Consider the following 276507-nt stretch of genomic DNA (forward strand, 5'->3'; position numbering starts at 1 on the left):
GAAGTGAGACAGGAAAACATCCCATCCCATCCCAGCTGAGCTAAAGCTGGGCTCACTCACTCTGGCACATCCAGGAATTTGGCAGTTCTGTGGCTGGAGACCCTGGAGGGATCCCCTGTGAGGCAAAGCTTCACCAGGGAGCTGAAACTCCCCAGAGTGAGATTTCCATGGTGAGGAACAAGTGAGAAATGGCTGCAAACCTTGGGGCAGCTCCACACCAGCTGCCCCTTGCAGAGTCCTTCATCATCATTATCATCATCATCATCATCACCATCACCATCACCATCATCACCATCCTCTCTCCATCAGCCCAGGGGACACGGCTGCACCAAGCAGATGTAAAGGTAATGTTCTGTACATTTTATTTCAATAAAGACATAAGACAAACAGCGTAAAGATGCCCAGATGCCCTAAAGATAAATACATTTAAAAGATTCTCATTAAAATGAATCTGTAGTATTTCTTTCCTGCAAGCAAAATACCTTTCTTTAAATACAAAAAAAATCAGTATTCTGAATTGCAAATGTTTTCACTTTTTTTTTTGTTTTGTTTTTTTGCAGAAAATCTGCCACGATGATTTTGTTTTTTTTTAATGAATAAGGATTTTCCACAAAACAGGCTTGCTCTACATGCTAAGTTTTAACAGTTCAGTGACACCATGTGCTAGCTACATACACAACAGATAATATAGTAAGAAAACACTCAACCTGATGAAAAGTTAAAATCTTCATTAATACACTGGAAAAAAGTTGACATAACTCATGCCTTTTAAAATCAAAAATACAAAAATTAAATGTTTTGCTAAAAAGATTTTCCTTATTTTAAGGACTCATTTGAAAATGAAGCTGCATGTAATTTGTACAATAAAATTGTACAAGTAAACAGGTAATATACATAAAAAATTAATTGACATACTTCTCAATTATCAGCTGTCCACCTTTAATTTTCCCAATACTGTACTTTCTTATCAAGCATACAAAATAGCAAACTTCTCTTTAGAAAAAGTGCCGTTCTGTGACATCTTTTTTACACAAAACCAGTCCGAGCCCTGTGGCGTGGCGATGCAGTCGAGAGGCAAAACAAAAAAAAAAAGCTTCCTAAAACTCGTACAAATCCTCCCTTTTCCAGAAAGAAAAAAAAAGCCTCCGTTAGAAAAAAAAAAATATCCCCCCAGGGGTGGAGCTGCTGCTGCTGCAGGGGGAGCCACGGCCGGACTGAGAGTGATGGAGGAGGAGGAGGAGGAGTGTCACAGGAGCCTCTCCACACCTGCCCAGGTGAGCCTGTCCTGCCCAGGTGAGCTGGTCCTGCCCAGGTGAGCCTGTCCTGCCCAGGTGAGCCGGTCCTGCCCAGGTGAGCTGGTCTTGCCCAGGTGAGCTGGTCCTGCCCAGGTGAGCTGGTCTTGCCCAGGTGAGCCTGTCCTGCCCAGGTGAGCTGGTCTTGCCCAGGTGAGCCTGTCCTGCCCAGGTGAGCTGGTCCTGCCCCAGGTGAGCTGGTCTTGCCCAGGTGAGCCTGTCCTGCCCAGGTGAGCCTGTCCTGCCCAGGTGAGCCGGTCCTGCCCAGGTGAGCCGGTCCTGCCCCAGGTGAGCTGGTCTTGCCCAGGTGAGCCTGTCCTGCCCCAGGTGAGCTGGTCCTGCCCAGGTGAGCCGGTCCTGCCCAGGTGAGCTGGTCCTGCCCAGGTGAGCTGGTCCTGCCCCAGGTGAGCTGGTCTTGCCCAGGTGAGCTGGTCCTGCCCAGGTGAGCCGGTCCTGCCCAGGTGAGCCGGTCCTGCCCCAGGTGAGCTGGTCTTGCCCAGGTGAGCCTGTCCTGCCCAGGTGAGCTGGTCCTGCCCCAGGTGAGCTGGTCCTGCCCCAGGGCCCGGCGGAGGGTGAGGTAATTCCTTGTCCATCACGGTGGTGCCACTGCCCAGGGGTGGGTGTGTGTGTGTGTGCTCTGTCCATGGCAATGCTTCAGGATCTTCCGAGTGTTTAGTCGTTCTTTATCTTCTTATCTAGCCAGTCTCTTGATTTTTTTTTTTTTTTGACTACAGTAGAATATTACAGAAAGAAAAAATATAAATGAAGGATCAGGGCTTTTTTTTTTTTTTTTGCCTTTTTTTTTTTTTCTTTCTAAATGAAACTTACGTGGGCTAAAAACTAGAGAATATTTTTTTTTAAAACAAATATACAGGATGCAGGCAGACAAAGCAGGGAAACGGCCAGCCAACTGTTTAATAAAAAAACTAACAAAATTTGGCTATTTCCAGAAAAAACTATGAAGCGCCTCAACTAAAAGGAATGCATAATGAAATCCTAATCTAAATACAGGTCAAAAATGTAAAAAGGTTATAAACCTTAACAGGAAAAATAAAACGACTTTTACTGGCCATTCCTGTTGAAATGAGAATCTTAAAAGTAACAGAAAAGTGGCTACAAACCCACTTAGAGCACCGAACAGAGAGAAAATCCGAGTCCGTTTTCGATCTCTGTTGTATCATAAAATCCTGTGTTTCTACAGGTCAAACTGCTGGTGGCAGAAACAGAATTTTCTTTATAAACTGCAGATGTCCTGTACATTAAAAAAAAAATTTTTCCTTGGAGTTGCACTAGTTCTAAAGACTTTTCTGTTCTAGCCTCCCTACTGCGGGTACTGGATTGTACTGACGGCGGCAACCTCAGGTGTAGAAAGTCTCTTTCTGTAACCCTTGATCATTTGTTGGGCACCAAAGATAAGAAAAGCAAGACGGGGTACAAAAATGCAAAATTTCAACAGTAATGGCAATGTTTTGTATTAGTCCAACAGGGTCCTGCATTTCCTCCCCTCGGCAGTGAGAGCAAAGGCTTTAGTCGGGCGGTAGCAAATCATGCAAGCGAAATCTGTCTCTGATGTGAGGTCGGACGTCTTCGTTCTGTGGGGGAAAGAGCAGGGTTAGGAGGGTGAAACACAGAGAAAAACCCTCCCCAGGGTTAGGAGGGTGAAACACAGAGAAAACCCTCCCCAGGGTTAGGAGAGTGAACACAGAGAAAAACCCTCTGCAGGGTTAGGAGAGTGAACACAGAGAAAAACCCTCTGCAGGGTTAGGAGGGTGAAACACAGAGAAAAACCCTCCCCAGGGTTAGGAGGGTGAAACACAGAGAAAACCCTCCCCAGGGTTAGGAGGGTGAAACACAGAGAAAAACCCTCCCCAGGGTTAGGAAGGTGAACAGGGAGAAAAACTCCTCTGCAGGTTTAGGAGAATGAGCACAGAGAAAAAACTCTCTGCAGGTTTAGGAGAGTGAAACACAGAGAAAAAACATCTGCAGGTTTAGGAGGGTGAACACAAAGAAAAACCCCAAGAAGGCAAACACTTACCAGCTCTACGAGTTTCTCCAGAAATGGAATCAACTTTAGGAGTTCATTATCATTTTTATCCATGAACCAGCTTTCTATGGGAATTCCATTGGAAAGCTGAAGTTAAAATACCAAAAAAAAAAAAAAAAAAAAAAAAATTAAAAAAAAATCAACACACAATTCATATTTAATTTATCTACAAATACAACTTGTGAAACAGCATTTGGGGAGGAAATATTTCCAAGTTGCAGATTCCTGAGCATTTTCCCCACAGTTTCGTTTGTAAACTTCAACACAAAGCCCCAAACTTACATAAGGAGTGAAATCCAAGTGTGGCTTCTCTGCTCCCCTCAGGAAGCTCTGCCCCTCACCTGGTAAGCAAAGGCTTGTGGTGAATTGTCAATGATGATGGTTTTGGAGAGGTCTCTGCCCAGGATGTTCAAATCCTTGATGTAATTCCCTTGTACACACACACAATGCTCACGGAAGAGTCGATGCCTGTCAGTAAAGGAAAATACTCATTAATGACAATGCCCACACTGCACCAGGGCACTGTCAAACATTATCCAATTTTTTCTCTTCTGATCTCCTTTTAGGGAATTGAGCCCTTTTTTCTGTTCTCTTTACAGCATTTCACTGGTAAAACGCCCAGCTCAGGTGATTTTGCACTAACCCAGTTCTGGGGTGGGTGTTTGGATTTATTTATTTATTCAGGTTCTTTCTGACCCCTCTCACAGACAGGCCAAGGAAGGGACCCAGAACACCCCAAGGATGTGCCAAGCCCCAGGTGCTGCACAGAGCCAGTTTATTGGGGTTTATTATCCCTTTACTCTGTCCCAGCCCTCACAGAACAGGGCAGCCCTGTGCCAGCTCATGCCAGAACACAAATTGTCACAAGGAATCTTTCCTTTCCTGTTACACCTCTGCTGGCAATTAAACTATTTCAGTTATTACACCTCAAAAAAAAGTCTCATGGCCAAAACATCCCATCAACTCCTTCCCTGCCCCATTAACCTCCTCCTGTGTAATTTACGACAGCAGGAATGGATGGATTGACTAAAAGGACTCTTGACTGAAATAAAACTCCTATTTCATGGTGCATCCACAGAACCATCAGTTGTAAAGCAGGTTTGGGGCTGCCCAGCCCCACTGCAGAGCCTGCAGGTTTAAATGGAGGGCTCAGAGCCTGCACACAGTGTGCCTAATTCCATGCAGGAGCTGAGCTCCCAACGTTGCCATGGAGGGAAATGAGCTGCCACATTTATATTTAGAGTGTGAGTCACACGTGTGGGGCCTGACAGGCACCTGGGGCTGGTGGCAGAGTCACAGCAGCCCCAGACAGGACAGGGACATCTCTGCAGGCTCTGCCTGCCCCTGCCCCAGCACAGGGACAATCAATCCCTGAGTGCTGGAAGGTGGGACACAGGGACAATCAATCCCTGAGTGCTGGGACCAGGGGTCTGCAGGGAGGGGGGACACAGGGACACTGCCCCACACTCTGTTCTGCAGTTCCAGGACCCTCCTGGGCACCATCCTGGGCTGTCACACAGCTCTGGCACCTCCAGGGAGGGGTTCCCTGGCCTGGGACATCCCACCCCTGAGCAAAAATCAGTCTGAGTCCAGGAATGCCAGGGACAGAACCTCTGCCAGGTGAGAGTGACAGAATCTCAGCCCTGGAATTTCCTTCTGCCTCGGGGAACTGGAAAAGCCAAGCACTTCCCAACAAAGCTCAGTACTGAGAAATGAAAAACCAGCTCTAATACAAAACCAACAGACAAATGGTTTTGTGACTGAATGAGAATGAAAAGCATGCTGATTGTAAAAGCTACACAAATCACAATTTATAACAAATAACTCGAGTTTGAATAGTTTAAAAGTAACCAGGTGCTCATTTCATTTCCTTTATTTGCAGTGTCTATTCCAAAGCACATTTTGGATCCCCAAGAGTCATTTCCCATGAGCCAACCCAACAGAGACTGAACAGGGACAGGTTTTTATTTTATCACAAGGCACCAATTCCATCCCTTCAGTCCATTTTCCTCCCTCTCTCAGCCCAGGGGATCAGGCACTGCAGGAAGGAATGTGTCCCACCCCACTGGTCTGAGTTTGCCCAGGACATTGTTCTGGTTTTACCTGACCAGCTGCTTTTTGGGGTCCAGGATGTTCAGTAACTTGTCTGCATACACCTTCTTAGAAGCAGTAAACAGAATGATCTGGGGATTGGAGGGGACAAAGTCACCACTGGAGGCACAAGCAAGTGGATACAATTTAAAATGTGATGTTCAGAGGTGGTTTCTGACAGTTTTACCTCATAGATCTGAGACATCCTTTCCAGGAACTCTCTGAAGAACGGCCTTAGCCTGACATACACCTGCAGCAGAGAGACACAGAGGGGGTTTGTTGCTCTGATTTTTTTCAGTTTTCTGATGTTCTGTATTTTTGTACTTGAGTTTTCACACGTGTAACACAAACAAAGAGTGATGTTTTGAAAAACTCTGCATTTTTCCCTGGAAAAAGGACAAACTGATGGAGTTCTAATCTGACCAGTGGGGTCAGAGAAGTGTCAACCTCGTGGCCCAATCGCTGATCAAATTCCACACATTATTTAAACCTTAATCCCAAAAATAAACTTCCTTCTTTCTGTTCACACAACTGGGCAGTGTGAGTGTAATTCATGTCCATTTAGTGATGGGGCTTCAGCAAACCCTGCCCCTCCCCACCACCTCCCAAAATCAGCAAAAATCAGCATCAGAAACAAACTGAAGCAGCAATTTATGTGTAACAGCACCCAGTGACAGCAGGAGATCCCAGCCTGGGCATCTCAGAGGGGAGAGGAACACAATAACATCACCATTAACACCTCCACTGGAAAACTGGATGGAATTAGGAAAAAAATCTAATAAAACACAGAAGCTGGACAATCTCTAAATGAAAAATGAAACTGGTTGCTTTGACTAAACACCCTGACTCTGCTCCCACCAGCAGGGCAGCACCACTTCAAACCTTGGACACAAGAACTAAATCCTCTTCTGAATAACCACCAACAATTGCCTGACCTGGGGGTGTCAGAAGTGATTTAAAATAAAACTTCAGTTGTTTCTACACTTCCATAAACTCAACCACCAGCAGCACAGAACTGCACACACACAGAGAAATCATTCCCTGAAAGGAATTGTGGAGTCAAAAAAGGCCCCAGTCAGGAGGGTTCTGACCCCGATGCAGGATTTGGGGTCACAGGGAGGAGCTGCAAAGGGGAACAGTTTCAGTGAATACAAAATTCCCTGCAGATGTAAAATTCCAGGCTGCTCCTCCTCTCCCTCCAAACTACACACAGCAAGGGTTCCCCCCCCAAAAAAAAAACAAAATAAAAAAAGTCTGTGTTTTTCTATTTACCTGGTAAATGACATCTTGAAAAAGAACTGGAAAAGTGAGTGCAGCATCTTCTAATTCATTTAGACTACAGTGCACTAATGTTTCATCCTAGAGGAAAAAGTTACATAAGAGAAATAAAAAGAGTGTGAAAAAACAATGCTGCAAATGGAAGTAGTTTTCTGCATTTTATGTTCATCTTAAAGCAGGTCTGTTTAGAATGGAAAATGTAATTTCGTGCAAGTGCTGTCAAGATTGAAGAAGATTCTCAGGATGAATTAAACATTGTATTATTATCATAATTTTTGAAAATTGTCACTAAAACTGTGTGCTGGGGGTGTAGTTCTAAGGAGGTATTTTACTTTGTAGGCTCTTCTCTCATTCAGCTCCAGTATCTGGAATTTCAGTGTGAATAATCCACCCATTCCTACGATCACAGGGATGATGCTGCTCAAAAAATCACCATTAACAGGGTCTGAAACAACTTTCCAAACAGAGACACTGAAATAAATCATCATAAAGACAAATATATTTTACAAGAGTATTTCAGAACGTGGATTTGTGCCCTTTAAGAATGTTCTAACAAGTAAAAGTTTAATTTTTCATCAATTTTGATGGAAGACACTCATTACTGGATTTTCCCATTTATTCCACCTCATTTTTCCCCCACACTGGATTTAGGGAAGTTTTTATGGGGACAGATAAACTGTTTGAGATGTTAAAACTGCAATGCAGGATGTAAGGATTTGGCAAATACAGCTCAAATTCTCTTCCTATCACAATTAATTCTTTTTTCACTATTTTTAACTAAAATTATGCAACGTTCACCAGTCTTAGTTTAAGGCAAGCACAACTGATTTCCACAACGAACAAAATAAGGGAAATGTTCCATCTCCCCTGCTTTGGTTTGTGTTTATATCGTTAAATAAAATATATAAAATTTAAGTGTATAAAGTATGAAGTTTGTGTAAAAATATCTTTATTTACCAAGTCTAGAACTAATGAGAACTCTGGTGTGCTTCTGGTTTTCAGTGGGAGAGCTGGTTTCCTGTTCAGCTGCTCTTCTGTTAGTGGGGGGACGTGTTTGATGAAATAGTATCTGAAAATAAGACAGATTTTGCTGTCAAAATGGACATTATTGAACTGCAATGCTGCAGCCCAAGTTAATAGTTGAAATATTTAAGGCACAATAAGTATTTTAAATTGAAATAAACCCCAGATGAGCATACACATATTTTTTTTTAAGCTAAGAGCTTTTGGAGTTCATTATGGTAACATGAAAACGATTCAATTTAAACAGAAGCATTTTAATCCACTACCCCAAATGATGAATTTACTATTTCCAGCAGAAACTCTGGCACTTACGGATCAAAGACTTCCCAGTCCTCTTCATAGGTGGCTTCTGCATGAGCTGATGAGTAGCCACTGTCTGGAGATACTGGTGCTGAAATCCAACCAAAATAAAAATCAAAACAAAAAACCCCACAAGAGCTGGTCTCCTTAGTGCAGTTCTTCTAAGGGACAACGTGCAGGTGAGGCCCCAGGGAGGAAAGCAGTGACAAACTGTCTGCTTCCATGAGAAGAGGTGCTGAGGCCACCTGAGCTACACCAGGAATGGATAAGTCCTGCCAAAACTGTGTCTGTGGTGCATAAACCAGACTGGTCCACCAACAATAAAAATCAATATTAACACTGTTTGCATACCCCAAAGGAAATGGAGAGTCCCTGCCAAGGTGCTGGACTCCCCAGGATCACTCTCCTGCCCCATGGCACAGGCATTGTCCCCATCCCTGTCCCTTACCCAAGGGAAGGTGGGACAGGAGTCCTGCCAAGGCACTGGCCTCCCTGGTACCCCTCCCCTGCCCCTGTCCTCTGGCCCTGTCCCCTGTCCCTGTCCCTGTCCTCTGTCCCCTGCCCCTGTCCCCTGTCCTTGTCCCCTATCCCATCCCATACCGGTGAGCGGGGGCAGGTCTCTGTCCCCTGTCCCCTATTCCCTGTCCCCTGTCCCATACCAGTGAGAGGGGGCAGGTCTCTGTCCCCGGGCTCCTGGCTGTCCCCTGTCCCCTGTCCCCTGTCCCATACTGGTGAGAGGGGGCAGGTCTCTGTCCCCTGTCCCCTATTCCCTGTCCCCTGTCCCATACCAGTGAGAGGGGGCAGGTCTCTGTCCCCGGGCTCCTGGCTGTCCCCCAGGCCGTTGTTGGCCACGCGCAGGGGGCCGGGCTGCCCGGGGAAGGCGGCGCCGTTGGTGGACGTGGCCGTGCTCGTGGTGATCTCGTCCACCTGCTCCATGTCCAGCTGCTTCACGATCTCCTCGGCCTCCACGGCCTGGCCCGGGGAGTCGGAGCCCGACGTTCCTGGGGGACATTCCCAAAAACCCCTTTACTTTCAGGGTGAGCTCCCCATCACATCCCCATCCTGCTCACACTTGTTATTAGCCACATATGCACACAATAATTAAATATTACAGAATAATTAAACAATTAAATATACAGAAGAATTAAATATCACAGAATAGTTATGATAAAAATATTTTGAAAATTAAATATACAGCAGAATTAAATATCACAGAAGAATTAAATATCGCAGAATAATTATGATAAAAATAATTTGAAAAATAATTCAACTTGTGGCACCGATTCACGCCACAAAAATAAGAACCAAACCAAAGATCACAACAACAATTTTAAAACATGTTTGGGACAAGGAATGTAATCCCTGTTATTTTTTCTTTCTCCTTTTTTTTTTTTTTTTACTGAAAGGTGCACCACTAAATACACCTATGGAAGAAACGTTCTATTGTTTGTAAAGCTTCTTTCCTTAACCATCAACCCATCCAAAAATTCAGGAGCCTTTTTGCCTGGCAGCAGTAACTCAGAATGAGAAGTGTACTGTCACTCAAAGCAGTTATTTCATACAAAAATCCGTCACTCTCAGCTTTAAGACTATTGGCTTTTTTAAATAATACTCACCATTTTTATTTGCTGGTGAAAAGAAATTGAAAACAGGAGAAAATATGGTTCCCAGTAACGTTGTCCGTGGGGGGCTGCCTGTGGTGGGGTTATCTTCCAATTTCCCATTTTGCTTTACGTGTTGGTTCGTCATCTCGTAACTTCCAGCTTCTGGAAAAGAAAAAAATATGAGTTTAAACATCACCCAGCTGGGCTTCAGCATTTGCACTCTAGGGCTGTATCCTGCTCATGGCTCAGCTGGGTTTATGAGAGTCTTTCTTTCAGCATAAACCCAAAGTGTCCATTCCCAACACCTCTGGAGCTTCTCTCCAGAGGGGCACACGAGGAGCAGAGGGACAAATCCTGGCAGTGCTTTGGAGGGAGCTCTCAGTGCCAGGGCTCCACTAGAGGGAGGCACAAGAAAGGGTCAGAATTCCCTGCCCGAGGCTGCAGCTGCTCCAGAGCCCAGCGTTTGCTCCTCTCCTCACACACACAGAGGTACAAACACAACTGGGGAGGGACAGAAGTGCCAGCTGTTGTCACAGGTCACAAAGGACAGGATTAACTGAATCTCCACGTAACAAGGGTGATCTCTGAATGGCAGGACAGGTATGTACAGCCCACAACTCAAATCCCCATCTCACAGTTCTGACAGACATCTCTCTATGCCCTTGACAAGCACTTTCAGCACCTAAGGACACCAGTTTATTTCCACAAACACCAAGAGTTGGGAGGTGATGCTTCCCTCTTATTTGTGAGAAAATGGGAGAAGAGCTAAATTAAGTTAGTATGGGACTTCTAGAATAATAATTAAAAACAACAACAAAAAAAGTTAAATTAGTTCCAAAGTAGCAGCTGCTGACCCAAACTGTTCTCACAGAGATACAGTGGGTTTGTCTGGGGGGTGCTGGAAGTGCTCTCACACCTCTGGAAATCCTGTTTTTGCTGTCACCAGCTGTCCCTGAAGTCAGGCAGAGCCCCAGGAAGCTCCCCCAGTGCAGGAGAGCCCTGGGTCAGTGCACAGTGGGAGAGGAGGGAACTCCTGCACTGCAGGGCACTGAGGGAGCATTTACACACCTCCATTCATCTGACTTTTCCTCCGCACCCTGGAGAGCTGTTTGTTGGGCTTCTCCCCGGTCTGGGGCGTGGAGGTGATCAGGTTGTTATCGATGTCCCGCTCGATCCGACTCCTCTTGGTGGGATTTTCTCTTTCTTCCTTAAAATAGGAAAGAGAGGGGAAAAGAAACACACTGAGCAGTGGCTGTTTTCCCATGGGATAGAGCAGAGAATGTTTTCTTTCCTGGAGAAAGTTCACCAAGGATCCTTTTACTGCTTCACTTCCAGATGTAGAATGTGCAACAAGTGTCAGGCCAGCTGGGATTTTACATGAGCTGAAACTGAGTCAAAGTGTGGGGAATGAAAACTGTACATGGAGAAAAATTGTCTTTACAGCCAATCTATAAATGTTCCAGTGCTGCAGAGGCTGGGAAATGCAGGGACAAAGCAATCAAAATGACCTGAAACTTGATTTCTCTGCCTGTTAAATACACAGGAGGTGAACTGCCCAACAATATCCAGTGTGACAACCCACACCAGTGCAGGGCAAAACTGAGCTGTGAAAAATCCAAGGATTCTCCTTACCTGGAACTAAGTGACTGCAGCACTCATGGGAATGAGACAGAACCAAAGAATTTTGCACATCCTCTGTGCATGGCTCTATGTGCAGGCACATCTTCCTGACAGGTTTCTTACCCTTTTCCCCCAAAAAACATCTACAAGTCGATAAAATGTTGAAATTTTACCAGATTTTTATTTGTCTCATAGCTGATCTGGGATACACTGTAAATTAGTTCTGATTTCTTGGACACTCTTTCAAATCTGCAGTTACATAAGGGCAGTATCTGAACCTCTGGGATGGATAATGTGGGGGTTTTAACTGGCCTCCATCTAGAGAAAAAAAGCCAGTTTTTGCAGTGATTGCAAGGTTACGTTCAGCCTACCAAAGTTTATAAATATATATATATATATATTTGTGTGTATGTGTGTATTTTTCACCCTCAAATGTCCATGCAACAGGTGTTCTCATGTGCAGATCAGTAAAGCTCAGCTTTCCAGCTGTGAGATTTCACGGTTTTCCCCAAGAAGGGCTGGATGTGATGCTCCAAGCAGGGCAGTGCTCACTGCAGGAATCCCTGAGCAGCTGCACCACTTCCATGGCACTTGGATTTGTGAGGTTTGACCTGCATTGATTAAATGAACTCCTGAACAATTTTGAATAAAACTGCCAGAAATAGTCAAGAAATTGTTGCTTACAGAGTGTTTCTTCTAAGTTGTTAGCACTGAATTTGGATTCAAGGAATCCTTAAAACAGAAATTAGGAATGTACTGAATTTATTGGACATTTTCACAAAGAAACATCAGGTAATAAAGCCAGTGAATAATTAGATTATTGAACATGCCTACAATTGACTCCTGAAGGTTTCCAAGCCTGCTTTACCTGACACAACTCACAGGCACTTCTTGCCTTCAAATTCTTTACATTTTGCTTTCACCACACAATTAATTTTTAAGAAAACCAGTTTTCAATCAAATTTGAAGTGATTATGACCCACTGGAAAGCAAAGCAGGGCCCTGCAGCCGGCATACCTTGGGTGTGCTTCCTTTAATGAACTTTTTGATGGAAGACAAGAGGCCAGTCTCATTTTTGGGTGGTTTTCCCCCGCCGCCAGGTAAGGGCTCCTCCACCTCCGAGTGTTTCCGCTTGGCCCGCAGCGCCCGCTGCGTGTGGAGCTGGTTGGACTGCTGGGCAGCTTTCCGTGTCCTCAGCCTCATCTTCATGGGTGCCACATGGAAAGCTGCAGAGGGAAAAAAAAACAAACAGGAAGCTTTCAGTGAGGAGATGCAGCTCCTGAATGTGAGGATTTACAGATGTGATGCTGCAGAGGAGCAGCGATTTCAGCGCGAGCACCACGAGGAACAAACAGATGGATCTGACCGTGGATACAACACCCAGAACATCACTGAGCCTGCACAAGCCTCCCCTGGGGCAGGGAGGAAACACACAGAGCTGTCTGGGGTGGAAAGCACCTGTGGGGTCACCGAGTCCAGCCCGTGAACAGTCACACCTTGTCGGGCAGGACAAGGAGGGTGTCAGCAGCTGAAAGGATTGATTGTGGGGTGCCTGCTGTCTCCAGCCCCAAATGACTGCACTCTGTGACCCAGGAAGTTCTTTCCTCTCTCTGTGTTCCTCAAAACACTTCACTGCCAGTCTCCACATTGAACTTGAGGCATAAATCTAAATCCCTGCCAAGTGCTCACAGGAGGAGTTGGGAGCCTGTGCACTCAGTGGGTGAGGACAGAGCAGCCCTGCAATGAGCCCAAACTGAGCTCCAACACAGCTGAGTTTGGGAATCACATCACACCCTGGGAACTCCCATGCAAGGGCAGGATTTATTAAAGCAGAGGAAAAGGGAATGTGTCCCATTTATCTCCAGCCTCCAAGAGGGCTGCTGGTGTTGCCACACCTGAGCCTCAGTGTCACTGTTCTCTGGGCTGGGGACGTGCCCTCTGCACTGCCTGGAGCTGGGCTGCTCTGAAGGGGACTCCTGATGTTTAAAATAATTCTTATGATGGATCAGGAGCAGAAAAAAATGAAGTAGCAAGAAATCCGTCTGAGGTGTAATGCACAGAAACACTGGAAAGAAAGTAATTTGCCTCTCCTACCTGAAATCATGACAAAACCCAGGTTTTTAAAGAAAATTCTATGCTTATCACGACAGGAATCAGTGCCTGCCTTTCTGGAGTCCATTTAGTGCAGATCTGATTGCTGCACAGACAGAATAAATATAGCATTTAACACGTAAGTTGCCTTTCTGGAGTCCATTTAGTGTGGATCTGATTGCTGCACAGACAGAATAAACAACCTGCAACATTTACCATATAAGTAATGTCACAACAGGTCTGTTGTTTAGGAAAAGGCAACGGTGGCACTGGGATGAGTCACAGACAGGGAAACACTGATAGTATTTTTGAAAACCAGTCCAAAACCTGTTACACAGCTGTGTTTGTTCCCAGGTAAATCTCAGTCTCACACCGAGGTGTTGCAGCTAACCAGGAATGACCCAAGTTCTGACTCTGCTGTCAGACTGAGCAAGGAAAGTGCTCTGTGGGTCTGGCCAGGGGTGAAATGTGATGTCACACACAATTCCTACAGGGAATATTCACACGGGGGTCATTTCCCACAGCTCAGCGTTTCCAGCAGTGCTCAGTGCAGTCCAGCTGTGCCCAGCCCTGCAAGGTCTGCACATCCCCAGGGCTGTTAAACCCCTCCAGCAGCAGAGTCTCCACCACTGCCCTGGGCAGTGATGAAATTTTCCTTGATGTCCACCCTGAGCCTCCCCTGGCCCTTCCCTCTCCTCCTGTCCCTGTTTCCTGGGACCCCCCTGCTGTCCCCTCCTGTCAGGGACTTGTGCAGAGCCACAAATTCCCCCTGAGCTCCTTTTCTCCAGGTTCAGCCCCTTTCCCAGCTCCCCCAGAAGTTCCTCACTGGATTTATGTTTCAAATCCTTCCCCAACTCTGTTGTCTGGACACATTCCAACACCTCAGTCCTTGCTCCAGCTCCCTCCTCATTTCTTTACCACAGTCACTTCAGATCTTGTCTCCTCCTCAGAGACCTGAGCAGCTCACTGAGACAACAGCGAGCTTCATGTTTATACCAAAAAATCAGTTTATAAGGGGCACCATTGGGCATCTGAGCAATGTAGCAGTGCCAGTGAGTGACACAGCTGGACACTGTGGAGAGGGTGGAGTCTGGACAGCAGGACAGGACAGTCCCAGGATGGACAGGACAGTCCCAGGAGGGACAGGACACATCCCAGGACAGACAGGACAGTCCCAGGAGGGACAAGACAGTCCCAGGATGGACAGGACAGTCCCAGGACAGACAGGACCTGTCCCAGGCTGGCAGGAGCCCCAGGATGGACAGGACAGACAGGACAGTCCCAGGACAGACAGGACAATCCCAGGATGGACAGAACACAGTCCCAGGAGGAACAGGAAAGTCCCAGCAGGAACAGGACAGTCCCAGGACAGACAGGACCTGTCCCAGGCTGGCAGGAGCCCCAGGAGGGACAGGACAGTCCCAGCAGGGACAGGACAGTCCCAGGACAGACAGACCCTGCCCCAGGCTGGCAGGAGCCCCAGAGGCTCCATGCAGGGCACTCACCGTGTGGATGTCTGGGCTGAGGAGGAGCAGCTGGCCCAGCTCTGGGGTGGGCAGTGTGTGGGGCCAGCCCCAGCCATGGCACACGGAATGGCACTGCCACCTGGGCTCTGTGACCTCTGCCAGCCCCCAGTGATGTCACAGAACACTGAGAGCACCCAGTCCCAGCACCCCCAGCCCTGCAGGGCCACCACAGCCCGTGTCCCCAAGTGCCACCTGCACTAACCCTAAATCCCTCCAGGGATGGGGACCCCACCACTGCCTTGGGCAGCTGGGCCAGGCATGGAGAACTCCCAGAAGAATTTTCCTTAATGTCCACCCTGAGCCTCCCCTGGCCCATTCTCTCTCCTCCTGTCCCTGTTCCCTGGGAGCAGAGCCTGACACAAATGAAATTCCAATGTGGGAATGAAAATATTACTTCAAATTTCCTATAGTATAAGTTGTCTAATTTTTCTAGAACTGAAACAAGTATCAGCCAGGCAAAAGATGAACCAATTGAATATTTGTGAACGGTGAGTCCACATTTGTCCAGCAGGGAAAGGCTCAGCTCCTCTGGGCAGCCCTGCCAGGGGCTGCTTTGGCTCAGGGCACATCCTGGGTATCAAGGCTGGGGTTATAAATATCCCTAATGGACTTAGCAACAGGTACCTACAATCCTCTCACAGACAGGGGTTTGCTTTCCCAGCACTGGGCCCACTTGTTGGGGGAGGTTTTATTGAATTACAGCCCTGGCTCTTTCCTGAACCAGCCTGCAAAACTTAACACAGTCAAAATAATCAAGTCTAAACACGCAGGAGAATTTCCTTCCTCAGCCCCGCAGGATTTGGATTATCCCTGATGGCACAGCCAGGGGGGACCAAAGACCTGAGCCTGGGCTGGCACTGCCACCCCCACTGTGCCAGGGAAACCAGCCCCAAACTCTTCTCTCTCCAATCACTTCTACACTTTATGATAAACCCAGAAAAAGTGGGGAAAAAAAGGGGAAAAATCTTGTTTTTCAGGAGAGAACATCACAAAGAATGACTAAAAGAAATATCCACTCAATAATCTGTGAGGCAGGAAAATAAAATGTAGGAGCTCTTAAAAAAACAGCAGTGGCTGCAATAAATCCCATTTTGTCCACACACACCCCAAGTGTCAGGCTCCCTGCCATGAGAATATTGTTGTTATTCCATGGCACAGGTACACTGCACTTACAGGAAAGGAATTCCTGGAATGACTCATGTTTCCAGCCCAGAGCTCACCTCCACGGAATCTGCACCCAGGGATGGTTTATCCCCCACCACACATGACACTGCTGTTTTCTCTGCTTCCCCCCAACTATTAAAAGGAGAATTAGGTGAGGCACATCTAATTACAGGGTTTAGGGCTTTCTGATACAGGAAAAGGTAAAAGAACAATGGTGAGGAACAATGGGAAGAGGTAAGTGACAAGAAAATTCAAAACTACACTGTTGAACAGTTTCTCCATTCAGTTTGGCACTCAGGAATAACATGAGCTGCCAGCACAGAAACCAATCCATCCCAAACCTCCACACCACAGCAGCTCCAGGGGACTCAGACAACTTGAACATCCTCGGAGTGTGACTTTGGTGACAGCAACACAGGAGGTGAAAAACTCCTATTTATTCATCTGGGCCTTTTCTTGAAATATTTCTTAAGCAAAGCCAAGAAAGAAAATTATTTTTTTAATATTTTTTTAAAATTTTAAGCATCAATTCAGGATGTAAAGAGAGATGGAAACACAAAGCTGTGACCTGTCCCCAGATGGAGCAGCTGTGACAAAGGAGGGGTTTGAAGGGCAGGGAAAGCTTCACCCCAAAGGCCCCCAAAGCCCTTCACACACCTCAGGAAAATATTCCTGGTTAGTTCAAGGTGTTGACACTCTTCCCCTTCAACAACTTTTTTAACCAACTTATTCTCCTTCCCTAGAAAATCACAGCCATTTCATGCCACTCCAGCAGATGGATTTTGTATTTTCCAATGGACTGCACTACTTGTCACTCCTCTCCAATCTTCAGGTGTGTTTTTGTGCCCCTGCAGAGCTGAGAGAGCTGTAAAAGCAGGAAACCCTGAGTCAAAGCAGTCTGGAAGTGATGCTGGTCTGGGGTAGGCAAAAGCAAAATAAAAAGGCACAGATTTATTAAAACAGCCAATCACCCACTGTGCACTATTCAGATGTTGGTGCTGGGTTAGGAAACCTGGATAAATGGATAAAGCAAACAGAAGTTCCATCAAAACAACAGTGAGGAATGACAACTATCAAAGGCACCCCTAAATTCTCCCTCTTTCACTGAAAGCCCATTTTCTGCTCCTCCCCAACTTCCAGAAACAAAATCCTGTTTAAAATCTTTGCTCTTCAGTTGCCCTGCTCAAACCCTGATCCCCAGGACACCCACCCTGTGCTCTCTTCTCCTCTCCCCAAGTCTGAGTATCACTCCTAAAACAAACACATCCTCAGAAGGGTTTTCCCAAAGAAGGATGGCAGCTCTTCACAACTGGCCCCAGCAGAAAATAGATCTTTTGTTCCTTTCTCTTCCTGCTCCAGCCATCACATTTCTGTTTTGCCATTGCTCTGCTAGTGAGGCTTTGTTTTGATTACACCAAACGCATTTGGAACTGAAAGTTTATCCCCTCCCAGCCAAGACATTTCTCTCTTTGCACTGGGGGGAATTAATTCAGCCTTTCCACTTTGTGTCACACTAAGCAAGGAGGAAATTTGGAGAACTGGGGTCAGGATACCTCAGATCAAAACCCCAAAAGCTGCCGCAGAAACAAGACCCTATTTCCAACCTCTGGATCTGCCAGGATGACACAGTTTCACACAAATCACCTCCAGATCTTGTGGGGCTGCTGAGAGATGAGAAGCTGGGAAAGGAAAAGTTTGCAGAGCTGGAGTTTCAGACGAGCAGGAACAGATTCCACAGGAGCAGCACTGCTCCTGCTGGGATTTTGGGAGGGCCCAGCTGTCCTCAGGCTCTCTGGACATTTAATCCACACTGCCAGGCACACAGGGAGAGCCTATTTATGGAAGTCAAGTCCCTCTGCCACAGGCCATGGCACACACAGGTTTGCAAACACTTCCTGAACAACCTTCCGGGATGTTTGTCTGACTACAGAACAATCCTGGGCAGTTACTTGTTCTAATTGTTCACCTCACCCGATATTAGTTATCTTTTTAATTAAAAAAATAACAAACAACAAACAGAAAGGAGCAGATTAATAAACCTGAGTATGTCTGTGTTGGATTATGGAAGGCAAAGAGTGACTCCTGTGTTGCTGAGGAGAATTTAGGAATTTCTGCAACAGAGAATTCCTGCCTTTTTTTGCTTAATTTCACCAGAAAAGCTTCACTTGAATCCTCCAGGATTCACAGGCACAGCCATGGATCCCACAGGACCTTGTCAGGTCCTGTCTTTTAAAGGGACAGATAAGGGTTCTGCCTGCTCCTTTGGCCTTAAAAATAGCAGCCTATTTTTATTGCAGGATAAAGACTCTTCAGATGATAATATGATTCTCATTGCCCTGGCAAACACTTTCCTTGCTGCACTGTATCCCTTCAGAACCTTCCACAAGAGGTTAAACTCTGCTCTCCTGGCTGTTTTCATGCTCTCCTCACACCTGGCTTTCCTTGATTTAAAATAAAAAATAAATAAATAAATAAAAAAAAGCTGAGTTGAACAGGCATCTCTTGCAGAGGCCAGTGCAGGAGCAGGGGAGGAGTGTCCTGAGCCAAGGGGAAGGAGCAGAGCTGGGGAAATCCCCACTCTGACAGGAGAACTCTGCACAGCTCTCAGTGCTCTGCCTCCATCCTGTGGGTGCTGGCTGGGGGCTGGAATCCTCTTCTACAGCCCCTCCCAGGGCTCCTCCCTGCCTTCCCCAGGGTTTCACAGAGCACAGAGCAGCGGGGATTTATCAGCACAGTCACCTCAGTGCACGGCCAAAACCCAACCATCAAACAAACCAGCAAAGCTTTACCCCTGTCATTCCCACAAAGGCTCTGGAATTCCCAGGAAAGGGCACAGAGCAGCTCCACACTCTGCTCACACCTCAGGGCAGGGAACAGAAATCCACCGAGTGGAGGAAGAGCAGAAAAACCCTCCCAAAATGACTTTTTCATTTGGCAGGCACATACCACCAATGACAAATGTTTATTTTCTAATCCTAAGCTATTTTATGGTTTGGAACTCTATTCTGTTAATTGACTTAGGACATTTCTATATTAGCTATTAGTCTTTGAGATGGAACATTATCAAACCTCTTCAGGTATATAATAAACCAATCTATTATCAAAAGAGAATTATCTTCAAGTAAGTCCAACAGGGTAATTACACCTAACAATTAAGTCTTCACCTGAACCTGGATCTCTGCAGCCCATTATTCCAACTGAGCTCCCAAAGATCTTTCTCTTCAAAGTACCAATGATCTTCCTGGTCCCTAAGCAACACCAAGTGAAGGACTCTAAACCCAGTAATTACAGTTGTTTAGGATTATTATTTTAGGTACAGTGAAACCCTTAAAAGTTTCTTCCAAATCTTTATTTTTAAGAACATAAAAGCATCCAGATTACGCTAACTTCATTTTCTCCTGTAATCTTTATCATTTCTGGCCCGATAAGCCAAATAAACAAACTTTTCTGATTGTATCTAAAGTGATTTAACTACAACTGCTTGGTCTCGACAGGAGCTCAAGGTGTCAGACAGACTCAAACAAATACACTGTAGCTAAATCCCACATCCACAACCCTGTGAGTACCCTGAACATCCTTGTAAATATTCCTGCTATTTATCAAACACTTCCTTTACTTTTTGTACACTGTTTCCCCCCTCTGGAAACAAACCTCCCAGCTCCAGTTCAGACTCTCCCTGGCTCTGGCAAGCCCCAGCACAGCCCTGCTGCCCATGGAGCTGGTGAGGAGCTGTCTCTGATCTGTGTTTTCTTTTCTGAGCTCCTGACCATGGTCCATCCTGTCCCAGCTGCTCCCACAGCACATCCCACCCTGCCAGGACAGGGGGCTCAGGATCCCCTGCAGGATCCCCCTCTCTCCCTCTATCCAGGGCAGGGACTGGAATTGGGTGCCCACAATCCCAGGGCATCATTGCCCCACACAAAAACAAACCTCCTGCACCTAAACGAGCTCCCCTGGGATGGTAAAAGGAGAGAAGCTTCCAGGAAAGGGAGGAAAGAGTCTCTCAGGTGGGGGTTCCATCCTCTGGAAGGGACAAAGGACAGTCCCAGGTGTCACCTGGAGCCAGGTGAGCTCTGGGACACTCCAAACAGCAGTGACTGGATGTAAACCAGACCAGGGGGAACTCCAGCAGGGGAGGTGAAATCCCAGCACTGGGTAAGGCACACACAGCCTGTGCCAGCCCTTCCAGGCTGAGCAGGGCACACAGAGCTCCCCTAAGCTCTGCCTGGACTGAGGAAACCTGTGCTAGGCTGGGTCTAACCCAGCAGCTTCCCCAGGCCAGCACCAACTGCTGGGAAAGGGGAATTCTGCTTTTCCCCAGAGGGCACAGCCAAGGAACCCAGTGTGGGGTTCCCCACTAACCAGGCTGCTGCTGTGGGGCCAGGGAAGCCCTTGTGGTGCAGCCTCAGCCTCAGATTGAGTTACCTCCCTTCCTCTAATTAGCACCTCCTCAAGTGGAGGGTAAATCAAAGCAATCATGGGTTGCAGCGGCCCAGGGTAAACTGAGTTATGATTTAGACTGGATTGGTGCAGCACAGGCCAAACTGCTCACAACAACTGCTCTGATTTGGTCAGAGCTCCTGTTACTTTATTAATTTAAATTAACTACTTTCCCTCCCTGCCCTGTGAGGCTTTGAGGACGCTGCTGCACCCTGCAGCATCACCTCCCTGGCCCCATTCTGCTGCTAACAGCACTCCTGTTCATACATATAAGGTAATTAATTTACAGGTAAGTGCTAATCCAAATGCTTTAGAGTCCTACATTCTTCTCTCCTACTTCCACTTGGAATATTGGCAATGACTAGTAGGATGTATTTTTTGCAGTTGTGCTCCTTTAAGTGAGTATCCATAGCTTGTTTTCCAGATGCTGTGGAGTTAACAGCTCCTTTTAGTTAAACTTATTTTCATGACAGTTTTATATTTAAAATGATACTGCTACACTAAATACTGTGAGCACAGGACTAGAGGTGTTTCGTGCATCCCAAGCAGACTCCTCACCCAGCAAAAAGGAATTCTGAATTGAGGCAGGTTAGGATTGTTAGGGATAACTTCTATTTCCATCATCCCTTTTCTGTGTGACTCCAGCAGAAACATCACTTGGAGAGCAGTGGATCCCTGCTGGATCTAATGCAGCACTTCCTGAGTGTTGGCTTCAGGGTTATTTTTAGCAGGATGCACAGAAATCTGCCTGGTGGGGCTGGACTCTGAAAACTTCCCCCGTGGGGAGCTGGATTTTGATTGTCCCACCAGAGCACAGAGTGATGTGGTGCTGAGTTAATCCTGTAACTGCACAACCCCTTCCCCTGGATCACCACACACACTGAGCCACCAGACAGGGAAACTGAGGCAGCAGAGGCTCCTCAGATCCCACAGGGAACAGCCTGGCAGAGGTGGAAATGCACCCCAGGCTGAAGCTCAGCTCCCTCTTTCCTCACAGCACATTGTCCTGACAAGGGTTTTCCTTGGATCACAGGATAAAATGAGAGAACTTTTCATTCAAGAAGTTAAGAGCACCTTAATCAAAGTAATTACTGGAAGTGATCTGATTGGGAAGTAATCTATTTAGAAAAAGTTAGCCCTGCCAACTGGGGAAGCTCCAACCCAACCCCTGAGCTGATTGCTTTAGATGTGGATGATTTCCCACTTAATTTTTCAAGTGCTATTGAAAATGTCTTCATCTGTGAATGTCAAATATTTATTTTTCTAAGACACTAAATAACGGCCATCGAGGCACCTCACCATGTAAACAACATGTCAGATGGGCTCTCAAGCACCTGGCTTTCCCTGCAGCAGTGGGAAGAGCTGCAGATCCAGGGGCAATCCAGGGAATTCCCCTGGGACAGGGCTCTCAGTGGGGCTGGAGCTGCCACTCCTCTTGAACCAGCTGCTGAGAGCTTGTTCTTCCCTCCCAGGGATCCCAGCAAGGATTCCATCTGAACACTCTGCCCCCTGAAAATCACAACCCATCAGGAATTTGATTAATCAACTCTGCACTTGTGGGGGATATTTGCATTTTCTGAGGATTTAGTTGGGATGTGCAAACATCATATCACGGAATGATAGAATGGGTTGGGTTGGGTTGGGTTGGGAGGGACCTTAAAGCTGGTCCTGTTCCAGCCCCTGCCATGGCAGGGACACCTTCCACTGTCCCAAATTGTTCCAAGCTTCATCCAACCTGGCCTGGGACATTCCAGGGATCCAGGGGCAGCCACAGCTGCTCTGGGCACCCTGTGCCAGGGCCTCACACCCTCCCAGCCAGGAATTCCTGCCCCAAATCCCATCCAGCCCTGCCCTCTGGCACTGGGAGCCACTCCCTGTGTCCTGTCCCTCCAGATCCTTATCAAGGGTCTCTCTCCATCTTTCCTGTCGGTTCCTTCAAGTCCTGGGAGGCCACAATTGGATCACCCTGAGGCTCCTCCAGGCTGAACAATCCCATCCCTGTCAGGTTTTCCCCCCAGCAGAGCTGCTCCATCCCCTGAGCACCTTGGAAATCTCCCCTGGGCTCAGCAGCTCCATGTCCCTCCTGTGCTGGGAGCAGCACCCCAGGAACTTCTCACACACAACAGACAAAAAACAATCTCCTATTTAAAACAAGAGTTGGTGACAGCAGTTATGGGACCAGCAAACAAAGGGATTTCTGCCAGACTTGTCCCGTTACTTTCTGGGCTCAGAGGAGTCAGAATCACCACATCTGATCTGCTCTCAGTGCTGAGTGAGAAAGGCACTTGTGGAGAGGAATATTGCCCAGGAATTACAGGATCAGAGGGAGGGGGCAGCGTGTAAATCTGGGATCATCCCAGCAGTCCTGCACTGACACTGCCAAAGCCCAAACCCAGCACAAATCAGAATTGGCTCCCCAGGGAGACCAGGCTGAGGGATGGGGCAGAGCCTGGCCAGGGCACAGCTGCTCACCCACAGCCTGGAAAAGGCACTTTTAGGGTTGTAGGATCACACATCCAGCCCTGATCCTGATCACAGTGATGCTCTGGGACCCCAAGGTACTGTCCCAAAAGGGTAAAAAGCCTCAAGCTCCTCTCAGAGCACACATATATCTAGAAATACACAGGAATTTTACATTTCTGTCACATCCCAGTCCTGCTTCACCTTCCCAAGTTTTTCCATCCTGCTCTTACAGACCCCCAGAATGGCTGAGGTAGGAAGGGAACTCTGGAGTTTCTCTTGTGCAATTCCCCCTACTCAAGCTTTTCTTGCAAGTTCTTGCCAAAATAGTTCAGCCTGATTTTCAGAGTGGTTTCTACAAAAATGTGCAAGTGCTCCAAGTCACTCTTCCACTTACACCTGTGGAAAAGTTTCCTCCACAGGAACGAAATATGTGCACAGAAATCTGTCAGAAGAGATTTTTATGTGAGTCCTAAAGTCTCCTGCAAACAGGATTTCTGTTGGTGACAACCTCACAGCGTTACAGGAGATCAAAGAAAAGCCAGAGCAGTATGGAGAAAACTTGGGGAGGTGAAGACTCAAGTTTGCTTTTGAATTCAGACAACAACTTCTGGGTTTTTTTTAACTGCTCAATGCCACTGAGGCTGTGACAGTGTCACATCCCTGTGCTGGGGAACCACCACCCTGCAAGGGAATTCCCAACACTGGTGGGCAGGGAAAAAAATCACCTCTCAATTGTGAAATGCACATAAAACCCCAGCAAACGTGGAATGTTTACATCCCCAGAAAAACAATCCAACTGTCCCGTTCCATCTCCAGGGCAGACTGACTGACTGACAGGGGGATTTTTCTTTAATAAAAGAACTTTGATGGAACAGGAATGTCAGCTTCCAGTGCTCACTGCACCGACTGGAACGGGATCAAAAACCCAAGTTCCGCACGATGTTTTCAGGGGAAAAGAGGAGAATGTTTCATGGAATTTAAGTCTGGATTTGGCTCGCATCCTGGAACATATATCTTGTTATGAAAACTGCCGAAACACTTTTAAGTGGGCAAGCCATGAGTGTCCTTGGAGCTCTGCAGTCAACTGGAAGTCACAGAGACAGAACCTCCTAAAGGAGAAAAGCCTGAAATTGGGGAGGGAGGGGCAAGTAATCTTGGAATCCCATCTGTTATCCGGATCCTTGTGCCTACAGCATGAAGCAGTTACAACTTGTTTTGTGCTATTGTCACAGATCCAGGACGTTACTCTGGCTAAATCATAATCTCTTCCTGCCTCGGTTCATCCATGTGCAAACCTGGCTGCCTAACTCTTACCTTAATGTGTCATGGGGCTTAATTAATAACACTTAGGTCTTTTAAGTCCTCTGCAAACATTAACTACTTCTTGTAACAACTCTCCAAGGTATTATTATCCCCATTTTACTGGTGGAGAAAACGGCAGAAGAGGTTGTCACTGGCCCAAGGCAACGGAGTGATGGTTACACTCAGAGATCCTCCTCACGGGCTGCGCCGACAGCGGAAACAAATCGAGAGAGGCCAAGGAAATAACGACAAAAGTCGGAATTACTTTCAAAAGTGCACCATGAGCATCTGGAAGGCGATGGAAAATCTATCCAAGAAACAAGAGGTGCAGGAAAAGGAAAAGCATCACCTCTGTCAGGGCAGAGAGTGAGGTACCCTGGGCAGAGCCGGGTTTGAGCCACACACAAACACCAGCCCCGTCCTCTCCTCTCCCCAGCGCTCTTAAGGACCATAAAACTGAGCACCAGGCTGGGGTTCGGTGCTCTCCGGAGGGCGGCAGGGAGCGGGCAGAGAATGGATGTGGAATGCGGAGAGTTAATTCCTCCCGCCGCTCTCCCAGCGGGGACGGGCACGGCCAGCACCGGGGGGTCCCACCAGCACCGGGGGTCCCGCCAGCACCGGGGGCACCGCCGGCACCGGGGGTCCCGCCAGCACCGGGGGGTCCCGCCAGCACCGGGGGCACCGCCAGTACCGGGGGTCCCACCAGCACCGGGGGGTCCCGCCAGCACCGGGGCACGGCCAGCACCGGGGCACGGCCAGCACCGGGGGTCCCAGGAGCACCGAGGGTCCCAGGAGCACCGGGGGTCCCGCCAGCACCGGGGGTCCCGCCAGCACCGGGGGCTCCACCAGCACCGGGGGCACCGCCAGCACCGGGGGGTCCCACCAGCACCGGGGGTCCCGCCAGCACCGGGGCACCGCCAGCACCGGGGGGTCCCACCAGCACCGGGGGTCCCGCCAGCACCGGGGCACCGCCAGCACCGGGGGCTCCACCAGCACCGGGGGTCCCGCCAGCACCGGGGGTCCCACCACACCGGGGGCTCCACCAGCACCGCCAGCACCGGGGGTCCCGCCAGCACCGGGGGTCCCACCACACCGGGGGTCCCACCACACCGGGGGTCCCGCTCTGCGCCCTGCGGGCGGTGACAGCCACACAAAGTTGGTCTTCCCCGCTTTTCACAGCGCTGACACCCCCTGGCCCGGATCCCCTGGATGCCCTGGAGCCCCCTGGAGCTTCTGGATCCCCCCAGAGCCCCTGGATTTCCCCTGGATCTCCTGGATCCTCCCGGATCCCCCTGGAGCCCCTGAATCCCCCTGGAGCCCCTGGATCTCCTGGATCCCCGTGGAGTTCCTGGATCCTCCTGGAGCCCCTGGATCCCCCCTGGATCTCCTGGATCCCCCCTGGATTCCCCTGGAGCCCCCTGGATCTCCCGGATCCCCTTGGATCTCCCGGATCCCCCTGGAGCCCCTGGATCCCTCTGGATTCTCCGGGATCCCCCTGGAGCCCCCTGGATTCCCCTGGATCCCCCGGATCCCCTGGATCTCCTGAATCCCCTTGGATCTCCTGGATCCCCCCTGGAGCCTCTGGATCCCCCTGGAACCCCATGGAGCCCCCTGGAGCCCCTGGACCCCCCCGGAGCCGCCTGGATCCCCCTGGAACCCCTGGATCCCTCTGGATCCCCCTGGATCTCCTGGATCTCGTGGAGTCCCTGGATCCCCCCGGAGCCGGTGACAGGCTCGTCCTGCGGTGCCGCCCCGGCGGCGACAACAACAACAACAACCACCACCACCACCACCACCAGCAGCAGCAGCAGCGGCAGCAACAGGCGCGTCCTGGCGGGACCCGCGCGGCCCCAGCCCCGGCCCGGCCCGCGATCAGCCCCCAGCGCTGCGGGCCCGGCCCGGGCGGGGCGGACACTCGGCAGGCCCGAGCCCCGAGGGGCGGCCCGGGGGCACGGGGAGGGCTGACAGCGCTGCCTGCACCAGGGCCGGCCCGGCTGGGGCTGGGGCTGGGGCTGCGGCCGGGGCTGGCCCAGGGGGGGGGAGCGAGGGAAGGGAAGGACGCGGCGGGTCTGAGGGGGCGGCGGGTGTGAGGGGGCGGCGGGCCAGGCCCCAGAGAGGAGCGGACACCCCGGCGGGCACTCGCGCCCCCCGCCTGATCCCGGGCTGGGACGCGCCGCGTCACTCACCTGAGGGAGGGAGGGAGCGGAGGAAGGAGCGGAGGCAGCGGGGCCCGCGGGGCAGCACCGCGGGCGGAGGGCAGCGCTGGCACCGGCGGTGCTGTTGGCGGCGGCTCCGCGCTCCGGGCGCTCGGCGCTCAGCGCTCAGTCGCCATTTCCCGCCTACCGACCCGCTGCACCGCACCGAGGGACCCGGATGGCAGCGGGGCCGCCGCGCAGGCGCGCCCGCCCGGGGGAGGGGGCCGGGCCGGGCCGGGGCAGGCCGGGAAGGAGGAATGGAGCGGAGCGGAGCGGGCCTGGTGGTGAGCGGTGTTTTCCGGGGGTCTCGCCCAGCCCCGGTGCTGGGCAGGGAGGTGAGGGCAGAGCGGAGCGCTGGGGGCACCGCCAGCGGGGCGCGGGGCTGGGGGAGAGCGGGCGGCGGGAGCGGCTCCGGGCCCGGGCCTGGGCCTGCCTGGGGCTCCTGGCCCTGCCCGGGGCTCCCTGCCCTGCCCGGGGCTCTTGGCCCTGCCCGAGGCTCTTGGCCCTGCCCGGGGCTCTTGGCCCTGCCCGGGGCTCCTGGGCCTGCCCGAGGTTCCCTGCCCTGCCCGGGGCTCTTGGCCCTGCTCGGCGGCTCCCGGCCCTTTCCCCGGGCTCCCGGCCTTTCCCAGGGCTCCTTGCCCTGCTCTACGGCTTCTTGCCCGTTCCTGGGGCTCCCTGCCCTGCTCGGCGGCTCTCGGCCCTTTCCCCGGGCCCCCGGCCTTTCCTGGGGCTCCCAGCCCTTTCCCGGAGGACGGACAGACGGACAGATGGACAGACAGACAGACGGAGGGGCAGCACAGCCCCAGAGCACCCCCGGCTCTCCCTCGGTGCCATTCCCGCAGCGCAGGGCGGGCGGTGCTGCCTGGTGGTTTCGGTTGCTGTTTCAAGTCAGTCGCCCGTGGAGTCTGGTGTGAAGTTTTATTTCCGCTTTCTCTTTATTTGTTTCTTTCCTAGGCGGCCTCTTTGTGTGTGAAATGCTGAGGATGCCGCATGTTGTACTATTTGAAGGGTTTAATGGAGCAGCTTGGCCGTGTCTGGCAGTATAGGAGGATGTAGTGTGAGGTTACATTTCTCATTTCAATGCTACTGAACTTGGATATCATAATTTTCCTCCTGATGATCGCTTTTACTTACCAGTGTTTGTAACAGAAATAATCTCTCAGGTTCAGCTGTGTCATGACAGGATAAATCTCAATGGATTGCCCAGAATGGAAGGGTTTTACAGCAGTCTCTGGCATCCTCTAATTTAGTGCAGAAACCTACAGGGGTGTTGTGTTTCCTGGTACCTGTTGATTCCCGGCTTAGCTTTGGAACGTGGATCAGATTAGAGAAGTCCCGGCTCTCGAGTCACCCAAAATATGTATTGGCTTGTTAAAGAAAAGCACATCTGCTGCTCTGAAGCCAAGATTTGTTATAGGATTCTGTCACAGGACTCTGCTGGTCTGGCTCTAACAGAAGACACTATAAAGATAATTTTACCATAGAAAAGAGGTCACAGGAAGGCAGTGGAAACTCATTCAGAACAGGGAACCATATTCCTTTAGAGCATTCAAGTATTTCCTGTGAATATTTTGTGAATGATCAGCTGTGAAAAAGGTTGGTTTGGGCATGTTAGAACCTCGTTAAGGTGGTTTGGCAGTCCCTCAGGAGGAACTCGTACTGCAGGATAACTGTGTGATGTCTCACATTGTTGCCCCAAAAGGACATTCACTGATACTTAGAAAGTGGGAGTTTTGGGAAATGGTGGGTGGAAATACTCTCTCAAGCCGTGTAATTAAAATGAAAGGAGCTGCCAGAGGAGATGATCCAGCAAGATTCAAAGCAAGCAGGTATTTGTGTGAGCACCAGCACGGCCAAAAAAACACTCTGAGAAGAGATTAAACGTGTGACTCAGGGTTCAAACTGATCTTTATGGCAACGGGAACTGCCCTTTTCTGTGTAACAGGACATCAAAATTTGTTTTTCACAGTGCTTTTGTGTTCCCTGGTGCTGAATTAGGGAGAAAGGGCTGGACTGGCAGGAAAGGGAATATGGAAAATCATCTTGCTGATGGTGTTGCTGTGCAGGGAGGAGTTCGAAGGTCCCCTGCTGTACCCTGCTCCCCACAGAGCACTGCCCTGGACCCCAGCACAGCCTCAGCTCTGTGTGAGAAGTGTAAAACCCCTGTGCCAGCACACGGAGCCTTCAGTGGGGTCCTGGCTGCTCCTCAAACTGCTCCTCCTCGTGGTTTAGGGTTTCCTCTCAGCTCTTTCCCCTGAGCCTTGCAGAGCCCTTAGCTCTGTGTTTATACCTCACACAATCCAATGTCCTCCAGAGCTCCCTGACTGTGCAGAGCTGATGTGGGGCAGGTTCAGGGTCTTGGGCAGCTGTTTGCAGCATCTGCAGCTCAGGGCTGGGTGGGCTTTATTCCAGTCCCAGTTTAACTTCAGCATCCGGCACTTCTCAGCAAATTCAGGATTCTTTGGGTTTATATCTTGCTATTGCCCATTTGCAGTGTTTGGTGTTTCTCTTGCCTCTGTGAAGGGAAGCAGCTCCACTGGCTGGGTGAGCAGAGCTGGAGAGAAGCTGCTCCTCCATCCCCGGCGTCTGGGAGCCAATCTGGCTGTTCTCACTGCAGACACTCCAGCTGACAGCAACAGGGATTCATCTGCTCCCAGTCCCCACAGAAACACAGGGAGTGAACCTTGTGTTTGATCTGGCACGGAGCAGCACCGGAGAGTGGCATTAAACATTCCTCCAGGGATGGGAATGAGCAGCCACCAGCAGTCAAACCCGGCTTTGGGAAGTTGAAGTGCAAATTATTCATCCCAGCAATCCCAGTGTGGCCACACAGGGTTTCATATAGGTTTGAGGAATTGGAGTATTATGGTTTCTATATTGGCATAAAGGAGTACAGGCATAAATATCATTACTGTGTTTCTGGCTGGCTTGAAAATTCCACTGCAGTCTCATAAATAGGGAGAGATGGCCCCGGTTGGTTTTGTGGGTTTGTTTTCCTGTTTTATTTAAGTACAGAAATCTGGTCTCCTCAGTTCTGGAGCCAGCTGGAATAGCAGGGCACTGCTCCTCCTTATAAAGTGCCTAATCTCACATTTTCTAGTTCATCACAGCAAGACTTTTGATCCTGTCAAGTATTTTGGTCAGTCTCCTTAAGGAAGGGGACCAGGTTACTTCAGCTGGAAGTTCCCTACTTGGGTGCCAGGTTAGGGAAAGCTCTGTTTATCTCCTCCTGGAGCAGGGATTGCAGCTGACAGATTTATGGCATGTGGAAATTCTCCTTAATAGGGATAAAGGAGGAAGTTTTCAGATAGAGAATTTCCTCAGAGATGGAACCACATGAACCAGCATCGTTCAATCCAGTGTGCAAACTGTAAACAGGGGCAATAAATGGATTTATAGAGAAGAAAACCTTTTGTACTTTCTGTATGTGTTACTGCAGAATACTCACTCACAAGCTCTTCTGTCCTGCAGGCTTTGGATTTCCCACTGTTCCTGTGTTTGCATACATAAAAATGTAAAATGATAACATTTAATAAAATCCACAAACCATTATCTCATGTCTCTTTGTTTCTTGTCACTTCAAAGTACCTTCAGTTCTTCGTGGCTGTTAAAATGCTGAAAAATGTGGGGGTTTGTTTCATCCAGAACTGGGTTTGACCATTTGGCAAGATCCTGCCCATCAGTTTGGTTTTCCTGATTTTGAAATTAAAATGGGTTCACCAGTGATTCTTTTGTTTTTGTGACTTTGGGAAAGCTTTGGCAGAGTCTGTTTGCTGAAAACCTCCAAAAGTGGGCAGCTGGGACTGGCTGGAGTAACTGGAGTTGTTTCTCTGGCTGTTGGGTGGAGGTGCCTGCATTTCTGACACTGCCTGGGCTCATCCCTCAGCCTGGGCAGGGAGTCTCAGCTCCTTGTTGGAAAGGCAAAGGGATTTATTTGTACCTGCAGCCTCACACCAGGATGGCTGTGCTGGTTAAAACAGGCTGGGCCGTGGTGGAAGAGGCTCTGCTGGATTCTCCTGTACCCCTGGAATGCCAGAGCCGGTTGGAGATTCCCAGCCTGGCCGGGTGCTCGGGGAAGCAGCTGCTGGAGATCTGTCAGCGTTGTCTGTGCTGCCATTGCCATGGCAACGGGCCCCGGCTGCACACAACAGCCTTCCCACAACAAACCCCAGCTGGTCTGGCACTGCCGTGCTCAGAGCACAGCCCGAGTGGTGCTGCAGGGGCAGCTGGGAGCCCCCCGACCCACAGCTCCTGCCTGGAGAGATGCTCCAGCCCCTCATCATCTTCCTGGACCCTCATCATCTTCCTGGACCCTCAGCAGCAGCCCTTTGTCTTTCCCGAGCTGTGGAGCCCAGAATTGAACACAACACTCCAGTCGTGGCTGCACGAGGGTGAGGCACAGTAATCACTCTGATAGAGAGAAAAAAAATAAAAGAAAAAGAAAACATGGCAAAGAAGGAAGAACATGGAGCAACCCACCTTCAGCACAGGAGCACAAAAGGGATGATCCTGTTGATAGGGAGCGAAGGGAAAAGCAGCTGAAGCTGTGAGTACAGAATGGTTTAATCTCAAAATTTCACAAGTAGCTCTTTATTTAGGGGTCTCCCCAGGCTGTGCTGGGTGCTGCTGCACTACTTTGGAGAATGTGGGGTTCAGCTGGAACAGGGACACAGTGCTGAGCTGGAGTTCCCCTTTTTAAATGCAGAAACTGAGGGGGAATTTTTTTTGCCATTGACACTTAAAGTAGTAATAAACTGTCTTAAAAACCCATAACATTAGTTGTACGAGCATTGAACTTTATTTAAGAGGTTTACTGAGCTGGCAAGGAGCAAACCTGACCCATTACTTCAGCCCAGCACCAGAGCACGGGGAGGAGTTCAATCACCTCATCAGGGCCCACAACCTGTGTCCAGAGGAGCCCTTGGGGGAGCAGGGGGGACAATCCCCTTCAATGGAATCATCTCCAGCAGTTCTGAAAGTGCTTGAGCACAGAATACAGAACAGGGTCTGACCCACAGATCTGATGGAGAAAACCAAACCAGGGGATGTGGTGGGTGTTGAGGATCAAGGGACCCAACTGGAAATGAACAGGAGAGGCTGGGGCTGGGATGGACACTCTGGGACAGCAGCACCCACAGCGTGTTTACCTGGTGCTCCTTCCATCCAGGGGCTGGCACAGCTGCAGGGGATGTGTCTCTCACTGGCACACTTACCCTCTTTAACACAAAGATTTCCTACAGGCTGCAAATTATTTATATCATCCTTTAAATCGAGCTATTAGTTGCACAACTTTTTTGGGATGTATCAAATTATTCAAGTCCTACTACAGATTTCCAGCTCTAGCTAGGAGATGTGGTCACTGCAGAGGAGCTCAGTGGTGCTGATGTGGTGCTGGGTTGCAGTGAGGAAGGAGCAGTTATTGAACCATCCAGTCCCTCTGACATTCCATTGTCACTGCTGTACAAACCCCAGCACCCGGGAGCAGCAGCTCTGCCACACAGGTGGGACTGTAGAAAAGGAGTTCTTGGCTGTGCATGGCTTTCCACAGTGGCTTTGTTACATCAGGTACAAACTGTACAAGTTCTCCAGGTTCCAAGTGTTCTACGTGGCAGAAACAGTTCAGCCTGTGTTTAGAGACTTGGGTTTAAGTGTAGAGATTATTACAGGTAAGGACCAGGCTGAGTAACCAGCTGCATCTAACAGCAAAGATGTGGGTTTAATACAACCTGCAACAGTACAGATATGTACATATGTACAGAGCGGGTCCTCTCCTGCTGCTGAGCACACTTGGGACTCGATCCTCAGCTTCCCTGGAAGTGGGAAACCCTGGAGTAGAGCAGGTCCAGCTGTGCAGCACCTCAGGCTCCTGGGCTGAGCTCCGTGGGGGGCTACAGGACCCCCTCGCTGAGGCGGGACTTGCCGTAGTCCCCCAGGTCGTTCTGCAGGTCTCGCTCCTCGTCATCTGCAATCACAGAGGGTAATTAGATTAAAGTTAAAATCCTCAGATCAGATCTGATGTGGTATTACTGAAAAAATATCAGAGTATAGTTCCCAGACATGCTGCTGAAGGGCACAGCCCCGAGCTGGGCAGGCTGGTGACAGGATGGAGTCAGCAGGGACAGGACCCCCTGTCACTGCCCCAGGGGATCTCTGGCTGCAGGGCCAGTTCACCTCACACTCTGCCTGACTTCAGACACTGCAGCTGCTGGGCTTTCACACTGCCTAGCAAGCTTGCAAACTCCCCCACTAAAACTCAGCTCCTGCTGAAAGCCCCATGCCCAGAGCTGACACCATAAGGCTTCACAGAGGGTGGGAGCTTCAGGGACCAGCACAGGGAAGTCACTGGGACCCCTTCCACACCCAGGGCATCCTTCCCTCAAAAAGTGAAAACCCCTAAACCTTCCATTTGTTCCAACTAAAAAGCTTTTCCTGCACCTCAGAGCTATTCCTTTAGATCAGGAAAAGACTCTTGTTGACAGCAAAGGAAACCCAAGGTGAGCTCCCCCATCTCCCAGTGGCTGCTGAGCTGCCTGGAGCTCTCCACACCTTCACACCAGGAGCCAGGCAGGGCCCTGAGGGGCTGCTCCAGCAGCAAAATGCTGGAAGTCACCTATTTGTTCTGTAAAAAAGTGCCACCACAGCACCTGGACACCCTGGAATCACCCCCTGCCACCATCCAGCCACCACTAACAGACATTTCAGAAGCTCCACCTCCAAACGTCCCCTTGCCCTTCAGCAGGTGCCTGAGGGAAGGACTCAGGCTGGTGCTGCCCTGCCCTGCCCCGAGGAACATCCCCCAAAGTGGGTGTTTCCCCTGGATAGTTTCAGTCAAAGCCTGCACATTCCTAGAGAAAAGAGAAACCATGTGGAATCCAGTGGCTTTGTAGCACATGCCACAGGCTTTGTTCAGCCTGATGCAGAGCCGGGTGATGTTTTCCTGACAGTTTCTAGACAGAAATTCTTGTTCCTTTTTTCCCCTCCATAAACAATTATAACCACCCTCCCTTCAACCCCCATTCTGCCCTCTCCTGCCCTGCAGACACATCAGTATAAAGCCTGAAGCAGCCACTTTTTCTGGAATACTGCCCCTGGAAGCTCCAGTGGCCACACTCAAATCACAGCTCAAGCAAACACAACAAGTTATTAAGGAACAACAGAACAAAGGCTGGGAAATGAGGTTTGAGGTAGTAAAACACTGTCCTCAGACCATCCCTCAGGAAGAAGCTTCCAGAAGTTACCCTTTAACCTTAACTACCAGCTCTTAATCCAGTCTGTCTATACAGAGACAAAGAGGGGCTCATCAGGAAAAGGATCTTCCCCAAGTTCAAATTCCAAGTCACCAGAGCAGGGACTTTGCAGGGACCCCACCTGGAAGGGAAATGCTTTTATGGGGTCACTGTCAGTCAGAGCTCTGTTTTTACAAACACCACTCACACTGCAAGTCACACAAGCCCAGTGTCTGGGGTTTAACACTTTCCCATCCCTCAGAGCTGTTCCACACCCAGCCTTTCCCAAGGTGGGAATGAATGGCCAGGGGAATGCAGCCCTGCTGCCTGAGCCAGCAGCTCCCCTGTGAAGGCCCCACAGCCAGGTACTCACACAATGGAGCAGCACAGAGAGCTGTGTGGGCTGGGGACAGGGCCCTGCATCCCTGCACTGAGTGGCAGCCACCCATGGTCTGGCTCTGCTGCCAGGAACAAGTGACAGGACAAGAGGAAAGGGCCTCTAGCTGTGCCAGGGGAGGGTCAGGTTGGATATTGGAACATTTCTCCACAGCAAGTCTGTCCAGAGCACACGGGCTGAGCCAGGCAGATGGCACCAGCCAGCACAGACTCGGCCACAGCCACAACTTCCAGAGTTGCATCCTGAAGCCCAGGTAAGAACTGCTGCAGTGAGGAGCTGGGCAGGACCCTCTGCTGACTTAGGGGAAGGGGGCTGAACCATGAAACCCACACCCACAGGACGTGCAAGGCTCAGGGACACACAAGACACCCTGCACTCCCTGCCCACAACAGCCCAGCACCATCAGGGCTCCCCAGCATGGACAGAAAGGGACACTTGCTGCTGGGCCAGGCTGCTCTGCATCCCCCTGAGCCTTTGTGCCAGCCTGGGTGAGCACTGCCAGCCCAGGGTGTGACACACAAACCCCTGTGAGTTCTGAGACAGGGGGCACAGAACAGGCTGCAGCTGGAGCAGCAGGCACTGCAGTTCATCAGTAAGTCAGTTAATCACCACAGGTTCTGGTCCATCCTATTCTTTCACTTGTGCACAAGTTTTGAACTGCCAGCCCAGCCCAGGCTGCTGATACTGCACTTAGCTGCATGCTCACACAGTCAGCTGCTTTTTTACTGCCTTTGCCCATTCATTTTGCTTAGATGCCAATTAATTACAGTGCCTGAAACACCTCCAGCTAAAAACTTACATAACTTATGAGAGTCAAAATCAGGGGGCCTGTAGGATTTTTGCCCCATTTCCTATTTTTTTTCCCTCTTTATTTCACACTTCCATTTAACTGGGAATACTCTCTATGCCTACCCAACATTCTCGCCCTACAGACATGCAGGCCTGTCACAAATATCCCCCAAGAGCTGGATGGAGAAGGCAGACAAAGCAGGCAGAGCAGGAGGAAGCAATGCAGGAGGCACATGCAGGACAGGGAAGGGCCATGCACACACAAGTGTTAGGCAGCACTGGCTCAGCAGCTCCAGAGTGGGTTAGCACAGCACCACAAGCCTGTTGAATCTGTGTATGATGCACAAAAGTGACACCTGGAATCACCACCTGAGGCCTCCCTGCACACCAGGCTCCATCCAGGCAGGTGTGACAAGAGCAGGAGTTGAACCACTTCATTCCTCTATTTGACAATTTAGCAATGTCAAGGCCCAAAGCCCTCCCAGCCAGGGGCCAGAGCTGGGGATTTGGGTATAACCACATCTGGAATTTAGGATCTTGCTTTTCCTAGCAGAACTATAGCAGCAAGGTGCCAAAACCCTCTCACTCAAGACTGTAGCATCACTGCTGTTCCCACAGAGAGTGAGACCAAATTTCAAGCTTTTTTGTTCTGTCTGAGATCAATTTGTGATCAGCTAAAGCAGAGAAGCTTTACACAAATTCAACAAGTAACTCAGCATGGATTTATCACAATGGGATGGAGGTAAGGCCCAAGCTCACCTTGGACGTCTTCTTCTCCACCATCACCATCCTCTTCCTCATTGTAAGCCAGCTCAGCCTGTTTGTCTGCCTCATACTCACCCACGTTCCCATCATCCCCATTATAATCTGCCAGTTTAGAACCCTGCTGTGGGTCCACAGGGGATTCATTCTCATCAAAGAACCGGCCTGTGGAGTAGGAAAGGAGTGAGTCAGCAGCAGAGAGGAAAGAAACAGGGGGGTCCTACATGAGAGCAGATCACAGGTGGAGGCACTGGGGGTCTGTGGTAGATCCAGCTGGAGAGAAAGGGGGGAGAAGGGAGAGGGCTGGGGCAGGGGTTGAACAAGGCCTGTGGAACACCTCTGCAGGTGACATTGTGACTGTCCCACACTGCTCTCCCCAGGGGCAAGGGCTGCAGTGAGGCCCCAAACAGCTCCACCCTGGACTGCCCACAGGCACCAGCACAAGATTTCCCAAAAAGCACAAGAGGAAGGGTTGGTATCCATCTTCCTGAGGCCTGGCATTCCACAGGGCTGCCCTGGTCCCGGCAGTGCCTGCAGGGGGTGCCCAGCCCTCACCTCAGCTTGGAAACTCATCCAGCTGCCTTCACACTCTGCTTTCCTAGTAAGCTTTAACACTGGTCAACGTGCCCCAAATCCAGTATTTTCACCTCCCAACAAAAAAAATTAAGAATGGTTTCAGATCCTGGAACAACACACAAGAAAAACAGGAATTGTCTGGAAATATGGGATGAGCAATGACCCAGGCACAGGGTGAGAGATTACTGGTGTGATGTCAGCTCAGAGCTGGGGTTTAATGGGATACAGGGAGATCTCTTCCAGTCCAGTGCTTCAGGGAAGCAGCTCTGACTCTGCAGAGGTCACTGGCCTGGAAGATTGTGTATAAATGGAAAAAAGTGGGATTAAAGTGTGATACAATTCCACCAAGGCTGCCAGAGCAGGTGGTGATTCCCAGTGCAAGCAACTAATGGAGAAGTAAAACTGGAGAATGATTTCAACATGGGGATTAAAAATGGACAGATGTAAAAGTGAAATTATTCCCTAAAACAATGACTATATAAAAACCAGGACAGGAGCAGGACCATTCTGCTTCTCTGTAGGGGGAAAAGCAGCAGAATCACACCTAGCACTGCTCAAACATCCAGGAGCACCAGTTTCAGATATTTTCATTGAAAAAGCAGGAAAAAGCCCCATGATCTGTTTGGAAATCCAAAGTTCCATACATTATTCATTGCCTGTTCATGTCTAATTGAGTGATGCTGTTGGTATTTTTGACCCTGCATTACATACCAAACCCAGGTAGGACAGTGGGATTTGCACATGTTAAACCCAAACTGAGCCATGGAAGAAAGACAAGGGCCTGTATCCAACTCCCAGCACAACCAGCCCCTGGACACCAGAGAAACTGTGACAAACAAGCACTGAAGGAATTGAAGGTGACAGAAGGAAAGGTTAAAGTGGATGAAGAGATCCCAGGAAATGCAGCAGGCCCACAAAAGCTACAGACTGAGCTCAGGGAGCACAGTCAGTCTGGTGAGCCCCTCCAGTGCCCTCCTGCAGAGACATTCCCACTGTCCCAGGCTGCTCCAGGCCCCAGTGTCCATTCCAGGGATCCAGGGGTAGCCACAGCTGTGCCAGGGCCTGCCCACCCTGCCAGGGAACAATTCCTGCCCAAAATCCCATCCATCCCTCCCCTCTGGCACTGGGAAGCCATTCCCTGTGTCCTGTCCCTCCAGCCCTTGTCCCCAGTCCCTCTCCAGCTCTCCCAGAGCCCCTTTAGGGACTCTAAGGTCCTCCCCAGACTCTTCTCTCCTCCAAGCTGAACAGTCCCACTCTGCACCTTCTGCCCCAAAGCTCAGTCACCAACACCCAGCCAGACACTGCCCACGGTGGGAGCTCCAGATCTGGGACAGGGCTGGGACAGAGCTGGGACAGGGCCAGGCTCCTCCATATCAGGGGGGAATTTGCCCCTGACCACCAGGACAGAACCTTACACAAACTTGGATTAGATAATTCCCTTTGTGATAAAGTCTCTCCCACACTGCACCATTCAAACCTACAATTAAAGTTATTCCACATCTGAAGGAGCAAAGAGAAGAGACAAACTGGGGACAATTCCTGACTCTCAGGTATCCCCTCACAGCCTGCATTGGAGACAATTCCTTCCCAGCTCCTGCCTACACAACTATCTCCCATCATTTAATCTGTGTCCAGGGAAGAGAGACAATCCATTAACCAACCCAACAAGTGAAATAAGCTTTCTCACTCCAGAAGTTTCTTCCAGAGCTGCTTTGATAAAATAACAAGCCTTGCACACCTCAGAATACTCAGAGTGGAAGCCAGGCCTGCCCAGGTTCTGTGACAATTTGTAAGACACTTGTCCCTGCTCCATCACAAAGTTCCACGAGTGATATTAAAACAACCAGAGTTTTCTCAGTTTTGGCTGAATTGTTACAGTATTGTCCAAAAAGTGTATTCAAGTCCAGTAATAAAATGAGAAACTCAGCATCCTGCATGTATCAAAGTTCTGACTTAACCAATTTAACTGTGCACTCATTTCCAAAAACATCTTGAATTCTGACATGGAAATAATTCTTTAAAAGAACTGAATGTACATGTGAAAAATAACACATTAAAGCCTACATTTTACCCAGGAACACATCATATTCCTTCTCAGGCTCCCTCTCCACAGCCACCCTCTGCAATGGTCCCTGTTTCCCAGCCAGCCACTTACACAGGTAAAAGAAGAAGGGATTTTTCTAATATACTCAAGTGTGTGATATTGGCCAACTTACTTTGCTTAATCTTCTGCAAGTCGCTAACTCGGCTCTTTGGGATTTTTATCTGCTCTGGCTCAATTCTTTGGTCTTTCTGGGCTTCAACATTTTCTTCAAAGTTCAAGTGCTGGAGAGGATTTGGAGGGATCTGCTTGGCAATGTCAGGGTTTCCATCACTGTCACTGGGCAAACCTACAAGGTTCAAATGAGAAGTTACACTGAGAATTTCAGCAGGACAGGACTGGAACAAGCCACCTGCAGTGCAGGCAGAACCTGATATTCTCTGGCCTTAAAGTGACTTCAGCTGCAAGCACAGAGTTTATTTTCTTTGGGTTTGCCTCTCTGCTAACTGCAATTCCTCCAAACCCTTTCACTGCAGGGCTTTGATTTCTCACATCCTGAACCTTCCCTGTGGCACCCTCAATGAGCTGTTCCCAGGGACAGGAGGACCCTGAGCAGGGATAGAAATGTTGGTTTATCTGATTGTGGCTACCAAGAGACCAACAACCAGCCCCTGAGGGGGTGGTGCAGCTTAATTAGTACCCTAAGGAGGAACACTCATTTTAATTACTCTGTCCACTGGAGGAATCTTGAAGCACTTATCTTTAAAATTTCTAACTCAAATTTAGCTGTGATTGGTCAAAAGGCTCAGAAATTATCAATGTGGATGGTACAAGAAGACACCATACAACAGCAGCCCAAGTGTCACAGCCAGGTAAAAATACAGCCTTGGATCCTGCAGAAATTTATCCCTGGTTTTCTTCTGGTAACTAAATTACTGCCTCATCACCTGCTGACAGGAATTTTACCTGGTGCCAGGTTGGGAGCATGGGGCTGTTCAGTTGGAAGATGACCTTCACTTTTAGGAGCTGAAATAATTGGCTTCTTTAAAGCTAAAACAGAACACAGGGACAAAAGCATTAACATGAAAAAAACCACACTGTTTAGCTGGTCTTGCTCTAACAATCCTGTAAACTCCCATTTTTTTTATAATTTCCTTAATGAAAATATAAAAGGTAAGATTTCAGATGGGGCATTATCCAACTCATTCCATTTTGAGAATTCAAACCGCTAAGGCACAGTAGAAATGATCTGATTTTACATCCCACTAGAATTTTATTACCACAGAGAGATTTTAAAAGTCTGCACTCAGTGTGAACCACATGGTGTTCACACACAACATCTACACCACCAAGACCCAAATGTGAAAGAATGAAGAGTATTTCTCCTAACCAGTGGGAGTATCTTCAGCTTTAGCAGGGTCATTATCTTCTATTTCAGGCATGCCTGCATCTCCTCCTGCTTTGATTTTCTCTGCAAGACAAGAAAAGGATATTCTGCCTTACTAACCCTTCAGTGTGAATTTCCCTCTTGTGGAAGGCTCTAACTTAGAACAATCAGTGCAGCTAATCAGTGTATCTGAGCCAAACAATTCCTTCTTCTGCTTCAGAGAAATGCACAGTCTGGGGGCTGGCAAAGGATGCAACACAACTGGCCCATTCTCCATCACAAACACCCAAAAATGGAAATACCTTTGCCATCTGCAGCATGTTCTGAAGGCTCCTCGTTCTTCACTGTGTCTTTATCTTCCCCCTCTGCCACAGCCTCGGGCACAGCCTGGCCACCATTGCTGGGGCTCACTGCAGTGTCTTTACTGGACTGAATTTTTTGTGTGGCCTGTTAGAACAAACAAAGAGACAACATGAAACACTTCCCTGGGAATTACAAAATAAACATCCTCAAATTCAAGGGTTACTTTGGGTCAGCAAAATTGCATTTATGAATTCAGGGATCACCAAAGCAAAGAGCAGAGCCCTGTGCACAAAGCTGGGCCCTGGGGATCTGGAAACACAACTGGACAGAAAATGTTCGACACAGCACAAGCTGCAGGACATTTCTACTGCCATACACAGGTGTGAAGACAACAAAAACAGGTTAAGGTAACATCAGCCTCAAAACAATTCTAGACTGTGAGAGAAGATGTGACAAACTTCTCTCAGTCTGCCCTATTATTTGAGATGTTTATAGATGAAGTAAGGAAACAGAATTTTAAGCATCTGTTTGAGGAAAGAGGCCCAAATTCCACTGGCAGCCTGTTTGATGTAATCACACCCTTGATACCATTCCAGCACCATCACAATTTGCATCACATTAGCACCTGGAGGCCTGGGCAGAGCTCGGCTCCCTCTGCAATAACCTGGGGAAGGCTGTGAGGACACAGATGCCACCCTGGAGAGCTGAACAGTGATATCCACCCTACAGGGCAACAACTGAAATCCTCAGCAGTGACATCATGGAGGAAGGCTGGAGCAGAGCAAGGAATGTGGCCTCAGCTTCCAGCTCATCCCACTGGGTGAGACAGCAGGCAGATTTCTTACCCTAACACCCACTTAGGGCTGCTCAGGGGGACACTGAACACAGGGAAGAAGTGTCCCAGGCCTCCACACCTCTGAGCAAAGAGCAGCCTTTGGGCTCTTCCCATTCAACACAAACTTTCTTGGCACTACCTTTTGTTCCCGTGCAATTTGGTCCATTAATTTCTTGATGGTCTCTTCATGCTGCAGTCTCATTTCCTTGATCTGCTGCCCACACTGCAGGCTTGAGGAGAAACACACCATTAGTTACACTTCATTTGCTGGATCTGCTCTCCCACAAGTAAAATAAGGGGAAAATATGAAGCAGCACAAAAAATCAGACCTGAGATATAACTGGAATAATCTGTCCAAGCAGCCTGGAATGGACTGAACACAGTAAGAAAGGAGAGCTGGAAAGAAATAGGCACAGAGCCGAAAAAAACCACTAAAATAAAGAGAATGGCCTCAAATATACTTCCTCCAGAAGCTGGAATGCAACCAAAAGGTCAAGCTCCACAGTTAATCTGTCTGCAAATATTAATTCCACTGGGAAAGCAACGTGTCCCTCCTGGCTGTCAACAGAGAAGGTGCACCAGTGCCACTATCAGTTACTGCTCCCCACTCAAATAACAGGATCTGAATACACAGCCAGGTGCCCCAACTTCCCCAGCAAGGCAGGACATCAGCCCAGCCACCAAAACTCCTGTGTCCCACCAACGCTCAGCACAGCACAGAAACACCTCATGTGTGTCAAAGTTACAAACACTTTCTCAAGAGTTAAGCCTTCCTCACTTCTCAAAGCTGCAGGAAGGTTTTGAGCTTTTGAGCTGTTTGCTCTCTCTGCTGCTCTATCATCAGTTTAAAGGGCTGAAGTCAACTTAAAATTTCAATCTACACAAGGAGCTTTCAGCTTCAGCCAAAACAAACGAAACTACACTGTTAGAAAGGCAGCAATTCACAAGGCTGGTGACAAAGTGCCGTGTCCTTTACACTCCTTCATGTGTTAGTGAACTAAATCTCCATGTTATAAAAAATACATTGACTTAAAAATGCAGAACAATTCCACTCAGACAAGATCCTCCTCAGCTCCTATCTCACCTTGGGGGAAGGACTACAACACCACAAAGAACCTGAGAGTCAAACAGTCAGCTCAGGTGCATCGCCAAGTGAGTGCACTCGTGTTTGAGGATTAGCAGACATGAGATTAATTAGCAGTTTTTAGTAAATGCAGGTTCCCCTCACACACACCAAACTGCAGCTCCCAACACTGCTGAGGACATACCTGTCATACTCCAGCCTCCTTGTCAGGTATGTGTTGTTCTTCTTGTACTCGTGCAGCTGATCCTCCTGGCGGATGAACTCCTGCCGCAGCTCTGCCAGTTGCTCTGGGCCAAAAAACAAAACCAACGTGAACACAGAAAGACAAGGAAAAATGCCCCCTGGCAGATACAATTTCCAATATTGCTAAGTAAGTGAGAAATTGCTCAAGCTTCATGTCTAGACACACTTTAAAGATTCTTAAGGCAGTTTGAAGAAGATGCCGCTTTACTCGTGTATGCCAGATGGCAGCATGAATTAGAGACAAATTCTTCTGATACTCTGCCAGTCTCCCTCAATGTTCCTGCACCTTTGCATTCAGGAGCCTTGCACAATGCTATTGCACTTATCTGTTGGGAATCTCCACAATTTCCTGAACGGTTCTGTCACTGTGAGTAAGGTGGAACTGCTGCCAGGTTACTCCAGGCAGGATGCTCAAACTCTGCCTGTCTGCAGTGAGTGTACAAAAGGAGGCACCTTCCCACCATCCACAAAGCCAACATGAATTTCCTGTCTCCACAGCTGCTCTGGAGGTTCTCCCTGCTCCTCAGGCTACAGATAATGAAGCTCCTACTCTTTTAGGCTGCAGCTACACGGATAGAGGAATCCATGTGTGCTGTGTGCAGGCATGTTCACATCCGATCACTCTGAAGTGTTTTGAATACAGCAACACCACAGGGGTTATAATTGTGTCTGTACAGAACTTCAGAGATGTGTCCTGGACCTTTTCTAACCCAGCACCACCAGCACAGTGTTTCTGATCAAACTCTGCTAAACTGTGTATGTGGCCATGAAAATGACTCTACTGTCCTGTAACTCAGCAGTGCCAGAACACACATCCTTTCTGCAGACAAGTGAGAGCCAGCTCTGCACTCACCCACCCCAGAGCTAACAAACACAACGAGATTTCACATTATGAGCTGTCCCAGCATCACCAGATCCTTCATTTAATCTGCATTCTGCAGCACCTGAGCAGTTAAAATGCACAACTTCAGGCTGCCAAAGGGGTTTGGCCACAAATCCCTCACCCTTTAGCCGGTGTATGTCTGCCATCTGATAGGAGATGTTGCTCTGCAGCTTCATCTGGAAGGAAGAAAAGGTTGGATAAATAGAGGTGACCAGCAGGTTTGGCTGTGAAGACTCAGGTGTGTCTGTTTGCTTGGTAAAGCCAAGGCACGGACAGGATTATGGGAGTGACATGCACAAATTTCCTGTCGATCTAAGAAATGTGTGTTTAGTGATTGTAAGTGACATCACCAAACCAAACACTGTGTTCAGGCTTTGCTAACAAAGGCTTACATTTTAATACCAGAATGTATTTATATAAAAAAAAAAAAAAAAGTAGACTGGACTAAAATAAACATGCTGCATCCTAATACTGCAAGAAGGACAGTGAACAGTCAATGTCAAAGCACAGGTGGATAAAAATAATCACAGTATCAACAGCAAACCCAATTGTTACCTAAGGTATATGATATAATAGAATTGTTATATTTAAATAGATATTTTATGTGTTCTATCTAACAACCTAATACATTTTATTTTGAGAGGGAATCTCACACCAGTAAACTACAACAGCTTTTAATTTGGCATTTTTAGTAAGGAAAAAAAATAGTTATAATAAGTAAGAAATGAACATACACAAGATCCTGAAGTAAAGATGCTTTGTTCTGTCACTACATAAACAAAGGGAACAAAGAGAAAGATCCCTGTGTGGAATATCCTGAGAAAGGGGGTAAAAATCCCTGGCTGCCCTCAGGCACCGCGGGTGCTGTGGCTGTTTTCCTGCAGTGACACAAAGGGTGAGTGCAGGAAGGTGCTGAGCAGGGCTGGCAGGCTGTGCCAAGGGCAGCATCACCTCTGGGAGCAGCACACTGCAGTGCCAGCACAGCCAGGACACACACGGGGACACACCTGGGCACAGGGGCTGCCCCAGTTCCCCCACAGCCCCCGAGTGTCTGTGTCTGTCCCCTCCATTTCCTGTCACAAACCCCAAACACATCTGCCCTGCCCTTAGGGCTTCCTCCCTGCACTGTGCCTTCCCTTTTACCAAATTATTCCTTCTGTAAATGTATTTCCCACTGTGGTTTTGCTGTTTCAGGAGGCACTCTGAGCAGGCTGCTCAATCTGTCCCGTGTGGGTCGGATCAGGCACTGCTGCCTTGGGGCTGCAGCCGTGCAGGAACTGCAGAGATGGTGCATTTCTGCAGCACACAGAGCACACAGAACACGCATCTGACAGCTCTGGGCACACGGCAGAGCTGCCTTGGGCAGCAGAGTGTCTGTGCCAGCCTCTGTCCTGCCTGCAGGGCACTGCAGGATCCTGGCTGTCCCTGCAGGGTGCCCCAGTGCAGGCAAGTCCTGATCCATGCCCAAAACAAGAGCCAAGAGGGTTCCAGGGCCTGGAAAGTCACCACCAAAGCTCCCACCTTATGACAGGACACAGTGCTGCTTCACAAGGCTTGTCCCAAAAAAAAGAAAGCAAGCAGAACTGGAAAATTAGTGACAGAGCAGAAAAAATAGTAAATTAAACCAAATGGCTTTGAACGTATTTCCTTCAAATCCTGGAACGAAACTGAAAAGTCCAACTCCACAGTTAATCTGTCAGCATTTATTAATTCCAGCAGGAATGTGATCTTTAGGTAACCTGAGCCCTCTGAGCACTGAAAGAGGGACAAAATTACTCCCCACAGGGACACTCAGGGAGCCTCCTGGCACATCAGAGCCCATTTCCCTTGAGCTCTGCCCACTGAGGCATTCAAGGCCCCATTACAGGGTGCACAAAGCAAGACCCCGTCAGGGCTGGCCTGGGCAGGACCTGCAGAGCTCAAAAAGCACCACTGGCCCTGCAGTGGGGACACCCAGGGAAGGGGACACCCAGGGAAGGGGACACCCAGGGAAGCAGAAGACACAAGTCACCACCAAACCTCTCCACCCAGTGATTTGTTGTGTTAATGAATAAGTATCTCCCCCCCTTCTGCAAAAGCACAGGCAATAATCCCATTTTCCTGTCTCCCAGGCTAATGCAGTGGTTTCCCAGGACCCAATAAATCCGTGAACAAAGGAGATCCTGGGAAGCAGCAGGTCTGTTTTCAGACTCTCATCTGTGAGAATTCCCTTCCCACTGGTTCCTGCTCACCCCATCCCCTTGTGCCTGGCAGGGGGAGGGCTCTGCCAGCAGGAGCTGCATGGGAACGTGCAGCACTTTTATCACACACTCTTTTCCTTTTGGTGAGTCTGAGCTTCAGAGTGAAGTGACAGAATTTACACCCAAACCAGCTCAGCTGACAGCAAACGTCCCTCATCTGAGGGACAGAAAAGGAGGGAGCTTTTTTATGATTCATGGGATCTGTTCCACCTACATATGCAAATCCCACAATCGGTGAGCATGGCACAGGTCCAGCTCTTCCTGGCCCATCCTCCTTTGGTCCAGAGCTGTTTGTGTTGCTGAGCTCTCAGGGGCTCCTCAGCACCTTTCCAGGCACTTGGGAGGGAGAAGACAAACCCTCTGTATCCAAATGAGCCTTCACAGGAAAAAAACCCTCCAGAAATCCTTTGCATGGTCATGTGGCAACCCTCCAGTGCTGTGTGAGTTGTGAATCTTGCCATGTAACAGCTCCACGTTGCTGCTGTCACTCTGCAGCTCTGCAAACCGGGGAGCTCCCAAGTTTTGGCAACAGAGAACAGAGGCAGCTGCTGCTGCTGGGGGTGTTTGACTGAGCAGCTCCATCCCCAGCATTTCTGGGCAGCAGGTGAGGGCAGGGCAGTGTTGCACACCTGGCACGGGCAGCAGCAGGTGTGGAATGAGTGTTCCCTGCACACTGGAGCTCCTGCCAGTCCCACATTTCCCTGGGCTCATCACAAACAGAGCCACAAAACCCTGGGAAAACCCCAAAACCCAACAGAAACCTGCAATAAACCCCACGGAACACTCAGAAAGATGATGCTGCAGGTGCAGACAGCACCTGCCCAAAATCCAGGGCAGGCATTACCCCTGCCTGCCTCTCTTACATGGGAGAACTCCTTGTTTGCTCCAAGGTGCCACAGACCCCCAGGAGCTCACCACAGGGGAGGAGAATTCCCCAGAATTCATGGTTTTTCTGCTTCTTTTTGAACACAAGACACTGGTCACACTCCCATGTTTGCTCCCAAGAGCAAACAACAGCCTGGTGCAGTGCCAGGCTCATTGCACACACAGGGGACAGAGGGCAGAGCCCAGGGTTTGCCCTTGGCTCCAGAAATCCTGAGCCAAGAGGAAGCTGCTGCACAAACTGGAGTTGCCTCAGCACTTGATTTATGTGACCATGAGGCAAAGAACCTCAGCTGAGGACAAAGGAGCACAAAGCAGAACTGGCACTGAGAATCTTCAAACGAGTTTTCCTTAAAATGAGCCTGAATTTATTGTGATCACTCAATACCAATGGTGGGGTTTTGTTTCAGCTCCTGCATTTCACAAATTGACTAAGATCAAAGGTAATGAGCAGCTTGGGCACACAGACTTGGCAAATTCTGTTTTGAGAGGAAAAAAATTATCTTTTACAGCAATTTCTTTTCTTGGTCAGACACTTTATATCTACTACTGTTTCCTTGTGACACTTTCTCTAAAACAAAGCTTTATTCTCTATTCTCAGAGAAGTAACAGCCCATAAATAAAGTCACTTAAAAGGCGCTAGGAAAAAAAAAATAAACAATGTTGCCGCTGAGAAAAGACAGCAGCTTACATGGGAGGAAAAAAAGGAGAAAATCCCTCCTGAGCAATGCCTGGCAGCTCCCCTGAGTCCTGCCAGGGGATTTTACACCCACAGCCAGCAAAACTAACACCCCAAATAAACTGATTGCCCTTTTGCAGACAGAAAGGGAAGGATTTTGGCTAAACCTCAACTGCTTTAGAATCACTGAGGCTGGAAAACACCTTTAAGATCGTGGAGTCCATGTCATACCCAACTGGAATTTTTATTGCAATCTGAGGAAAGATAGAAGTTTAAAATCTGTTTGTTGCAATCTAAGGAAAGATAGAAGTTTAAAATCTGTTTGCTGAACACAAAGGGTGTCATTTTAATGCTTCAAACATTAATATAAACTTAATCAGTTTGAGGGAGTCTTACTCTGGAATGTAAAATGTACATATTCAGCTTTTTCTGAGACAATTTAATGTATTTTCTGAGGCTGCTGATCCACAGTGCAATAAGAAAGGGCCAGAAAAACAAAGGTAGCCAGCAGTAACCCCGGAGAGTGTGACATTTCCATAAATCCCACAGTGAGAGCAGTGCTCAGTGAGCAGAACAATGACCTGCATGCAAATACACCCCCCTTGTGCCCCGGGCAGGACCCGTGTGCTCAACTCCCCACTTCGGGGCGGTTATGAAAGCAGAACAGTGAAAGTTGAGCCATTCGCTCATCCTGCACCACAAAAGAAACCCCCGGGCCACCCCCACTGAAAGGGCCAGCTGAATTTCCAATGAGCGTGGCTTCTCCAAGCCAAGGGAAATGACACGTTAGCCAGCAGCAGGGTTGTTTGGGGTTTTTTTTTTCCTTAAAGTACACGCTGGCAGCATAAAAATCAGAGTTTGCTGTACCAGGCATTCAAAGAGGAAAGCTCAGGGTGATGCTGAACACCACACTGGTTTCATTTCCCTTGAAACTGTTGTTTTACGGCTGCGTCTGGTTTCTTGAATTAAAAGATCAAACACTCTCAGCAGAGACAGAAAGCTAAAAAACAATAAGTAAATTCGAAACAGCCGTCTGGAGACGAGCGATCTCTGGGGATTTTCATTGTTCACATACACACACACACACACCGGACATCTCCAGCTCTTTTTGGGGGACGTTTTTAGAAAGCAGAGAGCGCTGTGATTGTCCCAGCAGCACCAAACCTGAGCCTCGGGGCCTTGATTCACTCCTGGGCCTGCAGAGGCTGCGGGGACACCTTGGGCAGGCGAGGACTGACATTGCTCCGGGCTGAGCACCGGGATCTCCCCTTCTCCCCGCCCTTACCTTGCCGTCCTCGCACCTCTTCACCTGCCCGTCCCTGGCCTGCAGCTGGCTGCTCAGGTGGCTGTAGTCCGCCTCCTTCTGCTCCAGCTGCTTCCTGTGCGAGTCCACCTTGCCCAGCAGGTCGGAGTTGCGGCGCTCCAGGCGGCCCCGCGCCACCTCGGTGCGCTGGGCCTGGCTCTGCAGCTCGGCCAGCTCCTCCCGCAGCAGCGCCTGCCGCGACGCCGCGTTCCAGCAGTGGAAGGCCAGCACGGCGATCACGGCCAGCAGCGCCACCAGCACCAGCGAGGGCAGGCGGCCGCCACGGCGGTTCGCCCCGAACCCCACCATGGGGCAGGCCGAGTGCAGGGGGGGCAGGAGGAGCGGGGAAAGGCGGTCAGGGGAGCCCTGAGGGTGCAGAGGGTGTGAGGGGAAGGGAGAATCCTGAGGGGGGATAAGGGAATGAGTGGGGGGGGAATGGAGGGTCTGTGGGGAGGAGGTGGGGAAGGGAAGAGAAGAGGCTCTGAGGGAGCTGGGGGAGAGAAGGGCGGGAGGGAAGAGCTGGAGGGGAGCGGGCGGTGGCCGGCAGGGCTGTGCCGGTGCCCGTACCGGAGCCGGTACCAGCCGAACCGCCGCCGCCGCCGGGCCCTGAGGGAGCGACCGGCCGAGCCGCCACCGCGGCGCCCCGCCCGCCGCCCGCCTCTCGCCCCCTGCGCCTCTCGCGAGAGGAGCCCGCGCAGCTCTCGCGAGATCTGGGGGCCGCCTGCCCTGAGGGGCCGGGGCGGGGCGGGGCGGGGGAACGCCACAGAGCTGCGCTAAAGGGCGTTAAAACCTGCCGCTGGCACACCGGGCTGTGCGCCGGGAAACGCTTCACAGTCACTGCCCAAATGGCCACCCTGGCCTGGGACACTGCCAGGCTGTGAGGGGACAGAGATCCCACAGTCAGGGTTTGGTGTGAGGGGACAGAGATCCCAAAGTCAGGGTTTGGTGTGAGGAGAGAGAGATCCCAAAGTCAGGGTTTGGTGTGAGGAGAGAGAGATCCCAAAGTCAGGGTTTGGTGTGAGGAGAGAGAGATCCCAAAGTCAGGGTTTGGTGTGAGGAGAGAGAGATCCCAAAGTCAGGGTTTGGTGTGAGGGACACAGATCCCAAAGTCAGGGTTTGGTGTGAGGAGAGAGAGATCCCAAAGTCAGGGTTTGGTGTGAGGGGACAGAGATCCCAAAGTCAGGGTTTGGTGTGAGGGACAGAGATCCCAAAGTCAGGGTTTGTGTGAGGGGACAGAGATCCCAGCACAGTCAGGGTTTGTGTGAGAGGGGACAGAGATCCCAAAGTCAGGGTTTGGTGTGAGGAGAGAGAGATCCCAAAGTCAGGGTTTGGTGTGAGGGGAGGAGAGAGATCCCAGCACAGTCAGGGTTTGGTGTGAGGAGAGAGATCCCAGCACAGTCAGGGTTTGTGTGAGGGGACAGAGATCCCAGCACAGTCAGCTGTGCAGGTGTTCACCCACACAGACTTTGGGTTTGCCTTTACTCCCTGTGATGGGATTTAATATGAGTTCTGCCCTGCTGTGACAAGCACCTCGGGCAGCCCGGAGCTCCTGGGCACAATCCTGGCACCTCCAGCTGCAAATGGTGCGGGGAGGATGTGGGACAAACAGAAGGGGATCAGTTTTCCTCCTAAAAGAAGCAAAAATGACAATATTTAAGAAATAAAGTATTAATAAGCCTTCCTGAGACACTGCACACATTGTGCAGAATTTTTTGCCAGCGATGGTGTCACAGCTTTGTTCTTCCATACTTTACACACCAATATTTGCACTTTGGCAGTTTAATTGCTGCTGCACTGATGGCCCATTAATTTGCCAGCCTGCTCTCTGCAGATGGCACTGCAGATTCACATTCCAAATCCAGCCTTGCAATTTTTTTCCTCCTGGTGAAGCTGGGTACTTCCAGGGTTTAAGTCTTCCCTGTTCAGCCTATTCCTTCTGGCTGCGCTTACTCTGTGCCAACTCGGCTGCTGCAAACCAGGAAATGTTTGTCCAAATAATGGAAATACAATATAAATATGACAGATTTGAGCTCAGAACTATACCTGGGTGTATTTTATTTAATATATACCTCAGTTTCACACATTTTGGTTTACTAACCTGAAACAGTCAGCTCAAAAATCTCTCCATGTAGTGCTCAGTGGTGCTTGCCCCATTCCTGTTTCAGCTGTTCCCGTTGGAATTTGTTTGATTTCTCAGCTCCTCAGAGTTCAGGGTCAGAACTGGCCCCTGCACTTTTTTTGTGTGTGTGGTTTCCTTTGCATATCTGGGAACTGAGGCAATACCAGGATGTTTTTTAATTTAATTTCACCTGTGTTCCAAGCCCTGTGATCCTGTGCTAGTCTGTTCTTTTCCTGGTTGGAAAGGTGTTCCTGCTGCCTCTCCCTGGCTGTAACCTTACCCTGTGTGTTGGAATAACATATCCCATGGCATGTTCCGCTCAGCCCTGACAAGATCTTGGCTGATCTTTCTGTGCCCACGATCTGCTGTGAATGGGGAGATCACTCCCTGGAGCACTGACTTGTTTCATCCTGAAACACAAGAACTGAGCCTTAATCCCTCTGCTTATCATGGAGAAAGTGAAGGATCCAAAGAAGAAAATTTATTTGGTGTTGTATCAAAACTTTCCAGATCTTTCCATGCCTATTTTCCATTTATCTGCCACTAAGCAGATTAATATACCCAAAGGCTATTTAACAAAAGAGTAATAAAACAGAAAACTCTTATATCCACTAATATAATCAAGAAGAAGTAACACAGCCAGCATTAATGGACTTCCCTTCTACTCCACAGAGAAGAAAAACCGATGTAATTGAATGACTTTTCTGTCAGCATTACCAGGATGTCCTAAAAATGTGCAGAAGTTTGATAATATAAAATTACAGCGGTTCTGGAAGGTGTTAACATTTTCTAAGGAAGAATGCTCAGGTCTGGTGGTGCTGCAGAGGCATGTAAGCAGCAGCATGAGAGCCCTTATCAGCAGAGAAAACACACAAAGGAACCTCAAAAACTGCTGCTTCAACCCCTGTGCTCTTACAGCCTGGGGCAGGGCATCCTCCTGCCTTGATTTTGCTGATGAAATCCATCATATACATTTGATTTTCTTCTTCCTTCCAGACATTCCACTTTGCAACGGAATTGCTGATTATTTGCTTCCTTTTTTTTTTCTTCCCCCTGCTGTGAGGTTGGAAAGTTTAGGAGCCCCACATGTGGTATTTTTAGAACCAGTGTTGTATTGTTACTGCCGTGGCACTTTTGTCAGTTAAAGCAATAAAAAATCTGAGATGTCATTCCAGCCAAGAATTTTGATCCCTTCAGAATCCGGAGCTGGTTTTTAAATGAAAGATAAATTTAGCCATATTTGTTTTTTATGCATAATTTAACTCAAAGATAAGAAGACAGTCTGATTTAATAATCTATTCAGCATTACAGAAAATTGGTGATTCTAAAAGCCTCTGATTAAAGATTCTAGGATCCCATTTCCTTCCACTGTCGCAGAATAAACCTTTTTTTAAAATCTTTTACAAGTTTGTGTTTTTTTACAGACATTCTGAACACAGAACTCAAATTATCCCAGACTTTTAGTGTATCCTTAAAAACTGATTAACATACTCCATCTGTTGGTATGCCAAGCAACTGTCCAAATGAGCAGCATTTCCATGGAGATTTGTAAAACTCCAGCTAAAGCAGGAAAACAGCTCTAGCAGGGGGATGGCATTGGAGGGGTGTTTTATTGGAACATAATTGTTGCACTGCAGGGTGAGGTTGATGCTTAAAACACTGTTGTCCTGCAAAGTGTCCAGGACCTCCTCATCCTCACAGAGCTGTGTGTGAACACTCTGGGTGCTCACTTGCAGGAAGAACAGTAAAAATAATTCATTTCCATTTCAGCACATTTGATGAGTACCCATGAGTGACCCTCAGCATTCTGAGGGCATCTCTTTCCCGTCTCTAATAAAGTGTAACTTGGGCTGCAGAAACCAGGTAAGGCCTGTTGACTTCTAAGGAAAATGTTTTCTGTATCTCAGAAGGGTGACGATGGCACTTGAGCAGCTGGAGGAGGACTTGAATGGAGTCAGAACTGGGCTTTAGAGCTGAAATGGGGTTGTGTTTATTTACAGGCACCTGAGGTTTGGAAATCTTTGTGAGAATAAGTGCTTTGGAGTGAGGTATCAGGATCAATCTCCCAGAACATGTTGCTTTATGAAAACAAACCCAAGAACATCTGGGATTGGCTCACCAAATGGCAGCCCAAAGAGCAGACCTGCATCCAGGGAATTGTGATTGGCTTGAAGCTGCATCCCAGGCCAGGAGGAGGGAGCACATCTGTTCCTGGGAAGCAGCTGGGGAGGCTCAGTGCAGTCTGGCATTTTGGAGAAAAGGTGCTTTCTCTCAATAGTATTCCACGGAAGAAGGTTTGTTTTCATTTTTAGCAGCAGCTCCAAGGGGCTGGTGGAATTCCTGTAACAGCAAATGACATTTCCAGCAAGGATAAAGCCACAGCTGCTGGCAGGAGCTCCCACAGGTTATTGTGGATAATCACTGAAAAGGCAAAGCATTGATTTTGGAGTGATTCTTGCAGGGAAGCATCTGTGGGGGAATGAAGAGTGAACGGTGCACTGGGAATGGTTTTGTCTGAGATTCAGAGAGGAGCTGACGGCTCAGGGCTGACAGAGCTCCTGGGGATGCAAACCAGGCTGGGGATGCCCAGAGTGGGTGTGGAGGGATCAAAATTCCCCTTTTCCCTCGAGCAGGAGTGGCTGCAGGAAGGGGAAGGCATTGCTGTGGATTTCCCTGGGAAGAGCTGAGCTGCACAGGAGCAGAGCTGCAGCCAGGTCCTGGGAGCAGCTGCTGAAGAAGGTGGTGTGGGTAAAAAGCAGTGGGGCAAAAAGAAAAATATCCCTGGAGCTGAGGTAGCCGTGGCCCCAGAGTGGGTGCAGGAAGCCTGGATGATTCCCTGCTCCCAGAAGGAAAGGTTGTGTCTGCTGGGAAGGAGCTCAGCCAGGGTGCAGACAAGGGTTTTAACACAGGGAGCTGAGGTTCTGTTGCCTCATGTTGTGGTTTCACAAAACATCCACCTCAATTACTGTTTCTTTGTTGCTGGGGAGCACAAGCAGAGGAGGAAAATAATAATTTAAATTTAACTCTGCTAAATATACATGAGATTTCCTGGGACAAAGAAAAGACTTCTGTAGCTTGAGGGGGTGTTGCTGTGCCAGATTTCAGAGGCTTTACTACAGCCAATAACATTCTTGGAACGGCTTAGTTGGAAGCATTTTTATAACATTTTTTTAGGCAACACAAATACAGCCATTGCCTCCAGGAGTGTATGGGATTACTCTGGAAGTCACACCAAGTACATCTGTGTGGTGCTGATTGTTACTGGGTTTATTTTGCTGAATTAGAGAGACTCCTGGATGGTACAGTCTGCAGATCATGCCCTTGAAATTTAAAGAAAATGTTTAAAAATGTGTGTCTGGCCTCACTTTCCTCAGATGGTTATGGTCACAGTATACACATTCAGATATTCCAAGGGGCTCTGTATTTTCACCCTCCCCAGGACAATGAAGCCCTTCCTCAACTCTCATTGCTGAAACTGCCTTGTAATAAAGGTTCCAGCTGCTACACGATGCCAGTTTCAGTAGATCTCAGTTAACTACATTTCATGGGTCACACAGGTAGTAGACAATTCTCCCATAAACATGCCTTATTAACAAAATCTTCTGTCTGGTGCACGGTATTACTCTGAGGCACTTTCTGATAAATGGGAATTGGTGGCACAAAACATCTTTTTAAAAACCTTAATTTGATAATGTGAGTGCTGCTAAAATAATTGATTTCTGAACTGGTAGGGATGGTGGCAGTTCTATGTTGCTGCCTATTCTAAATTTGATAACAGCTTGAGGCCAAGATCTTAAGGCATTTAAGCATCCCCAGCTCTGTGAGGGAATTTTCTGCTCCATCTCAAAACCCCCAACAGTTTTGCCATAATGTATAAAGGTTCATGTGCAGCATCACAGGACAAAATCTCACCTTGTCCTGGTTGTGCTCTGGATCCACAGCTGGGAACTGATGTTCTTGTTTTAATAATTAAATATCCCCAAACTCACATTAAAATAACAAGTCAAGCTCTTGCTGGGGGACTCTGCTGCTCGGGGGTGAAATGTTTCCAGCAGGAGGGGGTGGATATTTTGGGGGTCAGAGCTCAGGCTGGGAAATGCAGGAGTGGATATTTTGGGGGTCAGAGCTCAGGCTGATGGGGCTGGCTGGGAAGTGCAGGAGTGGATATTTTGGGGTTCAGAGCTCAGGCTGGTAGGACTGGCTGGGAAATGCAGGAGTGGATATTTTGGGGGTCAGAGCTCAGGCTGGGAAGTGCAGGAGTGGATATTTTGGGGGTCAGAGCTCAGGCTGATGGGGCTGGCTGGGAAATGCAGGAGTGGATATTTTGGGGTTCAGAGCTCAGGCTGGTGGGACTGGCTGGGAAATGCAGGAGTGGATATTTTGGGGGTCAGAGCTCAGGCTGGGAAATGCAGGAGTGGATATTTTGGGGGTCAGAGCTCAGGTTGATGGGACTGGCTGGGAAATGCAGTCAGCCTTTCCTCTTAGGAGAGGCGCTCCTCTGCTGAGCCCTCGGGAAGCCTGCGGGAGAGAAGAATATTCTGAATTTTACAGCCTAAACCTCTTGTCAGGCTGGGACAAGCTTTGCCCAGCTCCATCCCCACATTCCCATCCCCAGGGGCTCTGTGCTGTACCCAGAGCAGTTTGCCCAGGAATGGGGAGAGGATTTTTCACTCTAATTACTGATCACTGCTGTGCTCCCTGCAGAGACGATTTATGAGTTGGATGCGATGCTCCTCGGGGTCCCTTCCCATCAGGACATCCTGTGATTCCCTGCCCCGAGGGCGGGGTGTCCATGCCATGCCCCAGCCGAGCATCCAGCACTAGATGGTGCCAATGGTGAGGAATGGCAGAGCCAATTGCACGGGCGCTGGAGCGAGGCACAGCCATCAAACTCCGCTGCAAACAATGTTCATCAATTATGGCATAAGTACTGGGCTGCGATAAAATCAGCAATTAAGGCCGAATGCTTATTAAGGATTGAGAGATTCAATGAGAGCTCAGTGGGCCGTGAGGAGCGGTGCTGGAGCCCAGCTGACTGCTCTGCTTTTCCCAGCTCACACACAAATGGCTGCTGCTCTTTACCGCTTGCTCCGGGAGACAATTGGCGATGGCAATTCTGCGGGAATTGCTCTAAGAGCTCTAAAAGGACGGGTAATTTGTTGCAAGCAGGTGATGATGGTTTCTGCAGGTGAATGCAGAAATCCACTGTCTCAATAGCCCAGTTGTGCTGGTTAGGTCACAGGTATGATCCCTGCCTAGGTGGTTTTATTGTCTTTTTTTTTCTTTTTTCTTTTTCTTTTTTTTTTTTTTTTTTTGTTTGTTTGTTTTGTTTGGGGTTTTTTTGTGGTTTGTTTGTTTGTTTGTTTGTTTGTTTGTTTTGGTGGGTTTTTTTTGTTGTTGTTTTTTTGTTTTTTGTTTTGTTTTGTTTTGTTTTCCTTGTAGACTAAGAAAGCCACAAATTGAGCATCAGAGATAGTTGGTGTGTGTGTCAAACCCTGGAGCATGCTTTTGTATTCCCAAGTGTATTTTAAGGGCTCCTGTCCTTTGTCCTGAAGAAAAAAAAAGAAAACAAATTATCAATGCAACACCTGGATTGAAAAGCACTTTTTATCATACTTGGGAATCTCCTGTGGTTTTTTTTGCCTTCGGAGTAGAACCCCAGGACTTGATTGGTAAACTCCTCATCACAATTTGGGCAAGATTTCCTTTATTGCTCAAGAGGAATTGGCCTTTGAGTGTAGGAAAAGCAGCAGATTGAGCTGAGGACGAGGAGAGCTCTCTGTGTGCATCGTGCATTAGCATAGTTTCAATTATATATAAAATGTGCATTTCTAATTCAATTTAGGTGTCAGTGAAACAGCAGCCACTGAACAGAGGATATTTACGGGCCCTCAGCAAGGAGCTGAACCCAACCCCGCTCCCATTATGCTCATCACATCAACAGGAATCGTCTTGTCTGGGAACCTTCCAGAGAATGCTGAGAGCTCAGACAGCCTGAGCAGGGCACAGGAGGGACAAAAGGAGACGTCCTGGGCTGTCTCCCAGTGCAGTGCTGCCTGTGGATCGGGGGACAGAAGCCAAGACACCTGGATGTGCTGGGTCCTTCCTCAGCAGGACAGTGAACCAGCTGTGTGCTGCAGTGTGAGTGAATTCCCAAGTCCACTCCAGGTCTGTTAGCCATGAGGCACTGCAGGGAAATCCTGGGCTCCAGCCTTAAAGGAAGTGGGAGCAGATGTTATGTAGATGCTCCTGCAAAGGCAAAAGGATATTGAGCTGGCTTAAGGAAAAGCTGACACAGGGCAGAAATGGGATACCTTTCCCAGAGCAAATGGTTCCATCAAGTCCAGGGAAGTGCTTGTGTCCTTGGAAGTCAGAGCTGGCCTGTGTGTCCGTGCAGGGCACTCAAAAACTGAACAGACCCTTGCCTTTGGGTTACAAATCATTTAAACAATGATTCCTGAGAAAATTTGTATTTCCTTGTCCCTCTGATTGTGGTTCTTCCCTTTCTTGCCTTTGCTCCTCGTCCTCTGCCACACACCCGCGACAGAATTGTTGTTGTTCTCCAAGTGCCAAATTGCTTCCCTCCCATCACTGGATTTTTTCTAATGTTCAGTGCAATTAAGGCCTTGGAGCCAAGAGGTGCAGAACAAGGGGGTCAATTGTGCTCCCACTTCCATGGTGGAGCCTGGAGTAACTCTGTGGAATGCTGCAGTAAATTTCCATGAGCCTGGGCAGGGCTGCTCGGCCGGGCAGCTCAGGGGGAGCTGACTCAAAGCTCCCAGAGCGCCAGGAGGGCACCAAAGACAATCCATTACCACGGGGAGCTGCTACACTGCATGGGAATGAGAAAGGAAATAGCTGGGAGACAGCCAGGCTGCCTCATCCCGGGGTGTCCTTGGGAGCACTGCTGCTGTCTGGGGCTCTGGGAGAGGGAAGGCAGGGTGGGTGGGCACAGGGAACATCCTCACTGGCCGTGGCTGCTTTCCCTGTCAGTGTCACAGAATCCCAGGGTCACTGGGGTTGGAAAACACCTCCAAGGCCACTGAGTCCACTCTGTGACCAATCCCAACCTTGTCAACCAGAGCACAGTGATGGAGCTTTTCACAGCCATTGGTTTCCTTTTCTGCCTTTTAGATGGTTTTTCCACAGGATAGGGGGTGGCATCAGGAGCATTCCTATGGGAACAGAGGGATCAGGAAGGGGAATGATTGTTGGGGCTGCCTCAGTGATGGGCCCAATTGAATGGGATGGCTGTGACCCAGGCTGGAGGTTGAGTGGGGAAGTGATGCAGGTCGGAGAAGAGAAGAGAGGTCACGTAAATAACATCATGCAGCGTGTTTGCTGTGAGCAAGCAGAATGTGAGTCGGGCCCAAATCTGTCTCTGTCAGGGACTCCTGCCGATCCATTTCTCCATGGATCAGCTGCACGTAAAGTTAATCTGCTTATGCAGCGGCTGAGAGACTGAGATGCCCTCAATGCCCTCATCTCATCCCTGCATCCAGTCGGAGTCTTCAAATCCCAGGGGAGTGAAAGTTTCATCTGCATTTGGTGTGACCACCCCTCGTGCCTCTCCTTTCCTCTCCCCCTCTGCAAGGCATTGGGTGGGACAGGATTGAGCAGGAGTGAAGTCACCTCTGAGGACACATCTCATGGAAGGTGTCCCTGTCCATGGCAGGGGGTGGAATGAGATGAGCTTTAAGGTCCCTTCCCACCCAAACCATTCCATGATCCCACAATTCTGTGGGCTGGGGCTGAAGCTTGTGGGCTTAGAGCTCCAGATTGTTCATATCTCTGTCATGGGTGTTCAAGGGACTCACACACGTCTGTGTCCTCCAAAAGCCTGGGCTGGCCTCCATGGATGGCTCCTTGTCCTCACCAGCAGTGTCAGCCAGGCTGCCCCAGGCAATCTGCTCTGACCAGTGTCATTGTGCAGCCACAGGAGCTCAAATGCCACGAGAAGGAACAGAAGAAAACCTTTATTTTGTCCTAATTTAAAATCAGCCAAAGCGTGTAGGTTGGAAGATTCAGTTCATGTTTGTAAACCTTAGTGGCAAATGTGTAACTTAATCTGCATCTTATTTTATTTATTTCCTTTAGATTATCATTCACAATACCTCATCCTGTATTTTGCAGTAACATTTAGAGTCACATTGCAAGGGCCAACCAGAACTAATCCATGATGCTTCCCTCTGATTCATTTCTAGACAGAAACCCTGGAGGATAATTTCCATTCAATACAGGTGTTCTTTACCACCCATGTTCCTTATCACCTGGCCTGGTGGGTCAGCGCAATCCCTTCCCTTTTGTATGCAGTGCTGCCTCCAGCCCCCCTGCCCCTAAATCCAAGGGCTGGTGGATTGCAGGGAGCTCACCCGTGTCTACACTCCTGTAATTTCCTGTAACAAGCAGTGCAAGGTCATTGCTGAGGGGCTGGTTCACGCTGGGCTCCAGGGGATGCTGCTCCTGCTCCTGCAGAGCTCTGCAGCGCTGAGCTGCACGTTGGGCACGTTCCAGTTCCACTTTGGAGCACCTGTGTGGGCAGCACAGCCCGTGCTCAGGACACTCCTTTTGTGCTGCATCACTGCAAATACCACTGAGGCAGTGCTGGATTTCCATGGGGAAGAGTTTGGGATGGGGAATGGCTGGGCCTGCCTGGAGACATGAACGTGCATCCTTGGCTTCCTGGATTTCTGAGGTCCCAGTCACAGGCACCCCTTTATTCAGCTTTATTTAGCCTTTCTCTCTGGAGGAGACCACTCTGAAAGTGCTTCTTCCTGATTGCTTTCCCTTTCCAGCTGCATTTTAGCAGGACAGCAGGTCAGCCAGCCAGACCTCCTGCCCTTTGAGCTGTGTCCTGAGAAGATCATTCTTCCAAGCCCCCTCACCCTCACTGAGATTTCTCTCCCTGCTTAGCATCACACATTAGCAACAATCCCATTCTCATCACCTGAGCGCCTTCAACAGATTCTCAGTCTCAACAAGTTAATTAGATTAAAGTGTTTAAAAAAAAAAAATCACTTTCACAGGGAGACATGAGCAGAAAGCAAGATGCTTCTCCTCATCTAAAAGAGCAAGAGCCATGTATTATATCAGTTAATTGGTTCAGCTAAAACTTGGATAATTCAGTTACTCCAGAGTGAGTGATTTAATAAGAAACCCTTCAGTTGACGGCAGCCCAGTGCTCAGGGTGTGTGAAGGTGTGCAGCAGGGCTGTGTGCAGGCAGGCTGTGTGCAGCAGGGCTGTGTGCAGCAGGGCTGTGTGCAGGCAGGCTGTGTGCAGCAGGGCTGTGTGCAGGCAGGCTGTGTGCAGGCAGGCTGTGTGCAGCAGGGCTGTGTGCAGGCAGGCTGTGTGCAGGCAGGCTGTGTGCAGCAGGGCTGTGTGCAGGCAGGGCTGTGCAGGGTCCTGTGAGGAGCTCCAGGTGTTTTCAGCCAATGCAGCCACCAAGGGCATGAACCTGCCTGGATAAAGGGAGGAGCGAGCAGCAGGCGCCCAGAGAGGAGTAATTATTCCTGGGAATCTCTTCACAAAGGTCATCCTCAGATGGTTTTTAGTGCAGCTCCTTAAGCCTGCACCTCAAGACTGTCTCTGTTACAGTGATCTACATTTTTAGCCCAGTTTTCCCCAGGATGAAGCGTTGCAGTCCCACCATCTGGCTGCCTGCACGTTCCCTCCCAGAGCCTTTGCCATGTGCTTTGACATGTACTATTTGGTTTTACCAAACTGCTTTTGCTATACTTCAGTCATTTTCAAAAATTAACACCACTAAAGTTTGCTTCCAAAAATATTTACCCCAAAGACAGCGGGGAAAAGACTCCCAAGTGGTATTGAACATATGAGATTATGCAGGAAAATGTGATTTCTCAATGGGTAATTTTACATCCATTTGGTTGCAGTCACAATACAGTTGTGTTCACCCCCCAAGTGAATCCTCACCTTCAGTATCTACCACAGGACAGCTAAAGCTCAGGAATTGCCACAAACATTAGTGAGGATTGAAATTAGATGATCTTTAAGATCCTTTCCGACCCAAACCATTCCAGGTTCATCCTGCACCTGACCATGACCCACAGGGATCAATGGAATTGGGGTTTTTTGGCTTCTTGTCTGTCTTGTCCTGGTTCAGAGCGAGGTGAGGGGGCCCTGGGGAGGGCTCTGTCCGTGCTCCCCGTTGCCCTGGAGAGGGTCAGTGTGCAGGGAAGATGAACATCTCCCCTGGCTGGGGGGGTCAGTGTGCAGGGAAGATGAACATCTCCCTTGGCTGGGGGGGTCAGTGTGCAGGGAGGATGAACATCTCCCCTGGCTGGGGGGTCAGTGTGCAGGGAGGATGAACATCTCCCTTGGCTGGGGGGGTCAGTGTGCAGGGAAGATGAACATCTCCCTTGGCTGGGGGGGTCAGTGTGCAGGGAGGATGAACATCTCCCTTGGCTGGGGGGGTCAGTGTGCAGGGAGGATGAACATCTCCCCTGGCTGGGGGGTCAGTGTGCAGGGAGGATGAACAGCTCCCCTGGCTGGGGGGTCAGTGTACAGGGAGGATGAACATCTCCCTTGTCTGGGGGGGTCAGTGTGCAGAGAAGATGAACATCTCCCTTGGCTGGGGGGTCAGTGTGCAGGGAGGATGAACATCTCCCCTGGCTGGGGGGGTCAGTGTGCAGAGAAGATGAACATCTCCCTTGGCTGGGGGGTCAGTGTGCAGGGAGGATGAACATCTCCCTTGGCTGGGGGGGTCAGTGTGCAGGGAGGATGAACATCTCCCTTGTCTGGGGGGGTCAGTGTGCAGAGATGAACATCTCCCTTGGCTGGGGCTGGGCTCTGTGCCTGCACTGCCGGGCAGCAGAACATCAGCGCTGTCTGAGCCATGGCTCCCAGCCACAGCCCTGCTTCCTTCCAGCACTATTGAAGTGCTTCCCTCTGTCTAGACTATTTCATGTCCTTCTCAGTGCCTTTTTTTATGCCCAGAGTTTCGTGGCAGCAGCCTGGGAGCATAATTCCCTTGCCCTGGAGAAAGAGCCGTGAGGACAGGGGAAGTGTTGGGGTTGTTTGTGCTCTTGTGCAGTGCTGTGCCCACACAGAGCAGCTCCTGCCTTTCTCGTGGCATCTGCTCTCAGGCACAGTTGATGGAAATATCCTCAAAGCCATTTTATATCCAGCTGCCAGTGGATCCGCTGGAAGTACATCCACACGTTTTCCTCCTACAGCTGGTGGTACATGGAGTCAGAGGTGTTAAGTTCTTTGGTAGAGGACATGCTAGAAACTGCTGGTTCAAAAAGATTAGGCACAGTAATTAAAGCATAATTGCTATTAATAGTTGTCTTCCTAATCAGACTCATCTCTCTGTTGCTCCTTACCTCAGAGGATTTTTTTCCTTCTTTGTGTTTTTCTGGGAATGTGTTTTTTATGGAGGAGACAAAGCAAACCATGGCCATAAACCTGTGGGTAAATGTGTGTAATTCAGTGAGCCCAGCACACCCTGGTGGGTCTCTGGTGGGGTGGATCTCTTTTCCTCACCTGCCTCCCCGTAGGCAGCAGGTCCCAGCACTCCTGACTCCCTCCAGCCCCGTTTTGAGCAGAGCAGTGGGGTGGGTGTCTCTCAGCTCGGGCTCTGTGCTGTCCCTGGGTGCTGGCAGGAGGTGGCTGCTCTGGCCAGAGCCACAGCAGGGGCTGGCCGTGCCCTGTGGCTCGTGTTTCTGCCACAGGCAGGGTCCTGGGGAGGACAGCTGGGCATCTGCACCTTCCAGCCCTTGGCACAGCTTTGTGGAGACTTCACAGTCCAGCCCAACCCATCTGGTGCCAGCTGCGTTCCTCTGAAGGTCTGTGTTGGCACACGGGCAGGGCAGGGAGCACTCCATCAATCCTCTCTCTGCTTCACTTCGTGCAAAGACAACACATTTTCCTCCTGTCTTGGTTTTATCTTTCCTGCACGCTGTCTCTGCCCCATTCCTCTGTGCTTCCTCGCTTCCTGCCATTCCCATTTCTACTCATTTCTTCCTTTCCCTTTTTTTTCTTTTCCAGTGTTCATATTGCCCCCGAGTGCAGCCATGCAGCTACAGGAGAAATCCCCAAACAATCTGCCAGCCCTTTGAAGAAGGGTTGTGTTCTTCTGTGTCAGCTTAATGACTGTGTCCCGCTGAGGATGCCAAGGCCGCCTGGGAGGGGAGAGCAGAGGCAGCTCTGGGCGTTGGATTCAGGCTGGGACTGTGCCCAGGGCACTGCAGGGCTCCCGTGGGACACTGCCTGTCACCTGCCCTCTTGTCACCCTGTCTGTGCCTCCAGCATCTTATTGTGTTGTATTTATTACGGCTTGGTTCGTGCAGACCTGTCCCTCAAGTGCTGAGCTCCTCACCTGTGATCTGGAAAAGTGCTGAGCAGAGTTCTCAGAAATGAGCACTTTATTTAGTCACTGAGCTGGGTCAGAGCTGGCTGTGCCTGGTGGGAACAGGCCTGCAGTGCACCACACAGAGGGTAAATCAAATTACAGAGTCCCTGGGGATAAATCCTGCTGACTGCCCTCCCTGCTGGCTTCTCTCCCTGAACCTGTAGATTCTGCTTTTCCCACACCCCAGCTCCTGCTCCTGCCTCTCTTACCTGGTCACCGCCAGTATCCACAAGCTGAACTGCCCAGAGCATGAGCTTTGCCAGAAAATCCATATTTTTCATGGCTGAACACCTTTTCAGCCCAAACGCTGTGAGTTCCTGGAAACAGCATAGAGCTGTTGTTAATGTGCCTGATCCCATGAGCTCACTTCTTTCCTGCTGACTTCCTTGGCAAGTGAATATGTTCATTTACATTCATATAAAATACAGTAAACACAAAATAGCGTGCGAAATGAAATATCCATTTATATGAATTATTATATAAATATTCATGTATTCATTTCACAGTCTGCTGCTACATGTCTGCCTTTCTTATGAGGTCCTGCTTTAGCCACGGAGAGAGGCAAGGGGAGGGATATACAGGACTTGGGCCAGGCTTATTTTATCCTCCATCCCAACCAGGCTAAGCCAGAGCATCACCTCTGGAAGCAGAGCCTCATGAGGAGCCCTGCAGCTCTGGTGGAACCTCAGTTGGATTTTAAGGACAGTGTTTTGGGGTGGCCTGTGGACGCTGTGTGCATCAGCCCAGCGTGTTTCTGGAGCAGACAGGGTCACATCAGCGCCGTGCTTTTTACAGAAATAGCTCCCAGATGTAACCATTGTGTCACAGCACATTTATGAAATTTGGCAGAGTTGCAGGATGTGCGGGGTTCGTGTGCGGGAGGGTAAATCTGTGCTCCAGCCTCCTCTCTGCCCTGCACACGAGGTTTGTCCCAGCCTCTCGGCCTCTGTGCCCTTGCCTAGTTTGGGACCACAATAAACAGCCCTGGATGGTGGTAAGGCAATGCCAGGGCTTGAACTCCAGGCTGCAGTTTTCCTCTGCTGCCTGAAATGGACATGGAAACAGACTCAAGGCATTTCCAATCTCCAGTGAAAAATGAGAACAGAATTATTTCCCTTCTTCCATCTACTTGAATTTTTTTAATGGCTTTTTAATGCTCTTAAATGGTGTCAGAAAAATCCAAGCATGAGTGAAGGCAAGACTGGTAAATGCTTTAATTCCTTCAGCTGATGGGCACCAAACATCTCCCACTGCCTGTTTCTGCTATACTGTAATTAATGCTTTGATGCATCAGTGAAAGTGGGGAGAAATAATCCTAACCCTGTGCAAAGAGCTTTCTTTGCAAAACGAGAGGCCACAGCAGAAAGAGGCATCTGGGGTTTGCTCCTGGCCGTGCGTGTTTGCAGCCATGGAATCATGTGGAGAGTGATGAGCAGTGACACTTCGGGGCCCAGGTCCATCCCGTGTCAGAGGAGGCAGCCTTGGAGGGGGTTTGAGTCACAGAACTGGGATATGAAAGATTTTCCTCCTGGTGGGAGTAAATAAACCATCTCACAGAGTCTCGGGAAGTGATTCCAGGGGGATCCTGGAGCCCTTTAATGGAGTTCCCACCTCACCAGCTCTCACCCCGGTGTGCTCAGCACAGGCAAGAGCCAGAGCTGGTGGGGACAATGTGCCAGGAGCTGTGACACCAGCCAGGGGCACCTGGCAGGGCTCCTGTGGCTGCAGGGCTCAGGCTGGTCACTCTGTGCCTCGCAGGTTGTGTTGGGCAGCAGGGGCTGTGCTGTCCAGACCCAGGAGATGCTGGTCCCCACAGCTCGCCCTGCTTTGGGAGGAACAGATGGAACCTATTTGTGGATGTCTGAAGGGCATTAGGGAAAGGTCAGTGGTTACAATGTGGATGATGTGCTTCAAAAGTGCATTAAAATAGCACAGTTCATTAAACTCTGAGGAGCAGAGTGTTCACAGTCAAGGGGGGAATTGCCTGTATAACCCCCTTTGTGGCCAGTTCTGTGTGGAGGAATTTAATATCGTTTGAGATAGTTTTGCATAGGGATTTTTTGGAAATGAACTATTCCTAGTGCACTTAAGAGAACTGAATCAGGACTTGCAGTCTGCTCCTGTGGCTGACATGCACCCCCATGCCCTGCCCATATTCCTGTTTTCTCCAACACACACACAGTGGTGGAGCAAACCCCATCAGTGACAAGCCTGATCCCTGTCGTTGGGAAGCCATCCTTGGTAAGAACAAATTGCCTTCAACAATTTGTCTTCAACAGACTGTCCTCAGCCTCCTGAAGGAGGAGTGGATTTGCTTCTCCAACTCCAGATTGGAAACTCTGCCCCTGAGCCATGAAAGCAATGGCAGAAAACAGCTCCCTGTGTTCTTCTGGAAACAGAAGAGCGTTACAGACTAAGCCAATCAGACAAACGAGGCAGAGGTTTAATGAGAGTGGCCCAGGGAAGCAGCCAAGGGACTGTCCCTCAGGAAAGCTGGTTTTTGGGCACCCATCCCTTGGTGCCAGGGCGGGCAGGAGCCTCTCTCAGGAATCCCTTTGGGTGTGGGCAGCCAAAGGATGAAGACAAAAGAACTCACCCAGTCTCCTCCAACATGGCCAACAAATCCATGGCAAACCATTTCCAGCTTTGAGATGTGACCATGGCAGGCAGGAAGACGGGGATGAGCTGGAGATGGGTGGAAGGACAGAAAACAAAAGGAGCCAAGGGTGCAGCCCCTCTCCACCCTGCCAAGGTTCAGGGAAAAGGTGGATGAGAAAAGTCTCTTTAGAGTTTAGAATACAGGATGATGTGGTGATAGAGCAGTTCTCATGGGCTGCAGGCAAAGTCTGTAGGGTTTGTATCTGGCGCCGGTTGGTCACTGTAAATGAGAATATTCAACACAAAAGGAGATGGAATGGATTGGAACAAGGTCCTCAATGTCTTACTCTTACCTCTCTTACCCCTCTCAGCTCTTTTACCTCCCTCACCTCACACCCTCTGTCTTTGGGGTTCCCTCCAGCCCAGGCTGGTGGTGAAGGCAAAGCCCTTTTTACCCACGACCCTTGCAATAAAACAATGCGTTTCTAGAATATCTCAGCCCTGCAGAGTCCCCTCTCCCTGCCCTCCAGGGATGATCCTACAGTGAAGGGCTTTACCCTCCCTCATTATCCTACAGACCCTCTGAAACACTGCAAGTGCAGAGCCCCTGCTCTGTTTGCTGCCCTCCCCAGGGCCGGCCGGGCCAGCTCGGGGTGCCCGGGATGACTCAGAGCCTCGCAGGGAGGGAAGGAGCCCGCTCCTGACTCACCGTGCGCATCACAAACCGGAGCTGCGGAGCTGCGGGAGGGATCCTGCGGGAGCGGGGCTGCTCCTGAGCTCCCGGGGGTCTGGGGGTGTGCCTGGGGCTGTGGAGCCCCCCCCCAGCTGTGCCTCTCCTGTCTGGGGCACACGGGAGGCTGGGGATGGTCCCCTCCTGTCTGGGGCACAAAGGGGGCAGGGGATGCTCCCCCGGCCGTGCCTGGGACATAAAGGGGAGACAGGGGATGCTCCCCCTGGCCGTGTCTGGGACACTCAGGAGACAGGGGATGCTCCCCCGGCCGTGCCCCTCCTCTCTGGGACACTCAGGAGACAAGGGATGCTCCCCCCGGCCGTTTCTCTCCTGTCTGGGGCACAAAGGGGGCAGGGGATGCTCCCCCTGGCCGTGCCTGGGACACAAAGGAGACAGGAGATGCTCTCTCCAGCCGTGCCCCTCCTGTCTGGGGCACAAAGGGGGCAGGGGATGCTCCCTCCCTGCTCCGAACCTTTTTTCAGGCGTATCTCAGCCCGGCACCGCTAAACGTGCGGCTGCACTGGGCAGGCACAGAGCCGGAGCCGGGCGGGAGGGCAGGAGCAGGGCATGAGCTGGGTGGGCAAACAGCTCTGCAGCAGCCGGAACCCGGCTCTGGAGCGCTCAGGTACCCCCTGCTCCCAGCAGAGGCTCCCCTGGGTGACAGCAGCAGCCTCAGGTGCCACCCACAGGCTGCTGAGCCTTTCCCAGGGCGCAGGGGATGAGGAATTTACCCCCGGCTGCCCAGGCCGAGCCCAGAGCCCCCAGCCCGGGCAGGATGAGCGGGGAGGGCCCGGCTCCCACCTGGATACGGTTGTTTGGGAAACCCCTCCCTCCTCCTTTTCTTCTTCCCCAGGGTGGTTCTGCCTCCCCCAAGGTGATGTCACAGCCCCAGGGACAGCACAGGTACAAGAGAAGGGTGGAAATTAATCCTGAATGTTTTGTGAGAACAAGAACCTAAAAATATTTGAGTTTTTACGTGTAACATCCAGGGAAGCAGAGTTGTCATGGTGTGGGGAGGTGCTCCAGGCCAGAGCTGCTGGGCTCTGGAGATGAAATCCTGGCCCCACAGCTCTCAGGGTCTGAGCTTTAACTGTGCTGTGAGTCCTAAAGGAAAAAAAAAAAAAAAAATTGGACATTTCAGTCAATTTTTCTTTGCCTTTTGCTGGGAGATCCCCCTCTGGCCACCAGGGCTTTAGGTGTGGTTTATTCAGTGTTCAGATTTTCAGATGGGGTTTGTGGGAGCCTTTGGGGGTCACTCTTCCAGCTGGCAGCACAACCTTCCCTCTGAAACTGCTCCCTGATCACCAGAACTGGCACTTTTTGATGTTCCTAAACGATGGCATTAATCATTTGCTATTTTTGTTCGCTCTGTCAGAAACATTTGGTGAAGCCTTTTAGTTTCTCTTGCCTTCCCCAGGCTGCTTTCCAGGCACTGACAGCCCCCTCCCCTGGGCTGGGGGCCCCCTGTGCCCCCCCAGCTCTGTGCTGTGGGATGGATTGGGGTGAGCGGAGTGAACAACCAACATCCTCACCAGCCTCTCTGCTTTGTTCTGTGAAAAAATCATGTTTTAAATGGCGAGGCTGTGCCTCAGAGAGGAGCTGGGCTGGCAGCTCCTGTGCCAGGCTGTCAGGGACTGGCTGATCCGGGGCAGGGCTGGGGAAATGTGTGTCCAAATCCAGCCTCCCCATCCACTGCCAACGTCACTTCGATCTGACACGGAGAGAAACATCTCTCTGAGCTAAAGATCTTCCCACCCCAATCTCCAGGACACTTAATTACCGTGCAGCCAGTACATTTCATGGTGCCGTTACAAATAATTTAGCTACAACGATATGGCAGTTTAATTTGCCTTATTTATCTCAATCATTTTGCAGGAGGGAGATGGATGCCTCGGCCAGGATTCCACGTGGACGCCCCGTCTCTTTTAATGTGCTTTCAGGTAAAGGCTGCACGAGACATCCCTGCACAAAAATTAATCTTGCAGGCAATTGGCCTGGAACTAAAACACCCCAGAGCAGGGAACACAGAACTTTGCCTCGTGGCTCTGAGCTGTGCCATGAGCTGGTTTGGGAGTGTCTTACCTTGGAGCCCAGGAGAGGGGAAAGGCAGCCCAGATCCCCCCTCAGCCACGTCCACGGCGTCCTGCTGAGCACGTACTTTGCTGCTTCTTTCTTTTTTTAGTTTGGAAATGTCAGCACTTTCCGTTCCCATGGGAACCCTGCCTTTTCCCTTGGCACGTTGTTGTGCTGAGAGCTGCCTGGGCTGGCGGGGCTCTGGTGGCTCTGGAGGTGTGTGCCAGCCCCTCCTGGCCCCTGGCCAGCACCCAGGGGGGTCCCCAGCCCTCCCCCGGGGGTCCTGCCCCTCCACACCCCCAGGGGGGCCAGACCCAGCAGCTCTGGGCTGCCAGGGACAGCCTCAGCCTCGGCAGAACTGGACAGGGGGTCACAAGCTGGTGGTAAAAACTCTTATGGGCCTGATTGTAATCCCTTATTACAATTATTCTGATTCCCTATAGCCATATAGTGGGGTCAGGCTCTGCTCCCAGAGAACAAGGGACAAGAGGAAACGGCCCAGGCTGTGACAGGGGAGGCTCAGGTTGGACAGCAGGAGGAATTTCTTCCCAGAAAGGGAGCTCAGGCCTTGGCAGTGCCCAGGGAGGTTTGGAGTGCCCATCCCTGCAGGTGCCCAGGGAAGGGCTGGAGGTGGCCCTGAGGGCTCTGGGCTGGGGACAAGGTGGGGATGGGGCACAGCTGGGACTGGATGGGCTGGGAGGGCTTTTCCAGCCTCAGAGAAGCTGGGATTATGTGATTTTACAAAGCACCCAGTGACCTCATGGGACAGTGGGGGATCTCCCCAGTCTGGAGATACACAAACACTGCGGTGATGGTGAAACTCACATTCTTGGAGCAAAAACCTGATTTTGCCATTGTTACAAATGCCCAGGTTAGAGGGAACCCATTTGTGAAACCCTTTGTGACGTGACAGAGCAGCAGCAGCAGGGGTGGCTCAGCCTCCCCAGGGGACACTCTGGCATTTATTGAGTTAATGCAGTCCCCAGGCCGGGAGTTCACTGGGTTTAGGGGTGCCACCACCCTAATCTTCACTGCTCAGTTTTCAAAGGCTGCTGCTCAAAAAAGCTCCTTTGAGAGCAGTGGGACGTGTGAAACAATGCGGAGCTGCTGACAGGTACCATGGCAATGGCTGTGCCAGGAGCTGCTCTGCTGTCGCCTGAGCTCATTTCCACTCCATATTTATGAGTATTCCCACTCCCGAGGGATGCTGACAGCTCTTCCCTGGAGTGCTGATGGCTCGGGCCAGGGGCTGTGCCCTGTTTGTGCTGGGCAGGGGGATGTGGTCACAGCTCTGGCCGTGTCTGGCAGGCAGGTCAGGGGTGGTGAGAGGTGGGAAGTGACCCTGAGATCCCACCTGGGATGTTCTGAGGCTGCACTCCCACCCTGCTGTTCCCAGCTGTCCTCGTGTGCCAGCCAGACCTGAGCCCTGTCCCCATCCCCATCCAGCAGGGCTGTGCCATCCCTGTGCCCTCCATCCCCATTCCAGCCATCCCTGGAGCCCCTCCATCCTCATCCTGGCATGGCTGTGCCATCCCTGTGCCCTCCATCCCCATCCCAGCAGGGCTGTGCCATCCCTGGGCCCTCCATCCCCATCCCAGCAGGGCTGTGCCATCCCTGGGCCCTCCATCCCCATCCCGGCAGGGCTGTGCCATCCCTGTTCTCTCCATCCCCATCCCAGCAGGGCTGTGCCATCCCTGGGCCCTCCATCCCCATCCCGACAGGGCTGTGCCATCCCTGGTGCATCTCCATCCCCATCCCAGCAGGGCTGTGCCATCCCTGTCCCCTCCATCCCCATCCCAGCAGGGCTGTGCCATCCCTGTGCCCTCCATCCCCATCCCAGCAGGGCTGTGCCATCCCTGTGCCCTCCATCCCCATCCCAGCAGGGCTGTGCCATCCCTGTGCCCTCCATCCCCATCCCAGCAGGGCTGTGCCATCCCTGTCCCCTCCATCCCCATCCCAGCAGGGCTGTGCCATCCCTGTCCCCTCCATCCCCTCCCAGTGCAATATTCCAAGCTCTGGGAAGCCAGGATTTCAGAGCAGGGAGGTTAATTGCTATTTGCTTTCCAAGCCTTTATCTCGTTTTTAACTCCTCTCCCTTTCATCTTCCCTCCCTGCTTTTTGAAGAACCCCTTTTAGAGCTCTGTTTCCAGGCTCCAAACCAGCTGCAGGTTCAGGGCCAGGGAGAATTAGCAGGGGAGGCTCCTCTGCAGGCTGTGGTGGTCCGTGGGCAGGATCCTGTGCTCCGGAGAGACACATTTTGTAGGAACAAGGCTCAGGGCTGTGGGGAGTCACCAATCCCAGCTCCCAAGGGCCCTGTGAGCCCTCTCTCAGCTTCTCTGTCCCACCATCTCTGCCTTTCTGTGCGAAATAAAAGCACCTTTAACCATCAGGTGCTTTCCTTGCCATAAAGATATTTACACACTTCAATAAAGGCAGCTCTCAGCATTCCGTGTAAGTTAAGCAGATGGAGCTCGTGGGGTGTTTTTGCAGCCTCTCAGGGATTTTACTCATTCTCTCTGCACTTGCTGCACATCTCTGTTAAGCACTCAGACACCAAACCTGAATGCAGATCTCCAGGGTAAGTCTAAACACTGGGTAATTGAATTTTCCATGGGCAAATTCACTGCCCTGCTCTTCTGGCTGGTGGCTCTGTTTGCCAGGGAGCACCCTGGATGCTCCTGGTGTCTTGTTTTCCCCCCTCATGCTCTCCCAAGGCTTTCTAGGAGCAATCTCCAGCCTCCTCATCATGGCCCAGTGCCTGGGCATGGCCAGGGTCCTGCCCTCACATCTCCAGTTTTATTCCCAGATTCATTAAAGCCTCTCTGTTTGGATGAGTGCAGTGTTTGGGAGCACTGCGTGCCTCAGCTGCTCTTCCTTGTTAGTGACTCTCCTGCCAGGCTCTTAATCACCCATATGTTTTATCAGCAGTGATCTTGCATTTGCTAACAATCTGCAGATTAGAAAAAAATTATCCCCAGTCCCTGGTGAGCCCCTGCCCGGGCCGGGTGTGCTGATGGTGGTGCAGAGCTGATGGTGCAGAGCTGATGGTGCAGGGACACAGGCACAGCACAGCCCTGCCAGCTGCCACTGCCACCCACCTCGGCCTGGGGCTGACCCCAAACTGCCAGAGGCAGGGCTGACCCCAAACTGCCAGAGGGCAGGGCTGACCCCAAACTGCCAGAGGAAAGGGCTGGGGCTGATCCCAAACTGCCAGAGGCAGGGCTGGGGCTGACCCCAAACTGCCAGAGGGCTGGGGCTGACCCCAAACTGCCAGAGGGCAGGGCTGACCCCGAACTGCCAGAGGGCAGGGCTGACCCCGAACTGCCAGAGGGCAGGGCTGGGGCTGACCCCAAACTGCCAGAGGGCTGGGCTGGGGCTGATCCCAAACTGCCAGAGGGCTGGGCTGGGGCTGATCCCAAACTGCCAGAGGGCTGGGCTGGGGCTGATCCCAAACTGCCAGAGGGCTGGGCTGGGGCTGATCCCAAACTGCCAGAGGGCTGGGCTGGGGCTGATCCCAAACTGCCAGAGGGCTGGGCTGGGGCTGATCCCAAACTGCCAGAGGCAGGGCTGATCCCAAACTGCCAGAGGGCAGGGCTGGGGCTGATCCCAAACTGCCAGAGGGCAGGGCTGATCCCAAACTGCCAGAGGGCTGGGGCTGATCCAAAACTCCCAGAGAGCAGGGCTGGGTGGGATGTGGGGATCAGATCCCTCCTGGCAGGGTGGGCAGGCCCTGGATCCCTGGAATGTCCCAACCAGGTTGGATATTGGGGTTTGGAGCAGCCTGGGACAGTGGGAATGTCCCTGCCCATGGCAGAGGGCACTGGATGAGCTTTAAGGTCCCTTCCAGCCCAGACTATTCTGGGTTTCCACGATTCTATGAATTTCACTGACCTGTGATCTTATCAAGGAGTGGAAGCACATTTATTTGACAGGATCTACTGTCTACAAAACTGTATTAGCAACAACTATATTTTTGTCCCTTAACTCTTGTCTCAGTTTTTTCCATGACTTTTCCTGTCTGGAAATCTGGCAGTCTGCTTGATTTTTTCACTACAGCATCAGCACTTTCTGATTTTTCCCCCGCATTCAAAGGTGTATTCAAAATCAACAGCACTGGGGCAGCTCCCTCCTTTCAGATTCTGGTGTTCCTGATTGTGGCTATTTCACATCAGTGGCTTTTTTTCATCAGTTTTCTTCCATCTCTGTTTTCTCCCCAATTTCTTTGTTCCTAAATCAGCTCCTTAGAAACAAGAAGTGTGTAAAAATCTGACCTCTGTTAACGAACCTGCCTGTTTAATACCTGGGTTTAAAGGGGCTGCTTTCCTCCAGTTAATACAGATGCCAATTGCTTTCCTGAATGTGCTTCCACCAGGGTGTTCTCAGTTACAGGAGCTCTCACAGTCCTTATGCACATCCCCACTTTTTAATTTCTTGTCTGCAGCTCGGCAGAGGCTCCAGCTCCCAGGCAGCTCTCAGGAATCCACAGGGATGAGAGGATTTCATATTGACTCTAAATAAAGGGTAGTGTTACACAGAGGAAAAAAAAAAAACAAATATCCAAACAAAGCAGGAGCCCAATTCCCAGGGTTTCCTCTGAGGAAGGGAAGGTTTCATTTGTTCCCCCACGCCTGAGGTCAGCCCTGCTGCAGCACCACAGCTTTCATTCCTCCTCCACTCCCACCAGGAGAAGAACCCTTTGGAATGCATCTTTCCCCTTACAATTCCTGATCCTGTACCAAAGCACCTGTTGGGAGGAGAAAAAGCCATTTCTGGGTGACAAGTGGCCAGCATGTCTGTGTTGGCTTTCCAGGGTCTTGTCCACAGGAGCAGTCTGGGGTGACTGGGGCAGACCGGGGACTGTGGGCTGGATGTGGGTTAGTGCCTGGATTGGGTTAGTGCTGGATGTGGGTTAGTGCCTGGGTGTGGGCTGGATGTGGGTTAGTGTTAGTGCTGGATGTGGGTTAGTTCCTGGATGTGCCTGGATGTGAGCTGGATGTGCCTGGATGTGCCTGGATGTGGATTAGTGCCTGGATGTGCCTGGATTGGGTTAGTGCCTGGATGTGCCTGGATGGCTTCTCTGGGCTCAGAGGAAGGTGGCTCCATGGTCCCTGTGTCCCCAAAAGGGCAGGGAGGGATGAGGAGCTTTGGGTGACATCCACATTGAGTGTCCCAGTGCAGCCCTGCCCTGCCCAGCCCTCACTCATCCCTCAGCCCCTTCACCCAAAACGTGCAGGGGATGCTCATCCCTGTGAAATGCCAGGGATTATCCACTCCCTGCTGGCAGCCCCGTGACGTGTCTGCAAACACCCCAATGATTGTCCTTGCTGTTCTCTCGTGGCTCCCACTGCCCAAAGTCTGGATCCAGAGTGAGGATAATAGAGCAGTAAATATCCAACCCAGGCACTGGGAGTTGTGGCTGTAGCAGCATCCCGGGAGTCCATTTCCTCCAGACAATGGGGTTCTATGAGAAATATTTTGAAGAAAGTAATTTTAAACATATTTAAGAGAGAAATAAAAGCAAGTTAAGGAAAGCAATGCCCATTGCCTGGAACACTTCCCAGGCATTTTCTGTGCTGCCCAAGCACTGGGGTTTAGGATGTCTGAGGGTGATGATTTGACATCCCTCAGACCTGAACTGATGACATCCCTGTGCTGTCCCTGTTCTGTCCCTGTGCTGTCCCTGTGCTGTCCCCATCCTGTCCCCATCCTGTCCCCATCCTGTCCCTGTGCTGTCCCATCACCAGGCATCATTCTGGCCTGTTTGGATGCTGGTTTTGGCTGCCAGGGCTTTCCTGCTGCCTTCTGGTGCTCATTGATGCCCAGGGGGCCAAGCCCAGGGGGTGGCAGGGCAGGACCCACACACACAAGGGTTCCCATGGGATTTAAAGGATGGGGCAGAGCTGAACAGACCTGGGGCCTGGATCTTGTGGGATTTGGTGCCAAGTCCTTCAAGTGTCCTTCAAGCGTCAGTGTAAATTAAATCTTTACTTACAGATGGAGTTTTGCACACACATCAGGGGCAGCATTAGCAAATCCAAGCCCTCGTGCCTGAAAATCAGGAGCCAGGGGTGCAAAGCCTGGGATGGAGAGTGAGAACCCCAGGGCTGCTTCTCCTGCTGTCTTGTCTGTGACCCCTGCTGAGCTCCCTCTGGGCCATCTGCCTCTCACAATTTTCCAGCTTTCTTTGACAATCAGCACAGAGATTTTTTTATTTTTTTTTCCATTTTTTACAGAGTCTGTGATTACTTTTGGTGAAGAGCAGGAAGTGGGACTTTCAGGAAGACGCCACTAAATATCACGAGAATCATGGAGGAAACACAAGTGCCCAGCTGTGGGTCCTGGCAGAGCTTCCCTGGCTGTGCTGGGGGGACACACAACCCCAGGAATTTGTTTTTATGACCCCCCCCAGTTCACAGCAGAGTCTCCAGAGTCAGAGAGACACACAGAGATACCCTCCTCTCTGCCTGTTACAACATTTACAAAAACAGTCTGTAAATAGAATTATGGGAGTGTTTTAAATGGATTTCTGAGCTGGATTCGGAACTATTCCCTCGTTGCATTCCCTAAATATAAACCAGAGCTTATCTTGCTGGCACAAAACTGCCGAGAGCGTCTTCCAGCGTTACCTCTGCGAGCACCCCAGGGGGCTGGGAGGTGGATTTGCACTTTTTAGGGGTTGCTGAGGTACAGCTGCAGCTCAGGGAGGGACTCAGGGGGAGGAGGAGACCCTGTGCCCCAAAGACAGAGTGTCCAAAGGGGGGACTCTGCCATGAGCACAGGGAGCAAAGCTGGTCCTGGCACAGCTGGTCAGCTCTGCCAGCAGGGACAGGGGTGAAGGTTTGCTGGGGATTCCTGACCTGGACAGCCAGGCCTAAGGGTCTCCTGTGTTTCAGAGTAAAACCAGACAATTACGAGTCTTAGTCTGGAGTTATTTGGTGCAATGATGGAATCACAGAATCCTGGGATGGTTTGGGTGGGAAGGGACCTTAAGGGTCATCCAGTGCCACCCCTGCCATGGCAGGGACACCTCCCACTGTCCCAGGGACACCTTCCACTGTCCCAGGCTGTTCCCAGCCCCATGTCCAGCCTGGCCTGGGACATTCCAGGGATCCAGGGGCAGCCACAGCTGTGCCAGGGCCTGCCCACCCTGCAGGGAACAATTCCTGCCCAAGATCCCACCCAGCCCTGCCCTGTGGGAGCCATTCCCTGTGTCCTGTCCCTCCAGGCCCTGAGCTTTGCCCCTGCTCCTTGGTGGGCTCTCCCCAGCCCTTTCCCCATCCTGAGAGCCCCTGTGGTCCCTACAGCCCCAGGGGAGTGCAGAGGTGGATGTGATCAGCTCCTCTGACCTGCCCAGCAGCCCAGGCTCTGTAATTACTCCCTGGAATATCTGCCTCAAGCCACAAGTTGTGTGCTGGAGCTGAAAGAGCCTCTGTCTAATGAGCCTGTCCCTGGATGTCAGCAGTAATTAATGTGCATCACCCTGCAGGTTCCCACCTCCTCTTAACAGGCTGAAATTTTATCCTCTGGTTATAATTGCAAATTATGGTTAAAATTTTACATGCCTGGAAGTCGGGAGGCTGGATGCTCCAGCTAATTCCCCTGTGGGTACACGTGGGGATGCTGCTGAGATGGTTCCAGCCCCTCCTTTCACTCCTGGCCCTTTTACACTCAACTTCCATCCTCATCTCCCTCTTCTCCTCCCTCGTCTCCTTCTCTTCTCTTCTCTTCTCTTCTCTTCTCTTCTCTTCTCTTCTCTTCTCTTCTCTTCTCTTCTCTTCTCTTCTCTTCTCTTCTCTTCTCTTCTCTCTCTTCTCTTCTCTTTCTCTCTCACTTTGGCTCCTCCTTTCCTCACCTTTCTTTGCCTCCTTTTCTGTGTCTGGAGGGGATGTCTGAGCCTAAATAACTGCAGTTTATTGACCTCATTTGGCTGGAGGAGAATTCTGGCTGGCCCAAACCCTCCCCGTGGCCACCAGTGCCCAGCTGAGGGTGAAGGATGCACAAACCCTCCCTGCAGGGCTCCCACACTCCCCAAACACCAACTGATGGCAGGAGGCTCCTGCTGCTGCACCCCCTGCAAAGATCTCCCGTCTGGAACCAGCCTGCAGTGCTGAAACTGGCCTGGCGCCAGTGGTGAGTCCCTGGGCCGCTGCCAGAGTGTTATAACTATTCATTATTGTAGGAAAATATTGCACAAAGAGGTGACAGGGATTTATTCCGGGTCCAGGGCAGGTAGGTGGGGAGGAGCTCAGTGGCTGGTTGCAATAGCCAAGTGAGAAGAGGAGCAGTCTTCTTTTCCAAACCTTTTCATTAAAAAAAAAAAAAAAATAAAAATAATTAAGGAATAAGAGAGAATTTGGGCTTTGTCCCTGTCGAGTCTCAGAGCGCAGGGAGCTGGGAGCAGAGCTGAGGTGGTGAATGATGGCTCAGGCAGCCTGGAGAGCTGCCCAGGGATGGATGCAGCTGCTCTGGCAGGCTGAGGGCAATGCTGACAGCACTGTTGACCACTTGAATTACGGGCAAGCCCCGAGAGCTGGGCCCCACTTTGACATCTCCTCTGGCCGGTGCTGGCTGGTGTCAGAGCTCAGAGCTCAGAGCTGTGCCTTTATGTAATCTCAGATGCAGGTACCTGCTGAAAGGCAGAGCAGAGCTGACAGCCCGGCTCCAGGAAATGCCAAATGCATCCAAACAGAGCTGCTCTCAACCAGGGGCTGCCCCCCAGAGCAGAGGGCTGAGCTTTGCTCATTTCAGCACCAGAAATAGTCATGGCTCACAACATTAAAGGTGAACAGACATCCTTTACCCCTGGCCAGGGTCCCCAGCCTGGCACCAGCCCTGCCCCAGCCTCACCTGGGCAGCCCCCAGGTGTTGTTCTCCACACCTCACTGGCACCTGTTTGGCTCTCAGAGCTCCAGCTGCCTCTGGGTGACGTGTTGTGATGGATGATGAGCACACGGATTATGTACAGAATAGATAATGAATGGTATTTTCTATTGAAAGCACAGAATCACGGGATCCTGGTGTGGTTTGGGTGGGGAGGAACCCTAAATCTCATCTCATGTCCCATGGGCAGGAGCACCTTCCACTGTCCCAGGGTGCTCCAAGCCCTGTCCAGGAGCTGGAACATTTCAAGGGATCCAGGGGCAGCCACAATTTCTCCACAATTTCTCCACAATTTCACAATTTTCAGCCTGCGCCGAAATTTAACCTGCTGGAAAACAAACACAGCTTAAAGAATTCACTTTACGTTTGGAAAGCTGCATTTTGAATTTTTTAGCTCAAAACTGCAAGTGACAGGGAATCCAAATCGGGGGAATTTGTAGGATTTACAGTATAAATTATTAAAAAGGGGAAGGCAAAAAGACGTTACTCATGAAAAGCGCGTTCTTGTCGATCAAAGCTGCAAACAGAGAGCACTTTTATAAAGGCATCTGCCTGCCTTTGATACAGCTCTGTGGAAACCTTGTCAGGTATTTTGAGAGCGGAACGTGGAGCTGTCGGGCTCCAGAGCTGTTCCCTGTTTCCAGGACAAGTCAGAGGCAGCACAGGGGGGTGAGCTCAGCCAAGGGGCTCCTCAAACAGGGAAAAAAAATACAGAAAACTGGGACCTCAACAAAAAGCCTTCCCCGGGTGCAGGAACAAAGTTGCAGCGGCTCAGGGCCCAGGCAGAGGCCGGGCACAGCCGGGCTGTGAATGTGCTGCTCATTAAAGAGAAAGCAGCTGAAAGCAGCACCTGCCAGAGCCCCGCATCCCATTCTTCAGCAGCAGCTCAGCTGGTGCAGGAGGGGAGCTCGGAGGCAGATGAACAATTTATGCAGAGTGGGATCCGTGGCAGAGTAGCAGGCACTTGGGTGAATACAAGCATCTTTGTACAAGTGCCCAGCTGGTCGGGGAGCGGGGCCGTGCCCGTGAAAAGCGCCCTTGTTGGGGCCTGACAAACGTGCCCCTGCTCTGGGAGCTGCAGGATCCAGCCTCCCCTCGGATCCCACACAGGCCAAGTGCCTGGCTCTGCTGACAGTGTTTCTGCAGGATGATGTCCTTCCCGGGGTGTTCCCAGTGCTGCAGCAGTGCTGCCTGCAGCGCCCTGTTCCCACTCTGTCCTTGCACTGATGGACATTGGGATTGATGGACATTGGGATTGATGGACATTGGGATTGATGGACATTGGGATTCACAGCCCGTTGGACACTGGGGTGACCAAACCTTGTCCCCAGTGGGCACAGGAGGGTCACAGGGGGGTGTCCAGCCTGACTGGGGATAGGGCACAGCCAGCCTGGCTGGGGATGGGGTGACAGGCTGGGACAGACTCACCTCTCATCACCCTTGACCTGTAGGATCCTGAAGGATCCCAGCCCCACACACTGGAGTGTCACCTCCCCACAGCAGGGACAGGGGAGCCTGGACAGCCCTGGGCCTGGGAGCAGCTGTGGGAGCTGAACAACGTGCAGGGAGACCCAGGAGTCACCTGGAGGGGCCATGGGGAAGGTGAGGAACAGGGCTCTGTAAAGCACCTTTCTGGCTGGGAAGGCAGGGGATGGGCAAAGATGAGCAAAGCTGGAGCAGAGAGAGCTGGGGAGAGGCTGCACAGCTGTGGGCCATGGGGCTGGTGCTCCTGGGGGCAGGATGGAGCTGCACTGCAGGGAACACAGCCCAGGGGACCAAGGGGAGGCTCCAGGCAAAGAGGGGCTGAGGCAGGAAGGTGCAGTGGGAACAGGGGCAGTGGGGTGGGGACAGCCTGACACGGCTCCTCGCTGTGGCCTGTTCAGTTTGGGTGTTTGTCAGTGTGTGTGGGGCCAGGGAGGGGTGGGGGGGCCCTGCTGAACCTCTCGGGGGGCCTTGGGGGTGGCTGTGGGGACTGTGACACCAGGCTGGCTGCAGCAGGGGACTGTGACACCCAGAGTGGCTGCAGCAGGGCAGTGTGACACCCAGAGTGGCTGCAGCAGGGGACTGTGACACCCAGAGTGGCTGCAGCAGGGGACTGTGACACCAGGCTGGCTGCAGCAGGGCACTGTGACACCCAGAATGGCTGCAGCAGGGGACTGTGACACCCAGAGTTGCTGCAGCAGGGCAGTGTGACACCCAGAGTGGCTGCAGCAGGGGACTGTGACACCCAGAATGGCTGCAGCAGGGCAGTGTGACACCCAGAGTGGCTGCAGCAGGGGACTGTGACACCCAGAATGGCTGCAGCAGGGGACTGTGACACCCAGAGTGGCTGCAGCAGGGCACTGTGACACCCAGAGTGGCTGCAGCAGGGCAGTGTGACACCCAGAGTGGCTGCAGCAGGGCAGTGTGACACCCAGAATGGCTGCAGCAGGGCTCCTGCATCCCCACCCTCCCTGGGCACTGCCGGTGCTGCCACCAAGGATTTCCCTGCCCCAGAGCAGCCTCCCATCAGCACCGATGGCTCTTGGAGTCCATTTTGTCCAAACGCCAGAAATTCAAAGATTCCACCACAAATGAGCACTAAGGGATGAGCTCACTGGTCCTGGGGCCACGTTGGCCCTTTGGCTGGTTCTGCTGAAGGGCCAGGACAGCTGCCAGCCCTCCTGGGGATCCCAGCTGAGTGATGGAGCTGGGCTCTGAGCACAGGGCTGGGCACAGGCTGGTGCTTGGGCAGGGCCTGTGGGCCAGTCCCGGCTGTCCTTGGGGACACAGAGACACCCGGGGCAGCCCCCGCCCCTCTGATGGGGCTCTGGGTACCCCCTGCCATGGGGGGCCACGCCCAGTGCCCAAACTGGGACTGCCCCCCTTCCCTTCCCTTCCCTTCCCTTCCCTTCCCTTCCCTTCCCTTCCCTTCCCTTCCCTTCCCTTCCCTTCCCTTCCCTTCCCTTCCCTTCCCTTCCCTTCCCTTCCCTTCCCTTCCCTTCCCTTCCCTTCCCTTCCCTTCCCTTCCCTTCCCTTCCCTTCCCTTCCCTTCCCTTCCCTTCCCTTCCCTTCCCTTCCCTTCCCTTCCCTTCCCTTCCCTTCCCTTCCCTTCCCTTCCCTTCCCTTCCCTTCCCTTCCCTTCCCTTCCCTTCCCTTCCCTTCCCTTCCCTGGGGAGCCCCTCAGTGTGCACCAGGCTCGGGGGACAGTTTGGGGACAGCTCGGGGGACAGCTCGGGGGACAGCTCCGGGGCTCTGGGGGCAGTTTGAGGGGCACCTCTGGGTGCAGCTCGGGGACAGCTCGGGGGGGCAGTTTGGGGGCAGTCTGGGGCACAGCTCTGGGGGCAGCTCGGCGGCAGTTTGGGGCAGTTCTGGGTGTAGATGGGGGCGCATCTCGGGGTGCCCGCGGTTCCTCTCCCGTTCCCCTCCTCTCCGTTCCCTCCCGTGGATCCCGGCGGAGGCGGCGGGGCCGAGCCGCCCGTGCCGCATTGGTTTGCGGCGGGGCCGTCACCGCCGAGCGCCGACACTGGCGACCCCCGGGCCCGGCCTGGCTCCTCCCCGAGCCCCGAGCCCCGGGCAGGGCATCGAGCCCCGGTAACCGAGCCCCGAGCCCCGAGCCCCGGGCAGGCCATCGAGCACCGGGCACCGGGCACGGAGCATCAAACCCTCCTCCGCTCCGCTCCGCTCCGCCCGCAGCGGGGGCAGGGCCGTGGGGAGGCGGGCGGGGGGCGCTCCCGGAGCCCTCCCCTCCCCTCCCTCCCCTCCCCGGCCCCGCTGTCCCCGCCCCTGTTGTCCCCGCCCCGCAGCGGGCTGTGAGCCCGGGCTCCGGCGGCAGCCCCGCGCCCCGCGCCCCGGGAAGATGCTGAGCAGGTGGATGAGTGGCAGCAGCAGGAACCTGGAGCGCGAGTACAACTGCACCGTGCGGCTGCTGGACGACAGCGAGTACACCTGCACCATCCAGGTGAGCCCCGATACCGGCCCGGCACAGCCCCGGTACAGCCCGGCACGGCCCCGATACCGGCACAGCCCCGATACCGGCACAGCCCCGGCCCCGCTGCCCCCGCAGCCGCCGCCGCCCGGGCCCGGCGGACAAAAGGAGCGGAGCGGAGCGGCGGGGGCGCTTCGGTGCCAACAAAGGCCCCCCCCCCCCGCTCCCACCGCCCGCCGCCCCCCGGATCTCGGAGCCGCCAGAGGAGGGGGAGAGACCCCCGGGCTGAGGCCGAGCCCCCCCAGGCTGATCCCCCGCCCGCCCCCGGCTCGGCGCTGCCCGCGGCTCCCGGAGCGCGGCGAGGCCGGAGCGGGGCCGGGGTAACCCGGCACGGCGGCCCCGGGGCCGGGGGAGGCGCGGGGTGCCCCGCTCGGTGCCGACCCTCCGCTGCCGGGAGCGGGGGCTGCGCGGGGGGACGCGGGGGCAGAGCGGAGCCCGGGGGATGCGGCGGGGCCGGGATGCTCCAGGACCCCCGGGGCAGGGGGATGCGGGGCAGGGATGCTCCAGGGCAGGGATGCTCCAGGACCCCCGGGTCGGGGATGCTCCAGGACAGGGATGCGGCGGGGCGGGGATGCTTGGGACCCCAGGACAGGGATGCTGCAGGACCCCCGGGCAGGGATGCTCAGGACCCCCGGGCAGGGATGCTCAGGACCCCAGGGCAGGGATGCTCAGGACCCCAGGGCAGGGATGCTCAGGACCCCCGGGCAGGGATGCTCAGGACCCCCGGGCAGGGATGCTCGGTACCCCCAGGGCAGGGGGATGCCGCTGGCACAACCAGACCCTCCCGGCCCCCCCCGCACCCCGTGCCCGCTGTGCCTCCCCCGGTGGCGCCGGGGTTTTATAACCGTCCGGGGCGCGTCCGGGGGGCACCGACACCGACACCGACCCCGGGCCCACTGGGGGGGGTCTCTGTGCCCCTCAGTGCCCCTGCGCTGCCAGAGCTCAGAGGGCACCGCTCAGCGCCCAGATGTGCTGGGATGTGTCACATTGCTGAGAACTGGGAAAGGCGCTCCGGGCTGGGCTGGAGCCGCTCCGGTACCGGGGGCCCGGAGGAACATCCCCGGCTCTGCCGTCAGCATCATCCTCGCACAGGGAGCTGGGGAAAAGCTGTGCGGGGATTGCTGCTGGAGGCGCCTGGCCCCGGCCCAGCCCGTGGGCGATGGAAAATTCGGGCCAGAGTTTTGAGTAAAGGTGACTCAACACGTCAGTAACAACATCTCCCACCGGCCTGGGCTTGGGGGGCCCTGTGATACCAGGGGAGGGTGAACATCCCTCCATTCCATTCCCAGGCACGAACCTGCTCCTGGTGCTGATGCCAAAGGACGGTTACCAAGGGTGCTGCAGGCTATGGGGAGGCACCGTCATTTTGGCTTCAAAAATCCATAATCAGGGTGATTTTTGTGCAAACAGCTCTGAGGAATGATGGTAACACTGCCGGTGCCCGCTCACCTCCCCCAGCAGGGTTGGAAAGTGTGACCCAGTAAACAGCTCCAACAGCAGCCCAGTGGATTTTTGCATAAGCCAAAAAACTAATTCTTCTCTCGGAGGCTGGTTTTTTAATACTAATTATAAACGGGAAACCGTAGTTCGGGAGAGAGAGAAAAGTGTGGGCAGAGCAGTTGGGAAAAATCTGGATTTTCTGCCCTTAAGACAATTTGACAAGGTGTCGTCATTTCGCGTGGCAGTTTCTTTAAAGAGGAAAAAAAATACTACTCGGTCCCATGTTCCGGCTGATATTTCCCCTGCAGCAAATAGTAAACAGGGATCCCTGGTGATCAGCATCGCCCAGGGATGGATGGAGAACGTGCTCCTGCCACCCCGACAAGGCAAGGTTAACCCAGAGCTTGTGCTCTCTCCGGCTTTATGAGGCGAGTATTTATAGTCGGTGTGAAATTGGGGAGAGCACAGCGGGAATGTGTAATGTCTCACAAGTGAGGAGCCGGCACCGCGCAGGCTGCGAGCGCTGAATGAGTTTTGAAGGTCATTTCCCTTCCCGGGCGCGGAGATTTCACATCCTGCCGGGGATCCAGGGTGTCTCCTCATCCCAGGATCAGGGTGATGCTGTTTCTGAGCCTGTTGGATGCTGTTTGTGTCTCTGTTTTTGCTGGAAGCCGGAGGGCCCGGCCGTGGGGCCGGGAGAGGAGCCGTGCCCAGGACTTTGTGCCCCCTGTTCTCCCTGGGGCAGGGATGGGGATGGGCTCTGTGCCCTCCCTGGGCCTGTCTGGGGCTCATCTGCCCTCACTGCTGGGGAGGAGGAGGAGGCAGAGCTGATTTTTGAGCTGATTTATTTACATTTCAGATCGTGACATTGGTTAAATCCGTCATAAAATGAACCTCTGGCTGTGCTCGGTGAAGGTGTGTGAGTAGGGGTTTGGTGCTGCCAGATAATACCTGAGCATTCTGCTTCTAAATAAAGCCTTTTTTTTTTTTTTTTTTTGATTTTTTCCAAGGTTTGCTTTGTTCATGTTCCCCGTGTTGAACGAGCGGTTCATTGTCTGAGCTGGGATGAATCCTTCCTGGTTTTCTCCCCAATTTTCACTCCTGAACATCCCTCCCAGCAGGCAGAGGAGCCTGGAGGGCCCATCACTGTGTCCCCAGGTGCTGATGGGGGGACAGGAGTGCCATGGCCACAGAAATTGGGGTGCAGTGGGTCGGGACAGAGGGGTTGAACCTTTTGCTGTGAGGATTTTTTTTGTGAATTCCACTATTTGCTGCTTTGGGGAAGATGCTGTCCCAGCTTCTCTCTGGGTGTGTCTGTGTGTGCCAGGCCCTCAGCCCTGCCTGAACACCAGGATGTTGGGTTTTGCCTGGGAAAAGCTGATGCTCAGCAGTGTCAGAGGCCACAGAACCACCTCCTGATGCAATAAAGGTGCTGGTTTGGTGTCTGGGGTCCCCCAGGTGTGAAAGGCAGCAGAGCCCTAACCCTAACCCTGCCCCTAACCCTGCCCCTAACCCTGCCCTAACCCTGCCCCTAACCCTGCCCCTAACCCAAACCCTAACCCTAACCCTGCCCCTAACCCTGCCCCTAACCCTGCCCCTAACCCTAACCCTAACCCTGCCCCTAACCCTAACCCTAACCCTGCCCCTAACCCTGCCCCTAACCCTGCCCCTAACCCTAACCCTAACCCTAACCCTGCCCCTAACCCTGCCCCTAACCCTAACCCTAACCCTAACCCTAACCCTGCCCCTAACCCTAACCCTAACCCTAACCCTAACCCTGCCCCTAACCCTGCCCCTAACCCTGCCCCTAACCCTGCCCCTAACCCAAACCCTAACCCTAACCCTGCCCCTAACCCTGCCCCTAACCCTGCCCCTAACCCTGCCCCTAACTCTAACCCTAACCCTGCCCCTAACCCTGCCCCTAACCCTAACCCTAACCCTAACCTTAACCCTAACCCTGCCTCTAACCCAAACCCTAACCCTAACCCTAACCCTAACCCTGCCTCTAACCCAAACCCTAACCCTAACCCTAACCCTAACCCTGCCCCTAACCCTAACCCTGCCCCTAACCCTGCCCCTAACCCAAACCCTAACCCTGCCCCTAACCCTAACCCTAACCCTAACCCTAACCCTAACCCTGCCCCTAACCCTAACCCTGCCCCTAACCCTGCCCCTAACCCAAACCCTAACCCTGCCCCTAACCCTAACCCTAACCCTAACCCTAACCCTAACCCTGCCCCTAACCCTAACCCTGCCCCTAACCCTGCCCCTAACCCAAACCCTAACCCTGCCCCTAACCCTAACCCTAACCCTGCCCCTAACCCTAACCCTAACCCTAACCCTAACCCTAACCCTGCCCCTAACCCTGCCCCTAACCCAAACCCTAACCCTGCCCCTAACCCTAACCCTAACCCTGCCCCTAACCCTAACCCTGCCCCTAACCCTGCCCCTAACCCTAACCCTAACCCTGCCCCTAACCCAAACCCTAACCCTGCCCCTAACCCTAACCCTAACCCTAACCCTGCCCCTAACCCTAACCCTGCCCCTAACCCTAACCCTAACCCTGCCCCTAACCCTAACCCTAACCCTAACCCTAACCCTAACCCTAACCCTGCCCCTAACCCTAACCCTAACCCTGCCCCTAACCCTAACCCTAACCCTAACCCTGCCCCATCCCTTTGCCCCCTCTGGCTGCCACCTGTGGGCGTGTGGCCCCTGCCCATGGATGTCACTGTCCTGAGATGTGTCCCCAGGGACAGGGGGCTCACAGAGAGGGACAGCCATTCCCAAAGGCGTTTTGCTCCTCTCAGTGGTGAGGGACCGGCCAGGCTGTGGATTTAATGATGCTTCACCCCTGGTGCTCCTGTCTCCAGCAGGGCCGTGGCTCAGGCAGCGCCGTGGGGATGAAAAGAGCTCTGAAAACACCCAGCGACGCTGTGGTTTGCTCTGAGCGAGTCGCTTGTCTGAGGAAATGTTTCAAATTCTTCTCTGCGGTGTCAGTGGTGGCATAAAGAGCCTCGGAATAATTAATGATTTGCCGTTGCTCGATGCACCGAGCGTTTTCCTGAAAAGACAGTGGCGTTTTGTTTCAAAGCCCAGCAGAAGGACAGGGACGTGGGGAAGTGGGAAAATAAATATGTGGTTTCTCAGATGCAGAATGTAAGAACTTTCTTGCCTGAGATTGGGATGAAATGGGAGCGAGCTCTGGGACAAACCCCCCGGTTCCCACTTGGAGTTCTCGAGGAGCCCTGACAGGATCATTAATATCAGGCAGCAGCACAAAGGGGAGCTGGGGGGTTTTGTGGCAGTGAAGGTTATTTGTTCATTATCTTTTTTATCTTCGGAGAGTTTCCAATTGCTTTTCCCGGGAAGTAGGTTAGGAGCCCTGAGCTTCCGCAGGGGCAGCTCTGCCTGAGCCCCGAGTGCAGGGCTGGGGGGACAGGGCACAACAAACCAGGGGCTCTGTCTGTCCGTCTGTCCGTCTGTCCGTCTGTCTGTCTGTCCCAGAGCCCTCCCTGCCCTGCACAGCTGAGGACAGACACCAGGGCCAAAGGCATTGGCAGAAATGCGGCGTGTGGAGGGATGGGGGTCCCAGAATGTGAATCCCAGGCTGAGGGTCCCCAGCTGGTGGTCCTGGGCTGAGGGTCCCAGGATGAGGATCCTGGACTGAGGGTCCCCAGGGTGAGGGTGCTGGGCTGAGGGTCCTCGGATAAGAGTCCCCAGGGTGAGGATCCCTCATTGAGGGTCCCCAGGGTGAGGATCCCGCGTTGAGGGTCCCCAGGGGGAGGGTCTTGGGCTGAGGATCCTGAGCTGGGGGGTCCCCGGGCTGAGGGTCCCAGGATGAGGGTCCCGGACTGAGGGTCCCCAAGGTGAGGATCCTGGGCTGAGGGTCCCCAGGGTGATGGTCTGGGGCTGAGGGCCCTGGGCTGAGGGTTCTCCAGGGTGAGGGTCCTGGGGTGAGGATCCCAGCCTGAGGATCCCGGACTGAGGGTCCCCAGGATGAGGGTCCCCGGCTGAGGGTCCCAGTCTGGGGGTCCCAGGCTGAGGGTCCAGGGCTGGGGGTCCCCAGGATGAGGGTCCCCGGGCTGAGGATCCTGGACTGAGGGTCCCCGGCCGAGGGTCCCAGTCTGGGGGTCCCAGTCCGGGGTCCCCGGCCGGCCCAGCCCCGGGCTCAGCCCTCCCCGAGCATCCCCCTTGTCCTGGTCCCGCAGAGCCCCCGGGCAGCCCCAGGGTCCCGGGGGGGCTGAAAACATCCCCACGGCTTTGCCGTTGGCTGCTCAAAGCCGTGTTTTTGTTCATGGCCTTGGAGATGCCGTGGCCGGGGCTCAGCTGTGCCTGTGTGGGCTGTGCTGGAGGGGCAGCCCCTCGCCCCCGGCTCCAGCATCTGCATCCACTCCCTTTTGTGGGCTCGGGAGGAGACCGCCTGAAATGCACGATGAGTTTGAAGGGAAAACAGCAGCCAAAGCAGCATTTCAGCTCCTTTTCCTCTTTAATTTACATCCAAAAGGTACAGAAGGCAGCTGAGGAAAACATCCACTAAATGTCCACTGAAAATATCCACTGCAAATGGGGGTCAGTGTTGACTCGCCTTTCAGTGGGAGCAAAACCCCAAGTTGTTCTGCAAAACCCGTGAAAAACGTTTCCGTTGCTGTTCTTTCCCCACCAGCCGAAAATGTCTGTTTTCTGTTCACTTTTCATACCTGTTTTACAACGTTACCTGCTGTGAACCCGCCGGCGATTCCCCCCTCAGGAGCCAATTTCCTGACAGAACTACTTTGCTTATCACTTTCCCCTGGAAAGATGCTGAGGGCAAATATAGACACAGAGCAGATATAGATGTCGGTGTCCACACACACACAGGAGATGCCATCGGAGGGAGATGTGCACCACAGCACCAGGAGAAAAAAAAAGGATTTATTTGCTCCTTCTGTCATGTCAGAATTAGGTAACGTGCAGCAGGAGGATTTTTTTTTTTTGAGGCGTCTGGGGAATGCTGCGAGTGCCGTGAGCAGCTCACTTATTTTTAATTCTTGACTCAGTCTCTGGGAGGCCAGAGGGATCGTGGACACGGGGATGACGTCGATGGCAGTGCCAGGGCTGACACCTCACCTGGGTCTGCCCCAAACAAACAGGACCCACCATGCCTTGGGCTGCCCAAACAGGACCCACCTCACCTGGGTCTTCCCCAAACAGGACCCACCACACCTGGGTCTGCCCCAAACAGGACCCACCACGCCTTGGTCTGCCCCAAACAGGACCCACCACGCCTTGGTCTGCCCCAAGCAGGACCCACCAGGCCTTGGTCTGCCCCAAACAAACAGGACCCACCACGCCTTGGTCTGCCCCAAACAAACGGGACCCACCACACCTGGGTCTGCCCCAAACGGGACCCGCCACACCTGGGTCTGCCCCAGACAGGACCCACCACACCTTGGTCTGCCCCAAACAGGACCCACCACACCTTGGTCTGCCCCAAACGGGACCCACCACGCCTTGGTCTGCCCCAAACAGGACCCACCACACCTGGGTCTGCCCCAAGCAGGACCCACCACACCTTGGTCTGCCCCAAACAGGACCCACCATGCCTTGGTCTGCCCCAAACAAACAGGACCCACCACACCTGGGTCTGCCCCAAGCAGGACCAGAGGGGCTGGAAGCTCCTGAGGTCCTTCCCTGACCTGGCACATCTGTCTGGTCACTGAAAACTCACATCTGGCTCCTCCTGGAAGCCGTGCAGGGGGTGGACAAGGATTGTGTGGGGAGCAAGACCCTCTCTGAGGTGCCACCAGTGGTGGCCAGGGCCCTGATGGAGATGCTCTCAGCCTGTGAAATTCCTCCCCAGCCCTGCAGAGTGGGGTCCTCTCCAGGGTGTGGGTTGGGATGGACCTTAAATCCCATCCAGTGCCATGGTAGGGACACCTCCCACTGTCCCAGGCTGCTCCAAGTGCCCAGCCTGGCCTTGGACATTCCAGGGGCAGCCATAGCTGTGCCAGGATTTTGCCACTTGGCCTGGGGGTGGCTCCTCGATGGGCCCTTCATGCTCGAGGGTGGCTTGTGCTGATTTTTGTCTGGTGTTGTGTCACTGAGAGGGCTGGGAACACCAGCCAAACGTGAGGGAACTGCTGGGCTCTCTTTGCCATCACTTTTGTGGAGAGCAGACAATCCCTGGTTAGCCTGGGGTCAGGCTGGGACTGGCAGGGCCCTGAGTGCTGCCACTGCCACCATCAGCCACTTGTTTTGTGGGCAGAAAACCCAATTATTGTTTGGTTACAGCAAGCTCTGCAGTTGCTTCTGCAAATAAGAAGGTTTCAGGTCAATTTTTTTTTTTTTTTTTCTCTGAAATGTTTCCAGGGTAAATTATTCCAGCAGTAGGGGAGCAGTTTCCCATTGATGATGTGGAATGGTGAGGCCAGTGTGTCCATCGGGGGCTGTGGCTCTGGCACAGCACAGGAGATGGTCCTGATGGACTCTGTGGTTACCTTGGGGCAGAGTTTGGTGTGCCAGGGCTGAGGGGTGACTGGGAGGGATCACTGACTCACAGAATCATTGAATGGTTTGGGTTGGAATGGAGCTGAAAGTTCATCTTGTCCCAACCCCTTGCCATGGCCTGGGGCAGCTCCCACCAGACCAGGCTGCTCCAGGAGTGGGGCTAAATCCCTTCCTCTGACAGGATTAGTGGTTATTTACCTCTGGTTGTTCCTATCAGCCTGATGGAGCTTCAGAACTCAGGACAACACATCCTGCCCAGATCTGTGGATTCCCCCCCTCTATTCCCGTCACAGTTCCATCCACTGTGGCCTTTGGTTACTCTCCAAAATCCAATTTATGCAGCACCTTTGTCACCCCAAGAGACATTTTCCTCGTGCTGTGCCAGCTGCTGCCCAGGCCCAGGAGAAAGGCAAACCCACCATCCCTGGTCACCAGGGGGAGGAACCCACACTTGGAGGATTTTTGGAGCTGTCAGGGAGGCACCAGAGCACCTTTAACCGGGGCAGGTTCTGTGCCCAGGGCGGGAGCAGCAGGGAGCAGCTCGGCCCTGCAGGAGCCCCGTGGCTGCCACAGCTCCTCTGCTCAGGGAGGAAGAGGAGCGTGAAGGGCAGCCCTGTGTGGGAACACTCCTCTGGGACTCACAGACACGGAATCTCTGTGTCCTTGTGCAGGTTGGAGGAGCAGAGGGAACAGCCGTGCCTCTCACCGTGCTCTGTCAGCACTGGGACTCCTGGAAAATAAAAATAAAAAAAATTAAAAAATTAAGAAATGAAATTAAACCTTATCAAAGGTGTCAGCCAGCAGCGTGTGTGCCCACCCTGTGTCAGGGTGGTGGAGGGTGCTGGGGCAGAAACCAGGGGAGCAGCCCTGGCAGGAGCTGTGCCAGCTCTGCTGCCCAGATCCCAGAGATCAGCTCCTCTTCAGAGAAGAAATCATTTGGAAGTGGTGCTTCCTTTCAGAGGGCAGGGCTGGATTTTGAGCAGGAATTGGCTGCCCCTGGATCCCTGGAATGTCCAAGGCCAGGTTGAACACTGGGGTTTGGAACCCCTGGGACAGTGGGAATGTCCCTGCCATGGCAGGGGTGGCTCTGGATGCCCCACATCCATTCCAACCCCAACCACTCTGGGCTCTGATAATTCCATTTGCAAACCATGTCTGCTCCTGAGTCTGATGCTCTCCCTGGAGGGGCTGGGGCAGGGGCAGGGATGGGCTTCAGGTGCTGGTGCAGAAAAGCTCTTTTTCCTTCTGAGCAAAAGCAGGATTTCTGTAACTGTGGAGGAATGATCCGATGGGATCCTGGGGACCAGCTGGGCTTTCTGTCCCTCCTGCATTGTCCTTTTAACGCTGCAGGCCCTGCTCTGCCCTTAATTGCACCCGGGCACTAATTACCCTCCAGGCACATCACCCTCACCGGTGCCTTGTCTCTGTCAGCAGAAGTGACTTGGCAGCTGAAATTTCACGAGGAACTTGGTTAATTGTGCACGCACAGAATACAAGATGCCAGTGTGCTTCCTCCAGCTTGTTATCTGGGAGGGACTGGGGGATGAAATCCGGGGAAATCTGATTTTCCTCAGCAAAGCCAGCGGCTGTCACAGCCCATCCCCATCAGAGCAGCAGGGCCGGGTTTATGTAAGGCCTTGGTGGGGCAGGGCTGTGCCCAAAGCACAGCACCAGCCCTGTGTGTCCATCCCTGCGTGATCCCTCAGGAAACCAGGGAGGGTTTGTTTCCCCAAGCCTTTGGTCCTGGCCAGGAAAGTGGATGCAAATGGAAACAGCTCCTCTGCAGACCAGGGAACAGACTGAAAACCCCCCTGGTTCTTTATGATGTACTCAGTGTTGGGAAGATGGAAATTCCTCCTGGAGAGGTGCAAGGCTCAGAGCCCTGAGCTGGCTCTACCCTGATGATTTTATCAGAATAATTTTGTCATAATAATTTCACCATCTTTTCTCTGGCTGTTGGGAGCCTCCCTCCACTCCCTGCTGGCCTCAATCCCACCAGAGCCAAGCCCATTTTCCTGTCCTGGGAGTGCCAGGTCTGCACTGGGCACCTCACTGGAAATCCAAGGCTCACATGGGTTTTAACCTTTCCTGTCTGGCAGTAAAGGACACGAGCCCTGAGCAGGGACAAACCCCAGGGCTGGGCCAGGACAGGGATCCAGGTCCTGGTGTCTCACCACACAGCCAAGGTGTTTTTTTCTCCACGATAATTAACAGCAGCTCCCACAGGCAGCAAGGCCTCAGCTCGTTAATGTGTGATGTCAGGGTCTGATCAATGCTGCAGCCCAGAATAGAATATTTTGGCTGCATAATGTCTGTTGCCAAAGACTTTAATTATAGTGGCATATCTGTCACGTCGATGAGGGGCTTGTGTTTTTTAGAGGGTTTATAGTGGCTGTTCATGCTGGCTCTCACCCTGGAACATAGGCTGGGATCCCAAAGGAAATATCCATCCAGCTGCCCACAGGGGGGTTTTTCTTTAATAAAAAAAATGACAAAAATTGAGTCAGCCATGCTGGAGCTGCAAAGAGGCTTTAGGAATACATGGATCAGGGAGCAATTGCAGCTATCCCTTATACACTTAACTCAGGGAATGGGCAGTGTATTGGGACTGGGGGGGAAAAAGGCAGAATCCAATAGACTCGTGTTTGAAAAATAATAAATTTGCTGAGCAGGGACTTTTCACGAATCGATCTAGTTCTCATTAGCCTTGCACTGTACAGTTTGCTGACTAATATATCTGGCTTGCGAGTAAAAATGGCTTTCCAAAGGAAATATGGAATGAGAACAGAGTGTTTTGGGGACCTGGGGCCATCGGAAAAGAGGAGATGTGAAGGCAGCAGAAACACAGGAGCAGAGGAGGGCTGGGGATGGAGTGGCAGAGGAGCAGGAGCAGGGCAGGGAGGTGGGATGGGGACTGGGAATGTTCCTGCTGTGGCAGCCCAGCCTCCTCCATCTGTGCAGGGACACCCCTGGCTCCAGCCCTCACCCTCCTTCTGCCCCAGGTGCTCCCTTGGACAGTCCCTGCTGAAATCTCGGTGACCCTGAGCTCCTCCTCAACACTGAGGAGCTTCTCCTGAACCCAAAGGGGCTTTGCTGCCTTGTCACTGCTGTCCCTCCTTTCTGCCCACATTTACTCCCTGTGTGAGCACAGGCTGGCTCTGTTCCCGTGTGCAGGTCGGTGTAAAGCCCCAAAGCAGCAGGGAGGGATCCCCAGCCTGGAGCCACATCTGGGGACCGGCCCCTGGAGCACAGGTGGGGCTGATTCCTGCTTTGGTGACAGATTTCCTGCTGTGGGTTTGGGTGAAGCTGAGGGTGCCTGGGGCTGTCTGGGGAGCTCACAGGGCTGTGCCTGTCACATTGGCACGGCCAGGCATGGAACCCCAGGCTCACACCTGGGACCTGAATAAAGAGGATACAGAATGGATCCAAGGATGGAGCTGTAAATGACCCTGCTGGGGGCTCCTCCTTGGTTCTGGGGACACTGCCAGAGTCACACACGTCCCCTGGAGCTGAACAAACCCACAGACACCAGGGCAGGCTTTTCCCAGAGCCGGGAGAGGAGAGCACTCCCGTTTCCACAGGGCTTTGTAATGAACACGGGGAATTTTGTTCCAGGATGTCACTGGGTGTAATGGGGAGCGATGGCTCCTCAGGCTGGTTCTGTCTGGAGCTTCTGTGGGCGGTGTGAAATCCCCAGCCCCGCCGGGCCCTTCCCAAAATGTGTTTTTTGGGACACAGTTAATCCGTGCAGGAGCTGATGGGGCCTGGGGGAGCACAGGGAGCACTGGGATCCCTCATTGTGACTGTGCTGTGACACCAGAGTGTCCCTGCCCTCCTCTGGGTGCTCTGCTCTTCCTCAGCCCTGTGGGGACCTGTCACCTCCTCAGGAACAGCCTTGGGGGGCAGTGGATTGGTGGTCCTGGTGCCTGTGGGACATATGGGAGGGTCAGGAGGAGGTTTAGCTGGGCTGGGGTTTGGTTGGGCTGGGGTTTAGTTGGGTTGAGATTCATCTGGGCTGGGATTTAGCTGGGCTGGGGTTTAGCTGGGCTGGGGTTTAGCTGGGCTGGGGTTTCCACCCTGTGCAGTCTCCACAAGATGTGGATGAAATAAAAACCCTCTCAGAAATGCCCCAGCCTTGGCTCCTGTGCAGGACTGGGGGCACCACCCTCAGCCTGGGGCAGTGACTGACCCCACACACTGTGACTGACCCCACTCACTGTGACTGACCCCACACACTGTGACTGACCCCACACACTGTGACTGACCCACACACTGTGACTGACCCCACACACTGTGACTGACCCACACACTGTGACTGACCCCACTCACTGTGACTGACCCCACACTCTCTGCCTGACTCCATCCTCTGCTCTGTTCCCCGGATTTCTATGGAGAGGGGGGACAAGTCAAGGCTGAGCACAGCTGGAAGGGCCAGGCATTGCCATGGGAACAGAGGAGCAGGGCTGGTGACAGGCAGGGGACACTGCCACCCCCTCGAGGTGCCCTCACCATGGGTGTCAGCTCCCTGTGCTGGGTGCTGCTGTGTCCCTGTGTCCCACAGGAGCTGTGCCACTCCCATCCCCGCTGATTTCTGGGTGTCCAGGCACAGGAATTACAGCTCAGTTTGGTGCTGTAGTTTTCCAAATGAGCAGCCTGGCGTGGGGGAAACCTTGCATGGCAATGGGTGAATCCTTATGTCTTCCTTCAGGTGTGTTTGGGGAGGAAAAAAAAATCCTCTGCTAAAACTGCAGAGGGCAAAGAGATCCTCCTGTGAGTGCTGCAATTCCCTGGGCTGTGCCTGGGCAGGGAAAACAGGGATTGCCATTGCTGCAATTCCCTGGGCTGTGCCTGGGCGGGCAGGGAGAACAGGGATTGCCATCCTGGCCAGGGGAGGAAGGGCTGAGGGGCACTGGAGCTTGCACAGCATCAGGACAGATCCACTCAGCCCCTTCAAATATTTATGGCCTTGCAATCCATCCACACTTTGAGCCTATTTGGCATCGTCCTGCTCTGCTCCCGCTGGTGGAGAGACTCTGGAGAGACTCTGGAGAGCATCTCCCTGGCCTTGGGGAGGGGCTGCAGGGACCTGGGGCTGTGGGGGGCAGGTTTAGGGCTGGGATTTGGGGAGTCTGTTCCTAGAGAGCCCCTGAGTGCCAGGGGAGGCTTTGCAGAGCACTCCCGGTATGGGTGCAGCCCAGGGATTGGGGTGCAGGACACCCATGGGTGCTGCCTGCTCACCCTGTCCTTGTCCCCACAGCTGGAATTGGGGCAGGACGCCCCAAAGGCAGCTCTGGCCCTGCCTGGGCTGTCCCACCTGCTCGGGAAGGACAGAAAATCGGGTTTTTAGCGATGATAAAAGGCAGCTGGAAGGAGCCGGTTGCCTTCCTGCCGGAGGGACAATTCCTGTCAGTTTTACTCTAAAGGGGATAAAAATAGAGCGCGGTTTGCAGGCGGCAGCCGCACATCCTGCGGCCCTAATGAGCTCTTTAGGTAATTACCTGTGCTGGGGAAGAGCCAGAGAGGGCTGGCACAGGGATTCTGCAGAGATGGGTCTGAGATCCCTGGAAAGGGCAGCACAGGCTGGGGGGGACAAGGGAAAGCCAGAGAGGGGTTTGGGACAAGGGATGGACACTGGGAATGAAATCCCACTGCCACAGGACACAGCTGGATGGGATTTTTGGGCAGGAATTGTTCCCTGAGAGGATGAGGAGGCCCTTTGGCCTGGCTGTGCTCACAGGGAAGAATTTGTGATAAAATAATGTTTAATCCATTTAATTTCTCCAAAGGCTCATTTCAAAGGGCTGTTCCGTGGCTGGGGGTTATCTGGGCAGGAATTGTGCTCTGGCTGAGGAAAGGCTCCGTGCCCGAGCCGTGCCCCAGCAGGGAAGGTGTTTGGGGAGCCCCCACTGCCCTGGTGGGCTCTCCCTGCCCTGTCCTTGGTGCTGGGGGCTCCAGGGGCAGTCTGGATCCTCCTTCACCCCACTGAGGCTTTGCCCTCCCTGGGTCAATAAATAATCTGCCTTCCCTCCCAGCCCTGTAAATCAATTTGCCCTGGGCAGGATATCCAGTGTCTGCATGAAACAGGTGAATTACACCTCCCGCTGTTCCACCTTCCTGACGAACCCCAGACCATCTGAACACTGAACCGTCGGAGCTCTTTTGTCTGCCTCAATTTGCCTTTGGGAGCCGAGGGGCGGGAGGAGCAGCAGCGCCTTTTCCAGCCCGGGGGATCCTTTTCCTTATCTCGGTCTGAGGTGTGATTCCCCAATTCCAGCCGGGTTTGTGCACCTGCAGCTCCCTCCCTGTGTGCTGGGGTTGTTCCTGACCATCCTGAGGTGTGATTCCCCAATTCCAGTCGGGTTTGTGCACCTGCAGCTCCCTCCCTGTGTGCTGGGGTTGTTCCTGACCATCCTGAGGTGTGATTCCCCAATTCCAGCCGGATTTATGTACCTGCAGCTCCCTCCCTGTGTGCTGGGCTGGTTCCTGAGTATCCTGAGATGTGATTCCCCAATTCCAGCTGGGTTTGTGCCCCTGCAGCTCCCTCTATGTGCTGGGGTAGTTCCTTATCTTAGTCTGAGGTGTGATTCCTCAATTCCAGCCGGGTTTGTGCACCTGCAGCTCCCTCTGTGTGCTGGGGTTGTTCCTGACCATCCTGAGCTGTGATTCCCCAATTCCAGCTGGGTTTGTTCACCTGCAGCTCCTTTCTGTGTGCTGGGGTAGTTCCTTATCTCAATCTGAGATGTGATTCCCCAGTTCCAACCGGGTCTGTGCACCTGCAGCTCCCTCTGTGTGCTGAAGGTCAGGGCTGTGTGGTCAGGGCTGGATTTGTCTCTGCTCTGCCTTTCCTGCTGCCCCAGGAAAAGCCACAGCCGGGGATGGATCTGTGCTCAGGGCAGAGTCTGCCTTGCACCAGGACAGGCAGTGATGGGACAGGGGGATGCAGGGGATGGGAACAGGGGGTTCCTCTCTGCCCTGCCTCCGTCTCCATGAGGGACCATCCCTGCAGGGCTGGGAACTGCCCACAGCTCTGGCACCTCAAGCTCAGCAGCACCTGGAGCTGCTGGAGCCCCTCTGGAGGAGACCCTGGAGCTGCTGCAGGGCTGGAGCCCCTCTGGAGCCAGGCTGGGAGAGCTGGGGGGGCTCACCTGGAGGAGAGGAGGATCCAGGGAATCCTCAGAGGCCCTGGCAGGGCTGGAGCCCCTCTGGAGCCAGGCTGGGAGAGCTGGGGGGTCTCACCTGCAGGAGGGGAGGATCCAGGGAATCCTCAGAGCCCCTTCCAGCTCCTAAAGGGGAACTTTGGGCCGTTTAAGGCCTGATCCTGCAGAGCTGCAGTGGGTAGGAAGAGCATCCACGCTGCAGTGCATCTCCTCCAGGGGCTCTCACAGAGCAGCCCGGGGCTTGCAGGTTTTTCCTGCTCTGTCAGCAGTCGTGTCTCCTTGTGCAGAGCTGCAGCTCCCAGCAGTTTCCTGGGGGCATCAGAGGCTCTTTTCCAAGCACTGGCACAGGACTGGGGTGGCCCGTGGTGTGTGGGCAGATCCATCACCCCTCTCTGAGGGCAGGGCTGAGGAACCTCCTTCCCTTGATTTCCCTGTCCCAGCTGTGTGTGCACATAAATCACACTGGCCTGAGCCCTTTCATGGCTCTGGTGGGACAAATCAGAGAGACAAAATGCAGTCAGAGTGTTGGTTTAGGGTTAAAATAATCAGAGAATCGTAGAATGGTTTGAGTTGGGAGGGTCCTTGAGACTCAGCCTGTTCCTGCCCTGGGACACCTCCACCTCCCACTGTCCCAGGCTGGCCTGGGACATTCCAGGGCTGGAATTGGGCAGCCACAAACCACTGCAACAAACCAGTGTTCACACAGATCCCTGCACTGATTTCCCTGAGTGTCCCCCAGGTTTAATTCCATTTGTGTTCCCAGAGCTTCCCTTTCCTTTAGCAGGGATGTGCTAATCCCATGTGAAACTCGCTCTGATGTGAGTAAGTGGAACAGACAGGCAGAACCTTTTCTACATTAAACGGGAGGCGTGGGGCCTTGTGCACACACACACGGTGTGATAACAGACATGACACCAATGCTGCACACTCATGGGGTCTGTGGGGCCTTGTGCACAGACACAGGGTGTGATAACAGACATGATCCCTGGGATCCACAGAGCCCTGTGCACACACACACAGTGTGATCACAGTCTGTGATCTCAGACATGATCCCAGCTCTGCACACTCATGGGGCCTGTGGGGCCTTGTGCACACACACAGAGTGTGATAACAGACATGATACCAGCTCTGCACACTCATGGGGTCTGTGGAGCCCTGTGCACACACACACGGTGTGATAACAGACATGACACCAGCTCTGCACACTCAGGGGGTCTGTGGGGCCTTGTGCACACACACACGGTGTGATAACAGACATGATACCAGTGCTGCACACTCAGGGATCCACAGAGCCCTGTGCACACACACACGGTGTGATAACAGACATGATACCAGCCCTGCACACTCAGGGGGTCTGTGGGGCCTTGTGCACACACACACGGTGTGATAACAGACATGATACCAGTGCTGCACACTCAGGGATCCACAGAGCCCTGTGCACACACACACAGTGTGATAACAGACATGATACCAGCCCTGCACACTTAGGGACCCACAGAGCCTTGTGCACACACACACAGTGTGATAACAGACATGATACCAGCTCTGCACACTCAGGGATCCACAGAGCCCTGTGCACACACACACGGTGATCTCAGACATGATCTCCAGGATCTCTGCATGCTCTTGGGATCCACAGAGCCTTGTGCACACACACAGAGTGTGATAACAGACATGACACCAGCTCTGCACACTCATGGGGTCTGTGGGGCCTTGTGCACACACACACAGTGTGATAAAAGACATGATACCAGCTCTGCACACTCATGGGGCCTGTGGGGCCCTGTGCACACACACAGAGTGTGATAACAGACATACCAGCTCTGCACACTCATGGGGTCTGTGGAGCCCTGTGCACACACACACGGTGTGATAACAGTCTGTGATCTCAGACATGATCCCAGCTCTGCACACTCATGGGGTCTGTGGGGCCTTGTGCACACACACACAGTGTGATAACAGACATGATACCAGCTCTGCACACTCATGGGGTCTGTGGAGCCCTGTGCACACACACACGGTGTGATAACAGACATGATCCCTGGGATCCACAGAGCCCTGTGCACACACACACAGTGTGATCACAGTCTGTGATCTCAGACATGATCCCAGCTCTGCACACTCATGGGGCCTGTGGGGCCTTGTGCACACACACAGAGTGTGATAACAGACATGATACCAGTGCTGCACACTCATGGGGTCCACAGAGCCTTGTGCACACACACAGAGTGTGATAACAGACATGACACCAGCTCTGCACACTCATGGGGTCTGTGGGGCCTTGTGCCTTGGAGCCCTCACTGGAGGTCCAGCAGGGAACCCTCCCTCTCTGCCTCCCTTCAGAGGGGCAGCATGAAATGAGGAGTTAACACAGCAGCAAGCTTCTCCATCACCAGCAGCAGCTTGAATCATTAAAGCTGAAATAATTTTAATTGGATCCAGGACTCACAAGAGATTTTTTTTGTGCCATGGAGGAGCTGGACCAGTTTCTCATCTTCCACCAGCCATGGGAGAGGGGAGAGGCTCTGCTGGGCTTCAGGTGCCTCTGGATCAGGAGCTGTTGGGTCTGTCTCAGCACCGAGCTGGGTTTAAAGACACAGAAATAAGTATTTTCTTTGCCCTGGAGTGGATTGACCTCCCTTGGAAAGCCCTGGGTTGCTGATTTAGGTCCCTGACAGGAATTCTCCAGTTTATTGCAATGACAAACTCCTGACACTGCTCCCCTGGGCCAAAGGTGGGAACCTGGGGAGGAGGATCCCCCAGCCCTGTGGGGTGGATTTGGGGGTAAGAATTCAGTTAATTATTCTGTGTGTGCCAATTAAAAACCAGGCATTTGTCAGTGCAAACGGATGGTGGATCCGTGGCCCTTGCCCACCCAGCCTTCCCAGGGAATGTGTCCTCACAGCACATGGAGCCTCTCAAACGAGCCAGGAATTAATCCAGCCGAGGTGATTCAATGCAGTCACTGCACAGAGGGGAGAGGTAAAACATAAACATTAAAAATTCAATTTAAATAGACAGCCCTGGTGGCGTTTGCAGCCGGGTGAGTGGCAGGTCCTGGTCCCACGTCCCCTGGCTGAGGAGAGCCAGGAGGATCCTGCAGAGTTAGTGGGGTTTGCAACAGGGCAGGGGATTCCTCTGGCCACAGCCTGGCAGGGCTGGGGATGGTTTCCTTCCAGCACAGGAGTAACCAGGGGGTGATTTAAAATGTAGGCAGAGAAGTCCCAGAGGGCACCGGGGATTTCAGAGTGTTTGCAGAGGATTCAGGTGCACAAACAGCACTTGGTATTTGCTCCATGGTCTTGCTCCTCGTTGAGATTGGATGGTGGGTTTGGAATCCTGGAATTGCAGAATCCTCGAATGGTTTGGGTTGGAAGGGACCTTAAGGCCCATCTTGTTCCACCCCTGCCATGGGCAGGGACATCTCCCACTGTCCCAGGTGCTCCCAGCCCTGTCCAGCCTGGCCTGGGACATCCCAGGGGTCCAGGGGCAGCCACAGCTTCCCTGGGAACCTGTGCCAGGGAAGGTTCATGTCCTGACACAGGGACAGGCATGGGCAATGTCCTGGAAGGTTAAACCCAGGGTGTCTGGTCCATGTGAGGTTTTGGGGCTGTGCAGGGAGCAGGGAGTGATTCCTGGAGTGGGACATGGCAGGGCCTGGGGACAGGGGACCGGGGGGACAGGGGACCCATGGGAGTGCGGGGTCCCATTCCTGGGGATGAAGGTGGTGGGTGTGTGGAGAAGAAGGAGGAGGAAGCATTCCCTGGGTTTGGCATCCTGGATCCCCCGGATGTGGATGGGATGTGGATGTGGATGTGGATGGGATGTGGATGGGATGTGGATGGGATGGATGGGATGGATGGGATGGATGGAATGGATGGGATGTGGATGGGATGTGGATGGGATGTGGATGGGATGTGGATGGGATGGATGGGATGTGGATGGGATGTGGATGGGATGGACGGGATGTGGATGGGATGTGGATGGGATGTGGATGGGATGTGGATGGGATGTGGATATGAGCAGCTAGGGCTCAGCCTGGCAGGCAGCAGGGCCAGCTCCAGCCCAGGCCAGCCTGTGTGAACCCAAACCAGACCAGGAAACCTCTTCAGCTGCTTTATTTTTCTAGAATTATTAATCACAATCTTTATTATGAAATACTAACACTTCCAAAAAAAATAATAATAATAATTCCCAAGGCTGGGCTCCTCCATTGGCAATTCCATCAGTGCCAGTGCTCCCGGCTGGCAGCTCCTGCAGGGCTCTTATCTCCAGGAGAAATCGTTACACAATCCTCATTCTCATGCTGCAAACGGTTCCTCGTGGAACCCGGGCTTCAAAGCAGAGCCAGAAACAACCAAGTTTCCCATTCAGAATCCGGGATGTTCGGGGAGGATATCAGGGTTTAGGCTCTGCAAAGGGTTCTGGAGAGCAGGTTGGGCTCCATCCTGAGGATGGAGAGTGGCTCCCGTGTTTGTGAGGGGAGAGAAATGGGGAAATCCTTTCCTGAGCCCAATGGGTGCAGGGGATTGACTGGGAGTGGACGTGAATCGTGTGTGGGACAAGTGAAGAAATGATCTCTGGATCAAATTCTGCCCAAACTGCGGGGAGGAACTGTCTGGTTGAGGGGGATGGAGTGGGACACTGGGGTAGGGTACTGGAACAGGATACTGGGGTGGGACACTGGAGTGGGACACTGGAGTGGGACAGGAGTGGGACACTGGAGTGGGACACAGGGGCAGGGACAGGGGCAGGGACAGGGGCAGGAGCAGGGCAGGGGCAGGGACAGGGGCTGCAATGAGAGTTGAGGCCCCTTCCAACCCCAACCCTTCCCGGATTCTGTGGTTGCCCAGTCTCCATCATTTCTCCCCTTCCTCCATGGAGCTGGTGAGAGGGGCAGAGGGAGAGGCTGGGGCTGCAGGAGGAGCTGGGGCTGCCCTGGGGCTGCAGGAGGAGCCGGGGCTGGCAGGAGGAGTTGGAACTGTCCTGGGGCTGCAGGAGGAGCTGGTGCTGCAGGAGGAGCTGGGGCTGCCCTGGGGCTGCAGGAGGAGTTGGAGCTGCCCTGGAGCTGCAGGAGGAGCTGGAGCTGCCCTGGAGCTGCAGGAGGAGCCCCAGGCGGAGGCACCCCCGGTGCTGTCCTGACCCTGCTCGGGGACAATGCCCGCCGTGTGCAGCCACAAAGGGGCTCTTCTTCCCCCAAACCACGCCCGGCCACTTGTCTCAGCTCCCGCTTCCCCCGGGCAATGGCAGGAAAATCATCCTTTGCGCTGGAATTCCCCTGGGGAATTGCTCTCATTGTCTCAGGGCTGTGCTGAGCTCAGACCTGGGGGCTCAAAGCCTTTACAGCCCCCACTGGGTGCTGGTGGCTTTCCACACATCCCTTGAGTGCCCAGACCGTTCCATTGCACCCATAATGATAATAATTAACAAAATCACCTTTAAGCCCATCACTGTGACCCCGCTGACCCCTGGGCTGGACCAGCCTGTCCCCAGCACAGGGAGCTGGGCTGGTGTCCCATCCCACAGCTGCTGCTTGGTCATTCCACTGAGGAGCTGCAGCCTTTGACAGCCTCCATCTTTAGAGCTTATTTCATGTTTTGAAAGATTTATTTGAATAAATTGCCAGATGAAATACAGCTTTCAAACCGGCTGACCTGCTGGGCTTGTTGTAGCCTCCCAGCAGTGCCGTCAGGGAAAAATTCCAGCCTCAGAAGTTCTCCTGGTGCAAAGGAATCGCCTCCGAGGTGTTTTGATGCAGAGCTGCATTAAGCAGAAAAAAAGGGGTTTGGTGACGGCGGTTGTTGGTTAAGGAAGAAAAGGAAAGTTCTGTGTGTGTTTGAAGGGCTGGGTTGTTTGGCTGCTCGGGGAGTGGGAGGCTGGGAATGCTGAGGAGGGATGACACCCATGGCTGGATGGGGCTGGATGGGAACAGGGGCTGCTGCTTGGCCCTGGGTCTGGGACACTCACACTGGGATGTGCTGGTGGTTGGGATGGGGAGCTGCTGGGAACAGGGTGGAATCTGACAGGACAGGAGGACACAGCCTGAAGCTGTGCCAGGGGAGATTCGGCCTGGGCATCAGCAGGAATTTCTCCCTGGCAGAGGTGGCAAATCCCGGTATTTGGAGCAGCTGGGCTGCTCAGAGGGGGAATGGCTGCAGAGCTGGGCTTGGCAGGCCCTGAGTGCTGCGGGTTTGGTTTGCTGATCCCTCATCCCCAGGGCTGCAGTGGCCACTGGGGTTTAAACCGAGCAACCTCATCGAGCCCAACCATCTGCAGGCAGGAAAATAATTCCAGGCTTTGCTCACATGGATGTGGCATCATCCTTGAGGGGCTCTGGGCAGATTTGTGTGCACAGAGAGCCCTGCCCTGTCACTCATCATCACCATCATCATCATCATCCTCCACCTCAGCCAACCCTCACCCAAACTGGAATGTGCAGAGCCAGGACAAAGGGACACAAAAGGACAGAGTGACATCGTGTGTCCCACCCCTGGCAGGGCCAGGAGTGTCCCCAGGGCCATCCAAGAGCTCGGGGGGATCTCAGGAACCAGCGGCGCAAGGAGGGGCAGGGCGGGCGCTCTGTCAGTGCCCCGCTGGTCACAGTTAACCAGCCTGTTCTGGATTCCAGAGCGCGCGGCCATGGGAGGGAATTGCCAGCGAGACAAACCACTTAACTCCGAGTCGCGTTTCTGGCGCGGAGCCTCCGAGGAAACGCTCTCCAGGAAAACCTGGAGAGCTCATTACGGAGACAATGAGGGCCCGGGATAAATAGGATGGAGCCGTTATTAACGCACAGGAACCAGGGGCCGAACCATCCCCGGCGCTCGGACAGCAGGATCCTGTCCGTGATCCGGCACGTCCATCCCGTTGCCATGGCCACAGGATCCTCCGGGGATGCTCCGGCTGCTCTCACAGCCCAGGCCGGGGGTTTGTGTGTGAAACCATCAGGATCCCATCCTCCTCTTCCTCACCGTGTCCTGGGTTATTCCTCCTCCTTTCCCACATCCCCAAGGTTGGAGCTGTCACCATCCTGTCGGGCACCGGGAGGATTTTTTTCCTCCAGAGGGAAAATTTACTGAATATCGGATGTTCTGGCTTTGGTTAGAAATGTGTGTCTGTGGAAATGGAAATGGGCACTGGAGAGGGCTGGGAACCCTGGGCCAGCTCCTCACCTCCCCAGATTTTCACTCTTCCCCTCTCCCTCCAGCTCTTTGCACAGAATCCAGCTGTGCCACCAGCTGTGCCAGGGGTGGTCACAGAATCCTGGAGTGGTTTGGGCTGGAAAGGACCTTAAAGCTCATCCAGTTCCATGAGGGAACCTCGAGGGGACAGGGACACTTTCCACTCCCCCAGGGTGTCTCCAAGCCCTGTCCAGCCTGGCCTGGGACAGTTCCCTGTGCAGGAAGGAGATGTAAAGCAAAACCTCCTAATAATATTTTCCCTGCATTGGAGAAGAGAGAGGAGCTCACAGAACCAGCTCCTTCAGCACCACCAAAAACTGACTTCTGAACCATGAATAAAAAATAATAATGGGGTAAACTGGACAGATGAGCAGTGAAAAAGGGCAAAGAGGATCGTGCTGTGGGTGTTTCCATCTTTTTCCACCACCTGCCATGGGCTGGGGTGGCTCCAAGCCCTGTCCAGCCTGGCCTGGGACAGTTCCCTGTGCAGGAAGGAGATGTGCTGGGTGCTGGGAGGCTCCTGCAGTCAGGAATCTGATCCCAGAGCTGTGACAGCCCTGCCAGGCTCAGCTGTGCCCCCTGTGCCCCTGCAGGAGTTCTCAGCCCTTTGCTCATCCAGCGGCTCTTGGCTCGGGAAATCAGTGGAGGTGAAAATTTAAATGGAAACACGACGAGAGGCTTTGGAGTGAACGAATTGGAAACCCAAGGCGGTGGAAGGAGGGGAAGAGGCCGTGACATGAAAGAGATTTTGTGGTCAGAAGCAGCTCAGCCAAATATGAGCTCGTTGTGGTTTGGATTTTTTTTGCCCCAGGATAATTAATGGATGGTTAATTCCTCTGGTTCTGAGGGATTTCTAGGCTGTTCTGCCCGTCCTGCTCCCTCTGAACCTGGTTTTGAGGTTTGGATTTTAGCAGGGGGAGCTGTGGCAGGTGTGGGCTGCTGGAGGAGGAGGCTGGAGGGAGCAGAGAGGTGCAGGTTTATTGCAAATAAATAAACTCCACCCTCTGCAGAGCTCGGGGACCCTCCGGGGAGGACGAGGGCAGAGATTTTTGGGCAGACTCTGCCTCCCAGGGGGCTGTTTGTGTCCCCAGGCAGGAGCAGATTGGTGCCCCTGGGGTGGGACCTGCCTGGACTGTGACACTGAGCAATGTGACACTGCTGGGACACTGAGCAATGTGACACTGCTGGGACACTGAGCAATGTGACACTGCTGGGACACTGGGTAATGTGACACTGATGGGACACTAGGCAGAGTGACACCTCCATGCCTGGTGTCACCCATGGGTGCCCACCCCAACCCCCAGCAGCCCTGGGGCAGCTCAGGGTGCTGCATTTCCACATTTCCTTGTGCATTTTGTGTGTTTATTCCCCCCCATGCCCAGCCCAGGCTCCAGCCACACAAGGTCTGTCACTCCCGGGCAGGAACAGCCCCTGGATGGGGCAGGACAAGCTCTGATGACCCAGGGGGGAACAGGATTGAGCTCGACAGTGACCTTGGACAAGGGATGCAGTGACAGGACTGGGGACAGTGGCTTCGAACTGAGCAAGGGCAGGGCTGGATGGGATTTGGGGCAGGAATTGTCCCCTGGCAGGGTGGGCAGGCCCTGCACAGCTGGGGCTGCCCCTGGATCCCTGGAATGCCCCAGGCCAGGCTGGACATTGGGGTTTGGAACCCCTGGGACAATGGGAATGTCCCTGCCATGGCAGGAGTGGCTCTGGATGGGATTTAATGTCCCTCCCAACCCAAATCACACTGTGGTTCTGTGACTCCAACAGCAGAATCCCTGAGGTCAAACCCCTCCTGCTCCCCAACCCTCTCCTGCCCCACCAGCTGCCTCTCCCAGCCCATTCCCCCTGCCCTGGGCACATTTTGGGGGAAGCTGCAGTGAACAATGTGCTGCAAGGGTTGAGTTAATCCTGGCAGGCACCGCTGGGGTCTGAAGGGGCACCGTTTCCTCTCAGACGTGTCTCTGTTTCACTCTCGCAGAGGCAGGATAATTCTCTGTGACAGCTTTTTGCTTTTTATAGCAGTAATTAGTCAAAAGGCATCGGCGTGACGAGCAGTGCCCCAGCCCTGGCTGCTGCAGGCTCAGGGAGGGCACTGCTGCACATTTGGGGCTGCTGAAGGGCCAGGGGCAGGCAGGGGGCTGGGCTTTGATGATAAAATGGGTAAAACTTTTGGCATTTTTTTTCCTATCTAGATTTGCACTTTTTTTTTAAGGCACCTGGAGGGATCTGGGGCGGCTGCTGGAGCCTGGAGTTCATCCAGCCAGGAGTGGCTGCTGCACAAAACAACAAAAAAGTGAAAAACAGAAGGCTGGAAATTGTGATTTTACCAGTTCAGCTGAGGTGGAAGGAGGTAGAGGGATCTGGGGGAGAAACGAGGTGTGAAATGTGGATTTAATCCCCAAAATACCCCCAGAGCTGGTCACGGGGGTGACGTTGGTGTAACGTTGGCAGGTTGAGTGTGGCTTTAACAGAAAGTGTTAAAGGTGTGGGAAGGATTTACTAAAGGAAAAGATGGGGGTTTGTCTCTCTGTTTAATTCCAGTTCCCCCAAAGCCACGGGGCTGGTTTAGCACACCCTGATGGAAATGCACCCCTGTCACCAGGAGGGGCTTTGGGGCTCATTTTATTCCAGAGATAAAATTAGAAGTCAGAGTTATCTGGTGGCTCCAAAATAGCTGAGTCTGGGTGGAAGTGGAGTTGTCTGTGGCTCTTTGCAGGAAGCCAGGCTGGGATTAATCAGCTTTACTGCACTCAGCTCAGTGCTGTGTGTGCAGGGGAGCCGTGACAGCATTGCCATACGGTGTTCCAGGGGAGAGTATTCCCATATAATATTCCCAAAGAAGTGAAGAATATTTCCATACAATATTCCCAGGGAAGTGAAGAATATTTCCATATAATATTTCCAGAGAAGGGAAGAATATTTCCATACAATATTCCCAGGGAAGTGAAGAGTATTTCCATACAATATTCCCAAAGAAATGAAGAATATTTCTATACAATATTCCAGAGAAGGGAAGAATATTTCCATACAATATTCTGGAGAAATGAATAATATTTCCATACAATATTCCCAGGGAAGGGAAGAGTATTTCTATCCAATATTCCCAGAGAAGGGAAGAATATTTCCATACAATATTCCTGAGGAGGGAAGAATATTTCTATACAATATTCTCAAAGAAGTGAAGAATATTTCCATATAATATTCCCATGGAAGTGAAGAATATTTCCATAATATTCCAGAGGAGGGAAGAGTATTTCCATGCAATATTCCCAGGGAAGGGAAGAGTATTTCCATAAAATATTCCAGAGGAGGGAAGAATATTTCCATGCAATATTCCCAGAAAATGAAGAGTATTTCCATACAATATTCCCAAAGAAGTGAAGGATATTTCCATACATGGTCACTCCTGTGGCCAGTGCTGTGTCTGTGTGGTCACTCCCTGTGGTCACTCCCTGCTATGGCAGTGTGGTCACTCCCTGTGGTCACTCCCTGTGGTCACTCCCTGTGGTCACTCCTGGCTGTGGCTGTGGCTGTGTGGTCATTCCCTGCGGTCACTCCCGGCCGTGGCTGCCCCAGGACACTGCTGGGGTGAGTCCCCTCCTGCTGAGCCACTTTCCTGAGCTCAGGAGGGGGGAAGCCTTTGGTCCCTGCAGGCCCCTGTGGGGTATTTTTACCCCACCCTGGTTTGGGCTGGGGGCTCGGGGAAATGTCCCTGGGCTCTGGGTGGGGCTGAGGTGAAGATTTTGCAGCAGAGAGGAGTTTCCACAGGGGATCAAGTGAGAGGGATAAGAAGGAATGCTGATTTCTGCAGCTGTGGGTGTTTGTTGGGGGTCTTCACCCTCATCCCCCTTAGCTGGGGGTCAAGGCCTTTCCCTCCTGCCATGGATGAGTCTGGAGGAGCCCCTGGGGGCTGCAGGTGCTGCATTTCTGAGGGGTGGCATTGATGTGTCTCCCAGGAAACCTGGGGCAGCCCTGGGTATAAACTGTGAGCCCTGGAGAAGCTCCAGTGAATCCCTTTTAGCCGAGACAAACTGATACATTTCAGTTTTGTTGTTTGATTTTATCACCAATGTAAACACCCTGCGAGTCCAAAGCTGTCGGTGACTCCCCCGGGAGTGTCAGAACTGGGATGTGGATTTAAAAACATTTAAACCCTGGCGCTGGTGGGGATGTACAGAGGAAATTCAGCCTGTGAAGGCGGCTCAGAGCTTTTCCAGTGGGCTCGGGCTGTGATGAGCAGGGACCCCTCCCCTGCAGCACCCCTTGGCCTGTGCTGTCCCTCCCTGCTGTCCCCACCCTGCTGTCCCCACTCTGCTGTCCCCACCCCTCTATCCCCACCCCTCTGTCCCCACCCCACTGTCCCCACCCCTCTGTCCCCACCCCACTGTCCCCATCCCGCTGTCCCCACCCTGCTGTCCCCACCCCACTGTCCCCACCCCACTGTCCCCACCCCTCTGTCCCCACCCCACTGTCCCCACCCCTCTGTGTGCACTTGGCCTGTGTCGTGGTTTGAAAAGCAAAACCAGTGAGAGGCTCCAAGTCAGAAATATAATTTAATAAAAAGAAAGGTAAAAAAAGAAAAGAAAAAAGAAAAGAAAAGAAAAGAAAAGAAAAGAAAAGAAAAGAAAAGAAAAGAAAAGAAAAGAAAAGAAAAGAAAAGAAAAGAAAAGAAAAGAAAAGAAAAGAAAAGAAAAGAAAAGAAAAGAAAATCAATGCAATAACACAAAGGAGCACTGCCAGAGTCAGAACACACCCTGAGCAGGGTGGGGGGAGCAGTCCAGGTGAGGGGCTCTTCCTGAAGCAGTGATCCCACAGAAAGGTCTGGGAGCTCTGCTCCTCTGGGAATCCAGTGGCTCAGGGCTGCTTGTCCTGTCCCAAATCCCAGATTCTCTCCAGGTGGGAATGCTTGGCTCCTCCCCCTGGGCATTGGGAGCATCTCCCAATGGGATGAGGAGTCGTGCAGTGGCTCCTTGATGGCCCATTAAACAGAGAGAGCTCCTGGAGGGAGTTCCCTGTGAGTCCTGGGCAAGGCATTGATGGGCCATGAGCAGAAGAGCCCAAAGGAGGGGCCTGGGAAAACACTGCCCCACCTGGTTTAACAGTTCATGAAAGATAGAATAAAATAGAATAAATACTTTGTGTACATCCCACACCACAACCCAGGACAGCCTGGCAGAGAGAAAACCACTGACTCCAGGATGGTTTGGGCTGGAAAGGACCTGAAACCCCCACCTTCCCCTGCCCCAGGGAGCTCCCAGCCCCTTCCAAACCCATCCTGGATCATTCCAGGGCTCCTGGGGCAGCCACAGCTGATTTTTAACCCGCATTTAATTCCCAGCTCCAGTTGCTCAGTACCGGTGACCTGTCACCTCCCTGCTCCTGTTCTCTGCCAACTGCACAAGCTTTGGCTTCTTGTGGCTTTCTGCTTAAAGCCTTGTGAGCTGGACCTGTGTTTCCCCAGGATCCCTGTTAAGCCACCCAGCAGCTGCAGCCTCCTAATTGTGTTGCAGGCAGCTTTTAATCCTGTTAGCGCGTGTCGTGTCGCTCTTGTATCGTTCTAATTTTTAATCAAAATGTCATGCGATACCAGGTTAAGCGTCTGCCAGAGTCTAAATCTATTAAATTGGCACCGTTGCCTTTATTAGTCGTTTTTTAAACTCGTCAAAAGCTCAAGCAGATTTGACAGGGTTTGTTTTTCAGCAGTTTTGGTGCCTGTCCTCTGCCATCAGCTGGATGGGGGTCAGAGGATGGGTTTGCCCAGGAGGACACTCCTTCTCCTCCTTATTTATTCCCAGAACTCTGTTTTCCATCAGGTTTTTGGGGCCTCCTCTTATGGAGGTGTAAAACAAGATGAGTTTCTGCATAACCCTGAAATGCCCCGAGAAATCCCAATTTAAATGCTTAAACCTGGACTTTGCCAAGAGTTTTGTCCTCCTGAATGCAAATATTCAAACCCTGCCTTTGGGTGCTGCCTGGGGGCTGGGTCTGGCTCCACAGGGCAGGGGAATAATTAGGCACTGACTAATTATTTCAGATTTGGCCACTTCGAAATCCTCAACAGAGAGCAGGACTGGGAGGCAGAGAAGAGTTGGTTGTTATTTATTGTGTTGGAAGTGCCAGTGGTGGTTTCTCCCGTCAGATGGAGCAGAACTCGAGGCAAAATCTGTGGGGAGGCTTTTCCCCCCCTCCACTTGGGGGGTTTCCAGCCTGGGCGAGCCAAATTTATGATAATTATTTTTAATATTGCTTTTCCGTGGCCACATATATTGTTCCAGTTCCATAACAATGCAGCAGCAGCTATGAAATGTTTCCAGGCTGGCTCGGGGCTCCCCAAGGCAGCATTTATTAAAATCTCCTTTTGTCCGTATTTCATGTTTATTGCTGCCATCTTTAATTAAGGGAGGTAAATATTGCCGAGGGGGCCGAGGGCCCTTTTTAACGTGAATAATCCGAGATGAACTCGGTGCTGAGGGATGTTGTGGGATGGGGAAGGAGCTCCAGGGATGTTGTGGGACGGGGAAGGAGCTCCAGGGTGCTCCTGCTGCCTCCTCCTGCTCTGGGATGGGGCAGCTGGGCAGGGAAGGGGTCTCTGCACTCAGGGACTGGGGATTGTTTACAATTAACAGTGAGGGAGGAGTTGAGTTTAGTTATAATTGGATTTTTTATAGATTTTCTGCAGATTGGTTGGGTGGGAAGGGACCTCAAATCCCGTCTTATCCTGGGCAGGGACATCTCCCACTGGTCCAAACCTCAGTGTCCAACCTGGGCTGGAACATTTCCAGGGATCCAGGGGCAGCCACAGCTGCTCTGGGAATTCCAGCCCCTCACAGGGAACAATTCCTGCCCAAAATCCCATCCAGCCCTGCCCTGGGCAGTGGGAACCTTTCCCTGTGTCCTGTCCCTCCATCCCTTGTCCCCAGTCCCAGCAGTGGCACAGGGATGTCACCTGTGCCAGGTACCTGCCCACCCTCCCAGGGAGGAATCCCATCCCAAAATCCCATCCTGGGGCACTGGGAGCCATTCCCTGTGTCCTGTCCCTCCATCCCTCGTCCCCAGCCCCTCTACAGCTCTCTGAGGTCTCCCCAGAGAGGGAGAGTCTCCCTTCCCCAAACTGGATTCAGGTTTTCTCCCCTGGCCTGGCTGCTCCAGTGGGAGAAAATTCATAACCAGCTGCTGGTCTGAGCCAGGAGAGGGTTTAATTCAGGAAAACATCCCCAGTTGTGAAGACATCCAGGATGGAGCCGTGCTGGGAGGGTTCTGAGATGCCCCTGCTCACCTGTGCCCAAAGGAGAGGGATTTTTTGTGTTTTCCCTTTGTTTAGGGCTCCTGTTTCCCCCACATCTCTGGATGTGGAGCTGCTGGGTCAGAGCTGAGTCACTGCTCAGTCATTGCTCTCCTGCCCAGCCTGGAGCTCTCCCGGGACTCCCCGTGGTGCCTCAGGGCCAGGACAGGAGGATTTTTCCTCTCTGGCAGCTCAGCCATGCCGGAGGTGCTGTTGTCTCCCTTTTCCCTGTCCCTGGCAGGGTGGGGGACACCCCAGAGCAGCTGGGCTGGGGCTGGCACAGCTCACCCAGGGCTGGACAGACCCTGCACAGAACCTTTGGAGAGGAGCCAGAGGCTCCTGGGGCTCGGGGACAGCCGGGATCAGGCAGAGCTGGCAGCAGGGGGATGGAAAAGGGACATTCCTGCAGCAGGGGATGGAAAAGGACATTCCTGCAGCAGGGGATGGAAAAGGACATTCCTGCAGCAGGGGATGGGAAAGGGACATTCCTGCAGCAGGAGGATGGAAAAGGGACATTCCTGCAGCAGGAGGATGGAAAAGGGACATTCCTGCAGCAGCAGGAGCCTGTGCTGGGAGAAGGGGCTGCAGAGGGGCCTCCAGGGAGGAGAGGGACGTCCCTGATGGAGCTTCCATGGGGGCAGCGAGGCCAGCAGTGCCTGGGATGTCCTGGAGGTGACCAGGGGCTCTGCTGACCCCTGCCAGTGCCCAAAGGGGCTCTGCTGACCCTGAGAATGCCCAGGCTGTCCTGGCAGTGAGGAGAGGCTGTGTTGACCCTCAGGAGAGGCTGTGCTGACCCCTGGCAGTGCCCAGGCTGACCCTGGCAGTGATGAGGAGCTGTGCTGACCCTGCTGCTGTCCTGGCAGTGATGAGGGGCTGTGCTGACATTCAGGAGGGGCTTTGCTGACCCTCAAGAGGGGCTGTGCTGACCCTGGCAGTGACCAGGCTGTCCTGGCAGTGATGAGGGGCTGTGCTGACCCCTGGCAGTGATGAGGGGCTGTGCTGACCCCTGGCAGTGATAAGGAGCTGTGCTGACCCTGCTGCTGTCCTGGCAGTGATGGGGGCTGTGCTGACCCTCAAGAGGGGCTGTGCTGACCCTGGCAGTGACCAGGCTGTCCTGGCAGTGATGGGGGCTGCGCTGACCCCTGGCAGTGATAAGGAGCTGTGCTGACCCTGCTGCTGTCCTGGCAGTGATGGGGGCTGTGCTGACCCTCAAGAGGGGCTGTGCTGACCCTGGCAGTGATGAGGGGCTGTGCTGACCCTCAAGAGGGGCTGTGCTGACCCTGGCAGTGATGAGGGGCTGTGCTGACCCTCAAGAGGGGCTGTGCTGACCCTGGCAGTGACCAGGCTGTCCTGGCAGTGATGGGGGCTGCGCTGACCCCTGGCAGTAATGAAGGGCTGTGCTGACCCTGCTGCTGTCCTGGCAGTGATGGGGGCTGTGCTGACCCCTGACAGTGATAAGAGGCTGTGCTGACCCTGCTGCTGTCCTGGCAATGATAAGGAGCTGTGCTGACCCTGCTGCTGTCCTGGCAGCACTCCTGACTCGCTGAGCAAAGGGAGACTTTTCCCCGGGGACTCATCTCGTGTCAGCCCTGAGATAATCCGATGTGATAGTGCAGGCGCAGTGACTTCATTACTGTAATTATTTTTATTGCCTCTGCAGGCCCCTGTTTTAAAATAAACTCAGCAGCCAGAGCCTTCAATTCCATCCCAGTGCTGGGGGAAGGGTTGGGCTCGATGCTCTTGGGGGGCTTTTCCAATAGAAATATTTTCATGATTCTACGGCCTCCATCTCCTTTATTTCATTGTAGTTAAAGGCCTGAATGTCCAGCTGTGCCCAGAGCCAGATTCACCCAGCTGTGCTCACTCTGTGCCCTCCCCAGGTCACTGGGTGGGCCCAGGTGTTGCCACACAGGTCACACCAGGGGGGTTAAATTTGGGCTTTAGGGGTGGGAAATGTTCCCCTGTGGCACTGGCAGGATGTGAGTTAACGACTGTAATCAAGAGAAGCGGGGATGGGGGGGGGGGGGGTAGGAATGAAACTTTACAAAATCTTAATAACAAAAATTATACAAAAATTAAAAAACCCCAATTCCACACCACTACACCTTGTGACCCAACCCTGGTTTCTCCTGGAGAGATAAAACCTGCTGGGTCCTGCTCCCCATCCTGGTTCTCCAGTGCTCGTCCACTGCTGGGCTCACTCCGGAGGGTTTCTGCAGGGAGCACTGAGCTCACAAACATGAACTGGCTGCTCAGGGTGTGCTCAGGGGCTGCTCTGGGGCAGGAGGAACTCTGAGCTCTGTGCTCTGTGCCCTGTGCTCTGTGCCCTGTGCCCTGTGCCCTGTGCCCTGTGCTCTGTGCTCTGTGCCCTGTGCCCTGTGCCCTGTGCCCTGTGCTCTGTGCCCTGTGCCCTGTGCCCTGTGCCCTGTGCCCTGTGCTCTGTGCTCTGTGCCCTGTGCTCTGTGCTCTGTGCCCTGTGCCCTGTGCCCTGTGCCCTGTGCTCTGTGCCCTGTGCTCTGAGCTCTGTGCTCTGAGCTCTGTGCCCTGTGCCCTGTGCCCTGTGCCCTGTGCCCTGTGCCCTGTGCTCTGTGCTCTGTGCCCTGTGCTCTGTGCTCTGAGCTCTGTGCTCTGTGCCCTGCACCCTGTGCTCTGTGCTCTGTGCCCTGTGCCCTGTGCCCTGTGCCCTGTGCTCTGTGCCCTGTGCCCTGTGCCCTGTGCCCTGTGCTCTGTGCCCTGTGCCCTGTGCTCTGAGCTCTGTGCCCTGTGCTCTGTGCCCTGTGCCCTGTGCTCTGAGCTCTGTGCTCTGTTCTCTGTCCCTGCCGGGTGTCAGAGCTCCCTTGGGATGCTCAGCCCTCTCCAGCTCCATCCCCTAAGCCCCAGGGGCTGATCCGGGCTCCGGGGGAGCTTATCTCGCCATCTGGGCCGGGAACAGAGACTTTCCCCAGCAGCAAGAGTAATCCTGTGCCGGGCAAGTGTAATCCAGGTTTGCTGGGAGCACACACTGGGGAGGGGGGCTGTGCCCGGAGGGCTCCTGCCCTGGGATGGACAGCCCTGGGACAGGGGTGAGGGTGAGCAGTCTGAGCCCCTGCCCTGCCCTGGGGTCCCAGGGGTGTCCATGCCCCATGGGGTCCCAGGGGTGTCCATGTCCCATGGGGTCCCAGGGGTGTCCATGTGCCATGGGATGGGGGCTCTGGTGGCCGTCCCCTGTCCTGGGGAGGCTCAGCAGGGCCGGGAGCTGCTGCTGTCAGTGGAGATCTTGTCCTGAAACTCAGGTTGTGAACAAGCTCAGCTGCTCCTGGGCCCCTGGGAGAGCCCTGGGCCGCGTTTCTGTGGATTATTTTTATCTCTAAATCTGAAATTCTCTCTGAGCAGCGCTTAGAGCAGTGTCACTGCCCTGGCTGGGGTGTCTGTCTGGGACACTGACACAGACGTGGAATCCAGACAGTTTCTTTTCACGTCTCTGATTTTTAGCATTGCCAGGAGTTGATTTTTTAATAGTGATGAAGGAATTTAAACTTGCTGGGCTCTGTTTGAGCCTGGCAGGGCTGGTGGCCCTGGGTCCATCTGCAGCTCCCACATTCTTTCCATGAGCAGAAATACTCCAACTTCACAGGGTGGGGGGCTGCAGTTTGGACCTCCCTGGAGCACCCTCAGGGATTGTCCTGTCACTCACTGAGGGTCCCTGGAGCACCCCCGGGGACTGTCCAGGCTGTGGCACAGGTGACACAGGACAGCTCCAGGCTGTGGCACAGGTGACAGAGGGCAGCTCCAGGGGATGGTGCTGGGCTCCAGGGTTACACTCATTAAATACCCTTTCTATTCCATCAGTTTATGAATATTCATATTAATATTCATATTCTTCCATAAACTCGTTTCCATATTCCAGGAACTGTTTTGCCTGGCCCCTCCTTGGGTTTGCCTTTTTAGAGCATTTGTGTTTCTGGGCTGTGTCTTCATTATCACCTCCAGCTGGGCCTTGGTCTGTGCTTTCTTCAGATGGGAGATGCTGATAGTTTGTACATCAATAGCAGAGTTTTCTTTACATGTTCACTGGATGTTATTTCGACCAAACACACAGTTTAAGCATATTTATATCAACTCCTGCCACTATGCCTAATTTTCTTTACTAATAGCAGAAATAAAAAACTTATATCCTTACCACAAGGTTATTAACCATACAGCACACATCTTACCAAAAGCCAATTTTATAATACACATTTATAACACCTCGGTGCCTCGGGGGGGTCCTGGGTGCAGATCCTCGGGGGGATCCTGGGATGGGGAATGCTCTGGCAGCAGGGCACAGACTGGGGGAATTTCCCTCTGCCCATCCCAATTCCCTGCTCTGAGCTGGGGAAGGGGAGCAGGGAGCTCTTGCTATGATTTCTGGGCAGCATCTCTGGCTCCCACAGAGCACTCTGACCCCTCTGCAAACACTGCAGCACCATTGTCTGTCATTTAGGGTTTTTCCAGCCCTGTGAGGCTGCTCTGCCCAGGGCTGGGCTCTCCCCCTTGTGCAGTGCCCAGGATGTCATCCAGTGACCCCTCGGGGTTATTAATAAAATAACTTTATTATGGTGCAGGTTTTCCATCCCCAGCGCTGCCTGTGCCTCATCTGCTGCTCGAGGCGTTGTCAGATTTATTGGGAAGTTTTTCCTCTCTGCCCCTCTGTTAGTGCGGATCATTCACACCCTAAAACCTCTCCTGGAAATCACCTCCCTGTCTCTGGCCATAAAACACCAGACTCCTCCTTGTTAATATTCAGGGAGCGGTGCCACTTCTCCCAGGACAAAGATCTCGCCGTGGCTGGGCAAATCAGAGTTCATTATCATGTTAATCTGGCTGATTGCGGGCTCCCAGGAGGATTCCACATATGGTCATTCTTGTAGCACAAATAAAAGCTGTTTTGCGCACGATGGTCTTTTATTCTTGAGGTGCAGCTCTGGGATATGGAAATATTAATTATTTTTGAGCCCGTTCTTGGGTTTGAGTCTGAATTGGGGTTGTGTCTGCAGTCAGGATTTTCCTTTATTTTTGTTGTCTTATTTTGGCTCTGGGTTTAAATGGGGAAGGATGAACTGAGCCCCCCCCCACACTCCCCCACCCCACCCAGGAGCCTGCAGGGATTTTTCCTGGGGAATCCTTTGAGGGAAGCTGCAATCCTTGGCCCAGGTTCAGGGGGAGGCTGCAGGGCCTCCCTCCCTCCCTGGGGATTTGGCTCCTTGCTCAGGGCCTGACTGACCCTGCTGGCCCAGGGACAAAGGAAGATGCTGAGAGCAGCCTGAGGACAAACTGGGCTGGACTGGGAGTGACTGGGGCAGGGCTGCAGCCCCACAGCTCATTCAGAGTCATTCCCCTGGTTCATGTAACACACAAACATTTGGGGACACTTGTGGAGCACAAGCAAATTAAAGGGTTCATTCCACCCTGCACCCTCTGTCTGCTCCAGTGTGGCCTTGGGGACCCTGGGGCTGCTCTGGGGACAGTCTGGGGGAGCCAGGACCAGGGAGGGCTGAGGGAGAGCTGGGCTGGCTCTGCTGGGCACCAACCCCATCCCTCCCCCCTGAGCCTCCTCCAGCACCGCGCTTGGCTCTCACAAAAAGTGAATTTTTTATGAGGCATTTATAGTTTCCTCCTTGCCTCCCCTGAGCCGCAGTCGGCTGCTGGAGGGAAGGGAGTGGGAGCTCTGCCAGGAGAGCTCTGCCTGCTGCTCTGGGTGCCAGGGGCGCTCACAGCTGAGCTTTCTGTGTGTTTTGTTTGCTGTTTCTCTGGCTGTGTGAGCAGCAGGGCTGAGCACAGACTGCAGGGCTTGTTCCTGCACGGGCTGGAGGAGGAGGATGCTCCCACAGCACCCCAGGATTCTGCAAACCTCTGCCCAGGGGGCCTCCCCAGGGCCTCCTGGAGCTATCCAGGGGTTCCAGGGCTGGAAACAGGAGGTGTGAGCCCTCCCTGCCTGGCACAGCACCCATGGGTGTCCTGTCCTGCCACAGCCCCTCATGGTTTTCCCTGCCCTGGAACATGGTTATCATGTCCTGCCACAGCTGCTTGTCCTGTCCTGCCACAGCTTCCTGTGGTTTTCCTGTCCTGGCACAGCACCCTGTGGTTGTCCTGTCCTGGCACAGCTCCCCATGGTTTTCCTGTCCTGGCACAGCACCCATGGGTGTCCTGTCCTGGCACAGCACCCATGGGTGTCCTGTCCTGGCACAAGCTCTGGACAGCCCAGGCTGCAGGAGCAGGACTTTCCTCACAGGCAGCAGGTGGGGCTGACTCCAACAAGAGCTGAGTGGAGTCACTCCAGGCTGCATGAATGAAAAAAGGGAGTTTGACTTATTGGAAGAACCAGTTATGGAGAGGGATTTTTTTCAGGACCTCTCAATTATAGACTTATAAATCCTAAATGTAATTCATAAAGGCAGAGGGGAGGTGACAACGTGTCATCAGTCACTGGAGGGAAGGTCTGGGGAGCTCCCGGGGCTTGAGGACATTCCCTGCATGTTGGGAAAGATGAGACAGGAAAAGCTTTACAAATATGATTGCCTGGCAAGAAATACTGAAAATTATATATATATATATATATATATATATATATATATATATATAACATTTATAAAATTATATATATAATTATATAATGAGATAATATATTATTATATTATATTATATTATATTATATTATATTATATATAATTTTTATATGTATGTGTGTGTGTGTATATATATATGTGTGTATGTATATATATGGGAGTGAAATAGAAATGAAACTTTGAGATGTGATCATGGCAGGCAGGAAGACGGGGATGAGCTGGGGATGGGGTGAGGGATAGAAAATAAAAGGACCCAAGGGTGCAGCCCCACCAAGGATCAGGGAAAAGGTAGAGAAGAAAAGTCTCTTTAGAGTTTAGAGCACAGAGTGATGTGGTGACAGAGCAGTTCTCTGTGTGCAGAGTCTGTAGGGTTTGTATCTCACACAGGGTTGGTCACTGTAAATTAGAATATCCAACACAAAAGGAGATAAATTGGATTGGAACAAGGTCCTCGCTCTCTGACCCCCCCCACCTTTCCTCTCTTACCTGCCCCATCTCTCACCTCCCTCACCCCTGTGACCTCCCTCACTCACACCCTCCCTCTGTCCCTCTCTCTTTGGGGTTTCCCTCCAGCCCAGGCTGTGACTGAACCCTTTTTCCCCCTGCAATAACCCCACACGTCCCCAGAGTGTCCCAGCTCTGCAGAGCCCCCTCTCCCTGCCCTCCCTCACACCTGCCCCCCTGTGAGCCTCGGGGCAGGATCCAGGCCGGGAGATTTGTCCAGGACACAGTTTGGAGCTGTAGATTTCCTGCCCTGCACTGGGGGATGGAGAGATGAGGGAGTTGCTGTCCTGGGACAGCTGAGGCACAGCAAGAGGGTTTTTTTTCACCCTGCCAAGGTCTGTGCCAGCCCTGGGACTGGGAACAGCTGTGCCACCACCCGTGACACACTGCAGGGACAAGGTGTGGGGCTGGGGGGGCACAGAGGGGCTCAGCTCTGCTCCCAGCCACGTCCTGCTCCTCCCTGGAGGTGCCAGAGCTGTGCTGGTCCTGGAGAGCTGCAGGGCTGGGCTGGCTGAGCTCGGGGGGGAAAACACTGAGAAACTTTTCCAAAGCCCTTGGAAGCTGTCAGGACAACTCATAAAGGAGATAAAACCTCCCCAGATGCTGCTGGGAGCCTGGTGAGTGCTCCTGGCACAAGCTCCTGATTATTAATGGATTTAAAAATCAGCTCAGCTGCTGTCCCACTGCAGAGTCTCCTAAATGAGGACATCAGTGGCTGAAATTCCATGATGGGGAGTCGTGGAGAATCTTCAGCTTGTGAGGGGTTTGGAAACCTGGGGAGGATTAAGAGGAGAATTGATAATCTGGAGTTTAAGGCTCCGTGGGTCCCTTCATTAGGAACTTTCCCTCTCAAGAGCTTTATAAACTTCTGGATCAAACTGCCCAGATAAGTCTTGAGGACAGAAATGACTGTGTCAGCGAGGAGGGAGGATTAGAGATAACAGGGAATTAATACTGAAATGCAAATGCTATAAATATAACAGGATTACACTGGAGTTATGTAAAAACCCCTTTTCCTCCCTCAAGTCTGCTCAGGTGGGCAGGTGGACAATCCCCTGGAGTTCTGCCTTCACCTGTGGCCCCCAGAGCAGCTTTTCTTGTCACCATAACAGGACAAGGGGGAATGGCTTCAGTCTGGCAGTTCAGTGGGGTTTGGGGCAGGAATTGTTCCCTGGGAGGGGGTGAGGCCCTGGCAGCTGGGGCTGCCCCTGGATCCCTGGAATATTCTGGAACACTGGGACTTGGAGCATCCTGGGACAGTGGGAATGTCCCTGCCATGGCTGGGGTGGTCTCTAAGACCCCCAGCACAATTCCCCTCAGTCTTGGGGCACTTCTCTCCTTCCAGTTCAGCAGGAGCCCAGTCCTGTCCCTTGGGGACCCCTCCCCTGCCCAGGGGGACCCTCCAGCCCTGCAGCCCCTCCCTGGGGACCCTGGGGACCTTAGGGACAGGGTGAGGCCAGCCCTGGCAGCTCTGCTCCCTCCATCCCCATGGATTCCTGTGCTGCTTATTCCCTGCCTGGGAACGAATATTCTCATTTTTGCCCATCTCCTCCTCATCCCAGCAGAGGCTCAGGCTCACTGAGGGTGGGAGCTGTCACTCAGGGGGGCTCTGGCCCTGCCTGCAGAGCCAACATTAACTTTGTCTGAGGGAAGATAAACCCTGGGCTCGTGCAGCACGACGCTGCACTTGGAAAACGAAGCGTTTAAACCACAATATTGCAGTCAATTCGCTGGTGAAAAATCTCTTCATGTTGGCAGTGCAGTTGGAGGGAGGGTCTTTGATCTCTCCCAGCTCAGATGTTGCTGCCAGAGAGACTTAAGCTTAAACTTCACTTTGTAAAATCGACTTTTTTTTGACGGTTTCCTTAAAAAAAAATAATCTCCTCCTAAGCTGAGGAAGCAGGGACGAGTGGGCAGCCCACGAGGAGATTTCAAACCCAAATAACTCAGGAAGGAGCCACTTTCAGCTGCTTCTGTAAATCCTGGGTTTAATCCGTGGAGCAGCTGGGGGGGAACGTGAGGTTTGGACACCCCAGGAAAGGAAATGCTGTGCTGGGGCTGGGGCTGGAACCCAGGCTGGGGCACCCATGGGGCACCCATGGGGCACCCATGGGGCACCCAGGGGATGGTGAGGGGCTCCCTGTGCTGCCCTGGTGGTGGTGGTGGCATCTTTGGGTGCCAGTGGGGCTTGGGCTGGGCTGGGGAGTGAAAACATTTCCACACCTTTGGCTTTGGTGCTGAGCCTTTGGTGCCACCCCTGCCTGAGAACCCCGAGTGAAATGGTTTGGGAAAAGGTTCTGCCACCAAACCTCTGCAGCCAGGGCTGAGGGACAGGGCTGGGCTCATCCTGCCACTGCCCCCAGGAGTTCCCAGCTCTGGGGTGGGACAGGCTCCCACCTGAACTGAGCCCTCTGCTCATTTTCAGATGAGCTGCTATTTTTAAATCTCTCTCTTTTTTTTTTTTTTTTTTTTTTTTTTTTTTTTTTTTTTTTTTTTTTTTTTTTTTTTTTTTTTTTTTATTTAATTTATTTTTTCCTATCTGTGGATGACCCTAATTTTGGCCGAGAAGCTTTAGCAAAGCAAAGAATGCAAGTTTACTTTAATCTGCTCAAAGTCTGGCAGTGGGAAGCCATTCCCTGTGTCCTGAGACAATTCCTGTCCAAAATCCCATCCATCCCTGCCCTGGGCAATGGGAAGCCATTCCCTGTGTCCTGGAACAATTCCTGTCCAAAATCCCACCCATCCCTGCCCTGGGCAATGCGAAGCCATTCCCTGTGTCCTGGGACAATTCCTGTCCAAAATCCCACCCATCCCTGCCCTCTGGCTATGGAAAGCCATTCCCTGTGTCCTGGGACAATTCCTGCCCCAAATCCCACCCATCCCTGCCCTGGGCAGTGGGAGCCAGTCCCCTTTATCTGTCCCTGGAGTTCCTGATGAAGAATCCCCCCCTGGCTCTCCTGGAGGCACCATCAGGTCCTGGATGTCCTTGGCAGGTGTTGGCATTCAGAACAAGCCCACAGTGCCAGCCTGGCTTGTGTCACCCCAGCGAGGGCCAGGGGCTGTCCCTGGTCTCCCCACCAGCCTGGGCACCCCACAGGGTGACCCCAAAACCCTTCAGACAGGCGGGAGCCTCATTTCGTAAAGAGATATAAAGATCCAAAGATGGAATATTTAAGCCGGTGTTATGCAATGGGAGCTCTTTTAAGTCGTGATTTGTAAAGGCAGTTCAGATAATTTCCTGAAAGACATTCTGCTAATGATTAATTTAGGATATGTTTAATTCAAGTTAGGGAGATCAAAGAGGGAGCGTTTTCCCTGTAATGCCATCCGTGGTTTCACACCCTCACCACATCCCGGGCGCTGGGGAGTGTCTGGTTTGTCCTTCCCTGCAATTCCCCTGTGAGAATGGCAGAGGAAAGAGTTTTCTGGAGCTCCATGCTGCTTTGGGGCAGGGAGAGGAGCCCGGGGCACATCCCGGTGAAATCCCAGTGAAATCTGCCCTGTGGGGTGAGGAGGGAGTGGAGAGTTGAATTTTTTCTCTGTTTTTCAGGATGTCTCTCAGTAGGTTTCAGTGGCAAGTCCAACGATAGCTCTGTTTTGTGAAGGAGCTGCATAACTCAGTTGTGATAAATGAGATTTTGTATTTGAAATGTCCAGTGAGTCCAAGGAGGTTACAGGAAAAGCACTCTGGTCTTCTGTTCATTCCTTCAACAAGTGTGATCCAGGGCCACCTGTCTGACAAACAGTGACTGTAAACTATATTATTGTCCATATAAAAGATCTCTGATCGCATTTAAAAATGTTAGAACTTTTAAATGCAGCAGTCATTTTTATATCCCTGCAGGAGAGGAGAGGAGAGGAGAGGAGAGGAGAGGAGAGGAGAGGAGAGGAGAGGAGAGGAGAGGAGAGGAGAGGAGAGGAGAGGAGAGGAGAGGAGAGGAGAGGAGAGGAGAGGAGAGGAGAGGAGAGGAGAGGAGAGGAGAGGAGAGGAGAGGAGAGGAGAGGAGAGGAGAGGAGAGGAGAGGAGAGGAGAGGAGAGGAGAGGAGAGGAGAGGAGAGGAGAGGAGAGGAGAGGAGAGGAGAGGAGAGGAGAGGAGAGGAGAGGAGAGGAGAGGAGAGGAGAGGAGAGGAGAGGAGAGGAGAGGAGAGGAGAGGAGAGGAGAGGAGAGGAGAGGAGAGGAGAGGAGAGGAGAGGAGAGGAGAGGAGAGGAGAGGAGAGGAGAGGAGAGGAGAGGAGAGGAGAGGAGAGGAGAGGAGAGGAGAGGAGAGGAGAGGAGAGGAGAGGGCCCCGGGCTGGGCCAGGGAAGGCTCAGGGTGGACAGTGGGGAAATTCCTCCCTGGAAAGGGCTGTCCATTTGGACAAGGTGGATTCCCATCCCCGGAGGGGTTAAACCCTGCAGAGGTGACACTGGGGACACGGATCGGTGCTGTCCTTGGACTCGATGGTCTCAGAGGACTTTTCCACCCTCATTTCCCGTGAATTACCTCGGCCCGGGCCAGGCTGAGAGCTGGGGCTCCTCCAGGGCAGCCCCAGGGCCCTCCCCGAGCTCTCCGTGTCCCGGTGCCCGCAGAACCGGGCGGGATCCACAGCCAGGACCGGCCCAGCCCCGCAGCGCATCCCCCGGGCACGGCCTGAAACCGGCCCGAAATCCTCTTTATTCCAGCACAAACACATCCCTGACTCGGCACAGAGCCCCGGGAAGGGGTAAGGCCGTCCCTGGGGTTCCCCCGTGTGTCAGTGCGTGCCGGGCGCCCGTTGGATCAGATAACGCCTTCATTTGATCAGATAACGCCTTTATTTGATCAGATAACGCCTTCATTTGATCAGAGCCGCCGTGTATCTGTCAGGAAGCGCTGTAGTGCCGTGTTTGCGGGGGGAAGGAGGCAGCGGCTGTCAGGAGCAGCCTTTGATCCGCACAGATGCTCCGAGGGAGCGCAGGGGATGCTCAGAGCCGAGGCTGCCTCATTCCCGGGGATTCTGGCCTGGGAGAACCCAAAATCCGGCTTTAACCACCCAAACCACGGGCTGTTTGCAAAGAAACAGGGGCTCTGCAGCCCCCGCTCCGAGGGGAGGAGGAGGATAATTTTTGGGGTGTGATGGGCAAATCTCAGCCCTGGGGCACAGGGGATGGATGAGTGGACACAGCCAGGGATTGGCCACTCGGGTTTGGGGAGAGGAGGAAAGAGGATGATGGTTTTATCAGGGGGATGTTCTCCCCTGCTCAGCTCAGCTGTGAAACTTCCCCCCAGGGAGGTGTCGGGACATTCCCACCTGGGCCTGGGGGTTTTATCCCTTCCCGTGGGGTATAACCGAGTGCAGAGTCCCCCCGGGGGGGTGGGAGGTGGTCCTGGAGCTGGGGGGGTGACACAGGGGTGACACACAGGGGTGGCACACAGAGAGCCAGGGGTGGCACACAGGGGTGGCACACAGGGAGCCGGGGGTGGCACACAGGGGTGGCACACAGGGGGTGTCACACAGGGAGCTGGGGGTGGCACACAGGGGTGGCACACAGGGGGTGGCACACAGGGGTGGCACACAGGGAGCTGGGGGTGTCACACGGGGGTGTCGCACAGGGAGCTGGGGGTGTCACACAGGGGGTGGCACACAGGGGGTGTCACACAGGGAGCTGGGGGTGGCACACAGGGGTGGCACACAGGGGGTGGCACACAGGGGTGTCACACTGAGTGTCTTTGTCTCGCAGAGAGATGCCAAGGGCCAGTACCTGTTCGACCTTCTCTGCCACCACCTGAACCTGCTGGAGAAGGATTATTTCGGCATCCGCTTTGTGGACCCCGACAAGCAAAGGGTGAGAAAGGGTGGGAGCCGGGCACGGACATCCCTCACTGTGGATGACACCGGCCTGAGCCCCTCCCTGCTCCTTCCAGGGCCGCTCACACACACCCGGGGGGGGTTTCTCAGCCAGAGCAGAGCCCTCCCCTTCCTCATCCTCCCCACCTTATCAAATCGTGCCTGTCAGCCTTTAATCACCTTTAATCACCTCCCTTCCCTTTCAGCACTGGCTGGAGTTCACCAAGTCGGTTGTGAAGCAGATGCGGGGTGAGTGTTGCAGCTGGTCTGGGGCAGACTCTGCTCCTTCCAGCTCGTCTGGATTCCCCTTTCCTGCAGCCTGTCCCCTCTGGGGCCAGCTCCCAGCCCTTGTCCCAGGAGAGAAGCTGTTTTGGGGGTTTGAGAGCAGGATTGTCCCCAGGGCCAGCTCAGGGCAGGACATTGCACAGGGACAGGACAGGAGTGCTGGGGGTGAGAGGTGACATTGGGGAGGGGGCAGTGGGTTGGGTGGGGGGTACACAGAGCCACAGACATGTCCCCACAGCTTTATCAGGGACATTTCTCTAGCCATGGGCACTGCAGTGAGGGGTGTCTGCCCCTCCTCACCAAGGGGTTCAGGGGAACAAGGCAGGTGAGAGCCCAGGTAGGGCCTGACTGGGGCAGGGGGTTCAGGGGTGACAGGGACAAGCCCTGCCCTTGGTGACACTCTGGTGACACTCTGCTCTCTGCAGCCCAGCCTCCCTTCACCATGTGCTTCAGGGTCAAGTTCTACCCCACGGACCCCGCAGCGCTGAAGGAGGAGATCACCAGGTGAGGAGGGGACAGGCTGGGGGGCCTGGGAAGGGCACATGGGGCAGGGGGACACAAACACACACATGGGGCAGGGGGACACAAACACACACATGGGGCAGGGGGACACAAACACACACATGGGGCAGGGGGACACAAACACACACATGGGGCAGGGGGACACAGACACACACATGGGGCAGGGGGACACAGACACACACATGGGGCAGGGGGACACAAACACACACATGGGGCAGGGGGACACAGACACACACATGGGGCAGGGGGACACAAACACACACATGGGGCAGGGGGACACAAACACACACATGGGGCAGGGGGACACAGACACACACATGGGGCAGGGGGACACAAACACACACATGGGGCAGGGGGACACAGACACACACACGGGGCAGGGGGACACGGGGCAGGGGCACACAGACACACACATGGGGCAGGGGCACACGGGGCAGGGGGACACAGACAAACTTGGTTTGCAGTCAGGAAATGGCAACAGGCACTGGGATTTCCCAGCCAGCCCGAATGCTTTGGGATTGTTCCTGCTGTGGGGGAAAAGCACAGGAGTCCCTGCCTGTGCTCAGCCAACACCTGGAGCTGTTGTGATGGTGGGGAGCACAGGCTGAGGGTGATGGGGACCTGGCACAGCTGTGGCTGCCCCTGGAGCCCTGGAATGTCCCAGGCCAGGCTGGACATTGGGGTTGGAGCAGCCTGGGACAGTGGGAGGTGTCTCTGCCACAGCAAGAGTGGCTCTAGGTGGGCTTTAAGGCCCTTTCCTGCCCAAACCATCCCTGGGCTCTCTGATTAACCCCCTGGCTCATTCTCTGGGTGCAGTCAGATCCAAACCCCCATTCCAGGGCAGAGCACAGCCCCAGCTCTGTGACACTGCTGCTGCTGCTCTTGTCACAGCCCTCGGTGCCCTGCCCCAGCACAGCCCCAGCTGGCTGTGTCCTGGTTGTGCCGGGCTGTGGGGAGGGTTTGAGTGTCCCCACGTCCCCTGAGCTCCCCTGGCACAGCTCTGACGTCAGGAGCGGCCGCTCAGGGAGCGCTGGGCGAGCACAGCCTGGCAGCACAGCTCTCCTCAGCTGCTGTCTTTAGGGGCTCCTGGTGCTGCTCTTCCTGCCAGGAGGAAGGACACAGAGGAGCCAGAGCAGAGCAGCCACAGCAGATTTGGAAAATGAGTCTCCACCAGCCCAGGGTCAGCTCTGCCCGGGCTGGAGGCTCCTCTGGGGGGGTCTGAGCTGGCACCTCCTGTGGGGACACCTGAGAGCCCCCAGGGCATGAAGAGCCCCTTCCATGAGATCTGAGAGGGGCTTTGACAAGAGTCTGCAGTGCCAGGCCAGGGGGGAACAGCTCCCCACTGCCACAGGGAGGCTGAGGTGGGGTTTGGGGGAGGAATTCCCCTCTGTGAGGGTGGCCAGGCCCTGGGGCAGCCTGGTCTGGGGTGTCCCAGAAACACAGGGAAGAATTTCCCCCAAAACCTTATCTAACTCTGCCTCCTGTCACTGCCCCAGGGCCCCCATGCAGGTGAACTGTTCCTGCTCGCTGCCCTTTGGGGTGTGCCTGCAGCTGCAGCTGGGCTTAAAATTCACTTTTCCCTGCTCTGAGTCCACTTCAATACCAGAGATTTCTCTTTTAATGTATTTTATCTGTGCAAATTAATGGTTTACCTCATCATAAGCTGAGATTTGAGCAATGAGGCGTGACTGGGGACTGCAGAGTGCCAGTCTGGTTATTTAAATTCATTTCTGAGCGCTCCATTTCGCTCCTTCACTCCCTGATTTGTGTTTTACCAGTTAAAGGTTTTCCTGAACGCCGCGTGACAGAGCCCAAAATGTTACTTGGGTCTAAATTTATTGGAATGTGTAATTTTTTCCGGCATAGTTTGTGCTTTAACTGGACACAGAGGGAGGGATGGGGGGCACAGGGGGCAGCTCAGCCTGGGTGAGGCAGAGCACGGAGGAGGGACCTGGGTGCACACAGCAGGACCTGCAAGGACAGAGGAAGTTCAGGAAGGAAAAAATCACTTTTTTTCCCCATAACAAAAAAGTTATGGGGAAGCTGAACAAGCTGAGCATCCAGGGACTGTGCAGCAGGCACTGCTGGGCTCTGGATAAGGAGACTCCCTTCAGGTTATCCTGCACCTGGGCTGGGTGAAGACACAAAATGAGTGTCCAGGTTGATGGAGATCCCCTGCAGCCCTCAGCTCATCTGCTGGCCCCAGAGCAGGCACAGTGTGTCCCTGAACCCCACTGGCTGGAAAGGGCTGGGCTGTGTGATCTGAGCCCCATCCTGGGCAGGACCAGCCCAGCCAGTTTGGTGAATGCTGCCGGGAGAGAGGTGTCAGAGGTGTCTGGAGGCAGATATTCCACGTCTAAATTGGCTGTTTGGGTAATTTAAATCGTGCCTAATGAAGGGACTCTGCTCCTGTGCCCAGGTACCTGGTGTTCCTGCAGATCAAGAGGGATCTGTACCACGGCAGGCTCCTGTGCAAGACGTCGGACGCGGCGCTGCTGGCGGCCTACATCCTGCAGGGTAGGGCTGAGTGAGCCAAAATCCTCCTGTCCTGCTGAGAGCCCCTCCCATCCCTGCACTGACAGCACCACTGCACCTGCAGCACCTCCCCAAACCCCACTGCTGGGCTGGGGGAGGGTGAGGGTGGGAGCTGGGGTCCCACCTGTAAGGGCACACCTGTACAGGGGGTCCCCTGGAACAGCTCCTGGGGTCACTCAGCCCTCCTGCCTGTCCCCCTCTAAGGCCACACCTGTACAGGGGGTGAGGTGTCCCCCAAGAGCAGCCCCTGGGCTCACCCTCCTGTCTGTCCTCCTGTCTGTCCTCCTGCCTGCTCCTGCAGCTTGAGGAATTAATAAATTTGGGACAGTGACCATCTGCTGCCAGGTGACTGCCGCACAAGCAGCCAAATTAATTGGCTGCAATTAATGCCCAACGGGGAGCAGGAGCAGGGACAGGGACAGGAGCAGGAGCAGGAGCAGGACGGGGTCGGAGCGGTGTCCCTGGGCTGGGGATGCACCCTGGGCTTTTCCCGACTGGATCTGTCTCCCTCCAGCCGAGATCGGGGACTACGACCCGGGGAAGCACCCAGAAGGCTACAGCTCCAAGTTCCAGTTCTTCCCCAAGCACTCAGAGAAGCTGGAGAGGAAAATCGCCGAGATCCACAAGTCGGAGCTGAGGTGGGGCTGGGGGTGCTCACAGCACTTCTGTCCCTCTTTGGGGTTTTTGGTCACTCCGTGGGCTCAGCCCTCACCCTGAGGTGCCACATCCAGCTGGGACCTGCTCCTGTCCCAGCCAGCACAGCCCAGGGGATTTGGGGTGGGGACAGTGGCCGAGGCCCTCCTGAGCCCCTCCTGCCTTCACCCTTTGCAGGGATGGGAGGTGCAGGGACCACCAGCAGTCCCCGTTACCCCATGGCACTGCTGGTGCCTCTGGAGCCGTGTCCTGAAGGGTTCCCAGGGAGGGAAGTGGATTTAACCCCCCAAACCCATCAAAGTCATGTCCTGATGTCCCAGGGGCTGCTCCTTCTGCTGCCGAGCTCCCCTTTCCTTCCCCCCAGTGAGGTGTTTGTGCTGCAAGTGGGGAATTCACCCCTAAATCTGTCAGATGCCTTTTGACCCCTCCCAGTGCTCCCAGTCCAGCGTGGCTCCTGTGGGTGCAGCTGGCAGGAGAGGATGGGCAAAGCTGCAGTGCTGGGCTCCTGCTGACCCCCTAAAAATCTGATGGGAATGTGCTGTGCCTGATGCTCCATCGTTAACAGGATTCCTGTAGCTGCCTCTCACCTTCCTGCCATGGAATATTGGTTTTTTCCCATTTTTTCCCTCCTGCAGTGGGCAGACACCAGCTACTTCAGAGCTGAATTTCCTCAGGAAAGCCCAGACTCTGGAGACCTACGGGGTTGACCCACACCCCTGCAAGGTAAAACACTTCCCAAACCATTCCTTGGGCTGTGGCTGGGCTCGGGTTCCTCTCTGTGGCCAGGGATGACCTGCTGGGGTGCCAGGGGCTGCCCCAAGGGCATTTGTCACCTGTGGGGCCGTGCTGAGGCTGTCAGTGCCCAGTGTGAGTGCACCAGGGGAGGGTGAGGGCTCTGAGACCCTCCCAGGGCTCTCAGGGAAGCCACAGGAAAGAGTTTTCAGTGCACACAGCTGTGACAGGGGGGTCGAGCCTCTCCTGCACAAGCAGGACTGTGGAGGAAACAACAAGGTCAGTATAGGAGGCACCAGGCATTAATCTCTCTGGGACAGTCCATCCCTCTGCCCTGCCCAGCCCGTAATCCAGTTTTTGCTGCTGGAAATGCTCTTTATTGACTGAGGATGTCACTGATTGTGGCTCTCTGGTCTCTGGTAATCCCATCAGATGCAGATGGGTGTGGGATACAGAGGAGGCAGAAAATTCTGCTCTCAGGCAGTGCCTGTGCTGGGGCTTCTCCCTGGGGCTTTTCCCTGAATTGTGCCACAGAAATGCAATAAACTGGGGAGGGTTTCCTCGTTTATGGGCAGTTTCTGAGCACCCAAGAGGTTGCTTTGCTCTGAATTCCCTCTAAAGCCGTGGCCTTGCTGCTCCCACCCATCTGTGACCTTTGCTGCCACAGTCAGGCAATTGCCATCCTTTCACACCGAGAACCTTTTGAACATATTTGAATTACACTAATTAATGTTCTTACAGCAGCTAAGGACAAACACACACTTGTGTGTCCATCAGCAGAATTGTGCCTGATTCATCAGGAGCTGCTGTTAATGTGCTCAGAGGATCTGGCAACCAAAGTTAAATGAAGCCGATTCTGTTTCTCTCCTCTCCAGTGGATTGTGGAGAAGTTTGGATGAGGGTTTGTTCCCTCTCCCCAGCTCAGTGTCCCTTGACTCAGCCCTGTCTGGAGTTTTCATGGTACTCTCACAGTGGTTTTTCCCCAAAAAACAAACACAGAGAAAGATGTTCCTTTCTTAGGCAGGGCTCACCTGAGCCCTGGGCTGTGCTTGGTCCTGGTTTTGGCTGTAAATCCCTGCAGGAATTTGTGTGTGTGAGAATAACAGGGAATTGTGAGGAATTGCAGGAATTGTGAGAATAACAGGGCTCCCTCTGTTCCCCCTGGTGGACAGAACCTCTGGCCTGGCCAAAGGGAGCCATGGGATGGTTTTGGATAGAAAAGTTCTCAAAGAGCATCAAATCCAACCACTCCCCAGCACTAACCCAGTCCCTGGGTGCCACATCCACACGTATTTTTGAGCCCACACAGGGACCTGTGCCCCATTTGGCACCCCCAGCTCTGTGTCCCCAGGAGGATAAATCATTCTCCTTCCTCTCCTGGAGGTTTTCCAGGTTTGGGGGAGAGCCAGAGCCCTTTGGGCAGCCCAGGGCTGAGCTGTGGCTGGTCGGTGCCCACGCACAGGAATGTGCAGAGGAATGTCCCTCCTGTGCCAGCCAGGGCTGGGGTATCCCCAGGGTGGGGAGTTTGGGGTTCCCCTCTCCTGTGCAGTGCTGGCCTGAGGGTCAGCCCTCTCTGCCTTTGGCCATCCAGCCTCGACAGCTGAGATGGGCTTTGGTCCCCAGCATCCCTCCAAAGCCCGCTGGGGATCTGCTGGCCAAAAATCCCCCGGGGTGAATCCAGCCCTTGCTGCGGACCCTCAGCTGTTGCCCCTTTTCCCAGCCTGGTTTTCCCTGTGTGGTCACCCTGCAGGCCCTGGGGTTGGGTTGAAGTGCTGGCAGTAATTAGTGGGTTTGCAGTGGCTCGGTGCCACCCAGGGCAGGGCTCCAAGGGAGGGAGGCACAGCTGGAGGTTATCGTGTTCTGGGATAATTGCTATATATAATGTCTGTATATTTAGGTCTTGAACGTCAGTGATGGGTGCCTTCCTGCTCAGGATGTTCTGTGACAATATAATAAATAACCATATTGAACTGTTTATATTATAGTGATCATGTATAGCAAATAAATAGTGTATGTCTACATAATAACTATATACACTTATACGGGGTAGTATAGTTAAAATATACAAGATAAGATACATCTTAATTATTAACTATATTAATAAACTATATTAATAATGTATATTAATAAATATAATATATTAATCTTTATATATTTATTATTCAGATATCATATAAAATATTTATTTATTTATAATATTATAATATATTAATAAGTATAAATTATATTAATATATTAATATATAATATAATCGTATGTTAATCGTATATTAATCGTATATTAATCTATCATATATTGGTATATTAATATATTAATATAATAATATATAATGATATGTATTAACGTATAATAATATACTATATATATAATGTATAATATATACATATTTATAATGTATAATAATATATAGTAATAAATTACTATATTTAATAGTTATATATTTAATATATATAATATAAATATATATACCTATTTGATATATATAATTAATATATATAATATATATTACTCTCTATATATATACATTAATTCCAACAATTATAGCATGGCATTACACTAACAGCACAAATTCTCTGTACATCAATACAACATTTAATACAGACAATAACAGATAGCTGTGCCATCCTGCTGGCAGCACCCAGGGTGGCGCAGTGCCATCCCTGGGCCGAGGGGACAGTGCCAGTGCCAGTGCCAGTGCCCTGCCAGCTGTGCGGGTGCTCAGCACTGCCCCAGCCCTGCCCTTGCCTTGCAGGACGTGTCGGGCAATGCAGCCTTCCTGGCCTTCACCCCCTTCGGCTTCGTGGTGCTGCAGGGGAACAAGAGGGTTCACTTCATCAAGTGGTGAGTTCACTTCATCCAGTCCTGAGCTCCTCTCCGGGGCTGAGGTCCACCCAGGGGTCCCTGTCCCTCCCTGGGTACCCCGGGGTGGCTGATGGTGGTCGAGGGCTGTGGGCACTGGACAGGGCTCTGGCCCCCAGGCTCGTTGTTCTCCGCATTTGTCCCCATTTGACTTCCCCAACCCCATCTCTGCCACATCCCAAATCCCCCCAGGCCCTGTGAGCCTTCCCAGCTCCTCTGGGTCACTGCAGGATGTCCAGTTTTGGCCGGTGTGTGTCCAGTTTTGGCACTGCCACTGGTCGGTGTCCATGGGACAAACCCCGCTGACCCCCAGCTTCCCCTCGGGCCGTCCCCCAGTGTCCACCCCACTCCAGCCATGGGTTTGTGAGCCAGGGCTGCTCTCACCACCCTGTGGCACCTCCTGGGGTGGAAAACAGGCTCTGGAAGCTGCCAGGGGCTGGCTGGGCTCTGCACAGCTCCCACCTGCCTGTCCTTGTCCCTGCAGGAACGAGGTGACCAAGATGAAATTCGAAGGGAAGACTTTCTATCTGTACGTAAGCCAGAAGGAGGTGAGTGCTTCCCCTTCCCCGGGGGCATCCTGGGCACAGTGGGCATCCTTCTGAGGGTTCTCTGGGAATGTGGCAGCAGCAGCACCCTGGCCTGCAGGGCAGGGACATGGGGACAGCTCTGTGCCACTGCTGGGGTCACCTCCCTGCTCCTGCTGGTGCCAGATCTGGGCACAGAGCCCCCCTTAGCCCCAGGCCAGGCCACAGCTCCTGGCCATGCCCTCCCTCAGGATTATTCCCAAGGTGCTTCCTCATTGCCATCATCCCCCAAAGTCAGCCAGAGCACCTCTGGCTGCAGTTGGCTCCTACAGGAACCAGCAGCAGGAATTTTTAAACCCCGCCCCTGTGTTTCTGGCTGTTGCCAAAGGCTGGGAGCAGAGTGGGAGGAGTGGGCACTGGAGCACATCCACCCATCCCTCGTGCCAGGAGCTGCCCCAGGCTGATCTCTGCATCCCAAACGGCTCCAGAGCAGGATCTGCTGTGCCAGTGCCACCCTCCAGCTCTGTCCACTCCATTCCTTGTCTGTGGCATGAGCACCACTCCCTGTTCTCCCCACAACTCCCTGTCTGTCTCCTTCAGGAGAAGAAAATTGTTCTCACCTACTTTGCCCCGACACCAGAAGCCTGCAAACACCTCTGGAAGTGTGGGATTGAGAACCAGGCTTTCTACAAGTAAGTGCTGCTTTGTGGGGTGTCCTGCAGCCCCCGTGGGCTGGTGCCCATGCCAGGCTCCATCCAGGCCCTGGGGTCAGTCACTGGTTGTGTGGCAGTGCCAGGACTTGTCCCAGTGGCCCTGGCAGAGCCACCAGCCACCAAAAGCAGCCCCAGCCTCTCTGTGCTCATCCCTCCTCAGCAAACTTCCACCAGGAAATGATAACTAATTATTTGGGATGAAGCCTGGAATGCCAAGCAGCACCATCCTGCTCATGCCACACTTAACCCAAAGCCTCTTTGTGCTTGGTAATGAGTTTTATTTTAATCAGCAAGCTGCGAGACGGAGCAGGCGATGCATTCCCACCGGGAATTCTGCAATCAGCAGCTGCAATCAGCAGGTTTCGCTCCTCATTACACGAACACGAAATGAAATTGCAATATTGCTTTACAAATCTCTCTGTGTGTGATGAATCGTGGCACTGAATCACCGCCGGTCGTGCACCCAGCAGGTGGACACTGGGCTGGGCTGAGGTGCTGCTGGGCACTCCTGGGGTCAGGGGTCTGCTCCTGTGGGGTGGGGAGGACATGGGATGGTCCCCACCATGCCCAGGAGGGGCTGAGTCTGTCCCCCTGCAATCCCCAGGCCACGGTGGGCTTTCAGCCCCATGGAGAGGGTCAGTCCCTGCCCTGGGTGTCCCTGGCCCCTGCAGAGCCCTTGGCACAGGCTCTGTCCCCTGCAGTCTGTCCCCTGCCAGGCAGTGCCACCCACCCCTGCCAGCAGCAGTGACATTCCTGGTGACATTCCACAGCTCCAGGGCTGTGCTCCTGGCTCCTGGCCTGGCTGCCATGGGCTGCAGGTGCCTGGCCAGCCGTGCAGGGCTCTCACAGCCCCCGGTGCTGTTGCAGGTTGGAGAAGTCGAGCCAGGTGCGGACGGTGTCCAGCAGTAACCTGTTCTTCAAGGGAAGCCGCTTCCGCTACAGGTGAGTCCTGGGGCAGGAGCCCTGCTGGGTGGTTTGTTTTGTGCTCCTTTGGGGGTGCTCTGGGCACCTCTTGGGGCTGCAGCAGCCCAGGGATATCTCGGGGTCCCCAGAGATCCCCCATTGCAGTGCTGACCCCAGCAGGCCCCTCTGCTGCTGTGTCTGTGTCACAGAGGCCACCCCTGTCCCCAGCCCCACAGCAGAGGTTTTGGAGGGACAGGAATGGAGGACGGGAGATTTTGGGGTTGAGAGCAATGAGGTGTGAAACAAATCATCACTATCCCAAAATTCCTGCACTGAGTTGCTGGAGCAAGAGGCTGGACCTGGGACCTCGTGCCTGCAGGATGAGACACCCCAGCGTGTCCCCAACACTCAGGGGACAGTGCTGGCACCCTCCTCGCTGGCATGGGAGGACCTGGATGCCCGTGCTGTGTCCATCTCATCTGAGGGCAGGTGTCCCCCTGGTGTCCAGCATCCCATGCCAGAAGCAGCAACAAAATCTGGTGGTAGAGGTGTCACAGCCCAGCCTCCCGAGCTCTTTCCTCATTCCCCCAGAGAAAATATTTCTGCTTTCCCCTGGGGCTGTGGGGAGGGCCCAGGCTGTGCCAGGGCTGGGCTGGGCCCTTGTCCTCACCTCTGCTGGTTTTGTCCCCCCTGCAGTGGCCGCGTGGCCAAGGAGGTGATGGAGTCCAGTGCCAAGATCAAGAGGGAGCCCCCCGAGATCCACAGGTGAGAGCCTGGCAGGGGCTGGGAGAGTGGGGTGGGACAGTGGGGTGGGAGAATGGGGTGGGAGAGTGGAGTGGAAGCATGGCCAGAATAATGCCATGTTCCCAGGGAGGAGAGTGACCAGGACTATGCCCTGTGCCCAGGGTGGGAGTGACCAGAGCACTGCCCTGTGTCCATGGAGGGAGTGACCAGGGCACTCCCCTGTGCCCAGAGCAGGACAGTGCCCAGGGCTATCCCCTGCACCTGCAGCACTGTCCCTGCCTGCCCTGACCTGTCCCCGCTCTGTCCCCAGGGCCGGGCTGGTGCCCAGCCGCAGCTGCCCGTCCATCACACACGGCCCCCGGCTGAGCAGCGTCCCCCGCACCCGGCGGAGAGCCGTGCACATCTCCATCATGGAAGGTACGGCACGGGGGGCACGGGGACGGGGGGGAACACACACCTGAGCGTGCACACACACCTGAGCGTGTACACACACACCTGAGCGTGCACACACACCTGAGCGTGTACACACACACCTGAGCATGCACACACACCTGAGCTCATACACACACACACCTGTGCATATACACACACACACACCTGAGCGTGTACACACACCTGTGCACACACACAGAGACAGGAACACACAGAGATACACAGATGTGCACACAGATAGACACAGGTACACAGACACACAGGTGTGTACACACACAGGTACACACACACAGGTGTGCACACACACGGGTACACAGATGTACACACACAGACATGTATACACACACGAGCACACAGACACACGTACACACAAAGTGCACACATGTGCACACACACACACACATGTACACACACACATGTCCAGCTGAGGCCGCAGCCCCAGTGGCTTGTCCTCAGAAGAGCTGGTGTTTCCCCAGGCTGGAGCAGGGAGGGAGGCTGCTCCTCCCCGTGCTGGGGCTGTGTCAGGGTGGGATGCACTGGGAAGGGGGTCTGGCAAAAGGCAAAACACTGGGAGCAGCTGTGGAGCTGCCCCACAGGGCTGGGGACACGCTGGGGGCTGTGTCTGTGCTGCTGGGGGTGGGTGACAGCAGTGACCCCCTGTGACACGGCTGTTCCCTGCCCTGGATGGGCTGTGGGGCCAACCCTGCCCCAGCACAGCCACCCCAATCCTGGTCCTGGTCCTGGTCCTGGTCCTGGCCCTGGCCCTGGCCCTGGCCCTGGCCCTGGAATGCAGGCAGGGACAGGGACTGTGTGCCCCAAGGGCAGGGATTTAACTCCACCAGGGATCCCAGGGCTGGTGTCTGTGCCAGTTCTGGGGATGGAAGCAGACAGGGTCACCTCTGCCACCCAGTTCCATGGGACAGCCTGTCCCCTACGTGCCGTTGGGAAGCGGCCAGAGCAGTGAATCACCTCCCACCATAAATCACCCCGGGCTGGTACCACCCCCCTGCTTTTCCTCACCCTCACCTCAGCTCAGTCCTGCGGGTGCCCAGAATAGCCCTGAGCCCGGGGCCGAGCAGAGCCTCTCACAGAGCCGTCCCTGCACTGCCATGGTGAAGTGCCTGGTGAGGATCAGGACCAGGGTGAGCGTTCACCTGTGGCTCATCAACCACTGCTGCCGGGCCGTGCGGGTGCGGGTGCTGGCCCTGGGGCCGCGCCTGCTCTCCCGGGCCCTGGGCATCCTCCCTCTGCTCCCCGCCAGCCCCAGCCTGGGCCACCACGGTCCCTGCGGGGACCTGCCCCAGCCAGGTAACGCTGCGCCGCGGGGTCTGGGCTCTTCTGCAGTGTCCACCAAGGATTGGGGTCCCTGTGGTCAGTTGGTGACCCCAGGAGAAGGGGGGATGCAGCAGTTGGGGTGCAGGAAATGCGTGGCAGGGAGTGGGTTGGGGGCTCTGGGGCTGCTGGACTCAGGTTGTTGTTACTCAGAGCAGCTCTGGTGGCGGGGCTGGGCTCAGATGTCCAGGATTTTTAACCCCTGCTGTCAGCCCTGTGGTGCCCTCCTCCCGGGGGCTCAGCCAGCTCAGTTATTAGGAGGATTTGGAGAGAATTGTATCAAGGATGAGGTGAGATATCTCAGAAGAGGCCCTTTCCCCAGGACATTTGTCCCAGGTGTTTATTCTTCGAGTTTCCAGGGGGAAAGAGATAGAACAAAGGAAGGGGAGACAATTTACAGCCTCCAGCTCAGAGGAGAGACAGCTGGACCACAGCCAATAAGGTCAAAGAAAGAAGTAAAGGTCACTCTAAGTGGTCAAAAAGTCCAGAAAGTCAAGAGAAAGAACCCATTTCCCTAGAGAATTACAACACTGCGGAGGCAGGGGGCAGGAGGGGCTGGGTCTGGGGGCAGCACTGCTGTCACTGCGGTGGTGAGCTGTGCCCCCCCCAGGGGCTGTCCCCGTGTTGGGGACACTGTGGTGACACGGGGAGCGTTCCCATGAGAGGGGAGAGGGCAGAGCTGGCGGGGTGAGCGCTGCTCCCCCCTCCCAGCCCGGGAGAACCGGGCAGAGCTGGAGAGCTGCAAATCCCCGGGAATGCGGCCGGATGAGCTCCCGGGGCTGCCCCGCGCCCTGCGGCAGCCGGGACAAATGGTGACAGCGTGTCAAGGTGTTTCAGTGCCCTGTGCCCTTCCCCCGGGGGCAGCTCCGGCCCCGTCCCTCCCCAGCCCTGCAGGGGGGCCCTGGGGACAGGCTGGTCCCCCCCGTGACCTTCAGACACCCTCCCTGGAGCTGCAGTGGCAGAGCTCCTATCTCCCCCCAGCCTGGCACAACTACCTGGAATGAATCCCTTATCTGTGTGGTTTCTCGGGATTCGGGGATTTGGAGGAGATGGCGGTAGGGGCAGGAGTTTCTTGGCACCAAAGACCAAAGCTCAGCTTGGGATGGGGCTGGGACAGGGGCTGGGGGCTCGAACAGGGGCTGGGGGCTCGAACAGGGGCTGGCACAGCTCCTGCCACGGTTCCTGCTCGTGTGTGAGCAACATGAAAACATTTGTTGGGCAGTGAGAGCAGAGCAGCCTGTGCTGCAGGAGCCTCCTGCATGTGGTGGGGACATCTCCCCCCCTGTGATGGGACACCTCCCCCCCTGTGATGGGACATCTCCCCCATGCCATGGGGCCCCCCACCCCCGGCAGCCCAGCACAGCCCCCTCTGTTCAGACACCTCCCACCCGGGATTCTCACCATTCCCACCCATCCCTGTCCCTCCAGCTGGTTCCTGCCCTGTGGCCGTGTCCTGGCTCGTTCCTGCCCTGTGGCCGTGTCCTGGCTCGTTCCTGCCCTGTGGCCGTGTCCTGGCAGGGCAGAGGGCCCCGAGCCCCGCGGGCAGGGACTGTCCCTGTCACTGTCACCTCGGGCAGGCACAGCCCGCGGGGGGGTGGGGGATCCCCTGGGGATGAGCCCGGGGCCGGTGACAATCCGGGCGGGTGTGGAGGTGACACCGCCGGGGTCCGGAGCTGCAGGTCCCCAAGGACCAACAATAACAACAAGCAGCATCACCCGGGGCAGCCGCGGGGGGACAGCGGGGTGGGGCAGCGCGGCTGTGAAGAGGAGACCCCCCTGCACCCCTCTGACCCCCCTGGCCCCTCCCCTGTGTCCGCAGGGCTGGAATCGCTCCGGGACAGCGCGCACTCCACCCCGGTGCGCTCCTCCTCGCACGGGGACGCGCTGGCGGGCCCCGGGAGCGGCGAGCGGGTGGCGGTGATCGCGGACGAGAGCTACAGCCCCGCCGACAGCGTGCTGCCCACGCCCGTGGCCGAGCACAGCCTGGAGCTGCTGCTGCTGGCCCGCCAGGCCAACGGCGCCCCGTGCAGCATCGAGGAGGAGAAGGAGTCGGAGGCGGGCACGCCGGCGGCCGAGGAGGGCGAGCTGCGGGCGCTGTGCCCCGGCACCGCCGGCCTGGGGCCGCCGCAGGCCCAGCAGGTGAATAAGTTTCTTTTAAGTGTCCTCCGTTTGCTCCTCGTGACAGTTGGACTCCTGTTTGTCTTGCTCCTCCTCCTGATCGTCCTTACCGAGTCCGACCTTGACACTGCCTTTTTCCGCGATATCCGCCAGACCCCCGAGTTCGAGCAGTTCCATTACCAATACTTTTGTCCCCTCAGGCGCTGGTTTGCCTGCAAGCTCCGCGCCGTGGTAAACCTGCTCATTGACACCTGAAAGGAGGCACCAGGGGGGCCCGGAGCCGCCGGCGCTCACTCAAATCCGACCCTCCCCTCCCGAGCCCGAGCCCGAGCCCGGCCGGCCGGGGAGGGGCGTTCCGGGAGGAGCAGGAGGGTGGGGCAGCCCCCTCCTCCCCGCACAGCATCTCCTCCCATGGCGCCCCCCGCCCGCAGCGCTGGGGGAGCGCCGAGCGGAGGGGAATCCATCCATCCATCCTCCTCCGTGCCGCAGGAGCTTTTAGCAATGGTGCTACTGAGGTTTTTGATTTAACACTCGTGTTAATAAAACACTGTTCCGGTGTCCAGCCCGCACTGTGCCCGCCGCCCCCGCTTTGGCAGAGCCCTCCCCGCCCAGCGGAGCCTCCTGCGGGGGGACCCGGCCCCGGTGCCCTCCCCGCCCTCGCCCCGCTGCGGAACGCGGCCCTTCAGCCTCTTTTCTAAGCCTTGAAGCATCGCTGCTCCCGAGAGCCGGGGGACGCCACACCCGGCGTGGAGCTGCAGTGACTGTGTCAGGTTCATTGGGATGACCTTTGCCCTCCGCCAGCCGTACCCGTTTTGTAAGAAAAAAAAAAAAAAACAGAGCAAAAAGAAGAAAAAAAAAAAAAAAGATAAAAAGAAAAGAGACATTTCAAGGTCTATTTTAACAAGGAAATGCTATTTTGTTATGGAATCTAATCCAGTCTTTTTTTACCTTACGGATGGGATGACCGTGGGCTCCCGGTGACAATCGGTGGCTTTGGGACAGAGGGGGAGCCCTGCCTTGGGGCTCTTCCCGAGAGGACACGAGTGCAGGAGCACAGGGGACGCTGGAGAAGCCAACGGACACCTTTGAGTGCAAGTCACTAATCCCAGCTCACGGCACGACCCCCGGGACTGTTGGTCAGCAGGAGCAGCAGCCCCACCACAGGGAGCAATAACAGCCACTTCTGGTCAGCTTGGTGTGACAAGTCAGACATATCAGCAAAAAAAAAAAAAAAAAAGAAAAAAAAAAGAAAAAAAAAGAAAAAAAAAGAAAAAAAAAAAAGATGTTAAAACAGTTGAGCAAGTTTAATTTCATCTCAGGGAGAGATCTTTCCGTAAGCTGGGGCCATAACTGCAGTTTTACAGAGCCTGCTGTCCGTGTTGTCTCTGAGCATCCCCCAGGCACCGGGCAGGACGGTGACACCGGGCCCCCCCGGCTCCCTGTCACTGCAATAAGGGGACAATAAGGGTCCCATTGGGGGCACAGCCCCCCTGCCCAGGCCATGGCCCAGCACCGGGCCCAAGGAGGGGTGGGCTCCAGCCCCGGCTCCAGAGCAAGGCAGAGCCCTCCGGGAAGGCTCCAGGAGGCAGAGGAGCGATTTTATTTTTTACATGATAATCCTGTTTTATGCAACATTAGCAAGGTTAACTCTTAGTGTAGTGTTCCTACCTCAGCCCATAGCGCTGATGTTTCTATGCAGTTGTGCTCGTCCCCACGCTGACGTTTTTCACCGCCCGGGTTAACGCTGCAGTGTCGTCCTTCCTCCTCCTCCTCCTCCTCCTCCTCTCCTCACTGCGATGTTCTGTGTGACGTGGTGACAGCACAGCTCCATCCTTTTGGGACACATCCTCCGAGCCCCCAGCTGGGCCCTCCTGCCGTGGCTTTCCTCGGGTAACGCTCTGTGCCAGCCCCAGGTCACCTCTGCCGTTGTCACCCAGAGTTTTACCGCGAAACCTCCGGAATTGGTGAATTCCCGTTGTCTGTCCCAGATCCCGTCTCGTGTGTTTCAGGCCCTGTTAGTTTGACTCGTCTTTCTATCAAAATGTTGTTTCCATAGGTTCTGAGATCAGAGACCCATGAATCTCGTCCTAGCATTACTGCATCTTTCAGCAGTAGACAGTAAAATACCTGAAAATGTGAATTTCTTAGTTTTCATAAAGAAAACCTAGAGATTTAACCTTTCATGTGCCAAATACTGTAAGTTACATCTTTTTTTCCTTCAAAATGTACCTTTTTCTACATATCCAATACCTTAGTTAGCATAAAATCATTGGTGCCATGAAAAGTATTTTTAAATTTAAATAAATATTTAAATATCACGAAAAGCAGGAGTTGGGATGAGCTTTGTTCGGCGATTCTGATTTTTTTCTTTACTCAAGTGAAAAAAAGCTCAGAACTGTGAGAAATTTGGTCTTTTAGCAGCTTCCCACTGGAGTGAGAGTTCCAGAGCTGCAGGTGAGTCCCTTGCAGGTCTCTGCAATTTGGGAGAACAATTTTACAAATGCACAAAAGGAAGTTTTGGGCCCCTCACCACAAGGAAGGCACTAAGGGGCTGGAGCATGTCCAGGGAAGGGAAAAAGGGGCTGGAGCACCAGGAGCACCCAAGGGAGGAATTACTTTCCTTAAATATAAATATTTAAGGAAATAAAAAAAAATTATATATTATATAAAAATAATTATATAGTAATTATATAATAAATAGATAATATAATAATTAATGTATAATAAAATATAACTATTTCCATATTTATATGGAAGACACAGGTGCCAAAGGTAGCTTTGAACTATTTATTTTAAGACTTTCAAAGTACATTTTCTGTCCTGAGAAACAACAGTCAGCTTTCGGAACTGCCTAGTAGGGAATGAACCAAGTGAATGCAGAAATAAGGTACCAAATCAAGACCTAAGGCACTTCTATTTGAACACGTGGAGGCGGCCGCTGGAGTTGCCTCCCACCAGGATGTTCTGGCTGGGGTGGAGGACGTTGATGGAGCAGACGGAGCTGAGCAGGTCCACGTTGCAGAAGGAGTGCAGCAGATTCCCGGTGTCCTGGAAGAGCTGGATCTGCCTGGGCTGTGCCATGCTGCCCACCAGGAAGCAGTGCTCCTGCTTGGGGTCCCAGATGGCCCTGAAGCGGGTCAGCCAGCGGCCCGTGTTGTTGTTGTGTCTGCAGGGGAACAGCAACATTCTCCCTCGTGGATCCAGCATTTTAAATCATCACTTATTCCCCATCTGCTCCCTTGCCTGCTAAACCTTCAGCACTGCAGTGCTCAGATCCCTGTCCTGGGATGGGCAGGATGGGACAAGAATACCAGGATGGTTTGGGTTGGGAGAGACCTTAGAGACCCCCCAGAGCCACCCCCTGACAGGGCAGGGACACCTCCCACTGTTCCCAGGCTGCTCCAAGCCCCAGTATCCAACCTGGCCTTGGAACTTCTAGGAATACAGGAGCCTCATCATCCTCATAAGGAACAATCCCATCCTAATATCCCATCCATCCCTGCCCTGTGGCATCCCATTCCCAGTGTCCTGTCCCTCCAGGCCCACAGCAGCAGCCATGGTGCTGTCCTTACCTGATGGAGCTGAGCACTTTGACAGTGGATGACAGGGATGTGGTGTCGTAGACCCTGGGGCACAGAACAGCACATTAACCCCATAACCCTGTGCCACAAAAGCCTTCTCTCACACAGAGCAGCAGCCCCTGGGGCCAGGAGTGTGGGGACACAGAGCAGGACAGAGCCCCAGCCTGGCCCCAGGCACAGCACACAGCTGGAGCCTCTGCCTGGGGAACTGCAGCCCAGCCTGGCTGTGATCCCTGGAGGAGCAGAGCACAAAGGCCAGCCCAGCATTTCACCTGCTCCTTCACCCCCAGGAACTTGGGGGATCCCACCCCTGGGGGCAAAAACTGCCCAGCCCACATAAAATCAGGTAATTACCTAAATTATGGTCACACAAAGTAACCAGGAGAAAAAGAACCTCTAGCACAAACAACTCACAGCAGTTTAAATGATTAAATGGTAGGCTGTTTACAGAAGAGCTGATATCATCGTTATTTCAACTACCAGCTACAAACAGATTTAGTTTCAGAGCATTTTGTGTTTGTGTTCACCTGCCAGGTTTGAGCTGGCTGTTTTTGTGGGTTTTGATTTTGTTTGATTGTTTTTTTAAACAGTACCTGTATATTTTTACTGTTAAATACCCCAAGGGAAAACGAGAATTACAAAAAAAAAAAAAAACCCAAAAAAAAACCAAAAAAAAAAAAAAAAAACCCACACAACCAAACCAAAAAAATCATTAAAAATTACATTAAAAATGTTAGTGCAAGTAAATTTTTATCAGTTTTGTAAAGTGATAAAGACAGAAGGCTCTCAATGATGGGTCATGTGGAGAAGTAATAATAATAATAATAATAATAATAATAATAATAATAATAATTTTCCCAAACAGTCAATATTTTCCATTTCTCCACCCACAGCCTTACCTCAGCTTGTCATCAGCACACACTGTGACCACCCTGCTGCCAGTGACAGGTGAGAAATAGGCCGAGGCCACACTTTTGGTGTGTCCTGTGAGAGAGCTCAGGGGTTTGTTCCCCTTGGCCTTCAGGTACCGGACATCGAACACACAAACGTCTCTGCAACACACAAACCCTTCAGTAATTATCTTTCATTCACCAGAAAAGCTCCAGAGCATGGCAGAGCTGGTTCAGGGCTTCAATATCCACTCGAATGGTGCCCCCAAGGGATTTTGGGAGCACCAAAACCACCCCAACCAGCCCTCCATGAAGTCCCTCTGTGCCAAAGCCCATCTGTCCCCATTTCCAAAGGGTGAAGGGAAATAAAACCAAACCCCACCTTAAATCCCGCTAAGAACTAAAAATTTGTTCTCTAGAAGGACTGAGACAGCTTTGACTGTAGGTTGAGGCAGAGAAACTGCTCAGCCCCAGCTGTCCCACTGAAAAACCAACCAGTTCAAGGTGGGTTACATACACAGAGCCAGCAGCCAGGAAATAGTGTCTGTTGACGGGGTGCACGTGGACTGTCCGTGTCCTCTTGAAGCCAATGTCCACAGAGAGCTCAGGGGACAGTCCTGGTGTCCGTCTGTCCACCACAGCCACCTCCCCACCCCAGTGGGACACGATGGCAGTGCAGGCATTCTCCTCCAGGAAGTCAAAGCAGGAGAAGGTGTCCTCACTCCTGCAGATCTGAGCCCAGGGAAGGTGGAATGTCAACAAAACTAAAGGAAACAGCCAGTTTGTTCTAACAGCCAAACACTCCCTGGGCTATGGGTTTCATCCTTTCCCTTTTTAATTCACTGAAAACCATGGAGCCCAAGTGACAGCCTCACCCAGCTGTGCAGGTAACCCCTCTGTGAAACAGGGGAAATAATTAGGAGATAATTAATGAACCATCCAAACCAGACCAGCAACAGCACACTCCAAATTCCCTGTTAGAGCTCCTATGAGGCACTGTCACCTCTGTCTTCCAGCAGTCAAAGGGCTGCTGGCCTTGAGCACACACTGAGTGAGGATCAAGAGTATCTTTCCCTTCTCCAGTGCTCCAGAAACTTTTAATCAGGTGCAGAAATGTAAACTGGGAGAACCCAGACTGTCACTGAGCTTTGGTGAGTAGGAAACATCTCCTTGTTGATGTGACGTTAATTACAGGTCAATTCCCACGTCCTTGTGTAAATAAGAACCTGAACTTCCTTGTTAATAAAACAACCCAAAAATGACTCGGCACAAGCAGACTAAACCTCCCCAGCAGTGCCTCACCTCATCAAAGACAGCCTTGGTGACATCGCCACAGCGCAGAGAGTCGTTGCTGAGGGACAGCAGCTGGGCAGGGTTGCAGGGAGAGAAGTGCATGCAGTTGACCTGGAAGCTGTGGGGGATGAAGATGTGGGCTCCTTCCTCAGTCCCGCAGCTCTGCAAAACCACAGATCCCACAGACACAGGTCACTGGAGTTATTTCTGTTAATGACTATAGCTCTTAAAGCCAGATCTCTGGTTTTTAAATGTTTTTTGGACAGTGAGACTTCTTCTGGTCCCTCATTATGGAAAGCTGCAACTTCCTGCTGGAATTCGTGCTGCTGCAGCCACCAGGCTTATTTCACCTGGCTTATTTTCACCCACAGCTGGGTTCTGCTCCCACATTAAAATATGGACACTCTGGCTTACTGAGAGCTCAGGATGGATTAGTGACCCAAACTGCATGAAAGCAGGCTCTCCTGTGCCTTCTCTTCTAAATTTTGCAGCATTTTGTTGTTTTAAAAGAAACTGAACAGGTCGTTTTGGACCAAGTTCTGGTTCATCCCATAAAGATGACTCTGCTCTCAAACTTCAGAAAAAAAAACAAACCAAGGAAGAGCAAAAGGAAAAGCCATTCTGGTAACTCTAAATTTGACAGTCACTCTTGACAACCATCAGGTGTTACCCCTAAGAATGTAAAAAAACTAAAACATGCTCATGAGCCTGAGAAAACGCCACCCCAGGCTGTGCCCCACCTGCAGGTGAATCACACACCTGGTTCAGGTGAGGAGCACATCAAGCACTCACCACATTCCAGAGGCCAATGTGCCCCCACTTGTCTCCAGCTGCCACGAGGATGGTGCTTTCAGAAGGGTGGATGGCCATGGAACACACCCGGGCTTTCACCACCTTCCTGATGTTCTCCTCGCTCAGCACCATCCTGCTCAGGCTCTCCTGGTACCTGCAGAACAACCATCACCAAAAAACATTCATTATTGAAGGAAGTGGGGCCAGACAACCCCCAGTTTTGGCTGCTGTTTTCACATTACCTCTTTAGGTCAGGTGTGCCCTTGTCAGCAGCTTCTGCTTTCACCTACAGACAGAAAGGAGAGATTTAACCAAAATCAGAGCCCAAGTGAAATTAGACTGTCCAGAAATAACTAATTAAACCAATAATACCTCACTAATCCTCATCCACGTGCTCAGTAAGGCCTCTGTCCATTTACTGTTCTCTGCCTGATCCTCTGGAACCATGGGCAGAGGTCCCACTGGAACCTGAGGCTGGGATGACATTGGCAATTTTTGTAACTCAAACCAACTAAAGCCACAAACAAGGTGAATTCATACTTCCCCCACACCAGACATTTTGAGAACACGTCTACAATAGACAGGAAATGAACAGTAAAAACAGAAGGGGATTATCACAGCCTTATTAAAAAGATAAAGAGAATTCCACTGGCAGCACAAACTGCCTCCCTGGGTTTCTTCCTCTCCTGATACTCCAGCAAGAGTTTTATTACATATTCAAATCCATTCTACAGCTCCATGGAAGATTTAAATTCCCATCTCTCAGAACAACACACCTTTAACTTGTTGCTCCATCACTGCTTCAAAGAGATGGTAAATACTACCCAGGAAAATAAAACCAGGTCAGAAGTTCCGGTGAAATAAAAACTAGAATAATAAACTTTTGCATTTAAGGCTGCTCAGCTCCATGGGCTGTTGATGTGGAATGCTTTATCTCAGGATCCTTCTGTGGACCCCCAACTGCACCATGTCATCAGCCTGGGCCACAGAGCACTGCCCATGGTGACAGAACTGCTCGGGGTGACAGAAGTGACCCTTCCTGTCCCTGTGCCACCACCACCTCCCAAACACCCCAGGCTCTGCAGTGCCCAGTGCCACCACCCAGCAGTGTGACCAGCAGTGCACCCAGCCCTCCCACAGCCCCTTCCCCATCTCACATATTCCTCTGGCACTGCTGGGGGAAAGGACTCCATCAAGGGCAAGTCCAGTGGCTCCACCCGCAGCAGGCGCATGGAGCGGCGCCGGGCCGGCTCATCCTCCGCCTTCTTGGGCTTGGCTCTGCAACAGGGAGACCCCTCAGGGACACAGCACAGCCCCTGTGCCCAGGGACAGCCCCCAGGGCACGGCTGGGACATGGGCTGACAGCCCCAGCAGGGATGGGCTGCTTCTCCCAGCGCACACACTGGTGCCACCCCTCTTGTCCCTGTGATCCATCCCAGCAGGGACACTGCCCACCCTTCCCAGCTCTCCTCATCTGTTATCCACCCAGCCATTCACTCAGCCTTTCCCCCCTTCTCCCATCACACAGCTCACTCTTTGTTTGGGCTTCAGCTCGTTTTCTGCTCGAGCTGGCACTGCCTTGGCACAGCCAGTGCCTTCTCTTCCACATTTACTTTACCCTCTCCCACCTTAGTCACAGCCTCTCTTTTTCATCCCCCAATGAAGAATTGAGGATATAAATCTCCGCTACTGTTACTGTACCTTTTAGTGACATTAGATCGCCTTTTAGTTGTAAGTTGGTTAAGTCTTGCAGCTGACTTAAAGAGAAAAAAAGAGATTAATTATAGATAATGAGGATAAAAAATTAACCTATATAAAATACAATTATCTCAAGGCAGCAATGAACTTGCTGCAATTATTTATAATAAGAAGAAAGGAACTGTGGTTGCCCCACCCCTGTAAGGGCTCCAGGCCAGGCTGGATGGGGCTTGGAGCAGCCTGGGCTATGGAAGTTGTCCCTGCCCATGGCAGGAGGTGGAATGAAAGGGGCTTTAAGGTTCAGAATTCTGTGATTTTTACAGCTTTCCTCATACACAGCTGCCCCAGTGAGGAGAGGGTTTTACACCAGGAGGGATGACAGTGCAATTATGACACTTGGAAAGAGCATTTTGGTGCTATTTAGACCCTGTACAAACCTCATGCAGCTTTAGAGCAGCAAAGAATTTAGCATTTTCTGTAATGTTCTTCAGCCTTTTCCTTTCATAGGCTGACAGGTGGGAGTATCCATCCTACAGAAAGAAAAGCCAGTCACTCTCCATCATACAGTTACACGGCTGCAAAAAACGCCCCAGACTCAGGGAAGCGAGTCTCTAAACTATTTAAATTACGTTTAAATTATTAAATTAAATTATTTTAAAATGGCTTGATATGTTTGTAACAAACACTGAAATCTGTCCATACAGGTCCAGCTTGCTTTACAAAACTTACTCAGGCATTAAGTCTATGAAGAGAACAGTGTCAAAATTTTTAATAATGAAACCAGTAACAAAGAGACTCAATAAAGAACTTCAGTAATTTATTTTATATATATATATTAAAGTTATATATATATAAAATATTAAAGTTATATACATATAATATATTAAAGTTATATATTTAATATATTATATGTTTATTAAATATTAATTATATAAGATATAATATATAATTATATATGTAATTATACATAAATATATACTATATATTAATATATGATATATTTAATATTATATATATATATATAACTTTAATAAAATTTCAGTGGAAGTGTAAAATGAAGAAGGACACTGCCAGCCAAAGGTTAAAAAGGTGGAAAAGAACCTACGTACAGAAAAAAAAAGCACTTTAAAGCTTCACTTTTATAGAGATAATAACCGGAGGGGCCGGGTGCTCACCGGAGCCGCATCTCCGCCGTCGCTGCCGTCGCTGTCCGCATCCCACAGCCCGTCCTGGGCGCGGGCGGCCGAGCTGGGCCCGGGCGGGGAGGCGGGCAGGGCTCCGGGGCCGCCGGCGGGCTCCGGGCACGGCCTCTTGCCGCCCGGGCCGCGGGACCCCGCGGGGCTCAGCCGCCGCTTCTGCGGCCGCGGCCGGGGCCAGGCCCCCGCGGGCAGCGGCGTCAGCAGCACCCGCAGCTGCCGGCACAGCCCCAGCGGGCCCGGGGAGCCCTGCGGGGGAGAACGGGGCTCGGGGAGCTCGGCTGGGGGGGATTCCTGCGGGGGGGAACGGGGCTCGGCAGGGCCCGACCGGGGGGAATCCTGTGGGGGTGAACGGGGCTTGGAGAGCTCGGCTGGGGGAGATTCCTGCGAGACTGAGCAGGGCTCGGCGGAACCCTCCGGGGCAGATTCCTGTGGGGAGGAAAGGCGCTCGGCGGAACCCTCCGGGGCAGATTCCTGCGGAGGTGAAAGGGGCTTGGAGAGATCGGCCGAGGGCGATTCCTGCGGAAGCGAAGGGGGCTCGGCGGGGCCTGCCAGGGGGGACTCCTGTGGGGTCGAAAGGTGCTCGGCGGGGTCCGCGTGGGGCGATTCCTGCGGGGCCGAACGGGGCTCGGCGAGGCCGGCCAGGCGCGATTCCTGCGGGGACAAACGGCAGTCGGCGGGGACCCCCCGGCACCGCCGGGCCCTGAACTCCGCCCGGCCCGCTCCTCACCTCCCCCGCTCTCTCCCCTCACAGCCCAGCTCCCCTGAGGGCAGTGCCCGTCTCCCCCCGACCCCGGACCTGCGGCGGCTGCCGGCTGTGCGGTGCCGGCTCCCGGGGCTCCCGCGGCCCGGGCTGGGACAGCGCCATGGCGGGCACGGCGCGGGGCGGAGCGGCGCTTCCCGCCCGCACGGGGGCGGTGCGGCCGGGCCCGCCCTCAGCGCCCTCAGTGCCGCCCTCAGCGCCGCCCTCAGTGTCGGCACTGCCCTCAGCGCCCTCACTGCCCTCAGCGCCGCCCTCAGCGCCGGCACTGCCCTCAGCGCCCTCCTTAGCGCCCTCACTGCCTTCAGTGCGCCGGCACTGCCCTCAGCGCCCTCAGTGCCGCCCTCAGCGCCCTCAGTGCCGCCCTCAGCGCCGCCCTCAGTGTCGGCACTGCCCTCAGCGCCCTCCTCAGTGCCTTCACCGCCCTCAGCGCCGGCACTGCCCTCACAACCCTCAGCGCCCTCACTGCCCTCAGTGCGCCGGCAGTGCACTCACAACCCTCAGCACCCTCACAGCCCTCAGTGCCGGCACTGCACTCACAACCCTCAGAGCCCTCAGTGCCCTCACAACCCTCAGCACCCTCACAGCCCTCCTCACAGCCCTCACAGCCCTCAGTCCCTTCCTCAGTGCCGGCACCGCCCGCGCTGCCGCTGCCGCAGGGCAGGGATGGCTCAGATAGTGAGAAATTCCTCCCCGTGAGGGTGTTGAGGCCCTGGCACAGCGTGCCCAGAGCAGCTGTGGCTGCCCCTGGATCCCTGACAGTGCTCAAGGCCAGGTTGGATATTGGGGCTTGGAGCAGCCTGGGACAGTGGGAATGTCCCTGCCCATGGCAGGGGTGGCACTGGATGGGATTTGAGGTCTAAGGACGCGGAGTCGTTGCCCAGGAACAGCGGATGAAATCCGTGGGTACAGTCCCTGCCCTGCCCGGAGCTCCGGGCACAGCCCGCGGGCACAGCCGCCCCTCACACCCGGCACCGGCACCGCCCGGGCCAGGCCCGACCGCCGTGCCAAGGGCACCTCCCGCCCCGTGCCCTGACAAGATCACGGCTTAAAACGAAAAAAACAGTATCTAAAAAAACACACCCAGGGCAGGGTTAGGCACTCCCAGTTCCAGGACGCAGGGAATCAAATGGGAACGATAAGAACATGCATTATTACCTTTTTCCCTCCCAATCTGTCCTTTCCCGAGGAGCAGCCCAGCTCTCCAGTTCTGGAGCAGAGGCAGGAAACAGCGAGGAGAGGCAAAGAACATGAATTACCTTTTTTTTTTCCCTTCCAAGCTGTCCTTTCCAGAGGAGCAGCCCAGTCCTCCAGCTCTGGAGCAGAGGCAGGAGTGAGTGAGGAGAGGCAAAGTTAAGAACATTAATTACCTTTTTCTTTCCCAATCTGTCCTTTTCTGAGGATCAGCCCAGCCCTCCAGCTCTGGAGCAGAGGCAGGAGCGAGCAAGGAGAGGCAAAGTAAAGAACATGAATTACCTTTTTCTTTCCCAAGCTGTCCTTTCCCGAGGAGCAGCCCAGGGAAAGGAGCTCTCCAGCTCTGGAGCACTGAGGAAGGAGCAAGCAAGGAGAGGCAAAGTTAAGAACATGCACTATTACCTTTTTCTTTCCCCAGCTGTCCTTTCCAGAGGAGCAGCCCAGGGAAAGGAGCTCTCCAGCTCAGGAGCAGAGGCAGGAACGAGCAAGGAGAGGCAGCTCTGGGGACACACAGCCCCCAGCATTTGTGGTCCTGATCGTGTCCCTGAGGATCACAGGGACGAGTGTCACCAACAGCACAGGGTTTCTAGAATCGCTCACAACTAGAAAGGCCCAAAATAAACTGACAAGTAAAAAAATATTTATTTAATCTGCGCTTTTGTACTCGACAAATACACAAGTCCCGGAAGGTTCAGCAGCAGCAAACGAAACAAAAATTTAATAAACAGTGATTCCGTCTCGGGGAAATTCATCCAGTTATTGCGTTTCCCAGCTACAATATGGAATATGAAGGCTGAAGGAAGCTCCTGGATTTGGGTTTGGGCAGTGCCATCATGGCCAGCTTCCCTGCAGCTCCCTGTGTGCCACCAATGCTGTGGGACACGGAGCTGGCACTGGAGGAAGCTGGAGCCTTGGAGCTCGGCAGCTTCTTGGTCCTTCTGAACCTGCTGAAGCCCCTGCAAAAATCAGAGAGAAAGTGTGTGTGAGACACCTGGCCTGGCCCCTGCTCACACGGGCACCACCACTGCATTTTCTAGCAGACTACACACTCATTTTGTAATTTTCTGGGTTTTTTTTTAACACACGTGGCTGCAAAACTACCTCTGAAATGCAAATAGTACAGCTGCTGCTCTGGGATGTACCCAAGGGTGACACTTCAGAGGCAGCAGCAGTTTAATGACAGATATTCCAGTAGATGGGAAAGTGCCAAGGGTGGGACAAAACCTGCTGGGCTGGGAAAACCGTTTGCTACAAAAACCAGGGAGCAGAATGGTGAAAAATGAGGCAGAAAGGGGAAATCCTCGGGAAGTGGCAGATCTGCCCCAGAGACTCAAGACCAACCAACAGCAGATGCAGGTGTTGCCTTGCATGACACAATCAGAAAGACAATCTGAATTAACGAGGGGCTGAAGTTCAAATATTCCATCAAATGTTCAAAGTTTTAAGACTTCTTTATGATTTCAAGCCAGGAACCTGGTCAGCCTGCTAATGCTGGCTAATGGCAGAACACTGGAATGTCCTGCTCCCTGCTTAGCCAGTGGCAGTCAAGTGTGAGGACAACTGTAAAATATCCTTCCTCACCAGCTTTTTAAACCAAACGTGCAGAAAAGCACGGCAGGGCAGTTCTGACCAGGCACCCAGATAATTTTAACACCATTATTTAATCCCATACTGAAGAAACTGCAGGGGATAACTGCAGTTCTGGGATCAGCACTATGCGAAGAGAAGTGAGCAGTGACCCCAGGCACGTACCCTCTGGCGTGGAACTGCTGGCTGCCACCACCACTTGTCTTCTTCCTCTTGGAGTCCCTGGAGTTGGCTGGTCGCTTCCTTTTCCTCCTCTGCTTTGTGTTATTGCCAAAATAGCTGGAGGTTGTGCCTGCCTCCTCTGCTTCTCCATCGCTGCCCAGCGAGTCAGGGCTGCCTGTGGCTGTGTCCACACCTGGGCAGGCAGCATCTTCTACACACAGGGAGGGAGGGAAAAAAAACTCAGCCAAGGGATAACCCGGGCCAGTCAGTCACCAGAACACACTGGTGGGATCAAAACATCTGTCCTGGCTCTTCCTCACCTCCTCTGCACTGCCCTGTCCCCAGGTTTTCAGAGACACCCTGAATTTAGCTAGTGGGAAGCTGGAAAGACTTTGGTGTGTTCTGAAAGTTCTGAAAAACTCCCTTTAGGAATTATTTGTGATTAAATCATGGTGAGTTTTGAATCAAACATCTGCTAGAGGAGGAGAGAAAGGCTCTGAACAGGGAGTACACGTTGAGGTACAAAGCACACCTGGGATGGAGCATTCTGAGTACTTATCCATCACTTTAATTATTTCTGCACCATATTTCTCCAGTTTGTCTTCTGTGACACCATCGATCTGCAGCAACACCTCCACGTCTGAGGACAAGGTTTCTGCAACACAACAAAGCACCCCTCAGACATGGCAAACAAGTAACTTTTTATAAAGACACCCAGGAGGAAATTAATTCCTTTCTGTGCCCCTCCATGCAGAAGCCCCAAAGGACTTCTGAGAAACCTGACCTTACCTGCTATTTTCTTTAGGGTGGAAGTACTGAAAATATTGAAGTAATGCACATCAAAGACTTTGCCCAGGGTTTTGCAGGTGTCTACAAGTTCACTGAGGCACTGTTTAACCATCTCTTCCCGCTGGGACATCTTTGCCATGGAAGCCCTTTGCCTTCTGATGGCACTGGCACTCTCTGTCTCGTGGAACTCCACCTGTAAAAAGGAACCATCCATAAAATTCCTGCCAGGGAGTTCCTGCACACCCTGACTGGTAACACAGGAACACAGCACAGGAAATGGAGTATCCAAAAAAAGCTGTTTACCCAGTACACATTTTTAAATAATTTGTTACAGGCTACTCAACCGCATCCAAGTTTCTTCTACAAAGAGCTGGCAGAGTTTAGAGAGAGGGAAGAGCCCACTCCCCAGCTGGCTTCAGAGGTCACTGAGGTAATGCTGAGGGCTCTGTCCTGCTCCAAACACAGCACTAATGCAGAGGAGGTGCTGCCTCCAGGTCTATTCCATGACCTTCATGAAGTGCCTATTCCATCAGATCCCACCAATGACTAGGAAAAAATAGAGTAGAAAACAAAGAAGAGAGTGCTGGTCCTTCTTCCTCTTCTTAGCCATCTTTCTGTGGGAGTCAGAACTCTCCTTTCACTGTCCAGCAGGAATCAGATGGTTGGGGAAGAAGAGGAAGATTTAAACCTCTCCAAGCCTCTCAAACTCACATTTTACCCCACAATATTATTACTGGAATACTGGGCTAGGAATCACACGTCTTGGATTCTGTTCTTTGCACACACCAGCTGGTAGTTCAGCTGGAGGCAAAGTGTGTTTAAGCTGCCCAAGGGGATATGCTAAAGTAAAGCTGCAGCACCTTCCTTAAAACAATGCCTTGAAGAAATGAAATAGTTACACACCTGCAGTGACCCATCCAGCACAGCCTGAGCTCTTTCTCCCAGAATGACATATGCCACTGCCTGGTCATTAGCTGTGATGTACAAATCCTCATCCAGGATCTTGTCCAGGACCAGTTTTCTAAACAGCCTTTCTGCATTGTGTCTGGAATAGGCAGCCCCGTTCCCAAATATTCCAGACTGAATCTTGGCACTGGTTGAACCTGTGCAACAGAAAGCAGAGGATGAGCCCATGCTCGCAGAGCCCACGTACACATGCATTTACAGTCTGTGGGAGATTCCCAAGGCAGTCTATTCACATTCAAAACAGCCTTCCAACACTGGAAAACCAATATTATCACTATAGCAACCTGAAATGGATTAAATCTTCAGTTTCATTTATTTTGGATCACTTACCACCAAGAGATTCTTTGGGAAGATTAACTTTGCAAAATGCACGGGTTTTTTTTAAACGTCTGCTGGCATTGCAGCATCAACCCTCTCGATTCCTGGCTGGGGATTCGTGCACCAGGTTATTCAGGAGTTTGTGGGAGAAGAGACTCACCTAAGAAAATGTCCACCATCATGTTGAGGGTGTACCTGCCAGAGCCTGGATTCCTCTTGCCGTTGGCCCGCCCCGCCTGGCCGCAGTGCTCGCGCACAAACCGCACGATGCTCTTCACGTCCTCGGTCACATTCCTTGATTTATAATCCTGTTAAATCATCAGGCCCCATCAGGACATGCCATTACATGTCTCTGCTTTAACCCAAGCTGTTACTGACAGCCTCAGTTTTCGTTACTGAGCTTTTCTCAGCTGTGAGAATTGAGTTTGTTCCAAATAAAGGAACCGCGATTTCCTAGTTGGGAACCTGCAGTGATACAGTCGCAGGGATTCTGGATGTGATAACACAAAACCACTCCAACTGGCTGTATATAATCTCGCTGGGGTTATTTGTGTAGAGTGAGGTGCAGGACTGCTGGGTGAACACTGGGAATCAAGGTAAATCATTTGGAAAGCATTCTTGTAATTATCCTGCCACGCTCTAGAACTTACACTTCCAAAAGGCATTAAAATGAGACTGAATATGCATTATCCTGGTCGGATCTGTTCCAATCACAGCTATATAAGGGAATGCTTCAAACACAGAGCTGAGAAACACTATCCACAGGTACAAAACTGTTCAGGATCCCTTCCCTGTCAATCCTCCACAGCTGCCTTCCCTTCTGCTCCTGCTCCTGCCACTAAGTTTGCATAACCCCAAATGTCTTCAGCAGGGCACTCCTAATATGGCCCTCATGCTGCTCTGGCAGCACAAAGCTGCCCTGACAACACCAGGACAGGAGCTGAAAGGATTTCCCCAGTCATTGCAGTGGATCTGCTCTAAGCTCCTGACCCCTACAAGGACCATCCTTATGCCTCTGACAGGAACAGGAGCACCACAAGTCCACGGTTAAACCCTGAAAATACCTGGAAGCATCACAAAAATACAGGACTTTTATTCCTTTTCCCCATTCACCCTCCCAAAGGTTCGTGTAACCACTTTCTGATCCAACTAAATACAAATTCAGTTTAACACCACTACAAATACAACCCGTGGGGTCTTACCTTCTTTCTACTGCAGTTGTCACAGATCACTTCTGGGTGATCTTTGCAGAAGGTGGGGTTGAAGTTGGTTTCCCCGAAGTAGGCGAGCAGCTGGACGCGGCGGCACTCGACCACGTTCTCACAGTAGTGCACCATGCTGTACAGGTTGTTGAAGTGGGTCTGCCTCGTGTGGCTGTTCCCATCCTTCTCCACTGAAACACAGCAAAGTCAATGGTGTTTCTTAAAGCTGCACCTCTGTCTTTTCATGGAATATAAAAAAAAAATTGGCTTTGCTTAAAAAACTGCGATATTGGCTTTGCTTAAGAAAAGGTGAGTGGGTTAGTGCAGAACAGATGTAGGACAGGTTTTATCTCTGAAATTCTAGAGAACTGGAGAAGTGGAATAAGCCTAGAATGACAAAAGTCTGCACAACAGGATGAGAGGAAGTAGCCTCAAGCTGTGTCAGGAGAGGTTCAGATTAGATATCAAGAGCAGTTTCTTGATAGAAAGGGTAGCAAAGCCCTGGCACAGGATGCCCTGAATGGAGTCACTATCCTTGGAAGTGCTCAAAAAATGTGTGGATGTGGCACTTGAGGACATGTTTTAGCAGTGAACAAGGGGGTGGAGTTGGTCTGACAGTTGGATTTGATGATCTTAAAGGTTTTTCCAATCTTAAAAATTCCATAATTCTGTGAATCAAAGTGGTTTTGACTAAAATTAAGTACAAGTGACAAAAATTCCGCTTCTGCCACCTGAATGAAAACCATCCAGGTAAGGATTCCCAGTTCTCCCCTCCCAGCAATACTGAACCATCCATGGCACTTGTAAAAGAGAAATAACAACACAGGCTAAATGAGACTGGTGACAACATGACTGCTGTAATGTCACCTCCAAGTTCCCAGAGCAGAACTCACTCAGGATGAGCCTTCTCAGCCTGGTCACATCACTGTAGCTGTAGAAGAGCAGGCAGTGGGACATCTCCCCATCCCTCCCAGCTCTGCCAGACTCCTGGTAGTATCCCTCGATGGATTTGGGAAGGGAGGCGTGGATAACGTAGCGCACGTCGGGCTTGTCAATGCCCATCCCGAAGGCAATCGTGGCACAGATCACCTGGGAAGGAGAGCACCATGTTCTAGACACACATTATGGAATTACTCCTGCCACACTGCATGGAAAGCAGAGCAGTGAGCTGGATTAGGAATTTCATCTAACTGAAATTCAGCTGTAACAGTGCAGAGCAAGTACAGAACTGCAACAGCCTCCCCTCCTGTCAGAGGAGCCACTGCAGACACAGGAAAAAACCCACATTCCAGTCTCTGCACAGCAGCGTGCCAGGAGCTCTTTCCAAAGCCCTGCACTGCTCAGCTCCTCCCTGCTGGAGTAGCACAACTCTGTGTGCTACAACTTTTAATTCACAAAATTCCCAGTGAAAGGTGGCTGCTGTGCCCCAGCACATCTGTTGGGATCAGTTATTCCACACTGCAGACATTTGGTGATAACACTGCAACAACTTCCCTATTATTTCCCAGGCCAGGAGGGATAAAAATGCCCAGTTTTTCTTCCCTTTTCCCCTCGTTTTTTCTTCACCTGGCACCCCTCCTGATTCACCCACTTCTGCTGCACAAGGTCCCTGTTGGAGTCGGTGAGGCCGGCGTGGTAGGCCAGGGCAGCCAGCCCCTCCTTCTGCAGGATGGCTGCTGTGGTGTCACACTCGTGCCGGGACAGGCAGTAGATTATCCCAGAGTCATCTGCAAACAGATGGGAAAAGAAATCTCAACTATAATACAGTTTTATTTCCTTTCCCTGAAAGGAGAAAATAGAGTAGAAAACAAAGAAGGGAGTGCAAACCAGATACCGACCTCTCCCCATTAGAATTAAAGATAAGAGTAAAGATATAACTGCTTCACTATAGAATTTATTTTATTACTATCAGATAGTCTTGACAGTTTTTCCTACACAGTTCTTTTGTGCTTCTGGTAGGTGGAATAAAGAAATGTTTTCCTCATCAGTATTGTGCAATCTCAGGATTTAGAATACAGGAACAAAACCTGTATAATTCAAGAGTTAGAGCAGTTCAGTAAATGCTCTCTGAGAGTACAGCACAGGAGAAGCTCTAAGGGAGCCTGGTGTAATCCAATTCCAGCAGCAGGAGCTGCAGGACTCCAAAGGGAGCCTAGAAAGATGGGAATCTCTGAAGATAGCTTCAAGGGGAACTACAGATAAGCAGATCAGCCCAATTAAACAATTAAGATATTGGATGACCTTTATGCCCTGAAGACATGATCCTAAAAGCTCTGGCAGGCTCCAGAAGGGTCATTCAAGAGCATCAGCATAATTTACTTTTCCATCTTAACTTAAATTCTCAACTTTAGAATGCACATAAATCTGATTCCCATTTTCAGTAACATCACTTTACCTCCATCTTGCATTTCTGGTAAATATATCATCATTACAGCATTATAAAAGCTTTTACTGCCTTGAGAAAGGCCTGTGGGCACCATGCTGCTCAGTACTCACGGGGGTGATATTTTTTAATCCATTCCAAGCAATCCATCGCCACCTTCTTTGGCTTCTTGGGCAACACATCATATTTCAGGTTATGCCTGTTGAAGCTCATTGTAAACCTGAAATGTGACAGTTCATGGTGCTCATCAGCCTTATGGGTACAGTTACATTGTGTTAAACACCTTCCTTCATCATGCAAGGAAGGGCTTGGCAAGTTTGTTGTTTTTTTATTTAATATTTTTTATCTACCTCCTATTAGAATCTATGCATGCATTTATTTAATTTAATTGAATTTAATTTGATTTAATTTAATTTCATCAGACCCAGCTACACAAGGATTTCAGCTGGGCCTGCGATGCTTTTTTCACTTCACTAAGTTTTCCACTCCAGATTTCTGTGGCACCAAACTAAAAGGTTTCAGAAGGCTGCAGAGGCACTCACACTTGTGGTTTGAGCATCTCGAGCTGGTTGAGGATGTCCTTCTGCACACGGGGGTTGGCAGTGGCAGTGAGGGCCATCATGGGCACCGAGCGGAACTTCCTGCGCAGCATGTTCAGCCGCTTGTAGTCCTGGCGGAAGTCGTGGCCCCACTGGGGGAGAAACAAACAAATTAAAAAAAGAGTAAAGTGCTCCCACTGAGTCTTTTGGTGTCCCCGAGAACAAGAGGAGGCTTTACCTGGCTGACACAGTGGGCCTCGTCAATGACAAAACGTGCCAGGAGTTTCCTGTCGTAGAGGTTCTCCAGGGCGGACACGAGCCGGCTGCTGGCACACACCTGGGACACACCACAGGGACAGGGGTAAATAAACCCACCTGGGCTAAAAGTGCCAGCTGGCCTGCCTGGGAGTGCACAAACAGCTATCCCAGGCTGCAGAATGGCTTAGCACTCTGCAGGTGAGGCTTCAGGCACAGAGATGATGCCAGTCAGCTGTGGTTTAACCGTGCAGCTGGTGTGGGATTCCCACCAGGTTCTGGGATCCCCAACCCCAAAACCCCTCATTCTGAGGAAATTTCAATAAATTTAAATTACTTATGCCAGGAAACAAAGGAAAAAATAATGCCAAAGAGAGAGACACAACCAGCACACTAACCAGCCCCCTTTTACAAAGTGCAATAACATATTTTTAAGGCAGCATATAAAGCAGCCCAAGGCAAGCTCTGACAATCTCCTACCACCCTGACAATGCTTTATTTTTCCTGTATTACCCTGTTCAGAGCAGTCTGGATTTAGTAGCTACTGGACAGCGATTAACAGTAATGTTTATCAAGATGGATTGAAATAGGTGAGCATGTTTTAGGAATTTACATTTTACCAACATACTCAGCTCTTATTCTTGGCTAATTACTGACTGAAATTAGTTACATCCGTACAGATTCTTAATGAGTTATTTAAAACCTGGCATTTTTTTCCCCAGAAGCCTCCTCTGAGAGCAGTTTTTTAGCACCTCACAGCAATCCCCCCCCTCACAGCCCCTGTGGTTCTACAACTGCAGATGAAGTACAGACCTTCTCAGGGGTGACATACAGCAGCTTTATGACAGGGTCTTTCTTGGACAGCTGCATGTAGATTTTTGAGGCATCGGCATCTGTTCTGTCCCCAGTCAGGTATGTTGCAGCAATCTATATTAAAAAATTATAAATATATTGAGATTTTTTATTACATGCAAAACATTCTGCTCTGTGTATCGTGTTTCCAAAGAGGTTCAGCACCTCCAGAACCCCCCTAACTCAGGAGCTCTCAGGGCTCACTCCCTCTGCAGAGTCAGGCTGCTGTGTAGGTGAGTGATTACAACCCTCAGGATCTCAGAGCCAGCACTAAAAAGCACAGCTCTAACACCCAACACGAGGAGCAGCAATAAATCCAGAGGCCACACTGCCAAGATGTTCGACTTCATCCAATTTAGCTCTTCCCAGGCAACTTCCTGTGCTGTTCACAGTGTCCATCTAATCAATTTATGCCGTTTATGTCCGGGAGACACAAGATTTGCTGTAAAATTTCACATTTCTAATCCAGTTACCTGCAGTTCCACTCAATAAAGCTGCTGGAACTTACATCTAAAGTCTTCAGCTTCTGGACCTGATCGATGATGAGCGACCTCAGTGGAGAAATGACAATAGTGACCCCAGCAGAGACACAGGCTGGTAACTGGTAGCACAAGCTCTTCCCACCTCCTGTGAGGATAAGACACAGCACAACAAGCAGTGGGTATCAAGACAAAAGGCATGGAGACCTATTTCCCATTTCTTCTGGAAGCAATACATTTCTACCAATTCCTGCCACAAAGTGACACCTGTAGGATAAGGAAGATTTACTGTGGGAGTTATTAAGGAAGGCAGAAATTCAATCCCCTCACTCCAAACACCCCAGGGCAACAATAATCCTGAAATCCAGCAGTCACAGAATTCCAGCAGGGGAAGACAAAAGCTTGTCCCAAAGGTGGCAAAAGGAGCTGCAGGTCTGTGCCCTGTGCTGTGGGAGGCTGTACCTGTGGGCATGAGGATGAAACAATCCTCCCCCAGCAGAGCAGCGTTGATGGCCTCCAGCTGGTTGGTCCGGAAACAGTGCAACCCAAACTTCTTGTGAAATATATTCATCATTTCTGCAGAGTGGGGAAACTTCATACCCCTGAAACGCTCCAGGGCAGGGTTATGAACCACTGGATCTGGGAGACAAAAAAAAAAAAGTAATTAGAATAAGTTATGCCATCTAGTTACGGGAGGTGGGAAGTGTCCCTGCCATGCCCGGGGTGGCACTGCATGGGGTTTAAGGTCTCTTCCACCCCAAATCAATCTGTGATCCTGATTTTCACCTCCCCTTTTGCCAGCCTGTCCCTGCATTAACCTGAAGTGACACTGACCAACGCTGGGACCCCTGGGACTGAGTTTGCTTCCACAAACCCATTTTGGAACTTTCTGCAGCAAAAACCATTGTACAGCTTTGAATCAAAAACTGCAGAATCATTATTTAACTAAAACAGAAACACCCTCATTTCCAATTTTAGCATCTTCACCTTCCAGCAGCCTGAAACCTGCCCAGGAAGGGAATATTCAAGTTTGGCATAATTTGGAGGAAAAAAAAAAACAACAAGATGACTTTGCAAAAAAGGAACCAAAAGAAACTTCCACAGAAACAAAAGGCACGGATGTGATCTGTGGCAGTTACTTGGTCTTAGATGTAAAATGAAATAAAGAATTTTAAAATGGAAAAAAACCAATAAGTGTAACTCACCTGGATGGTTCTTTGTTGCCATCAGCAGGCCTGGCTTTGGGGCAGCAGGACTGGGTCCCCCAGAGGAGCCCTGGGCCCTGGACATGATCTTGGAGAGGAGGGATTTGGCAGGAGGCCCCTCCCTGCCCGGGGGGCACGGGGGTGTGGGGGGTGCCCCAGGGGCTGGAACGGGCTCCGAGCTCTCCCAGTCCTCGTCCAGGTCATCGATGTCAAAGTGGTCCAGGTCAAAGTCCAGATCAGTCCCAGCCGAGCTGTTCCCTGCAGGGCCAGCACTGGGAGCTGTGCCCTGAGCCCTCAGGGCTGTGCTGGTCACTGGCTGCCTCCCACTCCCCATTGCTGGGCTTTTCTCCCAGCTGCTGTCCCAGGGCTGGGGGCTGAGCCCCAGGGAAGCCCCCTCCCTGCCCCTGCCCCTGGGAAAAGGCAGCTCTGCAGTCCCTGGGCAGGGCAGCTCCTCAGCTCTCTGCCTGGAAACACAAGGGCTGTCCAAGGTTTGATTTGTTTTTGCAGAAAAGCTGCTGGAATGAACAGAAAGCACCGATGGGGGGTTTGTGGGTTTGGGGGAGTTTCTGTCAGAGCTGAAGCTCCAGCTTGGGGCAGAACCTGGAGCTGCCCCAGGACACACACGAGAGCTCTGCTCCACAGGAGACTGCCAGCTCCTAGGAAAAGTGCTGCTTGTGCCATTTTGGTTCAAACTGACAGAATTAGCCAGCAATTTCCTCCTGTGAGAGATGACAAGGGAGGGAAGAAGGAAAAAAAAAAAACATATTTAGTCACAAGCAGTGATTTACCAGGTTCTACAACATTCATTAAACAGTTTTGCCTCACTGCTATTAAACATTTTAACATATGGTGGTTCCATCGTGTTCTGAGTCACCATGTTTGAAAACAATTCCAAACAAATCCAGGGAAGAGGGAATTCCACCAGAGGAAACTAATGACAGAACTGTGGCATCATCTCTACAGACATAAAATAAAGGAATTCCCAAAAGTAAGGAACAGATCCAGGCAAGGTAGAATATAAAAAATAAATCCTTAGAGGCAAAACCTGAAAGAAGAACTATGTTTGAACCAAATCATGTTTTAAGTACTTTCTAAAGACTGTGTCTGACTACAGCAATGAGAAATAAAATAAGTTGTTGTGCTGAGAACATTTACAAAAGTAAATGCTCATGGTCCCAGTCCAGGAAGAATCTAACCAAAATCCCAAATCCCAAAATTCTGTCCATGTCTGATGACACAGGAGACAAAGCAGCAGCTTGTGGCAGCAATAATTCCACTGGGAGATGACAAGTTCAGGGATGTCAGGAGGAATCACCACCCCTGCAGTCAGCAGGAGAGGACACAACACCCACTGAATGCCCGTGGCAGGAGGAGTGAGGGAGACACCTGGCACAGCACATCCATCACCTGTTTGTGCAGAACACACACCTGGGTGTGCCAGGCACCTCCTCACCCAGCCCGTGGCACTGCATCCTCCCCTCTGGCAGCACACAGGGGGGTTTATTTCCCCTGTAAACACCCACAGCAGCCCTTTGAGGGGTTTTATTCCCTCCCTCAGGGATCATCCCAAGCCTTTCCCAGCCCCGTTGTGCAGTGTGTGGGGACACCTGCAGGCTTGGGGGTTTTATTCCTTCCCCCAGTGATCATTCCAAGCCTTCCCCAGCCCTCTCACCCTGTTGTGCAGTGTGTGGGGACACCTGCAGGCTTGGGGGTTTTATTCCCTCCCTCAGTGATCATTCCAAGCCTTCCCCAGCCCTCTCACCCTGTTGTGCAGTGTGTGGGGACACCTGCAGGCTTGGGGGTTTTATTCCCTCCCTCAGTGATCATCCCAAGCCTTTCCCAGCCCCGTTGTGCAGTGTGTGGGGACACCCGCAGGCTGCTCCCCGCCCCACACAGCCCTGCCCCAGCCTACCTGAGGTCCCTGTGCTGCAGCAGGGCCCGGGCACAGCTCAGGGCCTGCAGCTCCTGCAGGGGGATGGTGTCCACCAGGTCACAGATGGCCTCCATCACTCCCAGCAGCTGCGGGGACACCGGCACAGCCGCGCCTGGCACGGGGAGAGCTCAGCACAGTCACCTCGGCACAGCAGGACTCCACTCTCCCAGAGCACAGCAGTAAATCAGTCTGAACTATCTATTTCCAATGTGTTTTTAGCCCGTTTGCACAAATAAACTGTTTCTGTGTGTGCAGGGACTCAAGGAGTCTACATGTTTTTGCCCTTGTCTTTCATTGTCTATAATCCAACTATTTATGTCAACTCTCCACCTACAGATGTTGGTTATCTACCTCCAAGTTAATGTCCTTGGGTTACACAGGATAATAAATAGTTGCAGACTATCCCCAAAGCCAGAGATATGAAATTCCAAAGCGTTTTGTGTACCTGAATCCCCTGCACTGGGATCAGCTCCAGGATGTGTTGTGGGAACTTTCTCCTGCTTGGCCTCGGAGCTGCCAGCTCTTCCACCACTGGGAGAGGCTCTGAAGACACTGCTAACATCAAAAGAAAAAGCCATTAAAATACAGATATCTGTAAATTGAGGCATTACCATAGAGCAGGGGGATTTAAGATGTGTGTAAAGTATAAATTCCTGAGAGCCCAAGCAGAACCCAAGAGCTGAGCAGTCACTCATCCTGTGTTGGAATTTTGCCCCAGCAATTTTCTCCCATCCCACTACAAAAGTAACTCTGCTTTTTCCTGGAGTGAAAGCCCCCTAAAAACACCAGCCATAAAATGAGTATTTGTTAGAGCATTAACTAATTGCAGCTGCCAACCATCAGCCAGCAGAGACACCAACTGAGCTTGTACCCCTTTAACAAACAGGAGTTTTGGGGTGGTTTTGGTGCTTTTTTCCAATCACACAACAGAGGGCTGGTCCCAGCAGTGAACCCTGATTACCTGACACTCTGTACAGAGGGGGAGAAGGGAGGCAGCTCCTCCTCAGGGGAGGGAGGGATGATGTCCAGATCATCCTCCTCCAGCTCAGCCCCTGCCAGGGCCCAGGAGGCCTCGTCCAGCTCTGGGGGGCTTTTGTCCCCAGCCCCCTGCTGCTCCTGCAGAGCCCCTCCAGCACCAGCAGCTGCAAGAGAAGGGCAGGGACATTGCTGGGTGACACTGCACGCTCAGCCTGCCACAAACAGGGGGGAAAAATCATCAGCCAGACCTCTAAACACTCCTTTGATACAGCTTCTGGCTTTTAAAGAATAAAAAAATGAAATCAGGGCTGCCTGTCAGCCCCGAGCACACAGCTCCCTCTGATTCCTGACCAGCCAGCCCCTCTGGGTGCACACACAGATGTTGTTCGAGCTCAGGGCACGTTCACATAACCCAAAACCATCAGAAGAGTGATAACACCGGTTACCTGGGCGAGCCCCGTTGCTGTCCGCATCCCGGGCAGGGTCAGCGGGGGACTCCCAAGGGCCGAGCCCCGCCGCAGCCGGGCTCCCGCAGCACGGAGCCGAGTCCTCCAGGCAGATGACGGAGCTCTGGGAGCAGGGGCGCTGCTCCTCGGCCTGGGGCGATGCCCCTGTCCCGCCGGGCCCCGCGTTCTCGTCCTCGGCACAGCCGGGCGGGCCCGGGCGGGGGCTCGGCCGCGGGGGCTCCTTGCGGGGGCCCCGCAGCCCCTTGGGGGACACCAGGGCCGGCCGAGAGAACTTCTTCTCGATCCCCGACAGGTCAAAGTCGTCGATGTCATCCCAGTCATCGCCCACGGTGATAACGGGCCCGGGCCTGGCGGCGGGAGCGGCGCTCGGTGCCCCGGGAGCCGCGGGGCCTTTGGGCGGCTCGGAGGGGCCCTTGGGCGGCTCGGAGGGGCCTGGGGAGGCACAGACCGGCCGGGGAGCGGGGCTGCGGGGCGGAGCACAGCCCCAGACCGGCGCTCTCCCGTCCGGCGGGGCCAGCGAGGTGTTCACATCCTTGTCCCTCAGCACCGCGCCCAGGCCCCGCGGCGCCTTCCTGAAGGTGAAGCCCCTGCAAGGAGATGAGCCCCGGTGAATCCCCGGCCGCCTCGGCCGCCCCGCGGCGCTCCCCGGGGCCGGTACTCACGGCGGGCGGTCCCGCGGCGGACCCGGGGCGCGCAGGGCCCCGCGGGCCGAGTGTCGCCTCAGCTGCTCCCGGAGGTTGTTCAGCGGCAGCGCCGCCATCGCGGCCCGCCCCGCCGCCAGGGGGCGCCCTGCGCGCCGCCCGCGCTTCGCCTTCGGCGCCAAAACGGGCCGGGGTCTCTCATTGGATGGAGGGGACGGCAGGACGGAAGTGACGCGAAAATGGCGGGCGGAAAGGGGAGGTTTCCCGGAAATGGCGGGAGCGCCCTCAGGTTGGCACCGGTCCTTCCCCGGGTCCGGCCTTAACCCCGTTCCTGAGCCCCGCTCCCTCCCTGGCCCGGCTTTAACCCCGTTCCCGAACCCCGTTCCCTCCTCAGCCCGGCCTTAACCCTGTTCCCGAGCCCCGCTCCTTCCCCGGCCCGGCTTTAACTTCGCTCCAAAGCCCCGCTCCCTCTGCGGCCCGGCCTTAACCCCGTTCCCTCCCCAGCCACAAAGCCCCGCTCCTTCCCCGGCCCGGCCTTAACCCCATTTCTGAGCCCCGCTCCCTCCCCGGCCCGGCCTTAACCCCGTTCCCTCCCCGGCCACAAAGCCCCGGTCCTTCCCCGGCCCGGCCTTAACCCCATTTTTGAGCCCCGCTCCTTCCCCGGCCCGGCTCCAGAGCCCCGGTCCTTCCCCGACCCCGCTCCCGGGCCCCGCTCCCTCCCCGGCCCGGTTTTAACCCCGTTCCAAAGCTCCACTCCAAAACCCCTGTCCCTCCCCAGCCCCGCTCCGCACCCCCAGGAGCGCCCGGCCTTTCTCACGGTCTCGGTCCGTGCCGGGAGGCCGGAGCCCCTCAGCCCGCCCTGCTCAGAGCTCACGGCACAGCTCCGGTGAGGCAGCTCTAGGGAGCTGATTTATTAACATTTTCTTATTATTCTTAAGTCTATCACCGCTCAGCATCGGCGCCGAGGCTCTCCCGTATTCACCGAGAGGGTAAAGAAAAATCACCCGATTATTCTCTCTGTGCATTAAAATATCCTGGGTTTTAATACAAAAAATAGCAGACATTTCATGAAAATTGATAAAAGTGTACAAATCACAGCACTCGCTCGTCATCCTTCCTTGAAAGAAAAGGGAAATCGCCTTCAGAGAAAATTTTAAAAATCGCTAAAATTTACACCCGGTGATTGCAAAAAAAAAAAAAAAAAAAAAAAAAAGCCACTCGAAGGACGGGTGGAGCTCTGTGTGCCCTGAATGGGATCTGGGTGGTTTCCCAGTGCTCTGCTGGGGCGGGACAGGTGGGTGGAGACACAGCTGGGCACACCTGGGGGAGGGAACCTGGCAGGGTTTGGCTGGAGAGAGCAGGATCAGCTGTAGGAGGTGTGTGAGAGCCAAATTACCTGCCTGGAGGGAGCATCTTCCAGAGAGAACACCTTCCAGAGGGAACACCTGCCTGCAGGTAACTCCTCCCTGCAGGTCACACCTGGCACCTGGTCCTGCCTTCATTCCACACTCAGACATGGCTGACCATCAGTCAGATGGATCCCCCAGCCCTGTCCCTGTCCCCAGTCCTGTCCCCAGCCCTGTCCCCCTGTCCCTGTCCTACACCTGAGGGACGGGGTAGGAGGCACAAGCAGCCAGACCACACATGTTCTTGCCTCGTTCAATCAGGAAATACCTAAAAGAGAGAAAGAATTACTGAGATACAAACGGTGCTGAATTGAGAAAGAAGAGCCTGAGAACGAGAATAGCAAAATGCAAGAATTGGATAAAGGGGGGCCATAAAGAGATGGCCTGTAACCAGTCATGTTTCCTGAAAGGTGCAGGCTGGAGGTGTGGACAAGATAGAGAGACCAAGCAAATAAGGTGTATAAATATATGCGTATAAATATGTGGATAATATACTAAATTATATATTAAATATAAATCAATTATATATATATTCTATAATAAAATACATAATATAAATATAATTAAATATTAAATATAAATATAACTACAATATATGTAAAATATATATATTTAATATAAATAAATTATATATAGAATTATATAATAAAGTATATACAAAATATTAAATTATATATTAAATTATATATTAAATTAGATAATTACATATTAAATAGATAAATTATATATTAAACTGGATAATTTATATATTAAATTATATATTAAATTAGATAATAAATTAGATAATAAAATAGATAATAAAATAGATAATAAAATAGATAATAAATTTTAAATTAGATAAAATGAGATATTGAATATAAATTCTATAATAAATTATATTTTAAATATTAATGTATAAATTAAATATATAAATATATAGATGTATAAATATATATCTGTATAAATACAGCTTAATGTAAGCAATGAACAGTCCTGCTCAGCCACACTGTCTGTGTGCTCAGAGCTCTCCTGCCCCTTACCCCTGCATGCCCCAGAAGCGGCCCCAGGAGTTCTTGACGATCCAGTAGGGAATTCCATCCTCCTCCCCATAGCCCACGGCCAGCACGGCGTGGTTCACCTTGTCAGGGGTGTGCTCACAGCGGGGGCTGCAGGGGAGAGAGCACACAGGGCTGTGTGAGCACAGCCTGCAAACACAGCTGTGGGATGCTCTGAGCTCCCAGCTGGGGAGGGAACCCACAGAAAGGAGACTCTGCTCTGTTTTTCCACTCTGGAACTACCAGCCACATCTGGAGTTAGGGAATCCATGGATTTCTGAGCTCCTGGCCCACCAAGACGAGCTACAGTGCAAAGGAATTTTCCCAGCTGAAACCAGCAGCTCTTAGTGCCTTCTCAGTGCTGGTTTGTACTGCTCTGAAATTCAAAGGCAGTTTCATGTTTTGCACAGGAACAGCAAGCTCTGGGGTCTAAATACACGTTTCCTCTGAATTTTCAACCTTTGAACTGCACTTGCTGAAAGCTGCTGCCTGTGGTATGAAACAAGACGTGCTCCCAACTCAAGAGCATCTATTTTTAAACATTTTCAAACTGCAGCACAGGAAAAGATCAATAACCCACCTCAGATTTTCCTTTTTCGATTTGTTAACATCTGCTCTGGGCTGAAAGCACTGGAGCATCAATTATCCCATGCACTCTGACTTGAAATCCACTCAGACTGTAAATCCACAGGACAACTGCTCCTGGTGTGTTCCTCTGAGCACGTCCCTGCCCTCACAGCTGACACTCCCAGGGCTGGCCCTTATCTCTGCCATCACTGGCCATTGGTCCAGCCAAGCCACTGGAACCACCAGCTGCTCCTTCCTGAGAGTTCCCTGGGGCAGATCCCTCAGGCTCAGACTCTCCCTTGCATTTTCTCTGCAGTTCTGTGTGCCTGAGGGTTCATTACTCCAAAGTATTTTTCTTCCCCCTTACTGGGCTGTCTCACCTGTGCTGCCTCACTCAGCTCTCATCCTTCCAGGGTTTATTGATCAGCCTTCCCAGTGGCTTTTTGCCCTGGCCATGGAGCTGGCACCACACCCAACACTTGCTGGGTCACTTCATGTCCCAGGCTGGTTTTTCCCTCTGCTGCTCCCCCTCCCTGCCTGGGGCTGGGCTGGGCTGAGGAGCTGCAGAACCTGCCCTGTGGGGAGCAGCTCTGCAGGACCCTGCCAAAAAGCACAAGCTGCAGAGGTGCCAGCTCAGGGGCAGGGCAGTGTGAGGGCAGCCACACTTCCCACCAACCCCCTGAGCCCGACACTACAGAAAATCCACTTTGGCTGGGGTTACCCTGAGCCAGCAAATGTGTTCAGCTGCCCCAGCTCAGACACAGACCAGCCCTGGGACAAGCCCCCAGCCCCAGGACAGGCCCCCCAGCCCTGTGGGGAGCCCCCAGCCCCGGGACAGGCCCCCCAGCCCTGTGGGGAGCTGCAGAGTCTCTCCCAGGCTCCCTGACTTGCTGACCTTCATTCCACCACCATCTGGTCTACAGGCTGGACAGGTTCCTAGCAAGCTGCCCTCCTCCTCCCTGTGCTGCACTCTCATTCCCTCAAGAACCAGTAAATCGAGGCTCTGGTTACTCTTTTTTTTTTTCTATTTTCTACTTAAAAGCAGTGTGAGAACACAGTGCAGTGTCCCTGCATCCAGCAGGAGGAACAGGGACACACACAACCCCAGCCCTACACGTTCCCCTTGCCCTCAGCTCAGCAGATGAGGGTCACACACTCACTTGGAATACACTCCTTTCCTGTAGTGCATGAAGTCACTGGTCACCTCGAAGGCAAAGCTCACTGGGTTGTGCTTCCCCACAGCCTCCACCATTCCATCCTCATCGTACTGCAAGAGAGATCCAGGGTCACCCCTCATCTCCTGGCTGTGCCGGGACCAGGGGTGGAGAACCCTGCCTTCCTGGACATAGGCAAGGAATCAAGTGCTGAGCTGCAAGGTGAGACCCAGGACTCTGTCCCAGCCTGGACCTGCACCCACTGTGGGAAGCAGGCAGGAGCCCAGGGCCTGTATTTTGGCTCCAGAACCTCCTTGGTGCCACCTTCCAAAAGGTGTGCAGGAGAGCAGGAGTGTGCACAGCAGCGCTCTCTCCTCTCTCCAGGAACACACAGGCTGCAGGAGAGCAGCAGGAGTGTGCACAGCAGCGCTCTCTCCTCTCTCCAGGAGCACACAGGCTGCAGGAGAGCAGGAGTGTGCACAGCAGCGCTCTCTCCTCTCTCCAGGAGCACACAGGCTGCAGGAGAGCAGGAGTGTGCACAGCTCTCTCTCTCCAGGAGCACACAGTTCCAGCTGCAGAGCCCAGCACACCTTGGGCATCCCAGCACCTTCTCCTGGCACAGCCCTGGAACTTTGGAAAGGCAGCCCTGGGGCCTCACCTGTGTGATATTGATGACATCCTTGACAAAGGCAATGGCCTTCTCGGGCTGGAACTTGCAGGTGCCGTTCTGTGGGGACAGAGAGGAGCTGTTGGAGCCTGTGGCAGGCCGTGCTGTGCCGTGGGGCTGGGGCTGTGAGTACCTTGGCCCTGTAGGGGTAGCTGTCCTCCCCCATCAGCCCTTTGTTGTACAGGATGTACTCGAAGGCTTGGCTGGGCAGGCCCCTGCAGGACACACAGCTCAGTCAGGATGGCAGCAATTCATTAGGATGTAATGATGAATTTGGGTGGTAACACTGCAGCTTCTGCAGAGCAAAGCCATCAGCATTCCCCCTCTGCAGACCACTGCCACCAGCCAGGGAAGGGCAGTGTCTATCCCAGAGCCTCCAGGGGCACAAACTCCAGTCTGTTCCTGCACCTCTCCCTGCCTGGGACTGCTGGCCTGGCATGGTCACACCTCATTCTCCTGGAGAACACCAGGAGCCCTGGCAGCGTGAGGTCTGCCCCACACAGCCCCAGCCCCACACGCCTAAAGGTGTTTTTGGTGCCCCCTGCCCAGCCTGGCTGGGGGAACGTTGAGACACCCACATCTCCAGGCAGCAGCTGCTCCCTGCCCTGGCCACCTTCCAGGAGCACATCTCAGGAGGGGAGAAAAGAGAGATGATCAGGGAGTGCTGATGTGGAAATGACTAAGGAGGAGTCACAAGAAAAATAAAAAGCACCAAGAGGGGCTTTGCTCAGCTCCCAGAGTCCCTCTAGGAGCACTTCTCTCACAGAAAACAGAAGCTGTTAGAAAGCTCTATTCTCTGCCTTCTCTAGAAAAGCCAGAAGGGACTTCCCAAAGGGGAAGCTGAAGTTTCTGTGGGTTCTTCACAGTGCCACAAGCTGCACATGATCCGGGGGCAGAACAACAGCCAGAACTGCCCTTGCAGCCCCAGGGCCCATCAGAGCCCGGCCTGGGGCTGCTGAGTGAAAAACATCTGATAAAAACTAACAAATGAGGAACAACAGAGGTTGAGAAATGCTGGAGATTGAGGGAAACACCTAAACCTCTAGGGGAAAGTGAAATTAAAACCAGCAGCCAAATCTAAAGTTGTTTCCCCTGACACATTGCAGCTGAGAAAAGACAAAAAGCCATGTGGAATGATCCTGGCACTGGATTTTGAGGAAGGCTGTCCATCTCAGGATGTAAGATAGAACAGAAATTAGGTTTTTTCCCCCTCTCTGACTTACCCACTGCAGCCGTGGTTGTTGAAGGCCTGGGCACAATCAACCAGCTGCTGCTCTGCCTGCAGAGAAGGGCTCTGAGTCAGGGACTGTCCCACACCTGTCCCCAGGGCAGTGACGCAAAAAGCAACGGCACAGCAGGAACTGAGAGTTTGTGTGTCTGCGCAGCTGTAACGACCACCACAGCACGGGTTTAACCCTGCAGCTGCCTGCTCCCCCCCTGCAGTCACCTGGAAACGGCTCCATGCCCCAGGGAGAGCTGGAGCCAGCAGCCTGGGATGCCCTGGCTGCCAGAGGAATTCCTCTTCACGCCTGCCAGGAATTCATCTCCCCCCCACAAGGGCTGGCTGAGATGTCTTCCAAAGGTCAGGTTTGTTTTTAACACACACAACCCTCAGTTATTCCAAGTTGTGTAAGTGGCTACTGTCTTAATAGTTCCTCAGGAATATAAATCCTCTGGGAGCTGAAAAAACAGCATTTCCCAATGTGCTGCCTGCAGTGAGAGGCCCCAGATTCTTTCCCCATGCCTGCTCCCAGCAGCCTCCAGCCCCTCTGGCTCCATCCTGCTCCCAAAAGGGCTCTGCCCAGGCCCAGGAAAATCTCTTACCAGAGAGAGCAGCTTTCCCGTGGCAATGGCAATGGCAGACTCCAAACAGCCCGTGGTGGAAAAGGTCCAGCAGCTCCCACAGGGACCCTACATGAGGAAGGGGAGAGGAACTGCTCTGGGAGGTGCTGCAGGCTCCCCAAAACACTGGGGCACAGGGGCATGGCAGAGAGCAGAGCCCGCACTCCCTGCTGGCAGCTGGGCTTGGCTTTCTGCTCAGCCCCTGCCCAGGGCACGGGGCAGGCACAGAATGGCACAGGGTGAGCTCCCCTGGGGCAGGGGCAGCCAGCACTGCTCCCTGCCCACAGCCATCAACCATCGCACATCCCTCACCTGGTTTTTCACGGGCGTCACGAAATTCCCCTTCTTCCTCCAGTCGATGGAGTCTGGAGAGGGCCCAGAGCTGCGCAGGAAGCTGCCCTTGGTGGCTGAGCAGTTCTGCAAGCCAGGCAGGGGCTGTGTGGGCTGCCAGGCCAGGGGCCCCCAATAGCCACCCCAAAGGGTGGGGGATTGGTGAGCAGCCCCCACACACACTGGGCCCTGCAGCAGGAGCCCCAGGGCACAGCACCCCTGGGTGCTCAGGGAGCTGCCAGCAGAAGGGACAGCTCAGCTGGAGCCAGGATAAAAGCTGAGGGTGGGGAAGAGACTTCACCTGGCTCTTACCCCAGCGCTGGTGGCACAGGATGTGACCTTATCAGAGCGATTGCAGCAGCACAGGGATGTGTGCAGGGCCAGGAGCACCTGCAGGTCCCACTCACCTGTAGACCCCCTCCCTGCCCACCCACAGCCCAGCCCTCACCTGGGGCTCACTCCACAGGTACAGCTTCTTAAACTCCGCAAAGGTCAGGTCCGAGAACTGGTTGAGGCCCACTGGAGGGGGGGAAAGGGGACACTTTGCTCAGCAGTGCCCAGGGCCGGCAGGGCAGGGGGAGGCGGGTCGGGCTCCTACTCTGGAAGCTGTGGTTGCCGGCGTTGTGCTCCTCGATGTGCCGCTTGTTGGCCAGGAAGGTGCGCAGCCTGCGCGGGTACTCCCCGGGGCTGTACTGCCGCTCGTGCTGCGGGGACATGTGTCAGGGTACCCCGAACCGGGACACCCCGAACCCAGAGACACTGCATCAGGGTGCCCCAAACCCCCGGGGATACCCCAAACCCCCAGGACACCCCAAACCCTGGGGACACCGCGTCAGGGCACCCCAGCCTGGGACACCCCAAACTCTGGGGATACCCTAAACCCGGGACACCCCAAAGTCTGGGGACACCCTAAACCCTGGGGACCCCCCAAAGCCCCGAAGATACCCCAAACCTCCGGGACACCCCAAACCTCCGGGACACCCCAAACCCCGGGGACACCCCCAGCCTCACCTGCAGCATCCAGGCCTTGAACAGCTGCTCCTCTGCGGGAGAGAACGGGCCCGTCAGCGGCTCCCCCTGCACGGGGGCCGGGCCCGAACCGAGCCGAGCCGAGCCGAGCCGGGCCGTGCCAAGCCGCCTCCTGCCCCCCCCGTGCCCCCCGTACCTTGGGCCGAGGGCTCCCAGGCGGCGGCGGGGGCCAGGACCAGCAGCGCGGCCGCGCTCAGCACCAGGGGCCAGCCCATGGCCGGGACGGAGCGGGGCCGGACCGGACCGGGCCGAGCCGAGCCGAGCGGAGCCGAAATGGGCCGAGCCGCTGCCAGGGGGCGGGGCAAGGGGCGGGGTGGGCGGGGAAATGGGAGGAGTGAGCGGGGCAATGGGAATGGGCGGGGCAACGGGAATGGGCGGGGCAACGGGAATGGGCGGGGCAACGGGAATGGGCGGGGCAACGGGAATGGGCGGGGCAACGGGAGGAGTGAGCGGGGCAATGGGAATGGGCGGAGCAATGGGAATGGGCGGGGCAATGGGAATGGGCGGGGCAACGGGAATGGGCGGGGCAACGGGAATGGGCGGGGCAATGGGAATGGGCGGAGCAATGGGAATGAGTGGAGCACCGGGAATGGGCGGGGCATCAGGAATGGGCGTGGCCCACCGTTAATCACGCCCGTAAAACTCTCACAAACCCCAGTTCACCCTGAGATAGAATAGATTTATTAGCAAGAGGTAATCAGGAAACATATATTTTTACAAAAAAAATGGAAGTTTGTTTTGGTTTTTTTGTTTTTGTTTTTTTCCCAAACAAGCTGTAAGTTGAAATAGTTTTTAGGACTTGAAAGAGAATTCCCATACCACGAGGTATTGCTTCCAGCAAGTGTTGTGTGAGTGGAGCATGCCTGCCACTGCCGGGGAACCGTGTCGGAGGGACTGTACAATGTAAAAAAACCCAGGTACTATTCACAGAATAAGCACTACATTACTATATCCTGCTAGCGGGTGGTTAGCCAGGATTACAGTAGATGTAATAAAAACACTCGTCATCTCTAACTCTACGCCATGGTAACTCAGAGTGGGCACAAGGATCTACAGCATATCTCAACAGGAGCCGGATGCAGCGAGGAGAGAGGAGAGGGGATTTTCCATCCCGGGGGCGGCACACACACACACACACAGGGACAACCTTTAACGCCTTCCCTTCTCCCGCCCTACAGAGTTTGGGATGTGACCAGCAGAGTGAGAGCTGCTCTGTGCCACCCCCAGCCCCACGGGGGGGACACGGGGACTCGCCTGCCCCACCGCCAGCCCCCCCAGGAGGGACAAACCACAGCAGTGACACCATCGGAACAGAACCCGGCACTCCAGCCAAGTGTCGGGGCGTCAAAAACCTTAAAACCGGGGTGGGGGAAATCCTACGCGAGGTGTAAATGCGGCCTGGGGCGGGGGGTCGCTGGGGGAAGCACAGACGGGGGTCACTCCATGGGTTATCTCTATGTACAGTATGGTATAGCCAGTGTGTACAGGGCGGCCGCGCTCACGAAGGCAGCTTGGGCTCTATCCGCAGCGAGGCCTCGTAAAGGCTCTCCTCGTCCATCACACACGACTGGTCCAGCAGGTACTGCGTCACCTGGGGATGGAGGGGGCGTCAGGGGGGCACGGCTGGGCCTGGGGGGATGAGGGACCCAGAGCTGGGGAATGAGGCGTCCAGAGCCCGGGAAATGAGGGACCCAAACCCCGGGAAATGGGGCATCCAAACCCTGGGAAATGGGGCATCCAAACCCTGGGAAATGGGGCATCCAAACCCCGGGAAATGGGGCATCCAAACCCTGGGAAATGGGGCATCCAAACCCCGGGAAATGGGGCATCCAAACCCTGGGAAATGGGGCATCCAAACCCTGGGAAATGGGGCATCCAAACCCTGGGAAATGAGGCGTCCAGAGCCCGGGAAATGAGGTACCCAGAGCTGGGGAATGAGGGACCCAAACCCTGGGAAATGAGCCACCCAAACCCTGGGAAATGAAGGACCCAGAGCCGGGAAATGAGGCACCCAGAGCCAGGAAATAAAGCACCCAAATCCTGCGAAATGAGGCACCCAAATCCTGGGAAATAAAGCACCCAGAGCCGGGAAATGAGGCATCCTGAGCCGAGAAATTAGGCACCCAAACCCCAGGAAATGAGGGACCTGCCACAGAGGAAGTGAGACACCCAGACCCTGGGAAATGAGGCACCCAGACCCCTGCTGGAGCCCCCACAGCCCCCTCCATCCCCTGCTGGAGCCCCCAGAGCTCCCTCCATCCCCTGCTGGAGCCCCCAGACCCCCTCCAGCCCCTGCCAGGTGTTGGAGGCTGAGGTGCTGTGATGGAGGAGGGAGATGAGGAGCAGAGCACGCCCCTGGCTCTGGGGACAAGGCTGTACCTTGGGCTGGTGCTCGATCTTGTAGGAGGTTTGCTGGAACTGGCGGATCTCCCTTATGATGTGTGAGATCTGTGTGGGGACAGAACACAGCAGGTGCCCACGGCTCAGCCACCACCCAGGGAACCCATCCCAGGGCCCAGCAGGGCAGGGGCACCCAGCAGAGCACAGTGTAAAGGCCTTTTTGTCTTTTCCAGACACTGGGAACAGCCCTGGGTGTGTGCAGGGGACACGTGTGGCCTCTGGTGCTGTGCAGGTGGAGGCTGAGGGGACTCAGAGCTGGCCACAGCCACAGCCCAGCCCCCTGTGCCCACCCCAGCGGGCTGGAGCACTCACCATCCTCATCTTGGAGAAGTTCACCAGGCCATCCTCAGTGTAGTTGGGGGTGCCCTCCTCGATGAAGGCCAGGTCAGTCAGGTACATGCCCAGGTAGGGGACACACGGAGGGTCACAACTTCAGCAGTAAACCAGAAAAAAAGGAGGGATAAAACTTTCTCACTTGGGAGCTTGGGGCAGGGTAGGGGAGAAGGAGACAACCCTGCAGCCAGCAGAACTGCAGGGATTCTCTCTGTTCTCTGGTGTCTGGCAGTGATTTTTCCCTTTGCAGCCCTTTTTATTCCCATCTTTCCACACGCTGCACAAAGGAGCAGCTCAGTCCTGGGGATGACTGTGCTGGCTCAGCAGGACACCCCTCAGTGCAGGCTCTGGGTGATCCTGGGAGCAGAGCTGAGGTCCCCCCACACCACAGCCCCAGAACAGCCAGGAGCAGCCCTGGCAGAGGAGGAGAAGCACCATCCACTCACTTTTTCAGTGCCTCCCTCAGGTTCTTGAACCTGCCCTCCGACGACACCAGCTTCTGGAGCTTGTCAATCAGAGCCTTCGTCTGCAAGACACCAAAATGCTGCTCTGGAGGAGCCCCCAGTCCCTGCAGCCAGGGGGTGAACCTGCAGAGCCTCAGGGTCACCCCTCACCTGCCCCAATACCCCTGACCTGCCCCGACACCCCTCACCTGCCCCGACACCCCTCACCTGCCCCGACACCCCTCACCTGCCCGGGCACCCCTCACCTGCCCTGACATCCTGACCTGCCTGGACACCCCTGACCCTGCCCCGACACCTCTGACCCTGCCTGGACACCCCTCACCTGCCCCGACACCCCTGACCCTGCCCTGACACCTCTGACCCTGCCTGGACACCCCTCACCTGCCCCGACACCCCTAACCTGCCCTGACACCCCTCACCTGCCCTGACACCCCTCACCTGTCCCGACACCCCTCACCTGCCTGGACACCCCTCACCTGCCCCTCACCTGTCCCGACACTCCTCACCTGCCCAGCCAGGGGACCTCCCCTACCTGCTTGGAGACCTTGAGCCATGTTTTCTTGAGGCGGAATATGGCGCTGCGGTTGAGGGAGGAGGTGATCTCCAGCACGGCGTTGTAGTTGTGCAGGCAGCGGCAGATGTCGGCCACCGCCACCCACTTCTCGATGGCGCTGACCCGCGCGTTGATCTCCTCGTTGCGGATGATCTCGGACGCGATCAGGTTGCTGACCTTGGGGAGACACGGTGCCCGAGGTTTAGAGTGGTTTTTGGGGCACAGCTCCACGTCCTCCAGCCCCACAGAGGGGTTTAGATTCCCCAGGGATGCAGCAGTGTGGGATTCATATTTCTGGGGCTGAGAGATTTCAGCCTGCTGGCAGCTGGTGACTTTTTCCCCCCAAGGAAAAAATTCTCAAGAAAACTTTTTCTCAAAACAATCTTGGCAAACAACTCTCCTTTCTCAAAACGATCTTTCTCCAGGTGTTTTGCTGTTTCTCTGGCTTAACCCATGGGATCAGAGAGGTGTCGTTCCTATTCCCCAGCCATGTTCACTCTGTATGGGAACCCACCTTATAAAAGGTAGTAAAAATTAGACAATAAAACTTTTTTCTGTGCTCTTTGCCTTCTGAAATATTTGGAGTCTCTCATCTTTCTTTTGTGCCCTACAGGGACACAGCAGCTGCTCCACCCCAGGAGATGCTCCACCTGCACAGGTGACCCCAGGCAGGGAAGGCCCATGGGACAGGTGAGTCTCACACAGCCCAGCCCCGAGATAGGTGAGCCTCACACAGCCCAGCCCTGGGGCAGGTGAGCCTCCCACAGCCCAGCCCTGGGGCAGGGGGCTCAGCTGCTTCCCCTGTGCCCACCCCCCTGTGGCTGCACCTACATCGTTGAAGTGCTTTGTGTTCTTCATGATGTATGGAGTCCTCTCGTTCTTCTCCAGCTTCATCCAGCCTTGCCCAAAGAATTCTCTGCAAACCACAGTGGTCGGGTCAGCTTTTATTCCCCAGTTTTTTTATGGGATGTCCAAGCCCTGCAAACACCACTGCCCCCACACTGGATGGAGACCCCAGGGCTTTGCCCCCACACTGCTGGGAAGGGCCTACATGGATGGAAGTGTTTTGGTTGTGGGAAGGTTGGGGAAACCAGCAGAGGAGCCACAGGATCAGGACTCAAATCTGAGCCAAGTCTGGGCTCCTGGCAAGCCCTGGGAAGGCTTTGCCCTCTGTGGGGTCAGCCCAGCCCAGCCCAGCCCGTGAGGCCCGGGGGGACCAGAGCCACCTTCCCTGACCCCGGGGCATCACTCACTCATAGGGGATCTTCTTGAAGACCAGGTGATCCAGCAGGGTCAGCTGCTCTGCGATCTCCAGGGCTGAGTGGTTCTCAAAGGGCTCTGCTTTGACCCCCTCGGCCTGCAGGACATTGGGGGAACAATGGGGCTCACCAGGCAGGAGCACACTGAGAGCTCCCACACACCATCAGCACTAATCCAAAGCCAAGGCCAGGCTCCCCAGCCAAAGCTTTTCCCCACCAGAGCCTGTGGGGACAGGGGGTACCAGGGGCACCTGTGCAGGGCAGGGGCTGCAGGAACCCCACAGGTACCAGCCGAGGGTCAGCACCACACAGCCCCCCTGTGCACCCCAAAACCCAGGGCAGCCTCACGTTCCCACCACCCCTGTGGCTGCAGGTCGCTGCTGCTCAGCCCGAGGGGCACAGTGAAGCCCTCAGGGTTTTTTTGTTCTCTCCTCTTCAGGGGAAGTTTCCAGGACACTCAGTTATGGGCAACAGGTCAAACAAAGGGGACTGGCCCCACCAGAAACCACCAGTAGGGCCAGGGGACAGAATCTTGGGTGTTTCAGGTGCTCCAGGCCAGTTTCAAGTGGCTCTTGTGTTCTTCTGGGAACAGGTTTGGTTGGGTTTGTGGTGTTTTTTTTTTGTTGTTGTTGTTGTTGTTTTTTGTTTTTTTTTTTTAATACAGAAGGGCAGCAAGTGCTCTGCAGCCACCCTGGGGGCTCTAAAGCCATGGCACATTCCCAGAGAGCAGCACTGATGCTGGCTGAGCCAGAGCCCATCACCTGGAACTGGAGCAGCTCTGGGGACACAGAGGACACGCTGGGAACCCCTGGGGCTTTCCCATGTCCCTCCAGCAGGCACAGGCAGGTGTCCCTGTGCCCTCTCCAGCCGCTCTGCTGACTGCAGGGGGAGCACTGTGCCTGTGGGCTGGTTGCTGTTGCCTTTGCCTGTAACAGATCCAGCTGTGCTCACAGCTGGCCCCTCCCCAGAAAGCCTTTCCTGCTTTGCAGCTGCTCCCCTGGCCCTGAGCCTGGAGACCCACTGTCCCCTGACAGTGCTGGGTGTGCAGGGGCACCAGGACCTTTGGCTGCTCCCCTCCCACCACCCCAGGCCAGGAAGGGAAGGAGTATTTACCATCTGCACGACCTCCTCCAGGGTTATCTGGTTGTCCCCTGGATCCTCCTGGGTCAGGGTCCTGTGGCACAGACAGACAGGATGAGTGCAGCTGGGAAAGCAGCAGACCCACAGCCCCAGCAGTGTGAGACCCCCACAGCCCCGGGGTGTGCACAGGGGACACACTCAGCCTGTGCTTCATGAGGCTCTTCAGAAAAATTGCTCATTTTGAAGAGAAAAACACCCCTGAGCTGAGGCCACAGGGCCCCACATGTGTCAGCCCTACTGCAGGACAAGTGCCCTGCCCTCAGCAGGGGCTGGGCTCATCCTGAGCTCCGTGCTGGGCACATCCCAAGTGCCAGAGCTCCATGCAGGGCCAGAACTCTGTGCTGGGCACATCCCAAATGCCAGAACTCCATGCTGGGCACAGCCTGAGTGCCAGAGCTCCGTGCTGGGCACACTCTGAGTGCCAGAGCTCCGTGCTGGGCACAGCCTGAGTGCCAGAGCTCCGTGCTGGGCACAGCCTGAGTGCCAGAGCTCCGCGTGGGCACACTCTGAGTGCCAGAGCTCCGTGCTGGGCACACTCTGAGTGCCAGAGCTCCGTGCTGGGCACAGCCTGGCCATGGGAGCCAGGAACCACTCCAGGGCTCAACACTGAACCACGTACCCACCACCACCACCCATCCACCTCCTCACCTTCCTCCCTGTCCCCTCCCAAGCCCCCACAGCCCCTCCCGGAGCCTGGGTGACCCCAGGGGACAGGCACAGCTGGCAGTGTCAGGCACCCCCTGCCCACAGCCCTCCCTCACCTGATGATGTTGGCAGCCGCTTTCCTCTCCTGCGTCAGGAGCTCGGGGTCGTGGATCACCTCCTCCAGGAAGCCGATCACCCGGAATTTCAGCTCCTCGTTGCTCTCAAAGTCCTGCCAAGGCCGGCACAGCCCTGGGATTACCGTGCTGGGAGTGACACTGGTCCCAGCAGAGCTGCTGTGACACCCCAGGGCTGCCCCTTCCCGGGAAATCCCAGCACAGGGAGGCAGCAGGTTCACTCAGCCCCATTGCATCGGCATCTCCAGGCCTGGGAGAGCTGTGTGACCTCCCAGTGACAGCCAGCACTGCCCCCAGTGCCCCCAGTCAGCAGCGCAGGGACAGGACAGTGGGGAGAGCTGTGTGACCTCCCAGTGACAGCCAGCACTGCTCCCAGTGCCCCCAGTCAGCAGCGCAGGGACAGGACAGTGGGGAGAGCTGTGTGACCTCCCAGTGACAGCCAGCACTGCTCCCAGTGCCCCCAGTCAGCAGCGCAGGGACAGGACAGTGGGGAGAGCTCCCAGCCCTGACCCCATCCTGAGCACCCCAACAGGCACCAAACCCAGAGACTCCCCTTCCTGTGCCCCCAGCCAGGGGCTGATGGCAGGTCCAGCTCCCCTCCTCTGCCCCTCAACTGTGCCACCACTGGGATGTGACTCCTGTTCCCCTCTGGGGGGTCCTGGCTCCTGCTCCTCACCATCCACACTCCTTCTCTTCATCAAAACCCCGATGCCAAATTGCCCTCCCAGATAAATCCTGTCTGAGCTCCCCAGCATAGAGCTGAATTCCTGGTGTCAGGGTGGGAGGGGGAGAGGGGGGGACCCCCTGTGAGTGCCCACCTGGGAGTGTTTGGACACCCAGTGCCTCAGCACGTTCAGGACACGGTTGGTGGCCGCTCTGCGGATCACAAACTCCTTGTCCCCGTTCCGCTGGTCCGTCGGGAAGCCTGAAACTGCCAGAGGCCCCTCAGCAAGGGCCCACAGCCCCTCTAGGGCTGCCCAAGGAGCACCCCCTTCCCCAGCTGCTGTGTCAGGAGGCACTGGGACACCTGGGGCCACCCCTGAGCTGCACGTCCCTCGGGCAGAGCCGTGCCCAGGCTCCCTGGAGCAGGCACTGGGGGCTCTCCCAGCCAGGAGGGAAACCCCTCTGGGGACAATGGGCACCCCACAGGTGTCCCCAGGGCAGGTACCTGCGCTGGCCAGGGACATCCTGCGGTACTTCTCCTTGGTGGGGGTGCCCTCGTTGGCGCCGGCCGTGGCGATGGCGAAGGCGGAGGTGGCGGACAGGGCGCTGCGGGCGCCGTCCAGGTCCCGGCAGGACGTCATCACCATCCCGTTGTTGTAGGAGAACAGGGAGAAATCTGCGGGAGGAGAGACCCCACACCCCTGTGGGCACTGCTGCTGTCTGGGCAGGCCCCCAGATGTGCCAGCCCCCCAACACACGGGCACCCCCCAGACTTCACTCGTTACCTGATGAATTTTTGCACTTGATGGACTTGGGAGTCGTTGGGGATTTTGTTGGGGAAGCTTCGGCTTCTGCTTCATCGCTGTGGTTGGGATCTGTGTCTGACTCCTCCCTGACAGACACCTCTGAGCCTGGGAGGGACAGGGACCCCTTTACACCCACTGCACATAGATACAGCCACGTTTAATTCTTCCCCATTCTCCTGAACCCTGACCCAGCCCAGCTTTGGATGCAGCCCCCGTGTATAGGAAAGGTACAGAGTTCTGCTGTTTCTGGGGGATATTTTGGAACAGGTTTTTTCTTCGAGGTGGGGGGCAATTTGGGTGCTTTTTTTAGCTTTGTTATTAAAATTACTGAGGTTTCAAGAGGCAGGCCCTGAACTGGCCCCAAACCCACAGGGACTCACCCTGTTTGCCTGGCAATGCCTCCTCTTGCTTTTCCGAGGCCGCTTCTCCTTCGTCTGGGATTTTATTGGGATAACTCCCGGACACGTAGAGCTTGTTGATGTCCAGGGTGGTCTTGCTGAAGGGGGCCATGGAGGAGTAGACCCCGGCATAGCCATTGGAGGAGCAGCTGAGGGCTGCCAGGTCCAAGGCCTTGCCCCCGGTGATGATGGGGATGTTGAGGGACAGTTTCCTGCGGCGGCTGGGGGACGAGGATTTGCTGATGGACAGCGGCGGCGGCGACGAGAACTTGCGGTTGGCCCGGGGGGACTTGGGGGGCTCCCCGTAGAGCAGCTTGTTGTTCTGGCTGTTTGCAAACAGGAGCTCCAGGGACCTTGGAGACACAGGCAGAGGTTGAGGTGGCACCTGCCCAGGAGGTCGTGGGGATCCCCCTGTGGTGATGGGACCCCCAAGGCATCACCCCAGGCACGGCAGAGCCAACGTGAGCCCCACCACCCTGCAGCCAGCAGCTGGCCCTCCCAGGGGTGGGGACACCTGCAGAGCTTGGGTTTATCTCCTTTCCGTGTTTGGGGGTGTCCCAGCTCAGGGGGGGAGCAGTGACAGTGCCAGGGGGGCAGCAGGGATGGGGGGGCAGCAGGGACAGGAGGGCAGCAGGGACAGGATGGGCCCTGGGGGCAGCAGGGACGGGGTGGCAGAAGGGACGGGGGGGAAGCAGAGACAGGAGAGGCCTGGGGCAGCAGGGACAGGACAGACCCCAGGGCAGCAGGGACAGGGGGGCAGCAGGGATGGGGTGGCAGCAGGGACAGGGGGGCAGCAGGGACAGGGGGGCAGCAGGGACAGGACAGGTCCTGGGGCAGCAGGGATGGGACAGGGGGACAGCAGGGACAGCCCAGGCCCCTGGGACAGCCCCGCAGCCTCACCGTGCAGGGATGGCACTGATGGGCTTCTTGTAGATGGTGATGAGCTTGTCGAGGACGACGAGGGCAGTGGTGAAGACGCGGTAGGAGTGCAGGAAGGTGTTGAGGAAGTCGATGCTCAGGAAGCGCAGGTCTGTCAGCCTCTCCAGCAGCCGCTCCACACTGGCATAGCGGATCTGCAGGACCTTGCAGGAATTCATCGTTTTACTGAACCTAATGTCAACATCATCACAATACAAGCTGGCATCAGACCTGCAGAGAAACAAGATATCTGTGGCTCCAGCCTGGAACGAAACCAAGAGACCGTGGGAATGGTGCAGGAGGAGCCCTGTTGGTAACGGGGTGTCTCCATGGAAAGTTTGGGTGGGGAGGCTCCTGGGGGGACACCTGGAAATCCACACCCTGGAAGGGGTGGAGTGCTCAGCAGGATGTGGATGGGCCATCCCCAGGTGCACACAAAGCAAGGCCCTTCCCCTGGCTGGCAGCAGGGAATGGGGCAGGAACACCCCCATGCTGCCCCATCCCACAGGCTGGGACCAGCCCCCCTCATCCCACACATGTCCCAGCACAGCCTGTGCACCCCAGGACCTACAACAGCCCCCACACCCCTCCCTTTCTGGCACTTTTACCCCCTCTTGACTCCTGTTATTTTCCTCTAAACTCTCCCCTTTGCCATTCCCACCTCCCCCCAGCACACACAAATCCCTCAGCAGTTTATCAACGCCCCTAATCACCACACAGGAGCACACGGGGAGGCCACGGGGGGCTCAGGAAGGTGGTTGCAGTGGTCCCGAGGCTCCTGGCAGCCGCAGGAGCAGCGTCCCAGGCCTGTCCCACACTCACTTGATCATCTGTGGCACGGTGACCTTGGAGTTCTCCTCGAAGGCGTTCATCATCAGGCCGTTGCAGCGGATGTTGTCCACGCACTGCCAGAGACACGGGGGCAGGTGGAGGGAATCAGGGCTTGGCTTTCCCCAGGGCAGGCACATCCCTGCTCACTGCAGGGCCCAGCAGTGCCAGGAGAGCTCCCAGGGTGCAAACCCAGCCACGGTGGGGCCACAGGCACGCAGCAAACCAGGGGTTAAACCTGCGTGCCCAAACCCAGGGCACAGCCCAGCAGGGACCCCATGGCAGCTCCTCATCCTGAGGACTCCACAGCCCCTCCCTGGTGGCCCCTACCTGGCTGATGTCACTGGTCCATGCAGCCTTCTCCTGCCTGGACGAGGCCACCAGGATAACGGTGAAAGATGAGGAGTCTTTTGGCTCCACCACGATTTTGAAGTCAAGGTGGTCAATGTCCTGTCCTGATGTTTTGGCTTTGGGATAGAAAAAAACACCCCACAGTGATTGGGAAAGCCTTTCCCATCCCCTCTCTCCCAGCAAGGGCTTTAGTCAAGTTTCAAGGAGGGTTTATTCAGGTTTTTGTGGGTTGTTGGCGGCCCCAGGAAGGGCAGGTCTGTCTAAGTGAGGGTCTGCTCGGTTCACACAGTAAACAATCTAATTAAACCTCAATCCTGGGTTCCTCAAATCCACTGGCACCTGAATTTGATCCACTTTCTGACCATCCCCACCACGTACCATCCTCGTCGGTGCTCTCGGGCTCCTCCACCAGCGTGCAGTCGATGAGGGAGATGACACCGTTCTGCAGGGGGCAGGGGCTCAGATCAGGGTCCTGGGGGTCCCCCAGCACAGCCCCGGCCAGGGCAGAGTCACCCCCAGCACTGGGACCCCCCCAGGGCCCGCAGCTCCTCCATCCTTGTCCCCCACGCCAGGGATGGGGACAGTTTGATGTCCCCAGGGGGACACACACAGCCCAGGGAGGGGGACACACACACACACAGAGCTCCTCCTTTCACTGAGAACAAAAATCTCTGCCTGCTGGGATCCCCGGGCTTTCCTTGTCAAACCGATCAACTAATTTGTTTATGAATTATTTAATAGGAGCTTTAAATTTAATTTTCCCCCAAGTCTGTTGTCGCAATTATCAGCTCTTTGCCACGGACTGTAATTCTTCAGACTGATAATTTAATGCCAGTAACAAGCAATTTCTGTAAGATTCTTGCTCAATTAACTGCCAAACTTCCCCAAATAAACACGGGGGGCCCAGGGAGCAGCCAGAGGAGCTGGGAGTGCCACAGACAGCCCGGGCTGTGAGTCCAGCTTTTTCCAGAACCCCATCAGCGTTTTTGCTGCAGATCGGGGTAAATTCTTATCAAGATTTTATAGTTTCCCATCACTCCCGTGAGTCAGCCCGGACAAGGACCAGGTGAAATAAACCCAGGGGGTCACAGGCTGCCAGCCCAGCACCTCTGGGCCAAGGGAGGGCAAGGGAGGTCCCTGGAGCCAGAGCTGGCTCAGACACAGCTGGACCACCCTGTGCCCGTCCTGGCCAGCTCAGACACAGCCAGACCACCCTGTGCCCATCCCCATGGCTCAGACACAGCCAGACCACCCTGTGCCCATCCCCAGGGGCTCAGACACAGCCAGACCACCCTGTGCCCATCCCCATGGCTCAGACACAGCCAGACCACCCTGTGCCCCTCCTGGCAGAGCTCAGACACAGCCGGGCCACCCTGTGCCCATCCCCATGGCTCAGACACAGCCAGGCCACCCTGTGCCCATCCCCAGGGGGCTCAGACACAGCCAGGCCACCCTGTGCCCATCCCCAGGGGGCTCAGATACAGCCAGACCACCCTGTGCCCGTCCCCTGGCCGGGACCCCTCACCTTGGTGAGGTGCAGCTTCCCCCCGGAGCCGCGGGTGCAGATGATGAGGTGTTTGGAGAAGAGGAAGCACTGCCGCTCGCCCTCTTTCCGGAGCGACAGCGAGCCCAGCCGGCCCCGGGTGATCTTCCCCTTCTCCGACATCGGCACCTGGATCAGGGACCCTGCGGGGGACAGGGGTCAGCCCCGGGCAGGGGTGGGACAGCCCCGGGTGTGTCCCCAGGAGCTGCCACCAGCCCCCCCGGGTATGGGCACCCAGCACCGGGGGGCACCAGACACGGTCACTGTGCCCCCAACCACCCTGTGCTCCACCCCAGGGTGCTCCACTGGGGGCTCACTGAGCTCCTGCTGCATCCCTGGGTGGGGCACCGGGAACAGCCCAAACCCCCCCTGGGTGGGGCATCGGGAACAGCCCAAACCCCCCTGGGTGGGGCATCGGGAACAGCCCAAACCCCCCCTGGGTGGGGCATCGGGAACGGCCCAAACCCCCCTGGGTGGGGCATCGGGAACGGCCCAAACCCCCCTGGGTGGGGCATCGGGAACGGCCCAAACCCCCCTGGGTGGGGCATCGGGAACGGCCCAAACCCCCCTGGGTGGGGCACCGGGAACAGCCCAAACCCCCCTGGGTGGGGCACCGGGAACGGCCCAAACCCACCTCCCGCCCTGATGGGGACAAGTGACAAAATTTGTGACAAAACTTGTGACAAAACTGCCCAAAAGTGCCAGAACTGCCCCAAAAGAGCCTGATCTGCTTCTGCTCAGCAGAAATTCAGAACTGAGGAATATTTTTAAATTTCGCCAGAGCACACAGGACAGGCCATGGGGGCCACCAGCACAGGGAGGTTGGCACCGACACTGACCTTGCCTGACAAAGGTCTGGCTGGTGTCCAGCAGGATCTCACAGCCCTCGATGATCATCCTCTCTATCGCCAGGTTTTTCCGGATGTTTTCGGTCTCACTCACTTCATCGTGCATTATCCTGAGGGATGGAGAGGGGAAAGTCAGAGCTGGGCTGGGGTCTGCACCAGTTTTCCCCAATCCCTTCGGACACGTGGTGGGGCTGCACCAGGTAAAACCAAAACTGGAGGAATTGCAGCAGTATCCACCCAGACAGAGTCAGAGGTGACCTGAACATCTGCCCAGACTGTGCCTCCAGGCTGGTAAATATTGAAATGTGAGCGCTTGGAAATCACAGGATTCAGATTTAGGGCAGACAGATCCCCACATCACCAGCCCCCTCTGATATCCCTGCTCCCTGGGGAGTGGGAAAAGGGATGGAAACTCTTCACAGAGCTTAGAGTGTGTGGTGGGTTTGGCACTGACATCCAGAACACTCCAGTCCGTGGGCTGGAGAGGAAAAGGATAAAAACCAGGGAATTATGGCCAATTCCCAAGGGCTCCTGTGGAGATCTCAGTGTACTCAGTGCCTCCCATGGGGCAGCCCCACCAGCCCTGAGCAGAGGACAGAACCAGACCCTTGGAGCCATCCCAGTCCTCCAAACCCCTCATTTCATCACCCAGGAGCCCTGGGAAGTGCTGCCCCTGGCCAGGAGCAGCCAGGACCCGTCCCACACCCCAGGGATGGATCAGCAGCTCTCACCTGGACAGCTCTTCCAGCTTGGACTTGGCGTAATCCAGGCTGTTCCTCTCCACGTGTTCGTGGGGCGTGTGAGCCAGCAGCTCGTGCAGGGTCAGGATGTACCGGGGGATCTGCAGCACGAGGGGCAGAGCAGGGTCAGGGGGGGCACTGGGGACAGCAGGGACCACCCTGGGCTGCTCCTGCCATGCCTGGGGACACCCTGACCTGAGCAGTGAAGCTTTTCAAAGCTCCTTGTGGCAAAGCTGAATGAAGAGGGGGAACAACATCCTGTGCCCAGGAACCTGCTGTTCCCTGCCCCAGAGGTGAGGGGTAACCAGGAACCAGCAGCACCCAGAGTCCTCCTGCAGTGATGGCCCAAGAGGGTCCCAGGAGCCATGTGGGACCACCAGGCCCCCCTCACCCCTACAACGCCACCTGTGGGGTTTGCCCTGTCCATCCCACCCCCCTCAGCATCCCTGGGGCCAGCCCTGGCCGCAGCAGGGCTCACCTGGAACATGGGGTAGGTGAGGAAGGTCTCCAGGGTCCTCTCCTCGCAGTCGGGCTTGGCCTCGTAGTGCTTGAGCAGCTTGTCGAAGTCCCGGTTCTGCTTGCAGTGGGCCAGGATCTGCAGGCTGTACTGGTGGTTCCGCACAAACTCCTGGTAGATGTTCAGCATGGGCAGCAGGATGTCGAACAGATCAGCTGCAGGCAGAGCAGGGAACGTGGCTGGGAGGCTCCTGAGCCCCCTCACCCACCCAGAGCTGTCTCCTGCTCCTTGAGCCCCCCCAGCTCTGCCCAGCCCGAGTTTAAAGAGGCTCTGGTGGGACACAGTGATGCTCTCCAGCATCAGCCTCCCTCTGGTCCATTCCCAGCTCCCAGCAGAACCAGGAGCGCCAGAATTTGGTCACTTTGGGGTTTTTACTCTGTGGCTGAGGTGACCAAGCGAGGACACGGCGTTTTGCTGCTGGTTGGGAAAGGCCTGTGGAGCTGCAGGAGGAGCAGCAGCAGCAGCAGGAGGAGAAGGAGGCAGCAGCACTCACCCAGCACCAGCGTGGGCCAGCTGGAGATCCTCGCCTTCAGGCCTTGGTAGAAAATTTGGTGCAAAAACATGATCGTTTCGCTGGAAGAGGAACCAAGACAGGACTGAGCCAAACTGAGAACAGACAGATGACTGAGAGGTAAAAAATGAGGAATTAGACAAAATGCCCAGCCCAGGGGGAGCAGGGCAGGCCTTGGGCTGGCTGGGGGCAGTGGGTTCCTGCAGGCACAGGGAAGGATGGAGCTGCAGACTCCCAGGGAGGCACTGAGCACCAGCCCCAGGGAGGGCAGAGGGTGTCCAGAGATGCCCAGGACAGAGCTCACCTGTTGAGGAAGATGCTGCTGACATCATCGTGTGTGATGGGAGGCTTTTTGGAGCTGGCAGCCATCCTCAGCGGCCGCAGGAAGTTGTTGACCAGGATGTGGAGCTGCTGGACGTACTCGGCCTCGGCCTCCAGCATGCTGAACACCACCTGGTTCCTCTTGCGCATGCTGTCGGCGTGGGGCGACCTGATGTAGTCCTGGATGATGGTCTTCCACTTCCTCCGGCACAGCCAGCCCCGCAGGAAGCTCTGCACCTGGGGGAGCAGGGGCTGGGGGTTAAGGGCAGGGCTGGGGGCCGGGCAGGGACCCTCCCTGGCTCTGCACAGAGCTGTGTGTGTGTGCTGCCCCGTCCTGGGGCTGCTCTGAACGCTCCAGGCTGGGAATCCAACAGCTCATTTAAATACTGGCACAGGCTGCCCCATCCCTGCAGGGTCCAGGGGAAGGTTGGATGGGGCTTGGGGCAAGCTGGGACAGTGGAAGGTGTGCCAGCCCACAGGGGGTGAAGGAGATGAGGTTTAAAATCCCCTCCTTGTGTAACTGGGCACCCACAGCACACCCTGCTCTGCCCCCAGGGCTCCTGCCCCCAGCACAGGGGGACCCTGTGGCAATGCTGACGGGGTGATGGCTTTTCTTTTGCCAGAATAAAAACTGTGACAGCCATGGGAACAGGAGTCAGAGAGGCTGGCACTGGCCAGGACACCTCGTGCTCCCAGGAATGCTGGAATGCCAACAGACAAGCTCCCACTCGGGCACAACACATTTTCCTCCCAAAAATCCCTGCTGACAGAAGCACTTGCTCAGACACCTCCTTCAGCCCCCCACGGAGCCCGTCTGCCGTGCCTGCAGGGCCCCCCCGGGGCGCCAACCCTCCCCACCACCCACCTTCTTGATCTTCTTGATGTCACTGTCATCGTCGCTGGGCGCGCTGCTCTGGCTGGCCTGGATGCGCTCGTGGTCCTTGAGCAGGGACGCGATCTGTGGGTACAGGGTGAGCAGCTGCCCGGCACTGCCTGGGGCTCAGGGCATCCTCAGGGCATCCCAAGAGCCAAGGGCATCCCACAGGCTGAGGGCATCCCACAAGCCAAGGGCATCCTCAGGGCATCCTGGGGGCTGAGAGCATCCTGAGGGCATCCCAAGAGCTGAGGGCATCCCCCAAGCTGAGGGTATCCCAGGGACTGAGGGCATCCCAAGATCTGAGGGCATCCCACAGGCTGAGGGCATCCCGAGAGCATCCCAGGGGCTGAGGGCATCCCAGGATCTGAGGGCATCCCACAAGCTGAGAGGATCCCACAGGCTGAGGGCATCCCGGCGTTCGAGGATGCAGCCACTGTTTTCTCCTCTCCCAGAGGGCAAGGAGCGGCTCCCCAGCCCGTTCCCCGGTGCTCTTTGCTGGTGTGAACCCCTCTGTGCGGTAACACCCTCAGGGACCCTCTCCAGCCCCCCTGGCACAGCCCCAGCCGCTCCTGCCCCGCTCCTGCCGGGAAAATCCCCGCGGGAGGCGATGCCCGGCCCCTCCTGCGGGAGAAGGGCCAGCCCTGTGTCACTGAAATCAGCAGCAGGACCCCAGAGGTGACAGCCCTGTCCCCGGGATCCCCCCCGCCCCCCAGGGTCACCCCGGGAGCGCCGGTGCATCCCCGGGCGCTTCACCTCGGCCTTGAGGCGCTCGATCTCGATCTCCCCGTCCTCGATCTGCTGCCGGAGTTGCTTGGCAACGGTCTTCTCCGTCTCCACGATCTGCAGGAGATGGAGGTACTTCTGCATCAGCGCCTCGTGCTCTGTCGCCAGGTTCCTGTAGCTGCGGCAGACACGGCCGTGAGCCCCCTGCCCCCGCAGAGCCTGCCCCGAGCCCCCAGTGTCCCCCCAGCCCCGGGGGATGCCTTTGGCTCCTCTGTGCTGCCCCCAGCCCACACCCCGGCTCGGGGAACAGGCCAGCTCCTGCAGCCGGGAATGCTGCTGCTCCAAAAAGCCCATCTGGGCTCCCAAAAGGGGCAAACAGAAAGGACAGAACGAACTTTAATGAGATCAGGAGTCACAAAAGACCCCCCAAACACCCGTGGGCAGACCCCTGTAACCTGCCACGTTCTGAGGGTTTAGGAAGGATGTGTGTGGCACAAACTCCTGCAAAGTCTGGTCCTGGCAGGGGCTGCAGGGACTTGTCCCTGTCCCTGCTCACATCAGGGGCTGCAGGGGCTGATGGTGTTTGTCCTTGTCCCTGCTCCCGGCAGGGGCTGCAGGGGCGGATGGTGTTTGTCCCTGTCCCTGCTCACATCAGGGGCTGCAGGGGATGGTGTTTGTCCCTGTCCCTGCCCCTGGCAGGGGCTGCAGGGGATGGTGTTTGTCCCTGTCCCTGCTCCTGGCAGGGGCTGCAGGGGCTGATGGTGTTTGTCCCTGTCCCTGCTCACATCAGGGGCTGCAGGGGCTGATGGTGTTTGTCCCTTTCCCTGCTCACATCAGGGGCTGCAGGGGATGGTGTTTGTCCCTGTCCCTGCTCACAGCCCCCCCTGACCCCACACCCCTCTGCCAGCCCAGCACTTTCCCTCCCCAGAGGCCCCTGCACTGTGCTGGCTCCTGAGTGCTCTGCAGGGCAGCTGGGCTGTGCCAGCACTTGGGGGACACACGGGAGCCTGGACAAAGCCCTTCCTGGCCAGGTTTGCCATCCCAGGTGAATCACAGTGGCCTTTCAGGGTGAATGGGGCATCCCCTGGCTCCAGGCTGGGCCAGGCAGTGCCAGGAGACATGGGACAGGCAACGGGGACAGGGGAACACCTGAACACTCAGCATGAGGGTCCCCAGCACGAGGCTGAGGGGCAGAAATGTCCTGCTCGGCCTGCTGGCAGTGTCCAGCTCATCCTGCCCCCACAGGCCCCCCCAGCACGGGCACAGGGCACACCTGGCGTGGGCTATGGCCGCCACCCACTCGTCACAGTCCTTGGCGTCCTCGGTCCTCAGCTCCAGGCTCTTCTGGTTCTCATGGTTGAAGTTGACAGTGAAGTAGTGCTGTGGGGGCGAGCACAGGGGGGTCGTGGTTACCCCACACGGGGCTGGCAAAAGGCACTTCCTGACCCTCCACAGCCCGGGGCACTGAACAAATACAGGTTTGGAAACACCCCAGGAGCTCGGCCACCACGGGCTGCCCTCAGCACAGCCACACCAGCACTGGGGAGGAAAATCCGAGGGGAAATCCTGCTGGGCAAAGGCCCAGCTGCAGGAAAACCCAAACCCACCAAACCCAGGGCACTGCAGTCCTGAACCTGGAGACTCCCTCACCCAGGGAAAGGGCAGAGGAGTGAGGATGCTGAGCTGGACCTGCATCCCCACCTGGACTGCAGGTCAATGCTTGGATTTGATGGTCTTAGAGGTCTTTTCCAACCCCAACGATTCCCTGATGCTCTGCTCCCTGTCTGTGTGGACAGGAGCCCTGGGGACACACTCTGGAGCCCCGGGAGGTGACACCGAGCCCGGCCCGGGTCCCCCGTGTCCTGCCCCGGGGGGTGGCCGCGCTGCCGGGGCTATTTTTAGCCTCCCTTGACATTTGCAGTGTTTGTGCTAATTGTGCGCGGTGCCGCCGCCGGGTTTGTGCCGCTGCTCTGCTCCCCTGCAGTCTCCAAGGAAACAGGTACCACGCTGCAGTGCCGGATCCTGCCCGGAATAACTGGGCTAAACCAAACCCGCTGGAACGAGCTCATCCTGACATCATCTGCTCCTCCGCTGGGCTTCAGCAGGGACCTGAATTCTCAGGTAAAAAACTGCCTCAAAGGCCTGGCAGGACCCAGCAGGCCCTGGCTGTGCCATGAGAACACCGATGGCACCACAACAACAACACTCCTCCCTTCCTGCCCCTGATCAGCCCCAGGGGTGCTGGGAGGACCCCCAGAGGGGCACAGGAGGGTCTGGGTGAGCCTGGGGGCACAGGGCACCAAGAGCACAGACAGAGCCCGGGATGATGTGGGACAGGGCACCAGGAGTACAGGAGGCTCTGGGTGAGCCCAGGATGATGGGGGGACAGGGCAGCAGGAGCACAGACAGAGCCAGCAGCCCCAGCCCAGGCCCACCCAGGGCTCAGGTCTGGGGGTGACACCCTCAGGGCTCACCCAGAGGAGGAGAGGGAGGCTGGGAGCCCTCACTGCACAGCAGAGCCTCCTTCACAAACATCTTTCACCTTTGGGGGGCAGCTGCAGGGCCCTGGTGAAGATGCAGCTCCTCCACTCCTGCCATGGATCCTTTAAGTGCAGGATCTCTTACTGCTGGTCCTGTGGATGAGCCTTCTCCTCATGGAGCTGTCCCCATGAGAAAACAGCACCATCCATCATCCATCACACACCCCATGACAAAACACCATCATCCATCATCCCTCACACACCGCAGTGTCAAACACCACCATCCCTCGCCCACCCCTTCCCCAGCCCGCCCCTCTCAGGCTGCCCAGAGCTCCGTGTCTGCCTGCAGGACACCCCTGGAGCTGCAGCAGCTCCCCAGCCTTTCACATCCCACCCCCTTTCCCTCCCTCCCACTCCCAAAGGCTTTTACTGGCAAAGAGGCAGCTCTGGGGAAAAATTCACCAAACGTTTGTGGTCCCCATGGGTGTTGTGCTGTACCCCAGCTTTACACCCACCTGACATCCCTTCCCTTGTCGCTGCACCAAGAGGAGCTCGTCAGGTTGGCAAGGCTGGAAATGCCCCTAAACACCAGTGAGGGTTTTGGAAATGCCCCCAAACACCCCTTCCAGGCCCTGGTGCTCCCGGCAGCTCCTGGTGCTGCAGGAATAACCCATCCCAAAAGCACAGTGTGCACATTCTGTGAGTCAACACCAACAGCCCCAGCTCAGCTGAGCCCCCACGGGGCTGGAGACACAGGGAGACCCTTCCAGGAGCCCCCCAAACCTGGCCCTGCCCAGCAGGAGGGTGGGAGATAACAAGCCTGAGGGGGGTGCCCTTTGTGCTGCTGGGGGTGACAGCGCCCACCCAGAGCCCCCCAGCAGAGCCCAGCCTGGGTTAGAGCACCCTGACCTTCCCCAGCACTGGGAAAGGAGCAGACTGGGGGCTTGGCTGAGGTTAAAACAGGGGGTGCAGAGCCCAGCACAGGGACTGGGGCAGGGGCCTGGGGCAGGGCCTGGGGAAGGAGCCTGGGCAGAGCCCACCCTGCCCCTCTGCCCCTCCTCTCACACCTGAGGCACCTCCTGGCACATCAGCACCTCACAGGTGAGGTCCAGTTCGTACCCAGGAACTCCTGAAGGTTCTGCCAGAGGTAATTCCCGGGCTGTTGGCAGCAGAGCCGATGAGGGGTGTGAGCCCCCCGGGGCAGGGCTGCAGCCAGGGCTCCTGGACCCCCAGAGCTCCTGGACCCCCAGAGCTCCTGGATCCCCCAGGGCTCCTGGATCCCAGACCTCATGGATCCTTCAGGGCTCCTGGATCCCAGACCTCATGGATCCTCCAGGCCTCCTGGATCCCAGAGTTCCTGGATCCCAGAGTTGGATCCCTCAGAGCTCCTGGATCCCAGAGTTCCTGGATCCCCAGGGCTCCTGCCAGCACACACACACCCTGCTCCATGTGCTGCTCCACTCCATCCCCACACAATTCCCAGGAAGTGCAGCGTGCCGGCAAGGAGGAAGTTATTTCATATTTGAATAATAAAACTCCCACCAACCTTTTATCTCCGCCTACAAGATGATCCCTCTCTGCCATCACACAGTGACACCCCGCACCAACAGCCCGGGGGAGATTCCCGGTGCTCGCTGGGTCAGGGCTGAGCGACACATCCCGGGCAGGGACAGACCGACGGACAGACTGATGGACAGACCGACGGACAGACTGACGGACAGACCGACGGACAGGCCCCACACAGGACCAGCCGCTCACGGCACCAGGGAGGGGCTGGGAGTCTCAGGATGAGCCCCCCCAGCTCCATCACGGCCCCAGCTCAGCGTCCCAGGGCAGGGCACGAGTTACCCCCAGCGTTACTTTGCTTTCTCCTGGTTTTTGTTCATTTATGGCCTCAACAACTCCCGGCCCTGGGACTGGACCCCTCCTGGGGGGTGCTCAGGTACCCGGAGCCACCCCTGGGGGATGCTCAGGTACCCGGAGCCCACCCTGGGGGATGCTCAGGTACCCGGAGCCGCCCCTGGGGGTGCCCAGGTACCCGGACTCACTCCTGGGGGTGCCTAGGCACCCAGAGCCCACCCTGGGGGGTGCCCAGGTACCCGGAGCGAGGGGATTTCCCTCGGGTAGCCCCAGGGGGAGGGACGGCAATTCTGCCCGAAATAACGAGGCGGGAGCGTTCCAGGTCAGCGGGGGAAACACGAAAGCGCCTCCAGGGGCACCCCCAGCCTTGTCACCCCAGCCCTGTGACCGTCACCCGGGTCCCCCCAGGCCACCCCCAGCCCTGTCACTGTCACCCCCAGGCCCTGCTGCAGGGGGTGGCCTCACCCAGGCCCTCCATGGGCAAAGAGGCTCCAAAATAAATTCAAATAATATTTAAAGCAACTCGTTATTTTTTTCCAAAGTAGAAAAATCGACCTCTCGCGGAATTTTTTTTTTTAGGATTTGCAGAAGGGCATTTTTTTATTCAGCCTGAACAGCCCAGCAGAGCCCCGGGGTTGTTGTGGTTGGGGTGGGGGGCTCTTTCCCCACACAGGGGTGTCCCCTCCATTCCCGGGAAGTGCCCCCCGCCCTCCCGGGGTGGGCAGAGCCACACCCGCCTGTTGGTGAGGCTGATGGTTATTCCAGCTGACACAAAGGGCAAGAGGAGGAGAATTTTCCTGCTCTGGATGGATGAGTCTAAAAATCCACAGCCAGCCATGGCAGCTTTTAACATCCCTGACCTACATACTGTGTGCTCTGGGAAAACAGGACCTCGGAGTTGGATGCTCCAGCAGCTCATTTCCGTGCTGACAATAAAAAAAAAAAAAAATAATATCCCAGAGGCTGCAATTTCCCCTTCGTTGTTTCAGGATGGGCTGTCAGGATATTCGGAAATGGATAGTGGAGGTGAGCAGGCTCTTGTGGAGCAGGCTCTGGAGTCATGCGCAGGAATATTCACAAAATAATTAAAATAAATCAATTTTTTCCCCCCTGATTTTTATCCGGTGGTGCTGGCCGGCAGGCAGGCACACAGGCATGGCTGGGGCCAGCACTAGGAGCATCCCCCTCACTCAGAAATCTCCACTTAATTCTCTAATTAATTAAAAACCTGGTGTCACCCCAACGCTGATACCTGAATAGTTTGAATGGAAGCTTGAACCTGGATAGTTCAGCTTTAAGGCCTGAATAAATTATGATTTATAATCTCCAAAAAATCAGATTGCCTGGGGTGACAGAACTCTCACTGCCCCAGCTGGGTGATGCTCATGTCCCAGTGCTGGGATTTGGGGATCCAGTGCCTGGGACATCAATCCCAAAGTCTGGAACAGCCTGGGAGCTGCCCTGCTCAGGGTGCCCGTGGATAACCTGCTCAGCCCTGCTCCCCTGATGGCATCTGCCCCCTCTGAGCCCCCTCCACGCTTTTGGGGGTGCCAGGGTGAGCCCCCATGTGGGGCTGGGCACGGCTGGGTCCCGTGGCCCCACTGCTGCACCCTCAGAGAGCAGGGCCTGGGCTTGGCTCTGGGAGAGCTGGGCTGGAGGGGCTGCTGCGAGTCCCCAAAGCACCCAAATATCCCAGCAGTGTCTCAGGAAGGGGCCACAGGACGTGGTGAGCTCAGTGCTCTGTGTCCCCATCCCTGGAAACCCTCTGGAGGTGGGGAAGGGAATCCCCATCCCTGGGCAGGGTGAGCTCAGTGCTCTGTGTCCCCATCCCTGGAAACCCTCTGGAGGTGGGGAAGGGAATCCCCATCCCTGGGCAGGGTGAGCTCAGGAGCAGCCCCAGCTGGGGGACACAGCTCAGCTCCTGAGGCACAGAGCCTGGAGCCAAGGGCTCTGCCCAGGGCCTGACTCAGCTCCACCCTGCCTCTGTCCAGGGCTCAGGATCAACCCACAGCACTGGGATGAGGCTCTGCAAACTGCCCAAGGCACTGCTGGGGTCCCCATCCCCGGAAATGTTTAAAATCTGTGTGGATGCAGCACTTGGGGACATGGAGCAGGGGCAGCCTTGGGGGATGGTTGGGCTGAATGGCCCCAGAGGCCTTTTCCAGCCTTGGGGATGGTGTGATCCCAAATCCAGCTCCATGGAGCACACCCAGCCCCATTCCTGCTGCTCAACTGAGCTGCAAAGGTCCCAGAGGCCTTTTCCAGCTTTAGTGATTCTGTGATCCCAAATCCAGCTCCATGGAGCACACCCAGCCCCATTCCTGCTGCCCGGCTGAGCTGCAAAGGAGAGCCCTCACCCCACCCTGGGGCCTCCCCCGGCTTTGGGGCTGGGCTGGGATCAGCTCTGGGCCTTGTGCCTGCTCAGCTCCTCCTGCAGGATCCCCCCTTGGCTGTGCCCATCCCACCTGGGGCACCCCAGGCCTGCCCACCCCTCTGAGTGTCCACACACCAGGAGGGGAGAGGTGACCCCCTGAAAGGACATCGCTGTCACCTCGGGGGACTGGGAGCAGCAGGGCTGGGGTGTGGCACAGCCCAGACCCCACAGCAGGGAAAAGGGGGTTCTCTCCCAGCCCAGGCCCCCAGCAGGGCCAGGTCACAGCCCCCCCAGTCCCAGTGAGACCCCACAGACCCTTCCCCAGGCCTGACCTCACCCTGCAGGAAATTATCTTCCCCATCCAACTGGTTGGAAGGAAAATTCATTTCTGGAAAAACAAAACAAAGTTTCCAGAGGCAGCAACTCCCTCTTTGGTGTTCCAGTTTTCCACAAGTCTTTGCTCCCTTATCCCCACATACACCAATGCTAAAATTCTCTGTGTTCCAGGGGAAAAAAAATCCCCTCAAAGCAAGATACGTGTACATTAAAAGAGGGAGTTTGGAAGCCCCATCTCTTAAATTTTCTCCTTTACAGAGAATTGGGAACCTTTCTGTCTCCACTCCAGCAAGGAAGGGATCCAGACCTGGAGCAAAGCACCCTGACTGTCCTCAGAGCTGCAGCTGGAGCAGCACAGACAGACAAACACCCTCAGCACACACCTCACTGCGACCAGGGACAGCGCTGGAAATTTCCTCAGCCCCTTCCCCTTGGAGGGAGGCTTTGGGAGGGTCTCAGGTGAGCCTGGAGCTGAGGTTTCCCCATCCCCATCCCCAGGCCGGGCTGCGGAGCTGCACCATCAATATTGGCTGCTCATCTCACCCCCGGGCCGTTAATTGGCTCGCAGAGCAGCGGGCACCCGGCGCTCCAGCTCCAGGCCCGTTTGGCCTCAGGAATTACAGGGAATTACAAGGCGGGCGTTGAGCAGATCCACACGGGGCAGGGCAGGGCAGGGCAGGGCAGGGCAGGGCAGGGCAGGGCAGGGCAGGGCAGGGCAGGGGTTGGCCACGGCAGGAGCTCCCTGAGACAGCAGCCCCTCACTCACAGCCGGGATCAGCACTCTGGGTGCGTTGGGAGCTGGAAAGGGGATGTGACATCCTCCCCACGGTGAAAATTCCCTCCTGCACCAACGCGAGGAGCCAGAGCCCCATTCCAGCCTCATCCCAGCCCGGCCAGGAGGGCCCATTGCAGCCCGGCCGGGAAACTTCATGGACGCTGAACTGGGAGCTCCTGCTGCTGAGGGGACAGCGGTGACAACCAGCAGCAGTGTGAGCCCTTGGCACCACAGTCCCCCCTTCCTGCCCCAGCCCCCGCGGTGCTGCACCCCCCGGCCGGGCTGCAGGGAGCCCCAGCTGGGCAAAACACACAGTATTTCCCTCTCCACGAGGAAATATTCCCGTGCTCCAGGCCAGGAGGGAGGGATGTGCCGGGGAGCAGGGATGCTGCTCTTGGCAGGGATTTCCCTGCGGCAGGAACAGCCAGAATTGGGGGTTTGATTTCCCCCCGGGGTGCCCCGGGCCCATCCCGCAGTGTGCCCGCAGCTCTCCCAGCGCCTCCCGGGGCCTGCCGGGCAGGAATTATGCAAGCCCTGCAGAGCCGGGCCCGGGGCGCGCCCGGGCGGGATAGAGGGGCCCGGGCGGGATGGAGGGGCCGGGACCCCGCTCTGTCCCCCGGAGCGGCCCCGGAGCCGGATCCTCCCTCCACACACCGCCACAGGGTCAGAGGTGACTCCAGCCGGCTCTGTCCGCGCTGAGGGGGCTGGGGGCGGCTCTGGGAGCGATGGATGGGGGTTTGCCCCCGCAGCCGGCGGCCAGCCCTTCTCCCCTGCCGGGTCCCAGCCCATCTCCCCCTGCCCTGCCCCAGCCCTTCTCCCCCTGCCCGGTCTCGGCCCATCTCTCCTCCCTGCTACATCCCGGCTCCAGCAAAGCGCCCCAGACAAACGCGCCACCCCAGGAATAAACATCCTGCCCAGCCGGGAAAGGCACAGCTGGGGGGGAGAAACCCCCTGCGGGGCCCGGCTGGGGCCAGAGCAGCCCCGGGCCCGGGGACACCGGGATTCTCCCGCAGCCCGCGGCGGTGGCAAAGGGCGCTGGAGCCCGGCGGGGGCTCGGGGGGCCCGGGGGGCTCGGGGGACCCTCACTCTGCTGTCCCCCCGCCACAGGAGGGGATGGAGGTGCAAACCCCGCACGGGGCGAGCGGGGACGGGGGGAAATCTGCCTGAAAACAAGGCCCTGAGCCCCCCGCGCCGCGCAGGGATCGCTCCGGGCCAGGCACAGGCGGGGAAGGGGCGGACGGGCTGCGGGGACTGGCGGGGCCCGTTAACCGGGACCGGCCCCGGTGCCCCCCGGTGCCCCCAAACCCCCCGGGCCGGCCCGGAGGGGGCACACGGGGCTCCGCAATGCCCAGCGCGGCCGCTGGGAGGCGCCCCTCAGCCCCGCGTTAATTACCGGCCGTTAATTAAATGCGAGGGCGAGTGGGGGAGCCCCGGGCAGAGCCCGGCACCCCCGCAATGAGCCCACCCGCTGCTCTGGCCCCGGGAGTCCTCCCGTTCCCCCGCACGGACCGGCCTCATCCTCATCTTCATCCTCATCCTCCCCTCCCTCACCGCCTGGGGCCGGTCGGGGGCGCGGGGCCTGGACCCCCCATCCCCGGGCCATCCCCCCTCCCCTCCGCGGGCCCCCCGTTGCCCACCTGCTTCTCCAGGGAGTCCTTGGCCGAGAGGGGCGGCTTGGGGGAGGGCGCGCGGTCGCAGACGCAGCCCTCGAGCAGGTAGAGCCCCGAGGGCCGGGAGCTGGAGTCGGTCTCGAAGTAGAAGAGCATGTTCTGCAGCAGCGCGAACCACTTGGTGTGCCATTTCGTGTTGTCGGCGCTCCGCTTGCTCAGGTACCCGCGCCGGGCCCCGTCCTTCTTCGCCAGCAGCCCCAGGTGGGCGACGTGCCCGTCATTGAGCCGCATCCCCTTCTGCATCCTGCCGGCTCCGCGCTCACATCGCCCCCAACGCGGGCGGGGCCGCGCCGAGCCTCCCCCGCCGCCCCCGCGGCATCAGCGGCCCCCGCTGCCCCCGGGGAGCCGCCGGCCGCTCATCCCGCGGGCCGGGCCCGCCGAGCCCCCGCCGAGCCCCCGCCGAGCCCCCGCCGAGCCCCCGCCGGCCGTGCCCGGGGAGCGCCGCGTCCCGCAGCCGCCGCGCCGAACCGAACCGAACCGAACCGCGCACCGACCGGGCGGGGCGAGTGACGGCGGCGGCACCGGGGACCGGCGGAGCCCAGCGGAGCCGAGAGGAGCCGCGGCCCTCCCGCGATGCCGCTCTGCCTCCCTCCTTCTCTCCCTGCCTCCTTCTCTCCTGCCTCCCTCCTTCTCTCCCTCCGTCTCTCCCTCTCTCTCTCCCCGCCGCCGGCTGCGGGGGTGGTCGCGCCGCGCTGCGCTCGCCGGGGCCGCCCCCGGGCCGCGGGATGCCGGGGCCGCCGCCAGCACCGTCACCGGCACCGGCAGCGCCGCCAGGGAACCCCCAGAGCAGCCAGAGAGACCCCCAGAGCCGCGGGGAGCCCCCAGAGCAGCCAGAGAGACCCCCAGAGCCGCGGGGAGCCCCCAGAGCAGCCAGAGAGACCCCCCAGAGCCGCGGGGAGCCCCCAGAGCAGCCAGAGAGACCCCCAGAGCCGCGGGGAGCCCCCAGAGCAGCCAGAGAGACCCCCAGAGCAGCCAGAGAGACCCCCAGAGCCGCGGGGAACCCCCAGTGCGGGACCCTGGGGCCGGCAGGGAATCCTCCCCACGGCTGGAGCCCCCGGCCCAGAGGGACCCCCAGGAACAGCCAGAGCTGGGAGACACCTGCAGGCACAGAGACCTGCACAGAGAGCAGGAGGGACCCTCGGCAAATGGGACCCCCAGAGCTGAGACACCTGCAGGCACAGAGAGCCCCCAGAGCAGGGGGGACCCCTGGATAAATGAGACCCCCGGGAACAGCCCAAGCCTCAGGCCAGGAGGGACCCGAGTCCAGATGGGAGCCCTGGGGAAGGGAATCCCAGGCCAAAAGGGACCCTTGGGCAGGGGAGGACCTTGAGGCAAGCAGCATCACCAGGCAGAGCAGAGGGACCAATTTCTCCATTTATTTGTTTGTCTCACTCTTGATCCCTCTTCTCCATCCTGGCCTTGTGTGCAGGGCAAAACTGGGCAAACTGGGCACTTGGAAAGCTGAGCACTGGGAAAACTGGGCACAGGCTGCAGCTGGAGCCCGTGCAGGGCAGGGAGTGCCCTGGTGCCCCCTGTGCCCCCCCAGGGGTTTCCACAGCCAGGAGTGTGGGACAGCCAGATGTCACAGTGCCAGGCACCGAGTGTGACACCTGCAATGTGTCACCTCAGCCCTGCAGCAGGTGAGCCCCAGGTGTGACAGGCCCTCCGCAGACAGGGAGGACAGCAGGACAACCCTGGTCACTGGCCTTATTTCTGCTGAAAATGCTGGCGGAGCTCTGAGGAACCCAGTGAGGTCACAGGTTGCCATGGGAACGGGAGGGAACGGGCTGGAATTGGGAAGGGTGCAGGCACTGCCAGGATGGAGCTGCTTGGCCTGGGCACTGCTGGCACAGCTGCCCATCCCTCAGGGGACGTGGCCCCAGGCCTGCTGTCACCGGGTCAGTGCCACAGAGGGGCACAGCAGGAGTGGGGACGTCACTGCCCTGTCCCCTTGTCCTCCCACTGCTGTCCCCGGCTGGGGGTGTCCCTGTGCCCTGCAGGCAGATTTGTAGCTCCAGGGCTTTCCCAGCAGCACGGGCAGCTCCCCCCATGGCCAGGGCTCTCTCCTGTTCTGTTTCTCCAGCCTCATCAGGGAGGTCCCACCATCGCTGCAGCCTCTCCAGGGGTAAGAAATGGGTTTCAGCATAAAGCAGAAGGTGCCTCCTGTGCCAGGGCTGCCACATATGGAACAGTGCAGGGCACAGAAAGGGACCCTTTGTGGCAGCCTGAAAAACGCTGGATGAAATAATATCAGAGAAGCTGGAATTGCCAATAATTCCTGCACTGGATGGAAGCTGCATCACACCCTGGAGCTGCCAAACCCTCTGAGCAGACACGGGGATGTGCCTGGGGTGTACCTGGGGATGGAGCGTGCCCAGGGACGTGCCCGGTGTGCCCACTGCTCACAGGGTGAGCTGCCACTGCCCCAGGGACAGCAGCACTCCCTGGGGACAGGCAGCACTGGACTGTGCTGGGGTTGGCACCAGGCACAGCCTCTGCACTTCCCAGTAGTGCTGGTTCAGGTCAGACTCCCTTTGGAAGATACAGGGGGTGGTGGAAACATCAGAGAGCTTCCACGGCTCAGGCCTCGGAAAGTTTTACTCCTGGAAGAAAGGGAAGTTTGTTTCCTGCGGTGACACGTCACTGATCAGCGGGGAGGTGTTTGCAGTGTGACCCTCCCGGCCCAGCAGGGGAGGGAAGGGTTCCCCACAGCTCTGAGAGCCAGCACAGTCAGCCTGGGGGTGCTGGCCTTGGGACAGGGAGTTTGCCCAGAGCAAAGATTGCCAGGGCTTCCAAGTGCTTTAACTGCTGTGGTTTGCTCCTCAAACCACATTTGCTCCTCATTGAGGTGTTAAACAAACATGGAAGGGGTTCCTGTGGGCTCCCATCCCATCCCATCCACAACCTGAAGAGATGCACGGGCAGTGGGAGCAGGAGCTGCAGCAGCCCCCGGGGGCACAGGGCTGCTGGCACGGGAGAACCAGGGGCCTGGATGCTGCTGGGCACAGGGGAGGCCGTGGGGGAGCCCTGGGAGGGGACAGTCACCATCAGAGACCTCTGAACGCTCAGTGATGGGGTGTAGGGGACCAGGGCACTGATCCAGGAGGGAGGAGCAGGGAGGTGACACCCAGGGGCTGTTTGGGCCCCAGTCAAGACCCCCTGCCCTGATCCCCCTGTGGCACAGGAGGAGTCTCTCCGTGCTCTCACTCAGAGAACTCTCACCTTGTGGCTAAACCAAAATCTGGTGGTGCAGCCAGGGCAGGTGGGGGACACCCACTGCATCCTCCCCATGCCGGGCTAGACAAGTGCCACCAGCGCCACCACCAGCACGGGTGTCACCTCCCATCCCTCGGTGCCACTCTGATACAGGGCTGGGGGCACAGGGATGATAAACCGAGGGCTCCTCCCCAGCACAAGGAGCCTGCAGGTTCATTAGGGCGATTTATCAGTTAGCACCAAACCCTCTGGCCGTGCCCAGGCCCCGCGGCCGCGGGCAGCCCTGCCGCAGAAATCACCTCCCTGCTGACATTTTTTAATGTCACAGCTCTGGGACTGTGATCATGCGACGCAAAATTGTTTCAGCAGCCCTTTGAACCGCTAAGCTGTTCCCTGGGAATCTCAGCACCGGGAATGACAGCCTGGTAATTTATGCCAGCAGCTCTCACTCTCTCCTGAGCCCGTGGAGAGGGCCCTGACACCACTCCGAGCTCCTGGCTGCGGTGCCAGCTTCCTCTGCTGAGAGATGGAGGGGGAGAATTGCCTCCCCACGCTGCACCAAGCCAGGGCTGGCTGGGCTCCTTCACCCGGGCTGGGGCACAGCAGCACCGAGGGTGTCACCCCCTCCCATGGCACTGAGTGACTCCTGCCAGGCAGAGCCATCTCCAGGGTGTCACCCCTTCCCATGGCACTGAGTGACCCCTGCCAGGCAGAGCATCCCCACACAGCCTGGCCATGATGGGACAGCCTGTCCCCTGGGGTCAGCAGTGCTGGGGGTCTCTGATGGGGCTGTGCATCCCTGGTGGCCACAGCTGTCCCTGTGCCACCCTGCTCCTCTGGGACACAGGGTGACAGCTGTCCCCGTGCCACCCTGCTCCTCTGGGACACAGAGTGACAGCTGTCCCCGTGCCACCCTGCTCCTCTGGGACAGTGACACAGTGACAGCACCTGGCCCCCGGGCACAGAGAGCAATCACCTCCATCCCGGGACAGGGGACAAAGACACCAATCACCCCATGGGGACCCCAAGTCCCTGCAGCCCCCCCAGGCCCTGTGTCACCCCCAGCAGTGTCCCCAGGGCTGCAGGAGGACACCCAGGACCCACTGTGAGTCATTGCCACCTCCACGGAGAGCACAGGCCAGCACCAGGCTGTGTCCTGTCCCCACGTGGAGCCATGTCCAGCAGGGACAGGGAGGACACTGGGGACACGAGGGGGTGAGGACAGGGATGGGAACCCCACCTGTGCAATGTGTCCCCACCCTGGGCCCCCCCAGCACCACAGACACCTTGCACCCACAGCAGGGATTTGGCAACCGGGTATTTTTAGGCACTGCTGTGTTTTCCAAGCCCTCAGAAGGTGTTGCAGCCAAGAGGGTGTTCTATCACCGTGTGGTGCTGCACTCTATAGGCTGAGGTCCCTGCAGGCACACGTGGGGTTTGCCACCTGACAGACAGAACAGCACTGAACCCCCAGTGCTGAGGCTTTGGGGTTTTAAAGGTATTTCCTGTCCCTACAGGTACAAGGAATCATCAGGTACCACCATCCCCATCCCCCTGTCTGAGTGTGTCTCCTGGCTCCAAGCTGGGCACACACGCCCAGGTGGAAGGTGCTGGTGACACGGCAGGATCACCTTGGACAGTCTGTCCTGGGGCTGGACACGCCGTGTCCGAGCCCAGGTAATCCCCAGGGCCACCAGGATTAGCCTGGGGGAGCAAGGACAGGGCTGCAGCTGCTGCCAGCACTCCTGGGGAAGGGCCCTGCTGGGTTCCTGCACACCAGAGTCTGTCGCTAATTAAGGATTTAATATCCAAATCTCTGGAACTGACTCATTCCTTGCTGACACCAAGAAATGCTTTCTCCCTGCCTCTCTACCAGCCAGTTGGGAAGACAACAGAGCACTGGGGTACCTGCTGTGAGGTGGTGGCTCATGGAGCTGCAGAAGCCACAAGTTTTGTGTTGGGGGTGAAGCAGACCCTGGTTGCACTGACCCCCAGCACAGGGGTCACAGGGGTCACAGGGGGCCGTGGGGTCACTCACTGAACCAGCCCCTGCCCCACTGGCTGCCCCAGAGGCTCTGCAGTCACCCCCAGGGCTGCTCACAGGGCACTGGGGTCACCCTCCCTAAGGGCAGGGTGGGGACCCCCACGGCCACCCCACACCCCTCAAACACCAGGCCAAGCACAGGTCATCCCTGTCAGAGCCAGGACAGGCCCAGGTCCCTCTGTCCCTGCTGGGAGTTACCTGTGGCAGTGTCAGAAATGGGCACAAACACGGGCAGGGAATGGTGAATTCCAGATCTGCCCCAGAGCCACAGCAGAGGGACCCAAACCCTCCCTGGAGCCCAGCAGGAAGAAAGTGCTGAAGTTTGGCAGCCGTGTCCGGGTTCCACGTTACAGTGGGATTTGCTGTAACAGATTCCCGTCAGTCACAGGAGAGAGATGGATTTTATTTTTAAACAGATTAAGCATCTGCCTGCTGACAGAGCACATCCCAGCACCGGCCGGGCAGCAAGCAGTGCCCGTGGGGAAAAGGCAGTGGGAAAACCTTGGGAGGGCAGTGGACGAGCTTGGCTGGCTCAGAAATGTGTTTAAAGACCATTTGAAGGCAGATGTGAGTGTCCTGTCAGGGCTCAGTGGCACCAGGATCTCCCGGGGGTCACCCTGGCACAGCCGTGGGTGCATTGCAGGGCACTGAGGGATGTTTTCCCGTCCGTTATAGAAACAAATAAAACAAAACATTTGCTAATTCAGGGAGATTCTTCTGGATAAGGCCAATTAATCAGCTGTGATTCATTCTCCTGCTCTCTCTGGGACAGGGGCAGGTTGGGGATTAGGGAACTGATGGGAACTGTGGCCGTGGGAATCACTGGAGGCTCAGCTGCCTGGGAGCCCCGGGCTGCAGCACTTGGGGCAGCAGAGGATCAGCCACAGCCTCGTCCAGGTGTTCTGAGGACCCCAGAATGAGCCAGGAAACACTTAGGAGATGGTTTGTTCAGTGCACGGGCCCTCTCCAAGGCCTCCCATGCAGCTCGAAGGGACACGGAGTATTTTTCCCGTGTTACTGCTGGATCCATCACTCACTAAAAATAAAGCTGACTTTCCTGCAGCGGGTAAAAAACCAGTGATAAAAATCCCCATGAATACTTCATCAGGCTGCCTGCTTTTCCATGGATTTTCTGTCACCAGGAGAGCGTTTCCAGTGCCATTGGTGCCTGGAAACCAGGACTGGGGGGAATCCAAATCAATCACGTCTGAAAGAGGGAATTTTCTACTAAAGCCTGCTGCTCCCAGTGACATTATCCATGTAAGAGCTCTGGCAGCAGCTGTAGGGAGGGTTTTACCCCAGGACAGAAATCAGGGGCTCAGGGAGCAGGGCTGGGGGACCCCAACACCTTCCCCTCCCCATCTGGAGGAGGGAGGACGTGCTGGAGACACAGGGCAAGGAAAAGCAGCAAAAGGATGAGAATTTGGCAGGGAAGGTGCAGCTCCAAAGGCTTGAGAAGGTGCAGCTCCAAGGGCTCAGGAAGCTGCTGGAGCTGCAGGGACACCTGAAGCTCCACAGGCCATTGACAGGGGAGGTTTGGAGAGGCGACCCCACTGCGGGGTCAGCACGTCCTGCCCTCCCTGGAGAGCTGCTGCACCTTCCTGGGGGGCTGCACCTTCCTGGGGAGCTGCTGCACCTTCCCGGAGAGCTGCTGCACCTTCCTGGGGACCTGCACCTTCCTGGAGAGCTGCTGCACCTTCCTGGAGAGCTGCACCTTCCTGGAGAACTGCTGCACCTTCCCGGAGAGCTGCTGCACCTTCCTGGGGACCTGCACCTTCCTGGGGAGCTGCACCTTCCTGGGGAGCTGCTGCACCTTCCTGGGGAACTGCTGCACCTTCCTGGGGAGCTGCACCTTCCTGGAGAGCTGCTGCACCTTCCCGGGGAGCTGCACCTTCCTGGAGAGCTGCTGCACCTTCCCGGAGAGCTGCACCTTCCCGGAGAGCTGCCCCTCCTGGAGAGCTGCACCTTCCTGGAGAGCTGCTGCACCTTCCCGGAGAGCTGCCCCTCCTGGAGAGCTGCACCTGTTTAGGGCCACCACCGGCCCCTGCCCCCTGTCCTGGGCTTTTCCATCTCACCACACTGCCGGGGACACTCAGCACAGAAGGAAGATGATATATTCCCTCTCCTGCCCTCCTCCTGGGGGCTTTAGCCAGCTCAGTTATTAGGAGGATTTGGAGAGAATTATACCAAGGACGAGGTGAGATATCTCAGAAGAGGCCCTTTCCCCAGGACATTTGTCCCAGGTGTTTATTCTTCGAGTTTCCAGGGGGGAAAGAGGTGGAACAAAGGAAGGGGAGACAATTTATAACCTCCCAGCTCAGAGGAGAGACAGCTGGACCACAGCCAGGGGGGTCAGAGAAGGAAGGAAGGGTCACTCTAAGTGGTCAGGGACTCCAGGGGGTCAGGAGGGAGAAACCATTCCCCCAGAGAATTACAACAGGAAGAGGTTCCCCCTAAAATAAGGCTTGAAGAGCAACATCCCCATCATCGCCTCGTGTCTGCCTGAGCAGACACTGAATCATCCCGCGAGCTGGGATTTAAAATAGCAGAAATCCCTGTTTTTAGCAAGGGCTGCTCAGCCCTAAGAGGAGGGAGAGGCTGTAGGGGATGTGCTCGCTGCCTGCCTGTGCCGGGCACGGCCGAGGGAGGTTTTACCGGGGGGTCCCCGAGGGCTTTGCAGAGCTCGCTGCGGCCACCGGTGTCACCAGAGTCACCAGTGTCACCCTCGGCCGTGTCCCCAAGGTGGGACAGCCCTGTGCCGAGCGCTGCCGCAGGGACAGGTACGGCCCGTCCTGCCTGACCTAGTTTAGCACTGGCGGCAGCAAAATGCGGCTCCGGGGGAGCAAAACCTGCTCCAACCCAGCGGGGTCGGTGCATCCCTCCCTCCCTCCCTCCCTGGGACCCGCGGGCAGCTCCTGCAGGGCTCCCACTGCAGCTCCCAGGTGTCGTCTTTGCATTTTTTGGTTTCAAGTGTTTGAGTTTTTGCAGCAGCTTCTCACGCTGCTTGATGTAAACAATATTGTACATTTAGAATTTATCTGTGTGTTTTGCAGAGTTGTTCTCTGAGAGAGAATTTGACTGATGGTCACAGTGACCAATGGGGTCAGGAGGTTGTGACCTCCTTGGGCCAATCTGGGCCCTCTGTACAAAGTGTATATAAGCCTTTGGAGTCAGATAATAAAGAGCCTTCCATGTTTGACCCTGTTGTGCCTGCTGTCCTCTGTGAGGGTCCGCACCCACGTCACAACGTGTTGCCCCTCTAAGGGCAGGGGTGACACCCGGGGGACGGGCTGGACGGAGCATCCCCTGTCCTGGGAGTTCTCCTGCCCTCAGCCTCGCTCCCCGGCAGAGCACACGGCGCCAGAGCTGCTCTGCACCCACAGCCGGGTCCTGCCCCAGCCTGGCCGCGCTCCTCACACACGGAGCTGTGTTATCTCTTATCGGCTGCAGCATCCGCGGGCATTCCGGGTTTGCCGTTCCCTGCTGAAGGAGGATTTCCTGTGTCTGCTGCTGCCGGGCCGGTTTGTCTCATGGAGTCACAGAGGGGTTTGTGTGAGAAGGGACCTCGGAGCCCATCTCAGTCCACCCCCTGCCACGGGCACAGACACCTGCTGCTCTCCCAGGCTGCTCCAAGCCCCGTCCAGCTCGGGTTTGGACAGTTCTGGGATGGGGCAGCCTCTCTGAGCAGCCTGTGCCAGTGTCTCACCAACCTCAGAGGGAAGAATTTCCTCCTCACATCTCACCTCAGCTGACTTGTTTGCAGGTCCCTGCCTTCCCGATCCTCCAAACCACAGCACACGTTCAGACAAGCCAGGCTCTTGCACAACCTGGGTCACTCAGCGGCGTTTATGTAACCCAGGAGCCCCAGCAGCAGTGACCTGTTTCCTCTGACTTACTCATCAAAAAACCCAGAGCAGGACAGCCTTGGGTGCCACCGGGGAACGGGCTCAGGGCGGGTGCTGGCATCACCTGGGGGCACATTCCAGGTGTCCCAGCACATCAGCCGTGCCCAGCACGGGCATTCCCAGCTCACCTGGCCCCGGGCAGGCTGCACTGGGATCACCTCTGAGAGGGATGTGCTGGTGTTCCTGATCCTCTTCCGTGCACAGCTGGAGCTGCAGAGGGAGATTCCCCTGGGAATGTCCAGCCAGTGCCTGTGCAGCAGCATCAGCTGCCCCCAAACACAGCCCAGGACACACAGACCCCACTGCACACCCTGGGCAGCGTTTGGCACTGGGTATTATTGCCTGTCATTGCCCCTGGGAGTCCATTGCTAATGGGGGCTAATGGGGGCTAATGGGGGCTAATGAGGGCTAATGGGGGCTAATGGGGGCTAATGGGGCTAATGAGAGCTAAGGGGCCTTGGGCTCTCACCCCCTGGATTCCCAGCTTGGAGCTGTTCTACCCATGGATCCCCATCCCAGGGTTGGTGCCACCAGCCTCACACAGACCTGGCAGGACCCGTCTGAGCCCCAGGAGGAGAATCCCAGGCAAAGTGGAGTGGAGGCAGCAGCTGGGCAGGACTGGGGAGGGTCACAGGGTGTTTGCTGCACTCCTCCTGCTGCACCTCCTGCTGCATCCCTCCCACATCTCTTCTGCATCTCTCCCTCCTGCTGCATCCCTCCTACATCCACTGCATTCCTCCCCCGCTGCATCCTTTCCTGCCTGGCTCCCACTGTCCCAGGCTGAACCCAGGGAGGAGAATTCTGTGCCAGGGGGAGGGACCCGGGGGAACAACTGTCCCTGGTGCTGGCTCTGAAGGGAGGGGGACAAACCTCCATCCCCTCCAGCAGCAGGCTCTGGGGAGCAGAAACAGCACAGGGGAGAGTTTCCTGCTGCCTGTGGCAGCACCTCGGGGATTGTTGTTTAGTTCAGGAATTAATCCTGAAAAGCCGAACATCAAACAATCCCTTACAATCTCACTTTCCCCGTGTTTTTTGTGTTCAGAACAGTGACACAATGACTGCAGCCCTGGTATCCAAGAGCTCCCCAGAGCCTGGCACCACATGGACAAGCCAGATTCCTGCTATTCCAAAGCCAATTTTATCATTACAGCAGGATTTTTATATTTTTTTTTTTCCCTCTGAGCTGGTGTGTTCACAATGGTGTGAAAACCAGAAAAAAGCAGGAATCCTTGCACTGAGGAACAGCAGGAAAAACACAGTGCAAAGGCCCCAGGTTTTGCCTGGCAGTGGAATGAGGGAGTTTCAAATGTCAAACCTGCTGAGCTGTGCTGCAGCTGAAGGAGCCCTTCCAAGCCGTCGGAGGTGTCACCGCCTTGGATTCGGTCTCTCTGTTCCAACTGACTTCAGTAAATGGCAAAAATACGCCTCTAAACCCCAGCCGTTGGCAGCGCCGGCTGCACAAATAAATACGCTTGTCATCGCTTGATTTTTTTTTTTTTTCCCGTTTTCCAAGTTAAAAATGTTCTGGATTGCCAAATGCCACCCGTTGGAGCCGTCCCTGGGTGTGCACACAAGAAGCAGGAGCACCAGGCCGGACACGGGGCTGGGGGAGTTGTAAACCTGACCTCGGCATCACTGCACCTGGGATAACTGAAATGCAGGTTAGAGAAAAGAGAGATTTAAAAAAAAAAAAAAAAAAAAAAAAAAAAAAAAAAAAAAAAAATTAATCTGCCCAGAGTGAAGCAAATTAAATATCCACGGGAAAAGCAAGTCTGGGACGAGGGCAGGTGGAGGGGTGGTCACAGTGCTGGCAGGACCCAACAGTGCCCTGGATGTGCTCGGGATGGGCAGAGGCAGCTCCAGCAGCCCTGGACAGGGACAGAGTGGGCTGCTGGAGGGTGGGACAGGGCGAGCTGCTCAGACCCCTCCTGATGCCCGGAGAAGGGGCAGCTCAGCACTGTCATCTTAACCCTCAGCCTTCTGATGATAGTTTACATACTTTCCCTTGCAGTTCTCTCAAAACAATGGAGATTGTTTTCATTCCTCCCTGTGATGAACTTCTGAATTGACCACTGAGGTCAGAGGAGTGTTCTTTTCACCCACCACTCCTCAACCAGGTTCCCAATCCTTCTTGAACCCTAAACCATAATAAACTGTCTCTTTTTCCTCACTTCAGCCTAACGGGTGAGTGTGGTCTTTTCGTGTCCATAACTGTGACACAGCAGGGCACAGGGGGCAGAACAGGGGCACACCAGCTGGCACGGCAGGCCCAGGCTCAGCCCGTGCAGGAGCAGGGTCTGGGGGCTCAGTGATGCCTCAAACACGCGGGAGGGGTGGGCTGGGATGTCCTCAGGTGGCAGGATGGTCCAGGGTACCAGGATGCCCTCAAGTACTGGGATGGCCCATCCCGGTCCATCCCGGCTCATCCCAGCCCATCCCGGTCCATCCCGGCCCATCCCAGTCCATCCCGGCTCATCCCGGTCCATCCCGGCTCATCCCAGTCCATCCCGGCTCATCCCGGCCCATCCCAGCCGGGTCAGCCCGTTATCGAGTTGTCAGGACACGGATCTGAACAGCAGATTCAGGTGTCGGAGCCGTTTGTTTCGGAGATGGATTTGGGATTCAGGCTCTGTAACGAGCGGCGTGTGATGTGGGCCGTGAAGTTGAGGCAATTACAGCTCATGATTTGACAGGAGCTCCGGCGCTGGCGCGGAATTCCTGCAGCCAGGGCAGGGTCATGCAGTGAGGGATCAGCAGGAAAACTGAGCTGCCATCAAGGCACTCCTGGCAGGGATATTCCAGCCCCCAGCCCTGGGTGGGCAGCCCCAGAGGGCTCCTGCTCCTTCCCTGCTCCTTCCCTACTCCTTCCTTACTCCTTCCCTGCTCCTTCCCTGCTCCTTCCCTACTCCTTCCTTACTCCTTCCTTACTCCTTCCCTGCTCCTTCCCTGCTCCTTCCCTACTCCTTCCCTGCTCCTCCCCACTTCCTAACATCAGCGGTGAATATAAAACAGCAGCAGCAATAACCACCAGCCTGTGATCTCATTTGCAGCCCTCGGTGACAGCATTGAATGAGCCAAAAAAAAAAAAAAAAGAAAAAAAAAAAAAAAAAGGGAAGTGGTTTTAATTAATACTATTGCTGGAAGAGAATTGTGATTAACTGATGTCATGCGTTAAAATTACAAATCCCGGGAGCATAAGTGACAGATAAAATAGCACCGATTGTTTACAAATTCATTTATTCAAAAAAAACCAACCCCAAAACAGCTGGAGAGAAGCACGTGGTTTATTATTACAAATTAATTAGTTGTGGGAAGGGGGGGTTCAGGCAGAGGTGACACAGTGCCAGCTGAGGTGCTGCCCTGTCTGTGCCTCACTGGAGCTGGGGATGGAGGATTTTTGGGTCCCTGTGCTGGCAAGGGGCCTGTGGCTGCCTGGCTGACCCAGGGCTCCACTCTCGGCTGCTCTGGGGGCACAGGACACCTCAGGGGACAGCACAGCTCGGAGGCCGTGGTGGCACCACCCCACAGCTCGGGGACACTGCTGGGGGGATGGCAGGAGCAGCCCCGTGGAGCTGCAATGTTTGCCCACACCACGCCGGGTTTCTATTTTTTGTAATTCCCCTCGTTTGACACATTTTGATGATGTTTCCATCCCGGTTGCCATGGTGACTGGCGTCCACTCCCCCACTGCTCTGTGCATCCTTCTCTCTGAGTTCTGGCACAGGAGACGCAAAGGCCCCATCGTGTTCCCGGCAGCCTGGAGGGGCCAGGAGTGGCTTTTCTCCCCCAGCTGCCCCCAGACTTTCCACCCCAGGTCACAGCAGTAATTCTTGAGAAGTTCCATCAAATCCCAGATTGGTTTGGGTTGGAGGGACCTTAAACCCATCCTCAAACCTACTCCTGCCATGGGCAGGGACACCTCCCACCATCCCAGGGACACCTCCCACCATCCCAGGCTGCTCCAAGCCCAATGTCCAGCCTGTCCCTGGGCACTGCCAGGATCCAGGGGCAGCCACAGCTCCTCTGTTGTGGATGAAAACTCACTCCATGTGCCTGAACAAGGACTGCAGCCAAACCCTGAGCAATTCTGCTGGGACAGTGCCCGGGCTCCCGGGCCAGGATTGTCCCTGATCTGACGGGATCACACCCCGAGGAGTGCAGAGACACTTTGGAGCAGCCCCTGGCAGCACAGCCCTGCGGGCAGAGCTACTCTCCCCCGCCTGTCTCACTGCCAGCCCACTCCCCTGCATCCCTGGAGATGCTCCCGAGGCTGGAGATGCTCAGCCCTGGCCCAGATGAGCCCAGTGGGTCCATCCATCAGCACCACCCACTCTGCAGGGCAGGGCAGGACTGGCCTTGTTCCCTTCAGCCCCTGCAGAGCAGGTGGGGCAGCAGCAGCCCCTGTGGTCAGAGAGCCCCGCGTTTGTGCCCTCTGGGGCCAGCCCTGGCAGTGCCCCACCTGCTTTTGGGAGAGCAAAGAGCCGGGCCCAGCCCGGGGAGCGCCGAGCAGGGAGTGAGGGAGTGTCCGGCCCTGCCCCGGGCACGGGAGGGCAGCCGGGCACCGCTCCCTTACCCCCGGGGGGCCATGGGGGGCCGGTCCCGCCCGCGCCCCGAGCTCTGCCTGGCGGCGATTCCAGCTGGCTGAGCACATTCTGGTGCGGATTACACCGATGTTCCCTGGAAGATGGGCTGTCACATCTCATCTCATTCTGCATTCCTGCCGTGCTCTCCCTGCCAGGGCAGCACGCAGGGTGCCGGCATTGCCCTGCAGGGCTCTAGGAAAGGGTTAATGCAGCCCGGGGCTGGGGCACCCCAAAACCACTGCCGGGCTCACGGTGCCACCAAAGCCACCACCAGGCTCGGGGTGGCACCAAAGCCACTGCAGCAGCCATGGGGACAGAGCCCATGTTTGTCAGGCTGCCACAGGTCTGGGAGCTGCCTCAGAGCCAGGACACGGCCACGGCAAAGGGAGGGACAAAGTCCTCCCAAAACAGAAAATGAATGTGCAGCTGGAGGTGCCGGGGCAGGAGAGGAGCAGTTCAGGGCACAGGCAGACCCTGCACAGCCACTGCTCTCCAAACATCCATGGGCTGGGAAAGTGCAGGAGAGATGGAGGGAGACCGTTTACAAGGGATGGAGTACCAGGGAGAGGGGGAATGGCTCCCACTGCCAGAGGGGAGGGTTAGATGGGGTTTAGGGAAGGAATTCTTCCCTGTGAAGGGGGTGAGGCCCTGGCACAGGGTGCCCAGAGCAGCTCTGGCTGCCCCTGATCCCTGGCAGTGTCCAAGGCCAGGCTGGACATGGGGCTTGGAGCAGCCTGGGGCAGTGGGGGTGTCCCTGGGGCAGTGGAGGTGTCCCTGGGGCAGTGGGGGTGTCCCTGGGACAGTGGGGGTGTCCCTGGGGCAGTGGGGGTGTCCCTGGGGCAGTGGGGATGTCCCTGGGGCAGTGGGGGTGTCCCTGGGGCAGTGGGAGGTGTCCCTGGGGCAGTGGGAGGTGTCCCTACCCATGGCAGAGGGTGGGATGAAATGAGCTTTAAGGTCCTTTCCAGCCCAAACTACTCTGGGATTCAGAGATTTATGCAGATCCACTTCATACACAATCCAGGGACAATGACAGGGCTCTGTCCCTCCTTTACCCTTTTGCCCAAAACAGAGCACTGCTGGTCCCTGAAATGCTCCCTGTCACCGCCTGGACCGGCTGATGCTGAAATGGGTCTTGAACCAGAATCTTCCTGCCCATCCATTTACAAACCTCCCTGGCACACACATCCCTGGATTCCTGCAGCAACCCAAACACCCACCCGGCTGCTCCAGCCCTCGTGTCGCTCTAAGGAGATTTCCCCACCCTCCTCATCCCCCTGGGACGGGACCTGCTCTCCCCCCGGGCACGGAGCTGTCAGTGCAGGTGGAGCGGGGAGAGAAATGGATGCGCCTCCCCACTCCGCTCCCGGAGCAATTCCCGGCTCCTTCCTCCCCTGCCTGGCTCCGCTCATGAATAAACACCGCCACTAACAGCCCCTTTACCTCGGCCCCAGGGAGGCATTTTTGCAATTTCTTGCTAGAATCCCTCTAAGCGCATCGCTCCCCCGGTCCCCCGCGGAGATGTTTCCGCAGGCAGGAGCGGCCGGGCTGCGGCATGCGGATGTCAGCGGGCGAATCGGTTAAAGATCCCCTCTCCTCACCTTCCCCGGGAGCGCCAGGAACCAGCTGTGCCGCAGCCCGAAAACGGCTCCGGCTCCCGGCGCCCGGCCCGGCCTGTCAGAGGAGCAGCAGCAACAGGGGGAAGCCAAGGAGACGAGCGGGAGACGGCGCTGGGGTCCGAGATCCGAGATCCGAGATCCTCCTGCACATCGGGAGGGCACCGGGAAACACGGCTCACCTCCCCAGCCCACAGCCCGGGCAGCGTCCCCCGGGGCAGAGCAGGAGCCCTGTGCCCACCCCACCACCCCGCTGAGCCCCCCAGACCCTGCCCCATCGCCACTGTGAGGCGCTGGGAACGCTGGCACGGGCCAGAAGGTGGGGGGAATATTTGCTGCCATCGCCTCAGGGATTGGGATGTATTGGGGCGTTGGGATAAGCTCAGGTACAGGGATGCTCCAGGGTACCAGGATGGTCCAGGGTACCAGGGTGCCCTCAGGTACTGGGATACCCCAGGTACTGGGATGGCCTCAGGTACTGGGATGCACTGGGGTACCAGGATGGTCCAGGGTACCAGGATGCCCTCAGGTGCCGGGATGGCCTCAGGTACTGGGATGCCCCCAGGTACTGAGATACCCCAGGTAATGGAACGCCCCCAGGTAATGGGATGCCTTCAGGTACCAGGATGCTCCAGGGTACCAGGATGCCCTCAGGTACTGGGATACCCCAGGTACTTGGATGCCCCTCAGGTACTGGGATGTCCTCAAGTAATGGGATGTCCTCAGGTGCCAGGATGTCCTCAGGTACTGGGATACCCCAGGTACTGGGATGCACTGGGGTACTGGGATGCTCTCAGGCGCTGGGATGGTCCAGGGTACCAGGGTGCCCTCAGGTACCAGGATGGTCCAGGGTACCAGGGTGCCCTTAGGCACCAGTAAATACTCAGGTTTTGGGGTGCACTTGGGCCCCAGGAGGTGCCTGGGTACCGGGATGTCCTGGGGCTCAGTTCCCCACACCTGGAGCTGACACTGCGGTGAGGGAGGGCAGTGCAGGGCCCAGCCCCTGGAGCCCCCTGTCCCCGGCGGTGCCCTGGGGATGAGGAGCAGTGCCCGTGGAGCCCCCTGTCCCCGGGGGTCCCGTGGGGATGAGGAGCAGTGCCCCTGGAGCCCCCTGTCCCCGGGGTGCCCTGGGTTTGGGGAGCAGTTCCCGTGGCTTCCCCTGCTCCCACAGGCAGGAGCTTGGCTGCAGTGCCTTAACGAGCAGGCCGGCTCTGCGGATAACCAATCTGTCAGGCTTCTTCACCGGCGCTTTTTGGAAAACCCTGCAGGCAGGTGCAGGTGCCACATCAATATGTCAGCGCTCCGATGACGAGTTCATAATATTTTCTGCTTGCATTCCACTGTCTCCGTGTATTAGCAAACAGGCGTCTCCCGGCGCTGCTCACCAGAGCCAGGGGTTGCGGATTTAATAACAAAATCATCCTGGTAAATCATTAGTTGGTGATTCAGCATGGAAATGCCTCATTAGCACTTCAGCATGTGCAGTGTGTGACTTATGAAAACCTCTGAATTATGACTAATTAAGCGCAGGCCAAAAAAAAAAAAAATATCCCGGATCAGAACAATAGTCAAGATAAAATGAAATGAAATGAAATAAAATAAAATGAAATGAAACAAAGCAAATAAAATAAAATAAGGAATAAAATAAAATAAAATAAAATAAAATAAAATAAACCAGAACAAAACAAAACAAAACAAAACAAAACAAAACAAATAAAATAAAATAAAATAAAATAAGAATATTAATACAATAAGGAATAAAAGAAGGAATAAAATAAGGAATAAAATAAAAATAAAATAAAATAAAACAGAACAAAACAAATAAAATAAGAATAACAATAAAATAAGGAATAAAATAAAATAAATAAAACAGAACAAATAAAATAAGAACATTAATAAAATAAGAATATTAATAAAATAAGGAATAAAATAAAATAAGAATATTAATAAAATAAGGAATAAAATAAAATAAAATAAAAATAAAACAGAACAAAAGAAATAAAATAAAATAAAATAAAAATAAGAATAAAATAAGGAATAAAATAAAATAAAATAAAATAAAATAAAATAAAATAAAATAAAATAAAATAAAGGAACAAAATGTGTGAGGCCACCAGAACTGGTGCACACTGGGAGGATAATCCACGGGCACAAGGTCAGAATGGAACAGTGCACAGAGCGATGGGTTGTTTGGGAAGATTCCTCCACCCTGGAGCACTGGGATACCCAGTAACACCAACCTCCAATTGACAGAAATTTTTAAATCTCCAACATGCTCATTAACTGCCATATTAATCACAAGAACTTTGAGCACCAGCACATTCAAAGTCCTTCCCAATCAAATCCATTTTGCTTTGCAATGCCTGATCCCAAGCAGCTGGGCCTGGGCACTCTGGGCTTGGCTTCCCCTGGCACTGAGAAATGGGGTCCTGCTGTCCCCCCAGGCAGGACAATCCCCCGACACCCCCGGGGCTCAGTGGGGTCCCCGTGCTGCCCCCAGCCCGTCACCGGGCAGCCAGTGATGCTGAGTGAGCCTCTCACCCTGAGACAGGCTCTAAAAATAAGCTCTTAATACACTCTCGCATCCTGTCAAGGCTTTAAATAGCTGTTTTGGAGTTCAAATTTTAAAAAACTGTTGAGCTCAAATCATTTATGACAACTCGGGAGCCAAAAATAAATGGGAATGAGGAAAGAGGAGGAGCCCGTCCCCCAGCGAAGCTCCCCAGGAGAAGTGGCCGTGGGCTGGGGCCACGTGCAGCTGGAGGCCCTGCAGCCTCAGGGGAGCTGGGCTGGGGGACAGGGCTGTCCCCAGGGTCACCCCGGCCTGGAGGGAGGGGGTCACTGGCCCAACTGGAGGCTCTGGGAGTGTTGGTCCTGTGGGACACGGGCACAAGGGAGCGTTGGCTGGGAACTGAGGCTGACTCATGAGCCAGGGAGAGTCCCTGAAATGAGGAGTCCCAGAGGGACTGTCTGACTGCACCAGCTCCTCATGGTGTGGGCCCATTGTCAAGGTATTCCTTTATCCTGTAGAGTATTAGACCCTATTTTAATGCAGTTTGTAATGAGAAAAGTGCAGGGAGTCCTCACTCTGCTCTGCTCCAGGGACCTGCAGCACAACTGCGCTGCCTCTGCACAGGGGGAACAGCTGCCACATCACACAATTCCAGAATGGCTTGGGTTGGAAAAGGTCTCACAAACCCCTTTGTTCCACCCCCTGTCACGGCAGGGACATTCCCACTGTCCCAGGGACATTCCCACTGTCCCAGGCTGTTCCCAGCCCCATATCCAGCCTGGCCTGGGACATTCCAGAGATCCAGGGGCAGCCCCAGCTGTGCCAGGGCCTGCCCACCCTGCCAGGGGACATTTCCTGCCCCAAATCCCATCCAGCCCTGCCCTGGGGCAGTGAGAGCCATTCCCTGTGTCCTGTCCCTCCATCCCTTGTCCCCAGTCCCTCTCCAGCCCTCCTGGAGCCCCTTCAGGCCCTGGCAGGGGCTCTGAGCTCTCCCTGGAGCTTCTCCTCTCCAGGTGAACATTCCCAGCTCTCCCAGCCTGGCTCCAGAGGGGCTCCAGCCCCGGGAGCAGCTCTGTGGCTCCACCTGGTCTTGCCCCAGCAGGTTGTACATCCCTTTCAGAGCAGGGCTGTCCCCTGTGTCACCCGGGGCTGTCCCCCTGAGCACTGACCCCCAGGTGAGGCCGCCCCATCCCCGGTGTGGGGCAGACCCCGGGCTGTCACCGTCCCCTGGCCGCCCAGCCGGGCCGGCCCTGCGCGCCGGGCTGTGAGCAATCGCCGCTCCCGGCCCTTCCAGAAATACCCCGCTCTCCTGCTCGCTGACCTTTGATCCTTTATCCAATCCGCGTTCTTCTGGAAAGCCCAGCAGTGCGGAGGATGCCCTGACATCGCGTCAGGGAGGAGGATGGGACGGCGCCGGCACCGCCTGCCCGGGGCAAACAGCGCAGGGCTGTGCTGGGAGGGGCTCCGGGAGCAGGGCAGGGGGCTCCGGGCACGGGGCAGGGGGCTCTGGGCACAGGGCAGGGGGATCCGGGAGCAGGGCAGGGGGCTCCGGGCACGGGGCAGGGGGCTCTGGGCACAGGGCAGGGGGCTCCGGGAGCAGGGCAGGGGGCTCTGAGTGCCGAGACAGGGCTCTGGGCACAGGGCAGGGGGCTCTGGGCACAGGGCAGGGGGCTCTGAGTGCCGGGACAGGGCTCTGGGCACAGGGCAGGGGGCTCCGGACACAGGACAGGGGGCTCTGGGCAGGGGGCAGGGGGCTCCGGGCACAGGGCAAGGGGGTCCGGGCACAGGGCAGGGGGCTCTGGGCACAGGACAGGGGGCTCTGGGTGCAGGGACAGGCTCTGGGTGCCGGGACAGGCTCTGAACACACAGCCCCCGGTTCCCCCTTCCCTGGACCCCCCGACCGACCCCTCTCTGCAGTCCCGCTGCTCGGGCTGATTGGGGAGAGGGGCAGTGGGAGCGCCGGGCACGCTGCAGCTCCTCACCCTCCTCCTGCCACAGCTGAGTAGGAGGTTATGGAATAAAAACATGTTTTCCCAAATCCCAGCACTTTTCCTGTGCAGCTCTCGGCTCTGGCTCCACCTGCACTCCCGGCAGAGCTCAGCACTGGCCCGGCGCTGGTCCCTGTTTCCCGAGGATGGTGGCACCGGTGACATTCCCTCTCCTCACACAATTCCTGCTGCAGGAGGTGGGGCAGGCGCTCCCTCCGTGCCCCCAGAGCAGCTCCACCGGCCCCGGGACCCAGCCCGAGCCCCTGGCACGGCGGGGACACCCGGGCTGGGCTGGGCTGGGCTGGGCTGGGCTGGGCCGGCCTTGGCCGTGGTCCTGCGGGAAACCGGCACGGGCAGGGGTTTGTTTACTGTGGTTGAGTTTGGAAAAAGCAAGTTTGGGATTGGGGGTGCATCAGCTCTCCCCCCTCAGGCTGTTGGGAGGACACAGGGCTGGACACCAGCTCGGTATGGGCAGCTCTGGGGCAGATCCTGGGCAGGAATTGTTCCCTGGAGGGTGGGCAGGCCTGGCACAGCTGTGGCTGCCCCTGGATCTCTGGCAGTGCCCAAGGCCAGGCTGGACAGGGCTTGGAGCAGCCTGGGACAGTAGAAACTGTCCCTGCCATGGCAGGGGTGGAATGAGATGGTCCATGAAGTCCTTTCCAACCCAAACCATCCCAGGATTCTGTGATTCTCCTGCAATTCCTAAACCTGAGTACTAAAAGGCAGCATCCCACCACAGCAGAGCAATGTGGATGGCAAAATGAACCTTAATAAGAAATAATTTGCCCTCTAGGGGGGAAAAAAAGCACTAAATGGAAGTGTGTGGTATTCCCAGCCTGTGCCGTTCCAGAGGCAGTGATGTTGCAGTTCTCACCCACCCCCTGAGACACCAGGGCAGAGCCCAGGGGACCGTGCCTGCCCACCCCAGGGCTGGTGGGAATCCCACATGGGAAACCACAAATGGGAACTCAAATGGGAAACCTGTCAGTGGGAACAGAAAGAAAATTCCGAGCCAGGACCAGCTGAGCAGGAGCTGAGCCTCATGAAGTGAGTGTGGTGTCAGGAGCAGCAGGAGGAGCAGTGGGATGTGTGGGGTCAGAGCTGTGTAAGGTCAGAGCTGTGTGAGGTCAGAGCTGTGCAGGGTCAGAGCTGTGCGGGGTCAGAGCTGTGCGGGGTCAGAGCTGTGAGGGGTCAGAGCTGTGAGGGGTCAGAGCTGTGCGGGGTCAGAGCTGTGCGGGGTCAGAGCTGTGTGGGGTCAATGATGTGTGGGGTCAAAGCCCTGCAGTGTCCCAGCCCCGCACTGTCCCAGCCCTGCAGTGTCCCAGCCCTGCTGTGTCACAGGGTGCAGTGTCCCAGCCCCACAGTGTCACAGCCCCACAGTGTCACAGCCCCACAGTGTCACAGCCCCGCAGTGTCACAGGTGCAGTGTCCCAGCCCTGCAGTGTCCCAGCCCCGCGGTGTCACAGGTGCAGTGTCAGAGGTGCAGTGTCCCAGCCCGCGGTGTCACAGGGTGCAGTGTCCCAGCCCCGCGGTGTCCCAGCCCCGCAGTGTCACAGGGTGCAGTGTCCCAGCCCGCCGTGTCCCAGCCCGCGGTGTCCCAGCCGTGCCCACAGCCCATATTGCAGGTGACATCCAGTGGCTGCGGGGAGCAGTGCAGCCCCACGGGCGCCCGGCCAGGGGAGCAGCTGTGGCCGCCCCGGCCCTGGGAGTGTTTAGGGCCGGCTCGGGCGGGTTTGGGGGCCACCTGCTCTGGTGGAAGGTTTGGGCTGGATCCCGCTCGTGTCAGGGGGCAGGAACGGGATGCTCCGTGAGGTCCCTTCCAGGCACAGAGCTAAGCTGGAGTTTTGGGAGGCTCAGTCTGCTGCCAGTCCTGGCACATCCCCTCAATCTGCCCACAGGACTCGAGGCTGGTGCCGTCTGTGGGGCGGGTGGGACAGGCCAGGGCCCCCCGTGCCCCCGGGGGTCCCACCCGGCCGCTCTGAGCGGGGAGCGCCGGGAGGGGGATGTGTCTGTCCGGAGGTATTTGCAATTTCCTCCCACCCCAGGGGGATTCCCCAGACAGGCCTCCCCCCCGTCCAGCGGCAGCAGGAGAGCTCTCACTCCTGTCACAGAGGTTTGGGGGAAACAGGCAGCACAAATAAACCCGCTGATGGGAGCAGCAGGGCCAGACGTTCACTTGGCACCCAAAGGCACCCGCCCCTCGTGACTCCCACAGCGCCAGGACAGGACAGGACAATCCCAGCCCTGCAGATCCGGGACCCGATGGGATATCACAGCCCCCAGGCCCCTCTGGTGCCCGGCTTTGGGGACAGCAGCCCCTCTGCCATCACGGGAACCAGCAGCCCGTGCCAAGCTGCCCATTGCAGGAGCAAGCCTTGTTTACTCTGGGCTGAATGTTCACATCCCGGGAGCCACTCAGCTACATAATCACCAAAACCAACACGGGGCCGTGTTTTTGTGCTTGCCCAGTGGCTCAGGGAGATCAAAGCCTTGGCTCTGGGCGCAGCCAGCCCCGCGGGCCCTGTCTGGCTGAGCAGTTCCCACCGTGCTGGGGAGGGACCCAACCGTGCTGGGGCAGGTGGGAGCCCCCTGGGAGCCCCAGCAACGCTGCAGGACCAGGGCCCTGTCTGGCTGAGCAGTTCCCACCGTGCTGGGGCAGGTGGGAGCCCCCTGGGAGCCCCAGCAATGCTGCAGGACCGGGGCTGGCTGCCTCCTGGAACTGGAGATTTTCCCAAAATTGCCTGAGACTCATCACAGCCGGGAGGAGAAGGGCTGTGGCCATGCCCTGGCTCAAATAGGGGATGTTTGGGCAGGGAAATTTGGGCAGGGATTGTTTTTGGACATGGACACCTTGCAAGCTCTCACAGCCCTTTGCTGCTGCCCTGGTTTGCTGCACTCCTCTCTCTCCCACCATCCAGAACAGAGGGGATGTGACTGTCACCATCTCCCCCTCTCTCCTGCCCTGTGGGGTGGCTCTGGTGGCCCAAGGGACAAAGGGCAGTGTCCCAGCCCTGGGGGACACAGGGAGCACGGTGCTGGCTCCAGCTGCCCCCTGCACCACTGGCCAGGTGTGCTGGCCCCATCCCCATTTTCGTCCTTTGAGCAGCAAATAAACCTGCACCAAAACCAGAAGGAATTGTGGGCACAGGCACAAGAGGCCACAGCCAACACAGGCCTTGTTGTCCCACACGTGCAGGAGTTCCCACAACTCACTCTCCTGCAACAGGAACCATAGAGGTGTTTTAGTTTGGGGAAAAAAAATCACTATTTCCACCCGAAATGTCATCCTGTGCTCATCCCATGCTTGGGAGAGGGTGGGAAAGCCCTGGGAAGCAGTGAGTGAGGAGGAAGGAGATGCTGAGAGGAGGACAGGGAGGATGTGGGGCACCTGAATCAACTCAAGGCATTGACAGTTGCTTTATCACCTCCACCCTTCCCATCGCTGCTGCCCAGCCCCGTGTACACCCAGCACCAAAGAACAGCAAGTCCCTGGGGCAGCTGAGGCAGGACAACCTGCCTGGCACCAGCCCGAGCTCCGGGGGTTCCTGTGCTGCTGACTCACACCGGGAGAATCTGTGGCCCAGCCCAGGGCCCCTCACGGCTGGTGCAGGACCGTCCCGGCAGCCCAGTGCCACGGCAGGCTCACACATGCCCCGGCTGGGAGTGGAGACCTGCACTGCTGCCTCCAGCCCGGAGCCCAAAACAGGAGAGCTGGGGCACTCCAGGGTGGAAGTGCTGCTGACCAGGGCTGGCCATGGAGACCTGCACTGCTGCCTCCAGCCTGGAGCTCAAAACAGGAGGGGTGGGGCACTCCAGAGTGGAAGTGCTGCTGACCAGGGCTGGCCATGGCCCCCCAGACACCTCTGGCTCCAGTGCCTGGCAGGGAATGCCCGTGACTGACCAGGCCAGACCGGGTTCAGCTGCTCTCCTCGGGCACCAGGGGAGATGTGAAGGACAGCGTGGGGACGTGGTGACACAGGGGGAACTGCTCTGGGGCACAGGAGGGGCTCTCACCGCTGGCACAGGAGCCCCAACACCTCTGAGAGCGGCTGGAGCAGGAGCCGCGGTGCCAGAGCCTCCCTGCCACCTGCCACGGGCTTTTCCTGCCTTTTGGGGACGGGCTGGGGGCCCGGCGGGCCGTGGGCGCCTTTCTGCAGCGTCAGACGGATCCGCCCGCGATTTATTCCGCTTAATCCGGCGGCGGGCAGGTCCCACCCGGCCGGGCGCCCAGGGGGACGGTCCCTCCCCGCAGGGAGGGGACTGAGTTATGAAAGTTGTCAATGGGGAGTGTCCGGGGGGCTGGAGCAGACGGAGCCCAGGGCCAGAGCGGGGCACTCGCAGAGCGGGCGGGCCGGGCTGCGGCACCCCGGGGTCCCCGCTGCCCGCAGACAGCTCCGGCAGGGGCAGGGGACACCCGGTGACAGCCCGGCTCTGTCCCCCTGTCACCGCGCCGGCAGGGGCAGGGGACACCCGGTGACAGCCCGGCTCTGTCCCCTGGTCACCGCGCCGACAGGGACAGGGGACACCCGGTGACAGCCCGGCTCTGTCCCCTGGTCCACCTGGGGGTTACACAGGGCAGCGTCTCCGGAGGCCACTCTCGCGCCCTTATCACTTTTCCAGCCCAGCTTCTTCACTGTGACTGTTGGACGGAGAACTGATAAGGGTGCGCGGGTGACACGAGCGACCGTCCCGCCGCGCTGGCCCCTGGTGGCCCCTGGTGGCCCCTGGTGGCCCCCGGTGGCCCCCGGGCCATCCCGGCTCGGCTGCCGCAGCCATCCGTGCCTGTGCAGCTCCAGATGTTGGCTCGGGATGAACCCACCGCAAGGCAAAGGCAGGGGATACAGAAATATCTTTTTTCACTAAATCCCGGCAGGTCCCGTCACTCCGGGATTTTCCCCTCCGGCATCTGCAGCAGGTCTCCGGCAGGAAAACTCATCCTTTCGGCAAAGGTCTTGAAATGTTTTTAAATGTGTTGCTGTTTGTTTGTGTTTCAGTGAAATCAGCTCGGAATTCTTTGGGATCGATGTAAAGAATAATTATAAAAGTAAGAAATGAGTGGAAAACTCCTGTGTTTTCCGTGCCTGGAATTGTTCCCGTTTAAAGCTCTTTATTCCCGACATTTCCCTGGTTTTCTAGGTGAGTTCCTGCCAGCCATCTGCAGGCACAGCAGAGCAGGGGAATGATGAACTCCGGAGGGACGAGGGAGAAGCCCGGGATGAGGTAAGGGGGTGTCTGTCCTGCAGAGCCCTGTGCTCCCACCCACCCTGGGGGGCTGCAGCCCCTGTCCTGCCGAGCCCGGGGTCCCACAGGGGCTGCCCCTGCATGACAAACCGATGCTCTAAAGCACCCAGGAGTCCCTTTACATGTCCATCCTCTTTTTCCCGGTTTTCCAGCTATTCCCCTCGGTCAGGTCTGTCCTGCCCCCACTGAAGTGTTGTGCAGAGTGTGTGCAGCACTCTGGGGCTCTGGGGTGCCTGCCCGTGGATGTGTGGCTGGGTGGGGAGGAGAGAGCCAGCACCAGCACAGGGGGAGGTTTGTTTCCATCGGGGATGGAGCCTGGCCTGGCTGGAGCCCCTCACTGCCCGCACCCCAGGGCTGCCCTGGCCCCACATAACCCCCACAGCCCCCGACTGCTGCAGCCCCACGGGGCTCCCCAAAACACCTGCAGCCCCAGAGAGCTCCCCTGCAGCTCCCTGCCCGCCCTGCTGCTTTCAAAGGCCGGAGGGGCACCCCTGAGCCTCCCAGGGCTGGCTGCCCCAGATCCCCTCAATCTCCAGCTGCAGGGACCAGAGGGGAGGAGCAGCTCCATGTCGGGCTGGCCTGGGGAGGGGATGCACCCCTAAAGATGCACCCCCTAAACCCAGACCCTGCTGCTGCTGAGCCTGGGCCCCATCCTGAGCCTGGCCTGGCCCCAGACACTGCCCCAGAGGCACAGCCCCAGTGTGGGAGCCTTGGCCCCCCGGGCTCACCTGGTGGCCACAGTGTCAGACACGGCTCCCTTGTCCTGCTGCAGCCCTTTGGGGACGGCTGAGCTGTGCCCTGGGGCTGGGCTGTGCCCTTTGGGGTCTGGGCTGTGCCCTGGGGCTGGGCTGTGCCCTTTGGGGACTGGGCTGTGCCCTTTGGGGTCTGGGCTGTGCCCTGGGGCTGGGCTGTGCCCTGGGGCTGCCCCCGACTGGCCCCAAACAGCCTCTGCCCCAGCTCTAGGATCAAGGGCTCTGGCACAGCCAGTCCCCGCCAGTCCCTGAGCATCCTCTTGGAGCACAGAGGGAGGGTCAGTGTTTGGGGCAGCCTCGGTCACCCCCGAGCTGGGGGGTGTCTTTTTGTCTGGCTTTTTGTCCCCCTGGGTGACTCCGGCCCAGGCAAAGGGGGACAGGGTGTGACCCCGGCACCCCCCAGCTCTGGGCAGGGAGCACAGCGGGCTGGCACCGGGGGGGTCAGGTTTGGGGGTCCCAGGGCTGCCCCACTCACAGCCCACACAGCCCCTCCCGGTGCCCTGGGCGGTGTGGAGGTGCTGCTGGAGCCACAAAATGAAGTGAGGGAAGAGGAGGGCTGCCCCTCCCATCCCGCCATGGGCTGCCCAAGGGACAGAACTGGAGGGGCCGTGGATCCCCCGGCACTGGGGGTCTGCTCTGGGGGGCACCGGGAGCCTCTGAGAGCCCCGGAATGGCCATGGTGAGTGCCTGAAACCACCGAGAGCCCTGAAATGGATGGGGTGAGCGCCTGGAGCCTCCAGGAGCCCCAGCTGTGAATGCCCGGGCTCTGACACCCACCTCTGCATGAGGGGGGCCGGGACCTGGTGCCATCCCTGTGCAAACAGCCCCCGGCGGGCTCTCAGTGTGGATTTGGCTTTGCCCCGCGGCAGGTGGGGTGATCAGCCATGAAAGGAGGGCTTAGCAACACCAGAAAACTCCTGAGGCAGCCGAATTCCCGGGGCTCGGGACGGGGGGGGCCATGGCTGAGCCAGCACCGCCGGCCCCAGGCACGCAGCCCTGAAATATTAAAGCCCCGAATAGGAAATTCCACTTCTCCAGAAAAAAAAAAAAAAAAAAAAAAAAAAAAGCCGGATATTTCATAAGTGCCCCGGCGGACATGAAAGCCGCAGCAGGAAATTTCACTCGATGGAGTTAATAAAGTTGCCGCAGCCCTCGGGGCAACCGGGGCCGAGCACTGGCACAAGGACAACCGAGGGGACAATGTGGCCCTGACACGTCCCCGGTGTCCCTGTCCCTGCCAGCCCTTCCCCAGCCCCAGTGATGGGACACAGGGGTGTCACAGGGCTCTGGGGACACCCCACAGGGATGGGACACAGGGGACGGCACGGCTGGGACACAGGGGTGTCACAGGGCTCTGGGGACATCCCACAGGGATGGGACACAGGGGTGTCACAGGGCTCGGGGGGCACTCACAGGGATGGGACATAGGGGTGTCACAGGGCTCTGGGGACACCCACGGGGATGGGACACAGGGGTGTCACAGGGCTCTGGGGCACCCACAGGGATGGGACACAGGGGTGTCACAGGGCTCCCCACAGGGATGGGACACAGGGGTGTCACAGGGCTCTGGGGCACCCACAGGGATGGACACAGGGGTGTCACAGGGCTCCCCACAGGGATGGACACAGGGGTGTCACAGGGCTCGGGGGGCACTCACAGGGATGGGACACAGGGGTGTCACAGGGCTCGGGGGGCACTCACAGGGATGGGACACAGGGGTGTCACAGGGCTCGGGGGGCACTCACAGGGATGGGACACAGGGGTGTCACAGGGCTCTGGGGCACCCCACAGGGATGGGACACAGAGAGGGGCAGCAGCAGAGCCCCCAGCACGGCACAGGGCTGTTGAGTGTCTGTCTCTGCCTGGGCCAGCCCTGACACCTCGACAGTAAAGGATATGGCTCGGTAACAGGATGAACCTCACTGACCCCTGTGAGTTCTTGTTTGCCCCAAGGAGTGAAGCAACAACAGCAGGAGAAAAGAGGAGGCTGTTCTGGGTTAACTGCTGGCTTTATTCATCATTTATTTATTTATCTGCCCCAGCAGACACCCCTCAGCAAGAGCAGCAGAGGGGGAAAAACCAAGGGAAAAGAATCTTTTTTTGAACCCTCGAATGCAACACCTTTTATTGGGGGGAGGAACTCAGGGATGGATTTAATTGGGGACAAATCAGGGGCCAACGGGGCTCTCTAGATAAATGGATAAATAATAACAAATCAATAACTCGGGTGGGGAGACAGCTGAAGTCTTGTCCAATCACTTGGGGTCCTCACTGGAACTTTCCAGACTTTTGGGAGAGACCCCAAAGTGACAGACAAGGCCCAGGGGCTGGAAAACTTCTGACTGACACATAACTGGGGTTGGGGTGAAACCAATGAGGGTGGAACATGGGTGACATGGGGCAAACCATTACAACTTATAAAAATGAACTTAATACAAGGAACAAATACACACATAAAACTGATAAAACCAAACCCACACCACTACACAGGGCAGGGCAGAGCCCCACGGGGGGCTGAGGGGGGTCCCCAGCCCAGGGCAGGGCTCCTGTCTCTGCTCTCACCCAAGCCCGGGCGGCTGCAGCAGGAGCGGGGCTGCACTGGGGGCACAGGGGCAGCGTGTCTGGGTTGGGACCTTAAAATCCATCTCATTCCATCCCTGCCTTGGGCAGGGACACCTGCCTTTATCCCTTGGGCAGGGACACCTTCCTCTATCCCAGGGTGCTCTAATCCCTGTCAGCCTGGCCTGGGACATTCCAGGGATCCAGGGGCAGCCACAGCTGGGCCAGGGCCTGCCCACCCTGCCAGGGAACAATTCCTGCCCAAAATCCCCTCCAGCCCTGCCCTGGGGCAGTGGGAGCCATTCCCTGTGTCCTGTCCCTCCATCCCTCGTCCCCAGCCCCTCTCCAGCTCTCCTGGAGCCCCTTTAGGTCCTGGAAGGAGCTCTGAGCTCTTCCCAGCATTTTCTCTTCTCCAGGCTGAAGACATTTCACCCCTCAGGATGCATCTCCCCAGATCCTGGGCTCTGTCTCCAGTTCTGGAGCCCCACACCTCTGCCCCTCCCAGGCACTGACATTTTCCTGTTGCTGTTCCCTGTGGGGATTCACCAGAATTAGGAGTTAAACACAACCCAAAGATCGTTGTAGTGGCTTCTCGAGAGAAAAGGAGTTTCTAAAATTGAAAAGGCAAGACGGGAGAATGGAATATTTTTGCATTGATTTTCCCGCAATGAATATTTATAAAACTTAGTTTAATGATATTAAGAAAACACAGGACGGTGCTGAGTGAGGGCTGTGATCCCATGGCGAGGCACACACTGGGCCTCAGCACCTCTGCCCTGCCAGCAGTGGAGCTGCAGCACTGATTCCAGGAGCTCAGAGCAGGGAATCACCGATCCAAACACCAGAAAACCCCCAGAAATACATCCAAAACCACAAGGGATTTATTTCCCATTGCCACAAGCAATAAACACAGTGCCCAGAGAGTCCAAGCATTTTTTTTTCTCCTTGCCCCATGACAGCACACTATAATCTTGATTGGCAAATAATCACACAAATTGCATTGTCACTCCATCCCTTCTCTGCCTGCCCAGAGCAGCTGTGGCTGCCCCTGGATCCCTGCAGTGCCCAAGGCCAGGCTGGACAGGGCTGGGATCACCCTGGGACAGTGGGAGGTGTCCCTGCCCATGGCAGGGGGTGGAATGAGCTGGGCTTTAAGGTCCCTTCCCACCCAAACCATTCCAGGATTCGGTGATTCACCCCTTACAGCACAAGTGGCCTCATCTTCCACTGCCACCCACAGATATTGGTTCCCTCCTCCAGGATCCCGTGGGTTCCCCCCTGCTCTCGAGGGCATTTCCAGCCTTTTGGGGCAAGGGGCTCTGTGCTGCCCCTCTGGAGCACACCCAGGGCAAAACCCACCGCGGAGGTGCAGGAACGTGCAGGTGGCAAAGGGAAAACCTGGAGGAGTGCAGGGACAGGGATGTGTTGTCAAGGCAACGGCAACTGCAGGACTGGGAGAGGGAAGGAGGGGGAACAGGTACCTGTGGGGCCGGTGGTGGACACAGGGGCACGAGGAGCCGAGGGTGAGGACAGGGACAGAAACACTTTCCCCTGCCCCTCTGCCCAGCAGGACAGCTCCCAGCCCAGTGAGGGAGGAGGATTCAGGGGCTCAGAGCCCCCCCAGAGCCCCTCAGCTGCACCCTGCCTGGTCCCACAGCCCAGCTCCCCACAGCCCAGGGCCCAGGGGATGGAGGCTGCCACTCTCCAAGGCCCAGCAGCTGAGCAAATGCCACCAGGGACTCAACGGGGAGCAGGTCTGGCTGCTCAGTGACACAGAACACCTCAGTGCCACTCTCAGAGCTTCCCACAATTTGTCAGTCCGAGTCAAACCATCTCCCCACACTGCAGAGCAGAGTCTGGAGAGATCCCCATGCCACCCATCCCCAAACCCCACTGCCTGCAGGAAAGGGCTGAACTTTGTTCAGGCCTCAGACGGGCATGGAAGTCCCCAGCTCAGGGAGGGGACAGCAGGCACAGCCACCTGTGAGTCCATGGTGGCCAGTGAAGCTGCCAATGTGACACAGATCAGCCAAGTTCACCACGACAGCAGTGAGAGTGCAGGTGTGACGGGGGCACAGGGGATCCTGCACACCTGTGCACCTGCAGAGCCTGCTGTGCAATTGTCCCCTCAGCCAGGAGCCAGGACAGGGACAGGGGACAGGCAGGGAGTCAGTGAGAAGCAGTCAGGGGCTCTGTGCTGCTGTGCTTCCTCCTGAGCCCCACACCTGGAGCCCCACACCCAGAGCCCCACACCCAGAGCCCCACACTGTTCCCCACACCCAGAGCCCCACACCTGAGCCCCACACCTGAGCCCCACATCTGGAGCCCCACACCCAGAGCCCCACACCCAGAGCCCCACACTGTTCCCCACACTCTGTTCCCCCCTCCCCTGGGTTGTGGGAGGCCCCAGAGCAGCCCTGGCAGGGCAGCAGCTCCTGGCAGCACAGCGAGCCCTGCTGAGCCCCTGCTCCCTGCTGAGCCCGCGCTCCCCACGCACCCATCCCAGCAGCAATCCCTGCCAGGCCCTGACAGCTCCCTAAAGCTGCTGCACTATTTTTACCCCACGGTTGCTATAGAGACACCAGAGCCGCTCCCCGTGATGATGCAGCTGCTTTTGGGTGATGCAGTCTCCTCCAGCAGCACTGCATCACCCACTGCATCACCCATTGTGTCACCCACTGGTATCACCTGCTGCATCATCACTCACTGCATCACCCACGGCATCATCACCCACGGCATCATCACCCACGGCATTGTCACCCACTCCAGGCCCCCCTGGACACCCCCTCTGGTCTGTGCCAGCCCCCCGTGCCCCCAGCAGTGCCCCAGGATGTGGGGTCACACAGAGACCTGCCCCACCCCTCATTCCCTGTGCCCGGCTTGGGGTGAGCTGCTGCTCCCCCAGCCTGGTCAGGGGGATGCTGTGCTGGGAAATGTCTCACCACAGCCAGTTCACCCGTCTGGCCAAAGCCAGGGAGCAGAGGGGACAAGGAGCAGCAGCATGTGGCACAAGAGGTGGCAGGGGTGTCACTAACCCGGTGGATTTTAGCTGATTGATCTCGGGCACACCTATTTTTCCAGCAGGACAAATCAGGGTCCCAATTCAAGCTGGTACAAACCTGACCCAGGCTCCAGCTCTGCTCAGCTCTGAGGAGAAAACAAGGTGCAGTGGGGATGGTTGGACCATGGAACCCCAGGAGGGGCAGGGCTGGAGCTGAACTCTGGTGGGGTGGCACCCCCAGTGCCCAGGACAGCCCCACGGTGTCCCACAGGTGGAGGGGCCTGGGCTGTGCCCCAGCAGCAGCAGAGGAAGAGGCAGGGGTTCCCCTGGAATGCTGAGCCCCCCGTGCCCGTGCTCAGCCCCAGGAGTGTGGCCGTGCAGGGGGATGAGCTGGCAGGAATAACTCACACAGCCCTCGGCAGAGCACCCAAAATAAACCCTGCCAGTGCTGGTGCCTCGGGGACATGGGGCTGGTTCAGCCCTGCCCTGGCACCTCACCTGTGCCTGAGCCCAAAGGAGATCCAAGGATGGTGCTCTAGGACAAGACCCTTCCCCAGGAGACAGACCCAGCTCTGCTCAGCCAGGGGCTCCTGCAGGGCTGAGGAGAGCATGGAGCCAACAGCCCCTCACCATCCTGTCCCAGCCCCTCAAGGCATCACTGCAGCCCCTGGAATGCCCTGGGAACCACAGCTGCACCCCACAGAGACCAGACAGCCCCGTTACAGCCCCAGAGAGCAGCTCCCCCTTCTCCAGGCTGGGCCAGACTCGTACCAGAACCTCAGCAGGTCTAACAAAGGGGTAGCAGCTCCCTGGCTGCTCATCCAGGTGTGACAGCACTGGGATGGCCCCACAAAGCGTCTCCTCAGTGACACAGTTCTGTCACCTCTGCCCCTCTCTGTCCTGCCAGGAGAAAGAATCCCGATGAGGATTCTGGTACCAGTACCACCCGTGCCACAGGGGACTGGTACCACCAGCAGCACTCCCAGCACTGCCCAGCCCTCCACACCCCACCAGGGCTGTTCTGTGTGGGCAGAGCACCCTGTGGTGGCACCCAGCCACCTCAGACACCTCAAAGCCACCTCAAACCACCTCATCCCAGTTTTGCCTCAAACTGATCATGTCTGGACCCCTTCCCGCTGCCCCCAAGGCTGCCCAGGCACTGCTGAGATCAAACCCACGGCTCAGAGCCCTGCTCAGAGCTGCAGCTCCTCCAGCAGCCGTCCCTGCGGCCCCGTTGCCATGGCATCCTCAGGGATGGCAGAGACACTGGTGAGGAAGACAAGGAGGATGAAGATAGCTGGACACGTTGGCTCTGCAGAGCCAGGGCACGGCTGGGGCAGATTTGAGGCCCTCTGGCAGCAGCAGGCAGGGGCAATTCCTGCTCCCCTCCACAGAGGTTCCAGCTCCCAGGGCTGGCATCACAGGGCTGGCATCGCCATGGTCCCCTCCCTGCTGGGGCATCTCCCACCCCACGGACACCGGGGAGCTGGTGAGTCTGGCCTGGTGCAGCAGGAAAGGGAATTCTTGTGTTTTAACATCCTCAAGGACAGGTCATTCCTGCTCTCCAGCCAGCCTGGGGTCCAGCACAGGGGTGACAACTCACAGGAGCAGCAAGAGGAGGAAGGGGCGCTTGCAGGAGGGGATGATGTCAGTTCCTCAACCTTTTCCTCCAGCATTCTCCTGATTGCAATCATCAGGGAGCCAGGACCTTCCCTCTTTCCCCACAGCCTCCCCTCTCTTTATCCCCATCCCTGGGCCACGCTGGGGTGCCCTGGGGCAGAGCAGACCCCTCAGCTGGGGGGATTTGGGGGTTTCCTCTGGTGCTGGAGCAGCCCCCCATTGCTGGGCAGCCTGGGGCCCTCCTGCCACCACAGCCTGTCTCTTCTAAATTCCTGGCTTTCAGGAGTTTATTTTTAAGATGTTTATTTTGTTAAGGTGTTTATATTACCTTGCTTTTAGGAGTTAATGTGTTTATTTTTGACGAGTAAACCGGTGTGCTCGTGCCTCAGAAAATGGACACAATTTTGGGGGTTTCATGGCCAGTTTAGGCAGGTGCTGCAGAGTGCCTGTGTTACCCAGTCAGGAGGAACGTGCTATAAGGTTTGCCAAACGCTCCCTAACACAATAAGACTGAGTTAATTTCTCTGCTGGTTCTGATTCTCATTGTCATCATCATCGCCGCAATATTAGATTATATTTTATTAATCACAAGAGGAATTTCCCCCAATGTTAATGTGATACAGAGGGTGTGATGACAAACATCCTCAGGCTGTGATGCTCTGCAGCAGTGCAGACCCACGGGGGTCAGGGTCGTGGCCGGGGGCATCCGTGACCCTTTCCCTCTTCTCCAAATTCCCTCTTTCTGCTGGGACTGCTCCGAAAGCGACACTGAGGGAAGTGGAGGACGCTGTTGGGAAGCAGGTTCTTGTCCAGATGTGAGATTTGGGGACAAGGAGGGGCAGAGAGGCGGCACAGGGCTGCGTGTCCAGGCACATGGCCCTGACCTGAGGGCGGCTGTGCCCAGGGAGGGGACACAGGGACCCGCCCGGCTCCTCCTGCGGGCACCGAGCGCTCCTGTGCCCCGCTGTGCCCTCGGGCTCTGCCAGACCTGCGCTCAAGCCGCGGAGTCATCAACATCAGAGCGGGCTTGGGGGGGCCGTAATTCCCCCCGCTCCAAGTGGGGGCGGCTGTGGGCTCAGATGACTCAGACACACACAGACCCCTGCAGCCCCCAGACCCCTGCAGCCCCCAGACCCCTGGAGCCCCCAGACCCCTGCTGTCCCGGCACACAGACACACGGACACGCACCCCCGCTGCCCCCGGCACACGGACACACGGACACAGGACACACGGACACGCACCCCCGCTGCCCCCGGCACACGGACACACGGACACACGGACACACGGACACACGGACACACGGACACAGGACACACGGACACACACCCCCGCTGCCCCCGGCGCACGGACACCCCCGCCCGCCGCTCCCCGCACCCACCTGCGGGCGGACGCGCCGCCTCCCGCGCCCTCCTCCTCCTCCTCGCGCAGCGCCGGGCACCGGCACCGGCACCGGCAACCGACACCGGCTCCAGCCACCGGCACCGGCACCGGCAACCGACACCGGCTCCAACCACCGGCTCCAGCCACCGGCACCGGCACCGGCCCCAGCCCCGGCACAGTGCACGGGGCAGCGGCACCGGAGAGCGGCACCGGCCACGGGCACCGGGCACAGGTAACGGGCCGGGGTCCGCGGCCGCTCCCCACCAGCAGCACCGCAACCGGGGGCGGAGGGAGCGGAGGCGGGACGGCCGCGGCTCCGGGGGGCGCGGGGACACCGGTCCAGCCAGGAGGGGACACCGGTCCAGCCAGGAGGGGACACCGGTCCTGCCGGGAGGGGACACCGGTCCCGCCGGGAGGGGACACCGGCCCCGCCGGGAGGGGACAGAACTCACCCCCGGGTCTCCCCCCGGTCCGAGGGTCCCCACGGGAAGGGGCCGGGGGGACTCACGGGCACGGAGCGGCACCGCGGGGCCTTTGGGAGGGGCTGGGGGCTCTGTGGGCGCTGACCGCGGGTCTGGGGGCTGCAGGGAGGGCATGGAGGGGCGGGCGAGGGCCGGGAGGGTTGTGCCCTGTCCGGGGGCGCTCTGCGGGCATGGCGGCTCAGGGAACACTCTGAGCAGTGAGACAGGGGGCGGGGGGCAGCAGGGGCGGGGGGCAGTGCGGGGTCAGAGGGGCAGCAGGAGCAGGGGGCAGCAGGAGCGGGGGGCAGCAGGAGCAGGGGGCAGCAGGAGCGGGGGGCAGTGCGGGGTCAGAGGGGCAGCAGGGGCGGGGGGCAGCAGGGGCGGGGGGCAGTGCGGGGTCAGAGGGGCAGCAGGAGCGGGGGGCAGCAGGGGCGGGGGGTCAGAGGGGCGGCAGGGGCGGGGGGCAGCAGGAGCGGGGGGCAGCAGGAGCAGGGGGCAGCAGGGGCGGGGGGTCAGAGGGGCAGCAGGGGCGGGGGGTCAGAGGGGCAGCAGGAGCGGGGGGCAGTGCGGGGTCAGAGGGGCGGCAGGGGCGGGGGGCAGCAGGGGCGGGGGGTCAGAGGGGCAGCAGGAGCGGGGGGCAGTGCGGGGTCAGAGGGGCGGCAGGAGCAGGGGGCAGTAGACACACAATAAACACCACGACTGTGGCTTTTCTCCCTCCCTCCGGCAGTGAGCAAGCAGAGATCCCGGCTCCAGCCCAGGAAGCCACCGGGGAAGTTCACACAGTCCCCAGCGGGTCCGCGCTGTGTCCCCCAGGCAGGGCAGGCGGGTGGAGACCACCAGAAGCTCTCAGACCTCCTGGGCAGCTCTGCACAAGGTGGGGGACACGGGCAGGGGGACAGCGGGTGTGGGCAGTGCCCAGAGGGGAGGCAGGGACAAAGCTGGGGGTCTCACCTCTCCTCCCCCGTTCCCCCACAGCCTCCAGGCACCGCCGCCCCCTCCCCGCGGGCAGCAGCGCCATGGACGAGGCCACGGAGCTGGAGCTGGGGGGTCACTCCCTGCTGAGGGCCGTGTGGCTGGGCCGGCTCCGCCTGACCCGGCTGCTGCTGGAGGGCGGCGCCTACATCAACGAGAGCAACGACAGGGGCGAGACGGCGCTGATGGTGGCCTGCATCACCACGCACGTGGACCAGCAGAGCAGCCACAAGGCCAAGATGGTGAAGTACCTGCTGGACAACCGCGCCGACCCCAACATCCAGGACAAGTCCGGGAAGACCGCCCTGATGCACGCCTGCATCCGAGGGGCGGGGGGCGACGTGGTGTCGCTGCTGCTGGACAGCGGGGCCGACCCCAGCCTGGAGGACCACTCGGGGGCCTCGGCCCTGGTGCACGCCATCAACGCCGAGGACCGGGCCGTGCTGCAGCGCCTGCTGAACGCCTGCAGGGCCAAGGGCAAGGAGGTGATCATCATCACCATGGACACGTCGGCCTCTGGCGCCAAGACGGCCAAGCAGTACCTGAACGTGGCTCCCGCTCTGGAGTTCAAGGACAGAGCGCCCCCCGAGGAGGGCAGTGCCCCCTCCAGCGCGCACCTGAGAACCCCCACCTCGGCTCCTTCCCCCGCGGAGAGGGAGAGCGGCGTTCCCCCCGCACAGGCCGGGGACGCTGGGCCGGCCTCCCCCGGGCAGAGGGGCGGCGCCGCCCGGAGAGCCCCCCTGCCCCGGCTGAAGCGGCTGCGCTCGGAGCCCTGGGGGCTGGTGGCCCCGTCGGTGCTGGCGGCCCCCGCTCACCGCGACGACAGCCGGCTCTGCGCCGACAGCGAGCTCCTCGCGGGCATCGGCGAGCTCTCGCTCTCCAAAAAGCCGCCCCTGACCCGCAGCAGCAGCAGCAGCAAGGGAAGGGACCCCTCGCTGTTCCCCCCGGTGGACGAACAGGCGCCGGGGCCGCTGGCACGGAAAGGCGCCCCGGAGAGGAGCCCGGGCCCCCAGCCGGGCCTGGCCCGGGGCAGCGCCGTCCCGGAGGAGCCCCAGAGCCCCGGCCCGGCCCCGGGGACCGACACCCCGCACCGGTGGAGGCCCGGCACCGAGCACAGCGGGGACTCGCAGGGCCCCGAGGCGGGGAAGGGCCCGTCGGACAGGAGGAAGCTGAGCGGGTCGCACCTGGCCCTGCTGGACGGTGACTCCCCCTCGGGCAGCGCCAGCCCCTCGCCCAGCCCCGCCCGGCGCCGCCCGCCCGGCCTGCTGGAGAGACGGGGCTCGGGGACCCTGCTGCTGGACCACATCGCCCACACCCGCCCGGGCTGCCTGCCCCCCCTGAACGTGAACCCCAACCCCCCGATCCCCGACATCGGCTCCGGCAAAGCCCCCTCCCCTCTGGCCGCGGGGCTGAGGCCGCTGGTGCCGCTGGGGCCCGGCTCCCCCCGGCGGGGCGATCTCCGGGCGCACAGGAAGCTCCTCCGCAGACACTCCATGCAGGCGGAGCAGATGCGGCACCTCTCCGAGTTCGAGGAGGTGGTGGCGCAGTAGCCGGTCACCGTTTGTCCCCAAAGCCGGGCTGTCCCTGCGGGAACCGGGCGGGTCCCACAGCGGGGGCCGGGGGGCTCCAGGGCCCCAATCGGGGACGGGCTGATGGGGAGATGGATCCCCCACCATCCTGGAGGGCCAAACTCCGTGCCCAGGATCCCACCCGCGGTTCACTCGCTCCTCACCAGCCGCAACCCGCTTTTCTCACATCCCGCTCGTTCTGTCCCCGCGTCCCCTCCCGGAGCCCCCGGCTGGTCTCTGGGGGGGGCGAGGGGTCCGTGAGGCGCCTCCCAGCGGGGGAAGGGGCTCCGCGCTGCGGGGCTGGAGGGGGACAGGGCCCGTCCAGGAGGGGAAGGGGCTCCGCGCTGCGGGGCTGGAGGGGGACAGGGCCCGTCCAGGAGGGGAAGGGGCTCCGCGCTGCGGGGCTGGGGGAGGGGAGTGCCCGTCCAGGAGGGGAAGGGGCTCCGCGCTGCGGGGCTGGGGGAGGACAGGGCCCGTCCAGCCACGGGCCGTGCCGGTGCTCCGGGCAGCGGGAGAGGGAGACAACCCTCCACCTCCGGGCTGAATCACCGGCCCCGCTGCAGCCCCGCCGGCCCCGGGCCGGGGTGGGCTCGTCTCGTCTCCGAAGCGTCTCAGCTCCAGGAGGTTCATCCCCCACCACGCCGAGGGACTTGGGGAAGCGCCGAATCCCCGCTCAGGACGGTCCCAGGCCGGGGAGCCTCCGCCGGCCGCGGGGAACGCGGGATGTCAAATCACCGAGGGTGGCACGGGCTGTGCCCTCGGCTCCACCCCACCGGGACAGCCACAGGCACCGCGCCACAGCCGAGCCCCCTCTGTGCTGCCTCCCCAGCCCCCCGCCTCCCCCGGGCCGGGCGTGCCGTGGCCGGTTCCATCGCTCCACGAACGCTTTTATTTATTTCCGAGACTGTGTGTGCCTGTGCGGGTGCGGGGACGGGGGTCGGGGTGACGCCGGGGCCCTGCGGAGACTTTCGCACTAGTTTTGCAGCCCTGCATTAATAAAGCGCTCAGCTTTGGATGGAGGCTGATCTCGCTGGACCCGACAGGAGCCGCCCGGCCGGGGATCCCCGGGGTGCCGGGGGGGGCCCGGGGTCCCGGGGCCGGTGGAACATCCCCGGGATCCCCGGGGTGCCGGGGGGTTCCCAGGGTGCCTGGAGGTAACGGGGGGTTCCCGAATTGCCGGGCTCGGTGGAGCATCCCCGGGATCCCCGGGGTGCCCGGAGGAGGTGCCGGGGGGTTCCCAGGGCCGGTGGAACATCCCCGGGACCCCCCGGGTGCCCGCCCCGGGCCCGGAGGTGCCGCCCCCGCCCCGCCCCGCTCCGCGAGCAGCGGAAACGCCACGTCAGGGGGGCGGTGCGGGGGAGGCGCCGGTGGCGGTGCCGTGCCGGGCTCGGTGTGGCGTGGGGAGGTGCCGGGAGGTGCCGGTGGCGGTGCCGGTGGCGGTGCCGGGCTCGGGGGGGATGGCGGTGCGGGGCGCGCTGCGGGGCGCGGTGCGGACCCTGTGCCTGGCCGCGCTGCTGGGCGCGCTGGGGGCCGCCGGCACGGAGCTGACGCTGGAGCTGCCCGACAGCGCCCAGCGCTGCTTCCACCAGGAGCTGGAGAGCGGCACCAAGTTCACCCTCGACTACCAGGTTTGTACCTGTTTGTACCTCGCTGCAGCCCTGGATGCTCCGTGCCGGGGCCCCTCTGCCCCCACTGCATTTGTGCCCCGTCCCTGTGCCCCTCTCCATGTCCTGTCCCTGTGCCCCATCCCTGTGCCCCGTCCCTGTGCCCCTGCCCGTGTCCTGCCCATGTCCATGTGCCCCCCTGTGCCCCGATGCCTGTGCCCCCTTGCCCACACCCCTGCCCATGTCTTGTCCATGTCCCTGTGCCCCCCTGTGCCCCTTGCCCACGCCCCTGCCCGTGTGTGTGCTGCTGCCTCTGCCCACGCTCCATCCTGTGCCCTGCAGAGCCCCAGGCAGGGCTGCAGTTCCCTCCTCCCCTGCACACCCCGGCTCCCTCCGTGCTGCACTAGGAGCTGTTCCCAGCCCCAGTGCCCACCTAGAGCCAGGTGTGGGATGTGCCCACAGCAGCCACGGACACCCCTGACCTGGGTCAGGAGGGCTGTCCCTGTCTCCAGGCACCCCCTTGGGCCATGGGCACCCCACCTGAGTTGCTGGCACCGTGGTGCACGAGTTCCCCAGGGCTGCCCTGGCCTGGGCCCCATCCCGTGGGCATGGTGCCCGCTGGCCTCTCCCACACCTGTGGGGCTGGGCAGGGCCAGGGGGCCCTCGCCACGTTTCTTGGCCTGTGCCACCCTCTGAGATCCACCTCCCTGCCCAGGTGATCAGCGGGGGCCACTACGACGTGGACTGCTACGTGGAGGACCCCAACGGCAAGACCATCTACCAGGAGACCAAGAAGCAGTACGACAGCTTCTCGCACCACACCGAGCTCAAGGGCGTCTACACCTTCTGCTTCGGCAACGAGTTCTCCACCTTCTCCCACAAAATTGTCTACTTCGACTTCCAGGTGGGCGACGAGCCGCCCATCCTGCCCAACATGAACAACCGCGTCACTGCCCTGACACAGGTGGGTCCTGGGGGAAAAGGAGGGAGGGAGGGTCCTGCTGCAGCCCCCCCAGGCTGCCCTGCAGGGTGGCAGTTGGGGACTTGTCCCCATCCTCCTCTGCTGGATGCGGAAGTGCCAACCGCCAGCCACCAGCCTCACCACAGCCAACACCAACCACATCCTCTGCCTGGCCCGGGGGGGCTGTGCTGGCTCTGGGCTCCCCTGCCTGCACAGCCCGTGTCCATCCCACACGAGGGAATTGCATCAGCCATTCCATCCCTTGCTGTGGGCCTCTGGGCTGGGCATACGGGGGCCCTGGTGGCATCTCAGTCCCACTGGGGAACCACCCTGGATGGGTTCTGACAGCACAGACACTGCTGTCCTGCTCTTGAGTGTCCTGGCACGGCCCTGGGCTCCCTCAGCTGTGCCAGGTGAGAAGAGACAGGGCGCTCTTGTCCTTGTCCCCCAGCTGGAATCCGCTTGTGTCACCATCCATGAGATGCTGAAGGCGGTGATCGACTCGCAGACCCACTACCGGCTGCGGGAGGCGCAGGACCGCGGCCGGGCCGAGGAGCTCAACGGGCGCGTCTCCTACTGGTCCCTGGGGGAGACCCTCATCCTCTTCGCCGTCAGCATCGGGCAGGTGGTGCTGCTCAAGAGCTTCTTCACCGAGAAGAGACCCAGCAGCGGCGGAGCTGGCAGCTAGAGCTGTGTCTGTGCCTGAGGGCAGCAGGGCTGGGACGGCTGTGGCCCTGGGGTCATGTTTTGCCTCTGATTTGTGCCGTGGGCAGGGGTGGGTGACACGGCACTGCTGAGCTGGGTGACACTCACCCAATGCTGGTGTCCCCCCTCCCACTTGCTGTTGTCCCACCTGCTCTGTCCCCTCACCTGGCCACCCTGTCCCTGTTCTCTGCCCCACTGGGACGCGGATGGGACCAGCACCAGCACCAGCACTGGGGCACCCTCGTGGCTGTGATGTGACTGTGCTGACCACACGCTGCCCCTCGAGGCCCCGTGCAGCCACCGAGGGGATGGGGCAGCACTGGCCCACCTGGCACCCACCCAGGGCTGTCACCCCTGGACAGCCTCCCCTGGGCTGGGGGTCTCTGTCTGCACCCCAGTTGTCCTGCAGGGTGCTCCCAGCAGTGGGGCCACAGCAGCAGCAGCAGCATCCAACAGGGGATGGGTTTTTGCTGGGTGATCCTGGCTCTACCAGCTCCTCCCCTCGCAGCGTTCCTCAGGCTGGCAGCAGGTGGTGTGCCTGTACCAAGTGGTATTTTCATTCTCACACGAGTCTGTGCCTGAGATTCAGCCCCTCACACACACCCCACCCTGTGGAACGTGCTGAGGCTGCCCCATCCCTGCCCCAGAAGCACAGAGGACCCACACACACCTGGGACTGCAGCCCCTCATTCCCTGGAGCCCCACAAAGTGGAGACCCCCACACAAGAGCCTGGAGTGACACCCCTGTGCAGGACCCCTGGAGTGCCTGGTGTGCTGGCCCTCCAGCCCTCAAGCAGGCCTGAGATCATTTTTCAGAGCTGAAGCAGCTCCACTAGGCTTTTCCTTTGCCACTTTCAAATAAATCCCTGCAAGCATGGCACGGCTGGCCCTGCTGTTATTGGGCACAGCTCCTGCCTGCCCTCCTGCCTTGCCCCCCTGCCCACACCAGCTGAGCTTGTTCCTGGCACAGGACCAGAGGCTGGAGCCCCTCACAGGGGCAGACCCCTGTCTGTGCCCACAGGAGCAGACCCCTGCCTGTGCCCCACTGTGAGCCTGCACTGTCAGTGGGCTGTGATGGGGTTCCCACTGGGCAGGGGGGCTGAGGAGCCAGGGGAGCCCAGTGTCCCTCTGCAGCACCGTGGGGCAGAGCCCAGCTCTGGGGTCCCTTCCCTGAGGCTGGGGGGATGCCAGGGCAGTTCTCCTGGGCTGTCCCTCACTCTTGTGCTGGGGGGAGTGAGGGAGGGGCCCGGCACCCTCTGCCCTCGCCCACCTCTCGGCCCAGCAGCTCCGCCCTCAGCGCTGGCCTTGGGGCCGCTGCCGGAGGGAGAACTGGCCCCGTGCGCCTCCCGACAGCCTTGGGCAGCAGCCAGGAGCTCCTGTTTGGAGCAGAGCCCGCACCAGCAGCACCCTGGGGCTGCCACCAGCCCGGTGTTGTCTGGCAGGGACACAGAGCCCTGTGGGGATGGGCAGGGAGGGCAGCACCCAGCCCTGCCCAGGCTGTGGGTGGATGGCCCCGAGTCTGCCCCTTCCTGGGGACTCTTGAGCCACCCGTGGTGGGGACAGGGTGTGTCCTCAGCGGGTCAGGGTGCTGGCTCTGGGGACGCTCCCTGCTGGGGAGACACAAGAGGTGGCCATGGGACACTTTATTGCTGTTCAGGGCACAGAGAAGGGCGAGGGGATGGGGACAGCCCCACCAAAGCCCGCAGAGGCACCTCAGGGTGCGGGGAGAGTCCAGCAGTGACCCCATCCCCACCATCCTGCTGCCAGGCCCCCTGCCCTGAGCCCCCCAGCGCTGCCGCTGGCCTCACAGGGAGCTGCTGTGACAGGAGGGGTCCCCGGCAGCCCCCCGGGACCTCCGCGGCCCCTGCAGCCCCCGCCCGGGCGGCAGAGAGGAGGCCGAGCAGCGGAAGGAGGCGGTGGCCGGGGAGGGGGGCTGGGGCAGGGGGCCGCGCCGGCACGGGCAGCCCCAGCGCCCCCGGAGCGGGATGGTGAAGAGCCCGTAGGTGATGGGGTCCAGGCACGCGTTGAAGAGGCCGAAGATGAAGAGGATGTGGGTGAGGGCCGGCGAGATCCTCCTCTCCACGGCGCGGGGGCAGAACCAGTGCCAGAGCCCCAGCAGGTAGTAGGGGGTCCAGCAGAGGATGAAGGAGGAGACGATGACCAGGCTCATCCTCAGCATCCTCAGCCGCGCGCGGGGGATGTTGTTCCTGGAGCAGCGCAGCGACGCGTCCTGCGAGGAGACTGGGGGGGCAGAGGGGAGAACAGGGCTGGGACAGGCCCTGGGCCCTGGGGAAGGGTCTCCCTGCAGAGCTGCGGGCAGGATTTCCCCCGGGCTGTGCAGGACAGGGCCCCCGGCACTCACAGGGGCCCGAGCCCATGCGGCGGGAGATCTCCAGCAGGATGCGGCTGTAGCAGCACACCATGATGAGCAGCGGCAGCAGGAACAGGCAGGCGAAGCCCACCATGTTGTAGAGGGTCTCCTGCCAGGCCCGGGGGAAGCTGCCGCGGGTGGTGCACTGCGTGAAGTTGTGCGGGGGGCTCAGGGTGATGGTGTGGAACAGGAACAGCTGGGCACGAGAGAGGCGGGGTGGGGATTTGCACCTCCCGAGGCAGAGAGGCCAAAGCAGGGACCCCCAGACGGACAGGGACAGGCCCAGCCTGTGGGGTGGGGGCTGTTATCCCCCTGTGGGGTGGGAGCTGTTATCCCCCTGTGGGGTGGGGTGGGGGCTGTTACCCCCTGTGGGGTGGGGGCTGTTATCCCCCTGTGGGGTGGGGGCTGTTATCCCCCCCTGTGGGGTGGGGGCTGTTATCCCCCTGTGGGGTGGGAGCTGTTATCCCCCTGTGGGGTGGGGGCTGTTATCCCCCTGCCCTGGCTCTGCCCTGCACTGACAGGGCCTGGGGGGCACCCCCGGGGGGCAGAGCTGGGTGAGGGGGATCCCTGCCACAAACCACTCTATTGCTCTCTGTGCCCATCCCAGGGGGGTCTCCATACCCACCCTGCGGGTCACCAGGCAGCGACCCCGGGCAGTGTCACCAGCCCCCGGACAGTGTCACCAGACCCCTGGGCAGTGTCACCAGTCCCCAGGCAGTGTCCCCAGACCCCGAGCTGGGTGGGGACAGACCCCAGGCAGTGTCCCCAGACCCCGGGCTGTCTGGGCAGGGACAGAGCCCCCGGCCCCCCGGGCTGTCTGGGTGGGGACAGAGCCCCCGGGCAGTCTGGGCAGGGACAGAGCCCCCGGGCTGGGCAGGGACAGAGCCCCCCGGGCTGTCTGGGCAGGGACAGAGCCCCCGGCCCCCGGGCAGTCTGGGCAGGGACAGAGCCCCCGGGCTGGGCAGGGACAGAGCCCCCCGGGCTGTCTGGGCAGGGACAGAGCCCCCGGCCCCCGGGCAGTCTGGGCAGGGACAGAGCCCCCGGCCCCCCGGGCTGTCTGGGCAGGGACAGAGCCCCCGGCCCCCCGGGCTGTCTGGGCAGGGACAGAGCCCCCGGCCCCCCGGGCTCTGGGCGGTACCTGGGGCACGGCCAGCCCCGCGCTGAGGATCCAGGCCGCCTGCAGCAGGGCGCGGTTGCGGGCGCGGGCGCGGGCGGTGCTGAGCGGGCGCAGGATGGCGGCCTGGCGGTCCAGGCTGATGACCACGGTGACGAAGGCCGAGGCGTACATGGCCAGCAGCCGCAGGTACATCAGCAGGCGGCAGGCCAGGTCGCCCGCCCGCCACTGCAGGGTGATGTTCCAGACGGCGTCCAGCGGCATCACCAGCACGGTGACCAGCAGGTCGGCGGCCGCCAGGTGCCGCAGCAGGAGGCGGATGTGGGGGCGCCGCCCGCTGCCCCCCACCGCCCGCAGCACCGCCAGGTTACAGCCGGCCGACAGGGCGAACAGGGCGAAGGTGACGCCCACGCGCACCTGGGCGGCCGGGGAGAAGGTGGGCAGCCGCAGGGGCTCCTCGCTGCCGTTCTCCTCCGGGGGGCTCCAGGCGCAGCCCCACTCGGGGGGCGTGGGGGGCTCCGCGCTGCTGTTCCCCGCCGCAGGGGCTGGGGCTGGGGCTGGGTGGTCCCCACCTGTCACAGCAGGCACAGGGGCAGTGGCAATGCTGAGGTGGGGGCTCTGGTGGGGCAGGCCACGGTCAGCACGGTGGGTCCTGTCCCTAGAGCCCCCTGCCCAGGGTCACAGTGCCGACATCACGTTTCTGAGCTCTGTGTTCCATCCTTGCCTGCTCGCTGCATCCTGCTGCTCCCCCAGAGCCCCTCCAGGCCCCCAGGGCTGTGGGGATCCCCGGCAGCAATCAGGGCAGGGAAAGACAGTGGCAGCTGACCCCAACCCCCTGAGGCTGTCACTGCTGTGCCCCTCTCCCCTCACCATCTTACCTGGTTGTGACCCCACCCAGCCCAACAATGAGGCCTGGAGGACCAGACACCCCATTCCCCCCCTCACCTGCATCCAGGGAGTCCTGCCTGGCCCTCCCCAGCCAGGCCATGGCGGGGCCGGTGCTCACAGGGTGCCGAGGCTCTGTGCTGGGGGCTCCTGCATCTGCTCTGGGGCAGGAGGGGAGCGGGGCAGGTACCGGGGCAGGTCCTGCCCAGAGCCAGCACCTGGAGCTGCTGCAGCTGCCGAGGCGTGGGCGCCCTTGGCAGCTCTGAAGGGTCCTTGAGGCAGCCAGAGGCTTGGAACAGCACGGTCCTTCCCCTGCCACCCACGGCACAGGGACACACGTAAGAGTGCCTGGTGCTCACACGCGGGAATGGACACTGGGACCTGCCCCACCCCTGTGAGGGAGCCCCCCAGCCCAGGGGGTGCTGCCAGGGCCCCCCAGATCTGCCACTGCTGCTGCCAGGGCCAGGGGTCAGAGCACAGCAGGACTCCTTGCATTGGGGTGCAGTGTTTGGGCGGCTCAGAGACCCCCAGGTCCCTCCTCCCAGCCCTGTGAGTGCCAGCTGCTCTCCCAGACCGTGGCCATCCCCATGGCAGTGTCCCCATGGCAGTGTCCCCATGGCAGTGTCCCCGTGGCTGGAGCACAGGCCCAGGTCCCCTCAGCCCTGGCTGGAGAGCAGGGGCTGCAGCCTAGGAGAGGGCGGGGGGCTGCTTTGCACCTCAAAGGCTTGTCTCCCGTCCTGTCACCCCCTCCTCGGCCCCAGCAGAGGATATTAACCTCATTAGAGAGTCCTTTCACACTCCATGGGGTTCATTAACCCCCCGCCCTCCAGCGCAGAGCCCAGAGCTGGGAGGACACTCCCCTGGCACATTAGCACACGGCTGCCAGCGCCCAACACCCTCCTGCTAATGGGGACCCCAGACTTGAGGGAGCCACCGAGGGGGCTGGGGGCGCTGGGTCCCCATCACGGGCTCCCACACTCTGCTCCTGGCAGAGTCTCCAGCCCGTGGGCTCAGCCCCATCCCCACACCGAGCTGGACCCCAAATCCACCCATTTCCCTCTGCACTGGGAGCCCCCACAGGCCCAGAACTGCCGGTGGGAAGGCTGGGCCTGGAGGGCGCTGGGGATCCTCTCCCCTGCCTCACCCGGGATCAGGAAAGCGAGGGGAGGGTCTCTCTTGATACTCCCCCAAGCTGCTCTCCCAGCTGGTGCCTGGCTGCCCCCCAGCCCCCAGCCCAGCAGAGCCCCCAGGCTTGCCAAAGCCCACCCCAGCTCCCGGGAACAGCCACACGGACACTCGGAGCGGGTACAAGGGTTTATTGACATCCCGCCGCCCGGCGCGTCCAGCACGGCTCCAGGCTCCGGCGGGCAGCTCGTTCCTGCAGCTGTGCCCGGGGGTCCAGACAGGCTTCGTGGGGCTGGGGGCGCTCCGGGGGCTCGTCTGGGTCAGTGCCGCGGCTCTGCCGGGAACAGCGCCTCCAGCAGCGAGAGCAGGTCCGCAGAGAGGTCCTGGGGGCGGACAGGGGGAGGGTGAGCAGGCGGACAGAGGGGCAGCGGGGCCGGGGTCCTGGGAGTGACAGCCCACCCCTCCCGGGCAGGGACAAGGAGAACAAGGGGCTCCACTCTGTCCCCACTGATGGGATCCCCACAAACGTGAGAGGGAAGCACCGAGAGATGGGCCAGGCTGGGGCTCCACCTGAGCCGCTGAGCAGAGCAGGACTCAGCTCGCCATTCCCCACCCCAGACAAGGCTGGTGTCACCCCAAACCAGCTCCTGCACTGCCCCACGCCAGGAGGACTTTGGGGCACCAAGGGGGTTTGTCCCTGCCCGGTGCCACCCCACGAGAGTGACCCCAGTGCCCCCAGCACGTACCTGGGTGACTGTCCCCGTGCCCACGAACTCTGACAGCGCCAGTCCCATGTCCAGGACATCGCCGGGGAGATCCGGGGGGGCCGCAGCCGCTGCAGCGTGGGGAGGGGTCAGCCAGGGGGCCGCGGTGGAGGTGACAGCCTTGCCCAGCCCGGGCGGGGTCCCCCCTGCAGGCACGTAGGGGGGCGATCCCCAGCTCTCCGTCTGGATGTTGGAAACCCCAAACGCCTCCGGAGGGGTCCCGGCCGCAGGGATGTAGGAGGGAGACCCCCAGGTCTGCACCGCGATGTTGGGACCCCCGAGCACATCTGGGGGGGTCCCCGCAGCAGGGGCGTAGGGCGGTGACCCCCAGGGCTGTAACCCCATCTCCGGAGGCACAGGCGCCCCCGGGGCGGTGCCGGCAGCGGGGCTGCCCAGAGCCGAGCCCCAGGCGCCCATCCCCGCGCCGGGAGCCCCGCGCAGCTCCGGGAGGGTCCCGGCCCCGGGGGGCGACCCCCAGCCCGCGGCGCGGGGCTCGGTGTCCCGGCAGCAGCCCAGGCCGCGGGGGCACAGCGGGCAGTGTCGGGGGCCCGGCGCCCCCCGGCCCAGCCCCAGCAGCGCGGACAGGTGGGCGATGTAGCGGGTGGCGAGGCGCAGGGTCTCGATCTTGGTGAGGCTCTGCCCGGCGGGCGCCAGCGCGGGCGGCAGGTAATGCCGGAGCCGCAGCAGGGCCTGCGCCAGCCGCCGCATCCGCAGCTTCTCCCGCTCGCTGGCGCTTTGCCGGGGCAGCCCCGCGGCTCCTCCGGCCCGAGCCCCCTTCCTGCCCCTGGCCCGGGGGGCGCCGTGTCCCCGGCAGGGCCCTCGGGAGGCGGCGGGGGACCCCAGCCCGCAGGAGTCGGGGGATGCCGCGGGAGAGCTGCTGCTGTAGCCCAGCGGGTCGGGGGCTCCCCGGGCCCCCCAGTCCTGCAGCGGGGCGGCGGCGGGCGGGGTGTGAGCCATGGCGGGGCCGGAGGACGGGACCCGAGTGCCGGGGCCGCCCCACGGCCCGGCTTTATGCGGGCCCCGAGGTGTGAAAAGGCGCTCGGTGCCTGCGGGAGCAGCACTTCAAAGGCCGGGGGGCTGGGAGGGCCGGGGGCCGCGGCTGAGAGCGCGGGGTGGCGAATTTCACCCCGGAGGTGTGAAGCTGCTCGGGGCTGCCCCTCGGGGCTGGGGACGGGGCCGGGACCCCCGCGGGAGCTGCAGAGGGGTCTCAGCGGGTCTGGGGGGGGGGCTGCACTGGGGCTGCAGCACGGGCTGCACTGGGGTGAACTGGGCTGCACTGGGGTGCACTGGGGCGCACTGGGGCGCACTGGGGCGCACTGGGGTGCACTGGGCTGCACTGGGGCGCACTGGGGTGCACTGGGGTGCATTGGGGGCACAGTGGGGCGCACTGGGGCGCTGATGGGGCTTCAGTGGGGTTTGCAGTGGGGTCTGCAGTGGCCTGTCCCTGTGTCTCCCCCTGCAGCAGGACCCCAGACCGGGAGCTGCCCCTGTGGCTCTGTGGGCACCCCCCAGCCGGTTTGGGGGTGCCGGTGCCCCTGGGGGACCCCTCGGGGCTGCCCGGTGCTGGCAGCGGCAGGGGAACCCCCAAGTGCCGAGGGCCGGGGTCGGCGCTGGGAGGAGCCCCCCCGCCGCGTTCCCAGGCCCCGCAGGTGTCGGGGCCGGCGGGTGTGAAGGTTTCCCGGGAAACGGCCCCGCCGAGGGACGGAAAATCCATCAGGGAGCGGGAGGACACGGGCACGGCACGGCACACCAGGGCTGGGGTGCACAGCCTGGCCGGGGGGCACACCTGGGGGCACAGGACCCCCCCCCAAACGGGGTATGCACAGCCTGGCCGGGGGGCACACCTGGGGGCACAGGACCCCCAAACTGGGTGTGCACAGCCTGGTCAGGGGCACACCTGGGGGCACAGGACCCCCGAACTGGGTGTGCACAGCCCGCTGGTACCCGGGGTGCAGGACCCCCCAAATGGGGTGTGCAAAGCCCTGGGAACATGAGGGGCACAGGGTCCCCACTGAGCTGAGGGGATACACCTGGGGCCACAGGACCCCCACTGAGTTGGGGGGCACAGCTGAGGGGATACACCTGGGGGGATACAGCTGGGGACACAGGATCCCCACTGAGTTGGGGGGATACAGCTGGAGGGATGCACCTGGGGGCACAGGGCCCTCACTGAGCTGGGGGGATACACCTGGGGGGTACACCGGGGGCACAGGATCCCCACTGAACTGGGGGACACAGCTGAGGGAATACACCTGGGGGCACAGCTGGGGGGATACACCTGGGGGCACAGGACCCCCACTGAGTTGGGGGGCACAGCTGAGGGCATACACCTGGGGGGCACAGGACCCTCACTAAGCTGGGGGCACAGCTGGGGGGGTACACTGGGGGCACAGGACCCCCACTGAGCTGGGGGGCACAGCTGGAGGGATACACCTGGGGGCACAGCTGGGGGGGTACACCGGGGGCACAGGACCCCCAAACCCCCTGTGCACATCCCCGCCGTGCCCAGCACTGCCCCAACCGCTCCAAGGCCACCAGCGCCAGCCCCATCCCAACACCCAGCCCCAGCCTGGGGGCACAGGGGTGTCTGGGACCTGCACCCCACGGCCCGGTGGAGGCACAGCCCCTTCCCCGCGGCCCGGCCCCCTCCTGGGCCGCATTAGCGATGAGCTCCCGGGTAATGAGTTCTGCACCCGCCGCAGCCGCTTCCCACCTCCCTGTTTGGACAAGTGCTGGGGCTGGGCTGGGGCAGCCCCGGGCCTGGGGTCAGAGCCCCGCAGCCTTGGGAAAGTCTTTAATTGGAACTAATAGTGTTTTAGTCTTGTGAATTCCTTCATCTTCAGACAGGACTGCGTGGTGCTGTATTAATGTGTGCAGGTGGTTATCTCAGCCCTAAAGACTGTGTATCTTGGCCAGACTGGAGAGCTGGGATGTGTCCAAAGAGAATAAATTCTTTTGGAGGCCTGTGACCAAAACCGGATAATTTGAGGAAAGGGGTGTTCTCCAAACGAGCACCAGAGACCCTCAAAAGACCCCCTACTCTTATGTAAATAAGCACCAAAAAGTGATAAAAATATGCAAAAGGATTTGTGGGGATGTTTAGCATACACGTATGAGTTTTGGGAAATGTAATTAATAACTTACCAGGATTTAAGTTAGTCTGTTAGCCGGTGTAGTGTGTGTAGTAGGAGATGTCCCCTGCACACCCAGTACTGAAATAAAGTCATGCTGCTTTCTAATACTGAAATTACAGTGTTGGAGGGTTTTATTCCAAACTTTTGGTGGCTGCAGGACACTCCTCACCCCGGGGGTGGGGTGGGCTCCCCCATCCCCTCAGCCCGTGTCAGTGGATCAGGGTGCAGGGCCGTGGGGCACCACCGTGGAGCTCAGGCTGTGCCCCAGGAGCCCCCAGCCCTTCTGCTGAGAGACCCCTGCCCAGCTGGGACCCTCCCAGGACACCTCCCTGCCCCCTGGGGACCCCCCATTCCTGCTCTGGCCCCTCCCGGGTCAGACCCCTGTGTGGTTTGGGGGGTCACCCTTGTCCCTCTCTCTGGGGTGGGCACCACCCACAGGGACCCTGCCCAGGGCTGTGTGTGGTCAGTGGAGGGGTCAGTGCTGCAAACAGCCCCCCTGGCTCTCCCTCAGCCCGTCCGCACCTCGGTCCCTGTGCCCGGCCCCCGCCAGGGAGCCCCCCGGGGCCCTGGGGACCCCAACCCACAGCAGCAGCACAGGGACCCCCAGGGCGAGCAGGGGCACAGCCTGGTGGGCCCCCAAGTGCCTCCGTTTATCTGCAGCCCCCCGGCCTGCGGGGACAGAGGCAGTGCAGGGATGTGTCTGGGAAGGAGCACAGACCCCACACCCAAACACCCCACACCCCACACCCCCGGCCCCTTAGGGCCCCCAGGCTGAGCCAGAGCCGGGGCTGGAGCTGGGCAGGGGGCAGGGGGCTCTGCTGGGTGCCGGGGCTGGAGCTGGGCAGGGGGCAGGGGGCTCTGCTGAGTGCCGGGGCTGGAAGGTCAAGTCCCAGGCTGGGCAGGGGTCTCTGCTCGGTGCCGGGGCTGGCGGCTCGGGGTCCCGGGCTGGAAGGTCAAGTCCCGGGCTGGGCAGAGGGGCCGTGCGGGGCCGTGCGGGGCCGTCCAGCTCCGGGCTGGGCGCGGTGCGGGGCCGGCGGCACGTCAGCATCTCTCACGGCCGTGTGAATGGCCCCGCACACACTTCCCAGCGCCGGCAGCGCCAATTAAGGAGCGGAGGAGTCAGATCCGACACCTCCGCAAATGAGCCCGGCATTCCCAGGCTCCTGCCGCCCGCCCGGAGCGGGGCCAGGCGGGGCGGGGGGAGCTCGGTGCCTCCAGGTGGGCGAGGGGCATCGCCCACCACCCCCGGCCCAAATACAGCCGGGGTCACCCCAGACCAGCAGAGCAGCCCCCAGCCATGGCCAGACACAAATCTCTATCCCCGCCTCCCCAGCTCCTCCAGCACTGTCCCCGCTGCGGCAGAGACCCCTCGGGGCTGGGAGGGGGCGCGGGGCGGGGGGCGCGGGGGTCCCACGGGGAAGCTGCGGCACCGCCGCCCTCACCAAGATCGAGACCCACCCGCTACATCGCCCACCTCTCGCCCTGCTGGGCCCCCCGACACTGCCCCCTGCGCCCCCTGGGCTGCTGCCGGGACACCGAGCCCCGCGCTGCGGGCTGGGGGTCGCCGCCCGGGGCCGGGACCCTCCCGGAGCTGCGCGGGGCTCCCGGCGCGGGGATGGGCGCCTGGGGCTCAGCTCTGGGCAGCCCCGCTGCCGGCACCGCCCCGGGGGCGCCTGTGCCTCCGGAGATGGGGTTACAGCCCTGGGGGTCACCGCCCTGCACCCCTGCTGCAGGGACCCCCCAGAGCTCCAGAGGATTCCCGGCTACACCACCCTGGAGCCTCCCCGCAGACACAGCCACGGGGGTAGCGCGGCTTCCACCTGCTGCTGGGACCTCCCAGGGCAGGACTGAAGGGCACGGGGCACCACAGGACTCCTGCACCCCAATCCCAGCTGCCCACACATCACCTGGGACCCAAAGACCCTCCCCAGCCCCTGATCCTGGGGTGGGTGGCAGGGGGGGCAAGGTGGGGTGTCCCACAGCCACTCACCCCACACAGCTCAGCAGTGCCTGGGCCCCAGCCGGGCTCCTGTCCCCAGCTCCTGCCACAGCCTCTCTCCTGCACCCCAGCACAGGGCCCTGTGGGGCTGGAGCTGGCTGCAGCCCTGGACAGAGGCCACACAGGCACGGTGGCACAGCAGTGAGGCAGTGGGACAGCAGGACAGTGAGGCAGTGGGACAGTGGCATGGCCATGGGTTGGTGGCACGGCCAGAGGTTGGTGGCACAGCCATGGGTTAGTGGCCTGGCCATGGGTTGGTGGCACAGCCATGGGTTGGTGGCACGGCCATGGGTTGGTGGCACAGCCATGGGTTGGTGGCACAGCCATGGGTTGGTGGCATGGCCATGCTGCAGAGCTGCACAGGATGGGACAGACTCACTAAAGGATCCTCACTAAAGCCACCCTGCAGTCCTGCTCCCCTGTTCCTCACTGCAGGACCTGCTGGCTGCACCCCAGCAGGGACAGGGCTGGGAGCACCTTCAGCCTGGCACCCCACACACAGCCAGGCCCTGCCCCGGGCCCGTGGCTCGGTGCCCACTGCCAGCCCAACCCACAGCCCCAGGGCTGGGGTGGCAGAGGGACTCACCACCTGGGCCCACCTGCCCAGCCCCACCTGCCCGGAGGTCCCATCCCTTCCCTGTGCCCAAATACAGCTCTGTCCCTTCAGAGCCCGGGCAGCCCATCAGGGACAGTCCCTCCTACCTGTCACAGTCCCCCTGTGGGCCCTGCCCCGGCCCTGCAGCACCTGCCCGGAGCAGGGGCGGGCAGAGGGTCCTGGTGCCAGTCCCCAAGCAGGGCCCAGCAGGAGAGCTCACACACAGCTGTCAGACAGAGGGGCTGGGGGCTGGCGTCAGCGAAGCCCCCAGAGCCACTTAGCACCAGGCTCCTAACAGCCCGGGGGGCTCACAGCCCCGGGGCTGCCCCAGGCCTGCAGGCGCTTCCTACCCAGCCTGTCGCAGCCCCACAGCACTGCCCCCAGCACCCAGGGTGCCCCTGGAAACCGGGCAAGGTTTTATTTTCACCCCCAGAGAGCACCAGCCCGGCGTGCCCCCGCCGAGCCCCCCACGTTCCCAGAGCTCATTGTCCCGGGGCGGGCAGGGGCTGCGGGGATGGAGTGAGTGGAGTCGGGAGTGGGCCAGGAGGGTCCGTCCTGGTGGCCAGGGCAGCTCAGGGCCCCGTTGAGGTCTGCTGCTCAAACCACGCCAGCACCGTCGCCCGGTTCTCCTTCACCCAGTTGATGTTGGCGCGGGTCCTCTCCAGCGCCTGCTCCAGCGCCCGCGTCCCCGAGCCAAACCCGATGTCCTGGTTCTCCGCCTTGAACTGCTCCAGCTGTGGGGCACAGACGGGGCTGGAGCAGGCAGAGGCCGGGCCCAGCAACCCCGGCAGACCCCAGCACCCCTCGACACCACCCGGGAACACCCCAATAGCCCCTGGCAACCCCTCCAGCACCACCCCAGCATCTCTCGGCCGCTCCCTGACAGGACACCAGCAGCCCCTGGGAGCACCCCAACAGCCTCTGTGAGCCCCCAGCACCACTCCAGCAGCCCCCAACACCGCCCAACATCATCCTGACAGCCCCCCAGCACTATCTCAGCAGCCTCTGGAGCACCCCAACAGCCCCCAGGAGCCCTGACAGCCCTTGGGCACCCCTGCACCTCCCCAGCAGCCTGTGACAGGGACAGAAGCCTCTCGGACCCCTGGGCACACAAGGGGCAGGAAATCCCCTCTCAAGGGCTGCTGGCAAAGGGCAGCTCTGCCAAGGCCAGCAGCCCCCTGTAGGTCCAGCCTCACCTGCTGCAGCTCAAACTCTGAGGAGAAAAGCGCTGGGTCACTGATGAAATCAGGCGGGAGAAGGAGAAGGAGCCGCCGCCGTACCTGGGAGAGCAGAAGTGTGCTGAGCCAGGGGGAGGGGACAGGGGAAGGGACAGTGCCACCCCCAAGGGGCACAGGCAGACAGGGGTGTCCCCAGCCCCCCGTGGTGCTCACTGGGTGAAGAGCGTCCTCCAGTTGCCACGGATGAAGTCCCAGACCAGGGGCTGCCCCACCACGTTGCTGGCAATGCTGTTGATGGTGGAGGTGGCATCCTGCCTCCGGATCTTTGTAGGGTCGAGGGTGTACTCCAGGTACCTGGAGGGGCACGATGAGGGCGTGAGGGGCTGGCAGGGGCAGCGCACGGGATGTGGGTGATGGGCTGGTGGGCACACAACCCCAGTGCCAGACCCCCACACGCACCGGTTGAGGATCCAGGGGTGGGGGCTGCAGGTGAGGGCTGTGCGCAGCTTGTCAGCCTCAGACACCACGGGGGCCTCCTGGAACTTCTTCCAGATGAAATCCCAGGCGTCCTCCCCGCCCGTGGCCACCATGCTGCAGTAGATGGCTGAGCGCAGGTTCGGGGGGACCCTGTTGGGGTCAGAGCCGTCAGTGCCAGGTGCCCCTGGCTGTGCCCAGCCCGACCACACACCCAGCAGGGGCGGCCGAGGACTCACGGGTTTTCAGAGGTATTCCGCCACTGGCTCAGGTAGTCAATGGCAAGCTTCTGGCAGTCAGTGACACCGTAGGAGCAGGCGGTGCTGATGGCATTGATCTCGTTGTACCTGGGGGGGAGAGGCCGTGAGGGCTGGGGTCCAGCACAGGGCACCCACCAGTGCCGGCTACAAGGCAGGGCTGTGCCCTCTCCCCAGTGCAGCTTGGGGACACCCCAGGCATCCAGCCCAGCCCCAGGGCCTCGGTACTCACTGGGCTGTCAGGCCACTGGGGGCGATTTTTCCAGCCATTGGTGATGGTCTTGTAGTGTTCAAAGAGAGGAGTCACCTGATTCTTTATGTATTTCTGTGGGCAAGAGGGAGTCAGTGCCCAGTGACAGGCTGGCAGCAGCCCCCACACCGCTGTGAGGGCAACCCTGGCCCCTCACCCCCGGCACGGAGGTGGCACCACTCACCGACATGGGCCCAAAGACCTCGCTGCGGTCAAACATCTGCTGGAAGTACTGGAGGTTGGTGAGCGCTGCCTGCCAGGGCATGTATTCCGTCTCCTGGCTCAGGAACCGTGTCGTGTCCAGAGCCAAGGTCACGTTGACATACTTGGCCCTGTCAGGGGGGAGGGCAGTGTCACCTCCCCAGCCCCACTGGCACTGCCAGGGCACCCACCCCATCCAGCCCCTCACCCCAGTGGCACCCAGACCACCTGGCAGGGCTCACCTGGCCAGGTTAAAGGCATCATCAATGATCTGGGCACGGTTGATCACGGGGAAGACCTGAGGGAGCAAAGTCAGTGTCTCAGGGCAGCCTGAGCAGGGTGGCGTGAGTGGGTCCCACAGCACAGCCCTGAGCACCCCGTGTACCGTGTGGTTAGTGCCAAGCTGGTTGATGAGCTGATTCCAGTTCTCCTGGTTGTAATTGACACGGAAGTACCCAGTGACATTGAGGGTTCAGCAGGAGCCAGTTGGGGCTGTCCACCCTGAAGCTGTTGTTGGTGGCTGGGAAGGGGACAGGAGGCTCTGCCAGAGCTGCACCCCCACTCACCAGGGAGGGCCAGGCTCAGCCCCCACCACCACTGGGAACCCTGACCAGTGCCATGGCCGTGGAGGTGGCAGCAAGACCCCCATTCCCAGCCAGGACACACCATACCTGTGACTCCGGTCAGCCAGTAGTAGCTGTTCCCCTGGCTATTTCTTGTCATCCAGGTGATGGGACGATCCAGGTGTAGCTGTGCCATGGACAGACAGGTGATGGGACTGGCCCTCATCCCCTGACCCCTCATTTCCCAGCCAGACCTGCCACACTCACTTGAAGACAGAGGGTCTGTCTACAGAAGTCGTGGGGTCCAGCAGAAAATGGTTCTGCCTGATGGTGCCGCTGAGGGTGTCAACAGTGACCACAGGGAAGCCCATCTGCAGCGTCCAGCGGTCCATGATGTTGCTGATGCTGTCAGGCAGCTCGACATTGTTCTCGTCCACCGCCTGCAGGGGTGGCAGTGCCGCTGGTCACCAGGGCCAGGGGCACAGGCAGCGTGGGGCTGGGCCAGGGCTGCAACCTTCACCCAGAACGTGGGGCTCCGTCACACCAGGCAGCCCCCCAGAGCCAGGGCTGGGGATGCTGCAGGAGCACCAGCCCCCTCCTACCTTTTGCAGATGGACCCAGAGGTCAGTGTAGACGGTGTTGTTGTAGGAGAAGGTGTGGAGGTAGGACTGTGGGAGAGCACCAGGAGAGACAGGTGAGCAAGGGCAAGCCTGGGGTGTGGGACACCCCTCGAGCACCAGAGAAGGTCTCTACCATGGGATGCCCACCCTGCACTGGGCTTGCTGCCCCCCAGAACCAGCAGCACCTCACCTGCAGCCCCTTCTTGAAGATGTCCTCACTGAGGAAGCTCGAGAGCATCCGCAGCACCGACGCTCCCTGCAGAGACAGCAGGTCAGGGAAGCCAGGGACACCCCAGAGTCCATCCCCACCCCAGGGACCCCCGCGCAGACCTTGCTGTAGGCAATGCTGTCAAAGACTTCACTGATCTGGGCTGGGGTGTTGATCTCCTCCTCGCGGAAGGAGAGTGGGTGGGAGGTGGCCAGGGCGTCGGTCGCCATCACCGCGTGCAGCTCGTTCAGCACCATCAGGTCTTTCTGCAGAGGGGGCACCAGCACCCACCTCAGCCCTGCGGGTACCACTGGCACCGGGGCGGCCCCTGGGGCGCCTGTCCCCCTGCCTGCCCCCACACCCATCCTCCCTGGCACTCACAATGTTCCAGAGGGGCTCAGCAGCGTCGGCACCCAGGTACTCCACGTAGGAGGCGAAGCCCTCGTTCAGCCACAGGTCGTTCCACCAGCGCAGCGTCACCAGATTCCCAAACCACTGCAGAGGGCACGGCACCCCCTCAGCAGCCAGCCGTCAGCCAGGGGAGCGGGCGAGGGGCGCAGCAGGTACCTGGTGTGCCAGCTCGTGGGCGATGACGGTCACCACGCGCTCCTTGTTGCCAATGGAGGAGTAGTTGCTATCGAAGAGCAGCGAGTTCTCCCGGTAGGTCACCAGCCCCCAGTTCTCCATCGCGCCCGCGTTGAAATCAGGGAGGCCAACCTGGTCTGGGGGTGCAGGGGTCCCGTCAGTGCCCCGCTGGCAGCACGCTGCACCGTCCTCCCCCCTGCAGCGGGCGCCTCAAGCCAGTGCCCCGGGCACCCTGCAGCACCCACCAGACTTGGGGAGCGGGTAGCTCGTGTTGTAATGGCCCTCAAAGAATTCGAGGATGGGGCCGGTGACATTGAGCGCGTAGTTGCCCTGGCCCTCACCGATGGCCTTGGGGCGGCCCCAGATGCGGATCTGGAAAGGAGGGATGCAGGACTGGTCAGTAGCCCAGGCTCACCACCCAGGTGGGCAGAGGGTGCAGCCCACCCCGTCCTACCAGTGTGCCGTTGGAGTCCTCTGTGTTATTCACGTTGCTGAACTGGCTGACAATGAAGGCCAGGAGGTACGTGGACATCCGGGGAGTGGTCTCAAACTCAGTGATCTTCCAGGCCTCCCCATCAATCGTCTGCTGCGTGCTGCCTGTGGGGATCAGATGATCACCCCACAGCCCTGCCAGGCCCCCAGCCCCCCGAAGGCGTCCCCCCAGCCTACTCACTTTTGGCAGGCATGTTGGAAATTGCCCCGTAGTTGGAGGGGTAGATCAGTGTCACTGCGAAGGTGGCTTTCATGGCCGGCTCGTCGAAGCAGGGGAAAGCTTTGCGTGCATCAGCCGCCTGCATCTGCGTGGTGGCCACCACGTACCTGTGAGCCAGCCCCATCATCAGTCCCGGGGGTCCCCGTGGAGGCTGCACCCCCAGTGCCCTTTCTCCCATCCCCGCTGGGGCAGCATGAGGATGCAAGGGGGGCACAGAGGCTCCTCACATCCATGCCACGGTCCTGGTGGGAGAGGAGCCCCAAAGCCAGCCCACGCCTTCCAGCGCCCTGTGCCAGCCCCGTGCCCCCCATTCCCCCTCCCACCACCACATCGGGCCAGCCCTGTGGCTCCCACCCCGCCCCCTGCCCTCCACCTACTTGTTGCCTGACTCGTCTGTGTATTCACTGCGGTAGAAGCCAGCCAGGTCATCAGCCAGCTCCCCGGTGAAGCTGCTGGACAGCCGGTACCGCTGGCCCCGCTGCAGGGGAGAGGCCAGCTGCACCACCAGGTACTGGGTGGGAGTCTCCAGCCAGGTCCTGGAGATGGCAGGGGCTGTGCCACCACCCACTGCCTGCAGCGTGGCATGGAAGGAGCCCTGCATGGTGTAGTTCAGCTTGTTGCTGTGGATGAGGATGATGTCGGTGGCTTCCTCGCACACGAAGACCACGCTGCTGTTGCCCTTGAAGATGTACATGTTGTTGGCATCGGGCGTCAGGAAGGGCTGCAGGGACACCTCGTAGGACTCTGGCTTCAGCGTGGTCGGCAGCCTCCACCGGTTCCAGACGTTGTTGGGGGCAGGGGTGGTGGTGGTGGTGATGTTGGGGTTGGCCGTGGTGCTGATGCCCCCATCTGATGCCCCCTTGTTCTTCTCCTGGGCGTACACCACCGAGAGGGCAATGATGGTGGCCACGGCCCCCACGGCCAGGACGATGGCCACGATGCCCACGGTCTTGCTGATGAAGAAGCCGGCTGCCATGGCGGGCAGCGGGAGCGGCGCTGGCAGAGACGGGCGCTGGAGCGAGCACGGCTTTTAGCCTCTCGCTCCCATGAGGTTTATTAGTCCAAGTTAATGGGTGATGGATTAAACGGCCATGGGGTTCAGGGCGGTGACAGACCCTGGGATGAGCTTTCCACCCACCCGCCCTCCAGCCTGGCAGGAGCACCAACAGCTGCTGCAGGGGCAGGGCTGGCGGTGGGGGGCTGTGGGCCTGGACCCCTGGCGTCCTTCCCCAGCACAGGCCTGGCCCTGCAAAAGGAGAGACAGAGCTGGGGGTCACAGCCAGCAGCCACATATCCCACCTGGTGTGTGCCCCCCTCAGCCAAGCCCAGGTCCAGTCCCAGCTGTCACCCCATTTACCCTGGTGTGACAGGGTCTGTGTCACCACCAGAGGGTCCAGCTGCCCCTGCCTGCGAGGGGCACAGCTCACAGGCTGCCCCACCCGGGGAAAGCGGGGGGCGTGGAGTGCAGCACAGGGGTCTGGCAGTGTCAGGGGAATGTGGGGGGGACACCTGGGAGGAGCTCCCCTGCCCACAGCCCTCTCAAAGTCCAGGGCCATGAACCCAAAGGCACGGCAGTCAAAGCGTGTCCTTGTACACCCAGCCCCAGTGGGCACATGTGAGGTCCGCACCCAAGGTGGGGGTGTGACACACTGGGGATAGCAGGTCCTGTTCCTGTTCTGAGATCTGATCGATCTATCCATAGGGAGATACGGGCAACTGCTGCCTGGAGCCACCGCTGGGGCATAGGGCAAAGCAGGATGAGAGCGGTGTCCTCAGGAAGCCCTGCCCTGTCCCTGACAGCACCCAGCTGCACCCGCCAGGGCCGCCGTGCCTGGTACAAACCACTCCGGATGCCGCCGGTGTCCCTGGCATTCCCTGTCAGGCACACCCACCCCCCGGCCCGGCGGTCACTGTGGCTCTCGGTCCCATCCCCGCCCTGCTCTGCCCAAAGGCTTTGGGGACAGTCCCCCGCAGGACCAAGGCCACAGGTGGCCGGGAGGGTGCCGGGCGCTCTCTGCACGGCCCCGTCCCTGCTGCTCCTGTCTCCCCCACCGCCCCTCGGGCACGGCTCGCCCCGGGAGGGGCTGGAGGGAGTTACCGGGGAGCAGCCCCGGGGCAGGACACAGCGCCCACAGCCCGCGGGATCCTGTGCCACCCCCAGAGACCCCTCCCTGCAGCCCCGCCGGCAGCACGCGCATCTCCCGTGCCCCACGAGCGGCACAGATGTCACCCCCGAGGGCACGTGGGTCCCGTGGGGCTCTGGCCTCACTCACCCCCCAGCCTGACCCCCCCAGAGCCCCCCACACTGTCACGGACCCCCCCAGACCCCCCCAAACCCCGCAGTGCACACGGGCCCCACAACCTCCATGTGTGTGAACCCCACCGCCAGCCCCACAGCCCCCCCACACCCCCACAGCCCCTTCCCCCGCCTGCTCCCCCCCAATGCACCCCGCGAGCCCCTGCTGGGGGTGTGAACCCCCCGGAGCCTCGGCGGCAGCAGCAGCAGAGCCCCCCTCTCACCTTCCCGCGCTGGGCCGGGGGCAGGGGGTCCCCCCGCCCCGCTCCCCTTTCCCGAGCCCCGGGCTCGCCCTGCCCGTCCCCGCTCCGCGCTCGGCTCGGCCGAGCAGAGCTTCCTCCGAGGCTCCAGCGCAGGATCCCGGAGCTCTGCCCCCCTTAACCTCCTGTCTGCCGGCCGGCGGGGCCCGGACAGCCGGGGGGGAGAGCCCCGGGCGGCTCTGGGGGGCAAGGGGCTGGGGAGGGGGCCTGGGTGTGGGGACGCGCTCAGAGGAGCCCGGCTGAGCCCAGCAGAACCCGGCACCAGCACGGCTGGGACAGGCAATGGGCGGGGGGCCAGGAGCCACCCCCAGCCCCCAGCCCCATCCCCGGGCCGTGCAGGAGGCTGGGAGGGGAGTGTGGAGCCCCCGGGCAGCCCCTGCCCCTCTCCAGCCCCCAGCCCCATCCCCGAGCCGTGCAGGAGGCTGGGAGGGGAGTGTGGAGCCCCCGGGCAGTCCCTGCTCCCCCCAGCCCCATCCCCGGGCCGTGCAGGCGGCTGGGAGGGGAGCGCGGATTCCCCGGGCAGTCCCTGCTCCCCCCAGCCCCGCACACGCCGCATCCCCGGCTCTCTGCGGGCCGTGGGGCGGCTCTGGTGACCCTCCCCAGCGCGGCCCCCCCGGGCACACCGCGGGGTCACGGCAGAGCCGGCCCTCGGCCCCGCACAGCCCACCGCCACGGCTGGGAAACTCCCCAGAGGGGAAATGATGGGCTGGGGGCTCGTCCTGACCCATCCCAGCCTGAACCAGGGCTCGGCAGGAGAGAGCGGCCGGGGGCGGCAGAGGGGCTGCCCCGGCCCCAGTCCCGGTCCTGGTCCTCAGCCTCCCACGTCCCCCAGGGCTGCAGGGCTGAGGGTCCGGCCGGGCTGGGCCGGGGCAGAGGGGCCGGAGCCCGCAGGGGGCAGAGGGGCAGAGGGGCCGGGCTGGGCCGGGGCAGTGGGGCAGTGGGGCAGAGGGGCAGTGGGGCAGTGGGGCAGTGGGGCAGTGGGGCAGAGGGGCCGGAGCCCGCAGGGGGCAGAGGGGCAGTGGGGCCGGAGCCCGCAGGGGGCAGAGGGGCAGTGGGGCAGTGGGGCAGAGGGGCCGGGCTGGGCAGAGTGCGGAGGTGTGGAGGGAACACCTGCGGCCGGACACTCCCCCAGCACCAGCGGGATGCTGCGGCCTGGGGCCGGACACGGCACTGCCCAGGGCAGCCCAGCCCAGCAGCCCGGCCAGCCCCTCGCCAGCTCCCTCGCCACGAGGCGAGCCACAGCCTTCCCCTCTGCCTCAGCCCCGCCGGATTGCACGTCCCAGCCCCAGGACACGGCCCGGACACGATGGCTCACCTGCACCCTGCCCGGCACCAGGAGGAGGAGGAGGAACGGGAGGAGGCGGCGGAGGAGGAGAGCCGGCGGAGAAGAGGACACCACAGGTCGCCCGGCTCCTTGACCTCCAGGAGCGGCGATGTGGCCAGTGGCCAGCTGGGGAAGGGTTAAGCTGCAGGGTGGGGAAAATTCCTTCCAGGCAGAGTCACGGTTTCCCTGCCAGGGGAAGTGGAGGCAGAACCCGGAGCACAGCTGGGGAGCAGAGGAAGGGCCCCCGGCCAGCCCCGGGGGCTGGTGGCCAGATGGAGCCGCGGCCGAGCCAGGGGCGTGGGGCACGTGGCCGGCAGAGCCCATCGGAGTCACCGCGAGCCCCAGGACCAGCCCCGCTCCCCCCCGGCCTCAGGGGACCCCGGCCCCCCGGCTCCCACACGGCCACAGAGCTGCCGGAGCTCAGCGCGCCCTGCAGAGGATGCTCCGCAGCCGGGGGAGGGCGAGGGGTGACCTGCCACCCGAGGGCCAAACTGGGACATCACAGCCCGAGCGGGGCCACCACCCTGCATCACCTGCCCTAAGCCCCCTGCCCTCCCCCGGGCCAGTAGGGCCCCCTTTCCCACCCCCTGGGCCTGCAGCAGCCAAAAGCCCCCCAGGGCTGCAGCCCCCCCCCCAGGAGAGCTGCACAGAGCCCCCGGCCCCCTCCCTGCCCAGCAGCACCACAGCAGACACAGAAACGTGTTCAAGGGAGTTTATTGGGACACAGGGACACACTCCAGCAGCCCCAGCCTGGCCTGACCCTGCCAGCTGCCACCTGCCCGTCCCCAGGTCACTCAGCTCCCCTCCCTCTGGCTGCCACATCCCCACTCCAGAATGTCCCCTCACTGTCCCCAGGGCACACGAGTGAGCCCCACGGAGAGCAGGAGCAGGGCAGGGGACAGCCACGGCTGGGAGGACAGAGGACACAACCTGGCAGAGCCGGCAGGACAGGCAAACTCTCACCACTGGAATCCCAAGAATGCCAGGAGAGGCAGGAGGCAACTCTTCCCCACAGCCAGGAGGGGCTGCGTGTCCACAGGGAGGGAGGGGAAGGAAGGGCACCCTCCTTGTCGGGGGGGACCAGAGAGCAGAACTGGGCCCAGGTCCAGCAGGAGGGACCCCCACCTGTTCTCTGAGCCCTGTCACTGCTCCCTGCCCTCGCCACCACTGCCCCCCGTGTGCCCCACGGGCACAGCCCCAGGGGGAGCCAGGGACCCCAGCCCTGCCCAGCAGGCAGCCCCCAGCACGGGCTGCTCACATGAACTGTGACAGGTTGGGCACTTTGATGTTGATGTCGCCGATGTTGATGTTGCGGGGGATCTCGGGCAGGTTGATGTTCTTCACGGCAGACACGGCACGGGAAGGAGCAGCTGAGAGGCCTCCCTGGGGACAGAGGGACCGTGACCACTGCCCCCACCCACAGCCCCTCCACAGCCACATCTTCCTGAGAGATCTCTTACAGCCTGGGGTCTTTAACCTTGACAGAAAAACCACTTCCACACTCTGGCAGCTCCCTGCAGTCCTGACTGTGCAGGGATGTCCCCAGTCCCATCCCAGGGGTTCAGGCAGGCAGACACTGGGAATACCCTGGACATCCCCCAAGCCCACCCCTGTCCCCATGGCCACCCCCCTGGCAGCCCAGGGTCTGTCAGCTCCAGCTCACCACTCACCTCTGCCTTCTCCAGCTTGCCCTGGGCCTCCACCTGCGCCACGATCTCATTCATGTTGGTCTCCAGCACCATCCCGCCGATCACCATCTCCTGCAGGATGTGGTGCACCTGCCAGGGAGGGGCAGAGGGAACACAGGGCTGAGGGGCTGGTCCCATGTCAGGGGCCAGCATCTCCCCAAGGGACACCAATCCTGTCCCCTACCCCTGTCCCCTTCTCAGCTGCCTGAAAGGGTGGCCAAGGTCCTCGTCATGGGGAGCCCCACAGCTCCACTCAGCACCTCTATCCCCCTCCAAGTGCCACCCACCCACCCACGGGACAAGGGCAGCCCTGGAGCTGCCTGATGCAACTCAGTGCACTGGCACAGCCTGGCTGTGGCACCCTGACACCTGGCTGCTCCCTCCCCGGGCCAGGAGCCAGGTCACAGCAGGAATGTGCCCTAGAGGTGACCCCAGCAGGCTCCAAGGTCCTCCCTGGGCAGGACACTTCTCCCCACAAGCTCCTTCTCCTCAGAGAGCCAGGCCATAACCCGGCCTCTCCACTATCTCTGAGCAAGGTCAGGACTGTGACACAGGCACAGAAAAAGCACAGAACTGCCAAAGGAATCTGCTCCTTTCCTGGGATCCCTTGAGGCCAAGGATGGACAGCCAGGCAGGGCCGGTGCAATCACACAGCCAGAGCAGGGGAAGGAACATTGCTGAGCTGCAGTGTTCCCAGAAATTGCATCCAGCCCCGAGGCAGCAGCCAGGCTGTGCTGGTGGGTACACCCACCCCGAGCTCCTGCACGTGGCTGAGCTCAGCATTCCCTGCACACTCAGCAGCTCCCAGCGAGCTCCCAGCACAGGTAATGGATTTATGGGTCCCAGTTATTTCCGTGAAAGAGGCTTTTCAGGAGCATTATTGGGTTATGAGATTGTTTTATGGTTTCACATAAGAGCCAGGCTGCACTTTTAAACACTTTGTGACAAACATCTCCAGGACAATCCTGGGGAGAATAAAAACAAGGAGAGAACGTGCTCTGAGAGGGAATCCCAGCTCTGTGAGGTGATCCAGCCCAGGACAGGTCCTGTCCCACCCCAGAGAGCAGCAGGTTGTGGGATCAGCACTGGGTGACCCCAGGCAGCTCCTGGGACCCCCCCCCAGCCCTGGAACCCCCATCCCACAGCCCAGTCCTAGTGCAGGCTGGAGCAGCTGGAGCAAGTGGCTCCCACAGCCAAAAAGGATATGGGAGCATCAGGAAACGTTCCTTCAGGATCTGGCTTGGGCTCAAGCTGGCTCCAAACCAGCAGGGCAGAAATCCCGAACATGTTTTGTTTTCCAAGCCAGAGCACAGCACTTCCTGAGAAATCCATGTCCCCCCTGGGACCCCACAGCTGCTGAGTGCAGCTCACACTCCCCTCCAAGGTGGAGAGCACAGCCAAGAGCTGGGCACAGCCCCCCCTGAGCCTCCCCCTGTGACAGGGATCCCTGCAGCTCTGAGCCTGGGGCTCCCACAGCCAACAGCTGCAAGCACTGGTGTCACTGCTGCCTGAGCAATGTCCCTGTCCCCCCGCATTGGCCCATGGCAGGAGCAGGACCCCAGACCCACCAGAGCTCTGGTCCCACAGCCCTTGTGCGAGGTGGAACTTAAGGCAAAAATAAAAATTACAGAACGCAGCCAAAGTTGGACCTGAACCCCTGCAATGCCCTGCCCAGGGAGACATTCACAGCTCTGTCCAGGGAGACACTCACGGCCCTGCCTGGGCATCCAACCAGGGCCCAGCACATTCCCAGCACCTCCAACACTGTCCCTCTGCAAGTAGACTCCTGGAAAAACAGGAACATGAGCACAGCTGAGAAATGAACATGTGCCAAATATAGCAAGAGACCGGAGGACCAACTGATAATGGTCAAGACTGAAGTCAAAGCTGGGAAGCAACGGGAGCATGAGATGGGAAGTAAACAGGGCTGGGAGGGCCTGCAGTGACCGCGCTGGGGTCTCCACTATCAGAAACCCTCAATTCCTGTCTCCTGAGAATGTTCTTCCAGGCTGGAGAGGTCGGAGAAGGGTGACCCCAGTGCTGCTGGCAGAGGTGTGATGTGTCCCTGCGGGCTGGCTGTGAGTGCTGTACACGCACAGCTCGTTCAAAGCTGGGTGAAAAGCTGCTGGCTGCTGCTCCTGCCACAGAGTCACCACCCACGGGCACATCCTCCCCCAGCTGTGGGCAGAGGTGACCTGGGCAGCTGCCAGCACTTCTCCCCCAGCTGCTGGGACCTCCTTCCTACTTTGATAAACACTTTTGCTGACAAGATAATCACGCTGTGGCATTTTGGAAAGTTTACAAGCGGGGCAAACGGTGAAACTAAAGGCTGACCTTGGCAGCTGGTAACACAGAGACGCCCCAGCCCTGCTCACTCCCCTTCCCTGGCAGTTCCCCAGCTGGAATCACCAACAGAAAGGGAGCAGTTTACACACATTTTTTTTCCCCCTAGTGTTCTTTTTTTCTTTTGTTGATACATTTTTGTCTTCAGCAAAGCAAGAAAATCTTGATGAACAGCAACACAAGCCCAGCACTCTCAGCCAAGCCTCTCCCTGCTCCAGGACTATTCCTGGCTATCTATTTCCAGCTATCTTCAGCCCCGTGACCCAGGACACGATCAAAGGGGGTGGTTTCCATCCAGGATCTCTGTCCAGATCAAGAGGAAGCATTACAGGCTGCGGCTCAAACCAAAGTTTACCCAGCACTTCGAATTCCAAACACTCCCATTGTTCCTTCCTTTATTTTTCCCAGCAGCTGTAGTAAAACGTTAACCCCCAGGAGGTGTCAGAACGCCCCAGCCCCAGGCCAGAGTCTGCCCAGCTGCCCCAGGCTGGCTCTGGAGCACACATCTGTCACTTGCCCACAGATCTGTCACTTGCCCACGGATCTGTCACTTGCCCACGGATCTGTCACTTGCCCGTGGCCACCCGGGCCCGGGGCAGCCCCAGGGCTGGGCACAGCTCCTCCCAGGCTTGGAGCAGCCCAGCACTCTCGTTGGGAGGTCACCATGTGAGTGGCTTTCAAAGAACAGAGAGTTTCCCATAGAGGCCTCAGTCCCTCCCAAAGTGCCCCCTGCCAGCCCCACGCCCCCCTGGCCAGCCCCAGCCCCAGCCCAGGGAATTGAGGCTCTGGAGCAGCCCCCAGCCCACCACCCACCTTGTCCATGTGGAAGATGAGGTCCAGCTCACAGACATTCTCAAAGCACTTGTCCAGCGTCTCCACAAACACCTGGGGCAGGAAACAGAGACCAGGCAAGGTGGTCACACCAACCCCCTGGAGCACTCCAGGACATGGCACAGAGTGACTGGAAAGATGGAAAGGCACCCAGGGATGCTGGTGACTGTGGCTGAACAGGAGCCCGGGTGTGTCCAGAGGGGCAGGAGGCCAAGGGCACCTGGCTGGAGCAGCCCCAGTGTGGGCACAGCCCAGGGCAGGGCCTGTCCCCTGTGCTGGCCCTGCTGGGGCACTCCAGGGCTGGGGCTGCTCTGACAGGACAGACCTGCAGGGGCTGGAGCGTGTCCAGGGCAGGGAATGGAGCTGGGGAAGGGGCTGGAGCACCAGGAGGGGCTGAGGGAGCTGGGAAAGGGGCTCAGCCTGGAGAAAAGGAGGCTCAGGGGAATCTCTGTCCCATACCCTGGCATTTAAAGGGTGGCTACAAAGCTGAAAACTCCCTTCATACAAGGAGTCAGTGAGTGATGGGCACAAGTTCCTCTTGGGGAAACTCCAACAAGGCACGAGAGGAAAATGTTTATCCAAAGAAACAGCTGTTAAATATTCTCCATGAGGAAATGAGGGATTCCCCAACACTCGATATTTTCCACATGCCAGGGTGCTGGGCATTGTCTAGGCCGTGCTTTGCCAAGAAAGGCTGGACCAGACAACCCCTGAGGTCCCTTCCAACCTGGGATTCCAGGCCCTAAGGATTAATAGTTGGAGTTGAATCTCCCAAGGTGGATCTTTTCCACCCTAAACCATCCTACGATTCTATTTTTTAAAGAATTCCCTCAGAATGACCTGCCTGCAGCTCCCAGGTGAGGAAGTCAGGTAGAAGCTCAGGGGGTACATCCAGCCCCCTCCCCATCCCTGGGGGCTCCTCAGGCCTGTCAGAAGGGCTGGCACAGGGACACCCCGGGCACGGGACCCCCCTGGGCAGGGACACACCTGGATGAGGGACACACCTGGGCAGGGACACACCTGGATGAGGGACACACCTGGATGAGGGACACCCCAGGGCAGGGACACACCTGGATGAGGGACACACCTGGATGAGGGACACACCTGGGCAGGGACACACCTGGATGAGGGACACCCCAGGGCAGGGACACACCTGGATGAGGGACACACCTGGCACGAGACCCCCCTGGGCAGGGACACACCTGGATGAGGGACACCCCAGGGCAGGGATACCCCAGGCACGGGACACCCCATGCAGGGACACACCTGGATGAGGGACACCCCGGGCACGGGACACCCCTGGGCAGGGACACACCTGGATGAGGTCCAGGATGCCCAGCTCGCTCTCGGAGGAGTCCACACAGAACACAAAGTACAGCGTGGCGTAGTGCCGGTAGATCAGCTTGTAATCCGAGCCGCCGAACAGGCTGTGGGGGGGACACGGGCAGAGCTGGGGGGCTCCGGGGGGACACCCGGGCCCCGCCCGGCCCCGCCCGGCCCCGCTACCTGCCGCACTCCAGGAAATTGCAGATGTGATCGTCCCGCTTCAGCACCAGGTGGAAAGTGTCGCGGATGATCTGCTGCTGCACCTCCTCTGCCTGCGGGAGGAGAGGGGCGGGTGGGGACCCGGGGATGTGCATCCCATCTGTGATGTGCCATAGGGGCCCAGGGATGTACATCCCACCCAGGGTGGCCAATAGGGGCACCTGGCAGGGCACTGGGGATGTACATCCCACCCCTGATGGGCAATAGGGGCACCTGGTGGGGCACCAGAGGATGTACATCCCACCCACCCTGGGCAATAGGTGCACCTGGGGATGCGCATCCCACCCCTGATGGGCAATAGGGGCACCTGGCAGGGCACTGGGGATGTGCATCCCACCCAGGGCGGGCAAATGGCATCAACGTCCCCCGCTGTCCCCGCTATCCCCGCTGTCCCCCCCTGTCCCCCGCTGTCCCCGCTATCCCCGCTGTCCCCCCCTGTCCCCGCTGTCCCCGCTGTCCCCGCTGTCCCCCGCTGTCCCCGCTGTCCCCCCTGTCCCTCCCTGTCCCCCCCTGTCCCCGCTGTCCCCGCTGTCCCCGCTGTCCCCGCTGTCCCCCGCTGTCCCCGCTGTCCCCGCTGTCCCCCCCTGTCCCCCGCTGTCCCCCCTGTCCCTCCCTGTCCCCCCCTGTCCCCGCTGTCCCCGCTGTCCCCGCTGTCCCCGTCACCCCGCAGTTCCCGGTGTCAGCCAGTCCCGGTGCCCCCCCGGAGCATCCCAAAGGACGCGCTCAGGGCTGGCCCATCCCGCAGTGACATCCCCGCCCCCGGACACCCCCAGCCCACGGAGCCCGCATCCCCGCCCCGGTCCCGGTGCCGCAGGGGGCTCGGGCATCCCCCCCCGCGCATCCCCGCTCCGGTCCCGGTCCCGGTGCCGCAGGGGGCTCAGGCATCCCCCCCGCGCACCCCCGGTGCCGGTGCCGGCCCGCACCAGGTGCTGGTAGAAGCGGACGAGCCGCGGCTTGCCGTGGTTGTTGAACACGAGGATGGCGTTGATCATCCCGGCGGTGAGGCCGGGCCGGGCCGGGCCGGGCCGGGAGCGGCAGCAGCACCGCAGGAAGGCCCTGGGCCGCCCCGGAAGCCACCGGGCCGCGGGGGGTGGGCTGGGCCCGGGCTGGGCCCGCGGGGCCGCTCCGGGGCGGGGGCTCCCGGTACCGCGGCTGCTGCACCGGGCGGGGCCGGCCTGGAGCCGGGATGCTCCACCGGGACACCGGGACCACCGGGACGAGCACCGGGACCACCGAGACGACCGGGACCACTGAGACCACCGAGACCACCGGGAGCACCGGGGCCGCCGTTCCCCGCGCGCGCCGCCAGGGGGCGCAGCCACCCCACCGCCACCACCGGCGTCTCGCGCAGGGGGCGCGGCTAATAATTAGACCACGCCCCCTTTTTTAAAGGGCCAGCGGCTCTGTCTGCCCGGAGGGGGCACCGGCGGGGCCAGGGCTCACTGCCCGGTGCCGCTGCCCGGTCCCGCTGCCCGGTCCCGCTGCCCCCAGCGCGGGCACACACCGGCCGGGGCTGGCGATAACGCCCCGCGCCGGGCAGTGTGAGAACAGGGCGGGGCAGCCCCGCGAGGCGCCGGGGGCCGGGCACAGGCCCGTACCGGGCACACGGACACGGCGCGGGACACCGAGGGCAGGGACAGACGGGTCAGTGCGCGCCGCGGGGGGGGCGGGAGAGACCGGGCAGGGAACGGGCAGAGTGACCGGGCCGGGAGACCGCGCGTCCTGATTGGCTGAGGCGGCTGCAGCCCCGGGCCTCCGCATTCTGATTGGCTGAGGCCAGCCGACTTCTGAATCCGCGTTTTGATTGGCTGAGATGGACGCATCCTTTTGAATTCGCGTTCTGATTGGCTGGCGTGGCGGCATCCTTGTGAATTCGCGTTCTGATTGGCTGAAGCGGGCGGGCAGCTGCTCTGTGACAGCCGGGGGTGCCGGGGCTGGTCCGGTCCTGTTACCGGTCCTGTTCCTGGTCCTGTTCCCGGTCCCGTTACCGGTCCCGTTCCCATTCCCGTTCCCGGTGCCCGCCCCGTTCCCCGCTCCGGGCACACCCCCTGGCCGGGGCACCCACGGGAATCAAAGGAGCGAATCTCCCCGCGGCTCGTCCCTCCCCGCCAGGACCGGCAAACATTGGCACAGGGAGCGGGGCGAGGCCGGGCCGGGGACGCGCGGGGGAAGCGGCTCTTTGGGCACCGGTGGCACCGGGCGGCTCCGGGGGGATCCCGGATGGGTGACGGGATCGGGGCGGCCCCAGACAGGCGTGCGGGGTGTGAGGGGTGTGAGCACCGGCGGCGGGGACAGGGCAGGAGCTCGGTTTTCAGCACGAACACACACACAAAAAAAAAGCAAGAAAAGCAGAAGTGAGCCCAGACAAAGGGCTGCGTGTGGAGACAAACTCCGCTGCGATTAGTCCGGCCGGCGCCACCTGCTCCCATGGAGATGAGAATCTCCCGACGCGCCGGTCGAATCGCGGCTGCCTCCGCATGTTCCCTGTGCGGGGAGGGAGGAGACCCTCCTCCTCCTCCTCCTCCTCCTTCTCCTTCTCCTCTTCCTCCTCCTCTTCCCCCTCTTCCACATCCTCCTCCTCTTCCTCCTCCTCCTCCTCCTCACGGTGGAGCCAAAGCGTGCAGCCCCCAGACCCGTGGCTGTTGCCGCCCCCTCTCCTTCCCGGGGCACATCCCATCCCCGTCCCTTCCTTTGGGGACCGGCGGCCTCCTGGTACCACACCCCAGACCCCACAGCCCCCACTCCACACCCCAGACCCCACACCCCACACCCCACAGCCCCCACCCCACAGCCCACAGCCCACACACCCCACAGCCACGTACCTCAACCCGTCCCTCCACTCTCCTGGGGGAGCCCCCAGCACCCCTTTTCCCAAACCCTCCGACTCCTGGATCGCCTGATCCCCTTCCTCCACCCCACCCCACCTCAGTCCCCTCCTTTGCCACCCCCTGGCCCTGTGGCCTTTCCCTCCAGCTCTTTGTGAGGGTGAACAGCATCCCCCCAAAAACCCCTCCAATTCCTGTAACATCCCGAATTCCTCTCGGCCCATTTTTACCCCTCCAATTCCTGTAACAGCCCCAGTTCCTCCCAGCCCATTTCTGGGGAGAGAGGAGTCCTTGCCACCAATGCCCACAAGCGTTTTGGGGTGCACAGGGCCTTTCCCATCCCCGCAGCAGAGAGGAGGGGTGCCCAGCTGGGGATGAGGAGGTCACCCCCTCCTGGCCTCACTCTGTGTGTCACAGCCCCCCCGGGTGAAGGGTGGGGTAGAAAATGCCCCCCGCGCTGCTGGAGGGGACATAAGGCAGGGGCAGTGCGGGCACGGGGTGCCCATGGACCACTCCCAGCCCTCTCCCCCCACCCCTGACCCCCCAAACCGGCCCCGGCCCGGGGGGAGCCGCTCTGAGCCGGGCGGGGACGGGGGGGCGGCTGGCGGTGGTCGGGCAAGTTGAGGAGGGGGAGGAAGATGAAGGGCGGGCGAGTTAGGAGGAGCTGCTTTGCATCCCTTCACGTCAGCCCTGCCTCATTCCCTCCTTCTTCCTTCCTGCGCACCCAGCGCCGGGCCCGGAGCCGCCGCCGCCCCGCGGAGCCGCCGGTGAGCCCCCCCCGAGCCCCCCGAGCCCCCGCACCGCCCCCGGGCCCCCCCGGGGTACCAACAGCGGGGACACCGGGATGTGCCGCCCCCCGCCCCGCGCGGCGGAGCCGGGAGCGATGGCGGCGGGAGGAGCGGGGGGAGCGGGGGGAACGGGGGGAACGGGGTGAACGGGGGTCCCGCTCCGCGCCTGGGGCCGCCCCCGCCCCGGAACCCCCCGAGAACTTTCCCCGCGGCCGCGCACAAACTTTCTCCGCCGGGAAAGTTGCGGGGCGGGGGGCCCTGACCTGTTGCGGGCGGGGGGAGCGGCGCGGGGAGGGACCCCCGGCCGGAGGGAGGGAGGGAGGGATGCTCGGGGGGCCGGGGGTCGCGCCGCTCCGGGGCTCCAGACCTGCCCCGAGTTTCGGGAGTTCCCTGGGTGAACTCCGGGGGGGTCCGGGAGGGGTCCCGGGTGGGGTCCGGGAGGGGTCCCGGGTGGGGTCCGGGTGGGGTCCGGGTGGGGTCCGGGAGGGGTCCCGGGTGGGGTCCGGGTGGGGTCCGGGAGGGGTCCTGGGAGGGGTCCCGGGTGGATCCCCCGTGTTCGCAGCGGTGAAATCCCCCCGGGATTTGCAGCGGTGAAATTTCCCCGGGAAATGCAGGGGGAGCGGGGGGTGACTCCGTGGCCGGTCCCGCTCCATCCTCAGCCCCGGACAGCCCGGGGTGTCCCGGTGTGGGGTCTCCCGGGGCTCCGGGGGGGCTCCTGACGGCTGGGCGGCCTCGGGGGTCTGTGCCCGAGGAAGGGACCGAGGGGAGCTGTGTGAAAGCCCCCCAGGGCTCCGGTCAGACAGGGTAAATGGATGAATTAGTTGTAATTAATGACTTAGTCAAGCTTTGGGATTTTTCTCGGGAGCAGCTGTGTAGGAAGAGAAGGGTTGACCAGGGGGAGTGGGGACAGCCCAGAGCCTGAGCTGCTCCAGGCTGGAGCCTGGACCCTCCCCAGGGCCAGAACCTGCAGCTCCATCAGAGTCCCACACCCCACAGCAGAGTCCTGTGCCCCACAGCAGAGTCCTGTGCCCCACAGCACGGTCCTGTGCCCCACAGCAGGGTCCTGTGCCCCACACTGTGCTCCTGTGTCCCATGCCACCCTCCTGCTCCCCACACCAGCTCCCAGGCTTGCCTTGGTCACTCCTCTAGCCCAGGTCTGAACTGGCCCCACTGAGCTGTGGCTCCCACACGGCTCAGCTGGACCCTGTGGGTGTTCAGGCTGGCCACAGGATTAACCAAATACATCTGGGGTTGGAGGTGCACTCCAGGCATGGCTGTCACAGGGACTCTCACTGGGAGGCAGCAGCCTCAGGTTCTCTCTGGAGGTCCCAGGGTGCCCAGTCCCTGTCTGGCCGTGGGGAGCAGCACTGTGGTCAGTCAGTGACCGTGCCCTGCTCCCACCCCAGTGACAATATCCTTGCTGCAGAAGCAGCCGTGGAACAGGCATGTCCCCCTGGCCTGGCACAGCTCCTCTCCTGTGAGCAGCTTTGCCTCAGTGCCCTCTTTACGGGTCCCTCCAAAATGGGAATCAGGAGCTGGAGCTCTGCTGCAGCCCAGGACACTTTCCCACCCAAACCTGGGGGTGGCTCAAAGGGTCAGACATGGGTCCCTGCAGCAGCAGGAGTGGAGCATCTCTGGTGATGTGGGTCATCATTTTGGGCTTGGTTTAATCCCTGAGAAAGTGTTTGTCTCGTATGGTTTTATTGGGCCATTTTGGTTTATCAACTAGTTTGGGACTCACGGTGTGGAGAGGGACGAGCACTGGCACTGTCTGGCTCTGCTCTCCAGCTGGGAATGCTGAGGAATCACAAAGCAGTGGGTTTGTTCTGCCAGGAACGTGCCAGCCTCACAACCCATGGGGGAGGCTGCGGCTCTCATTTATTTTACAGTTATTCCTGTGGAGGAGTCAGCTCCAGCTCAGGCTCTGCTCAAACCCAGTGTCTGGGCATGTCCCTGGGCTCTGCCAGGCCAGGGCCAGTGTGGGGATGAGGGGTAGCCTTGCGTCAGGGGGGCTTCCTGCTGGGTTTGTTGCCTTCTGCCACCCACTCCCAGGTTTGGTTTCCCAACCCCATCACATCCCTGGCTCAGAGTCCACCTCTCCAGGCTCACTCAGTGCCAGCTCTGGAATGCCCCAAACACCTGTTCAGGCCATGGAGGTGGCACAGTGGGGCTGGAGGAATGCTGCAGGGTGGTTGGGCTGTGATGTGCCCGCAGTGCCCAGTCCCATCCCTTGTGCTGCCTGTGGCTGGAATGAGTCGTGAGCCCCACTGAGCCCTTCCCAAAGGGCTCCACCTCGGGCACACAGACCCTGATCAGTGACAGGTGTTTTCCCTTTGTTCCTCTGTCCCATGTTTTCCCCTCAGCCCTGTGCACACCCTCCTCCTCCTCCTCCCTCATCCTGGCTGTGGGTCGCAGTGGGGTTGGTGTGGGAGCAGACCTGGCACAGCCCATGCCCAGCACGGCTTTCCCTCAGTCCCAGTTTCTGCCCAAAACACAGTGAAATGTGCCGTGTCAGTCGGGAGGGAGGAGCTCCTGCTGGGCTGTGGAGGAAGGTCTGTGTTTGTGTGTTTGGGGTCTGTATTTGGACACCAGGGAGGCTGCTCTGCTCCCCTGGGTTCACCTTCAGCAGAGGAACAGGGCTCTCCCTCCTAAGGGATCAAGCAATGGTGAACTTTCTTTCCCAAACTTTAAATTAAAGGAAGGAAACGTGTTTTTGACTTTTCCTGGCCTTTCCTTGCAGCTGTCCATCTGTCATTTGAGTGACAGTCGAGTATTTCTAATGAAAATTAACAGGAACAGTGTGTCAGCAGCTGTGGGCAGCTCTGCAGTGTCCCTGGGCTGTCTCCTCTGGTCCTCAGAGTGTTTGGACAACGTTCCCTGCAAAGTGTCACCGTTTTTAGTTAAAGGAAAAGTCACCAGTGTCTGTTGGGTGCTCTGTTGGGCAAAGCAAAGACAAACTGGCAGAAAGTTCACTTGAATCTTCTCCAGGGATAACCCAGGGATAATGGGGTGCTGGGGAGCACCAGGGCTGTGAGAGCTGGGGAGGTGTGGCAGGACAAGGTCCATCCTGCAGCCCTGGAGACTCAACACTGCTGCTCCAAGCCCCATCCAACTGGACCTTGAACAGGGACGGGGCAGCCACGGCTCCTCTGTGACAATTCCCAGTCCCCTGATGCCATTCATTCTTCCTGGCGCTCCAGGTCCTTGTCCAAATCCCTCTCCAGCTCTCTTGGAGCCCCTTTAGGCACTGGAAGAGCCCCAAGGTGTTCCTGCAGCCTTCCCCCTGCAGGCAGGGGCAGGGGCAGGGGCAGGGGCAGGGGCAGGGGCAGGGGCAGGGTTTGCAGGGGGCACACCCAGCCCGGCTGTCCTGGGCACAGTGTCCATTCAGGAAGAGCGGGCAGGGAGGAGGAAGCAGCACACAGACGTGCTCATTGTTTGACTTCCAGTGCTCCCCCAGGGGGACCTGTGTCCGTGCTGGGCAGGGCACACCCCACTGCTGTGCCTGGGGAACAGGACTTTCCTGGGGACTGCAGGTGGGAGCCAGGATGGGATGGTGAGGGGCTGCTCGTGCTCTGCAGGGAGAATTCACTGTCCAGCCCCACAGCAGCACCAGGGTCCCTCCCTGGGCACGGCTGGGACTGGTCCCCGGCCATCAGAGCCACACCAGGCTGGAGCCCACGTCCTGCCCGTGCTGGGGGTGACCTGGAGAAGGGGAAGAGGGGGAGGAAGGGCAGGCAGAGCTTCCAGAGGAAGAGTGCTCACCACTGCCTCTAAATTTATCTTTCCTGTTTCTCGGCAGCAGCATTGTCTCATCCCCATCCTCTGTGGTGTCAGGCCATTCTCCCCCTCCTGGCGCCCTGCTCCTCACCACGTTATCCCGGTTTAACCAGCTCTGTCTCTCCCCTTCTTTTGCTTTCAAGTGTTAATCCTGCTGTGCTCCCTGGCTTCTCTTCCCTCTCTCACCTCCGGTCTGTTCCCACACCCACCATCCCAGGCCCTCCCCTTGGCCTGCAGCCCCAGCCCCTGGCCTGGGGGACTGTGCCTGGGGGAGTGGGCAGGAGGTTTCCCTTAAGGAGCCCTTTGTCCACCCCATGATGGGCTGCTCTCAGGGGAGAACTTCTCCTTGGAACCATGGACTCATTTTGGTTTGACAGGACCTTTGAGATCACAGAAGCCTCAGGGCAGCCTGCCCTGCTCATCCCAACCTCCCCAAGAGATGCTGCACATGGCCAGGCAGGTCAGGGACATCCTGGACTGGCTGGGTGGGTCAGGGACAGCCTGGACTGGCTGGGTGGATCAGGGACACCCTGGACTGGCTGGGTGGGTCAGGGACACCCTGGACTGGCTGGGTGGATCAGGGATGTCCTGGGGACATCCTGGGCTGGATCAGAGACACCCTGGGCTGGCTGGGTGGGTCAGGGACACCCTGGGCTGGCTGGGTGGGTCAGGGACACCCTGGACTGGCTGGGTGGATCAGGGATGTCCTGGGGACATCCTGGGCTGGATCAGGGACACCCTGGGCTGGCTGGGTGGGTCAGGGACACCCTGGGCTGGCTGGGTGGGTCAGGGATGCCCAGGACCAGCCTGGCTGGTGGCTGCTGTTGGGAAGAATTGTTTTTGTGGTTAGGATGGATGTTCCAGGGAGCTGCTTCCCTTCCCAGTCAATCCACAGGGATTGTGAGGTTCTCCTTCCTCACAAAGGACTTTCTACTCTGAATCCTGACCCTTCTGTCATCCAAAATGTAGGCATCTTAAACTCCCAACTCAAACACCTCCCTGCTCCATGCCAGTCAATTCTTTGTTCATTTATTGAGCCAGCTGAGTGTTGCCCTTGCCAGGCACAGACTGACCTGCCCTCCTGGCTCTGCCCCTGGCTCTGCTCCAGAGCCATCAGTTTGTCCTGGCTGTGGCCATTCTGTGCTTGCTGTGCACAGTCACCAGCCCTAGGAGTGTTCAAATGCTGCGTGGACACGGCACTGGGGACATGCTCTGGTGGTGGCCTTGGCAGTGCTGGGGAACAGTTGGACTCCATGATCTCAGAGAGGTTTTAGCCCTAGTGATTCCATGATTCCAGCCCTGGCCCACGTGTGCCCATGGCTGAGGGGGCACCAGTTCACAGCTCACAGCTCTGACCTTGGGCCAGGAGTGCCCTTTGGAGAAAAAAACACTTTCCCAGAGGTAGAACCGTAGGCAGAGCTGGATGAGTCTCTGCTGGATCCCTTCACATCCCTCCCCTCTGTGCCTTGGCTGAGCCATCACTGAGCTCACCTGCTGAGAGCCAGCCCTGAGTTATGGAGGCTCCAGTGGTTTGTTTTGGCTTTGTGATTATCAGCAAGGGACACATAGAAGGGAATTATTTCAACAGCTGAATATTGTGTGTGTTTATGGGACTTTCTGGCTGTGAGAGGGAAGGGCACGAAGCACAGGGGTTGTATAGATTGGGATGAGAACAGGGCAGGGCAGGTGGTACAGACCCCAGGCTGAGCCAGAGCTGCCAGAGCCAAGGTAGAGACAGCCCAGCCTCACTGAGACCTTGGGAAATATTAATTAGGATGAGTAAATGGTGCAAGTATCCCCACCCTCCTGCTCACGAGCGGGATTTCCCCACTGCACCTCCCTTATCACCCAACAAGCCCTATCCGAGCACTTTGTGCCAGGCAGGTGATGCATCCCCCGTGCCCACAGCAGCTCTCAGGCAGGTTCATCCAGCACTGGCTGTTTTCAGGAATGGGGCAGCCAGGAGCTGCAGGGCCCTGGGCACTGCTCCGTGTCATCTGTGCAACCACTGACACACTCCTGACAGCATTGCCAGGCCCTGCCCTTCCAACTCCTTTTCCAAAGATAAATATGTGTATTTTTGTATAAAATCCTGGCCTCTGCCCAGAGTCAGGAGCACGGCAGGAGCTTTCACAGCGTGATGACACACCAAAGCACACGTGCAGTGAGCGGGAATTGCGTTTCACCCTGGCCCTGTGACCTGGCAGCAGCGTGCAGCCAGCAAAGCGTCCCCAGAGCAGACACCTCTGCCTTCCCCCCAGGAAAAGCAGCCGAGTCCTGTGCTGCTGTGGGTCTCACAGACACTGGCCATACAGACAGGCCGGTGCTGTGGGGGCAGCAGGCACAGCTGGCTCTGGGCCATATGGGGAGATGTGTCTTCCACACCTGGCTTGGGTCAGTCCTGAGCTGGGAATTCATGAGCTGCCACCAGCAGGGACCTTTGTCCAGCGCCTCCTGCTCCATCTGTCCATCCCATCCTCCCAAACCCTCGTCCCTGACCTGCTCAGCTGTGCAGAAAAGGACCCGAAACGTTTCCCACCTTGGGGATCTGAAAGTAGAAGTGGTATTGGCAGCTGTGCAGCTGGGCTTGTTCCTGTAATGCTGTGACACGTCAGAGCCTTGTTATTGGAAAGCTGGGAGCGCTGAGGACACTCCCAGGTGGCCTGGTCCAGTGCCTGGGGTGAGTGGAAGGGGGCTCAGTGCCCCCCAGTTCCTGCCCATGGAGGAAAGCCCAGATCTCTCCCCTCCGTTCACCTCAGGTCTGTAGGAAATGGCACTGACTGTGTTTGGGGCTGAGCTGTGCAGGCTGAGCCCTGCAGCCAGTTCCTTGTGCTGGAGGTGA

At 57.0% G+C, this 276507-nt stretch overlaps 13 protein-coding genes across 21 annotated transcripts; 3 read left to right on the top strand and 10 right to left on the bottom strand.

Moving 5' to 3' along the window:
* Positions 1–1746: 1746 nt before the first annotated feature.
* Positions 1747–26483, bottom strand: CTDSPL2 (CTD small phosphatase like 2). 2 transcript variants are annotated; one of them, XM_083870832.1, is made up of 13 exons: positions 26425–26483; positions 12270–12478; positions 10701–10839; positions 9645–9791; positions 8817–9029; positions 8041–8119; positions 7663–7774; positions 6700–6786; positions 5615–5677; positions 5440–5519; positions 3678–3804; positions 3328–3423; positions 1747–2884 (listed from the first exon to the last, which is right to left on the bottom strand). In XM_083870832.1, exons 2-13 carry the CDS (start codon positions 12459–12461, stop codon positions 2819–2821), a joined length of 1401 nt encoding a protein of 466 aa, XP_083726958.1. In that variant the 5' UTR covers positions 12462–12478; positions 26425–26483; the 3' UTR covers positions 1747–2818. The 2 variants fall into 2 exon arrangements, with proteins under 2 accessions (XP_083726958.1, XP_083726957.1); XM_083870831.1 differs by having other exon boundaries at positions 9645–9794.
* Positions 8558–172053, bottom strand: CTSH (cathepsin H). 3 transcript variants are annotated; one of them, XM_083870836.1, is made up of 13 exons: positions 171938–172053; positions 171784–171815; positions 171371–171476; positions 171221–171291; positions 170755–170859; positions 170425–170511; positions 169824–169879; positions 168734–168815; positions 168592–168660; positions 167940–168046; positions 166198–166323; positions 165344–165446; positions 8558–8571 (listed from the first exon to the last, which is right to left on the bottom strand). In XM_083870836.1, exons 1-12 carry the CDS (start codon positions 172014–172016, stop codon positions 165371–165373), a joined length of 996 nt encoding a protein of 331 aa, XP_083726962.1. In that variant the 5' UTR covers positions 172017–172053; the 3' UTR covers positions 8558–8571; positions 165344–165370. The 3 variants fall into 3 exon arrangements, with proteins under 3 accessions (XP_083726962.1, XP_083726961.1, XP_083726960.1); XM_083870835.1 differs by lacking the exon at positions 8558–8571 and adding an exon at positions 109990–110000 and having other exon boundaries at positions 165364–165446; XM_083870834.1 differs by lacking the exon at positions 8558–8571 and adding an exon at positions 133202–133214 and having other exon boundaries at positions 165364–165446.
* On the bottom strand, positions 30612–48667 carry GOLM2 (golgi membrane protein 2). Of its 2 annotated transcripts, XM_083870887.1 has the most exons (10): positions 48046–48663; positions 43081–43135; positions 42018–42120; positions 40889–40979; positions 39914–40058; positions 39615–39695; positions 39191–39274; positions 38400–38573; positions 35605–35772; positions 30616–32395 (listed from the first exon to the last, which is right to left on the bottom strand). In XM_083870887.1, exons 1-10 carry the CDS (start codon positions 48370–48372, stop codon positions 32322–32324), a joined length of 1302 nt encoding a protein of 433 aa, XP_083727013.1. In that variant the 5' UTR covers positions 48373–48663; the 3' UTR covers positions 30616–32321. The 2 variants fall into 2 exon arrangements, with proteins under 2 accessions (XP_083727014.1, XP_083727013.1); XM_083870888.1 differs by lacking the exon at positions 35605–35772 and having other exon boundaries at positions 30612–32395; positions 48046–48667.
* FRMD5 (FERM domain containing 5) lies at positions 80526–137867 on the top strand (the record flags this gene model as incomplete). 2 transcript variants are annotated; one of them, XM_083870830.1, is made up of 14 exons in its annotated part: positions 80526–80777; positions 123153–123257; positions 123466–123508; positions 123970–124048; positions 126486–126583; positions 127116–127239; positions 127891–127978; positions 130740–130828; positions 131331–131394; positions 131971–132062; positions 132951–133025; positions 133683–133751; positions 134041–134147; positions 137314–137867. In XM_083870830.1, exons 1-14 carry the CDS (start codon positions 80676–80678, stop codon positions 137865–137867), a joined length of 1689 nt encoding a protein of 562 aa, XP_083726956.1. In that variant the 5' UTR covers positions 80526–80675. The 2 variants fall into 2 exon arrangements, with proteins under 2 accessions (XP_083726956.1, XP_083726955.1); XM_083870829.1 differs by lacking the exon at positions 123153–123257 and having other exon boundaries at positions 80657–80777.
* On the bottom strand, positions 140395–147930 carry WDR76 (WD repeat domain 76; the record flags this gene model as incomplete). The annotated part of the gene is made up of 13 exons (XM_083870669.1): positions 140395–140778; positions 141185–141238; positions 142093–142245; positions 142601–142815; positions 143386–143538; positions 144169–144322; positions 144411–144454; positions 144541–144642; positions 145326–145446; positions 145870–145925; positions 146304–146396; positions 147042–147716; positions 147862–147930. The coding sequence occupies 13 exons, from the start codon at positions 147928–147930 to the stop codon at positions 140526–140528; spliced, it is 2142 nt and encodes a 713-aa protein (XP_083726795.1). The 3' UTR covers positions 140395–140525.
* On the bottom strand, positions 149635–163164 carry BLM (BLM RecQ like helicase). 2 transcript variants are annotated; one of them, XM_083870641.1, is made up of 20 exons: positions 163111–163164; positions 162648–162828; positions 162132–162238; positions 161666–161798; positions 159754–160472; positions 159011–159187; positions 158578–158696; positions 158031–158144; positions 157201–157299; positions 156966–157114; positions 156537–156643; positions 155607–155767; positions 154934–155129; positions 154041–154231; positions 152999–153146; positions 152458–152657; positions 151555–151747; positions 151298–151420; positions 150769–150976; positions 149635–149972 (listed from the first exon to the last, which is right to left on the bottom strand). In XM_083870641.1, exons 4-20 carry the CDS (start codon positions 161758–161760, stop codon positions 149789–149791), a joined length of 3183 nt encoding a protein of 1060 aa, XP_083726767.1. In that variant the 5' UTR covers positions 161761–161798; positions 162132–162238; positions 162648–162828; positions 163111–163164; the 3' UTR covers positions 149635–149788. The 2 variants fall into 2 exon arrangements, with proteins under 2 accessions (XP_083726767.1, XP_083726768.1); XM_083870642.1 differs by having other exon boundaries at positions 162132–162241; positions 163111–163162.
* A 233-nt stretch (positions 172054–172286) lies between the features above and the next one.
* RASGRF1 (Ras protein specific guanine nucleotide releasing factor 1) lies at positions 172287–198511 on the bottom strand (the record flags this gene model as incomplete). Its single annotated transcript, XM_083870842.1, has 27 exons — positions 172287–173392; positions 174181–174249; positions 174514–174631; positions 174981–175060; positions 175531–175728; positions 176383–176467; positions 176805–176908; positions 177924–177984; positions 178712–178824; positions 179548–179660; positions 179898–180068; positions 180178–180303; positions 180579–180949; positions 181497–181745; positions 182337–182419; positions 182673–182809; positions 183072–183135; positions 184219–184379; positions 185076–185194; positions 185816–185925; positions 186303–186496; positions 186835–186914; positions 187157–187410; positions 188039–188131; positions 188804–188951; positions 190047–190153; positions 198236–198511. The coding sequence occupies 27 exons, from the start codon at positions 198509–198511 to the stop codon at positions 173300–173302; spliced, it is 3777 nt and encodes a 1258-aa protein (XP_083726968.1). The 3' UTR covers positions 172287–173299.
* Positions 198512–234159: 35648 nt separating this feature from the next.
* ANKRD34C (ankyrin repeat domain 34C) lies at positions 234160–235665 on the top strand (the record flags this gene model as incomplete). The annotated part of the gene is made up of 1 exon (XM_083870828.1): positions 234160–235665. The coding sequence occupies one exon, from the start codon at positions 234160–234162 to the stop codon at positions 235663–235665; it is 1506 nt and encodes a 501-aa protein (XP_083726954.1).
* Positions 235666–237140: 1475 nt separating this feature from the next.
* TMED3 (transmembrane p24 trafficking protein 3) lies at positions 237141–239820 on the top strand (the record flags this gene model as incomplete). The annotated part of the gene is made up of 3 exons (XM_083870671.1): positions 237141–237311; positions 238003–238251; positions 238700–239820. 3 exons carry the CDS (start codon positions 237141–237143, stop codon positions 238934–238936), a joined length of 657 nt encoding a protein of 218 aa, XP_083726797.1. The 3' UTR covers positions 238937–239820.
* Positions 239821–240757: 937 nt separating this feature from the next.
* On the bottom strand, positions 240758–243426 carry LOC310914511 (gonadotropin-releasing hormone II receptor-like; the record flags this gene model as incomplete). The annotated part of the gene is made up of 4 exons (XM_083870672.1): positions 240758–241194; positions 241316–241520; positions 242463–243010; positions 243384–243426. The coding sequence occupies 4 exons, from the start codon at positions 243424–243426 to the stop codon at positions 240758–240760; spliced, it is 1233 nt and encodes a 410-aa protein (XP_083726798.1).
* Positions 243427–244768: 1342 nt separating this feature from the next.
* LOC310914512 (uncharacterized protein) lies at positions 244769–246169 on the bottom strand (the record flags this gene model as incomplete). The annotated part of the gene is made up of 2 exons (XM_083870673.1): positions 244769–244831; positions 245195–246169. 2 exons carry the CDS (start codon positions 246167–246169, stop codon positions 244769–244771), a joined length of 1038 nt encoding a protein of 345 aa, XP_083726799.1.
* Positions 246170–251363: 5194 nt separating this feature from the next.
* On the bottom strand, positions 251364–257226 carry ANPEP (alanyl aminopeptidase, membrane). The gene is given in 24 exon segments (XM_083870826.1): positions 251364–251674; positions 252137–252163; positions 252166–252220; positions 252332–252472; positions 252578–252745; positions 252832–252939; positions 253082–253110; positions 253112–253174; positions 253284–253431; positions 253543–253598; positions 253686–253769; positions 253771–253820; positions 253972–254037; positions 254040–254050; positions 254131–254303; positions 254466–254531; positions 254674–254739; positions 254814–254957; positions 255073–255186; positions 255259–255413; positions 255522–255648; positions 255731–255873; positions 255950–256095; positions 256366–257226. Coding segments are annotated over 24 exon segments (2901 nt in total). The 5' UTR covers positions 256965–257226; the 3' UTR covers positions 251364–251512.
* A 3345-nt stretch (positions 257227–260571) lies between these two features.
* On the bottom strand, positions 260572–267356 carry LOC310914586 (AP-3 complex subunit sigma-2). Of its 3 annotated transcripts, none has more exons than XM_083870841.1 (6): positions 267199–267356; positions 266237–266328; positions 266046–266157; positions 264713–264784; positions 261539–261646; positions 260572–261251 (listed from the first exon to the last, which is right to left on the bottom strand). In XM_083870841.1, exons 1-6 carry the CDS (start codon positions 267265–267267, stop codon positions 261123–261125), a joined length of 582 nt encoding a protein of 193 aa, XP_083726967.1. In that variant the 5' UTR covers positions 267268–267356; the 3' UTR covers positions 260572–261122. The 3 variants fall into 3 exon arrangements, with proteins under 3 accessions (XP_083726967.1, XP_083726966.1, XP_083726965.1); XM_083870840.1 differs by lacking the exon at positions 267199–267356 and adding an exon at positions 266561–266652 and having other exon boundaries at positions 264713–264829; positions 266026–266157; positions 266237–266375; XM_083870839.1 differs by lacking the exon at positions 267199–267356 and adding an exon at positions 266415–266480 and having other exon boundaries at positions 264713–264829; positions 266026–266157; positions 266237–266375.
* Between the last annotated feature and the right edge of the window lie 9151 nt (positions 267357–276507).

The sequence above is a fragment of the Zosterops lateralis genome (genome assembly GCF_965231275.1).
Source record: "Zosterops lateralis genome assembly, chromosome: 13".
NCBI classification, from domain to species: Eukaryota; Metazoa; Chordata; class Aves; order Passeriformes; family Zosteropidae; genus Zosterops; species Zosterops lateralis.

Excerpts from the sequence above, each read along its gene's own strand:
- GOLM2 (XM_083870887.1), bottom strand. The coding sequence starts at position 48,372 with ATGGTGGGGTTCGGGGCGAACCGCCGTGGCGGCCGCCTGCCCTCGCTG. Across the intron at positions 42,121-43,080 it reads AGACATACACCGGCTAAAGG|AGCAACTGGCAGAGCTGCGG; the intron begins GTGAGGGATTTG and ends TTTTTGGCCCAG. Across the intron at positions 39,275-39,614 it reads AGCTGAAGATACTCCCACTG|CTTTAAAGAAGCCAATTATT; the intron begins GTTAGGAGAAAT and ends GTTCTGTTTTAG.
- LOC310914586 (XM_083870840.1), bottom strand. The coding sequence starts at position 266,607 with ATGCACATCCCCAGTGCCCTGCCAGGTGCCCCTATTGCCCATCAGGG. Across the intron at positions 264,830-266,025 it reads GTGTGTCCCTGCCCAGGGGT|GGGGTTGGTGTGACCACCTT; the intron begins GTCCCGTGCCCG and ends GGAGTGCTCCAG. Across the intron at positions 261,252-261,538 it reads GCAAGCTGGAGAAGGCAGAG|GGAGGCCTCTCAGCTGCTCC; the intron begins GTGAGTGGTGAG and ends CTCTGTCCCCAG.
- BLM (XM_083870641.1), bottom strand. The coding sequence starts at position 161,760 with ATGGAGGCCATCTGTGACCTGGTGGACACCATCCCCCTGCAGGAGCTG. Across the intron at positions 155,768-156,536 it reads GATTAAAAAATATCACCCCC|ATGACTCTGGGATAATCTAC; the intron begins GTGAGTACTGAG and ends ATCTGTTTGCAG. Across the intron at positions 153,147-154,040 it reads ACAACTGCAGTAGAAAGAAG|GATTATAAATCAAGGAATGT; the intron begins GTAAGACCCCAC and ends ATGATTTAACAG.
- CTDSPL2 (XM_083870831.1), bottom strand. The coding sequence starts at position 12,461 with ATGAAGATGAGGCTGAGGACACGGAAAGCTGCCCAGCAGTCCAACCAG. Across the intron at positions 10,840-12,269 it reads TTAAAGGAAGCACACCCAAG|GAAGAAAGAGAAAATCCCAC; the intron begins GTATGCCGGCTG and ends TCCTATTTTAAG. Across the intron at positions 2,885-3,327 it reads TGGAGAAACTCGTAGAGCTG|AACGAAGACGTCCGACCTCA; the intron begins GTAAGTGTTTGC and ends TTTCCCCCACAG.
- CTSH (XM_083870836.1), bottom strand. The coding sequence starts at position 172,016 with ATGGGCTGGCCCCTGGTGCTGAGCGCGGCCGCGCTGCTGGTCCTGGCC. Across the intron at positions 171,477-171,783 it reads TCAAGGCCTGGATGCTGCAG|CACGAGCGGCAGTACAGCCC; the intron begins GTGAGGCTGGGG and ends ATGTCCCCGCAG. Across the intron at positions 168,816-169,823 it reads AACAACCACGGCTGCAGTGG|GGGCCTGCCCAGCCAAGCCT; the intron begins GTAAGTCAGAGA and ends TGTGTCCTGCAG.